The sequence below is a fragment of the Pagrus major genome, chromosome 9 (genome assembly GCF_040436345.1).
Source record: "Pagrus major chromosome 9, Pma_NU_1.0".
Taxonomy (NCBI): Eukaryota; Metazoa; Chordata; class Actinopteri; order Spariformes; family Sparidae; genus Pagrus; species Pagrus major.
The window spans coordinates 27811147-28099504 of record NC_133223.1 but is presented as its reverse complement, the minus strand read 5'-3'; the positions used below and the strand labels follow the sequence as shown (position 1 = coordinate 28099504).

The 288358-nt window shown below is 40.3% G+C and overlaps 7 protein-coding genes across 12 annotated transcripts; 2 read left to right on the top strand and 5 right to left on the bottom strand.

Moving 5' to 3' along the window:
* Positions 1–98014: 98014 nt before the first annotated feature.
* slc39a10 (solute carrier family 39 member 10) lies at positions 98015–130190 on the top strand. Of its 3 annotated transcripts, none has more exons than XM_073472998.1 (11): positions 98015–98042; positions 106208–106290; positions 110063–111421; positions 112817–112994; positions 120958–121133; positions 122441–122611; positions 122709–122817; positions 122891–123199; positions 124606–124686; positions 127195–127385; positions 127577–130190. In XM_073472998.1, exons 3-11 carry the CDS (start codon positions 110084–110086, stop codon positions 127727–127729), a joined length of 2706 nt encoding a protein of 901 aa, XP_073329099.1. In that variant the 5' UTR covers positions 98015–98042; positions 106208–106290; positions 110063–110083; the 3' UTR covers positions 127730–130190. The 3 variants fall into 3 exon arrangements, with proteins under 3 accessions (XP_073329099.1, XP_073329101.1, XP_073329100.1); XM_073473000.1 differs by lacking the exon at positions 98015–98042 and adding an exon at positions 104741–104807; XM_073472999.1 differs by lacking the exon at positions 98015–98042 and having other exon boundaries at positions 106065–106290.
* Positions 130191–131439: 1249 nt separating this feature from the next.
* On the bottom strand, positions 131440–208469 carry dnah7 (dynein, axonemal, heavy chain 7). Its single transcript, XM_073474307.1, has 66 exons — positions 208395–208469; positions 208078–208174; positions 207805–207964; positions 207375–207447; positions 206656–206836; positions 206301–206373; positions 206002–206127; positions 205029–205148; positions 203184–203367; positions 202919–203098; positions 201614–201886; positions 201088–201215; positions 200676–200754; positions 200138–200362; positions 199861–200007; positions 199206–199385; positions 197653–197793; positions 197128–197495; positions 195468–195654; positions 188099–188292; positions 185492–185690; positions 185144–185284; positions 183991–184203; positions 183799–183908; positions 182285–182453; positions 181628–181730; positions 180738–180865; positions 180356–180568; positions 179918–180016; positions 179323–179571; positions 178070–178219; positions 174288–174470; positions 172557–172733; positions 172072–172203; positions 169144–169365; positions 167928–168125; positions 165188–165343; positions 164822–164990; positions 163702–163828; positions 162759–162978; positions 161990–162616; positions 161611–161856; positions 161093–161322; positions 160606–160936; positions 160150–160496; positions 159290–159470; positions 158897–159082; positions 158056–158219; positions 157186–157340; positions 154821–155011; positions 152013–152146; positions 151581–151916; positions 151222–151348; positions 150899–151093; positions 147988–148080; positions 147671–147847; positions 147251–147412; positions 146957–147157; positions 146595–146756; positions 145682–145867; positions 144515–144652; positions 141084–141314; positions 138527–138679; positions 135890–136067; positions 135072–135175; positions 131440–131772 (listed from the first exon to the last, which is right to left on the bottom strand). Exons 1-66 carry the CDS (start codon positions 208455–208457, stop codon positions 131566–131568), a joined length of 11979 nt encoding a protein of 3992 aa, XP_073330408.1. The 5' UTR covers positions 208458–208469; the 3' UTR covers positions 131440–131565.
* Positions 208470–210517: 2048 nt separating this feature from the next.
* Positions 210518–224869, bottom strand: esyt3 (extended synaptotagmin-like protein 3). 2 transcript variants are annotated; one of them, XM_073472991.1, is made up of 23 exons: positions 224389–224869; positions 222407–222448; positions 222141–222275; positions 221939–222015; positions 221524–221593; positions 221320–221409; positions 221047–221102; positions 220812–220932; positions 220330–220506; positions 220111–220193; positions 219654–219702; positions 219476–219565; positions 219104–219166; positions 218948–219007; positions 216340–216411; positions 215834–215920; positions 214826–214975; positions 214219–214598; positions 213985–214083; positions 213436–213567; positions 213203–213308; positions 212906–212955; positions 210518–212192 (listed from the first exon to the last, which is right to left on the bottom strand). In XM_073472991.1, the coding sequence occupies exons 1-23, from the start codon at positions 224731–224733 to the stop codon at positions 212138–212140; spliced, it is 2589 nt and encodes an 862-aa protein (XP_073329092.1). In that variant the 5' UTR covers positions 224734–224869; the 3' UTR covers positions 210518–212137. The 2 variants fall into 2 exon arrangements, with proteins under 2 accessions (XP_073329092.1, XP_073329093.1); XM_073472992.1 differs by lacking the exon at positions 224389–224869 and adding an exon at positions 223257–223893.
* A 2006-nt stretch (positions 224870–226875) lies between these two features.
* parp14rs1 (poly(ADP-ribose) polymerase family member 14-related sequence 1) lies at positions 226876–241967 on the bottom strand. 2 transcript variants are annotated; one of them, XM_073474199.1, is made up of 17 exons: positions 241706–241967; positions 241499–241599; positions 240889–240919; positions 237457–237717; positions 236256–236477; positions 232978–235247; positions 232478–232708; positions 231991–232212; positions 231077–231155; positions 230732–230878; positions 230292–230354; positions 229949–230125; positions 229352–229573; positions 228657–229250; positions 228186–228322; positions 227798–227972; positions 226876–227576 (listed from the first exon to the last, which is right to left on the bottom strand). In XM_073474199.1, the coding sequence occupies exons 1-17, from the start codon at positions 241878–241880 to the stop codon at positions 227293–227295; spliced, it is 5391 nt and encodes a 1796-aa protein (XP_073330300.1). In that variant the 5' UTR covers positions 241881–241967; the 3' UTR covers positions 226876–227292. The 2 variants fall into 2 exon arrangements, with proteins under 2 accessions (XP_073330300.1, XP_073330301.1); XM_073474200.1 differs by having other exon boundaries at positions 237457–237714.
* Positions 241909–249567, top strand: parp9 (poly(ADP-ribose) polymerase family member 9). Of its 2 annotated transcripts, none has more exons than XM_073474201.1 (8): positions 241909–242175; positions 243785–244654; positions 245247–245483; positions 245818–246033; positions 246584–246650; positions 247812–248290; positions 248448–248607; positions 248799–249567. In XM_073474201.1, the coding sequence occupies exons 2-8, from the start codon at positions 243800–243802 to the stop codon at positions 249071–249073; spliced, it is 2289 nt and encodes a 762-aa protein (XP_073330302.1). In that variant the 5' UTR covers positions 241909–242175; positions 243785–243799; the 3' UTR covers positions 249074–249567. The 2 variants fall into 2 exon arrangements, with proteins under 2 accessions (XP_073330302.1, XP_073330303.1); XM_073474202.1 differs by having other exon boundaries at positions 241967–242175; positions 245247–245468.
* Positions 249568–252438: 2871 nt separating this feature from the next.
* On the bottom strand, positions 252439–256968 carry faima (Fas apoptotic inhibitory molecule a). The gene is made up of 5 exons (XM_073474203.1): positions 256895–256968; positions 255574–255704; positions 255255–255483; positions 252926–252975; positions 252439–252677 (listed from the first exon to the last, which is right to left on the bottom strand). The coding sequence occupies exons 2-5, from the start codon at positions 255685–255687 to the stop codon at positions 252528–252530; spliced, it is 543 nt and encodes a 180-aa protein (XP_073330304.1). The 5' UTR covers positions 255688–255704; positions 256895–256968; the 3' UTR covers positions 252439–252527.
* A 2904-nt stretch (positions 256969–259872) lies between these two features.
* On the bottom strand, positions 259873–264519 carry cxcr2 (chemokine (C-X-C motif) receptor 2). The gene is made up of 2 exons (XM_073474156.1): positions 264459–264519; positions 259873–263033 (listed from the first exon to the last, which is right to left on the bottom strand). The coding sequence occupies exon 2, from the start codon at positions 262890–262892 to the stop codon at positions 261945–261947; it is 948 nt and encodes a 315-aa protein (XP_073330257.1). The 5' UTR covers positions 262893–263033; positions 264459–264519; the 3' UTR covers positions 259873–261944.
* Positions 264520–288358: the final 23839 nt, after the last annotated feature.

The following is a 288358-nucleotide window of genomic DNA, read 5'->3' as shown; positions in this document are numbered from 1 at the left end:
ATCTCACGCATGAGTCTCCCTACGTGATGCCTCGCTTGATATGCTCCCCTGAGCTGCTCTGACAGGTCATCTTTCACAGGCAGCCGCTTGAGTGTCAGCTGGAAATCAATTGCAGAAGACGCTGGCTGCCTCATGCATGGTGACACGCTGCTCCAGAGTGACTCGCTGTGTTTCCAAACCATGTTTCATCAAAGTCTGCTGGTGGCTGGTGGATGCATGTAAAGGTAGATATAGGCAACTATCAGGCCTCCGTGTGTGAGCACACATGGACGATTTCAGCCTTATATGAAGGTTTCAGGAGTGCATTAGAGGAGCAAATTAGACATACACGCTGACATTTATGCAGTGATGTGAACACCTGGTTACGGGAGAAAGCTGCATAACCAAAACTGCAATATAAGACAGAGAGGAGATGCTGCAATGCTGTAAAAGGAAACACACAGGTATATTTGCCATATCTCAGACAGCACACTTAGAAACGTCATGTGCCGGAGGCAGTGCAAACTTTAACTGACTCGGTAAATTTGTCAAAGTAGCAAAATCTGTCAGTCTTGACCCATTATGTCCAGTGACACCCAGCTCTGTGTGCTGTACATCCTCCCGGGCCCCCCTGCTGGCAGGAACATGAGGGTCAGTGTGCTGCAACAGTCACACGGATCAATGTAACACCGTGCAGCGCCTTGGGTCACTGTCACTGAGAGTAACATCATTCAGAGGTGGATTTATTGCAAATGTTTTGTGGACAGTGCTTCTCGGTTCCTAGAAATATCCTCTTTGCTCAGATTGATACAGTCCTTTAGAGCCGGAGCTGGTTTTCAGTCAGATTTGTCATCGTGGGGCTGGATTACAGGTTTCCTCTTTGGCTGCTGAACGTCAGAGTAAGTTTACACAGATACAATAATATAAATATGAAATCTATAAATATTCAAGCATAAATGAATAATTTACCACTTTTTTGCAAGTATTGCTCTTCTGTAGCCTACTTCTGCCCACTTCTTGTCAGCACTTGTCAAAATGTCCCTTCCTAACCGTTAGGAGACGTGGCAGACAGCTCTGTTTATGTAAAGACATATAGATGTCACATGTTTAATTAACGGTTTCTATGTTATGGTTTGGGGGTTTTTTTTGTTTTTTTTCATTTCCTGTTTTATGTTGAAAGTATATCCTTGTGTGTCATGTTCCTACTTCCTCTCTTTGTCTGTTTTCCCGCCCTTTTTCTGTGTACACCTGTGTGTCATTAGTTAATCACTCCCTGTTTATTGAAGCCTGTGTTGTCCCCTCACTCTCTGTTGGTTCGTCTGTTTCCCAACGTCAGTCCTGTTTTCATCCTGCGTCTCTTGCGTCTGGTCCTTGTGTGTTTCCCATTACCGGTTTGAGCCTTATGGCTTTATGGCTTACACGCCATTTTTGTATTACTCCTTGGATTCTTCCGAGTGCCTGACTTTGAAGCCAGTTTTTGTAGTGGCCACACCTTGTAATTACAACATCATGTAACGCAATGTGTCAGAAAACTCGGACTTTGAGACAAGGCAACCGGATGTGCAAAAACGCTAACCGATTTCCAGGTTTTAGGACTACAAACTACACCACTCTATTATAAATTAGTATCAGAATCCATGCGAAAATTCACAGCATTGCTTAAAAAATAATCAACAGAGCAGAGAACAGTCATATAACGGCACATCAGTTCCTTCTCGAGGCAGACAGTATGTTTAATACCTGTCTGGGTGGTGAGCCGCCTCCCCATCTCAGCTGAACCTCATGGCTTTGGGGCGTGAAGACTACACACTGAAATGAGATGTGGAGCACTGTTATTGCATGGCAGGATACTGTAAATCTGCTCATCCCTCAGCAATGTACAAAAACTATATTGACTGGGAGCCTGCAGAGCAATTTGCCCAGTCCTGGTAAGTTGCTGCTGTGAAATGAAATCTGTAAAGCGACTGTGTGCCTCCAGCAGTTAGGTTTTTTTGTTGTTGTTTTTTTTAATGCACATCAGTGCCTTTGTCATAGAAGTTTGGTTGTAATTGATGTGATGCACTTATAGCTTATGTGTAGGAGGCAACTGTGTGTACGTGTTTGTTGTTGAATGATTAAGAGTGTGTGTGTGTGTGTGTGTGTGTGTGTGTGTGTGTGTGTGTGTGTGTGTGTGTGTGTTAGAGAGAGAGAGAGAGAGAGGGATTTTGCGGTCAGTCAGGAATTATATCAGTGTGTGGGCCATAATACGACAGAGGATAATGTCTCGTAGGATGAATCGATTAATTGGAGGTTTGCATTTAATTTCTCAGCTCATAGCAGCACAGGCTGATTGGTTTAATTAAAGCAATGTTCACACGTGTTGAGTGGCATGTTGTTGTTCATCAAAGCCCAATAGAGTTTGTGATATATATGATGGATAATAAGCACACACTGAAGTAATATTCATTTGCAAAAGTGTAAATGGCTTTTTTTTACAATCCTTTGTGCGTAAGAGACATGTTATAAGGCTCCATACCATCTGTTTTTTATGTATGTTCATTAATGGAAATTTGCGGGGGCGGTTGGAGGCTGGGGGGGCCGAGCGTTTTGTGGCATTTCAGGGATCTCCTGGAGGCACTCCGGGTCGTGCTGGGGCGTCATGGGTCGTTGGGTTTTGTGCCTACTTGTGGAGTCTGTGCCGGCTCAGGTGCGTGCTGTTGTTGGAGCAGGAGGGAGACGTGCCGGATGCCATGAGATTTAATACACTCGACACTTTAGTACCATCTGCCTCGCTTGATGTGCACAGAATCTCTGTTATAAGGTTGTACGGTCTGGTAAGGTTGTAAGTCCTTCCTTTCTCTATATTCTGACTTCAGAGATACTGATTGTAACTGACAATATAATGTTTTTTTATGATTGGACTGCATATTATCATTAGCATTAACATTTGATACGTGAAGAAATTTGATGGTGAGTGGTGCTCACGATTTTGTTCTTCTTCCATTGCTGTATGCTCATTGGTTTCTGTAACTGATTGCCTTGCTACTTGCAACTTAAAGTGCATCATCTGTATGTTTGTTATTAAAGAGACATGTATGCTGATTAAGGCCGGACGGCAACAAAATAATCGTGTATCTGCATTCTTCTGTAAAGACGGTGAGTTTTTGTCATTGAAACCCTCAAATCTATTTGCAAATAAGTGTCACTAATCAATAAACCGATCTGTTTGGACTGTGTCATACATCTATCTTAACACCTTAGGGAGTTCTAATCTGTCATGGGATTAGCATCGATAAAATACTTTGCTTTCTCTGTCAATTGCAGGTCATTAGGGGCTTTAAAGGAGACCTATTATACCTTTTCCTTTTTTTCCCTTTCCTTCAGTGTTTTCCATAGGTTCTTGTGCATGTCAAATATCGTAAGAACACGGGGTCAAAGTCCACACCGACAGAAGCTCCTGTCTCCCACAGAAAACACTGCTCCTGAAACGCATCATCAGTAGTTCTGCCTTTTTATCCATGCCTTCTTGACATCACTCTCCGTCACTATGTCACACATTTGCAGAAACTATGCCCAGCGGCTTGTTTGGCACGTAAGAATTGATTTAGAACAGCTGCTCTGTTGTTGTTGTTAGTGGTGCTGGGTCAGGCTTGTGTGAGCTGACCAATCAGAGCAAACTGGGTATTTGGGAGGAGGGGTCTTAAAGAGACAGGAGCTAGAAAACAGTGTCCAGACAGAGGGGGAATACAGTGCTGCAGCACTGGACAGTATGAGAAAACTGATGTGTTTTTGAGCACTAAAGCATGTAAACCTATTCCACTAGTAACCCAAAATAAAATTCCGAACCTGAAAATGAGCATAATATTTCTCCTTGTCAAAGTCTTAAGGGCAGAACTTAGCTTGACGATCACCTGGACATCTTCTCTGGACATTTCAGCTGCAATAACAGTATGTTTAGCTGGCACTTAGTTAGTATTCGAAGGAACTGCACCATCAACCCGAGCTTGCTTGGTAGTGACACTTTTTCATTGTAGTGCTCATCGGAAATTAATGCACACAAGTCTTACTCGCACTGCAGCCTGTTGTGAACCTGTTCGAAACTGAGTCAAAAAGTTGTGCGCCCTAAGATTTTTGGTCTCTCTGTGGCAGCCATCAAGTTAAATAGACGGATCACTAAGTTCAGTCTTTTGTTTTAGACAGTTTATACATTGCAACTTTGGTTGTCACAGAACATACTGACAGCTGAAGTGCAGGTCCTCGCATGAAGTGTGAGACACATGGAGACGCTGGAGTCAGCTCAATCTAATGCTCACAGATTCGTATCCACCAGGTACGTGAAGGCTGGCAGGTAGCTCACCATTAGTATCAACATTTACAGTGATTAAAAGGTGTAATTCCTCATTAGGGTTCAGCGAGTGACAGACAGTCTAATTGCCAGTGTTTCTCGAACAGGACCCTTTAAACGACTGCTCGTATCAATTACATGCGAGTGGACATGACATCAAAGAGCTGCCAAGCAAACGGGAAAAAACGAAGAGTCTGCATTTCTTCTTCCAGGGCAGAACTGTGGTGTAATTGGGGACGTGAGAATGAGGCAGCAGTGGTGATTCACAGCTTCGTGTTTGACTATAGTTGGTGAAATCCTGCTGAAAATGGCCACATTTTAGAGGAAACAGGGCCATTTTTTGTTTATCTCATAAAAAACGGATTACAAAATTGAAGTAGTGCTGCTATTTCCAGTAAGGACCTGTCCATTTAATGTAGTCCATATTCCAGCTATGAAGGAGTCAAAATGTAGTGATCCTGCTTCATGAGACAGGCCTCAGGTCCAAACTGTAAATAGAAAAAGCAATTCATTTGATAAAGATGAATTATTTATTCCTAATTATGTTTTAAAATATTGGATATGACAGCGGTCCTAATGGAAATGTGCTTTAATATTTCAATTTCACGGAAACCCACTTCCTAAATTGCCTGAGTTGAATCTGAACCTTGTTCAGAGGCAACATGGTGGCTCAATGTCACCTCTGTATGAGACACAATTGCATTTTCTTCCCTTACTTTTTCCAAAATAAGTAAGAGAGTAAAATGTAAAGGATTCAGCTTTTTATATTCTATGTTTATGACTGGATAAAACCAACAGTGACCATGTGTTTCCTGCTCAGTCCTCTGTTTCATGGAGCATCATTCTTATTCCAAGCTTTGAAAGGTAGACTAACACATTGTTGGTTTTGGTCTTTTCTATAGGATGTGTTGACAATAAGACAAACACAGAATGTCTGCCATATGTTTTAAGAAAGACAGATGGAGACTGAAAACAAGACAACTCGCTCAACTCTTCCTTGCTCGTAATTTTTTAGACGAGACAGCACACTGAAATGTTTCACATTGGAAATCTTTGCTGCTTCTGCTTTTGGTTAGGAGGATAATTATTCTCTGTGTACTACTGTGTGACAGCACCAAGAAAGTAGAGTTGACAAAGAATAATTATATAGTACACATGAAACAGGTTTTTGAAATGGATCTCAACAAGGCAGTGACGGTGTTGTGACGCACATTGTGATTTCCAGGAGATCGACGACCGCTGTCAACTGTCACTTTTCTGTTTTAATCTCTTCACTCTCTTTAGTCATAACTCTTATGCACTCTGTAACCCTCCTTGTACGACATGTTAAATGTTAATTGACTGATTTAGAAGGTTGTTTATGTTTACTATTGTACCTACTGTTAACTGTTTAATTGTTTAAAAGGGACCCCACCATTTTTTTTCTTAATTCAGTTTAGTTTTTTATTCCTTTATGTGCAGGCAATGTTTATTAAATTATAGTATATAGTTTGTTAAGTACAGGCTCTGAAATGTACTCAAAGTATAAATGTAAAAAGTATCCTTCTGAAGGACATTTCTACCGGCCTTTTCTGTGCAAACGTAACTTAAGCTACAATCATATAAATATAATTCAAAGACTATTCAACTTAAAGGTAGAATCAGTAGGATTTGTCCAAGCTGTTCCTAAACACACCACAAAGATAGCTGAAAAATATCCAGTTGTTTAGGAGCCATCTCGCCGAGCCGTCACACAACCATCCCCTCCACTTCCCAACAAAGTCCGGTCATATTCACTAAATGAAAATGTCATAAGAAACATATTGTAGGATTTTTTTTTTTTTTTTCTATGGAGATGGAGACAATATTTCAATACAGCCAATCAATTCAGGCATAAAACAGTAACATCACGGCGGTACCAATGATAGTCCAGTGTCCAGTTTGTGTGTCAGATAATACAAGTTGGGTACTTCAGCCTCTGACTGAGAGCTGTTTCACAGCAGACAGCTCAGATAGATAAGTGACAGCTATCATGGAGAGAATCTGACCAACAGGAAGCAGGTGAAACTAAAGCATAGTGTTTTCTTCACATCACTGCCACTACAAGACTTTCATCCCTGACACACATTCATCAATGCACATGGCCTCACAGGATCAGTCAGTTTACACTTCAAGACTAACAGCTCCCTTTGCAACGCATCCACCAAAAGATTTTTTATTTTTTATTTTTTGCATCGCCCTCTTTATTAACTCGACATAGGTTTTCTCCACAAAATTGCTTTGATTAATTTAATCAGAAGAGGAAGACCAAACAGAATTTCTGTCTGAAAATAGTGTCTCAGTTCTTTTTCCCTTAAGGTTAATGCGTCATGCAATAAAAGAGTATTTGCTTTTTTTCTTCATGTTAGCTGAGGTGGTCTTAGTTTCAAGCAACTCATGTTTTAAGTGACTTGTTAGTGGTCCAACAAGCTAACAAACTACCATGTATGAAGTTTTGCTCCCCAATAAAGTGTATGGGTGTTTCAGTAGTGCATCAAACTCCCAACAAAAACTGTCCTCTCTTATTCCCAAATGTCCACTAGATCCATTTCAGTTGCAATACACAGTATTCCATGATTAAATGGTGACCTAAAGGCCAAACACCGTTATTAATTTAGCCACAGTGAAAAAAAAACAGATTATTTAGGTTTTCTGGGATAAAAGAAACATACAACTGGTAGTCATCAGCGTAACAATGGTAGAGCACAGGGGTTAAATGGTAACTAACAAGGGATAATGGATAGAAACTAAACAAAATAGGACCAAGGAGTGACCCCTGTGGGACCCCACATGACATGAAAGAAGAGTAAAGTTATTCACAGTTCACCATTCAAGAGCGGTTTCACCTGGGCCAATCCAGTTTGTTGAGTAAAATTGCATGACCAACCGTATCAAAGGCTGCTCTTAAATTCAGAAAGTTTAAATGATGATGAGCGTGAAATCGCCAATCTTATTTTTGGCATCTTCAATAAAGATGCGATGGGGACACCAGTAAATGCTCCTCTGCAAAAGTCTTACTATCACCACTTTGCACCAAAATCAGTGTCTACACACAGGTTTTTAAACGTGAGTAAACCAGCTAATAATCAGCAAATAACTCTGTTAATATTGCCAGTAGATGAGTTTCTGTTTTTTTTCCTTGTGTGTGTGTTATATCTCGCCCATACAAAGGACACATTTTTGTTTTCCCTCATTCTTTCAGTTCTGTTTCCTGTTTTACTTTGGTGTCTAACTCCCCACTCGTTTCAGATCCCCTTCCTATCTTTCACCTTTTTCCAGCGTGCTCCCTGTCTTCTCTGCCAGTTTGTCTTCGCCCTTCGTTGCAAGCGTTCCAGCATTCTCTCTAGTGTTTTGATTTCCTAGTGTTTTTTGACCCTGGGTTTGGACCTGACTTTGCCTCTGCATAGTCCAAAGTGTCTATGCTGGGTGTCTGTTGAGGTCCATGTTATTTTTCATTATTGCTTGTGAGGCTCATTTTTAACACACTGCAGTTATTGTTCACCCATTGTGGTCGCCTGTGCTAGCTTAAAGAAGAGGTTTCGAATAGGCTACATAGTAGAGCTTGCAAATTAGCTAGCTAAAGGCAGCTGAGAGGAGGACTGTGTGTCAGAAACATTGAAATTAATGACATGCCAGGAAATATAATCCTTATAAATCAGAGGACAGCTCCAGTCAACATTCACAATAAATCAAGTATGTATTCCTTTCATTATTGTATTCATATTTATTGTTACAAAATGAATGCTGATCAGTGTAGCTAAGTCAGTGTCACTTTGGCCAATTACTGGCTGTATTCCTGCTGTAGAAACATCATAAAGTAAATGGCACGATGATGTTTTGTAAAGCTTGATACCAGGAATAGCATTTTCTTTTAAAAGACTAACAATACAGTCAAAGCCACAACAAAGCCAACTCCGTCCCAGCGGGGTGGAAACAGAGATGCTCTCCCTCCATTAAACTAGAATTACAGTAAATGCAGACAGAAAACACTGGGATTGCTTTACACTGTCCACAGCCAGTAAACCAATGGACTTGTTTTTCTCCCATTTCTCTGAGCCTTCTTTTGCATTTCACACGGGCTTCTCTACATATCCGTGACGGCACCATACTGTACCTGAAGGAGACACTAATAGACTTGTCACTATGATGGTCACACTGTTTGTTCCGAAACCTTTGTAGCAGGAGAGCAGGTTCCTGCTGAGGCGAGGAGACCTCAATCAAACTGTCTTTCACAAATTCATATAGGAGAATAGTTTCAATTTATAAAATAGCTGCTGTGTGCTGTTTTAACCATACTGCACAGGGCTTTCATCATCTTCGCCAAAGGCATAAAACTGGGGAATGAGGAGAGGACAACAATGAGTCTATACCAAACGAATTAGGGTTTGGTTATTTTAAATCATATCTAAATTGAATATCAGAACAATTACTGTGTCATGTCCTGTGATATAACATTGCATATACTGTGATAGAGTATTTGGCCACAATTGAAATACATCTTGTTTGTTTCAGTTGTGGAAAAATGGCTGTCAGTTATTTCTATTTTTATCACATCTTTCATTTCAGAAAACTAACACTGCAGCAGATCACTTTGTCTCCATATGTTCCCTGGTGGGTTTGCCTCGCCGTTTCCCAGCTGGATTAAGCTGTCTCTTTGTCAGTCGCTTTTCCAGTATCGTAAGCAGCTGGCCTACAGTTTCCCAGTAAGCTTGTTTTTCTGCCTGTCCATCACCTGTAAACTTTCCTGCCTCCTTCTGCCCGTCTGAAACTGGATCCTCAAATTGACAGCATCTACTGCAGAACATGCTGTCCTTGTTGCTGTCATTACCTTCAGTTTAAGTGAAATGTTGTTGTTTTTTCACCATCATTAGCACATTAGCATCAAGCATTAGGTCATGGTTAAAGGTAAACCTCCAGGGGATGTGTGTGTGGTCCTACTTATGTTGCTTTCATGTGGATGTGGTTGGATGTCAAGTAAGAGCACATAAGAGCCAGCTTGGCTTCGGTCATGGCTGGTCTCTACCCTTAATGAATAAATTATAGGGGCACTTAGAGGTGTGACAGTGGCTGGAGGTGAAAAACAACACAGCTACGATTCGCTTCTGTCTTCTACATAGACAAAGGTCATCCACAAAGAAATAAGAAGGTACACACACTGAATCAAAAACAAGATGACTTGCAGTATTCACTCAAGCTCAACCGCAGCTTATATTTGATTTTTCTAAAATCCAGCTAGTTATTCACTCTTACAATGACAGAAAGTCATTGTAAGAAAGTCATCCCCATGATTTTCAAAACAATGAATAAGTTACATTGAGAAATGTAATATTTAAATCTGATCAGTTTTAATTATTTTACACCTGAGTGCTGTACATCATTTTTACTCCACTCTGAAAAATGAGTTAATGACATCCAGGGCACATACAAAATATAGCCTTGAGCCTAGGCAGAGGTGTTGTGAGCTTTGTGTGATTAAAGATGTGTTGCTGAGATCTCCAGGGGTCTTTTTTAGACTTGCTTCCTTTTAACATGTGTAGATAATACATGTATCCTTGGAGCAAGTTATTCACAATCCTAATAAAAAACCTACACAGGTATCAAAATGAGTGCTGCATCAAATTATTGTACAAGGTGTTCTGTTTAAATGTTGTGCAAGATACTGAATTCAGCACTCGCGCATGGGTTAAGTTTGGTAATGATTTATCTGTGTTGCTCCCTTTAATTCTTATTGGTTTACAGCTGTGGTTCTGTATTGAAGCTATAGCTGTCCTGAGTTTGAGTTTTTGTGTTCAGGGCGTGGATCCTGGAATACAGTCATTGAATCAGAATCAGAATCAGAATACTTTATTAATCCCCGGGGGGAAATTGTTTTTGTTCCAGATGCTCCATGCAAAGTAGAAAAAGAAATATGGCATGAATGGAAACAAGAGATAAAGATAAAGATATAAATAAAATAGTAGACAATAAAATAAAATAATAAAGTAGACAATCTAAGTATTTACAGATATACAGTGCAATATAAATACGGTATATGGGAAATATACATAGATACACATATATATATATACATATATAAATATATATATATATATATATATAGCCATTTGAGTCCGATCATCAGAGGGAGGAGTTGTAAAGTTTAATGGCCACAGGTAGGAATGACTTCCTGTGCAATTAGTCTTTCGCTGAAGGTGCTCCTCTGTTTGACCAGAGTGTTGTGGAGAGGGTGAGAGCCATACTGCAGTATCGCCCGCAACTTCGACAGCATCCTCCTGTCTGACACTGCTCTCAAAGTGTCCAGCTCCACACCCACAACGTCACTGGCCTTCTTGATCAGCTTGTTGAGTCTGTTGGCGTCCGCTATTCTCAGTCTGCTGCCCCAGCACACAACAGCAAACAGAATAACACTGGCCACCACAGACTCATAAAACATCCTCAGCATAGTCCGGCAGATGTTAAAGGAGCGGAGCCTCCTCAGAAAATAGAGGCGGCTCTGTCCCTTCTTGTAAAGGACTTCAGTGTTCTTAGTCCTTGACAAGGACTAAGAACTAAGGACTAAGGATCTGTCATTGACAGATTCTCTAACTCAGTTCACTTTGTTTGCCTACCTAAACTGCCCTCTGCCCTAGAGAATGCTAACATTCTAGTGTCTCAAGTTTTTAAGATCCATGGCATTCCTTTGGACGTTGTTTCAGACCGGGAACCACAGTTCTCCTTTCAAGTTTGGCAGGCATTCTGCAAGGCCATGGGCACAGCATCCAGTCCAACTTCTGGATACCATCCCCAGTTCAACGGCCAGACAGAGGAGCTAATCAGGATTTGGAGATCGCCCTCTGGTCTGTCACGGCACGGCGTGCTTCCTCCTGGAGTTCCTACCTGCCACACAACTCCCTAACCTGTTCGGCCACAGGTACGTCTCCTTTAATGGCAGTTAGGCTTTCAGCCCCCCCTTTTCCTAATCCAGGAGGTAGAAGTTGCCGTTCCTTCAGTCCAAGCCCACATCAACCGGTGTCAGGAAGTCTGTCAGACCACCTGAGTGGCTCCCTCTTGCTCCTCTGCCCGAAGCCTACGTTTGGCAGACCAAGATCACTCCCCAGCTCCCCTGTACCATCCTGGACAGAAGGTTTGGCTCTCTTCCCCTGACCTACCCCTCCAAGTTGACTCGCATAAGCTGGCTCCCCGTTACGTTGTGTCCTTTCGAAGTCGTGAAAATTATTAACCCGTCTCCCAGCTTCATTGCCTGTGCACCCTACCTTCCATGTCTCCCAGCTCAGGCCAGTTTCCTCCAGTGATCTTGTCCGTTTTTGGGTCCTGCAAAAACATTTCCCAGCTCAATTTGAGTCCAGGAAGCCCTCCTACCCTTTTTTGAAGCGAACTACTTAGTCAGGTTAAGGAACTGGGCTAAAATAACTATTTTACTACTTTACTTGCAGCAAAAGTCAACAAAAACCTTAAACTGCAAGTTTCTTCAAAATACAGTTCCTAGAGTCCAAACAAAGGCTAAAAGCAAAGCATCCATTTTATTACTGTTAAAACTCCCTCATCTGTCTCCCTATAGGCCTTTGATTCATCATTGTTACAGCACTCACTGGACTGATCCAAATTGTGTTATTCAGCTGCAACAACCTCCTCCTCATTCTTAGTAGCCTACATAAACCTTTTCAAATGGGAATCTCTTGGCTTTCCCACAGAAATACTAATGTAATAAACTCACCAATAATCTAGTCAGATACAGGAACAACCCGCTCAGTGAGATAAGACTCGCACTGTGCAGCAACAGCACCTTTTAGAGAGGCAAGGAGAAGGGTCATTTATGAGGTACCTGACTTTTTTTAGCAGGTGAAGCATGGTGAAGCAGTACATACAAAAGTGTAGGGAGGTAAACCGTTCTAGAGTAGTTTCAAACTAGCACCCTTCAGCTCCTGCAAAATAAATTCACATCTGATTTGCTATAGCAAATGGATTTTGTAAGAACCACAACACCATATTTAACAACATAATGAGCACATTCAAGGTCATATTCACCATCATGGTTTTTTTTTGTTTTTCCTGCAATAGCTGCTCCTGTCAAATGAGCAGTGGTGGAAAAAGTATTCATATATTTAGCTTTAAGTGGCAACAACATAACATATCATAACATAACCCATTTCCAGGTGACTGCGTGCAGACAAATCATGTGCAAATCAAGTGATAGCAAAGTTTATAGGGAACCAATGTAAACATAGATGGTTTCATTATTCTATATCCATCACAGTGTGCAATTAAACATTACACTCATAATAATACAATGAAACAGAAAACTCATTTATTGCCAGTTCAAGTAGATATACTGTGAAAGACTTCACTACATGTAAAAGTCCTGGATTTAAAGCCTTACTTGAGTTAAAGAAAATTGTTACAATCAATAATATGGAGAGATTTGTTGTCTTAATACCTAAAACTTACCAAACCAACTCTTTATGCAGCCCGAACAGAACAGCAGATGAAATGCAGGACATGAACCCTGCTCTCCTGTGTCAAACTCTACTACTTGGAGCAGTATAAAAACTAATTCCAGGCAGGAATTACATTTCCTCCAGACACGTATTTGGCAGAGACAGGATTTTCTTTCCAGCCTATACAGCTTTTTGAAGATGATCTCATGCAGCTGCCTCGCTGTGTGTGCTGTCACCTGCCTGTCTTCCGTGAGGGAGCCAGCGGCTGCCACTTCCACCAGTGTGGCCATGATGGCTTACAGTTGCTATAACATTGAGACAATATGTGCGTCTGTGTGTGTGTGTGTGTGTGTGTGTGTGCACGCATTTGCAAATGTAGAGTATTTGTGTATGTGTAAATCCTCCCTCACACTGCCTTTGGCCAATTTTTGTTTGTGCATTCAAACATTCAAATCAGCCACTTTACATTTTCCATTTGGGTGAAATCAAAATGAATATCGATTATTTTCATGCCCTCCAAAAATGTACATATATGCAAATTCTCTGCATTAATTTATTATTCCTCCTCCTGTCCTCGGCATGTGCACACTGCCTTTTAAAAGTCTGTGACAGGCAGCAATGTGGCATCTGCAGATGACATTTTTCAAGCATATTTCCAGGAGAATGGGTGTCGGATGCCAGCGGCACGGTTTGCCACTGACCTACTACATTACTGCAAAAAAATCAAACACCTTCTGGCAAAATTACTACGCACTGAAATTGATTGGCAGAGAGCCAAGGTGCATTGAAAATGTGTTAGTCTTAGCAAACTGCCTGAAGTGAGGGCTGCGTGGAAATAATGAAGACATCCCTCAGCCTCTCTCACGGCAAACTTGTCGCTGGTATGTGGGTGTTTTAGTTTCGTCAAACTTCGGGTGTGAATTTCAGTGGGTAACACTGTGTCCAGTAAGTCTAAAAATGTGTTTGTTGCTATCAAAAGTAAACACTTATAAAAAGATCTTACTTTTTTCATATGTACATTTAGATTGTGTCATTTCACACCCACAACACTTCCCTACAATATCACAATCAGGCAATGGACAGTGTGGTGTATCAATCAACTTCAAGAACTTGGTAACTTGTATATCATTCATCTGCAATGGCCTGAAAGTATTTTTCTGTTTCAAAGTCTCCCCCCTGCCAAGCTTCACTGTGTATAATGATGCAGGTGCAAAGTTTAACACTCGAACACTGTTTTCACATTAATTACTGAAAGTGTAAATTATCTCTTATGTCACAAATCATGCTCGTATGCACAAACAGTTTGGAAGCCAATCCTGGTCCAGTATTCAGCATACACAAGTGTGATGTGGAAAACAAAGCACAAACACTGAGAATAGACTTCACAGTGAAGAGACATCTTATGTCCAGCAGTTAAACTTGTAAAATTGAAACTATTTGCAAATTCATATACAACGTTGGCAATGAATCTTTCTGTAAACCACTCATGTGTCCACATTTCTACGTGTCATAGACTACATGCCACAAAATGTGTTATATCACTTTCACATTACATGTTTATGGAATTACGGACAAGGAGAGCTCTAACCCTAACCAGAGCATAAGTACAGCGATCTCTCAGGATAAAACTAAAACTCTAACCTAAAGAAATGTAAAGTTTCAACGTTTCTGTGATTTGCAGGAACGTACATTGCCAACATATATTTTGGTTGGTTTGATTGGTTCGGCATATTAGGTGCCATTTTAAGGATTTTATGTTGTGGTCCTTGGATTTGGTTTTGAGGTTTCCTGTTTTATGTTGAAAGCCTCTCCTTGTGAGTCATGTTTCACTTTCCACTTCCTGTCTTTGTCCTTTTCCCGCCCTTTTTTTCTGTGTACACCTGCATTCCAATAATTAATCACTCCTGTTTTTAACTGGTTTTCACTTACTTGTCAGTTCATCTGTTTGTCCTCGCATCAGTCCTGCGTTACTGTTTTATTCTCATGTTATATCCTGATTAGTACTCAGTTTAGGGGTTTTTGTGCTCTTGGATTCCTGCTTTTGTTGCCTTCCTCTATTGCCTGTTGTGGATTCAGCTTTCACATTTTTAAATCTTGCTTTTAGTTTTTCAACCTGCCTGCCTGCCTGCCTAAGTGTTTCTGCGTTTGGGTCCTTTTTTTGTGTAAACCACAATATTTCAGCGTGATAATATACTTTTTATCTACAAAAACTATGTCAAACACACATCAAAGCAAAGGATCTTTAGTATCTGCATATCCATCAGTTTTTGTCTGCGAGAAATAAGATCCTCTGGGCCAGGTGAGCCGTCAACAATCAGATCTGATATTTTGTGATGTAAACTACAGCAAGGAAATTGTATAAGGGGATAACCTCAGTGAATAAAAACAAATTAAATGAGACAAACTGGGGAGAAACTTTGAAAAATTGAAATATCTGCAGGCGTGGTGAACAGTTAACCTCCATCTACTCCTTGACTTGGACACATTTTTATATTCTTCTTTTTCTTCTTCTTCTTTTTCTCCTTTCTCTCTGTGTTTCCAGTCTGATCACCAAACTTTAGCTGCACAAACTTGTCCTCATTGCTTGTTTAAGCCCGACGAGTGTCACCTGTCCCCGAGGAGATTCGCGCATAATGGCTTAAAAGACATAATGAGATCATTAAATGTGGCAATTAATAGTGGTTTGAGTTTGTAATTGAGTTGTAAGAAAAAAACAGTTTTTTTGTTAATTCCATTCACCTTTTTTTCTCCTCCTCTTCGCACAAATTGCATTTTGTGATAGCTTTAATTTAAAAACAGCTCACCTCACTTTAGAGATGGATTAGCAACGTGCCACCTAATAATTAAATGAGCTTCAACCCCCAGCAGATTGACTGCATCGTCACCGCGCAGGTAAGAATTTAAACAACTTGTTTGAACTTAATCAAATCCACCATCTCATTTACCAGAAGTAATCTTCACTCATCTTCAGTGGCTTACACTTGTCAAAGCAGATCAGACCCCAAAAGCCACGCTAAATATAGCCACATGCCGATATGGTAAGGCGCGCTGTGACAAATTGTCTCCTCCTATTTCCTTCTTCTTTCACTCCAGCTGATAAGATAATTGGTTTAAGCTCCTCTCGTTTATCTCTGTTTTAGCGTACCTTTTGTGGCGACACATCAAAACGGGTAGAGAGGGGTTAGAGAGCACAGAGCTGGCTGCTCCGACCTGTCTGAGCATTTTTCAAAGCTTTGAACTGCCTTAGGAAGCAGAGTTAAGCTTTCTTAGCGAGGGCCAGCAGGACTGCCTGGGGGTTTGGGGAAAACTGCAGTGGCTTAAATAAAATTTCAACCAGAGCAACAGCTGATGAACACATCCTCATATATAAAGGACTGAATAGGTTGATGCTAGTGACTGCCAAAACAGTGACAGGTGTGCCAGACCTTCGTCATATGCTCAAAGTTTGGTTCGGATTATGTAGGTAAAACTACGTGGTTAGGTTTAGGAAAAGTACCGGGTTTGGGTTAATTACTGTGTTACTTCTCTTCAGTACATACATAACTTCAGTTACACAAAGTACATGATGTCCCTTAATAACCTTAATTATAAGTGCTCTGTGTAACTTTTAAGTAACAATTTTGTTTACATACTTATATATTTTGTAAAATGTAGGGCAGAAGGGCAACATAACAATTTTGTTCTCATCCCACCACAACTTGAAATACAGGTCTGTTTTGCTCTAATGTTTACAAAGTACATCGAAACGCATGTTAGCATGTGGAAAATGCTATTCTTTATATAAAGAGCTCTGTCCCTGTGTAGAAGCTGGTAAAAAAAACATGTATGGTGCACCTTAAAGTTAACTTTTGGTTAGATGTGCAGCATTAGTTACCATGATGATGTACCTCGTTAAGAAGTGCACCACCATCGTAGTCCTGAAAACCCAGATTTAACCCTGAAGTTACCTCGCTCACACAAAATCCTGCTTAATGGAACAGGCCTCAGAATATCTTGCCCTCTGATGTTTTGAGCTTGACAACTTTTTTTTTTTTTTTTAAATTTGTCTCTTGTGTGTCCTTCAGCTTTATAAAAGTTCAATACAAAATTGCTCAAGTATCATTTTAACAGATTAACTTAAGAGATGTGTTCTGTTGTGAACGCCTGGCAGCATACACACTTAGCCGTTGTCCCACATGCAGGTTCTGTTGCAGAGTTTGCTTTAACTGACAACAATAAATGTACAATAAAGGCTCATTTTGTTTTATGTTTAAAGTTCTCCTCATCTACAGGTACCTTAATGGTTTGGCACCTTCCTACCTGTCCAGTTTCTTACATTCCTATTACCCAATTCGCTCCAGTGCCCATCTTCTTTCCTCCCTCCAGACTTTGCACCACAGGTGGCGGAGCCTTCATTGTGTGGCTGGTCCCACTATCTGAAACGCCTTCCCTTAGGGATTGCACCAGAGCACATCTGTTGCCTCCTTAAAGGCACAACTGAAAACACACCTGTTCAGACTAACCTTCTCTTTTGTATGTACTATGATTTTGCTTTTATTTTGTTTGTTTTTTTACGTGGTTTGCTGGTCTTTTATTATTATTATTATTGTCTTGTTTTGTCTAAATTTGCTTTTTGAAGTGTCCTTGTGACTTGAAAGGCGCTTATAAATAAAATGTATTATTATTAAATACATTAATAGTCAGTGTTCAATAAGTGTTATGTCACATGATTCAAGTTTATAAGCAAACAAATCAATATAGAAATTAAAAATAGATAAGATCTCATTAACATCGCGTACACTATTGTCGTTAACACAAGCTAACAGTAATGTCACTAATGCTAATGTCACTAACCCTAGCGAATGTGAATGTTGCAAACACGAGCTAACTAACACTAATGTCGCCAAGGCAAGCTAACACTAATGTCACTAATGCTGATGTCACTAACCCTAGCTTACAATAACGTCGCTAGCACTAGCAACCGTTAATGTCGCTAACGTTAGGGCAGTACAGTATGCTGGGCCCATACTATCAAATCAGTTGTTTTTTCCACAAACTGGCAACTACTGACCTTGTTGTAAGCTGGAACCAACTGTCAGAAATATTACACAGACATAAAGAAGACAATCATTTTGGACCTGACAAACATTTTGAAATTATTCATCATAATTCAATTATAATCATGTTTTAAAGGAAAAGAGATCCTAAAAGGATCTGCACCTTTTCTACAAGCTCTACAAACAAGATGTATTGATTTTGTTTTTTAAAAATTAATTTGTCTACATGAAGATCAATATGACCTTTAAAATAGACACATTTAAAAAAATATTGATAACATTAAATAATTTTAAGGATTCTAAGATTTGGGAGTCTTCGTTTGTAGTGTGTTTCAGCCCCTGTGTTACATACAGTACGCTTAATGTTTGCTCCACTTTCATTATGCAGTTGCATTTGGGCAGTTTTATTTTACCTTTCTGAATGCTTATTGTTCACACTCCACAAAAAAATGCACCAATGCCCTCCAGAGTTGGGTAGCTAATCAACTTCCTAACTCTAGCTTTAATGGTATATTATAAATATGTATGGTATGATGCTTCACGTTCCTAATCACATCAGTGTGCACAACAGAGAGCAGCGGATGGGGGTGATGCATAATCTATTTGCACGCATTTTACTTTTAGACCCAGGCTTCGCTTAAATCAAATATTCATTGGCTGTATAAGTATACTGCAATGTATTGTCCTTTGGTAAACACATAGAATAAAGATTAAGGATTACATTATTCAAAACTTCTTTTCTTTCAACTTTTGGATCCCCAGTGATACGTGTATTTCTTACTTACTTTCAAATCCCTTCTTCTGAAACAAGAGCAGGGTAGATCAAAAATAGGGAAACACAGTCAACAGCAACAGTGTATTCATTTTAAATTGATTTTCAAAAGAAAGGCTTTCCATTTGAAAGTCAGCATGTTTAAGATGCTTTGATGTAGCGTCTTTTAAAACAAATGTAATGATGACATCTAAAAGTACCTAGATCACTCTATCTATTTCTAAAAAAAACAGAAAAAGAGAAAATAAGTAGGTAGGTTTAGTTTCCTGGTTTCCACTAGGTTGAACGGGCAACAGGGAAGAGTAGGTCCCCACCCAATCTGGAGACTCACCTGGGCTGCTGAGGGAGTGAAGAGATGGAATTACGGCGTTCTTCAGTCCGGATGTTGTTGTGGTGGGTGGTGGAGAGGCCAGGGGGTTGGAGGCTGTTTGGAGGCTCTGGACTAGGAGCGGAGTGTGTCTGTGACATGGTGGCAGTTTGGAGCTGGGGGTATTGCTCCACCAATGTAGGCCTAGGGCCTAAGTACAGGCCTCTGGTTGGCGGGTCAGCGGGTCTGCTACGCCTTGGGAACTGTCCCTCGTCCTCCACATCTAACAGTCCCCCGGGGTTCCTGTCGGAGGTCACTGTCCGCCGCGCCCGAGTCCAAATTGGATTCAGAGGGATGAGACCATATTTAAGATGTAATCTAGGGCCGTAATGTTTACTCACCCATCCAATAGCTGCGTGCAAAACCTCTTAATTTTCTTCTAAAGTGCTGTGGCAGGTTACGACATCGACATGATGGTCCTGCAGTAGTGTAATGTTACTTTGCATCCACTGTTTGGTGTTGTCAGTGGAGGAGGACGGTTTGATAACCGCTGTTAATCTTTGAACCTGTTTGTTCACACCTTTGGGGAAGGAGCTGTTGATGGCCCTATCTATGATGTTTTGTGGTGAATTGCCTGAATGAGTTTGAAGTAATTTTTGGCTAGTGATCGGGTGTTTGGATCTAATGCAGTACCAGGTAATACAGTACTCTGTCTATCTAGCTGTGTGAGCTACGGGGTGGGAGGCGATGTCTAAAGTTATCTCTATTTCTATCTTGTGCATCTGCCTGAATATGGCGGCCGAATTGAGCGGCCGGCCTCCTATGAGTGGAAATATATTGGTTAGTGGCTGCTTACCTGAATGCATGGTGGCGTCTGTGCGTCTAGCCGTTCCCTCGGGCTCGGAGGCTATGGAGGGAAATTTCCCTTTTTCTGGCGTCTCCGGCTCCTGGTGGTGAATGGCAGCTCCTCTGTGGCAGCCGTTTTTTTCTTTTACGGACTCATAAGCCAGTTCAAATGCAGTCACCTCGTCGAAGGTGAATCAGAGTTGGCAGGTTATGGTGATACTCCACTGAAAGAGCACAGCGGCTTTTGCTGTCCTGTGTTTGCTTTGCTGCAAAGTCACTTAAAAGTCGGTGTGTTGGCGTTTGTTACTTCAATGCGGGAGAGGAAGAGGCAGAGGATAAGATAAAAAAAGAATATTCAAGCTGTCGGTAATGAAATTAAAAAGACAAGAACAAACAGCAGGTGAGAACAAAAGGTACCGACCAAAAAAGTCAATGAACATGTGCCCTGGCATTTTCATCCTCCCAACACACACACAAACACCCCACACTCTCTCAGACCTCCATCCCTCTCATATTTCAGCAAAAAAGCATCTGCGAGACATGAGGATGTGATGCGACTGATAAAGGATTATTCGCTACATTTGCTGGGAAGAGGCAGGTGTTGCTTTTCCTCCCAGTAAGCAGATGATCTTTGCTAATGCTAGCGAATGTTGAGTCAACATTTTTCTAATAAAGGTCACCTCTCACTTTCAAAGTATGAAGTCTAAACCATCCATGTGTAGCAGGAAGCAAAGGAGCATTATTTGAGAAAGACAGCGATGGTCACAATAAAACTAAGAGGCTGTTCAGACCTGGTATCAACATCCATCCCAAGTGATCCGATAACTCAAAGTGGACAGCTGTAAGTGCAGGTGTGAACACCCGCCAAGACGTACTGAAGAAGCCATGACAACAGGGATAATGGATTACACTCTTAACACGTCAGTGTTAGGAACAGCATGTTTGTGAACACATCGTTTCAAGTGAGCATTGAACTAGTAACCGCAATATCCCCAGACTCCTTTACAGATTGTGGGATTTTAAGAGTTGTTGAGTGAGGAGAAACTTAACAAACATCAATACATTAAGTTTTTTCCGTGTAAAAAAGTGTAGGTTTGTCACAACACTGCTGTACCAGCCTGTCTGCTTTCTGTGTCTTACCTCCAAACATTTAACAGTTAATCATTTACGCTAAATATATGAGAGAAGACAACGTTTTATTGACGATAAACACGTCAGATTTTACAAATCCAGTGAACAGCAACCAATACAGGCAACTGCTTTGACAACAATGGAGAATGTCCCCAGACTCCCTTACAAAATCGCTCAATTTTGTCAGCTGTCTTGTGATTAGAAACGTTCTAACCTTGTGAAACACTACTCACAACACATTTTTAACTATTTGGGCCTTCTTGTGAATTCGGCAAACTCTATAAGTGAAGATATTTCTTTATTCGTATAAAAAACATCGTACCAGTTTGTTCCAGTAATGTGCGTGTTTATTTGCATATAGAAAAGGGAAGTGGTTACTGGAGACACATGTTAATGCCACGTGTGAACTGACAGGCTTAAAGCTCTCTACTTGTGATTGAATCACTCACCCACTCACTCACAATATCTGAATTCCCTCTAATATTTCAATTTAGATTACTAAAGAAAACAAAAGGTCCTCGTCTAGAATATGACAGGAAGTAAAGAGAAGACGTCCTTGTTCTTAGTCACATCCTCCAGCCTGAGGAGGTCTTCCCAAGCCAGATGAGACGTACAGTATAATCCCTCCAGCATTGCTGGCTTCACCCCAGAGTCTTCGCAAAGTGGGACGTGTCAGAAACCCTCCACAGACAGGCATCCAGGACGCATCCTAGTCAGATGCCCAAACTTCCTCAGCTGACTCCTTTCAATCCAAAAGTTCTGCTCCAAGATACTTCTGAACCTCTATCCTTGTCCCTAAAACTGTTTACCACTTTCACTCGTGCATTCTTGTCCACACTTTCAGCATTACTTTGTTTATTGATTTTTATTCACAGATTGACAATAATGTTAAAGCACTTGTGAGTGGCTGTGTCATGTTATAGAATTACAGTGGAAAAACAGTCTGCTTGGGCATAATCCACATATTTCCGTAAAAACATAATAACCCCTCAGGTCAGAACAAAAAAAAAGGAAAAAGGAAAGAAAACAAAATGGGATCTTTTTCAGGAATAACTGAGAAGATAATTTGATGTGCATATATTCAAAGAAAGGCCTCCACATCCTTTTCTTTCAGCCTTGTTTTAATTTTTCCCGACGGCATTCAGTCATACCACAGCTGCGTTGAGTTACTGCTGATGCAAACCGAATCCTGTCATCTCCTGCTGCTTTTGTGATAAAAGTTTTTTGTTCCCTGGCAAACCAGAAAGAAGCTGTTAATATGAATATTTGATCAGTGGATCGGTTTCAAATATTGCAGGAAGAAATATTACAAGCAGAAGCAGCCACAGTGAGCTGTTAGATGAAGAGCTGCAGATGACAGTCTCTACTACGGTTCACCTCCAACACTTCATCAGTGCCTCTAATCTCGCCCTGCAGTGCTGTGAAAAACACTCGCACCATGACCAGCGTGGCCTTGTGAGCCCAGACACCTTGTGAATTAACTCTGACCTGACAGAAAAAACATCTTAAGACAATTCTATTGGTGAGAGTAGTCATTGTAATGTTATATTAACTATGAGCAATACAAAAATAAGGTACTACAGTAGTCAGACTAAGACATAGAAAGAAATGGCAAGTAGCCAGCTGGTGGTTATAATACTGGGGCAACATTACCACCTCCTGCAGCTCACCATACTGGACTTGCTACTCCTTGCTGTAGCTATCTATGACATCTGGTTTCCATGCTAGTTGCCGCTAGCTGGAATAGCTCAGTAAGCCATGGAGCTAATTAGCCCAATTAGCTGACTGGAGACAAGCTAAGCTCTGATGACGGAGGGAGTCACTGCAGGCAGCTGGGTTCAGTCAACTGGCCTCCCAGTGAACACGGCTGGAGACCAGACTGGGACAGAACACAGCCTCTGAGATCGAGCCATGCCACTGTGAAGACAGGGGATCCAGTGCAGAGGTGATTTTTGTGGCGGTTCTGACCAGGACTGTGACTCCAGGAATGATAAAACACAGCAGGCAGGGAAAGGAGAGGCATGAAGTGACAGAGGAATATTTTTACATCTGACTCTGTGAACTGAGCATTCATTTCAGCCAAACCAGAGGTAGCTGTGGAAAGATTGAAATAAGTTTTGCAGGTCTTTTTTCCAAAAAATAATTCAAATATGTACAGTATGGTCTTTTGGTACCACTTACTAATAAGGCACCCTTTATAAATGGCTTTATAAGGTGAAAGTAAGTGTTTTATTAATGGTTAATAAATCTTGTATTAATAATAGACCAGTAGCAAGCTGACTGGTGTTTCTATTTGGTAATAGTGTTATTAAACCATTAGACTAATAACTATACGTAAGTGTCTCACCTTCTGATTACTCAATTCTGTGGGTATAAATGCTAACGAGTCATTAATAAAGAGTTTCAGTCATCAGGTCGTGTAATTGTAAGCATTAGTAAGCACAATAGAAATGGATTTTGGTCAAGCTTGTCAGCAGCTTGTTTGTTTCCAGAAGGTCATAACCTGGCAACAGGAATGTTGATTTTATCAATGACTGACTGGTAAAGTATTAGTAAACTTAGAAACCTTTAATTAGTTACAAAACCTTTCATAAGGGTTCCTGCTTTACTAGGAAGTGGTACAGTTAATTTTTATGAGAGAAATAAACAACTGAGCTGTATCAGCCAAAGGACTGTCATCTGTCATCTCTGTCCTGCAGGAAACTAACTTGTTTTCTGTTAGTTGTTAACACACTTTCAGATGTGCACGGCCGAGGAAAAAGAAACAACCGGTGCCAGTCATTGTAGACTCAACAATTTCGCAACACGCCAACAAGTCTCTCTCTCATCAGCAGACTCTGTCACAAGCAAAGCCCTGGGTAGTTGGGTTTCTGCCAAGCATGCAACATGAGTGTCATTTTTACAATGCGGCTTGACATCACAGTCCCAGCTCAACACTGCAATTTGTGTGATAAAGGAAGTCCATGCCGCTCGGAAAGGGAAAGGGCACACGAACACTAAGGACCCTGCTCTGCTTGTTCATCTCAGCTTGAAAGTTTGTTAAATTTAGTTTAAACACCCTGGGAAGGTGGCAGGTTGCTCGCCATCTCCTGTAATGAAGTGGATGGACGATTTCAGCCAAAATAGAGGACAATTTTGGTTCAGGCTGAAGTCTCCCAGCAGGTTTTTGAAGGATGCATTTTTCTGTATGCTTCCCGCCGAGTCACAGGAACAAGGCTTTTTGGGTACAGTCACACAACGGGTGGTTTATTGGACTTCGACTTTTGTGCACTGGGACAGGAGATGATAGAGTAGGGGCTGGTCGAAGGGAGAGAAAGACTAGAAATTATACTGCAGGAGAAGATTTTGAAATAGATGGAGGGAATGACAGTCAAAAAATATGAGTTATTGTGTTTTCATTACCTGAGAATGAGCGGTTTATATCTGCATAGGGAGTGGGTCCCCCTCCACGGAGGTCACCATGTTGCACCGCCATGTTTCAACAGTAGCCCAGAACAGACAAACCTGGCCAAACACTGGCACTAGTGAGGGAAAAGAAAGAAGAAGAAGAGCGAGTGGCTGCTGTTTCCTGCCAAACAATTTGTACTGTGAGACGTTTGAAACCACAGTCTGATAAAGGATGGCAGATCAAGCTTATTTTGTACAAGAAAAATTAGGAGCGCCAAGACGCCAAACGAAATCGGGACAAGCGACGGCATAAAAGGAGAATAAACATTGGAGTTGTCTTTCCAAGATGGAAGTTCTCCAATTAAGGTATTTATGGCTGGGAGTGTGCCAACGTGCCACAGTGCTCCATAATTTCTTTGTATGATCCCATTTTTTTTTTTTTGCCTCATAACCTATAGTTTTATAGACTAAATAACTAAATTAATCTTGACCTCATCACTTGAATTAGTAGAAATAGTCGACGCTGTCGTGGCCGAGTCAATATTTCGAAAATTAGTTTCTTGTCCCTGAGGGCTGGAGGTTCTCCAACAACTTCGGCAGGGGAGAGCGTTTTAGTCTAGAACCACCGCTAGATGCTGCTAAAGACTCCAAATGCTAAACACTGGACCACTAAAAGAAACTAAGTGCAGCTCTGAACTTTATACTCAGTAGCATCAAGCGTGCAAAGTGTCTTTTGGATCAACGACTTAGGTAAAGGTCAAACCTACTCTTGGTGATAAAAGCACTGATTCTCACCTTTACATACAGACACAATGCTAAATCATGTTCTACCCAACTTGCTGCTTTCTAAATAATCACCCAAACTGACAAAAGTAGGAATAAGAAAGAATTTGAGCCAATCTTCATAAGAGAACGGTTTCAAATCATGCTGGAGGAACTCTGAACACCACTGTAAAAAGAGCAGCCTTAATGTCAAATTTCCACCTTTCGCCGCTGGGCAGGTACACTGTGTATCGACATAACTTCAGAGCAGATAAGCAGCTACTATTTTATACTGTATCACCTTCTTAGTATTCTATGAGCATACTGTTTGTTGCCTCTCCCATCAATATGAGGTGTGGGTAACATGCCTGGCACGGATCCAAGTCTCTGTAGCAGCAAAAGCTGGCAGAGAAATCGGGATATTGACTCTCCATAATTTACATCAGGGAGTTTCATGCCAACCATGATTGCATGCTAAACACCGATAAATAAATAAAGATGTCAGCAAACAAATACAATACATGACCAGCCAGACTGACAGCACAGTCACGGCGGATACGTCTATGGGGATATAGCTGAATCTCTTCCTCTGAGTTGCGTGCATATAATCATCTATTGGCAGCTGTCAGAACAGTCGTCTGACATGATTTGATTTTTTATTAGATGCATTTTGTGCACAAAAAACAGTTGAAAGTCCTCATTGTTGTTTTTTTTCCTGGGAGCTTTACGGAGATGCAATTCCATCAGTATGAGAAACAACAGATCTAAACTGCAAGATGGTGGTGGTGTAATTGAAATGAGTGGACTGTACTCGTGGCAGAGCGGCTTGATTGGCAAGCCGGGGAGTGCATCTTGACAAGTCAATCAATGTAGCTCCTCACCTCACACTGGCATTTTCCATTTATAGAGCAGCCTTCCTGTCACTTAAATTCATAGTGTGCACATTTATAGCTCTAAATATTGCATGGGTTCATGTGCAAAACACAGACAGTGCAGTTCTAGTTCATGTATTTTGTACCAGTGTGGCACATATGAAAGCAACAGTTGTCTGTTTTATTGGCTGTGATGACACCTCCTGTGCTGTGATCACAGTCTAGTTTTAGACATTGGGGACCTGAAAAAGATGGAGGGTTTTTTTTTTATTGCAGAGAGAATAAGTCCTTACAGTTCATCCTTTTGAGAAACATGGATATCTGTGCGAGAAGTTGTTGAGAAATGTTAATCAAAACCACCAGTGGCACCAGAGGAAAGTCAGGGGATCACCACAATCATTGGGAGGTAGTTGCTGGGGACCATGAATGTCTCTACAAAGTTTCATGGCAATCTGTCCAATAATTGTTGAGATATTCATGTCTGAGCCAAAATTTTGGATGAACCAAAGAGCTGACATTGCCATCCCTTGAGCCATGCAGCTAGGATGGCTGAAGAGGTAATGAAACTACAGACAGCGGGTGAACACGTATCTTACACTTGGCAGAAACTGCACAGATTTAGCTCTGAATAGGTCACCTCAACTTATTTTGATATCATGAAATCCTATCATCAGCTGCAGCAGTAATGTAAAAGTGTACCGGTGAGCCTCACAAAGGTTGGTTCTAGTGGAGGACTAATTTCCAAATTCTGTACATGTCATGTAGATCAGACCAGAACACCCCATTTAACTCTGGTCTGCTAAATGTAGTTAGGAATAAGTGGGTTCACTGAATACCACTTAATACATACTCTAATGCAGCCGGGCCACACTACTCATCTCAGAGAAGAAAAGACAGATTTCCCTGACTTACAGTTCCTCTTAACTAGTGAAGTGTGGCGTAAGGGGTTCAAATACTGCAACCTCCAAGGTCTTTCAACCTCCTGCATCAAAATTACACACTTGTAGCTACTGGATTTTTTATAAAGGACGATGTCATTGTGAGTCCTCTATCCTCGACCCATTTAGTGTGTTCATGAGTTATTTACTGACAATGTCAACCCCTTCCAAGCTTACTTACTCTTACTCTTACATACACACAGAATATCCTGATGCACATACGCCTTCTTTTTGCAGTGACACTAATAGAATCTGTCTTTATTTATTGATAAGTGAAAGCTTGCATACTTGTGTCAGATTTTGTTATAATACCAGTTGTTTCATGGACAAGATTTAGATATCCATCTGTAGTTTTACAGAATTAGATGTACCAGCTGCAGGAAACATGAATCATAAATATCTTGTCATAACGATGTTATTCATGCGGTTCTTTGTGTGCATCTTAAAAATTCAAACCACCATTGTGCTAAAAGTTTCTGTAAAATTTAAAGGTGTACTCACTGTACAAAATGTTAAATATCTCCACATAAAATTGAGTTATAGACGCTTTTGCCAAATCCATACCACATTTGTACATGGGACAGAGAAACCAATGCCCAAGCCATTACTCAAGATAATAAACTTGCCGATCCACAAGAGGACAATGTGTGAGTGACGGTTTCCCCGAAAGTACAAAAAACGAAGTAGAAAGAGCCAGAAAGTCTGCATCAGGAAAAGGTCAGGGATGGTCAGGTGGTTCATTCATAGAACTTTCACCCAGGTGACCAGGGATTGAGTCTAGTGTGAGTCTGTAGTGACTGTCTGAAGAAAGCAGTTATTTCAAGTCAAACCATGATCTTTTCCTAAACCTAACCACCAAGTAATTTTGGTCCTTTTTTAGAGGTGGCAAAAATACACACATTCTTTACTCAATTATAAGTACAGGTAAAAAAAAAATATTGGTAAAAGTAGACGTACTGATTCAACTTCGTTACCCAACTAAAAGTAAGAAAGTACAGGTTCTGAAATGTACTTAAAGTATAAAAGTAAAAAGGTATCCCTCTGAAGGTAACTGACCCTCATGTCATATTAACATAATTCAAAGACTATTAAACTTTAAGGTAGGATTTGTCCAAGGTGTTCATAAATGCACCAAAAAGATTGAGTTTCATTCTTAGGATATCAAATACCGAAAATTTGGGTTGGTAAAGCGTCCTGAGCACAACAAAAAATGGAGAAAATAAGAAAATCCGGCTCAGGGTTGCAGGGTCTCTACAGATAACAGACACTAACATGCCTTTTCTCCCCATTACAGTCGCCCTCTTTGTCTGCTTCCACTTGTTACATCCTTTACGTCATTTCGTCTCACTACATCTGCCTTACATGATATGCACTGTTGAAATCAGTCTTGTGATGTTGGGAAGGCGGCGTGCAATGACTGAAAATAAAAAATAATCGAAAAATCCCCTCAAATGCATTGAAACTAAAGTAACAAGCCTGGTTTGAAAATATGAGGAGTAGAAAGTACAGATTTGCTTCAAAATGTAGGGAGTAAAAGTCAAAAGTTGTTGGGGGAAAATACATACTCAATTAAAGTCTCTTTTTTAAAACGTTGCGAGTTCATTTCCTAACTTGAACTTGAACAGGGAGTGAGACTGTGTTGTTGGACCCGGGGATCTACTGTAAATCACCGTTGGCATGATTGCCAGTTGAACACTCAGTAGACCGGTGAACGGGAAACTCATTTAAAAATCAGTGTGCAACGTACAGTACACTTCCCAAGAAACATAAAAGGACATTTTAATCTACAAACACTACAGTGCTACAGTCCTCAAGCACAACATGCTTATATTGTGTATTTAACTTACCAAGTCTAATGAGATGATAATGGCTTGTGCTTGCATATTGCATTGCAGCCTACAGTCAGGGGGTGTACTCAAGAGTATGCAACTCTGTCACATCAAGCCTGCTCTGGTACTTTGATTTCATGTAAACAAAATGACTAAACACAAAGAAGTGCTTGAACAGGCAACCATAGCTGTCGAAATGTAACAGCTGCCGACGTTAGCTGCCGTCATGGCAGTCCTGCAAACTGCAACAGAACAGCCACATATGCACATCTGCCACAGTTTAGGGGACCGTCGTAACTCCAGGTGTTTAGCTAGTACTGTAAAGCCTGTACTGAATCAGCTGCATCTGAGAGAGGATTGAAAAAAAATAATACACACTGATATGAGCTCTCAGTTTGTGTCTGCTGACAAGATGTTATCTCTGTTCAGTCGGCTCCTGTGGCTTCACTTCTCCCAAACAACAATATGTGGATTTTTGTTTTGTTCGGTCCGCACGTATCATAGACTGTGCGGTCCCCACAGGTAGCTAAAGCTGCAGCTGTCTGCGCATATGAGGCTGAAACACAAACAGCAGGAGCAGATTAATTAGTTTACAGAATATTCAGTCTGTGCAGTAGCTGATTCTTAGAGTTGTCATCCATTGTTGTCTGTTCTTCATTGAATCATCAGATGCTGACAGTCTATACTTAAATACATAAAGACAGCCTCTCAATTGGTGCAGGTCTGTGATTATTCTTGCTTACTTCTCTTGCACGCAAAGATCTCTAGAATGACTTTTAAGTCAGTCAATTTTTTGCTGTTTATGGCGATAAAAAACTCATATTTTTGACATAAAGTCAGGAAATCTCCAGCAATCTTTGTTGTGACCAAAAACTGTATTTGAAACCAAAACATGATCTTTTCCTAACCCTAACCAAGTGGTTTTGGGCCGAAACATAACCAAAGCATAACCTCAGCATTATCACAAGATAAAATAGAAAAATGGATCTAAAGTAAAGAGTTGCAACATAGAGAAATGTAAAGTTTCAACATATCTTTGGTTTGCAGAAACGTACATTACCGACATTTATTCTGGTGATTGCTTCACTACTTGTACAAAACTTTATTGAATTGGGTATATTAGCAAGCAGTCTTGTGAAAGTCCATGTCCATGAGCATCGAACATGTTTGGCGCTTTACGTTGCTCTCAAAAAGTGTTTTCCTTTGACACTACATTCGGCTTGTGTGTATACAGATGTTGGGAATGTAGTGCCAAAGGAAAAAGGCTGTTTGACGGCAACGTAAAAAGCTCCAAAAATGTTCAAAACATAGCGTACTTTTTAAGTGGGACTTATTTTAGGTGGCTAAACTACATCTTGCTGCTGGTTCGGTTTACAGCAGTACGATGCTCTGCTTCCTGCTGGCTCTGCACACTGCTTCTCCACTCAAGGGGAGAGCTGACAGTCATCCACTGCAGGTAATACGCTGATTAGGGGTGAGTACCTCATACAAGCCCAATTTAAAAGACCCAAACTATCCCTTTAAGGCAACTGACCCAGCTCCTGTATTTGACAAGTTGGTTGTGACACTGTGTTGGTTAGGACTTCACTAACTCTAACAATAACTCCGTACATTTCTCCAGTGTGGCCATTATTTTATTGTACACTGCCTTCTTTTAACTCTGCTGTTTCTCAAGAAGCAACTCCCCTCAGGGAGGGACAAGTTAGGGAGTTATAGCTTTTAACTTTAATTCAGCTCACCACTGTAATTACTGAAAATAGTGTAAAGGCAGCTGCATCATCACTTCTATACATTCATCTTAGAATAAAACATGCACATGTCTGGTGTGCTTGTAACATGATACTCCATACGTAGGTCAAAGCAAGAGTGTTTGTTTATTTGAAGCTCTGTCAGGGTCCCCACTGGCATCCTCAAAGTGTCACTGTCTCTCTGCATCAAGCTCAAAAGGGACTGGAGGCACCCTGGGAAGTGCAGCAGAATGTTTATGTCAGTGCCTTAAAGTAATCCATGCAGCTTAGTCAGCGTGCGAGCTGCTTCACTGCACTGAAATCCTCCCGGCCCCTCGGTTAATCAGTATGAATGTGGCAGAGACAATAGCTTGACCCTTTCCTATCTCCTCCCTCATTATATCTTTATCTTCTTTTAAACGCACCAGCCACCCCCACCCACTCACAAAGATTTATTGTGTCAGATTGTATCTTTAATATTAGGAAATAGACATTGCACGAATGTTTGGTGGTACATTGAAATTCTTCCCAATTCTTTTTTTTTTTACTTGAACTTTCACTGAACTTTTATCCAACAAAAAGGACGAAAACAGCAACAACATCTTGTCCTTACCAGCCCTTTCTCATTCCAAACGAGTCAAATACAGCAGCCTGGACAGTGGCCATATACTTCTAAGATTGACACTGTAGTTAACCTCTAGCTTCACTTCTTGCAGAAGTTGTCTGCTGCAGTGGTCTGTATGACCATGGGGCAAGAGGGATCTGTACTGTAGTTAGCCAACAGGCTAGCTAGCTAGCTCCCTGTGGATCTACATACTAAATTGTTGGAGCATATTTCACATTCACCATCAATTTCTGTAAAACTGCCCAATTTATAAATCCATACAGTTTATTTCTCGTGTAAAACACTGACAGAAGTGAAGTTGGAAAGCTGGGGTATGTGCAGTAAGCTGATGGCATATACTCTTTTTTCGCACACACAAAATTCACATGCAGTTGAAACACAGTAAATACTGTATTTGATACAATCGTTAAATAACCTAGTTACCTTTGTTAGCTCTGATCATATTACTTCACAGTCTCAAGAATATTTTCAAGGGATGTTGGAGGATCTGGTAATGTCAGCATGATATCATGTGCAAACAGACATACCTTCATCTCTGTTAACGAGGCTGCAGTCCCTCTGATGTTTTGGTTTTCTCTAATCAATGTGGCCGGAGGTTCTAATGAAAAAAGAAAGTGCATGGGACTAAAAGGGCAACCTCGAGCCATCCTTATCTAAGTTCAGAGAACATGCTATTTGTGATTATTTTGGCTTTGGGTGTGTGAAGAATTTCAATGAGACACAAAACCTGGACAAAGCCCAAATTTGTTAAATATTATTAAAATATACGCAGTGGGGTCGAACAGCGTCTGAAACACTGCAATTGTTGGTTCGACTATGAAATTGGTGTGATGCATAATGTGCAGTTATCTTATAGTGTCTGCAGTTTGATCTTATGAAAGCGATTTGGTCAGTGTGAATAGCTTTAAGTAAGATTTAATTTAATGTTATTGCTAAGATTTTTGCTTATATTCCTTTCTGTATTAGGGAGTGAGATAGGGTATTATCTTCTATAAGGGTTCCTCGTTACGTTAAACGGTCGATAATGAGCTGTTGGAATTATCGGGAATAATAACACAGAAGTTGGAGAAGTTTGGACACAAGCCGCCGAGTTGATGTCATATGATGCTGAAACATGGCGGACGAGAGTAAACAGTGGGTTGATGGTAAGGAAGTTTTACCACAGTCATGTATTGTATAGTCATTGTGTTGTTTCCTCTGTGCTTCCTAGTTACTCAATTTATTTGTCACTCAAAGAATGGAAACAGCTGTCAATGTTTAAACGCTCTGAGCAATAAAATAGAAAACAACTTCTTGTAGGCGTCCGTGTTTCTCCCACATTCCAACATGAAGCACACGAACCAAAGTCAGAAAAACTACTTCCATCTGAGGAACACGTAAATGGAGTCAGGTAGGTGTCCATTTTCTTGGCCTCACTGAAAACCTTTTGTAGTTTATCAACTAATTTGGATGAGAATGTTTTATAGAAATTAATACTCGTTGGAGGTTTTTTCACTGGCCTTGTTGTTGATGGTAAATTAAGTAGGAAAATTGATTTTACTAAGAAAAATAAAATCTAAATCATCAGGTGATTGGTTAACCTCTGAAGAATAGAGTGTTCTTTAATATTCCTAGAGGGTTTTATTATATTCATAGAATCTCTTATTGATGCCTTGAGGGGACTGAGACAAATGTTTCACCACTTTCTGATTTAATTTTGACAAATAAGACCAGATGTCTCCGTCTTTTGAAGTCTTTGGCTTTGTCCCCGTTTTCCAAGTATTTTGATTTTTAAGCGATACAAATCAAATCTGCCTTTTTATTGAATTAAGTAGTTTTTGACATTTCCACGTATCAGTATCCTGTTTAACTGATCATTGTTTGGGTTTGCTTTGTGAGCTGCTTCAAATCCAGATGAATTTGTTGTGTTATCGTTTAAAATTTGGCTGCAAAATGAGCCACCCCGTGCATGTAGCTTTGTATGCTCCCCAGACTGTTGGAAAGGACTTAACAGATTCATTACACTACACTACACTACACACTTTTTTCATTTAAAACTAAAGAATTTCCACATGGAGGGTTTGAGATGATGAATGGATGAAGAGAAGGCCAAAGTTATGTCAGTAGCGTTACTAGCCAATTCATATTTTGCTTTGTTTTTCGGGGCTTGATTAAAAGAAAAGTTTCATTTTACTGAAAATGGTGATGAGCACCATCTGAATTATAATTTGACACTTTAAAGCAAGTGAGAGCAAAGTTAGCCAAATGAGATTCACTTCCATTGAATAATTAACAGATAAAAACTGCGAAGCAATAGGTACCTCATTCACACATTTAATGAGCCAAATGTGTATGTCAGGGTGTCGAAGGGGAAAGCTCATTAAGCCTCTGGTATCCTTTGGTCGGCTAATAGTTTGGATGGATAATGCATCCAACTGGCTGCTAACGGATTTGATAACAAATAAAAATGTATTGAAGATTATTTGCATTCATCTCAATACAACGCTCATTAAATGACACAGCCGTACACCACAGAATCCACAGTTTCATTTCCCCATTTGGTGTTGTCAGTGCTGCGGCTCTCTCTCAATGTCTACTGGTGGTTTTGCATTTTTATCGAACATTTACAGCAAATCAAAGATAATTGTTTGAAGTCCCTCTGTTGTTACATAGCAATGCACCAAACAGTGATAGTATAATGTGCCTCTGACACAAACTAATGCAGATGTCTTCATGTTCACTTTGATGGATTACATAATTCAAACAAGCTTTTAGAGTCTGCTCATAAATTTTTATTGTATGTATATTGTACAGAAATAAATGGAAACCAATGGCTGCATTAGATTAACATTTAAAAGTATCAATTTCCTTTTGGGTAAAAATGTAAAACATATATTATTTGTAGCTAAGGTGGAGCTAAAGCTCGATTTAAAGCTGCATTAAAGAGTTTTCTTCAGCAAGCCCCCCAGGAACAGCAAGAGGCTTTGAGGCCAATTTGATCCAGTGGCCAAACTGTGTGATTACATGTGAAAGAAGCAGCTGTGAAACCTAGATTACATTTTTTTTAGAGTCAAAACCCTCTCAAAATGACTCATCAGAATTTAAGTGCATTAAGGTTTGGAAAGTCTAGAAGAGTGGCACCATTAAATTGTTTATTTCCGAGTCAAGTTAGCTGGGGGCTAAAGTGGAAGCTAGCCGCTAGGCCAGCAGACGTTTCTGGTGCAAACACTCTATGTTATGCAGAGGATGCAGGTAATTTTATATCCAGGAAGTTAAACTTTTTGGCTTCATGCGCCACTAAGCAACTGACATAGCAATTAACAGGGATCCACCTCCGATGCTGTATCCAGATTTCCCTTATTAGATCCATGCAGCCAATAGTCAAGCAAGTAGTTACTTTAAGGCAAGCCCTTATGTTTTGCTAAACCTAACCCAAATTAAATTTGGTAGCTTTTTTTTTTGAAAATGTAACCAGAATATTGCATGTTTGATCACGAAATGAGAAGATGTTGTTTTCACGGGTAGGCGAGGCCAAATGCAGCAGTAAACAGCATACCGCCGTTATTATTACATGCATATTTGCAGGGAACAACATTAGCATTTATTTGGAGTGTTGCTTCTGGCCACTGTTTACTTTAAGCTGTTTTTTGCTTTCCACCAATGCGTGAGAATCTGTATCTTTAGCTGCTAAATGGTACAATATTTTCACCAGCTAGTTACTGACTTTGTCGGCTATAGAGGTAGTATCCACCTCCTGTGAAATTAAGTTGATGATAGCAGTGAGAGCGAAACAAAAAAAACTTAAAGATGTGGGCCATAAAATCAAAACAATGAGCTGAAAATGCTAAAAAAAAAAAAAAAAAGTGAGTTTGGCACTACGAGCAACAGATTCCTCATTACACATAGACAATTTAAGGAGAAGGTTACATTTCTACAGTCTACATGGACAGCAAACTAATATGCTAACATGTTTCTTGATTGCAAAGACCTTTGAACTTGTTTAAGAATGAAATGTGTTATTGTGAGACATGTAATGCTGCTTTAAGCTTAAATAATAAAGGAATGCTAAGAGAGGAAGTAAATATACAATGTCAAGTTTATTATGTGCTGTAGGCGGCCCCCTTTTAATACGTTTTAAACTATAGTGCTCGAGTCTGACATTACATTACAGTCTCATCTTTGCCATCAGCACCTCGCCGAAGAGAAAATTGCCTCGGCCTTGCTGCATGACTCAGTCCTGGAACGATTTTTTATGTGATTTCACATTCTAAACATGAGTCTGTTTTGTCGTCCTAGGGGTATCATGACCCCTCATGGCCAATTTAAAAGAGGCACTTCTGCTGCGAGAACTGTGGCCAAAAGGTCCATGCTAATTTCAGCTCCGAGTGAGCACATGCTGATGACACACAGTATTTATTCCAAACCTCTCTGCCCTATTGGCCTCCTTATCAGTATGCAAATGAAGGGTGGAGGACAGTGGGTGTTGATGGACTGCCCGGTAAATATTTAAATTACAGAAGCATGAAGGCATGATCAGACCTAAATTATGATGGGAGCGTGGGTATGCTGGGCTCGGGTGGAAATTGCGACGCCAAATTCACAAAACAGTCACACATACCTCTTTGTGAGCCACAAAATCAATATGTATTCTGCTGCCCACTCACATTGTGCTGAATTTGGAATAGGGGGCAGCTTCAACACTGACAAAGTAAGGTAATTAAGTGTTTTCCTTTTCAGCTGATTTTGTACAGATTTCGACTGTGACAGGATGTAGGAAACAAGTCGAAATAGGCCGACATCTTGCACTGCGAGCGGATTAGCATTTCAATACAATTTGATTGTATTGGATTCGGACTGGAGAACAGCGCTGACACGTGCCCTGTAAATATGCTACCTTTTTTTTCTTCTTTTACTCTCTTTCTCTCACTGTTGGTATCTCTCCAAGACCAACTGCAACATGCCTCCAGACGTCCGCAGACAGAGAAAAACAACTTAACCAAGTAAATTTGTGTAATTGAAATGAATATCGACCGTTTTTGCAAATTGTACAAATCTACATCAATGCATCTCCAGTAGCAGCTTGTAAGTGAAATTATGGCCCAGAAGACAGCTCTTCAATACATTCCTTTGGCAAAATAGCAAACCCCGCTAATTAGGCTGAATGCACTTGAAACGGCCAAATCCCAAAGGGCAAGCACATTATGCATCACTAATTACAGTCTCACTATATAGTTTGCTTCCAGTGTGGAAGCACAAGATGACAAGTTCTTCAGACAAGATGACAAGTTCATTATGTAATGTTTAAATGTTCCTAACCTCGTACATGGATCACAGGGTGACTGTTTACTGTGGGGTAAAAGAGATAATTAGCATTTATATACGATGCCTGGTAAAATAACGAGAGAGTAACACATACGATATCAGGATGATATCATTAATCACATGAACATTTTGCATTAAAAACCAGACTAGTATGGTGTTACATTCAAGTTAAGTAAATAAGTCGTAATTCAAAGGACAGACAGAAGTCCACTGTTCTACCTCTAAACTACTTCACCAACCTTCCTGGCACTTACTGTAATTGTGACAAATGGCACCCATTTTGCAGTTAAGGAGGCTTACACAATGGATGATAAGCATTTTCAGATACTTAGAGATCCAGGTCTGTGACATACTGTACCTCCTCGACAAAGAAAAAACTAACTGCATGAAAAATAAACTGTTTTAAAAATAAAGTCAGCCTTACATGTATCTGGAGGTCTTGCTGCAGATTGAAATCTGCTATTTCCCTTTGTGATCTCAAGGTGCTGAAAATATCTCCACAGACCCTAGACCTGCAGTGTATGGAGACTCAGACAGCGTTTTAAAGCCGAAGACCGTGTTAAAAAGAATTGAATCCAAGCCGGGGTCGCTTAGGTCAGCTGCAGTCTGAGTCTTGTGTGCGTTAGTGTGTGTGGAGGCTGCACACGGCACACCTCAGCACAATAATGTAGCTGAGGATGAAGCTGATTTGAAATAAGGATTAGCACATAAAACATGATGCAAAGTTAAATATGTCTTACGCAATAATAAACGCTGTGATTTGGTTGTATATAGATTCAGTATTAGTCTTGAGAAAGGTTTATAATCAGCAGTGTGGTTGAGAAATTGGCGTTTTTGATAAGGTGAGTATGTGGAGGAAGAAAGACAGGAAATGTCGATGAGTGTAGGAAGAGAGATCAGCACATACCAAGAGAGACCGAGCATAGTAATGTATTCAATCTACTGTGTTACCAGAGTACATTTGTACAAATGAAAGGATGTAGGCTCTACAGTAAATGGCACTATCAGTTGGATAGTGGTCAGACTACTTTGTTCCAGAGTGAAATATGTCAACAAATATTGCATAAATTGGCATGAAATTGGTTTTTCTACAGACAACAATAATTGATAGGTGTCACGCTGGAGCAGGGAAGGTGGACCCAGATGAATGAGACGGCAGGCAGGAAGTGCAATGGATGAGGTTTAATGAGGATCACGGCAATACCAGGCACAGGCAAACACGGAGGAACATCAGGGACACAGAACACCAGGATCACGGAAACTGAGCAAACCATCAGGAAATGGAAAAAACAAAACTGATGACTCAACAATGACTGAACACAAGACTGGACTTAAATACAAATTAAACTAATGAGGGGATGAGGTTTCAGGCGGAGCGAGGCAGAGAAACACAGGTGAGGGGAATGAACAGAGAGACACTTGAAACAGGGAAGGTGCTGATAGGCTGGAAAGAGCTGGAAAAACACTGGAAGGAGGGCTAATGAGGGAGATGCAGTGCGGGTTTGAAGGGAAAGCAGATAGGGGAAGAACTCAGGCAACAGGGCCGGGCTAATGAAACAGATACAAGACAGGTGTGAAGGGAAAATCAGGCTGGTGAAGAAAACAGGAGGGAAAACAGAAAACACACAAACCCAAACATACAATGAAACTAAAATGACAGGACCATGACAACAGGTTTCTGATAGCTACTGTTGCTCTCAGTTAGAGAGGCACTGAGACGAGACAGTTGAAAAAGTGCATAGGGTCACATCCTTTGGACTGTTGCGGAAAATCTGACCTGAGTCCTTCACAAAAAAATCCACAGTCGAGCAGCCTCAAACAACTTAATGAAATCATCCACAGGCTTATATAGGCAAACGAGAGAGACGGGGAAGGTCTCATTTTTCACGTCACGTTACAAATTGCCAATAAAAAAGTGATTAACACATGTAAATTGTTACATAGAGCCCCTTTAATATCAGCAGCAGCATATGTCCTTTAACAGCACTGACCAAAGGAACACGCTCACACCCTGCTAGCATGGCTGTAGACTCTTTCTCTTGTTTTAGCAAAACATCCACAAAAAAAATAATATGTTGTTGTTTTCTTCTATCTGTAAGGAGTATGCAAAATCAATTTCTGTAAATGTGCCACTGTCAACCAGCTGGCTAATTTTCGACAGCAGCCGAAAATTTGGCAAGATGCTCTAAAACTAATGAAGATTAGAGACACATGTCGTGAAGTGGCTGCTGCAACTCTTTCTTAAGATATGTCCTTATTGATGTTCATACTGACCATGTCTGCATCATATATAGAATATAAATGTCTCTAAATGCATTTATTTATTAGCAGTGTGGATATAAAAAAGACAATTAAAATCATCAATCAAGACTTGTCGTCTCACAGAATGGTTAATGTTTCGGGAAATAAACCTCTTGTTAAAGTCAGAAAAAGACAGTAGTCTTACATAAATAGTGAAAAAGTAACTGCTTGAAGCATACGACTGGATGCTGTCCCTTGACCCTAACTTCGACACTCCAACTTTTCTCTGCGCTATAAGAAAACTACTTCCTGTATTGGACTGTTGCCAGTGAAGCAAAATCACTTTTTCATATTGGCTGCATATAAGAAAGGATTGTGTGTCAAAGCAGGAAGGGCCCTTGAAAGTAGACAGTTAGTGAGCTGGAGAAACTTGTCAGTCACAGCGCTCTGATGAAAACCCTGTTCTGAGGTCCACAGCCAGGCTGCAACTGCCATATTAGTACAGAGAGTTGAGCTTCGGTTCAGCCATCAGTATCGGTACACTTCCGGTCCATATGCCAAGAACATATAGAACTTATATAACTTTCTAATCTCATGACTATCATACAGCATCTTATGTAACATCCTCAGACCATTGCGTTGCTCTACAGACGCATGTGAATCCATTAAACTAACAATAGACGGCTGATGAAGATGGTTTTTTTATGTTGTGGTCCCTGAGGCCTTTCATCACATTCACTCATATAGAATCAATCCAGATCACAAAGGAAAACTACTCTAATCTACAAAGAAGCCACTGATGCCTTCATGATAATTAATTAGCGGTATTAAAATACATTTTAGTGTTTCCGGTCTCTTACGCTTAACATGAGCTGTCAGCCGTCTGTCATTCAGTGGATGAATCCAAATGGAACTAATGGTTATGACACACTGAAAGCTCCAGCCCGAGTCCGGTCCTTGTTAAAGCGGTTAGTCAGAGCAGTATCTGAGTTTCCGAGAAGCAGAGACAAGGAATTTTTTTTTGATGACAGAGAGAGAGATTGGAAAGTTTGCAAACAGCCTAACAATCATCTCTGCGAATGCGAAAGGTGCATGTATCAACAACACAGGCAGACGAAAGCAGGATGAGTCATTACCGCTGCAACATTTAGAGCCAAACACAAGCCTCTCTCAGGTCTGTCAGCCGCAATCACGTCTCTCTAAATCAGCCTATTCAGACCCATCCATTCATTCAGAATCAGGTCATCAACCACCCAGGATGAGTCCTCTCTCCCTCGCTTTTTTTGCCTCTCGTCTCGCCGTGTGACAAGACTGTGGACAGGTGGGTGTGCAGGTGTGTCCATTGATCCAAAATGACAGGTGGCCCCTGAGTCTGTTGCCTGGAGACAGTGGCTTGGCAGGCATGACAGGGAGGGCCAGCTGCACCTCGAGCAGGCAAGGGGACAGGCCAGACCCGGCGCCCAGGAGCTGTGACTGAGACGAGGTCAGCGCTCGCAATGTATCGTGAAATTATTTGTTTATGAGGGACGGATTCCTGCGGTGCGTCGCGTTTATCATGTGCGCCTCCATTTGTCAATAGGGGGTTGACAGACAATCAGTCGACAGGAAAAGACAAAGAGTGAGAGAAAACGGTAGAACAAAGGTCTCAGGCTGAAATCAAAACCAGGACACTGCTGGCATACTGTATGTGGTCCATTATTGAAGTCACTTCCAAAGACCTTTACTCTGTCAGAAGTGAAACAAAAAAAGGGGATCATTAAACACAGTTTCCGGGATGTTTTGTTTGTATTCGTCATTTTATTGTTTTCCCCTCAGATCAGATGATGTGACAGCACAATAAAGTTTTCCCAGCTCTGCTACAATGCAGTATTGTTTTTTTGTCATCACACAGGCAGAAATCTATTGTTAAGGAGGCAGAGATACAAGTTTCTCCACTGACAGAAGCTTCCACGGACTAGGATGCAAACACAGCTTGCATTTTTGTAGATGATCACAATATGCAAATGTCTCTGATTTGATACATTACTGGTTGAAGTTGAATGTAGTAAAAAAAATAAATTAATAAAGAATGTGTACTCTATCCAGATAAATTCAAAGTTTAATGCACTTTTGCCCTGATCGCGGTCCGTCTTGGTTTGCCGGGGCTTCATGCAAATCAGGGTCAGCTCCACTCCACTCCAGAGCGTGGTGATAAAGCGCCTGGAGCTGTTTGGTAAACTGCCAAGTATTCTAGCAGAAGAATAACTTAAATAATAATAATAATAATGATAAATAACACTTTAGCAGTTTAGTCAAAACAGTAAAAGTCCAGCTAAACTAACAGCCATGATGTGAGGCTGTAATAGTTATTGTACAGAACATCAAACAGACACATACAAGTTGCTTTGTAGCAGTTGTGGTTGTGGTCTTTGGTTTAACAGTTCAACAGTGCTTATTTTTGCTGACTACTAGCACTAAACTAGCTATATTTTATATGGATTTCACTTCTTTCTTTTTTTCTTACACATTTTTGTATTATTTCTTGATGTCCTTGAGGTGGATTTGTTCCAGAATATCAAATTATGTGCTGAAAAGTCTCCAAAGTTCTCAAAGGTCTTGAACGTCTGCACTAGTTGTCAAGACATTTCATTCTGAGCAACAGCTGTTAACCTGCTGGTGGCACTATAGATGAACTGTCAGTGGGAACACCGAAGTCAATAGGATTCCTCTTCCGGCGACCATGAATGTCATGGCAACCTCAGCCTAGACCAAAGTGGACCAACTTACCGACCAACACTGCCATTTTCAGAGCCATGCTGCCAGTATAGCTAAGCAGTCATGTCAGTTTGTAAAAGGAAAAATAAGCAGAACTCAATTATAACAGCTGCTAGCCTTTCAGTGTTTGTTACAATTCTCAAACCACTGATACGTTCACATTTTTACATGTTATAGGCTACGTACCATGTTGACATCTCAACAAAACGTGTCACATCACCTGACTGTCATATCAGGAGGTGGAGGTGGAGTTACAGGGGACCAGTCTGGCAAGCCACTGACCGAAGTTCGAGACTGTGTTTTAACATTTGTAAGTCTGACACCGTGTTTGTAGTGGGAACAACATTGATAGGAAGTCGAGACATCTCTAGTCGTGAAAAACCGGGTGCTTTTACAGAGACCTTGGGACACCAAAACAGGTATTTTAAGCTAAAACATAATCTTTTCCTGACCCTAGCCAAGTGTTTTTTGAGCCTAAACCTAACCAGAGCATTAGCACAGCCCTGTCACAACATGAAATGTAAAATCGGACAAAATAAAAAGGTAAAGTTGCAGTTTTGCAGACACGTACATTGCCAACAATTATTCTGCCCATTGGGTTGAGAGTTACACATGTGTTCACCAATGTGTGTGTGTGCGATCATGCTCGTGCACACTTATACGCTGATAGAGCCACCTTCCATCTGGTCTGCCATGTGAATGGCCAAAGTCCAGCAGACGTAGTTCAGGTCTGCCAGCTGCGAGCACCTTTAAGTGTGCACCATCTGTACCTGCTAATAGGGATGGGGTGGGAGGTAATGTAGTGCTAAATAATGGTGCTGGGCCACTTGGCACCACCCTTCCTCCTAACCTCCCCGCTCATCAAAGTGCAATCACTTTCTCAAAGCAAGCAATAATGTGGCCTCATCGTTTCATGGGTCTTACTGTGTTTACCATGCTGTGACACAAGTCAGGGCATACAGATGTTCCTATCAGCATCAGGCTGTTTGTCTACAATAGTGCATGCATGCTCTGAATCTGGTTGTATTATGGATTATAAAGGGTAGTCTGAAAGCAGGTGGAGAGTGCACTCTGCCTCATAAACCAACCAATGTTCGGGTAGGCTTTAACCACCAGACTACACTGTATTCAAAATCAAATTGTGTTTCCAATCATTTCATAATCTAGCAAAGTGTCGCTCAGTTCCACCACTTAAGTTAATATGCAGCACACTCCAGTGTACACACCATTGTTTCCCCAAAGGATTTCCCTCAGTGGGAAAACAAATCCTGTAAAACATCTTGAAGAATAATTTAAACAAACTTGAGTTTTATGTACCCATGCAACCAAACACTGTTGTGTTTATTGCTGCCAGTAGTCACCTTACTCTCGCAGAAGGCATAACTCAGAAAATGCATCTCTGGGAGAATAAAGAGAAAAATTGAGACAAAATGAGTTCCCACAACTCAGTGTTAAACTAGAGCGTTCAGAAACTTTCACCTGTGCTGCACCTGCATTCAAAATAAACAGACACAGATACAGTATGTAGTGCTTGTGTAAGTATATTGTGGTTTCAGAAACCTGTGGCTCAGGTGTTGAAGACAATCAGAAACCTGAAAAACATTTTCAACATGTCAGATTTTTTTCAGCAGCTAACAGCCAAAGTTAATTATTGTACTTTGTACGGGGAAAAAAAGGATTTTTCTTTCCCAAGTGTCAATCAATCTTGAGTGTCAGTGATTTACTTCTACTCAGCAGTTCTGTAACCAAATGCTCAATGGTCCAGACAATCAACATTTAAAATTAATCTGCTTTCACAATATAAAGGTGACTCATGGCCGGAAAGCAACAAGTGCTCCAAACTGAATAACAAAATACATTCCCATTAGCTGGACATCATTTGTCTGTGCCTTCCAAAACCAATACAGATCACTGTTAAAAAAATCAATCAGAGTTATGATGTGACAACACAATGGTTAAAGGGCAACCTTCTTTTCCTAAACCTAACCGAGTAGTTTTGCTGCATGAACCTAATCAAACTGCAACTGAAAACACTTAAAATGACTCAACAATATAACAATAAGTTCCATAGAAAACCAAACCACAGTCTCCTGGGTGAACGTCCAGTGCTCGACCTATCCACCTCGACCTGCTCCATATGTGGTTGCTTTTTGTTTCGTTATAGAAATACATATATTATGATGTCGAGGCCAACATGTCGATATCAGCTAAGCCATTAGGTTCAGGGAAAGATCATAACCACAAGAAACCAATGCTGAATGAAGTTGGGAAACAGGAAAATAACAGTTCAACTTTTTGTTGACCCATCCATTAACTCCAACCTCCTCCCTCAGTCACCTGATTCCTTCCTTGGCTCTCAAGGAACAGGAGTCATAATTACTACTGCTGCGAGAGGACTTTGTCACTTGAACATAAACATGATACATTTCGTTGGCATTTTCCTGAAACTGTATTCCCTGAACTATCATTTCTCTTAGAGAGACAGTCTTTTAGAAATGGTATACTTCTACGATGCTCTTTGCTTGCGGTCAGGGATTCACAGTGCTGTATCAACAACAACTTCCCGCAGCAAACCTCTCAACAAAGGTCACCGCTGTGCATGAGAAAGGTTGTGGCTGTACAGCTGCATCCTACAGTGTATTTTCATGTCATGACATAGAATATAAAACACTGGAAATATTATAGCATTAAGGGCAAACAAATCCTGATCCTTCATATGTATAGAAGACAGCTGACTGAAAAGCTTCCTCGCTGTGGAATTTTTCCGCTTTCCTAAAGCCATGCACAAGTTGGGACCCTGTATAAAACATACATTTGTTAATCCTTTTAGACATGAACTCAATTCAAAAACAGAACAAAGACAATATATTTAAGTATGTTTGTCCACAGGTATCCTTGAAAGGCTCAATTAATCACAAGCAAGGATAGGGCGAGGTTCACTACTTTGTGGAGCACATGGTTGGATAAAGGATATTACTACATGGGCTAAGGAACACATCGCAAAACTGTTATTTGCCAGAATAAAAGTACAGCTCTGCAAAAAGATAAAAGATAAACTGATGCTGCAACTTTAGTCTCTTAAGGTTCAACTCTCAATTTTTCTCTCATTATGATGTTGTGGTTATGCTCTGGTTAGGTTTAGGCACAAAAACCTTTCGGTCAGGGTTAGAAAAACATCATGTTTTGGCTTAAAATACCTAGTCACAAATATGCTGGAAAGTGTTGCGAGGTCTCCCTAAAAATATCCTGTTGTGTCACTTTTACAAATGTTGGAACGCAGACTTGAACAGCGGTCACTGGCTTGGCAGCCTGGTCATGTGCAACTCCACCATCGTCCCATCCAACTCTTGATATAAAAGTCAGGTAATAAACCTGTAATATGATATGACACGTTCTGTGGAAATGTCAATCCAGCATGTAGCAAATGACAAGTACAAATTTAAACATATCTGTGGTTTGCAGAACTGTTAACTGCTAACATTTTATCCTGGTGACTGGGCTGCGGTAATCACAGGGCGTTTGCAAATTATTTCATTCTTTTTTTAATTTTCATTTTCACAAAGTCCCAACTATTTTAGAACTGGGCTGAATTTACATTTAGCACAACGTAGCACGTTTTTTTAAACTTCAGTACATATTCTCAAATGTCTGTCTTTCCATACACATCTGAAAACTGCAGTGCATGTTCACAAGTCAGAGAATACGTATCCACAGAGAGATAACTAACAACTTGTGACTCTCTGAAAACAGTAGATTTTCTGTATTTAAATTACATGCTTACACAACATACAGATTCATGTGAGGTAAGAGACCGTCTGCCACTTTGTATGTGTGAAGACAGCATTAGACTCCAGGGTGATGGCAACTTTGAAGCCTGCTGAGACAACAGTCTGCTCTAGTGTTAGGTTAAAGATGTCTGAGACGACACCTGCCAGCTTCGCTTCTCTGTGCTGGGGTAATTCTTAGTATATGATGCTTATTTACTGTATGACGTACTGTGTCATAGACTAATCAGGGCACAGGTGATGCATTTTACTTTATTGGATAATCTCTTTGAAGTAGTGACCAAATCCATTGATTGATTCATTCCAGTACTCTGATTTGTAAATAAGAAGTTTCCTCCGATGATTACAGCATTAATCTTGGTATGTTCTTCAATACAGCATACAGTTACTACTACAAATTGTGAACGTGTGGAGAGCCTGTCAAGAAGAAGATAAAATGGCTGCCATGGTTTGAATATACTGTATCTCAAACCTGTAAATACAAAGTATTTTGTGCAACTTCTTGGGTACAAAAACAGTTTATTGGGTACAAAAATGGCCTTATATGCCACAACTCTTAAATTCACATTATTTCATAAAACCAACATGAAACTTATTCAAATGTTACTAATGTCATTGGGCACACATAGTAACTTGCACAGCATGTTATCCTTCTGCCTGTGACCCACACTCCTTTCCTTTCACAGCCCCTCCACACACACACATTCATCTCCATTAAAGCCAGTAAGCGGTCTGCCAAGCCCTTCACACCTCTGTCAGTCCTCATACATTGGATGACATTGAGCCCAGCAGTAGTCAAAGAGCTACAGGGGAGGTGAGGGTGGCACACTGAGAGTCCACACAGTGTGCACTACTACTGCCACTAGTCCTACTACTGCTACTGTTACACCTTCAACTAGAGCTGCAAGACCTACTTTCACTGGCATGACTACAACTACTGATACTATCATGCTACTACTACCGCAACTGTTACAGCCACAGCTACAACTATTACTGTAAAGACTAAATGCTAATCCCACCACGACTATACTGCTAGTGTTATAGTTTCAACTTAAGCTACTGCTATTACTGCTATGACTTAAAACACTACTACTACTATCGCTGTGTTTACAACCACAACAACTACAGTAGTACAACTTGTAAGCAGTGTTGTGACAAAGTACCCAAAAGTCATACTTGAGTACAAGTAAAGATATAGTGTTAAAATATAACTTTGGAGTAACCAGTATTACAGGTATTATTAATACAACTGCCAGTAGTGCTACAACTTCTGCCACACCGCAACTAGCAAATAGTACTGCTTCAAATACTGCTATGACCAGGACTGCTCCAATTTATGGTGCTTCTAGCTGCTGCTACTATTGTTACTACTAGTAGTACTGTTGATACTTGTACTATCTCTGGTACTGTTATTGCTGTTGCTACTTCTGATACAGCTGGTACTAAAATTGCTAATACTACTGCTAACACTGTTAACCATTAACAGTACATGAGAGCAAAATTACCTTAAAATAAAATGAGCAATGGATAATTGTTTGGAAATCCACAGGTCTTTATAAATGGTACGAAAACTTTTAATAATATTTTTGAATGACTAATGTTTGAGAGCTGATTAAAGAAACTGCTCCGTTGAGAAACCCCCCTCCCCTTTACCTTCAACCATTGCCCATCAGACCCAAAAGTCATCTGGGGGTGGAGAGGCTGCAATTTTTATTGGCACTTATGACCCACGGCAGACCTGCAGCAATCAGCAAGGGGATGGACACTCTGACATGGCATGGCGAAGTGGTCCAGTGGACCATAGCGGCTTCATTAACACCGGTACATTAACTGTAAATCCAGGCAAAGACCCCCACCACCACCCCTCCAGGTCCCCGTCCAGAACATCAGGTGAGAGGCCTCCAGCTACAGCTTGTGAGGGTCAATCTGCAATAAAAGGCATCCGTTTTCACGGCCTGCGGCAAAGAGATTGGAGACCTCCCACTCCTCTCCGAGCCATTAACTTCACCCTTTCATGGCAGGCAGAAGGACCAGTCACTGAGCTCCCATAATCCCCAGCATTACCTTCACCTGACCTTCATATGCCCAAGGAAAGAGCAAGGAAATATGAAACGATGGGGCGGCCGGAAAAGAGACAGCAACCGTTGAAAGATCATTCAGTAAAGAGATAGAGTACGTGTGATTATTGCATTTTGAAAGCAGTTACTCTCTTAAGGTCATACTTTAACATAGGAAATATTCAGCCCACTCTCTCAAGGACAGTTTTGCAGTGCAGCATTTTACACAGCCGAGTCGGCAGAATTAAATGTTGGCAGTTAACGTTCCTGCAAACTACGGATACATTCACATTTCTGCATGTCATACAAGGCTACCATATTGACCTTTCTACAATACGTCTGATATCACATTCACATTACCTGTTTTTATTACCTGACTTACATTTCAATAGGTGGAGGGGGCGGTGGTGGAGTTACATGCAAGAAGGCTGCAAGCCAGTGACCGCAGTTGAAGACTGCGTTTCAACGTTCGTAAATGTGAAACCACTGGATATTTTTGATGAGGGGCCACCGTTTCCCAACATACGTGAGCACGACACCACTGGATATTTTTAAGGAGACCTCGACACAATTTCCAGCCATGTTTGCAGCGACCAAAGCAGGTACTTTAAGCCAAAACATGATCTTTTCCTAACCCTAACTAGGTGGATTTTGTGCCTAAACCTAACCAGACTGTAAGTACCATGTTGTCACAACATAAAATTGCTGTGATGCCATCAGCTCATCCCATCAGAGCACTTTAACAAAAGCGAGTTCAATGTCTAATGTTGGATCTCGCTTAAGTACGACAACATGATTGGTTGATATGTTTCCCAGTTCAGCTGTAATAAAGCACACGATTGGCCTTTGGGGGGAAGGAGCGGGCTATGTGTCATAACCACCATCTCTGGTGTTGCAGACTATGTCTCATCTCCTTGTAATGTTGTAATGTCTCTGATAAAACACATACACATGGCTCTACTACCTGGTTCACTAGTGTATATGATCACTGCATTGGCACTTAATACTGCCACTTAATGGCCCTAAAGTCACAAATACAGAACCGCCTTTTGACTTGCACGAGAGGTTGGTTTGCAGTATTGCACACTGCCCTTTGTGTGGTCCTGCTGCAGAGACACGGCAGGCCACAGAGCACTTTGTTTGTTTTTGATCCCCCCAAGGGTAAAAAAAAAAAAGGACATAGTGGGGCAAAAAAAAGGTATAGAAATAGAATGAAAGAATAATTCAGTTGGGGGCCCTTAAGGGGAAATATGGATGTCCTGCAGGGTAGATACACACAGTCCCTCAGCGCAACAAAGCACTTTGGGTTCCGGTTGCACTGCTCACCTTGCTTTTACACAGACAAATGGATATGCATTAGTGAGAAGGTGTGCGTGTTTGTGTGCATGCGCGCATGTGTGTATTGGGGGCGAATGTGAAGCCCTGGCATGCTACTTCACCCTTGTTGATTTCCACCTTTGAAAACTGAAAAAAAAAAAAGGTGAGAATCACACAACCCTAAACATAATAGTTTACTATTATACTATACTATTTTATTAATACAGTACACAACTGTGCATACAGTAGTGAAATTTATCAGGATAATGCAATAAAGTCACATGACTCCATTGTGGTCCTGGAGTTGAGTTGACATATAAACAATATCCCATTTTTTACACGACCAAGTAAAACATAAAAACATCAGTGTTACACTGCAAAAGACAGGAAGGAAGCTGGAATATAATAAATGAACAGTGAATTTGGGGAGAAAACGACTTAACACTCCACATGAAATTATCTCTCCATGCAGCACGATAATTTTCTTGACAAGTAATTGTGATAACGATTTAATGTGTGACTCTGAAATAAGTAAGAAATGCTGGTTTTAGATCAAATTACTTGAGATCAGACCTGCACAGCAATAGTAATAGTACAAGTGAAATACAGTGGATATAAACAAATAGTTATTTTGAGTTTCTTTTTGACAGCCAAGGAACATTAAAAAAAATATAATGTCTAGTGGAGTATGATTATGCTGTTAATTGATAATCAAACAAATGATTATCTAGTGCTTCAGGGGAAGTACTTTAAATTAATTCTAATGAATGTCACTTGTCATGTTTTGATAGGCATTTTTTTCTTTACAGGACTTAATTTCAACTAGATACAAGGGACATGTCAAGGCTAGAAGACTCAGAGCAAAAACATCTAATTTCAAGCACTATACTTCCAACTAAGTGAGATTCTTATACTAGACTGGAACCAATTTATTATAAGATGTGTTCTCAAGTAAAATTATCTTACTGCACTGGCAGATATGTTGACTTATTTTTAGTCTGTATCTTCTCTGATCAAGCCTCACTTCTTATATTAAGTTAATCTTTGCAGTGAAGTTGCTTCACTCAAACTAATGCAGCTTGTTTTACCAACAAATTACTCAGTTTTAAGATTTCCTGACTGTTCATGATCATGTTAAGAATATACCAATCAGTTCAAATATGCAAATAACTTTTGAAACATGATGAGCTCCTATTTAAAATGCAGGATTTTAAATCTTGGCAACAGGAGTTATAATTTTAAAAGAACACACACAAGTTCAGATAACTTGTCTCAGAGAGAACAATTATGCAGATATAATAATTCCTGTATTTATTACGTTGCGTAACATCCCCCCACTTCATGTACTTCTTCATGTTCTTCAACCCATGAAAGAGTCATGACCCCTTCAGTAACCATGGGCCTCTGAGGACGCATGTTCTCTGTACTGTATGTTCTCCATATGCAACTGTTCAAGAGCTGATGTCAGGATGTACAATAGGTTCATTAAGAGAAGGAACCTTTAGACTGAACATCATCTTCTGGTCCCACACAACTCCCAAGGTGCCTCCCAGCTCTCGGTTTGTTAATTTTGTGAGTGAGTACTTCCTGTATACTGGCACTGAGGTGAGATTTGAGGCGTGGAGTGACTCCTTTATGATGACCTTGGCCTGTGTCATATTATATCGTATTGATGGGGCAATAAAACACCTCCATTATGCATTCTGCTTTTTGTTACCTTCACAATATCAATCCAAACATTTGAATACACAATCAAATGTCTTTTGTGAGACGTACACAGAGAGAAGCATCTGAATGTGCACCACAATGCTGGATTCTCTTCCTTTTTGTAAGTAGCACACTACAATGGAGGCCATGATAAATCTCCCCATCTGCATCTATCCTCATCTATCCTTCATTTGTTCTGTGAGGGCTACGGCAGCTATTGATTCCCATAAATAGGAACGCAGAAAAAAACAATACAAAGCTCATCTCTCACTTGTAACTAGTTATCATTCAATTTGCCTCCTGGTTGGCTGTCTTAAGAGACAACATAATTACAATTTCCCAAACATTTCCGCTCTTGAAAGGAACAATAGCAGCACCACAGTGTTGAATGTAGCGGAGTAGAAATATGGAGCTTCTAGCATGGAAATCAGTAAATCCAATAACAGTCTAATAACTCCTCTGAGTGATATCGGTGTACTGTGTAGTGTTTATAGTTAGTATTTCCACACACTTTACTGCAGCTTCTCTCCAACATACGAAGACGTAGATAAAATTGCCTTCCATTCGACATCCGTATATGGGTTCAAATGTCATTTTATGTTGTTTTCAGTGATGATTGTTTACTTGATAGATGCACACAGAAGTTCCACTGTCCACTGCAAGAGGTGGAAGGACAATGAAAACAAAAAATATGATAATGATGTCATGCTATTATAAAACCGCACTGCAGCTGGATCAGATAACATGGTATTTTCAGGAGGTTGTTAATGCTTTTGTCACTGAATATATTAACTACGAACAGATGATAGAGATGTTCTGATGGCACTTCTATGTTCCTGGATGTGATGTGACTGCTAATATTGTTGTGTGAACCTGGTGTGTGCTGTGTGTGTGTAGAATTGGCGGAGTTACCCTTTAAAAAAGCCAGAGAAAGTCTAATGAGTGGACCTTGAGTGAGGAATGTTTGTCACACTAGATTTCCAAAGTCAAGAATGTACCTTCGCAAACAACATGTTTTCATGGTTATAAACACATTTATTAAACCTGTGTGTGAATGATTTTAAACACGTGTTAATAAATAGTTATAAGTGCTTCGCAGCACACTGTAAGGATTTGTTCATGTGTGATCATATATCAATAGATAGGATTACAACCATGTTATGCTGTGCTATCAATAACTCACTTAACTGCATACTGTGTTTTTCATGCCATATACAAATCGTATGTTTGTTTTTGGGTGTTGACTGTTTGATTTCCAAAATTGCATGATTGTCTTTTGTTTCTTAAAACATGAAATACTTTTTTTATGTAAAGAGAGCGCATTGCATCATCTGAGCCACAGCAGTGCATCGTGTTTCGCCGAGCCACAGTACAATAACTGTGCAGCTGACAGAGGCAATGGCGGCTGCAATGAACAGAGCCACGGCACCCTCTGCAGGAGAGGAGAGGAGAGGAGAGGAGAGGAGAGGAGAGGAGAGGAGAGGAGAGGAGACAGATTTAAAAAGTCAAATAATCCTCCTACTCTTTACAGACTTGGATGGTTGCTCTACATCTATATTATTTTTTATTATTTCTTCTGCCAGCTCTCACACCAATGCTTTCATAATGTGACCTTTATCAAAATATATATTGCATTTTCAAAGTGTACATACACGAGGTGATTCATGAATTAATAATCACAAATGCTGCAATGATATCCATACAGTCTTGAAGTGTTGCACATGTTTGCACGCCTCTCTTCACGCACGAGTGCTGCCTGCCCGAACGGAGGCTCCGTGGTGATATTGCTCACTGTCACAAGCCTAGATCATTTACAGCAATCACTATTGTTACTGTAGTGCTGAGTACGCCTGCATTGATCCCACAGCCGGAGAGTCGTTCATCCTCGCAACATCAGAAGTGTCAAACTGAAGAGCCATGAAGACAAAGACGGATCGCATGTAAGAAACACTCACAATAAAACTGTACAGCACATGTATGTGTGCATTGTGTGCTCTACTATCAACTAAATCGTTTTCTGACAGACTCACAATTCACTCTGATTTGCACGTGTTGCACCGGCGTACGCGGCGTCAGAGAGCGGTGACACGCGGTGACACCTTCGTTTTCGCATCCATTTTGAAATACAGAAGCGCAGACGTTCTCGCTGTCTGTCTGCGCCTTTGTCTGTGTCATTCAAGCGCTCTCTGTTCCTCTGTCTGTCGCTCTCATCAGCCCTTCACTCCCTCATTGGTGCAACAAAAGGCAAACATGCCTGCGAACTACAGGAGGCACGTAGGATTCACTTCCAACTCTCAGCGGATCAAAACAACAGAGGGTGGCATTGCACACACACTGTAATACTCATGCAATCAATCATATTTGCTTCTCCCACTCTCTCTCGGCGCACACTCCACCCCAACGTTTGCAACCCAACCATGGCTTCTGCTTTATCTTCCCCCTTCTGTGGCGTCACCATGAAAAAAAGTTGGGGTATTTTTTTTATCTTAGCATGATGAATGGGGGATCGAGTGCACAGCAGGTTGCTTTTTTAAAATGCGTCAGCGGCACAAAGCGAGTCTTTTCGTTCGTTTGCTTACAGTACACAAGCGAGCAAGAGGGTTCAGAGCGTGAGAAGGTAGCGCCAAAACCTTGTGTGTGCAGCACAAAGAGGGGAAGTGGGAGCCTCAAAGTGAGTGGTAATGATTATTCCTCCCGGTAGGATGCTGCCTCATACAGGGTTGACAAATGGAAAAGAAAAAAAAGACAGAAAAACAAATAATTTTCCTTTTTTTCCTTCTGATCAGCCCAACTTCCAGCTGGTTTGAAAATGTCTTTGATTGATAAGGGGGTGTTTTACTCCTTTACTTAATTAGTTTAGCGACTTCACACTGCGCTGCATTCAGTCTCATGACTACTTTCAACTGGTTTGAACAGCGGCAAGCAAACAAACAAATGCGGAAATAAACGCGGCACAATGCAACAAACTCTGCCTCGGATGAAAGGAAAAAATACAAAAAAGTCAAAATGAAACTTGTTGTTATGATGTCCACATTCCTTCAGAAACAGGAGGCAGTTTCCTTTCATTCAGCCACAAACTAAACCAGCAGTGACAAACTTCAGAAGCTCAAGGACAAGACTCTCGAAAATATTTGACTGAGGGTGAGAACAATATAACAGCAGATTTCAAAAGTAGGTTTGCAATTTACAGACGGCGCTAATGCTTAATGTTTTTCAATGTTACAGAAAAGTAAGATATTTCAAATTAAAATACCTCGTTATAAAACATGTTGACTTATAAATAAGGGCGCTCTCACATTCATACAGAAGATATTTCATCCAGCACAAAAGTGCCTCTGTGAAGGACCTGCAATGTCAAAATATTAAAATATGAATTGAAAAGATCCGTCTTGTCGTCACCAGTCAAGTTTCAGTGTTTGAGTTAAATTTTTTGGTGTTGATCCTGTGAAACGACTGCTGTGAAGAGTGCAGGTCTGTATGCTTCGCTTATCTCCTTCTATATTATGATTTATGATTACAGCGAGAACCTGGATTGGATCCAGCTGGGTTTTTCTGTGAAGAGTTTGCATGTCCTCCCAGTTTCTGTCTGGGACTCCTCTGTATGCAGCTCTCACAATCTCTCAGCTCAAGTTCAATGGAAACTCCAATTTTCTCGAGAATATATGAATAGATGTGCAATACCAATACCATGCTCTCCATTTCCACAGGTAACTTGGATCAATCATGTTTTTTTTCATGTGTCAATGTGCAAACACAGCTTAAATGAAAATGCTTACAGTGAAATAAAAGGCTCTGCTGTTTTAGGAAACTCGAAAACACAATATTTTTCGTCATCAGCTCTTGCCTTGACTTGGCCGAGAGATGTGACCGACTCCAAATTGGTCCCAGCCAATCACACCTTTTATGACAAACAGGTTCCCAAGAACAAGAATGGAAAAAAATGATGTCCAAAGCAGTGAGTGTGATTTTCTTTTTTCTGTTTGGTTTCACAATTCCACCGAGCAGTGCCAACACCATTCCTTCTTTGGCTTTGATATGTTGTTGTGCACAGAAGGGGTAAAACTAGAATTACCACTTTCTGACAGAGGATTATAAAACTCTCCTGTCGTTTTTTTGTTCCGGCAGTCATTTTCTTTTGCAACTTTCAGCCGGTTCTGAAATAAAGTTTCACAGACACATACCCAGAATCAAAACATGATGCCTTCAGTATCCTTCATTGTGCTTGTGTTTGTGTGTTTGTGACACATTGACGATGATGTGACAGAAGTTTCACGCATCATAGCTGTGACAGTGAGCTAAGAATCCTGCATTCAGTTCATTGGCGAGTACCTGGAACCAAAACGTGAGTCGAGTTGAGCCGTACTACGCGGTGCAATTGAGACTTGAACACGCAACATGTCGTGGTTTGGGGTTTTAGATTAAGTGTTTCCTGTTTTATTTTGTAGGTTTTATCCTCACGCGTCGAGTTCCGATTTTACACTTCCTGTCTTTTTTGGTTGCCCTGTTAGTTTCACCTGTGCCTTATGAGTCTTTCCTCCCTCGTGTATTTACGTCTCTCTCCTTGTCAGTTCATCTGTTTTTGTTCTCATGACAGTCCTGCATTGTGCTCCTTGTCTGCTGTGGTGTCTGGAGTCCTTTTTGTAAATAGACCACAATTTTCAACACCCTATGTCTGTCGGTTCTGGCTATATGTTCAGTCCTCAAACCCCCATTATCCGGATGATAAGGAGGGTTTGACCCTGTCTCTGTGAGGACCTTTTGTCTGCTCCTCTCTTCTCTTCTCTAACCCCACAGTGGAGGGTTGAACTCGTCAGTGAAGTCATGGCAGTGAAGTCACTGCTCCATGCTCAGACTACACACAAACGTACTGTTAAAGGCACTTATTACGACTCACTTTGGACAAAAGCATCTGTGAATGAATGCAATGTAAACGTAATGTATCATTAATTCTGGCTGACATGTAACTTTTGTAACAGGCGTCGCCGCAGTCACTAATACTTTATTTGTAGCATGTATTTCTTTGGGTAATGTGGCTTGAAGGCAGCTTTACACTCAAAATAAAGTCTAATGTGTGTGAATAACAGAAACTCAGTCGAATGCTATGGCTTTTCCACTGTTTGTATTTTTTGCACAGCGTACCAGTGGGGGTACACTGAGATTAAAAAGGCAGCAGTAACCTTGGGGGAGCCAGAAATGGCAGTGACAAAAAACTCAAAGAACAAAAAAACAATGGCTCCAGTGAAAGAGCGAGCGAGGCAGCTGAGGGAACGGGAGGATTTAGAATCCGTTTGATCGATCACAAAGGTGCAGATATCTAACAAGCTCCGCTAGCCAAGTCTTGAAATGACTCACTTTGACAGACATTTTCGAGAGAAGGGAACAAAAAGGCTGTGTCCCATTTCCATGCTACATGAAACAACTCTGAAGTATACATTAAACACACTTAACATAATCCTCACACCGCTTTGGGAGTTTTTATACAATCTTTATGCAAAGCTTTTATCTGCTTTCATAGCCGCGACAGAACTTTCTACAGTCTCAGGTGCAGTTCTTGAAATGCATCAGGGAACAAGCAGCAATTAACACAGAACTCACAATCAAGCCTATTTGGTTTTCAATTTCAAATAGGCCTGTACTTATTATATCATATTCGATTTTTGGGGGGGATTTTAGCCCTCAACTCTGCTTTATTTATACAGCAAGTATATTATTTGTTTGTGTTAAAAGCCCAGATCGCATTTTGACTTTTATTCAGCTTTTATAAAGGCAAAATTCACCGTCTGGAAATTGATAATCCCGCAATCAAATACAACAAGGCAACACAAGGTGCATTTTTTTCTTTGCCATTGGACTGAACTGTTAATGTTATCAGTACCACCTGTGCTTTTTACTACTGTACTTTTTTTGTGTCTGCTGTTAACAACAATAATACAGACATGCTTCAGTTTTGCGACTTTCCTCAGATACGACTCAGCAAAGTGAGTGTACATTTGTTTCATGCTTCCACAAATCAATGCAGATTGATTGTGATTGTGAAGAAGCAATATTATTGGATGCACAGAGACTTTTCACTAGGATATCTAATGTTTTTACCGTAAAATAACAGCTTCACAATCATTGTGACGGTACAGTTTCCTGTAATAGGGTGAATGGTGTCTCTATGTTTCTGCACTATATAACTTCAGTGAGAGGGTAGGATCACAGCGTTACACACGTTTACTCATTTAATCATTAATCATTTTTTTTCATGATTATTTATATACAAGAAAGTCAGCAGTGTGTGTCAGCATATTAGAGTCTAAAAACAATGAATAGGAAGGAACCTGATCATACTTCACGAGAAAAGACCCATGATCCTTAATCTTGAGCTACAGTCGAATATCAGTTTTATGGGGAGGAGGCAGAAGCCAGACGAGAACCTGGGATGCTGAACCATGAGTTGGTTTATTCAGACATTCTGTGTGTGCTGCTGAACTGTCTCAAATTGACTTTGAAGGTTTAAATTTCCAGCGTAATCTCCCCATTGACCTCAAGAAAACTTATATCATTCAAGAATATCAATGAACCATGTCAATATTTAGCCCACACTGAGCACAGGAAAATGTTTTCTCCCTTCAAAAAAAAAAAACTTTTAGAAATAAGAACATGTCTTGCTCTATACAGCTCCTACCACACACCCCACAGACACAACATGGGTTGATGACAGTAGAATCAAACTGCTCAAATCACTTAATGTGGGTGAAAATCAAACCGTATCGATGACATCTGTCGCTCGCCGCTGCTGTCCAACACCCGCACAGTTTGTGACACATGTAGTTCATCCAATGAGCTATTGCTTAATAACGCGCATTGCATCGCTGCTCATGATCACATTACGATTATTTAGGGGAAGAAGCAGCTGACACCCTAAATGTTCCCCATTGTTTCATCATGCAAATCCATGATACAGTCTGTTCTCTCAAGATGAAGATGGATTATTAAACAAGGCAATAAACATGACAGCATGCAGTGTCGCTCTTTGACTCCTCTTTCGCTATAATGCTGTGGCAATCGATGACAATGAACTCCAGCTAATGAATCCGCTGTGCAGCCAGGTCAGTTACACAAAAGATCTTCTGAGAGGAACACAAGGTAAAATCTATTTTTCAACCTTTATTTAATGCTCAGCTTCTGATCCATCAGCCGCCAAGTAGCTCCACCGGGGTAGTTGGGGGTTATGAGTCTGGCTCAAGGGCATCTCAGTGGCGGTAATGACACCCTTTCCTCATCACAGAAAACGACCATATAGGTCGACTGTGACAGCTGCTTATTACAACCCATAGTTAGGTTCTTTGTTAAGCGGCATACCTCAAGCAGCCTAAGTAATTATCCTAGCAGCAAAAGGGGAAGTCAGGTGAAGTCGTAAGTCCGTATAGGGAGGGCAGACGGGTATGGAGAGAGTGTTTGGTAAAACAGAGACAGGACTTTCACCCAGAAGCATACCTGCCAACACTCGCGGGAGTCAGTTTCCCGCAATTTATTTCCATTAATCTTCTTATTTCATAGTGATACAAGTCAAATGAGTGTGTTTCAGTTTCTGTGTGGGGTGTGTGTCATGGTACCTGGCAACCTAACAAAGAGAGCGGTGCAGGCAAGCGACACATGCCGAATGTGAGTCTCATCACTGCACTCCCTCGAGCCTCCCGCTGCTCTCAGCCTGCCACTGAAAGTGGACCAAACAAAGAAGAAGAAGAAATACGCTTCCAAATTTCACTCAACTTGGTGCGAGACCTTCCCCTTTACTGACATTTGCCTCCTTAGACACTTGCCCATTGTTTCGCCTACACGCTCCAGCTTGTTGTCAGCTTATCATTTTATCTTCCCTCTTCTTTGTTTTGAAGGGTCTACCAAGCAACCGTCAAGGTTTGTTGATTTCCTGTTTTCTCAGTTATATCCTCGTGTCATGTTTCACTCTCTGCTTCCTCCCTTTGTCTGTTTTCCCACCCTTTTTGCTTCCACCTGTGCTCCGTGTGTTAAGCCCTCCCTGTGCATCACACCTGTGTTTTTAACCTTTCTCTTTGTTGGTTCGTCTGCATGTCTCACCTGTGCCCCGATCCTGTTTCCTACTCGTGTTTCTCTGGTTTGTTTAGTTTTACACTCATTGATTTCTGTTTTGTTGTCTTGAGTTTTGACCGCCTGCCTTTGCTTTTTTTTTTTTTTTACTTTTCTCTGCCTGCCTTTGTTACTTGCCTTTTGGATATTGTATCTTTTTGTATTTGGACTATGAGCTTTATTTTAACAAAGCTCTCTTTTTGTTGTTCCACCCACCTGCCTCTGCTTCTGTATTTGGGTCCTCACCACTTTGCTATTTGTGACAGTAATGATGACTCCACAACACACACACTCTCTCATAATGTCTGCACTTGATTTTTCAATTTATTTTACTTTGAGCTATGAATTTAAGACTAATTAAAAGTCATTTTACTTTCACATCCTTGTTTTTATTCCATTAAGTGGCGGTGTATGGCTATATGGGGGCGGTGGCATTGAGTGTAGGCCATTTGCAGATACCACTGACAGTCTCACCCTTTTTCACAGTGTATACATGTTGGGCAGTGGTGGCCTAAAGGTTAGGGAAGTGAGCTTATGAATACAGGGTTGCAGGTTCATTTCCCTAGATTGACAGGATAAATTTGGTTAGTGAAAGACTTATTACTGAGGTGCCCTTGAGCAAAGTCCTCAACCCCAACCCCTCCAGCTGGCTGGCTGATCAGACTGTCTTTAACTATTTTAACCTCACATATACAACTTACTTTAACTTATGTTGGACCAAGAAAATCCATATTCGGGCGCACTCCTAGGGCTCCTATTCAGTCGTTCAAGTATGAGAAAGTGTTGAGTAATGAAGGAGGTGCAGGCAAGGGAAACTTTTTTTTTTCTTCTCCAACTTTCTCCTAATTCCCTAGGCCCTGAGGTCCTTGTCCCATTATAATGTTCCCAGATAATAATGTATCAAACAGTTTGGTTTAAGTCTTTAAGTATATGGCATTTTGGGTGGATATAAATAAACAATGCTCTTGACCCCATTAGGCAGAAGTGGGTCATAACTTTCAGAAGTAAAACATTTCCCCAGGCTTCAGAGAAGCTGAATATTTGAATAAGCAGCACTCAAGCACCAAAATAAATAAATCAGAGCAGTCATAAGAATCAAGCTTTGTGATACATGAAATAAGATGCTATGTCTGACTTTTCAAAATCACATCATCATGTCTGCTGGTATTTCCATTAAACTCTGTCACCTCCTGTTGATCTTTTTATCCAGACAATAATAAGGCTTTTTCACGGAGAGACGGTAAACAGAAATAATAGACTGACTAGGAATTTATATTAGATGTTATGTCAGTGAAAGCGCAAGTGAAGTATCCATCCAGACAACCCACACAAACTCTGACTTCTGTCACAGCATCAGTGTCCTGAAAAGCAACCGAGGAGCTGTGAAGCAATCCAAAAGATAAGTTTTTGTAGTCGGAATATTTTGCTCAACAAAAAAAGCTTTCAGGACGGCTTCTCGTTTATTTTCTCGCCGCCCACCGTGGATCTTAATGATCTTGAAACCAAAATGTTCACAGTGAAACTGCCTACAGAGATGAACAGAATCAGACTTGGAGTGTTAAAGAGTTTGAGTTTGCATGTAAGTATGATTTGTCAAAAGTCCAAATAGTGGACTCTGCCTGCAAGTTGTGCTGTTCCTAACGCCCGACCACCTTTCAAGCCAACAAATTGAAAAGACCCTTATTTGGTGGTTGCATAATAAAGACACCATAGCAAACACTAACGCTTCATCTTAAGGCTCATTTATGCTCCTTTTACTTATGAATATAGATTGTTCATCTGAAGCAATACAGTATAATCGTCACTGCCCACATACTTCCATGCATCATTCACGTTGGCTTGGATGTTAAGTAATGCAACCATGAGGAATCTCGCACGGACCTTCACTTTTCCTTCCCCACCGTCTGCTCTGCTGTTCTGTAGTAACTGTTTGTCTCTGTGCCCGGGCGAAGCAACATCTTAACCGGTCATATGAAATATTTTTAAAACTTCTTTTTTAAAACTTCTTGAACTATTGGCTACCAGAGGTTCTGTTCCATTGGTCCGTATCCGTGAGCTTTCTGAAAACGGTCAGAAATACAGACAAAATGGATGTAGAGTAAGGACAGAGGGCTCCGTATCAGTATTGAACTTTGAGTATTAGGGTGATTTTTTTTTTCCACATCGACTGATTACACCTGCAATAACCAATTTTTTTGCCGCCTGGAGATGTCATCACATGATGCAGTGAATTTGTTCACAAACAGATGCATCATGACACATCCAGTAGTTCCAGAGTGACATTATCATTCATTTAGAGTCTGATTTCTGTCCAGTATTCACTCTCTTTTAGGTCTCTTTTGGTCTCTACTAACTCCTGAGGGCTGATTGATGCTCCATATTTTCAACTGCTAGTCACTCGTTATGTCTGTCTACTGTTTGGTGCTGAGTAGGTAGTGTAGAGCAGGTTTTTAGACCCTATTCACTGAAAACAGCTGCCTGCAAGGCTGCAAACAACCATATGAGCATTGAAAGTATAACAAAACAGCTAAACATGAAGCTAAAACTCCCTTTAAAGGTGTGTAAACCCATGCAGGGATGTCGGTTCATCACTGTGAGCCCCCTTGTGAGACCCCTTTCACGTCGTCACATTACATTTTTTATTGTCATTTAAAATATTGTCATAAAAATATTAATATAGGCCGTTTTAAGGACCTAATATGAAATAGATGAAGGTATATTTTCAGACGCATCAATGCTTGTAGCAGGATGTTTGCAACTTGTCCACTTACAGTAGAAACACCTTTCTATCGTCTGTGGTTTTAAACCTACTGACCAACTCAGCCAGATCTCCAGAGGACACTTTGGCTTTCACAAACACATTTCTGTCTTGAAAGAAAATCCAAGCAGCCCCCAATTGTGCACACACCACCTCGTTCAAAGCGCCATGCAGTGACCCACGGCGTTAGCATGATCACCTCTGTGTTATCTGGGAGTACAGTCGCCCTTGCACTCTTGTTAACCACCCACTGAAACCACAAATGGGCACCCCGTCAGACATGGAAGCACATCAACTGGTCCTTTTGTTCCTTCTCAGCAAACCGAAGAGACCTGGGCATCAAAGTTGGTCTGCTGCAAAGTTCACATTTGCATTTTGCAAAGCAGAACGGCGCCGCTTTCCACCCAATCCCCACTGCTACTCTGTGGGTGGAGAGGAGGCAGAGAAATGTGTGCACACAGCAACAAGGGCTGTTTGGTAGGGAAATTGTTTCCCAAGTGAAATCAGTGTAACTTTTTACACTTACATTATACATGCATTATGTCTCTCAATTGTGCTTAACTATTCTTTCAGAAACTTTTTTAAAAAACTTAACTAAAACACAGCAGTGTGACATTTGAGCTTCTCACCCTGAGTGTGATGTTATAGGAAAATGACCGTCGTGTGAATATGGTCTATGCTCCTGCAACTCAAACCCGAAACAATCTAGAAGGGTAAATAGCACAACAGGTAATAGGTAAAGTATGCATTTTTGGTTTTAGGGTTAACTGTCCCTTTAACCAAACAAGTAATACTGACACTAAATGTTGTTTAAACAAAGACCTAATCTGAAAAACCTGATCAACATTTCTCAATAGCAGCAAATGGAGAGATTAAATACCTGTACCAGCTCACTATTATGGATTAACTCCAAGCAGCCGGATATGAGGATGATATATTATTGAGAAAACATTACAGATTTTAGCTTCAGTGCTTCACAAGAACGTCTGGAGATTAGAAAAATATGGCGAAGACAATATTTTTTTAAAAAGATAAAAATGTGTAATGTGCAGGTGAAGCAACCGAGCCAAGAATCTGCCACTCCTTTCATAGCACTCTGAGCGTTTTATTCCCTGCGCTCCGGCAGATGAAATACTGAGTGAAATATTGCAGGACTCCAGTAAGACAGGTGGCTCATTATCCACATCATCAACAAAGAGGCAGAGAGAAAAACGACCACCAAGGTTTTTGACATGAAGCAACACCTCATCCTCCTTAGAGGTTTCTTACTGTATGTAATTAGCAGCAAGGACAGTGTAAGAAAAATCCTAATGATGCGTTTCTCTTTTTTCTTCTTCATTTTCTCCCCCTTTTGAAGCCCCCCTCTGACTCTCTACATCACGAAGAGTAAAAAGGTTGGAAGGGTGAGAAAATTATCCGAGACACAAAGAATTTGAAAATGTCACCATGCAAAATACTTCCTCGTGAACACCTGATAACTTTATTAAGTGTGTGGGGGGGAGAAAAACAAATGAGGATGGATTGCTCAGGAGAGATGTGAAACTATTTGGGTTTTCATTATGATTAATGAGTGATGATCCGTATGTAAATTGCGAGAGGTGCATTAACAAGGGGAGTAAGGTTTGTTAAAGAGAACGTGGGTATTCATCTCTGTGATTTGAGTTAGCCTAGATTCAGCCTGCTGCTTGACGAGCACTTTAGTTAGCATTGCCAGCAGAGAGTGTTTGATAATGAGGAAACCGAAGAACAGAGGCTTGTGGGGAAAAAAAAAAAAAAAAGTTTAATGGCTGCTCTGACATGAAGTTAATCAACTAGAACTGGTCTCACATCATCACATCTAAAACGCACTGAAGATTGTTTAGTAAAATAAAAAGAAATGTTGTACAGGAAGGTTTTGCTTCATTTCGAATATTTGAAATCATACTGACATTCACAATTAGTCCACAGGTTACGACATGAAGTTATAAGACAGCACTGTGCTTTTATAAATAAGCACAGCCCCCACACATCTGGGGTACATACACACTCCAGTCAGTCAGCAAACATACAGGTGTTATTTTTGATCGCACTACCTTGCTTGGCATGTCACGCCCTACTCTGCCTCTGATTGGCTACATCCTGCCCGTTAAGATATGCGAATGTGCAACTCTCACCAAAGATTGAACAGAGGCGAGATGTCTCACTCTGTAGCTAAAACAGAGCGTTCAAGACACAGCGTGAAAAGGGGTGCTCCAGCAATGCACCATATGAGAAAAATAATGTGTTTTTTGAAAGTTAAAGTCTGTAAACCTGTCCTACTACGACCCCCAAATAAAAGTATGAACCTGAAAATTAGCATAATATATCCTCTTTAAATACTAATAATGCAGATTTACAGCTGTGATGACCGACTGACGCCTTCTGTAAAAGGGTTCATTTGCCATTCTGTGAAATATGCTGACTCACCTTCGTTCTGACAGTCAGATAAGAAGATCGATACCACTCTCACATCTGTCCATTAAATATAAAGGTTTTTTGGATTTTATGGATTTGGATTTCGAGCTTTTTTTGTTCTTAAAGCTCGCTTTTCGTTTAGTTAGCCTGCTTGTCTGCCTGTGCGTCTTGCGTCTGGGTCCCCTTTGTTGAACCACGACAGTATAAATAATGGCTTTTTCTTGAAACACAAATTTGACTGACATTAGCTGCAAATGTCATTATTGTCCAGAGAAAAACACAGCTTTAAATTGTTGCTATTGTCGAGATTTGAGCTACAGATAGATTTTTCTTTTTCTCCTTGGCAATAGTGTGTTAAAGGAATGAGTCCTAAAACCCAGAAGTGAGTCAGCATGTTTCAGTAAATACCTGGTAATACATGTCTTAGAAAAGGTTTAAGGCTAAATACGACTGCAGGGGTTGTCTGCTCACATTGAAGTATGTTTTAGTGATGTTTTTGAGTTCTGCTGAGTAAATCTAGCTCATTTCAACAGTAAAAATATTAAATCTGTTAATATCAATACAGACGCATTTGTTAATAATAAACATTAACTTCTAAGCTGATATACCTCCCTGCGCCGGCTTGTAATCAGTGAGCAGTTAATGCTTCGCTGAGTTCTGTGTAAGTTATTGATTAACACGTGGATGGTGATGTAAAAGTTCAGGCTGTGAGGATCAAACACACCCATTTATTTACAAGAAAGTGATTTCAGACACAATGAAGGTCACGCTGATCAATACGTCTCAACACGAGAACATGCTTATAACCTGGTTTTTGTTCTGGCCTCAACATGTTTCACTCAGTGTATTGACAGAGAATGTTTTATTTCTATCCTTTTTTTTAATCTTGTGTTTTTTTTTTAGTCAATTTAAACTAGATGTGTAAAAGAAAGCATCGAGTTTTCCCACGTCCTCGTTGGGCATCACCAGGGAGACAAAGTTTGTCCTTCCTGCAAGTGAGAAAGACGTTCAAACATCCAGCTGGTCAGTGCGTCCACCAGAGAACGTCCATGTGTGACAATAACACTTCTCTGTGCGACCACACCTGCTGCAAGCAATAAATAATTGCATCTTTAATCAACACGCCTGTTTGAATCATGGATTAAAGGACATTACACCTCCAGCTTCATTTACTGTACATCTGGACTGCAGATACATACATATATATATATATATATATATATATATATATATATATATTTAACACATGGAACATGAGAAAATACATGCTCCTCCACCTGTGTCAACAGTAATATTGACATAATGCGCGCGGCGCCGAGAAGGACAGATTGAGACGTTGCTCCCGCTCCACTGCTAAATTTCTCATTACACAGAGAGCCAGACATCGTGAGCAGCACTGATGGAGGATGAGCTGAGCTGGAGGACACTGCCGGCCAATTTCCCTCATTACCCTAAATCCTCCGGAGCTCCCAGAGAGACGATGTCCATGTTAATAACAAGTTGTGAGACAATTTTTTTAAAAAGGCAGTAAAAGCACCACACATAATGAATGACGGTGGCGGGGAGGATGTGCAGCCTGACCTTCTGAAGGCCTCTGAGTGCTGCTAGTACTGTGAACAACTAAACGGATAAAAGCGTCTTTATTTCAGCAAAAGACGGAGTATAAAATGAAGTATGAAGGGCCAGGAATGGAGGTGGGGTCCAAAAGTCTGAACATCTCTAATATTGTCACATAAGCCTGGTAATAATTAGAAAGTTTGAGGTTTCAGAAAGTTCATGAAAGTGTCAGAAGTCAAAGTGTTGTGTCATGAAAATGATGACCATGGTGTTGAGCGTCTGTGGCCCTAGTTGTTGTGGCAGTGCACTGTTGGCACTAGTCGGTGGCTTATGGTCGATTAAGCATTTAGAATTGGCAGCAGAACACTCTGATTGGCTGTTCAGCTCAGCGCGTTGGTGCATGAGAAGAGAACAGGGGGGGAGCCCCTCGATCTTCTCGCTTTGGTGTCCATGATTTCTCCCATTTGGCTTCTCCTTATTTTTCAATCTGGGAAAAAAAAAAAAGTTTTGTCAGGATTCCTTCCTTAAGATTTTTTAAAATGTCTTTGTAAGGCTCATTTTCCAGAAATTAAATGCTTTTGTCCTAATTAGCACATGGCATAGTTTTTATTTTTTACTTTTTTACCACACACAACAAAAAAATTCTCACACGTTTTCACAGACGGAAAAAAAAATAGGGAACTTTTTTATTTATCCACCAGATCGCAAGTCATAAACACAGGTGAGAAAATCATTTAGATCCGACATAGAAAATGATAACATGGTGTTGAGCGTCTGTGGCCCTAGTTGCTGTGGCAGTGCACTGTTGGCACTAGTCTGACGTTGCTGGTGGCTTTTGGTCGATTAAGCATTTAGACCTGGCAGCAGAGCCGGTCTGTAGGGGAATTCACTGTGATTGGCTGTTCAGCTCGGTGCACTGGTGCATGCAAAAGAAAGGGGAAGCCCCTTAATCTTCTCACTGTGGTGTCCATGATTTCACCCATTTGGCAAGGCCTCTCCCTCTCCACCAGTGCCATTTGCAACTTTTAATCAGACGTATTCTCAATTTAGAAGCGGGTATATTGGCGCGACTGGTGTCAAAAAAACTACGTTATCATGACATTGGTTTATATATCCCCAGAGAGGTGTTTCTAACTCACAGTATAAGCTAGTTGGCCATCACTGGAGTTACATGCTTGTATTTGTGACCTTGTTCCCTTGGGTATAACTTATAAAACTAGATTATTTGTTTGTTACGCAAACTCCACACCACCACTAATGTTTGGAGTCTTTCTGCTGAACCTTTTTTTTTTTTTTTTTAGAAAAAAAATATTTTTCTTTTTTTTAAAAAAGACCAAACTACAATTATTATTCATCAATCTGTTTATTGCAAAATATGAAATCTGTCCAGAACATTGGTGCAATAATAAGAATACAGCAGAATGCATGTGATGAAATGATGGAAAGATACAGAGCACAGTAGTCCACTGACTTCACTCAACAATCCCTGGCTGTCTCATTATTTCCTTTGGATGCAGCTCCCGTCTTTTGTTCTCTGTTCTCATTAGGTGGTGCTCTGTTATGCTGCAGTGCTGTGCGTGCGTCGCTCTGCGCTGTGAAACTGTGTCAATAACTGTCTACGTATATGCATGTTCCATTGTCCCTTCGGTAAACTTGTACTACACTGTAAAACTGTTGTGTCAAAACACACAAGCTATACCTTGTTCTTCTGAGATTCAAACTCTTTATCAGTGTTGTTGAGTGCAAAATTGTTTTTTTTTCCCCTCACAAGACTAAAAGAAAAGTAACCATTATGTTAAAATTACAGGATGCACTCTGTTTTCTCTCTCTGCACTGCAACATCCTGTATTCTAGTGAAAAATACAACACTTCTAATATTGTAGCTTTTTCAGCATATAAGCCATTTATTACTAACATTAAAAGGTCGTTATTTTTCTTAAATGGTGTTTATCGCATGTGGTTGGCGAAAACAAACTCCCATTTCAGTGTTTGGCAACCTTCTGACAAATTCTCTCTGAGAGCAACCAAAGAAAAGATCCCTGACAAAAAATGTCAAGAGATTTTTATTTATTTTATTTTTTTTTATCATGTTTTATCATTTTTTCTTTTCACATGTTTTCACAGATGGAAATACAATTAAGGAACTTCGAAAAATTATCCTGACAAAACTTTTTTTTTGTTTTCCACCAGATCGTAAGGCACACAGGACAGAAAATAATCTAGATCACACTTAGAAAATGGATCACCAAAAAAAAAAAAATGTATTCTCACTTGCCCCTCAAGGCTTCTGTAGTTTTTTATAGGTTTTCAAGTGCCTACTACAGGTCACTCATAGATTATAATGCATTATAGACCTGGGCTTCATAGAAACTGTTACCAAGAAGGCATCACACAAAAACAACCAATTCCATTATTACTAATGCAAATAATGATAATAAAAAAAGAGTAATTTAAGAAAGGACTGAACACCTCTTCAGTTCGAGCACCATTAGAAAACATTTTACCATAGTGGATAATAAATACAAATACAGGCTGATTCTCTTTTCGCTGCAGAACTTAAAATTACCCTCGTCACTCTTGTTGGAGATATTTTCAGCTCCAGAGTCGTGAGCGCACGCAGTGAGATCTGCTATTGACTGCAAACCCCAGTTATTTCAACTTCATCTCCCACAGTTACCTCTAACAAAGAGGCCCTACCCCCTCAGCTCCAGCTAATAACGACCCATCTTTTTCCTTGAGCGCATTTGCATGCCGCACAATACGGAAATACAAAAGAAAAATCTATGAACAAGAATCATATTCAGCTACATTTTTGTGACAGCTAAAGAATGACTCAATCCGGCTCCAATAAAATCCAAAGAAAGGAACCGTTTCTTTGCATAAGTGAAATATTTGTGTGCAGCTGGAGACACACAGCGAGCGGTGAGCTTCCATCTGACTGAAAGAAACAGATTAGAAATCAGCTGACTGCTCTCTTCTCCCACTTCTGTCACAGAAATAACAGCTATATTTAATACTGCTGCGTAATAACATTTGTTTTCCTGACATCCCGGTCATTACAGCGAGCCGAGGACCACTCTTTGCCGGGCCGGTAACGACCGGGATGCATCACGAAATGACATTACAGTCATATTGATGCCAGCCATTACCCGCTAATCCAGGCTTTGCTTGTGTGCACTTGTTGTGGCCTCTGAGGAGCAGGGGGGAAGGTAATAAAGACCACTCGCAAAGATCTATACTCACAATTTCAATAATTTTATATTCAGCCATTTTAGGCTCAAGGCTAAAACTTAATTTTTTTATAAAGATACTTTAAACAAATTTCCCTCGAGCCCCAAAATAAGTCTAGGAGCTTGTTTTGACGGTAAGTGCTGCCATTATTGATCAGCTTGTCTGGAGTGAAGTATAAAGGCAGTTTTTCTGAATGTTTGTCCCCTCCATCTGAATAAAAAGGTGCTGAGGTCGTGAAGACCAAACTCCCGAAGCCTGTGGTGTGATTTCAAGATGTAGATGTTGTGCACGCTGAAGTCATTTTCTCACAAATGCAGTACGAATGCCAAAAACATCAATAAATTATTAATTATAAGAATTAATTATCAAATCATCTAAAAAAAAACAACAGTTTCTCTATTAATTGATCATCATTTGATCTATAGACATCAGAAGATAGGGGGAAGTATCCATCATCTTTATTCATGACCATGAGGGATGCAACAGTGCAGAATATTGGCTGACCATCAGTGTGGGTCAATATTCGCCATGACAGATGGCAGCGGCCGGTGTTCATGGGTTGTTTCCCGTAAATTTTGTCCTGGCACAGTCATGAGCTACTGGCTCGTGACATCTCAGCCAATCAGTTTCTGAGGGTAAGTAAGAACTGAAAAATTCATATCAAGACTAGGCTAAAATATTTCTTCATGTGGAAGGAGGTCACATTAAAGGTTGTTTCTAGAACTTGCTTGATCGGATATTTGATCCGTCAAAGACAAACAGCTCAAGTATTCTATCAAATATGAGGATTTCTTTGTTTCTCTGGCACATAAGGGAGAATACATAACAACAACAATCACATCAGCATTAACATCATCCTCATCTGCCAGATTGTTTTTTTAAACATCGGTATCAGCTCTGAATTTGAACCGTATCCCTTCATTCTCAACAATCACAGTTTCCCCCATATTTTCAAGCCAGATTTCTTTTTTGTTTTTTGTTTTTTTAAGGACTTTGTTTCAGAAAAAATATGATTTGATGGATGATCATCCCATTTGAATTTAATATCTACTACAGGGGATCATGGAGGTCTTATCTTATCTTAACTGCGCCATGTTTACTCATATGATTGTTTGTCAATTTAAAAGATCATCTTGCAAGTCAAGAAAGTCTCACATCACCAATGCCAACATGGCCGCCACCTCAGCACAGAACAAGTATTTGTAAACATCATTCTCTCACTAACTGATTAGTCAATATTAACCAAACATGAAACTTTTGATTGCAGGAAAAGAAAAGACTGTTAGAAAGTTCTGCTCAAACACCAGACCCGGGTAGTCTTGTGGTTGTGAAACCAACCGTCGTGATGAATAGTGTTCCTTCTCAGCAGCTGATCTACTTCTCTGTATTTTTATTTGACATTCTATAAAATGTGTATTTATGTCTGCTAGCAACATTTTTATGCTCGGTTGTAAATCACTGTTTAATGACTGAAATTCATGCATTTTAATACTTCTCCCCGAACATCTTCATCGCTGTAATGTTGAATCCGACATGAGCATATTTTACAGAGCCAAACAGTTGCATACTCTACAATTTATTTATTGTTTCATTAATTTTTATTGTTTATTTAAATTCAGTTGTGTGTTTTCATTATCTTTGTCTTTTTTCCCCCCACCGAATCCCATTACTGCCGCTGCAGCGCCGGTCCAATTCCCCACAGAGATCCAATTAAGTTTCCTCTTATCTGTCGTTTCGCACCTCAGCTCATTCGTTAAACTTGTGTATCACTTACAGAAGCTACGCTGCGAGACATGCAACATGTAACGAGAATACTGTTTGGAGTCTAGGGAGCTTTAAAGGTTTGAATTAAAGTGGATCTATTGATTTAAATTATTGTTTTTAATTGTGTCGTAGCACAGGTGGCGTGAAGGTGTGAGTCGCACAATTAGGGCAACAAAAAGTGAAATCCAAAAAAATCTATTGTTTCAGACGGCACAAAGAGCTTCGACTCGGTCAGGGTTTGTGATTAATCGCCATGGCAACACTATTAATGGTCACATTACTGCCGCGGTCAGCTGGGAGGCATCATCACACAAAGCTACGAGAGGATGGAGAGGGTTTGGGGGATTGAGGTTGAAGAAAATTAAGTCTCCAGACAGCGGTCTGCAATGCATTATGGGAGTCCCGGTCACCGCGCACTGCCAGACGAGACATTAATCAAACAGATGCCAGAGACCGAGAGAGCTCTCCCTGTTGCCACATACTCCCACCTTCCCCGCCAGTGATTGATTGGTATTCATTATCCATCGATTTGAGCTTTTTTCTGCGTAATCTCTCGTCTGCAGTCATATCGTGGCCTCAGAGGAGATCATTACTGTGAGCCCCGGGACACGAATCATGAGAGTCAAGTGTATCAACTCTGGCTAAGGAGAGGGGTGAGCGTGACAACATTAGCTGCAAAAGCTAATTGAAGCTCTCATTCATCATTTACCTGGACAGAACATAATGTAATAACACAGTTAAGAAGTCGAGAATGTGATGATTCTCAGTGTTCCCTGTTCCCGGGCAGCGATCAACAAGAAGTTACTTGTAAAAATACAAAGTTATAGTTGGACTTTTTATCGCTCTGTCCTTTGTCATATTTATTGAAAGCGACAGGATCCAGTATGTCTGAAAATGATGTCAAGATTGGAGAAAGTTTTTGCAGCTTTGTCGGTAGAATAAGTAGTAAATGGATATTAAATTGATCAATCAATGACCATACTACTCTTCTTCTTCCTCTTCTTCTTCTTTTTTTCTTTTTGTTGTTGTTCATCTTCTTCTTCTCCTTGTACTTCTTGTTCTTTGTGCAACAGTATCTATCGATCGATTTCTCTATCTGTGTGTCCGTCTTCATTTTTTCCCTCTCTCTACAGTTAGGTCTGGTTGATTGGTTCCGTTCTGAACTCCGTTTCAACTCAGCTACACATCCACATTTATTACGCTCAAAACATGATGAATATTTCATTAAGAAAAGAAAAATGAGATAATTATTTATTTATTTATTGCATAAAAACACTGGATGAGTACATTAGATGAATGGAATACAGCTTCAGTTTTTAATTAGGGTTGAAGATAAGTTATTTATTTATTTTTGTGTTGTTATTGAATATGAGAGGAATCAGATTTGATTAGAAGATTTGATTTACCGTGAGCAGATTCGGTGAACTCTTACTGAACCCCACCCCTCCTAACGTCACACCGTAGTGCCCCAACAGCCTCTCTGGTTTGATGGAAAGGGGCAAAAGTAAACCTTGACTGCACGTGAAGTTAGTGCAACTTCTTGTTTTTGCCAACGCTACCTTATTTGGAGCTTTTACTGCTAATTTAACACAGGAAATAATGTAGTTTCTCCTTAAAGAGACTACCCCAGCTTCAGGTGTTCCTATTATTTTGTCCACCCTTCCTGTACGTTCACTCTGTTTATTTGCTGCTTCAGTGAAGCAGACTGCAAATGAGCCAACATGACAGCCCCTCTGATCGGAACATCTAATAGCCTTACTGACAGAGATCTCTGCTGCGCTCTCCAGAGCTGGCAACACGATCCATCAATCAATCCACACACACACGCACACACACACACAAACCCTGTTTTGGTCTTGTGTTGCATGCATCACTTTTTGAATTCAATCATTTACGCTCATTGTGACTACAGCTGGGCTCGGATGTCTCAAATCTCTAATCACGTGTAATAAAATTATCCATCAAACACACACAAGTTTAATCTAATTTTAGGTGGAACATCACCCGAAAGGTAAAAAAAAAAGAGAGATGTGTGACTAAAGCCAGTTAGTGTAGGCACACGAGTTTCTTCTGCACTAGTGTGTAATCATGACGCCCGGGCGCTTGGGGGGAAATTTTAATATTAGTTCCACATCTGTCACTGTTTTGGTTCCAGCTACCGAAATAGGCTGGTAAAAATACTTTTTCTGTGGACGCTTCATCATGATATGAACGTGTAAATATTAGCATTGCTGTGCTGAATGAGGAAAAATGATCCTGGTGTTTAAGTTTATAATTCCCCTGAGTAGAGGTAGTAATTTTCTCTCCGTGGCCTCCTGCTGTGGATGAATCAAAAGAAAATAGCAGCACAGGTCAGAGGAAATTGTGAGAATGCGTTCAGAGTACGTTCGCTCTGTTTTGTCTTTCCGACCGTAATTTGAAATCACTCTAGTGTGTAGCTCATCACGTTTTTTTTTTACAAATCATCCAAAAGGAGGTCAGGGGTATAATCACAAACAAGCCTGGTTTCAAAGATTCAAAGATATTTCAACCATGTGTGTTTAAAGTTCATGGACAGCTCAAGCATTGGATTTCACACTAGAAAACACTTTTGTTAATTTGTGAAATGGTAATGAGAAAATATGTTGATGAAGGTTTCCTACTCATCCAGGTCATGGTAAATCTAAGTGCTGTATCGTAGCCAACTGGTCTTGTTTCAGTTTGTTGAAGACGTTTCACCTCTCATCCAAGAGGCTTCTTCAGTTCTAACTAACTGGAGAGGAGCTGCAGGCTTTTAAACTCTGTGTGGGAGCGTCCTTACAGAGTTGTTAAGGACACGTGTGAGCTCTGAGTTTCAGAGTCGTTAGGGCCACTTGCGAGTCGTTGATCCGACCGGCCTTCATGTCGGGATAGTTTGTCTGGTATGTTTTGAGCTGCCTCGGGATATTATGAGCTTTAATTACTGCAAATCAATTAATCAACATTGATTTGGGGTTTGAAGATGACGGTAAAATAAACTTGCCAGTCAGTTTTGATGCCCAGTTGCCAGAATATAACATTTCTGAACCGTCATATCAAGAGGTGGAGGGGTCGGTGGTGGAGTTACAGTCGAGAAGGCTGCCAAGCCAGTGACCACAGTTCACGACTGCGTTTCAACATTTGTCAGTGTGAAACCACTGGATATTTTTAAGGAGACCTTGCAGCTGTGTTTGTGGCAACCGAAACAAGATCTTGTCCTAACCCTAACCAAGTTGCTTCTGCGCCTAAACGTAAACAGAGCCTAAGCACGACATTGTCTCAAGGTAAAGTTCAACATTCAACCAAATGAAACGTAAAGTTGCAACATAAAGAAATGTTAAGCTTCAACATAACAAGTGCACAGTGCCAACATTTATTCTGGCGATTTTCATTGTCAGGTTTACATTTCTATATCCAGATGTTTTAAAAAGTTACTAAGCATGGTTGGAACTGCATCAAAACCTTGAATTGTGAAATCTGTGCATCCTGTCTGATCTGCCAGTACTGCAAATTTTTCAGCTCTCGACAGAGATGAGAGGGAAGCGAGACGGCTCACTCGTTAGCGCCTTCTCACATCAGAAATGTGTTTTTACTCAGAATATTATTGATTCAGACTACAAAAGAAGTTTTGACATGTTCTGGATGCAGTCTAATGGGGTATATGGTATAAATATATCACAACGGAGGTAGCCTCTGGGCCAGACGTGGCTCATGGGCTGCCAGTTGAATAGGCAGGTATCATACATTGTCAGAGATAAAACAACAGAGTTCAAAGCCCAGTCGCCAGGATATAATGTTAACAGTTAACGTTTCAGCAAACGTCCAAGGTTGACATATCACTTTCATATTACATGGTTATTAGCTGACTGTCATATCAGGAGGTGGAGGGTCAACAAGGCTGGCAAACAGCCAACCGCAGTTCGAGTCACACCTGTGCATAATTGTAAGGACACCTGGAGGTATTTCAAGCTGTTTTTTTGGCATCAAAATCGTGTTTTTCTTCAAGAGACCTGGGGATATTTCGACCTTTTTCTGTGGCGTCAAAATCGGGCTATTTTTCACAGGAAGTTGGATGGCATTTTAACGCTAACCAAGTGGGTTTTTGTGCCCTAACCTAACATTTATTCTAGCGATCGGGTTGCAAAGTTCAGCACTTATTTCCATCCCTGATGTTCCATCTGTCCATCTTCGTCACAACAAGATGGAGACAGCCGCTCAACCTCCAGGTCAAAATATATCTGACTTATACGTTGTAGATCGATAGACAAAGACAGACTGCCAGCATGATTGCTTTACACAATTTATTTTTCTCTGATTCCCTGATTTTACAGCACTGTTTCATTTCAGATAACATCACAACTTCAAGACTTCTGGACTCTTGAGGCGACATTTGGCACTTGACTCAACCAGCTTTACAGTTATTTGCTCAGTGTGGCCTCTGTCTGTCATTTAATTATCATTTTTATTGCCACAGAACCCCCTCCAACTCCATTATAGTGACGGCGGTTGCCACAGACTCACCTGGAATGGAATCAGTCAAACGCACACAGGCATGAATTAAACATCGCGGCTGCACACAGAGTTAGCTGTGAGGCATCGGCTGTTAAATCGCGCATTTTGAGTGCATGGCTGCCCATGTTTACGGAGAGACGTATCGCGGGCTCGTGTCCATGTTTCAAAAGCACATAGTAATTGTTTTTAAAACTCTGTGGAATGATTGCACACTGCGCTGAGCTGACACCTGGCACCCCGTGATGAATGTGTAAATAGAAGATGACAACAGAGGACTTATTCATATTTTCTGCTACTTTTAACATTTCAGAGGTAAATATATTGGACTTACTCCAAGGCACATTTTTATTTTGTACAAAATATGATGTTCAGAGATATTATACACAGAACCCAACAGTATGAAATAGTTCAAATTTACTCCCACTTTGAACATGCATCAACATTTACAGGCTGCCTTAACGAAAACGTCTTGAGAAATGTGAGTTTTCACGTGTGAAACATTATTTTCTTTCTTTGTGTAAAGAAAATATTGTTACATGTAAACTGGACATTTTCACAAGTGATTGGCTCTTTTCTGGTATATGAATACACATTTCCACATGTGAAATTTGTGATTTTACATGTGAAATATATATTTGATACATTGTGTGATTGGCTCTTTTTTACACTTGGGGATTAGAATTTAGGACTTAAAGTATTTATTTTATTTATTTGGTTCCACTCTGTTGGGATTGGAAGCATACGCTAAATGAATGCAGTGTAATATAAAAAAAAATACACAGTAAACACAGAAAAGTAAGAAACTATGAGACACTGTTATGTTGATAATTAAAGTATATGAGAAATAGTAAGTTAAGGCTATTCAGACGTGTGCATGTACTTCATTCTTCCCCCCTATAAGGCAGAGCCACCTGAGCCAAAAAAGTCTGGAGAAGCCACTGGTGTACATCCTGGATGTGTGAATAAGGTAACTTACTGATTTTGTTCCCATCATCTGTTAAAGGTGCACTACGTAGTTTTGGGGGAAGACATTTGAATCAGATTTTTTTATGCCCAAACAAACTAAATAAACAAACTCGCTTTGTTTTCATGACTGAATAAACAAACTGACCACAGCTTGTTTCTTCAGTTATGGAAATAATAAATATTTCTGAGTTTGTTTTATTTTCTCATTGATATTGTAAATATTAAAAATTCTGAGTTTGAACTTAATTCTCGAAAACTACAAAGTGCCCCTTTAAAGATTCTTTTGAGAAAATAGCATGCAACAAGAAATGTTAACTCACAAATGAGGACAAGTAAGTAACATTACATATACATATTTACTCTGATCACCTATGATCCCTGCATTACATTGCCTGGAGTTGCATATGTTGAAGACGCTGTTCATTAATGTTGTGTTCACAGCTTGTGCAACACACCAAAAATAATCAACTATTGCTCCTCTGTGAAGACTTTGCATCATTAAACAGGTTCATTTTTATTGATTATTGTACATTTTGTGTAGTTTTCAACTGTCGAGAATAATCTTGATTGATGATATAAAACGTATTCTTACAAGAGATCGACACTTCCTAAATGATCAGCTCAAGAAGCCAAGTTCTTTTCACCAGAGAGGTGTTTTTAAAAGAGACATTTCTATGTTGAAGGGCTTTTGACTGAGTCCTTGTGGCTCACAAAGACCAAGCCGGAGGACAAAGAGTCTTTTTCTTTCCCTCTCTCTCTCTCTTTCAGGCCTCAGACACGTATCAGTACTGGCACCCTGCCCACAGGGTGCTAAATTATCGGCACAGACCCAGTTGTTATTATAAATTGTCGCACTGAATCGCATCCTGCAATAAAAGTATTCCATGTTGTTAGCCTGGACTAATCTGTTTCCCCGTAATTTAATACTTTCATAGATGGCAAACGATGAAATATAGCCAAGACAGGACCGGCAAAGTGCATTACACAGGCCCTGGATGACGATTTGTTGCCTAATGAAGCCATTAACCTCACACTACCAAATTTGATACAGGCAAAATAATGGCTTCATTAGTGGAAAAAATTGCAGCCCTGTGAGGAGGAATTTCAATGCGCACATGTTGGTTGGCGGTGCATATTATCTCGCCACCCACGAGAAGCAAAGCTCGCAGTGGCAAACACAAATCTCGGTTTCTGTTTAGGACAACACATAAATGAGCGCGTTGCTGGAGACGATGTAAAGAACCGAATAATGAGGGGATTAATCCCGTCATTCGGAATGATTCATCCTTTTTGTTGTGTAATCATTAATATCATGGTTATTACAAGTTTATCTGCAGAGAAAATTGTGTGTGGTGTTTGGTCACAACGCTCATTATAGATACAGCTGTTTAACTGTTGTGCGTTGAGGTTCAAAGAGCAATAACTGATAGCATCAATTGTTATCCATCCTCTCCTCTCTTCGTACTGATATGCATGGCCGATCAGTCGACTCATTATAATTAAGAGCCGTTAATTAACAAGAGACAGAACTGGCCTTTGCATTCCAATGACAGCTCAGCCTCGGAAAAAACAACGTTAACACCCGAGTCCCTGCTCAGCTCACCCGGAGGGGGCGAGGTGACGGCGCGCCGCCTCCTCCCCTCCCTCCTCCCTACGCGCGGGTCAAGAGTTTCTCAAGTAAATCACAGGCAGTGACTTTTGTTTGTGTCTCCCAGCTCATTCCTGCAGTTCTCCAAGGTTCCCACCTCGGTTTAATACATCATTCATCAAATTATGGAAAGCCATTAGTGTCAAGATTGGGAACTTGCAAATTCTTTGTGGCGTCTCGCTTAGCATATAAAGCAGAGCGCGCCGGCTTTTATGCCCAACTAAATATCGATGACAGCCCTTGTTACAGTTGATGGATGAGCTTCATAATTAGATGGTGCCACTGCTTTCGACTATTAATGAGGGTTGAGAATCAAGTCCTCTCCCCGCACTGCCGATTTTTGAGGCGTCTCATATTTGGCAGACAGGGGGGCCGACCTGCAAAACAATAGCACCGCTGCAGGAGGCATGAATAAACATCACGGTGGTCTCTCATGCTGGAAACTTAAAAACTCTCGAGTCGCTCTCACACACCGTCGCAGCTCTTCTCCTGCGCTTGGTCGAAATAATCAACACCCATTAAGAGATTCATCCTTAATAAAAAAAAACAACTTTCTGATAACGCTGGTGGAATTAATGGGAAAATAATTTGGAGGTTAGCAATTTAAATTTAATTATACTCTATGTTAATTGACCAAAACACTGACAGAATCTTTAAGAGGAGCAGGTGCTAATGTGAGCGGCTCACAAGAGGCCTCAATGTCATACGGTGCGTCAAAGTTTGTAGAGAGCGGGAATAAACTTCTGTTGCAGAAGTAAGAAAACTCTCTAAGTAAACCATAATATTGTTCCTTACTTAATATTTCTGTTTTAAGCAGGATTTATCAAACACCATTTCCAATAAATGTACATCAGTGGTGGGTAAATAGCAGCCTGTGGGCTCAATGTGGCCCTCCAAAAAAAAATGTTTATTCCCTTACTGAAATGTGAAGATTTTAACTTTAATAGTCATCAAAACTTTTACATATTTTTCATAAGCCAGCAGTAGATATGCATGAAAATACAAGGCTCACATAAGTCCCAAAAAGAAGGGCCTTGTTACCATCACAGAGGATATACTGTATATTCACATTTGAGTCAAACATAGATATCTCTCCAGAATCGGTGGATTAAAAAAGTTTAAATGAGGAGTTATCTATACAGTACTGTGTCCTTTTACTAATAAAACACTAAAATAAGGTGCCTGCTGGCTGGAGGGAGGTGACCAGGGAGCTGAAAGTTTCTTGTAAGAAAACACACCTGCTGTTGGCTATGATCTGTGTCCTTTCCAGTAGAGACACATCTAAATATCACAGTATAAAACATGTGTTTGATATTAAGGATATGGACAAAAGCAGCCCGTACACATTAGAGAAACAACCACTTCGGTCAGCAGTGAAAGCCACTTATCACGACCCGTATTCACATTTATTGTCAGGCAGTGACCTCTAGTGGCTGTAGGAATTATTACAGCAGCAAAGGAGGAAGTCAGCTGGCATGTAATAGTGAGAAAGTCTCAAACAAACACAGTACTTTGACCCAGGAGACCGGTCTGTGTCCCATGTGAAACCAAAAGTCAACAATATTTTAACTTAGTAACATAGTTAACTTAATTTAAGTTATATCTAAGGTAACGCACATATGTACATAACTTAAGTTTTATTCCAAAACCCGACCAAACTGCAACTGTATGACAAAGGTCCGGTACGCCTGTTGCTGGTTCGCTGCAACGGTGATGTCGTTTTTGAAACTGTGATACAAAATACCTACTCAGTCCTTCAGAAACAAGGAAATGTTGCACGAAACCAAGTAAAGATGCAGATTTGCTAACAAGTGCTGCAGTAGACACTCATTCATCCTCGAATATGGCTGGTAAACTCCAGAAACAGCTGTTATTTTTTTTTAAAAACAGGTGAAAGAAATGCTGAATGAGAGATTGCACTGAGTTACAGAGGCCAGCACGGATGTGACGTCGGGACTTCAGCTCTCTTCATGCTCTCATTGCTGATATTCCCGTCAGCTAAAAATGGATTATCTCTGGTTTTCAACGCAATTTCAACACTAAGCAAGAAAAGTGACACACCGTGAGAAAGAGGAGCCGTCAACTGACAGTATGTCGACTTCTATATAAATCAGATTATTTTTCAAAGACACACATTTTAACAGAGATTTGTGTGTTTAATTTTGGTTTCTGCGTCTTCTCATCTCTGTCTGGTCTGAATAAGAAATGGTAATAGCCTCGTGAGATTTATTTCTCTGTCTCTCTATCGTTCAGCGGACTCAAACTGCCATTGTTTGCCTTGTTTCATTTAATTTCTGAGTAAATACATCAGCGGCTTCTAACAAATACCCGACGCTCCACAACTAATGGTAAGCCCGCAATCGCTTACTTAAGCCGATTTGACTTTTAACAAAGCTCAAAAATGCTAAAAAATCCTCGCTCCTCTGGGTGTGTCACCGCTTTCTCGTCACGGTCCCGTTTGAAGACTCAGCTGTCAGTTTGTCGACTTAAACATGCATCAGAGCTCCGTCCTCTGCTCTGCACATGAAACACGTCTCAGTTCCTGCACCCAGATCTGATGACAACTGTGCGAGCGCTCGTCTTTAATGTCTTCAATCCTTTTTTTTTTTTTAAATCTTTCTGGAGCCAATATTGTTTTTTTGACAGATGAGCTGTAGTTGCTTAGCACCACATTTATTATTCCCACAGTGCAGATTCAGTCTTGCAGTTTTACTTTGCTCAGCATCTTGTCTCTTATTTAGTGTAATCTCATCTTCTTGCCCATTCCTCACGGCCTGAATGACGCAGCTCTAAATCAATCATCTCCCTATCTATAAGTCAGTCAACTCACCTATTAAACTTCATTTTCATGGCAGGTTTTGCTAATAAAATGATTTCATGCGCCCGAAAAAGAAATTGAAATAAAAAATAGCATCATAAATGTACACAAACTCGACACTTTCTGTCACAGACGTTGATAAACGAGGACCGTAATGACAGCTCATGCTCTCGTCATACAAACTCAAACGAACCCTTAACAGGATGAATATGATGCCGGAGACAACAGAGTTTAGCAAAGTTAATTCCAGATGGTATAATTGTACCAGACAAGTTAATCCGGCACCACATATGGCTCTTCAGCGGTCCACCCCAGTTCGCCAGATCTGAGCCTCAATCAGGCCATAGATGAGTCATGTCCTCGCCCCCTTTTAGGGGAAAACAGCCGCCAATTTCTGGGGTCTCTGCCAGTTTATTAGCATAAAATAACGATACCATATGGATTTATAGCTATTAGGAGCCCAAATCTGATGGCCAGACAGGCAAACAGTCATGTTACGTCATAGTCGTTCCATGTTCTGCATCATTATATAGAAAAAATGAAAGAAATAGTGGATGATGAGCGTCCTTTCAGTCCCAGTCTCCATCAAAGTGGACGAACCTGACAACACACAACTACCTTAATGAATGTCCAGCTAATTTTTACTGTCATCTATCATCTTTTCTGCCATTAAGACTCTTTATTTTGCTGTTTTTAATAATCTGTCCAATGTGACTTCACTGTAAGATAATGACATTGCTGTGGCGAGGCAGAACGCCTGTCTATGTTTTGACAGCCGTTCGTGCTTGATTCTGCGACCGTTGACTCCGAGCTGAGAGGAGGCGAAAACAGGTTTTAGCTCCAGTTCCAGCATTACCTTATGCTGTTTACAAGGTTCGTTATTAGGAGGCAAGTCAGCTCAGTTTATGTGTACAATTAATATTAAAACAGCCTCTGCTAATTGGTAAACCAAACTCCATTTAAAAGCAGGTATTTTAAGGTTGGGCCTTATTTTAAACAGTAAAAACTCTAGTTAAAACTTTACAACAGCTCTCTTTTGATTCACTTAGCTCTTCAGACATGATCGGCACACGTCATTTACTCAGTTACATATTAACTGACCTGTGATGAGGTGTTTGCCACAGACAGACACGTATCGACTGGCCGGGTTTCACGGTTTACCATTTTCATCCTCTCTGCGGGCGACCTAAAGCCACAGATCTCCTCTTTTACTGTCCTTTGTTCTTTGGGGAAGTAAATAAAATCATTAGCTTTGGGATTTTCTATTGTTTGATGTGAAAAATGCATCACAGCGGCTTTTAGGCACGTCGCTACTAGCTGTCTTCAATCTGGCGCCAGCATTTTCACAGCGTTTGTTTTCACCCAAAGCGGGGCGTGGTCGATCTGATGACAGCAAAGACATGTGGCTGCTCTCGCCTGTACCATGGCCCAAATCTGGGCCAATTCATTTCTATTCTCCTGGGCTGGATCTGGCCCAGTTGTTCTTTGCCTGGATGCATGTAGCCCTTCACCTGCAAAGCTGACACTAGAAGGGTAGGTAGAGCGTCATAGTTTGAAGCTTAAGGCCACTGACCAAGCTGCAGCATTTGACGAGTCGGGAGTGAGAACGTGTCATGAATTATTAATGAGTAACTGATTTCTGAAGTGACTTGTCCAACACAGGATATATATAACATCCCCAAAGCTCACAGCTCTTCATTTATGTGGCAGAACATGAAACAAGTGGCTCAAACTTGATAAACTTTAATTCCTGATAGAGATATTCTCCATTTATTATGCAGGCCTATAAACATGTGTTGGCAAAGAAAAGTTCCAGCATGTGAAGGGAGCGAGGCGAGGAGAGAGAAGGTTTCTCTAACCTACAATATGTTTTGGCCCTTCGGGAGGCAGCTCTTTTCTGTGCAGATTTTAAGTCAGGAAACCATTTTGGGCCAGAATGAATAAATAATGTATAACAGAGTGAAGCAAGAACAAGTAGGCTAAATATTTCATCCCTCCAGCCCTGCGCTGTGACCTAAAATTTCGATTGCAACAACAGACTAGTGTCAACTCTGAAATGAAATAAAAATGAATTGAATTGTTCCCGCTAGAGTGGAAAATTGTTCCCACTTAAGTGTGCAGGGGTTTGAGGCGGCGAGGAAGATTTCTCATACAGCAAACATTAAAAAAGATCACTTTGAGTCTTGAATATGAGGCAAATCCTCTGTTTTTACACCTGCTTGGGAGACTGTTTTACCTGTGCTCATTGCTTCAGTGCAGTCAGCAGCAGGTGTTGATGTTCCACTTAGCAGGGAAGACTTTTTTAACACATGGAGGAGCAAATATCCAGAGGTAGGTCCAATATATTAAGTCTCTTTGTTCTTTTTAAGAAGCGGGCTGGTGTATTAACTGTATGAACATCAGATCTATTATATCTGTTTTCAAAGAGTAACTCCAAACCAAACCAATTTACAATACGTTGCCCGTGATAACGATGGTGTTATGATACAGCAATTCTGCAATAATCAATACATTGCAAGACAATCATCTATGGATATGTCATTCATTCAATCACTTCAGTCAGAGATGTCGAAAGTACTTCTTGTGGTTGAAAATTAAAGTTTCTATGACGGCCAAAATTTTAATTTGAAAAGACGTCTTTTGGATATGTTTCTGCTCAGTGGGGAGGATGAGGATGTCTGATGACTTGACATCCATCTTGCTGTCCTGCAGGACGGAGGTGACTAGCGACTAAGTGAAAAATGAGCTTACTCCTTTGCCATAACTTCCCCAACTTGTTGTGCCTCTTCTTGTAGCGGTTGGCCTCCACCACCACCCCCTCCTCCTGGAATAATTTTTTCAGGTAAGACAAAGAAAGAACAGCTGTCAGTTGAGCTGTTAATAAGCTGATTATTATTTCACCACACAAAACTATAAATCCAGAGTTAGATTAGTGGATGTCATTTTCAAAATGTGTTATTTGTTTTGTTTCCTTTGTCCCGTCCTTGTGTCTTGGAGGACAACCTGCAACAGCCTGCCAGAGCACATGCGCTAGCACGCAACAAGCTTCTCCAAGGAGACTGTGATGAGACCTGTCAGCGTTCCAGTAAGAAGAGTTCATTACTGCGCCGCTCACCAAGATATTCTCAATCTGCACCCTGTGATAAACCCGTATTCACAACTTTGACATTAAACAATTGCTCCATCAAATGCTCAAAAACAAAAGGTGTGTTTCGTAGGAGGAGCAGAGACTACAGAGCGTGTCGGAAAGAGTTAGAAGTGGAGTTGCTGGACGAGTTCCTTTCTATTGATAAAGAAAGACTGTTAACTGTTTCCATCAAGTTATAGAGATCTGTTCCCTATTAAACAATAGCACATTAATTTTAATAACAGCGCTGCTTTTATGTCAGAACCACTGACTCGCTGTCACACTGTCACATCTGTGCTGGAGGTGTCACAATTTGCGATGTCAGTCCCATGGTGCGAGATGACTGGTAAAAAGTTCTCCGTGCTCCGGTGCCAGAATGTTCTTGGCGGATGGCAGATAATGAGAGGGAGAAAGACAGAAAGCGAGCCAGACGAAGACCGAGGCAGACTTCAGTTCAGACACTTTCTTCATATTCAACAAGATAAAAGTGAGGGATTACAAGAAGGTTCCCCATAAATAGACACAGATCATAAATTAAGTGTTCACTTGTTATGAAGTTCGTACTCGTGACCCTGGGACAGCTGCATAATAAATCGCTCTATTTTCCTTCACGCCGTCTGCTTCTTTTTCTTTTTCCAACATCACAACAGAATAATCATTTAGGTCACATAACACATTCAGGCGAGTCTGCAAAAGAAACCAGTGAGAGACTCAGCACAAATAAAGACTCTTCGCTTAATATTGAACTTTTAAATGGCAAGTCGTATTGATGTGCTATAAATTGGCCGGTGACAGCGCGAGCGTCTGCCTGCGTGTGTCTGAAAGTACGTCTGTATGTCTGCTCCGGTCCCCAGAAGTAAAAAAAAATCCTCAGCGACATAACAAATCAAAGTTTGCCTCAATTCACACTGTTTTGTCCTGCTGCCTCTCTGATGTCCATTCTCCCTCTCACTCCTCTCCTGATGTTTTCACATCTGCCTGGGTAAATGAAGGGTTTGTTGTGACTGTTGGTGATTGTTGGAATGGCAGAAAGTTAAAACCAAGATGGTTTTGGGGAGTTTTATTTTGTTTCGGTTGAGTTTTAGTAAAGTTCTGTGTTTTTAGGATGATAAAATTACTGTTTTTTAAAATGGAGTCTGGTGGTTTTAGCAGGAGTGATGTGGTGGCTGTTTCTGGTTCAATAAAAAAGGATTTTACTCCTGACCAAAAAGGTCAATCTATATAGGTATCCTTTACGTCACGTTGTCAGACATGAATAACAACCTCGGCCTGACAGTTGGCAAAAACAGGCACTTTTAGAGGACGTTTAGTTAGTTTTGAACCCTGTGCGGCTTCAGCATGAACAACTGGGATGCAGCTAATCAATAGAAGATGTTTATAGGCTCCTGCACAGTTACATGGAGTATAAGGGCCTCTTATCTTTCCATTCTTTCCCTCAGTGAATTCCAGCACACTCTAGATTTGTCCCGTCACTCGGTAATTGCATGAGATCCACTTGACCTTTAGAAGGAATAACTCCAAGTTATCTCCCTTCACTGTGTGTTTTAGACTTTATTAATGAACTCGAACAGAGAGACCTTTGCCTCCCATCTAAATGTCATCGGACATCATGAAACACTAGGGAACCTCCGTGCCGTGCTTAAGGACTTTTAAAGCAAGTTTTTGTTTTATTATTTTGTCTCTTCCAACTGTGATGCAGCAGACCTTTCAGCAGGAAGATACTCTGGCACAGGCTGCTTTAGACGTAAGCCAACTAAGCTGCTGCTCAGGGCCAGCATGCAAATCACAATGTGAACTCTCTTTGGCTTCCTCTGTTCTAGTTTGGGCCAATTTCCAAGACAGGGATTAGGCCTGGCACTAAAATAAAGAGAGCTTCAAAACCAGATTAGCAGAAATTGCGTTTCTCAGACATGGTTTAAAATAGTCCTGAGTCTAGCCTAATCTTAAATCACCTGGCCTGGTTTCTTACGTGAAGATTAGAATAACTGAAGGACTAAAAGAAGGCGTAAATGACATCACTTTGGTGCATCACTGCCCCCTGCTGACCAGTGGAATGGGGCAACACTCTTGGCAGGACTCCCCCGCATTTACAAATAAAACTGGGACCCACTCACAGAAAAACTGCTCCAAAGCACTGCTAGAGGAAGGAGAACCTTCAAGGCAATGATGATATTAGCTGTCTTGCAGAGAGCTAAGATGACAACATCCATACCAGTTTCATGTCTGACAGCTAAATATGAAGCTATAGCCTGGAGCCGGTTAGCTTGGCTAAGCTTAAAGACTAGTAACAGGGGGAAACAGCCTGTCTAGCTCTGTCCAAATGTGACCTATAAAAGTTTACGAATTAACATGGTAATCTGTTCAGAATTAACAGGAAAGTGTAAGATTGACAAGTGAGGGAACATGTCTTGTCATTGCAGAGAGCAAGACACAATGAAACAAGATAAATAAAGAAGATATACCAGTGTCTTGACTAGAGCTTTAGGTCATATCAACATTTCTACAATATGTGTCATATCATGTTGATCTTACATGTTTACGACCTCACTATCATATGAGGAGGTTGAAGGGGTGGTGGTGGAGCTACAGTCGAGGAGGCTGCCAAGCCAGTGACCGCCGTTCAAGACTGTGTTTCAACATTTGTAAGTTTGAAACCACTGTTCTGTATTTTTATGAGGCAGAATAATATACAATATTAGTAGTCATGAACCCAGTGGATATTTTTAAGGAGACCTCAGTACAATTTTCAGCTGTGTTTGTGACAACAAAACCAGGTATTTTAAGCCAAAACAGGATCTCTTCCTAACCCTAACCAAATGGTTTCTGTCAAACGTAAAATAAAAAATGTCATCATATCAGTGGTTTGCAGAAACTTCCATTGCCAACACCCGGCGATTGGATTGTAACCTACATCAAAAAATTGCTTCATATAGCGTCATCCAGCTCTTGTCAAGAAAGCGAGTTTGTATTTCCTAAAATGTCAGACATAAAGTGTGTTTCATTGGCATGAGATTAATGTGACTAATTTGTACAAAGCATTAGAAACAATCAGGTTAAATAATCAGTTCTTTTTTCTTTTTATGAAAGGGGAGGAAATTCATGAAAATAACCAAATTGGAAAGAATAAGAAGATCAGAAAAAGTGATATTTCTCTGTTGGCTGTTATTAAAGTATCTCTATATGTGGCTATGCAGTTATTCCAATCAGAAAGCTGCTTCATGTTGTGTCCAGTATTTCCTGGATGTATTCTCTATTGGGTTAATTATTTCCATCCATCTCAGCAAAAATCCCCTCTCATCTCAAATGCCATTTATTTGACGTATTCTCTTATGTGTTAAAAGAAACATGAGTTTCAAGACATTGACCTTTAACATTTACAAAAGCATTTACATTCCTGTGACCTCGTGTGCGCAGATCCATGAGCGGCAGGTCTCCTAAGTTTGCCGCCTGTGTCAGGGATGAAGAGGAAAGTGCGGTCCCTTTACACTTTCACTCGCCGGTTCCATGACAGATGAAGGATGAAACATGGCCTTCTTATTGAATAACAGCATTGATGCTCGTGGCTGCGTACGATCGTGATCTTTCGGATTAAACTGATGGATCATGACAGCACGTGGCAAAACGGATTTGGGATGTCAGGGTAAAGGCACGGCACAGCCATCACACGAACAGTTTCCGTAACAAATGTGACGGAAAACTCGTAAAATTATGCTAATGATTGGGTAGTGTAATAAAATCTGTATGTATCAAATCACCTTTTGTATTGCTATGCTGCGCTGTGGGCAATCGGTGCGTATAGAAGACCGTGGTATTGTGCATTAGCAGCACTGGATGTACAAAGGTTTTTTTTGTTTTGTTTTTTAAAGAAAATAAATGTGAAAAGAAGAAATCAAATGCAACTGAAATAAAAGTGTCGGCTTATATTTTTGTCACAGTGTGTGAGCTGCAATCTGTCCTGCTTGACATGACTGCCATATGTGGAAGATAAGAAAGACCATAAGGGAAAATGTCTGTTTTATATACATGAACAATTTTTGTGTCAGCAGTAAAACAAAACTTCAGTATGATCTGATCTGTACATTGCATGCAATGACTGAGTGTGATTTTGTCTGTGGGCACGTTGCAGATGAAGAGGGAAGGACAAGAAAAGGAACAAGAAAGAAAGCATGAGCGGTACAAAAACAAAGAATAAGGAATGAAAGAAAGACAGCTATTGGATAGGGGATAAAGAATGACACCCAGAACGAATGCTTCATCTGAGTGACAGCTCTCATAAATTTTTCTGTGTGATCTCCCAAGAAACCAGATCTAGGTAGGTGTCAAAAAAAATAAGTGCCAGAGACGGAAAGAGTGAGAGGGGGGTAGAGTGTAGAAACTCTCCCTGCACAATCTGTGAAATAAAGCGGTGGTGAACAAATGTCAACTAACTGATGTGGTTAAAGTTTCTGGTGGCTGCTTCATCTGTTCATGCAACAAGTCCTCAGAATTAAATGGGGAAATATGTTGTTGGTCCACGAGATAGTGACACATATGAGCATTTTCTGATCTGCAGGTCCTATCAACAGGACAACATCGTTGTTTATAACTGATCTGACAACGCTGTGGTTACAGTTTGCATAGGTTTGGCCACAGAACGACTTGGTAAGGGGAACAACAGCAGTCTGCTGTGTTAAAGTCCAACGCCTTTTTGACCATGGACGTCTAATGAGAACTAGATACATTCCTATGAAAGCCAAAAAAGTTTTACTAGTATGAAATTACCCGGGTCTTCCATACTGTGCGGCCCATGCAAGCGTGGACACTAGAGACTTCTGCCGGCCTGCTTCCAGATGAGCCCCCAGCTAACTTTGATATAGATAAAATGATTTAATAATGAGGTGTTTCTGCACTTTTCACATGTTATCAGACCAAGATCTAATTTTAATAGTGAGGGGTCGTGATGCTCAAAAAAACCTGTTTCCACAGTCTTACAGCTGCTTCTTTCACAATGTAAGCTTACTGGAAAAAGGTCTTTTTTGGGTCCCTGTGCATCATATTAAAATATATTGGCCACAAGCCGAGCGGCACAGAGATTCATCATTTGAACATTATACGTCATTATTTGGTTGGTATTTATTTGCTGAAACAACTGATGCTGACATTTATAATGGTAGGACAGTCTAACATCCCAATAATGGCAGTGCAGCAGAATATTTTCACTGGATCTTTTATTGTTCAGTGCTGCGAACTGTGGTTACAATGACGGTGGGTTACGCACATTTAAGTTCCACATGCGCCTAAAACCAAGGCCGAACCCGGCGCGTACCAGCTCCTTTCACACCTGACTGGGCATGCATGGTATTGTACTACCCAATTTGAGAAACCAAATTCAGACAGTGGTATGTTTTTGTTAGTTTTCCTCCAAAGTTATAGTTTTAAAAGAGAAAAATCCAAGGCATCCAAGGACCAACCCACACGTAGCAGCACAAGGCCATATCAATGTTTTTAAGAACTCCATCCTTCGAAAGGCTTATTTTTTACCTTTTTGCCACAAGAGTGCCTTTGATTTTTCTCTTTTGTGAACTCCAGTGTTCTCTACCAGAGAGCACCTCCATCACATTTTGTTTGAAGTTGCTGAGCACTTGAGACTTTTAGTCGAATTCTTGCTTTGAAATGACTGTCTCTAAATTTGAGAAAAGAAATAGAGCTACACACAATATGGCAAGGCAGCCTACCAGCACAAAACATGTCCAACTTGGCCAGATGAAAGTGGGTGCTAAACTCAAAACGTCTTTCAAAGCTGAACTTGACCATGACAACCGTCTTAACAGAGCAGAACTTCGTACAGGGACGATAATAAGAATATCGATGGTCTCTAGCTAAGCACTTTATAACTTGGGTTTAGAAAAGTGCTATCTAAATAAAGTTTGACTGACTTTTCTGTTGTCACGACATGGTCATAATGTTTCATGCACTGGTCTTTCTCTGAATTATTAGGGATTTAATGCTCCACTTGCGCAAGTTGTTGATAGCTGTCTGAGTCAGAGAGAGAATTTTACTATGAAATTAGTACATTAATTCTTAATTATTATTACATTTGTAAGAATCTCCAGTGGAGTTGGGAATAAGATGGTTTACTGCATGAGGAATTTTACAATACAAAAGCAATATTACATGCACTGCAGCAGAACATGGAAATGTTCCAGGGACTTAGGCTGTAATATCAGTGTTACAAGTGTAAAATCTGCACGTTCGACAATAAGCACAGCACATTCTCTTCTTACAGAACATAATAGAGAGTGCAACATCGTCAAATGCTTCACTTCATCTTTGTCACGTCATTAAAAGCAAATAAAATATAGCTTCCTTTGATTGGCTCCGGTCTGTAGACATGAGATTTCCAGCACCTTTTGAAATGATATTTCTCTGCAGGGAGGCTTTGAACATGCCCGATTCTTTCCCCGTAAGATCTCAGAGAGGGAGAAATAGCAACTTATTGACAGGAGGAGCTGCGGCTGAATTTAAGAAAATGTCAGCGCTGTCAGGAATCAAAAGCACTCCTCTGTGCTCGGAGAAGGACGGGTTTCGGCTTGAAAGAATCATGTTCTTTTATTGTGAACGCTTGATCTCGTACAGAAATCATCTCTCACTCCGTGTGAAAGAGCAGCGAACAACACTTCATATACCGTCAGTACCTGCTCGTGTAGTTTATCGTAATCAGAAAAGAGAGGGTGCCAAGATATTTTCCTTTTTTGTTTTAAGCTGTAGTTTCATCAGTGGGGTTTCAGAGCTGATGAAACTTCTGTACTCAAGTGAAATTCACTTGTCTCACTTATTCTGTTTCTGTTGTACATCATTGACTGGCAGGGAATAAAAAACTAAATGAAACCCTAAAACTTTTAATGTATAGATATTAGATTTGATACTATTAATATTATAAGAACTTCAAATGTACACACACACACACACACACACACACACACACACACACACACACAAATAGAAACTGCAGATCCTAAAAAAACAGTTTATCAATCAACCACACAAGGATAATATCTGTAATTAACGCATCCATCCAAAGGCTTCATGAATATTGATATTGCACTTAACAGATAATTAAAGCAGACAACGGGTGCACCATCTAATTGTGTCCATTGTATCACCATGATTTAGAATGATTAAATGTGTGTCTTCATGGCAGGCAAAAAAAAAAAAGAGGAGAAGAGGAATATATTTACATAATAACATCAGAGACAGTAATCTCCATGACGGCTCCAGAGACGTTTAGTATGGAGGTTAATGTAAGTTAGGTGCAGAGCAGATGATGGTATAGAAAACACAGGTGTTGACTACTGCAGATCATAAATCGTGAATCTGTGCGACAGTGACCAACACAAAAACTCTGCAGCTCCACGTCCACTTCAGCAAAAAACACTTCTCACCTTCTTCACCTGCTTGTGTATATCATGGTAATCAGACTTAAGTACGTTTGAGTGAACTTAAGCTCATTCGTGCTCGTTTGGTTAATGAGACACCCTTTTTTCTATACGTGAAATACATCCGTGTCTGTTGGGGATTAAAAAACGTGTTCATAATCACCAAAACAAATAAATCCTATCGGTGCTGCATGTGTTAATAGGCTTTTTTTTTTTTTAGCTTACATGCTGCTCATAACATTATATATCTTCATACCTGATACGAGATCATTCGACTGAATCGGATGATTGCCAGTGACTTCCAAAGTAACATAAATCCGTTTCCAAAATAACATGACCACGTGTATCGTACCTGTTCTGTACCTGTTGTTTGCTGAACGACTGATACTGATACAGTAGGACAGTGTTTTTTTTTGTGTTAACTGCCGAACTATTGTCAAAAACGCTGTTGCTTTTTGACAGAAAACATAAAACATGACTTAGTGTGTATCAGAAAAACAACTACTTGATACAAGGGGTAAACTGTAGTGCCGCCGTAGATTTCTACTAGATCTTGAACACTCCCAAAGTAACATATATCCGTTCCCAAAACAACCTCATGTTTTTGACCCTGGTTTTTGGACCTAACCTTGCCTCTGCCTTGCCCTTGGTGTTTTAGTTGCCATGCTGATTGATTTCCTGTGTACTGAACCAGCCAGTAAAAACTGTCTTTTTAGAAAACCCTGAACTGTCTGCGAGTTGTGCATTTAGTTCTACGCCTGGTGCATCTGATTCTTCATTGGATACAAACAGCGGTCTCTTTGATGAAAGTTTTACCTGACCACCATCCACGACATCCTCCCTATTGCTCTTTAAACTTTTTGCCTGACTTGTTCCTTTGCTGCGCTAGTAATTACTACAGCCACTAGAGGTCACCACCGAACAAGAAATGTAAATAATGGTCAAAATAAGCTGCTTTCATAGTCAACCTGTTGTTGTTTTTCTGATGATGACGGGCTGTAATATATGCCAGACTGTGTTTGTCAAGTTATTGTGGAGTATTTCTGTACTCAGTGGCCAAGAAATAATTAATCCAGTTTTAAGATTACAACATTTCAACCTCTAGACCTAATACACTTGATATTCTTAACAAATAAATATGGGTAAAACTTTCTTGTAGGACAGTGGATTGGAAATGATATCTTTTTTCCAGCCTTGCTGTCCACAGCAGGGTGTTGCAGAGCCTCAATGTCTGAACATCAGGAGTTCAATCAAGTGATCTCTTAAGGAAACAGGAATGAAGAGGATGAGTGTAGCTAGCATTTCTTCAGACGAACCCATATCAATTCTTTATAATACAAGTTGTTTCTGTGAATAAGGTTTGCCATGAAGGAAAATAGTGCTGAAATGTTTCTTTCTTTAAAGCAAATATTCAAAAGTCAGTTTTGTTCTGTCCTGACTCAGCAGGTGAAGACAAACACATTTTCACTGACCGGGTGCTCACAGTGTTGATAACAAGAGCAGGCAATGTAGGATATTAAATTCCCGTTTATGTAATTTATCTAACACTGAAAATACTTCATGTTTTGACTTGCAGATCGACATTCAACAGTGACCTTTAACAGCACTTGTGACTGGGCTGCTCAAATTAAATAGAAATCCTGCAAACAGAGATATCTGCTGAGTTCTGGGTGGAGGCATTGTTGTTCTATTAACACACAACAGGTTAATCCAGACCCAAGGTCGTGCAAAGAATATAATACTCGTAAACTGAAGTGCATTTTCCCATCAGTGTCTCTGGAATGTGAGCGTGTCGCTCCGCTGAAGGATCACTTGTCTCTTCCAGCCCACTCACCAGTAGAATATGTTTGCGTTTTCTACAGTATGTACCATATCGGGTGCACATTACACATATAAAGGCTTTTTTTTCATCTCAGGAGGTGAAGAGGAGGGTGGTGGCATTACAGCAGGTGGAGAAGGATGCGTTTCAACATTTGTAGGCATGAAACCATCGGATATTTTTAACGAGAGGTCGGGATATTTCGAGACGTGTTTGTAACGACAAAACCAGGTATTTTAAGCCAAAACATGATCTTTTCCTAACCCTAACCATGTGTTTTTTATACCTAAACCTAACCAGAGCATAGGCACAGCACTGTCACAGCACAACACTGAAAACTGAACTTAAAGAAAATGTAAAGTTTCAATTTATTCGTGGTTTGCCAAGTCACCAACTATGGATGGGAGGATATAAGATTTAATCGCAGATCACGATAAAAACACTCAGGATGAGTTGATCATGTTGAATTTCCACTATCAGGGAACATTGTGAATATTGGTGACTTGAGAAAGCTGTCTTGCACAATAATGTACATTCCTTTATTAATTTTCTGATTTATTTTGAATTGCTACAAGGGGGAGGCTGCATCTTTCCAAGCATTAAAAAAAATGGTTTGGCTTCAAGCTTGGTTTGCCCATTGTATTGTAAGAAAGTTAAAATAGGATGTGTGGAAATAAGATGGATCCCAAACTAAAGAATGAGGTGTCTGTGATGCAAATATATATATATATATATATTCTAAGCAAAGTGTTAGTGTCGTTTTTGATTATAATCAGAATAATATTGTGAGTTGCAGTTACCTCAGACAGGATAATGGTGACATGAAATTTTCCTATCGTCCCATGCCTATTGCCAACTTTTGTTCTGGCATTTATTTTGAACTGTGATTTTTGAGTGGTTCTTGCTCTGCACCTAGCAATGGTTGTTGCTAAGAAACGTATTCTCCTGACCTGGAATGCTACCAGCCTGCCTTGCTTTGCACATTAGCCCAAAGAGACGTCGTCTATTATACTAAATAGAAAGAGAGCATCTGCACAAACCCAATACACGGGACAGACTTAGTTTTTGAGACCTTTCTTTGGTCAGTGTCATATTAGATCCATTGAGACGCCTAGGAACAGGAACAGATGTGTGTTGCTAAACCGAGATGCTAATATTGTAAATGTTTAACATTTTTGAGAGAATATGTTATGTTGAAAACTTTCTGGCAGCTCTTTTGTTTTGTCCTGTTTGTTGGTTTTCTATCGTCTTCAAATTGTTTTGTATGTTCTCGACAGATTTTATCAAATGTAAAATTTAAAAGTGTAAATAAAGTGTTATTAAAAAACATTTTTAAACTGTTTACAAGAGTAAAGAAAATGACAGCTGAAAGATCATAGGAAACATGCATGTTGATTATAAATACTGTAAGGTAGTCAATCTACATTGTCAGTATACTGTATGTTCATATGGAGCCACTGCAAGCCTAATGGAGCGTGTTCGGCCCTCTCCTTCTGCTTACATCGATCCAGTATGTGTTAGTTGGAGAGGGCTGGTGTTGGTTGGCTATCGGAGTAGTATGTGCGTGTCAGTGTGTGTGTGTGTGTGTGTGTGTCTGTGTGTGTGCGTTAGAGCTTTGGCAAGTACAACAAACCTGAGGGGAAACAAGCAAGTGCACTCGCCTTTCTCCAACCTCTACCCAATTAAAGGGAATGAAAAATCCATGAGCGCTCATTAGATGGGGTTTACAGGTGGCTAATGAGCTGATATTTAAAACTTGTCACTTGCCGTCTCTCCCTCTCTCTCTCGCTCTCGGCCTCTCTCGCTCTTTCTCTCTTTTTCTTTCTGGGTTGGCTGCCCTCCAGGACAGAACACCAGCGGGTCTGCTGGGGTGCCAATATTGCTCTGTATCAGCAAAATGTCAGCCAGAAACACTCGCACTCACACACACACACTCACACACACACACACAGGATCCAGACTGCATATTCCCGATGCCCAATTTCCATCAGCTGTAAGGGCGCATTCAAGATGGACGACCTTAACTTGACTCCAGTAATGCAGGTTTATAATGGGGGATATGACACGAATGAACTATTTCACTTGTGCCTGTGATTACGCACATGATGGCCATTCAAGCCCTTATGGCCTCTGGCTCGTGTGAAAAGTTATACTTGTTGTCCTCATTAAAAATCACCTCACCTTTTTAACCACCGTGTGATAAAAAGGGCAATATCACCACGAGTCAGTGCCTCGTCTTTCATGCCAGTCGGCGAATCGTAGGCAAAAGCTGCGTCAGGTAGATTGCCTGCGGACCATAACCACTCTAGTTGCAGTGCAGGAAATATTACCTCAGTAATCTGCAGCAAGAGGCATTTCAGCAGGAAATGGCTCCCTGTGCTGGGTTGTATATATGGCCGGGGCTGAGTGGAGCTCATAATTCAAAGCGGCCGTTGGCACTTTTCATCCTCTGTCTGCTGGGGCTGGGTACTGGCTAAATGACAGTGAAAGCCACAATGGCACTTCTACTATTGCTTTACGACTGGCAGAGACCCTGGGGCGCCATGACCGGAGTGCTAAGTGAGAACATGGCTGCCAATCACTTGATATTAATCTCTCTGTGTTCAGGAGAGACAGTCGACATGAGAGGGGGAACCTGCAGTGGGGAGGAGCTGGGAAGTGGACCCAGGTGGTCCAAGGCCGACAGAAATTAGCTGTGTGTCTGCTCTGAGCATCCAAGCCTCTCACACTCACCTGCACACACACACTTAGACACAGTGAAGGTCACTGGTCCAGAGCCTTTTCTCTACTGTAATATGGTAAGACATGAAATTTCAGATCATCACCTGATGGATTGCTTGAAGCACTGTGTTTGAAGTTATTGATTGCCTGCAAAGACTGCATAAGAAGTCCAGTGTAAATATATATGAGGCCAGGTGGAGAGGTCAATGATAAAAACAGCAGCACAGAGGTGGTGAACCCCTCAGGCATTTACTGACTTATTTTATGTTTTTGTATAGTATAGTGCAGGATGCAGCAGTGATTCCCAAAGTGTGAGCTGTGCCCCCTGGTGGACTGTCAAGGTACTGCACATGGGCCGCGAAATGTCATTTACAATTAAAAAAACTAGTTTTAGGTTTTAATGTTCAAAGTTTTATGTTCAATTTTGTAATTACGTTTGAAATTGCCATTAAATATTTATGATTAAATATGTATTTGTATCAAAAAATAATCAGAATTACATGTTATTGTTCATTTATTTGACTGTTTTTTTAATGCGGTGTTGTGTTGAAGTCTGTTTCCTTAACCTGCAACCAACAGTGTAGGTTTTAAGGTCAGATGGCATTTCAGCAAACACAATTCGAACAAGACGGCAAGATTATTTGACCAGGGAACAGACTTGTACACAACATTAGCAGCACATATCTTCTATGTCAATGACAGGATCAGAGTTGTTATTAAAAGTTTTGGTGGGCCCAAGAAGATTTTCTGATTTCAAAATGGGCCGCGTCATTCTTAAGTTTGGAAACGGCTGCTTTTAGAATATTTAGTTATATAGGCTGTGTCCAAATTTACTTCCTATTTACCAAATAGTGCACTATTACCTGTGAATTTCTCCCAACGGGGATCAATAAAGGAGCATCTTATATTTAAAAATCTACCATTTTATTTGAATGGCCATAGTGTCCTCCAAAATATCTACAATAGAACTTAAAAAGTGGTGTTCATGTTCAGAAAATGATTGTCTGAAATCTCCCTGTAGTACTAATCACCCTTGAAACTATGTGTAAACTGTGTATAATTGTAGAATGTAAACTCCTCCCACAGGGGTTGAAACCTCCACATTCCCAGACACAATACTGACGACACGTTTGTCCTCAACTACGACCCTGCTCAGGTCACGTGCCCTGCATGCCACAGTGCTAATCCAGTCATGGTCTGCATGTGCTCATTTCCAAATGTGATAACCCTGCAGTAATCATTAGATAAGTTACTGAAGAAAATAATAGATTGATCATGAAAAAACACCTCAGGCCAGACTGTGATCTTTTAAACAGATTTGATTTTTGTAAACACTCTGGGCCAACTTGAAAGGGCACTATGTAGTTTTGGAGAAATTCAAACTCAGACTTCAAATATTTACAATATTAATGAGGTAATAACACAAACTCAGAAATATTTATTGTTCCATAAGTGAATAAACAAGCTGTTTTCAGAGGAAAATAAGGTCCCCTGACCACTGTTTGAAGCTAGAAAGGTGGCAGGGTCTGCCACATATAAACAAAGTAAAACAGTATGAAACAGTGTTATTTATTTAGTTTGTTAAGGGATAATAAAAAAAATATCCATCAATGAAATTCTTTCTCTTCTGATTAAAAATTCTTCTCCAAAAACTACAGCGTGCACCTTTAAATGTTCACACACTACTAAACAAGCTGTTAAGTGTGTGTCAGTTCGAATGTTTGGTAAGCGAATGAGGAACCTCCAAAAAAGTCAGATTCAGCTGGTTTCAACTTGCATATTTATCTCTTCTCTCCTGGATCTCATGGATTTATTGACATTGATTTGTTGCTTCAGCTGATCAATCAGTGATGGAATGTAAGTACATTTACTCAAGAACTGTAGTTACTGTAAGTAAACTTGTGAGGTACTTGTATTTTCATTTTCTGCTACTTTATACTTCCACTCCACTACATTTTGGAGGCAAATATAGCACTTTTTTACCAGACTGTAACCAACTTTGCTCAAGTACTGTACTTTTTTACAATTTTGAGGTACTTGTACTTTACTTGAGTATTTCCATTTCCTGCTACTTTATACTCCCAATCCATTTTATTTTGGAGGAAAATGTTGGACTTTTACTCCACTACATGTATTTGATAACTTTAGTTACTAGTTATTTTGCAGATTGCAAGCTGCATCAGAACCAAACCATAGTAGTGCATGTTAAAATGAATTTAACACCAGTCAGATTAAACAAAAAACACTGATCCCGATAGTCAGTAAAATGCTGAATATCAGATACAATAATGTCAACAAATTGTACTTTTGATACTTAAGTACATCTAATATCAAATACTTTAAGACCTTTATTCAAGTACTTTTCATGACACAATTCAAGGGGGATCATAAAATGATGCGTCTCTCTTCATTCACTATCATGCAAAGTTTTTCCCATATAAGGTCTCATGGGGGCAAACCGGAAAGGGGCGTGACTTCGGCTCCCCATTGTCTTTTTGGAGGATTTAAATTAACCTGAATTATTTTATATTAAGTTTTGACACATCTTTATTTGGAAAATGAAGACTGAACCACATTAGAAACAAAGAAATGGCTTCTCTATATTTAGAAACGTGATGACACTGTAACCAAAGTTTGATGTGAGGGCATCGTCATCTTCCTGGACTTAAACGATGAGCTGCAATGAAATCACACAGACAGGATATGACTGTGTGTGTGTGTGTTTTTTTTTGATGACGGCTTTGTTCGCTGTCGTGTCGGATACTTATTGCTGTCTGTGTGAAAAATCATTTCCGCAGGTGGTCATATGACAGCCCCAGACACAATGTGGCGGAAAGAAGCGTCAGTGCTTTTCTTCTTCGACTCGCTGCGCAGATGGCGTAGACTCTCGGTCCGCCGCTTCCGGGTTCCTACGTAAAGTACGTAACCGACGTTGGTGAATGTCGGGCCTTTCGTCCGTTGACGTAAACCAGACGGCGGATTTTTTTTTTTTTTAGTACCGAGCGGAGAGGGGATGCACACGGCACTCGAGTGAGGTAACTATATAAAAAACCCATTTGTTATCATTCACTCCCACAACATGGACCCGAGCAGCGTTTGCCGCAACGTGTAGATGTTACTAACCACTGTTTTCCGACATTTATCTCGTTATTACGGACAGCGTGTGTCACGGTCGCTCTTTGTCGGCTGCGGGCTAATTTCCTCTGAGTCGTCTTGCTAGCTAACGTTAGCTGGTTGGATTGTTGCTCCGGTTACGGGCTTGGCGTTAGCATTAGCATGTCTCAACTAAACAGACGGGTTTGGGCGGCTTTTGAGCTTTGTATCTCCCGTGGTTTTAAGGAGCTGGTTTTTGGGTGTTGGCGACTTGTTAATTGCTGGTGTTGTAATCGTTTTTGTCTGTTTTTTTTTTTTTTTTATTAAAAGCTGCCGTTTTTTTGAAGGCACGTTTCAATGACGAGGAGCCTAATCAGTGTTTCATTATGCGCACCACGTGCGGTGTTCAAGCCCCCCTCTGTTGAATAGTTACTGATGGGCGGTATCCGCATCTTAACTTCATCCGAAAGACAAGTCATCTGATTGAATTGGCTTGATATATAATTGCTTTTTTTTATTATTTAAATTTTTACATAAAAAGGCACATTTCATCCTGCTCACTCGGCGGACACAGCATGTGTAGTGGCTGCTTGTGGTCGTATGCAAATGCGACATTTACCTCACGGCCCCCTCCTGATGAATATTCAGTACATGTATTGTAACATGGCACATGTCGGTATATAAACAATTCAATGTCGAAGAGCTTCATTTTGAATCCACATGAGGGAAGGTTTTGATTTACTGGTGTGCTGATGTGAGAGAAATGAGAAGTATACAGATCTTAAGTAAAAATGGCGGTACTACACAGTAAAATACTTTTGCTTTATACTTACTTATACTATACTATACTTTATATAATACTTGCTTTAAGAAGTATCAGCAACAAAAAGTACACAGCACCATAACTGTTTCAAAATAAGGTTTAATGGTATCATGGTTTCCAATATGACATTGTTTTTATTATCAATTAAAAATACCTTTTTTAAATGAATGAAAACAGAAGGGTTTTTTAAATTGGACAGACAATTTAAAAAATGTTTTGTCCCGACAGATGTAAATAGCATATATAAAAATTTGACACAAATATATATATATATTTTTAAATACTGACATAGTTTAAGTTATTACCTTCGATCAGCAGGTGTACACGTTATGTTAACCGTCACCTTAAATACTACAGTATATCTTGAAACAAGTATACCACTGCAACCTCGTTAGAGGTAAAAGTCCAAACACTGTTTTTGCAAAGGTCTTGTTTTTTTCTGGCACGTGACAAAACTGCAAAGCAGCCACCTGACCCAGAATTATTAACATCTGTTTCCCCTTTCAGACAGTATCAGCTATGTTTTATCTGTGGTCAAATGGAGTAGAAAATGTTATAAACACTGTCACAAAGATACGGTAGAAACAGTTTGGAGTGATTGCACGTGCAGTATGTATGTTATCTGAGTTGTCGTCAACACGAATAGTAAACTGGCCCTTCTGTGAAACAGTAGGGAACTGCCCCGTAAAAGTGTTCAGCTCCGTTACTAAACCGTGTTTACAACCACAACATACCGCTACCTCTTATGATTGCAACACGCAGCTTGAAAGTATAGCTTAGGTATATTATGTAGAGACTCCCATTGGGTCATTATGCATTTTAAAACGCTTACAGGGCTCAATGATCAAGTGTTGCTTTCGTAATGCAGTACACATGATCCCCTACATGAGTAAATAAATGCATCTTCTGTAAAGTAGCAAACAGCCTCCAAAGTTGGTCAGAGCTACATTCCAACATGTTCAGTCGCATGATTACTCACAATGATTGATGGTTGAGATACAGGGCAGTGCTGGAAAATAGAACAGAGACTCGACAGTGTCACAAATGGGATCTCATGAGTTTGTCTGATCTGTGTATTACAATGCAACCAATTTTGTCTTGCATATCACATTCACAGTCTTGAATGCTGTTGCTGAAATTGTGTTTTTATCCCGCCTTTGCTTGCTTAAACATCTTAAGTAAGCTTACTGTATGTGGACAGAAAACCAGGGCTTGTATATGTAACTGTTTACAAAATGGTTTTGTTGCTAACTTTTGGATTACACTGGGATACAAAGAAAGCAAACACAAACATTGCTTGGAGCTGGTTTGCAAGCTGCCCAACCTTCCTTGAGTTTTCTGTAGTTTGAGGTCCACTGAGGACAAAGCTAGAGTATAAGGCATTATACTGAGCCAGACTGTTGCTGAAATCAACTCCTAAATCCAAGAATGACCTCTCAACCACTTATGTAATTAAACAAGCCCTAAATTACCCTGTGATTGCTATGAGTGATGTGGTTGAATATTATTTACAGCCTCTATGAGTAAGATATCTCTTGCAGTATAATTTGCCAAAAATGGCCTTTGGCGATTTGTCTGCTGATATTACAGTCTCATGCTCTCATGAGTTTTTTTTTTACTCATACTCTCAATGACGATTAATAAAACGACATCTAACCTCGCCCTTTTCGAAGTAACATACAGTACCTGGTAACTGTAAAGAAACAAGGAAGAGGGGTGAAAACCTGTAAAAAGGAGTGTAACACCCCTTAAGCCTGACTGTGTTAGCCACTTATTCAACGTTTACATTAACAACGCCTTTGTTGAGCTTCATTCTTTATCGGCAAACATTTGTCCTTTGGTTCCTCCTCAGTGTCCTCAGAGGCTTAAAGGTAATGTGGTTGGTACAAGTGCTGGAAATCCATGAAAACTAATTCAAAAATGGTTTTCAATGGTAGGAAAGTGCTTGGATTTTAGATAATGTGTTCAGAACTGCTCGAAATTGTAGCTTTCACAATTGTTGAAATTGTTGTAAAATGTTTGATAGTGGTTGAGACAGGTTGTATGGGATGCAAAGTGTGCTTACAGACAGGTGAGGCATTTTTTAAGCCTGAGTGTGTTAGCGCCTCATTATATATTTTCATTAAAAACATCTTTTGTTGAATTCAATCACTTCTTCTCAAACATTTGTGTCTTTGTTCCATGCCAGTGTCCTCGGGGGCTTACAGGTAACAGGATTTGTAAAGGTGCTGCAAATCCTTGGAAAGGCTTGAATTGAGAAAAAAAACTGATATCACAATATTTTGGTTTTCTTGCAATATATCTTGTCATATGAAAAAATACTGACTTAATGATAGGCTCTATTTGGAAATAATAGGTCGTTCTACAATGATTGAGGTGATTTTCTAGGGGGAGTACATTTATAAGACAACCAAAGTAGGCCCTTCTCTGTTTGATAGATTTATCAAGAATGATTGTGATTGGTGATTCAACAAACTCCCATGTATTCAAGAACGCTTGCATCAGAGTAAATGTTGTATATTACATCAGACAGGCTTCTCTGGTAGATTAGTCATGGAAAATGAGAACATAGCTTTTTCTGCCTTTTTGTATCAAGCAGCAAAAAAGCGTGGACGTGTTTGAGTCAATTCTCCTTTCTTGAAATTGCACATCTTGTGATGCAGCTATTACACATCAGCACATTGCAATGTCGATGTTGACACTTGCTGAAATTGTAACTGCATTACTTTCATAATAAATTGTTTTATTTTGGCTCAGTCAGGTTATATAGGATGCAAAGTCTACCTACAGACAGGCGACACATTTTGAAATGTGGTTTAATTCGTCAACCCTCTTTAGAAGGCTATCATGTTACATGATTTTTTCAGAATTATTTGTGATGAAGTGATTGTTTTAATTATATAAATGTGTATAAACATGTAATTTACCATGGATATAAGATCCTGGAAAACCTTGAAAAGTGCTTGAATTTGAACCTATGTAAAATGTATAGGAACCCTGAGGAAAGAGGACTGTTAAAAGCCTCTGAGGTTGTTTTACTTTTTCATGTTACCCTACCTTGATACAGAACAAGGCCGGGGTGAAACTTACTGTTGCTGCCAGCTGCAGGTTTTAATAAGGATTCTATAAACATAGGCCTGGCTCTGTTTGTTTTAGTGCTCCGTGTCCACAACCTGCAGCACATGTAACAACATTCCCACACACCTGCTGTTTAAGATAGTCTTTTATGTGGACAGGGCATTTTGAGCAATGCTAGAGAACATATGTTAGTGATGATAAGCAACAAAGTACATTTACTCACATTTACTACTTTATACACCCTTTTAATGCATTTTGTCGGAATAAAAAATAAATTAAAAAAATTCAACTCACTACATTTGGCACGTAAGTACATATCATCAAGTACTGTACATAAACACAGTTTTGGGATACTTTTACTTTACTGAAGTATTTCCATTTTCAGCTGCTTTATACTTCAGATTGCATGTTGAATGAGAGCCAAAGTATTGCAAGTTAATTTATTTCATCAGCTATTGGATTGAAAAAAAACCCCCACTGATTCTGATAATCAGAATGATGCTGAATATCACATCTGATCTAATACATATATTCTATCTGCAGCCTTGTTTCTATTGTTAGCTAGCTTAATTGACGAACACCATTGCAGTTTAGCTTGAGCACTGTCTATATTAGTGTACAAATGTATTGTTCTCAGTCCCACCAATGTTTAAGCCATAACCTAGACGGAGCACATACCCCTGCAGGACAAGGATCAGTTCAGATCAGTGCTGACATGAGGTGGATAAGCTTGAAGTGTTTCAGCAAACTTACTGAGAATGATTTTTTAAAGGAAAACAAGGTGATCAGGGATAACACTGTGGCTGGACATTTTGATATATTCTATACATTTTAAGTTGCCGACTCATGACTAAAATGTGCAGATGGTCGTACCAATAGTACGCATACACACCATGGGTAGCTGGTCAGGTGGTTGATCTGAGACTCAGCTCCCTGACTGCTCAAACATGCAGACACACATTCCCTCCCTGCACCTCCCCTCCTCCCTGTACAAATTAGTTAAGTCACTCGACTCCAAAGCCTCAAAGCATTCAACCTGTTACTTATGTTAGTGCTGGCGTGAACATTTCTCATTGGTGTGGAGTGACTCCCATCCCTCTCTGGCTTATTTGTGACTTGAGGTAAGAAGCACCACGCTGTGTGTTGCCAAGGTGTTATTTCTTTGATGTGAGCACAGTGTAGTATTTAGCTGACGATTGTGATGTGTTACGTCTAGCCTTGCGGTCTTTTTTTTACACTATGATGAACATGTTTCCAGGCCGCAGAGCATCAGCCACACACCTGCGTCTCGCCAGTCTAAATTCAGCACTATGTACAGCATCATCTGCATCTATCCACAATGTTGTCTTAACGATTCAGTGGCTTCAGCCTACAAAATGTGAACTTGTAGTATTTGTTCTTGTTTTTTAGTCAGTAAGAAGCTGAGGGATGTTGTGGCGTGTCTATATGTTTGCACTTGCATGTGTCATGGTAGCCCACAGCCTTATTCCATACCACAAAGGGATGCAGGGTATTGTCTGAATGATGAGGTGTCTTGAGGTTATTGCTGACCAAAGACAATCACACAGACATTAAAGAGAGTTTGGAGTAAAGCTGCAATAGTTAATTGGTTATACAACTATTAAATAAGTCGCAAACTTTTTTGTTTATCGATTAATCAGTTTGAGAAATTATTTAAAGAAAAAAGAGTCAAAATTCTTTGATTCTTTGACTCCTCTGAGATACTAAGCTCAATATCTTTGGGTTGTGGACAAAACAAGATATTTGAGAACAACATCTTTGGCTTTGGGAAACACTGATCGACATTTTCCACCAATTTCTGACATTTTTTGGACCAAACAATGAATCGATTAATTGAGAAAATAATTGACAGATTAATCAACATTAAAAATAATCGTTCATTGCAGCCCTAGTGTGGAGAAGCCAGAAATCCGATTTGACTTTTCTTGGTCATTATTTGTCTTCATATTGATTCGATGCTGAGTGTGTTGGGATCTAATCAGACTAAAACTTATGTTCTCTACCTACCACCGCACTGATAATGACTGCTGTTATCAGGCTGGCTGTTAACAGGCTTTCCACATGTGTTGAGTCAGGAGATTTGCAGTGGACCTACCTACCGCACAGCTTATGACAAATTTCACAGAATAGCTACTCTTGATCAGAGGGTTGCTAGTCTGACTATCCAAATGACTACAGTGATCGCTGTTTTTGTTTTGCAGCTAAAGTGGGCGGTTGCCGTGTAATGACACAGATCCGTGCTAGTGCTTCTTCTGGACAGTTGAGCTAAGCTGTAACGATGTCATGTTTTGTCTTAAGGTGTTGATTACGTCTCTAAAACACTGATGGTTAAGCTGAAAACATCTATTATTTCTCAAGCTTTCTGTAGTGGTCATCAACAGGGATATGTTGCATGAACTCAGGTGTATTATCTGTCTTTCACTTCACTACATTGGATGATAAAACAGCAGATCGTGGTGCCCTGAGATTCCCACAGACCATCTGCTGTGAGTTGGGTCCATGTGGCAGTGGACATCTGCCCTCTCTTTTGCACCTCAGGCCCTACTAAGTAAACCTCCACTCTGACGTATTTGTCCTCTGACTGGATCACAAATTGTGTCATCACCATTTATTGCAATTTTTGGTTGTATAGTTCCCTGCCTTTGCATGCATTATAGGGATGCGTAGTTTAACTAATTTCACTATTATCTGCAGTTTAATGCGGTTTGGAAGCCATGAAGGCAAGTTTCTGTTCTTACTCTCAGAAAAGAGACATTATGGTATATTACTTTTCACAGTAGTGATGGTGAGTTTACTTTACTTTTCTTTATTTTGCAACTTTGTTTTGCTTCAATTTTCAATTTCATCTTTAACAACGCTGTGCTTATGCTCATGGCTAAGCTCATGTAAAATGGTAATTTTTGCCTCTATTTATTGAAAAGCTTCCTGCTGCACCAGATCTACTCCAACACCCCTTTGTCAAAGGATATTATTCAAAACACTATTCAACATAATACCAAATATTGTTAATAACCATTTAAAAAAAGCTGTAGTGTGGGTTATGTTTTTCTTGATACAGGTCAGAGAGTGCATTGTGCATATGTAGGTCAGCATCAGTGAAAAAATGCTTACAATGTTATAATCAAATGGCATATTTTTGTTACAAAAGTGACATTGTTTTGCAAAAGAAAACATGTTTATCTTATGGTCTTTTCTTGAATACCGGAGGAGATTTTTATGTTTCCTTTCTGTTTTCAGTTTCCCTGCTGAGACTGGCTTTATGCTGATATGAGACGGATGTGTTGGTCGTGTGAGAATCATATGAGACAGCTTAGGGGCCAAAGTCAGTTTTTTGCTCCTTGAGAAAAATAACAAGGCTCCTGTTATTTCCAGGCGTCAACAGCCTGTAAAAAGGGAAAATGTTTTTGAGACATGGAGTAATGACAGAAATAAGATTTTCTCATAACTTTTATGTTATAGTTTAATATAAAAGTTGTTTGTGTTAAAGTTTTAGAGTTTTTTTTAACTTACTTGGTGACTTTGGTCTATTTTTAAGACAAAACATTCATGCTCATGTAGTAGTTTTAGTCTATAATTAAACTGATTAAAATTCAGATCATGATACTCTTAATTATGAACGAGGTTGTAATTTTTGTGTAAAAGTATACACAGGTTTATGTATCATTATGTAGCTTTAATGTGTAGTTTTTTTTAGAAACAACTCTGTGCCAGAGAAAAACAATACGCTTGGTTTTCACTCCAAAACCCAAAAACTTAGGTTAGAAAATACAACAGTAGGAGTATATAGATGTGTAATTTGTATGTCTTTGTTTACAGACCGCTAACTGTTTATTTCATCATGCTGGTCACTGTCAACTGTCATGGCTTTAATTTTAAAAGATATCTGTCTGTTTTTCTCTCAGTATCATGGCTCCAGTGCATTTATGATGCCATTTAGTGGGCCATAACATAAGGAAGGTGTTAATTATGTACAAAGGCAATCTCAAACAATCCTAAGATGTCCATAAACCCAGTGTGGACTGCACCCATACATTAATAGTTTCACTTCTTTTAGCTGCTGACAGGGAAGTTGTCACATCACTCTTCACTTATGACAACATGAGCACTGCTCCAGATAACCTTTTGTCATGTAATGTTAATTGTCATGTTAAATTCACCCATCTGTCCTCTTTAATATCTTTACAGAGTGCACATTTCAGAAGAGTTTGAAAATCCCCCACATACAGTAGCATCAGGACTGGCGGCCAAGAAGGAGGAAACGTATTACGGTGAGTTGACCATGTTATTGTAATCCACAATGCGATGATAGGATTATTGACTTGTCAAACTGTGATTACATCAGTGGTTATAAGGGCAAAGGGCAGACCTCCCCCTGGAAGGGTGTAGAGCCACTGCAGGGGAGTGAAACAAAGTTGAATGAAAATGATTTGATCGTAAAAATATGCAAACTTCGCTGATGACATTGTGTCAACCTGTATTTCAGTTAAACTCAGCTTGGATCCTTTTTGGTTTACTACTTTATCCATTTGTTGTTAATGATTGATACAAATTGCTAAAAAACAAAAGGAATTCAGGTAATCTGATGTCTTCTACAACAATACCCATTTAATAGAAACAAACCTGGAGTGCATATTGTTGTTCCGCTCACTAGATGCTTTATTTTCATTTTAATGTACTAAACAGAGATTCTCTTGTTTCCCTCAAAGAGCAAACACAACAAAGGCTCCAATCAGGAAAACACAGCAGGCTCTGTTGCTGCTCTTAAAGATAGGTCCTGCTTTTGCCCCAACCTATCTGCCGCGAGGTTCATAGGTCACTGCTGTCTCATGTTTATAAACACCGTCCTCAAGTAGGCTTGTAACCACACTTAACGTCTGCAGCCTGAGTCAGAACGGCATCATTCACTCCTTGGCCAAACTAAATTTCACACACCAGTCATTCAAGGGCACACAGCGGTAAGTAGCCTTGCTTCCCTTGGCAGAATGAAGTCAGTGTTAAGTAACCAATTTAACTTGGTATGGTTTGAAAATGTTTGAATGGCCTTCGGAAGGCTTTGAATTGCACCGTGTGGTTTGTCTCATGGTTGACTCGTTGTAAAAGTGCGTGTGTTGGGTCTAATTTGGCTGGTTATTAACTTCAGCGCCAAGAAAAATCCTTTACTATGTCTCCATGAAAAATGTATCTCAATCATATAACATTATATTAGGTACTTACAGGTTGATGATAAATACTACTTTGACACGTAGTCCTGGCCTTGTTTCAATGGGAGAAGGAAGTCTATAACAGTTACTTTACTGATAAGCTGTTGATATTGCTATTGCAATATATCGATATCGAAATGTCTTTTCCTGGTTTTAAAGGCTGCATGAAAGTAAAGAGATGACTCTTTCTGAACTTATGAGACTGTTGTACTTGTTTTAATACTTGCCTTTACTCACTTAGTCTTTATATCCACATCCACACATGTAGTCAAAATATTGTAATGTTTGATTCTGTCTCCCAGTCCTTGCATTACTGAAGTGCTTTTGAGGATGTTTAAAAGTGTCAAGGCATATTGTGTATTGAAATATTGCCTAAAAATATCGGGATATGATTTTCAGGCCATATTGCCCAGCCCTAGTGGGATGTGGGTAAAGCTGTAGCGAGTAGTCCATAAATGTGTGAGTTGAACTTTTTTGATTATTGTTTGTTTTAGTCACATTTCAAGCAAAAATGTCAAACATTTGCTGGTTCCACCTACTTAACTGTAAGGCTTTGCTGCTTTTCTCCGTCGTTTATGATAGTATATGAAGATTCTGTGGGATTTGGACTGTTAGTTTGATCCCAGTTTGGGCTCTGGGAAATTGTTTTTTTTTGTTGTTGATATTTTACAGTCAATGATTAATCATGAGAATCATCATTAGTTGCAGCCCTAGTGGGATTGATACAAGTACTGTATAGTTAGGGATTCAGATATATTTACCTCTGCCAAGGGTGATATGTTTTCGCCTGTGTTCATTTGTTGGTTGGTTTGTCAGCAGGTTTACACAAAAACTACTTAACGGATTTCCGGAGTATTTAGGTGGCTGGTATCTATGAGATCCTAGATCTGGTGAGCTTAAGTTATGGTTAAGCAGCTATGGGTTTAAAATCTAGAGTGATACAGGGCCATTGAGTGTGATATTGGATTAGGCTTGATTGAATTAAAATAGACTGCTGGACCTTGGTGGAGGTACATACTCTGAGTGACATTCTAGTTGTTGAATTAATCATTTTAAATTGGCAGATTGTTACAGGCATTACCAAACAGACAGAGCAACGGCAGCCCATTGTAAACCTAACATGTTCTGTTTTAAAATGACTCTTCTGTGATACTTCTATTCTGTATCGTCTCCTCTGAGTTATATTATTTAGCAATTTCTTGCTTCGTGTGGGCATCCAGAAAGAAATCTATGGAGTTATATTGTGCTGTATTTTGTTGTTGTTGCTCCCACAAGCCTACAGTGTGCAATCTGTTGTTTGGTAGCCTTGATAGCTGTGCGGAGGATCCATCACCCTCTTTGTTTTTAACATTTAGCCCAGTATCTATGGTCTGCACAGCACAACTCTATTCCCTTATGATGTGCAGGCTGTAAAACTAGTGTAAACTTTGCTAACAAGCTGGCTTCCAAAGACCTGTGTGTTTGTTTGTTACCGTGTGTGTGTGTGTGACTGGTCTCTGCAGTGTGCCATCTCACCAACTATTATACAGTATTCCTCATCTGACCTGTCTTTACTCCTCTCCACTCCCGGCTCCACCCCCAGCCCTCACGCATCAACCACCCACAGGCTTCACAAGAGACCTTATGAGGATCATTTGACTGGAATGATATTGCTGCTTCAGGCTTCTTATTCTGAGAGTGGGGAAAACAAGCAATTTGTTATACAATTCTCTGCAGAGAGTTTATTGTGCTCCAGAAGGGTCCCTGGTTCAGTTAGTAGACCTGTGATGCTAAGCTAAAGGTAGCAGCTGAGGTGGTTTGAGTGTTACAGTATGTATGGTGTGAAGGCTAATTATCCTAAATCTTTTTGTGTTTTCTGCTCATTATATTTAAACTAATGCTGACAGTGTAACACTGTAAGATATCAGTGCATCATTACTAGGGAAGGTATGATAAGGCTTTTTAAGGCAAATACTGTTCACTGTTTTAATTAACAACACAGGGAGTCATTAATCTGATCTCTTTAGGGTAACCACGCTGCCTCTTGTCTGTTATCCCATGATAATTGTGAGTTTACTACAACTCATTTTAGTTGTGGATGTGTGAGAATATGCTGTTACATTATTTACATAAATTTCACTTAGGGTCCTTTCACTATTGTTGTTTCTTGACTTTAAGTAGAATCTGAGATGATATAATCATTTAAATCATTATGTTATTCTGTTCTGCCGTCTGAATTAGGGGTGTGATGATAGCGCGATATTTAAATATGAAATACTGATTTTGTGTTCAATGTATGATAAATATAGATATTGTGAGAATTCAGTCTAACTCCATATGCTGATATTCTAGGCAGCAGAGCATTTTGAGCAATCAGTTGATAAAACAGACATTTTACTTAACACACCAAACCTGATATAAAGTCGGAGTTGCTGTTGTCATTGTTGCCCATCAAAAAGTAACACAGTCACCTCAGTCTTTTGCCATTGTGATCTTAAAACTGGGTGCAGAGATATGGAGCAAGACACATCTGCCTTAGAATGTGACTGTGACATCCAGGACAACAATCCTCCAAAAACCTGCTTTCATTTATAAAACATTTGTAAATGATCATTTTTTATTTACTGGAGCGATAATCAGGAACACAAACTCGAGAACACATGTTTACTTTGTTGCTTAAGCTGTTTTTTTCTAACTGTTTTTTCTGACTGTCAAAATTGAATACCACTGAATAAATCACAACAATTATTGAAATATTGGCTACTAACATCTTTCCCACCAAGATAAATGTTGCGAAATGTAATAGTTTGAGAACAAAAAGGGATCCAACTCTGAATCTGTTACTTTCTTGTTTTGGCAGGGGACCAGAAGTGAGGGGACAATGCGAGTCCAGGTGCACACCAAGTTCTGTTTCCTGTGTGTGCTCACCTTCCTCTTCCATCAGTGCAACCACTGCCATGGAGAAGGGCACAGCCATCAGCACGGTGGACACCACCATACCGACCACAACCACACCCACAGCGACCTGCAGATTTCTGAGGCTCCGTACGTGAAAGGAGCCACTTTGTCTCCGGACTCCAACAGTACTCAAGGGCACTATCTAGAGGAGGAGCAGCGCTACTACATCCACGAGCTGTTCAAGCGCTATGGCCAGAAAGGCCGCCTGGATTTCCAGGGATTTCAGAGTCTGCTGTACAGCTTGGGTCTGGGCGAAGTGAAGGTGGTAGATGTGGATCATGAGGATCTGGGCCATGATCATGTAGCTCACCTCGACCTGCTTGATGTGCAGGAGGGCCTTCATTCACATTCATCCACCAACAAAAGCCATAGCCAGGGTCACGGGCATGGGCATGGGCATGATCATCCGCACCACAAGCATCCACACAAAGAAGAAGCTCCCACACCGTGCAACCAGACTACTGCTGTCAGTCCAGCTGCTGGTGCATCTACAGGACATGAACATGACCATGACCATGACCACAATCATGATCATGACGCAGAAGATCATGATCACGCCAAAGTAGAGGATAGTGACCATAAACATTCTGATGGACATGTGCAGGACACACATGATCATGATCACGCACATGACAAAGAGCACAAACATGATCAGGTACAGGTTCACTCTAACAGTAAGGACCCGCCTGCTCAACCTCACGATGATCACGACCACAGTGATCACGGACACAGTGATCACGACCACAGTGATCACGGACACAGTGATCACGACCACAGTGATCATGACCACAGTGATCACGGACACAGTGATCACGACCACAGTGATCACGACCACAGTGATCACGGACACAGTGATCACGACCACAGTGATCACGGACACAATCATGTCCATGAAGTGCAGGCGGTCACAGGTATTCCTCCCATCAACCCAGCCCAGCAGCCCTCTCCCCAGTTGGAGCCGTCCCGAGTCCCTCAGGAGCCACCGTCCTCTCCTGCCACCACAGAGAGTCGGCTCAAGAAGCAGAGAAAGGCTGGCAGGATCCGAGGACAAAGAGGACGAAACAGAACGACTTCTCCTCTCACACCTCTGTCTGATGACCATGAGCATGCACACAGTCATGATCACGATCACGATCACGATCACGATCACAGCCATTCTCATAAACATAAAAGAGAAGCACCAGAAGGGCCTGCCACTCCCACTTTGCGAGCCCAAGCCGCGCCTGGCCATCCAGGAGGATTGGCTCATCAGCACGAAGAGGTAGGACTTTGTCTGAACTCACAGTCTGATGTCTGCTTTGAGAAGCGCCACTTTCCCGAAGTTATGTTTTAGTTAACACTGGCAGTTATCTGCAGTTGAAAACATCTGAAATATACTGTATTAATATTTTAGTTTAAAGCATTAAAAAATGATTATAAACAGAATGTGAAGAAATCACAGTTCTGACATCTATGACATCTATGCTGTGTGTTGCAGATATATTTGAGAAGTTCTGTCTTAAATCTATTGAAGTAAGCATGCTAACCAGCTAGCACATAGCTACTTTGTACCTCAGACGTCCCCCAGTGCCCTGAGCTCCCAGTCTAGGCAGAGGCAGCTAGTACAATCACTAGCTTCATGGTTAACTGAGCTTACTGGCTAAAGGTTAACAGCAGTTGGCAGTTATTTTACTTTTATGCTGCTCCATGTTTGTTGAGAGTATGAATTTGATATCGGGCCACTTCGTACAGACGGCACCTCTGTTAAGTGATGCAACAACTGTCCTGCTGATGACCTGAGCAGTTCTACAATGACTGCTCATTAATTTTTCTTAGCGACCTCATTATTCCCATAAATACACTTTTTTTTTTCTTTGTTATACTAACTTGTTGCCCTGGAGCAGTTTCTGTCTTAATTTTGAAGTGAAAATTTTGCCGATGGGTATTTGTTGATGGCCTTTATTTCATGATTAAATGGTAATGACGATGTGAATGTGGAAAAAAAAAATAGACCACAAATAAATTAGTGTGAAATCTCTGTTCATTAGGCCCTGATGATTAACAACAGGATGAAATAATGTGCTTTGGCTGGGCGTACAACCTCAGTTAGATCACAGTAGCCATCTCACAGCTTTGATTGTATTCATTTTTAACCAAGCATTTATCTCCAACTCCAAACATCTTCCTCATGTTCCTGCTCAGTGCCTATCCAGTATCAGCTTCCGTTGTGGTCGAATGTAGAAGAAGTTTGTTCACGTACACAAAATTGTGGAGATTCTTTCTTGTTACTATTTGTGCTTACAAAGTTATTTTTAATGTGTTGGGTTTCATAAAAATTAGCTTTTTATAATGCTGTCACTATTGAAGTATTTTTAGAGTCTTTCTGGTCCCCTCTGACACATCACTTCAGTGGATGTTGTTCTTTCAACCAAAACACCAGGAAATCGTTGGCTTTTCTTAGAGAGCGAGGAGTTTATTAATCAATACTGTAAGTGTCAAAATATCCTGAACTGTACAAGTGATAACTTGATAACTAGATACAAAATCTGTCTAACGAGAATCAAACACTCCACTCATGCAGTGTTAAAATGTGGCTGCAAGAAAGAAGAAGTATTTACACGGAGGAAAAGTCAAGTTTAGAGTCCCCTCATATTGTATGTTCTCTGTCTCCTTCCAGTGTTTGAACCTGACTCAGCTCCTCAGCTACTACGGCCTGAATCCCGATGCCCCCATCTCCCCCAGCCAGTTCGTCTACCTGTGTCCTGCTCTGCTCTACCAGATAGATAGTCGTGTCTGCATCCGCCATTACCACCAGATGGATGTGGAGCAGGAAGCCTTGCCAGAAGTCAGTTCCGGTAAGAACCAAGTATCTTATTGATCCGGTCCATTTTGACTCAAAAGACTTGTAATGTGAAGAGAAGCAAACAATCATTTTAGCTAGTGTCAACCTCCACACTGCCAAGAGCCCAGGCTGTAGTACATGAGACCTCAATCAGGGTTTTACTCCAGAGCCAAATAAGGTTGTGAGCAGCCGACTTTATGTCCGTCTGGATATGTGTTTCAGTTTGCGTCACATGACCTCTTGCCTACAGTCAGCTCTGTGCGTTGTCATGCGGTAGAGAGGCACTCTCCCTGAACAAAAATCCTCATTTATTTACTCATCAAAATCGGATATTAACAGGTTTCTGGATATACACAAATATATATAAGCTACTCCACCACCAATTTAGAAGCTACGGTGCCATTTTTCCATATTTTGATGAGATAAACAACATGTTGAGACCATGAGACATGGTTGCATGTAAATGGGAATGAATATTCATTTTCATTAGCCATATAAATAGCTTAGTAGGAATATTGTCTTTTTCAGAATAAAAGAAAAAAACTGAATATTTTGTACATGTAAAAATGTATGTCAGGTATTTGAGGTGCAGAAAGTGCCTGCTGCTCTTTACCTAACCATTGTTCTGCATGAATCTAATACCCTGACAAAAGAAGTGGTTCATAGTTAGAAATTGTAGTAACAGCATGCCAGCATCGTCACGCTCTCAGTTAACTTGTCTTCTGATGTTTCTGCCGAGTTTTGTTTTATTTTGTTCCACACTTGACTTGACTGTGGAAGCAAACACTAGCTGGGCTGCCTGCTCTGTCACTGCTGAACGACATCCTGATGTACAGGAGATTTCAGATTTTTTACGCTCCATATGGCTTTTAAAGATCAATACCCCCCTCCTGAACAAAGCAACACAAATACAATGCTTAGATCAGGGCTGCCTAAAGTTGGACGGCATAAGGTTCAGTTTGGCCCGCGAGCGAGGTTTATACGGAACCAATTTAAACAAAGTTTGTGTCATTATTCTGTAACCATTACATTGTGCAATCAACATCACTTCATAATGATCAGTGAAAGCAAAAACTTGTCTATTGGCAGTTTCATTAAAAAAAGGAATGATAATATAAACCACAGTTTATGCTGATTTCCTTTTTTGTGAGTAAAAATGCTCTTTAAATTTGTCGGATCCCTAATTATTTATTATTTTTTATAATCTGGGCCCTGCAGGTAAAGTGACACGTTGCACACACATTCGAGTAATTTAGGGAACTTTTCGGTTCCCTTAGTTTAGGAAACTTTGTCTTAACAAAACAATACAGTCGCCCGTCGCTCACCTTTTAATTTTCAGTTTTTGGCCGTCCAAGGGAAAATTTTTGGGTACCCCTGGCTTTAATATTGCCTTTTTTCAGTCTTGGAAAGTTGTGCAGGCTTCATACTAATATTTGGTTCAAACTGAGTCAAAATGAACTTTATTTGTACAATAAATCAAGTAACAGAACCTTCAACACCCGTCAGTACATAATCACATTTGGTAGATCATTGTTTCGTAGTCAGAACCCATGAATACAAATCAAAAACAACAGGAAACAACTGGTGCTAGAACAGCAAATGAAAAACAACAGGAAAGAACTGGTGTTAGAGCAGCAGCATCCTGTATAGAGTGACAGGATAAGAATTTTGTCTATGAAAGAAATAAAAGTCAACTGTCAGTGTATCTGGTGCCATCAGCCAGAGGAAACCGCTATCGTCATAAGTGAAACCATTGGGGTTTATAATGTGATGCTATCAGGATCTATAACCTGAAGCTCCTCTCTTGGGGAGGAGCGTCAAGCCTGCATAATGTAATGTTTATTTGACCTAATTAAGCCATATTTTATAGTGATGATAATTGAAGTGATCCAGGAGTAATAACCATCATCCCCTGGGTATACCCACCAATCTTTGCCCCATCTTCTCATTTTCATTTCATTGATAGGGCAGTTTTTTCTTCTCATTTTCTGCCTTCCGGAGCAGCAGTGAACACTCACCAGAGCGTTATTTCAACACTGACATTAGTTTAAACAGAGTGTTGAAAGTCAGTGCAAGTTTCTTGAAGTAATTTGAGAGCCGAGACCCTCAGATCCAGTGAATATGCTGTGGCTGACTAACCTCAAGCTTCTTGTGTTTCTGCAACACCATCGCTTAATTAACTTTTCTTTAGAGATGAGGAAAGCATAAGATCTAACGGCTTTAAGACAGCCGCCGTGGAGACGTTTGAGAATTAGCACTATCAGAGACGTGTTTTTTCTTCTTTTATTGATGCTCTTTGATCTTATTAACACTTTGCCAAGTCTGCAACCACACTGCCACAGACTTATATAGGTGCAATAACGTGTTTAACTTTTCTTTAGACTCAGAAAGGGTTGTTAAAACCCCACGTGCCATTTTCCAGGACATTGCTTCTTTTTCATATTGTACACTTCTACACTACACTACTTTGCAGCTCTGCAGGAGCACTCTGTAACTAAATGGCTTACTCATGGCTCAATTGATAGTTACAGTGCATGGTTATAATAGTTTTGAATTTTCAAGCATTTTTTAAACTTTATTTTAGCTTTAAATGTTTAAACTTTTTCATGGCCAGGTATAATGTTGTAGTGTAGCTACATATACATACAAAATACATTACAAAATGTGCTTCTAAATGGGAACCTCATGTGAATTAGAAATTTGCACGGGATAAGCAAAGTCTGTTTTTGATGTGAAGGCTCCATGTTACATCAACGTTTAAGAAGTGGAGCCTGACTGCTCTTCTGCAGCCACGTTAATAATATAGTTTAGAGTTGTTTTGCTCACTTTCTGCATGTGTTAGAAGCATAAATAGTTATTTGAAGCTCATGTAGATAACGGGTGCTTGTGTGGCTGTACTTGAAAATGACAGCTTTTTGTTGCTCCTAACCTTCTCTGTCATCACTCATGCTAAATATTGCGCCAGAGTGCCTCAATCGCAAACCAAAATAAATGCACACATCGTTTATTCAAAAAAGTTGTAAAAAATATATATGAAAAGCTGCATCTGAATGCACACTATTCATAAAAGTCAGACCGAACTGTACAATTGTGCATTGCTGATCAAATATGCATCAAGATTATGTTACTACAAAGGGTTTATCCCACTTGAAATGTTTTCAGAACCATATTTTAGTTTGCGGTCAAGCTCTCAGACGAGAATGTTTATGACGAGTCGGCTGCCACTTTATGTCCTGCCTTGAAACGGAGGCTCATGTATCTCAGATCGTACGTCAAACTAGGCGGTGCTGATCAAATATGAATCTATACTCTGTTACTGCATTACCAAAGACATATTTTAGTGTACTGTTTAGCTGTATGAGAAAGTTTCTTTCCAGGCCAGCAAAAAAGGACATAAGGAGGACAGAGGACACACACACACTAACATGAATGTGCTGCTTTCAAGGACAGTGATTACTACAATATATCTTAGTATAGCAAATAGTTAAGTGCTGCTATATTAGACTTCTAAATGTAATAGATTTAACCTTTAAAAATCCACTTTTGTCAGGTTAACTGCAGTTAAATTTATCCACCTGGAGATGTAGGTGAATAAAAACCAGTACAAAAAAGGCTCAGTTCAAACATAACGACGTCTTAACTCATTACACTTCTTACGCCTAGCTTAAGAAGAGGGCTTATGCCAGTTATCATCCATTTAATGAATGGAAAGATACATTGGTTATTTTTAGACGTGATTGTGGATGCAGAAAGTATTTAGCATAAATCCTTAATTGATTAATTCTATCAGTCAATCACTCGTCTCCAGTGAGCGTATGCATAACTAATGGCCATCAGTGGGAGTTGATGGGCAATGAATGTATTAAGAGAGCTGAATATTTTGTGGGAAAGTCAATCTGGCATGAAGAGTGCTTTGAGCCACCCAGGAAGAGATAATTTATTTTTTTTGGCATATTTACTGTGAGAAAGTTTGAAGGAATAGGCGGCCAAGTCACCATATCACACAACCACCACCACATCATGCGATTGATGCTCCAAATCAGGATCGTTCACTCACCTACCTGCAGCACTTATGATGAATGTAGGATGATTTGTGTTTGTGCCAGTGTGCGCCCTCGTTATTAACTAATTTTGGTTGCCATGGCACCAAACGAGTGGTCCTATTATGTGCTGTCAATTTGGTAAAAAAAAAACCCACAAAAAATACTCTTTTTGTGGACTCATCTCACTTATGTTCTTCAGATCACCTTTTGTCTTCATTTCTCTTCTTTCAGCTTGTGTTCCAGATCCCCGAAGTAATTAAATACAGAAAGGAAGAAACCCAGAAAGAGGCTGAAAGATCAGCTATAAAAAATGAAGGTCAATGTTAAGCCCTGCTCTGGGAGCTCACTGTTTTTTCGAGGTTTATGAGAATGCAAATCATAAAATCACAGTGCTTTAAAGTTAATGAGTTACAGGTCATGAAATAAAGCCATAAAATATTGCTACAAATCAAACCCGGACCAGTAATAAAACTACAGAAAAGGCTGCTTTTTTAGCCGTTATGGTTCTGTGTGTGTGCATTAGTGGGTAATGTAAATGTAAATCTCTAGGAATAGAAAATGCAGCGTGAGCACCGCATGATAATCAATCTGATCACGCTGCATTTTCACCTGGTAAATTAATTTGTCCTCATGTTACCTGCAGCGGGATCAGATTTTAGTTTTCAGTTAAGTTATGCAAAGTAGGCAAAGAGGTCTGGGAGCTGTCACTGTAAACAACAGACAACGTGGCAAGTGTGGGGTCAGAGGATGTTCTGCAAAACCTGGATTTACTTTTAATTAGAGGTAACAAGTGCCATTTTAATGAAAAGCTGAAGTTATCGCCGCTTTCGTGAACTTCAGCATGGAATAACACTGTCAAAGCAGCACTGAAGTTCAACCATGAGATTGGAGGAATTCCCAAACTGTGCGCCCTCTTAAATCTTTAATTATTAAACACACACTCCCCTCTGGAGACACCTGTATCACGTGTGCCTCAGGCGGCAGAGTGCCACCACTGAAAACACTCATAAAAATGGTAATGACACCGAGGAAGACAGCACGAACAAGTCAAAAGGGCAAGAATGGCTCCTCATTAGTGCAAAACTAGAGGCGCTAGACTGTCTGTAATGGCGTACCAAGACTCAACCATAGGCATCGCCACACGCCACGACACTACCTCTCATTTACCTCCTGCCGGCATCTGTGGGGGAGCTCAGAAAATTTGCAGTTGGTTTCTCTCTGGTCCCCACTCCCTTCTCTTTTTGCACTGTGCCAATTAGGAGAGCCCGAGCAATACCCTGGGCCATTTTTCTGAGCCATGGCTCACAGGAGATGCGTAATTGGAGAGAAGACACAGACCAGTGGGTCTCCTTCTCGTCTGTTCTCTTCCCCTATCTACACTTTCCGTCGCCCCGCCGCAACCCCCCGCACACCTCGACGTCTCCACGTCTCCACACACATACACACACACACACAAAAAACTGCATAAGGGTAATGAGATAGAGAAGTAGATGAGCTGCGTGAGTGTGAAGGACCTGCAGTAAAAGTACTGTCGGCCTGATATACAGTCGCCTCTCAGGGTTACACCATGTTCCGCTTGAAGAGACAAATAAGAAAGCAGTCAGCTGGAGCACCTTTATTTCTGTAAGGCACATTGGAAATGGTGGTAACAATAAAAGGAGAAGGTGAGGGTGATTAAAGACATTTTCATCAGTGGTGAGAGAATGAATTCAGTCCGCCCAGTTTGTCCTGTCTAATGATGAGACTCTTCACAGTGTACCTTTTTATCAAGTGAATTCAGCTTCTTGAGATTTTGATTATTTTTCAGTGAGGTAACTAAGTGAAACAAATAGAGACACACTTCATGGACCCACATTTTCATCAGTGTTACGAACGCCTATCAGAGGTTTCTCTTTATTAGATATTGATTCTGCGACAGAAAAACACTCTTACTACATTACACATTATTCAAAGAGTATTAGAGCATTAGTGTCCAAAATAAATGCAAAAACAACAAGATTTACAAACATATGATGATTTATTAACCGTCAACATCACATATTGGTTAATACCAACTTAAATATATGTTAGATAATATTTTACTTATTTATTTTATTGTATTTGCACACACATAAGATTAGATAAAATCACGAGCCAAACCGAGCACCATCCAGCTCGCAGTATGTCACCCATGATCAGGATGGTTTATTGGCCTGGTTTGTAGGTTTTCTACCTGTTCAGCAAAACGAAACACCACAGCTCTTTTTCTGTTTTCTTGAGCCGGTAGCACCACTCTATGCAGTTGAAATACTTTTTTTTTTTTTTTAGACAGTCCAGTTTTATGAAAAGACCATCTTCCCAGTGGTGAAACACTTCTTTAACACCTATGGGAAATTTAGCAGTGATGAGCACCGTCATTAAAACCCCGAATGTCTCAGATTCTTTGAGGGTGCGTGTAAACCTGCAGCAAGAGTCAGGGTTTGGGTAGAAAGCTTCCCCAAAAGCTAATAATGCCAAGTGGCTGCATAATCAGCTCTTAAGCATCAGGGCCTTCCTCTTCAGTGAAAACATTTCCCGCCGGAGGAACTCCAGCCTCCTGTTTTCTGGATGGAGAGTCGGCTGCCGGGGGACAGACTTTTTTTGGAATGTTTTTCAATCCTACAGCTGGGTAATGGGACAGTAACAGCTTGATTCAGTCTCTCTAAAGACCGCTCTGTCAGGCAAAAGACATGTTTCAGATCATCTCTTCAGAAGAGACACCACCTGGGGCCGATTAGAGGAGGAGAGGAAGTGTGTCTGCCACTGTGATTTTACTGTTATTAGTCATTTTTCCTTCTGGCTCGGTGGCATCTTTGCTTCTATGTTTATATGAATTAAGCTTCATCAGTGCCCTATAGTTTGTAATATGACTAGATATATTGGGTGTTTTGCCTGAAAAACGACGTAAACGAATAAACTATAATCAAAATATTTGGGAACTAATTGTTTTTTGATCAACGGGAACTAGGGTTGGCCTTTTTTATCAATTGCAATTTAGAGTGATCATCATTTGCCTATGAAGACTTTTTTTTTTTTATTATTATCTTAAACACAAAAATATAGAATAACCTTGAGGAGATTCCTAAAGGCAAAATCCTCTCAGATTGAGTGTCTGTTGTGGACGTACTTGACATGAAAAAGTTTGGGAACCCCTGACCAAGATAACCTGCTAAATCTGTGAGGAAGTGACATGTGCTTCACCTTTCTGTGCTGTATTTCTGGAGCATTCCTTGAATGCCTCACTGAATGCACTCAACAGCCTGGAAGATGTGCATTACATGCACACTGCGTTTTAGTCAATAGACGTCCTACAGCTGAATGTCAGCAGTGAAGGACCTGGCGTCGCTTTAGCAAACACACCACCAGCTGTTGTGTGACATTGAATTTCATACAACATTAAAGACTTTGTCCTCCGCCACGAACAAAGTTTTTCTCGCTCAGTGTTGTGCAGGTTTGAAACGCGTCCTGCGCTGACAGCTGGACTGACAGTTTAAATGATAGTGTACCTTTCTGACTTTCTCCTCTTCTGCTTCACGTGTCTCGTCTGTGGCCTTGAATGAAAAATGAGGCGAGTAAAATTCTGCCGAAATGTCACTTCACATTTCTCGCTTTAGGCGTCATGTGTCATCACAAGGACACGCGGATTGAAAACCTCTGGAGGTTTCCATCATATGTGAACAGGATGGGAAAAATACCTTTCGTCAGGAGCAGGATGACGGTAAAGCCGTGGCTGTTAGTGTAGTCAGCTGGCTGAAATTTTGACAGCTTCTGAACCGACCGTACAGGTCCTTTCTTCTGTCTTTTCACAGCTCAACAGTCACACTACATCTCCAAAACAGTGGATGTGGCTTCTAACCCTCGCAGTGTAGTAAATGTAGAGTAAATAATACTGTCTGTCTTTGTCTCTTTCTCCAGTGTGGGTTTGGCTGTGGGGTTTCGTGTCCATCACCATCATCAGCCTGCTCTCTCTGCTGGGTGTGGTGCTCGTACCCATCCTCAACCAATCCTGCTTCAAGTTCCTGCTCACCTTCCTGGTGGCGCTGGCAGTGGGCACGCTCAGCGGTGACGCCCTCCTCCATCTACTGCCTCATGTGAGTACACCAGAAGAGATGTCCAGAGCACGATCTGTGTACGGTGGATTAAGAAACCTCTTTGTAGAATCTTTTACATTATGAAATTTGTGGTCTTGACTTGAAAAAAAATCAGGGTTGGTATGTATAAATTGAAATAAATGAATTGTCCTGTACTGATGAGCTATGAGCCAAAACTTGGTAAAGTAGGACTGTTTATAAAGAAGCTAAACGCAGGGTTCAACAATAAGGTTTGCCCAAAGTAAAATGACACGTCGGGCTAATAAATCACATGTTGAGAACTACATTTGCATTACAATCAAAAGAAAATGGTGGCTAGGAAAGATGTTTATGTACAAGCAAACATTTCAGTGTTTAGTTGGGTTGTCTTGTGGAATGAAACTTCCACTATTCATTGTTTTTTTTTCTTGTTTTACAAGTTTGAGATCAAAGCGGATAAGATTAAACGTGACACTTAACTTTAGTTGTTGTTATTTGATAACCGCTAATAAGTAAAACAGTTTGTAAAGGGGCAAGTAAAAATTGACTTTTGACCCACGTGCATGACCAAATATTTCAATGTTTAGTTGGGTTGTCTTGTGGGAAAAAAAACCCAAAAAACAATAACTGTTGAACCCTGTAAAAGTAACTTTATACAAGTCTTAGTGTGATTCTTTAGTGCTGAGCGCAGTGACTGTTGTGTTGTAAAATAAGGATTACAGTCATGTTTACCAGCCAGTAGCAGGTCAGCAGAGGTGACATGTTTTAAATGTTTGGATAGTGTAGGACAGATATTCTTCATGAGGAATAACCTCTTGAGATGTATCACCTTGTTTCAGGAGGTTCCTCAATGATTATCACAATATTACATGTAAGTAAATACAATATAAACGTAATTAGACAAAACATTTAATAGAAACAAAAACAACAGATAAGATGAGCAAACAACACCAAAGAAATAAAAAGGAAAACAGAACAAACAGAAACAAAAAGAACAACGAATATAAAATGTTAAGACCTAAAACATCCTTCAAACATCAGCGTTCATACTCATGTCATCACATGTGGCTGCTGACCCAGTTCACTTTCGAGTTCCTCGTCCTCTGTCCGAACACAGCAGGTCAATCTGTGAGCAGTCACACAGGAAGTGTCAGTGATCATCAAACATCCTCTGCTCGTTCTGTTCTTTCTCTCAGCCAGACGAGGCCTCGGGGATTTGATCTGTGTGACTCTAGGAAATAAAATCTATGTACTGATGAATGTGCGATCCTCCTTCCTCACTCTCATCCTTCTCTCTTGCCGTCCTCTGTTGCTCTCCCTGTCTGCAGTCTCAAGGAAACCACGACCACGCCCATGGCGAGCCTGACGACGGCCATGACACCAACCTGGTAGAAAAGTTTGATGGAGTGTGGAAGGGGCTGACGGCGCTGGCCGGCATCTACCTCCTCTTCATCATCGAACACTGTATCGGCATGTTTAAGCACTACAAAGACCACAGGGTAAAATAAACACGATCAAGCTTTAGCTGCTGCTGTTTGCTTTATTCCTTCAGTTTGGTTCTTGTGACAGGAATCATAAAATTGTCTCTGCTCACAGGGCATGAAGAAGTCGAGCGAGGAGGGCAAGATTGGCAGGAAGCTTTCAGATCACAAGTTAAATCGTCGCTCAGATGCAGAGTGGCTGCACCTGAAGCCCCTCAGCGAAGGTAAGAAACCTTAACAGTCTTTACGGCACTTTGTTTCTGTGGCGGTCACCGTAACATCTCATATCTCCTCCAGACCCCGACAGCACCGCCGTCTCCTGCGACAACGGTCACAATGACACGCAGCTCACGGAGCTCCAGACGCCCGACTCGCCCACCACCAAGACTCCACTGGCACCCACAAACACCCAACTAGACCAGTCGTCACCCACAAAAGAGAACGGACGCAAGGCCAAGAAGCACGGACACTCTCACGGCCACGGTCACTCTCACGGTGGGAACTGCCACTCAGACCAGGAGATGAAGGACGCTGGTATAGCCAGCATCGCCTGGATGGTCATCATGGGCGACGGCATGCACAACTTCAGCGACGGCCTTGCTATAGGTAAGAGGTACTGTAAGGACCTCTGCATGAGGTGCTGCAAGGAATTCCTGTGTTACTCCACTAACAAATAATATCAAAGTAGAAACCGACAACTTTACCCCTCCCTAGAGTTTCCAAGCGATTTTGTTTTGGGCGTGGCTGTCGCGGATACAACCAGGTCGCTTTTTGTTTTCCTCAGAGAAGCAGCTGGATCAACAGTCAGCCTCCAGTTTCCTCGGAGATTTGGTGCCCAGTTGTTGACAAAATTGCACGATAAAAACAATCAGCAGAAATCGCGGTGTTGCCAGTTCAGAGGCTTTGATCAAGTAATTTTTACGATGGTTACTGGATCAGATTCTGTAACACTACTTCCTTTACCTAACATTAAAATAATGTCTGTTTATAAAAGTAATGGCTTTAAAAGTTAAAGCAATAAATGCGCTTACATACTCTCTTAGATTAGGTGAAGAAGACTGACGCCACTCTCATGTCTGTGTGCTAAGTACAAAACTGCCGCCAGGTAGCTTAGCTTAGCACAAAGATCGTAAAAAGGGGGAAACAGCTGGCCTGGCTCTGTCCATAGGTAACAAAATCCACCTACCAGCACTTTATAAAGCTCACATTAACACGCTGTCCACGCTGAACACGTTGTGGTTTCATGGAGAGTTATGTGCCAAACTAATACCACTTTTGCCCAGAAATAGGAAGCGGTAGAAAGCAGCAGATCATTTACCTCCTCAGACTACATCCCGAAGGCATTCAACATGTTTTACATTCTGAATTAGACACGTCGTTTTTACCAGAGCTGATGATGAAAGTAGCTACGGAGCGAGACGTCTCACCTCTCTCATTTCTGTTTTAAATTACACATGTGCAGCACCGATCAGGCAGCTGACAGTAAAGTAGCGACACAGAAGCCACTGACAGTGTTACAGTGGTTACTTTTTAAAATATCTTCTACTTGAGTCTCTCTTTCAAAGTCGGCACCAACTGAACGATGAAACGGATGGAAAAGTAAAAAGCCAGCATCGTTAACTTCAACACACGTCAGACAATCGGGCCTGACGGGGGCTGAAATTAGCGTGTCCACCTGGGATTTGTGTTTCCATCACAAACGATCAAAGCTGGAGCAAATAAACGCTTGTGACTTCTGCTGAGCATTTGATGTGGGAGTAAATGCCGATTGTACCCACTCACATTGAAGACAAAAGCCAGATGTTAGTGGGTGTTGGTGTTTTTTTGTCCAGTGTGAAAGGACAATAACCACCCAGGTGCAGTGACTTTCTCTGGGGATGACTTTTGGGGTTTAGAAGAAAAACAGACTGCAGGAAGTCACGGTGCCTAGCCAATCACATTTCACAAAATGTCAAACATTTTCTTCCCGTTTCCCTTTTTTTTGACATTTCCTGAACTTGTTCTCTCTCCAGGCGCAGCGTTCAGCGCGAACCTGACAGGAGGCATCAGCACATCAGTGGCTGTTTTCTGCCACGAATTACCTCATGAACTTGGTAAGTCGATTGCGCAGAGATGTGAAAAAAACTAAACAAAACAAGTTATTTTCTCATTATACGCCAGACACTGCACACTTCATTTACTCAACAAGTCGAACAAAGCCGCTTTGTGTGGGGCTTCGCAGAGTTACTCACATAATGACAACGTCAACAGCGTCGAAATCACAGTCTCATGCAAAACAGCTCCTTTTCTTACTCCAACTGAATCTTTAATCCGAGTTGGTCTCACGACCCTCGGTCCCTAGGAACCCGTTACAAACCCAGTGGTGTCAATAATCATCGCTCCTGTCTTCACTCACACAAAATGCACTTTTTTTTTGTAGATTAATGGCTTTTGTCTGACAGCAGCGAGATGGCTCGTCTGTCAGTGAGGATGACGTACCGTACCTGGGACACATTGTTCAATAGAGTCAGACTCAAAAGACGGTACAGCTGCCGGTGCGTTCATTTGCATTCAGATCTGTTGTCTCCGAGGACACTTTTGATTCAGTTTGACTCGGCGACTGTGAACATTTTCGTTCAGAGTAGTGTTTTTTTTTTTTTCTTTTCTTTTCTCGCTTTACTCCACAGTGCTCTCCTCTGCCAGTTTGTTTATAGTGAGAGCAAAAGGTGGCGAGAGCGGGGTGAAAAAGACAGACAATGGGGCCATCCACAGCAGATCAGTACTAATGATGTGTCTTGCCACCGTGCAGTTTCCATGCCTCGTTTGTGTGCTTGATGAATAGAGTAGTGTCAATTACGGCAGAGTGTGAAGCGGTGAGTAATAGCCTTCGTTTGCTTGCCTGCTCCCTCTTGTGTTGACTGCTATTGTTGTTGTTTTGTTAAGGGAGAAAAAGGCAAAATCTGTTGAAAGCGCCTGTGTGAAGGCTGAAACTAAAACCTGTGATGTTTAACATTTAGCTGTTTCCGTCTGTTGTATCTCAAGGCTTCAAGATGCCTAAAAGCTTTAAATCTTATCCAACATTTCTGTCCTTTTATTGCCATTTTTACTCCAGTTTCCAGATGGTTAACTGCAGCACGAGGAAGATTTTCAAGATCACTCTCTCCCCGTGTAATTTCACATTTCCTGTTGATTCGGCGCCCGTTCTTCAGGAGCCACTTGCCGCAGTGCCTTCACCCCTGTCGAGCCGCTTGTCAGACAGACCCAGCAGTTTGATGAGTGCACCTCACAGCTCCTCTTCAACACAAAAGCCGTCCCCCGACTGGCAGCTGGATGGCAAAGATGATGATTATGAGGGTTCTTTAACCACCCAGAGTGAAGCTAATTGGCAGTGATGGGTGTGTTAATTGCGGTAGATGAGGCGGCGGCAGGCGTGTCTGAGTGTCTGACGGTTTGGAACCGGGGAGGCAGGAAATGCCGGAGCAAGTTGGAGAGGGGGAGAAAAAAAAAGGCACTTTTAAGTGAGGTGTGTGCGGACTGTCTCTCTTTAACTCCCCCCGCCTTCTTCTCCGGGTTTGATTGATGGATGAGAGAGAAGTGGTAATATATTCATTGTGGTAATTAGCAAGGAAAAGAGGCCGCTTGTTACACGGTGCTGGAAATGTAGGCCACCCCCTTCTCAGTATTCATCTCTCTCTCCAAATCCAGGGCATTTCCGCTGAGACTTGGGCCTCTTCCCGCATTTGGCCCGGCAATGATTGAAGAGGGTAGAGAGGCTACGGCGTGCATATGTAATCATAAGTGTATCAGGACGGGAGTTAAAGACATATTTCTTAGAAAGAGTTCACCTGCTTCGAGACAGATCGCGGTGGCTGATGCATGGAGGGAGTTTGCTTCGAGCAAGTTCACCTCATCACAAAAGAGCAACGCGTGACGTGTGCCGAGCCGCTCAGCGAGGGGTTAATAGGCAGCACGTCACTCTGCAGACTGTAAGCAGAGACTGGACACGCTGCTGCTGCTGCTGCTGCTGCTGCTGCTGCTGCTGCTGCACATTACTACCCGTCACTGTCATAAACAGCTTGTGAGTGAGCAGAATCATTCATGACAAAGAAGCTGCACTCAAACAAAACTATGTGCCTAAAACGTTGACGCGACACTTTCCTCAAATGAAGTGTCGCGTTTAATGCAAAGTTCTTCTATCACGTCGATTCCACGTTGGTAAATTAAATAACTAAAAGTCTGATTAAATTAAGGAGCGAGTCCATCGACGCTCTCTGCTCGGTTTTTAAACTGGAGTGGGAGTGAGTTTGCAGCACTCATGGCCTTTCCTCCACCCACAAGTTTGTTGATGAGTGACCAAAATGTTAGCCTGGAGGTGGAGTATGACGCTTTTTTATCATCGTGATGAGTCACCACCTCCAGGAAGAGATTTTTTTGTTTCATCCATTCACTACTGTACTTCCGTTGACATCGCCTCTCTATAGAATTAGATGGAAAATGTACATATATTTAAAATCCCTAAAGTCAGTGTTTTAGGCGAATTATTCTCAGTGTGTTGCGTCAGAGTAAGAGGATGGATGGGGAAAGCTGTAATTGAGTGTGTGTGTGTCTCTTCTGGCTGACAGGTGACTTTGCGGTGCTGCTGAAAGCCGGGATGTCTGTGAAGCAGGCCATTGTCTACAATCTGCTGTCCGCCCTCATGGCCTATGTCGGCATGCTGATTGGCACAGCTGTGGGCCAGTACACACACAATGTCACGAGCTGGATCTTCGCCATCACAGCTGGCATGTTCCTTTATGTGGCTCTGGTGGATATGGTAAGTTGGCACACGGCACTCGAGCAGCCCCAGAGTGATAATTGTCCCTCAACAACATCAGCTTTAACTTTCACTGTCTCCTCTCCCACGTGGGCACTCAGACCTCTCCTCTCTTGCCTCCAGATCTGCAATGCTAATTCAGGGAAAGTCTGTTTTCTGATCCCAACCGGTTACTTTTGTCTCTTTCATAGCTGCCAGAAATGCTCCACGGGGACAGTGAGGACCACAAGCGCTGCCAGCTGGGACACTTTATCCTGCAGAACCTGGGCATGCTGACCGGGTTCGGCATCATGCTGCTCATCGCCATCTTCGAAGACCAAATCGTTTTCGATTTTGGCTTTTAGTGAAGGACGCGAGAGGGGAGAAGGGGAAAGCTGGATGTATCAATATTGTTCTTCTTGGCCTTAACATGCTTTGTTTGCGATGTAACGGCCCAGTCTTGCATGCGATGTGAGTCTCGTTCATGGCCCGTGCCTCCATTCCAAACAAGCCGCGGTAGCTTATGCATATCTCATGACTCTGCCAGTGATGTTTACACTCTGCTCCTCCATCACCTCTCCTCTGTCAGCTCCAATCTGTCTGCTCCCTGCGACACAAAGAGAAGAAGAGCGAGGCTGCACTTCAACCACAAAACCTCCTCCTCTCTGAACCAGTAAACACCGTCATTTAAAAAAAAAAAAAAGAGAGCTGTAGATAGTAAGGTGGTGCGGGAGGTGTGTTCACGCAGAGTCGCAGCTGTCACAGCCCAGCAGCTCGCCGCCTATGCATCATCACCTGTTGTTAAGAGTGTCGTCGTCGTCGTACCCCACCGCTCCGTCTCTGATCCGCTCTGTGCTGTGTCCCATCATCCGTGCCTCGTACATCTGTGGCGTGTGTTCCACCCCGCATCCATCATCAACTTTCAGTGTCATCACGCTGTGTGTATCAGACGTCTCGTGTCTCTCTGTGCCAAGCCCTGGCCACTGGAGCAGCGTCGCAGCCGCTCCACGCCACCGTCACACCGCCAGAGCTCAGTTTAGCTAGCTGCTACACCGGGAATCGACCTCGCTGGCTTCTCGTCGCTTCGCCTGCAAACCGCGTCGAAACAGAAACATGTTCCTCGGACTCGGTGTTTTTATTTCTTTTTTGTACAACTTCATTTAGTTGTGTTTAATCGTCTAATTTAATTTTTTTTTAGTTCATAGTGATAACTAACACAGCTGCCAAAAATAGCATTTAAGACTTGTTTTCACTCCGTGTTTTTGTTTAGAAACTAGATGTCACAAATGTCTGACGAATCTTTTTCTTTTTTTAAGGGTTTGACAATCTGTAGCCAGAGGAGACATATCCTTGTTAGGCCTTTCTTTATAAGAATCAGCATCTTCAAAATGTGAATCCAGAAAAACTTGTTATCATCAAAAAAGTGTTGTAGTTTACTAGATTTATTTAGGGTGCCTCTTTGAGTTCCTTAAAGGTGCTTTTGTCCGACCGCACCGCCTGCAGTGGACTTTTTTTTAATTACACTAGGAGGTTGAGTTGTCTCATTATTTTAAACGTACTGTAAATACAGGAGGTCTTTATAGCGTCAGTAGTGTCAGTGAGCAGCTAAAAGCGAATTTGTTCCTGTTAAATAATAGTGTTTAAAGTACAGTAAAGGAACTAATTAACTAATTAACTTAACTATTAACTAATTAACTTTCTGACAATCGGAGACAGACCAAGCAAAAGACAACAGAACGATAAACTGTGCTTTCAAACGACGGCATTCCCTGCACTTATAATGGAGTTATTGAACCGTAAGACTATAAAAATGATTATAATCTGTTATAATATGTTAGAAATCACACTGCTGATCGTGCCAAAACTGGCCCGAGTGTGGATTTTCAGTGGCTGGTGCTTGATACTGCCCCATGCATCGTCACCCCATCCTATCCCCTCCCCCCTCCCTTGACATTCCATTGGCTGTTCTGCAGCTCACGTGCTAAGCTAGCTCGCCTAGCTTCAGCTGCTGGAGCACACAGAAAACGTGTGTGGCTTCATTTATCCTGTCACTGTGTGACATCCATCGTCTTTGTCTTAACTGGGTGTAAATCATCAGTCAAGTCAGTCACTCGCGTGATCGATCTGACTCAATCATGCATGAAGCATGAGTGAAAAACGGTACGGACATCGTGTCTAGTGTAAATTTTTTTTTTCATACTTTGTACTGCAAAGTTAAAATACTGACAGCCTTTGTTACTTTTTTGAACGAACTACGTGAAGATCATGAAGAATTCTTTGGGGTGTAGTGCACCTGGTGTTTCTAACGATGCAGCTGCGAGAGCTCGTTGATCATCTTTCTTTTTTCTGCCATTTTCTTATTTAATCTTTTGTTCATATTTAATGACGGTGCACGCAACTGTTTAACGAGACCTGAATGTATTTTCTTTCAACACCAAGTTCATCATTTTCTGTCTTATTTGACATGAATTCAGTTGTTTCCTACAATATTCATTTGATTGTGTTTTTTGTTTCTTTTAAAAGATTCTGGCTCCTTTTTTTTGAAACAGTATTTCTCTTTTAAGTTCCTGTATTACTTGTATAATTTAAATCAGAACTGTGCTGTTAGAGTTGGCGACACTTGAAGACACTATGCCCCAAAGAAAAAGTTTCTTCACTGTTAACGAGGCGAAGATTGTCTGTTATATGAAGGTCCATGATTATTTTGCTTTGTTGTATGTATATTTGTTTAGTAATCTGGATATAAAATGCAAAATGTGACATCTTCGCTGTTTGCCTGTCTGTGCATTCTCCCCATTACGAAAGGAAAATAAACTCTGAAAAGTTCCCGGACTCCTGATCTCTGATGGTTCTGGCATAATGTTACAGAGACAAGCTGGTGTACAGCTGCGAAACCGCAGCAGCATAACACATCCATCAGTAATGTTCTTCTGCCTCTGGCTGCTCTGCTCTCCGCTCGTCTCCTGCTTCACTTTCTGTTCCCACATCAGCAGGTTTAGCTAAGTCGACTCTTAAATAAATGTGAAGGCTCAGTGAACGACGCATACATTCAGAAACCAAATAGATGTATAAGGTGCTCCTGAGTTACTGTAGCAACCACGGCTGCTGGAGGAGCTGTCAAAACTCACTAGCTGTGCGTAATGGAGGTCTCTGCAATCAAGCCTGAAACAAAGTACAACCTGGTAAATTCAATTATCAGAAATGTGGCTGCTGTAATGTGTGGACACATTTCTTTTTCTCGGGTTTGTTTTGTGAGTTGCTGAGTTTCAGAGATGTCTGCCTTCTGTTGAATATAATAGACCTGGATAACTCTGCATGTGGTGCTCAAAGAGCCAAAAAATACAATTGAAAAAACTCAACAGCAATGTCTCTGTAGAAATCATGACCCGGTTACTCGAGATAATCCAGAAACCTTGTCGTCAGCAGTTTCATGAAGGAACTGTTTTCTTTCTTGTGCAGAAAGAAGCGCGTGTCTACTAACGTTACAGCCACAAATCTACTATTTGGACCTGGAAACTGTGTCGCTGCTCAGCTTTGCTTCCAATTTTGTCCAGCAGCCACTCAGCAGAAACGTCTGTTGATGGGACACCTCGAACTGCAAACATGGTCAGTTATGACTCGGATCAATTGTGAATTCGATCCATAATGATTTTTTATTAGTAAACCTTTCCTGGAGCTGAGGAAAGCTATTAACGTCACCACAATGTAAAGTCAGTGGGTGCAGCGGGAACTTGTGGATGAGGCTAGTCAGAGAGACTTAAACCCAGGAAGTAAACTTTTTGGCCTACGTGCCAGGCAGGGCCACTCTCATTGGTCTGACTAGGCGCCGTGTTTGAGTTTGGTATTTCTATTTTAAAATCTATAGCTCAGACAATGAGGACACCATTAATGCTGACACCCTGCTCTGTCAGGAACTCGAGCCTCGGTGGATTATTACCTCCAGTGACAGAAGAATGAAATCTGTAAGGTGTATATGTCTTAAACTCAGATCTAGACGGATTAATGACAAAACAGTAAGACAAAAAATACGACTTTATTTTGAGGTGAGCTTTCCCTTTAAGGTTATGTACACACAATCAACTAAATCATCATCAAAGAACTTGTGCTCAGCGTTACACTCACTGGATTGTTATGTACAACACAACAGAGAGCCTGTGTCTTCGTCAACCTCTTCCTTTAATTAAACGTCAAACAAAATAAACTATGAGCTGAGCTGGCAGAGCAGCGCTACCCCTCGTCTGATCCAGTGTTCAGCGGGCACGTTGGTGTTGAGCGTCATGGCGATGACATAATTGGTGGAGTGGCCGGTGGTGGACAGGGTGCCGCGGCGCTCGCTGGTCTTGTAGACGGGCGACAGGTAACACATCCTCTGGGGGATGTCCTGTCGTTTGACAGGCTTCAGCCACATCTGACGGAGACAGAGGGAGCCACGTGGTTATTACATTTTTTAAGGCTGCCACATTTGCCCTCGCTTCCTCCATTCACTTCTTTAGCAAACAGTCGGTGTCATTTAGCAGCTGCAGAACATTTGACGAGTGGAATAATTAAACTGGCAGTGAAATTGTGTTCGCCTCTGCTGACATGCAACAAAGTTAACAGTGTTGATTAGATGAAAAATTCATGATGATGGGCGTGGCTGCTGTGAAAGAAACAAATTGATCAGATTGTATTTAAAGGAGCAGTTCACCAAAAAATGAAAATTCTGTCATTATGTACTGCATCCAGAAACCGATGAAAAGTCAGGTTTCTGGAGCTTCGCAGCAAAACAGCGTGACAGCATTCTCCTAAAACAACTGAAGTGGATGGAGACGTTTTACAAAATGAAAACACACGCCCTGTCTGAAGAGGATGCACAAGCTTGACTCGAGGGTGTAAACAACATCTTTTCAAATCAATTTGGGATCTCAGGGCTTCCGGATACTTCCAGATGAGATGTATGGAGTCATTTTATGTTTCGTCTGCGTGTTGAGCAGATGACGACTGAGTTTTCATTTTTGGGTGAACGTTTCCTTTAAGGGTTCAAGAGTCAGGACGGAAAGCTAAACTCAGCGGAAACTAACCCGAACCTCCACTTTTTTTTATCCAAACGTTATCTTACAAATTGGAAGTTTGGGGACGTAAACTTATAAAACAATAGCGTTAACGAGCAGGAGTCCCCTCTGGGCTATTAAGAAGTCTTGGTTTTGCAAAAGGGATAAACTGGGCCACTCGAAAAAAAAGAAGAAACATCTTTAAAAGAAAAAACAAAAACAGTTTGTTGAGCCGCAGCCAGAAAAGTACTCGTGTGGTTCCATTACGGGCGTCTCTGTTAGGATTTGCATTTCAAAGCCAGCCTCTGTTGTGATCCCCTCCCCCCACCACAAATAATAAACACATTTTTAATTAAGTTCCGCTCTTGTCAAAAACTGATTCTGTTAATAACTTGCCCTGAAATGTCTGAATATTAAAAAACTCAGTCTCGTGCATTATTCATAGTCACTGGATGTATTGTGGAGAAGAGAGAACAGAGGGAGAAAAGAATAAAAAAAAAAAAAACTTGATCAGTCGACGCTCTTTGCCACCGGCGCTGTGTTTCCAGCACTCTGTCAGTCTGCTTTCATATACCATATCAAGCTCAGTTAATTAATAAAAAGGATGAGAGAGCAGAAGGAGCCGGGCTTCCTGCAGGCTGAATGCTGCTGCTGCTGCTCAGTATCAGGTCCAGAGAACAAGGAAACCGCTGAACATCCTCCTGGGTGCAGCCGCAGCCACAGGATGACGCTTGTTGTTCGCTTTCTCCTCGGAGACTCGCAGTATTGGTCTCTGATGAAAAAGAAGAAGAAAAACTGCTGCCTCGCAGGAGTTTATAGGCTGAATAATGATGGAATCTGCCCCATTTTCATAATTTGATACGTGAACAGATATTATCTCTCGTCTCGTTTTGACACCCAGAGGGATTCACAGGAGCAGAATCAATAAACCTCCTCCCTCCAACTTTATGTAAGAAAATGTTATGCAACTATTTTTTTATCTCCTGGTTGCCTGCAGTGATTTTTTTTTTTTTTTTTTCCACCATACGCTGCCAAGTTATCTTACACCGGGGCTTGATAGTTGCTCATAACGAGGAGTCAAACCCGATTCTACAATACAGAAGATGTAAACCCACACATTTCTCTCTGCATATTTGTAGTTTCACTAAAAAGTTTTTACAAAGTAAAAAAAAAGCACAGATTCCAACTCTGATCGGCCTCGACTTCTCATGGAAGATGAAGACTTAAACTTGAACTTGACAAATAAATGAACCTTGAACCTTACATCAACTTTTATTCCAGTTCAAATCATACAAGTGAACCAACATCTGAAAGTCTTGTAAAAATCAAACCCTGCAGAGGATTCTTGATTCATCGGAGGATAAAAACTGAGCTTCAGAGTTCATTCCTGACCTTAGGAACAGCTGATTAGCAGCTGATCTGGAGTCTGGACTTTTTTTGCGTGCTTGATATCCACGCTGGCTTAAAAGTTGAGTTGTAAAAAATGTAACTTTGACTTAAAGCCAACACGGATGAGAGACCTTAAAAATCAAATCCTGAATCTCAGATTTGTTGCTTAACTCAGATGGCGCCCGCTGTTGGCTACAGAGTTGTGTTGTGGGAAGAGATATTTTGAGCGTTCATTTTCCCTATAGACAGTTTAATATGACTACTTCTACAGCTCTCCTGGTTGAATCATGAGTAGGAAAGGTTAACAACTGCATTCGAAAATATCTGGTTCTTTGATAAAAAAGTACCAAAGCACGACTCCCAGGGTGCATTTCGGCAAGACACATCCACCCAGAGCTTATGCCGCAATCCCCTGCAAGTCGGAAGTCAACATTTCCAAGTCAGCGCGCCCGACTTTCAATAAAAATACATCCCAGTGCATCTGCTCGGGAAAAACACGGCCCACAGCAAACTCGACAGCCATCTACAGCAGCTGATTTAACAGATTAGCACACTTGAAAAAGACAGGAGGAGTTGGCTCGTATCACACAGTTGGAAAATGCCGACTAGTCGTCGTTACGGCAGGTTTCCCAACACAAACGCTACATAAAAAAAAAACAGCGATGAAAAGCTGATTGTTCACCGGAGTTTACGACCTGAAATTCCAACTAGAATGATCGTTTCATCACACTTTTCCGTGTTCGAAGTAGGTTTGTCTAAAGTCCCAGTGCGATGGATTGCAGTGTTAAAGTTTTGAAAATTTGCATTTTTTTAAAATCAAATAAATATTATATCGGATGTCAAAATATAAGAATAACATACAAAAATATACCTTTAACGTCTTTTTCTTCACAACTATATTTCAGGTAGGTTGGACATAAAATCAACCAATCGAGCTCAAAAGAAACGTCATCGCCGTCTTCCTGCAGTTTGCTGACTATGTCCATCAAAAATAGCAAACACAAAAATGGCCACAAAAATGAAACCCAACTGCACAGACTGGTGGAGGTTGACTTTAGAAAAAAACAATAGTACTTCAATCCTCATGAAAAGAGTCGGATTGAAACATCACTCGCTGCAGAGTGGTCACGGCAAAACAAAACAAATAAAATGAAATTGGCAACCCGAACACGATGTCAGAAAGAAGGAAGGAAGTGAAACACAATGGAAAAATTCAGGTTATTTGTGAGATTTGGTGCTCTGATCTAATATCTGTGTACAGTGTATGTGTGCTGAGTGTGCTCCTCACCACAGGCATGGGGTCGTGCAGCACTTTGGGGTAGGACTCAGCAAGAAGTTTGGTCTGTCTGTCCCAGCGGGCGCCGTCGAGGAACAGGCCTCTGATGTACACACCTGAGTGTCACGCACAAGCACAGAGACAAGAAGCGATACAGTGACATTAACATCCCCAAACACCTTCTGTCCTGTGACTACGATGTCTGCTGGCTCCTCCGGGGCCATAAACCTTAATGAATCAAGCTGGACGGACCTCTGCTCTGTCACTGTCTTTTCATAAAGCATGTGAGCCGTCCTATTAATAGGCTGGGAAAAAAAGGGTGCGATTCAGAGATAGCTGACTATCAGTAACACACACCCAAATGCACAAACACACTGTGAGATTTGGAGCCTGGCAGTGTACTGTAGGCTGTGTTATTGTGATGAGGCTCCAGCTGGGGACTGATTGAGGGTGAGGCATTATGTGAGAGTTAGACTGAGATTCTCCGAGCAGAGCTGGAGGCACAGCGAGGGGCTGACGCAGGCCTGCGTGCAGACGAGACGCGGGGAGGATTTGCTTCAACTTACTTTCTCACTTAACACTCCGACTCTCTTATATTCAGTCAGACTAATGTCAGGTTTTGTTTCTTCCTACACCCACTGCTCATTTCACTTGCTTTCTAAAACCCCTTTCTGACTCCTTCCCTCTTCTTCTATATTCCTGGCCATTTAACCAATCAAAAGCTGTCCTTATATTTTGCTTTTACCATTAAACTACCATCCTACACTCTGTCTAAACATCCAAGTACACAAACATCCTTTCTTCTCCACCAACCCCAGTTAGTATCCTACCGTCCTCTGGGGGCTGTTTGTATTGTTTGTCATCCAGGACCTGGAAGTCGAAGCCGAGCAGGTCAATAGGGACGGTGTGTTTCCTGGCGTAGTTCTGCTGGCTGCCTGTGAGGAAGGCCTGAGTGAAGAAGAATCCCGACACCCAGAATACAGCAGGCGTCCCCTGATCGTACCAGTCCTGAAAACACAACAGGTCAAAGAAGACAGACGGGTTAATCCATAAAATAAAGAATATGTGTAAAAATGCACGGGTGAACAACAAAAACATAAAGTAGCAACCACTACCATTAGCACAGCTAAAACAAATATGCTTATGAGCCTTACAGCTCAACAAAATCTCTCTCTGCAGCTTAAAAGGTTGTCTTTTTTGGAAGTCAAGCTGTGCAGCCCTGGACCCCTGCAAACAGACAAACAGGACGAACAGAGAGATTTCTGTTGATAGATGCAGATAGTGAGTTAATCACTTCTGTCCAGGAGGAATTAGTACTTTAATCCACACGCCACAGCATGTGGATTAAAGTACCCACTTACCTACAACCATGCCAGTCCATTTTTAGTGAGGAGGGAGTAATGAAACACATTTGTAAAATGTGTGATGTTGCAGCCAAGTTCATCACAGTTTAGTTCACTTTAGTAAAGTAAGATAGAGATGTACTGTTTCCCAAAGATCTGCTTTTTATTTACACACTTGACTAAACAAAAGTTTAAGTCGGACCATCCTTTTTTACAGTATTGTTTTATTTATTAACTTGTCCATTCATTTTAAACAAAAAAAGCTTGTTTCTTGTATAAATTCCTTTAAATCTGTCTTCAAAACTGCCATTATTACACACTACAACATCATATTACATCCGTACACTTATCTTACATGTTTTAACTCAATCTGAATACTTCTACTGAACACACTGAGATGAAACTGATGTTTTTCTCCCAACTTCTGTCAAAACAGCAAACATGTTTTCCTAAAATGTCGAGGTATTGTGTTTAAAGGAAGCAAGCTGTGTCAGACAAGAAACCCGTGACTGTCCAGCTCACCCTGTGGGGGAGTCATGGGCATTCCTTTCATTCCACGAGTACCGATGAACAGGAGGGATACAGTACTTCTCCGACATGGGAACCGACTGTTGGGTGATGAAGGTCACTTTGCAGACTCACATGATACAGTAACTCATGAGTCTGCATGTGTTTCTTGCGCCAAATCATGAGTGAAAAGCATTTCTAGAGCTCGTCTGACTCCTATGTGTTATTAAGTGAAGTGGTCTTATGTAACTGAAGTGTGACACAGCTTAAGGCAGCGTTTCAGGTCTCTTTAGAGGCTACAACGGGCGCTAACCTAGCATGTGATACCAGCTCCTCATCTCTGAGGGGGCCAAACGTTGTTCAAGGGACTTGTAGAGTCTATGACAAGGAGCATTGAAGTAGATCCAGGTGACTGTGGCGACTCAATCACTCTCAAATAGATTTCATATTGGCTTTTCTTTTGTGAGAAAGCCTGCCTACTGCCCAGCCTTTGAGGGGAATTCTGGTATTTTTAAACGTGGGCCCTATATTGACATTTTGGTGTGTAAATGATTCATATTTGATAAAGCTGTTGGAGTCCGTCCAGCAGATCGCCTCAGCTGGCAGCATCAGGGCTGCAGTGTAATCTGTTGAGGCAACTTATCAAACTCACATCCACTACAATAGACTGAGGTTGGCATTCTAAGTGTCTGACAACATTATGGAAATTATTCCTGCAGAGAGAGACTGCTTTTGTTAGACCATAAGACTCTTTTGTAACCAGAAACACAAGTCAAGGAGAGGTCTCGCTCTGAAATCTCACAAGAGGTGAGGTGTTGCAGAAGGATGACCGTGGAAGGAGTTACAGAGAGGAGTTTGGACTTTATCTAGAAGGAACTGCCAGCCAGAATTTATTTACAAAGTCATGACTGACTATTTAAATGACTTTGACAATCTTCATTCAGGAACAACTGTAACAACTCACCTCAGAGTGAGACCTCTCCTTGAACGAGAATTGTGTTTCTGGTGACAAAATGGCTGTTATTGTCTAACAAAGAGGTTTGTCCCCATAGGAATCATTTCTGTAATGTTGTCAGACACTTAGAATAACAACCTCGGCCTGTCAGTTTAAAGAAAACAAGCATTCTTAAAGGATGTAAAATATATAAATATGAATCATTTACACACTGAAACATATAAATATTAGGGCCCAGGTTTAAAAATACCAGAATAGCCCTTTAACAGAAAAATTCTGGACATTCTTGAGTATTAATCACCATTATGTGACGTGTGCATTGCTATAATGTAAGTTGTATTTCTGTCTCATTCAGAACTTATGGTTGCTGATATATGTTGTTTTATTGTGTTTTGCCTTAATTAACTGAACGTGTTCACTATTTTATCTAGTTTGTGTAAGTGCTACAACTGTGGTATCCTAAAATACTTTTCCCTTTTTTTAGTTTTCATATGCTCCTAATTTAGTACTGCCATCGGTGGTTTCCTGTATTGACAAATGATCTGAGAGTGATTTGTGATTGTACTCCCAAAGGCTTTTTTACTCAGTAGTGATGTCAAACCCCAAAACACTTCTTTCACTTTTCAGCGTCTGATTTTGAGCCTTGTAGCTGGTTTCAGTACCTGTAAGAACTTGAGTCGCTCCAGGTGGTCCCTAACGTAGCTTCCCAGCGGTTTGAGGCTGGGGTAGGACTTCTTCATCCACATGCCGGGGATACGACCCGTCAAGATGCTGCTAACCACCTCCTCCAGCTCTGCAGACATCACCACCAGCCCCTGCACAGGAACACACACAAAAAAACACTCACACGAATGCAAATGCACGCATTCACCCACAAACGACTGATTAACACCGTCGCTATTTGAGAATGTGAAGTTTTTAAAGCGCTCTTCTAACACTGAATTGAATATTAGAGGTATTCAAGCTTGCACTTACAAACTTCTCTCTGCAGATAGGTGACAGACAGCCACATAATGGCAACCCTTATCGCTCTGCAGGGGGCTTTTGATACCAGTATGAAAGCCGATGTGTTCATTCGCCTTCCTAACTCTTGATGCTCTCTCCACTTCAATCCCCTGAGACTGGTGTATCTCAGGAGGAGAGGGAATGTGTCTGAAGTTTGTTTACTAAATGGAATAAAAAGACACACTTGTGTTCTGGTTTTTATCCAGTTTTGAATGTGGTGTAATTAGGAGTGCGATGCTACACATATTCATGTACATATATACTGTATTCAGATTACATTCTGTTTAGTCTTTGCTTCGCAACACTTTATGAAATAATTTTATGAGCCAAATAATTACAGTCTTACTCTAATGTGGTCTAATTGTTGGCTGTGTCCTGTCCTACGAAATCTCCAAACGTTTGGAAATACAAAGTCACAATTTTTTTTTGCCTGAGGATGTTGTGGTCTAAGTAGACACTTTCATTTCTTTAAGCATCACTTGCTGGCAATTTTTAAAAACACACTGATTAAAATTATATTAAGACTTTAAAATAAATATATTTGGGAGTCTGCCTAATTATCGAGAGTCTTAGCTCATCACATGCAGCAGTGGTGGTTACTGCTACTACTACTTAGGCACCCTCCCTCTTCCTTTTTTTCCAAAGTTTAAAATTATTCCTTTAGAAATCTGACATCACAAACATATGTTCATATTTTTATGATATGCAAACGACGCGGCTCTGGGGATGGCCATTTTCAGTTGGCTGGACCACCTCTCTGGTTCAGACTAAAATTTTATGACCACTATTACATAGATTAAGATCAAATTTGGGGCAGATATTCATGATGCAGAGAGCATGAATGTAACTGAAGATCTCGATATGACAATCAACCGAAGATGAGCTAAACGAAGATGATGAACATGGTTAACATAATGCATAAGGCATGTTAACAACGAGGTAGGACTGTCCAACCAATCGGAGGGTCTGTGGTTTCAGTCAGTGGCTGCATTCAACACCCCCCAAACCTTTCCTAGTGGTTGTTCTAACAGTGTGTGACTGTGTTTCTGATGAGCAGTCAGTGCCACCAGTGCTTGAATGCTGACTGAAATGTGCTTTGAGTGGTTGGTGAGATTAGAAAAGCGCTATACAAATGCAGTCAGTTTGCCATTGTCAGTTAACAGGTGGGCTGTTAACTTAAAGCACTGCTGTGCTTTGGAACAGCCTCAAGTACGACTGTAGATTAGAGCTGAAAACTAGAGACCATCTTGTGACAGGATCACACTATATCATATATAATTTACCTCTGTGGTAGTTCCTGCTACAGCAGGTGTCTCTGCGAACCACATTTTGTCATGATGACACAAACAGATTCATAAAGTGAAAACATTTCCTGGCGATGCACTCACTGCTGGAAATAATCAGCGGAATAATCGATAATGACAATAATCATTAGATGCAGCCTACTGTAGATTAGAGTCTATGGCCTCTGCAAAAGAAAGCAGTCTGACTAAATGTCTTTGCAGAGTGAGCTCTGTTCTTTTCTCTGCTACAGCAGAAAAGAGCACTTTCTGAGAGAAGGTCAGGAGCGCGAGTTAATGATTTAGGTGGCTGCTTCATCCTTGTCATTCCCACAGGGTCGACAACATCTCTGTAAAGTATCCGTTTCTTTTTTTCTACAGCTCATTGCTTTATAACTTTTTCTGGTGCATAATCTAATAGCAGAGCTTGTAAGATACAAAATAAAGCAACAGACTGTACATAGATTTTCGGGAGGAAGCAGCTCTGTACGATGGTTAATTGCCCTAAACTTTCACAATTACTGTCCAAGTGTTTCCTTGTAATAGAATATTATGGTGTTAGATTAGTGCATTCGGAGCGCTGTGCAGGGCGCTTACAGTATCTGATTTCTGAAGATGTATTACCGGAGTTTCCTCTGTAATCATTCATCAGAGGTGTGCCTCCTCTAATGCAATATTGCTTTCACTGTACAGAAATGTAAAATCAATGATGATTCATCATTCGGCCTCACTGTTTATCTAAAACAAACAAATTTAGTGTAATTACAGTGCATTTGGCTGTACATCACGCTATAAGTATCCAAACAACAAGGATCCTGGGGAACGGGACCAAGATTGAGACTGTTAACATGAACATGAATCTCACATGTGGTCAATATAATAATATCATTTTTTCCACCGCCCGACCGCATCTCTACCAACTCCTCCCGCTTACCTTTATGGCCTTCTGAATGTTGACACAGGAGTCTCGGATGGTTCTGAGCAGGTTGTTGAAGCGGCCCATCTCCTGCACCAGCACTGTGTTCATGCTCTGATTGTAGCTGGTGGGGAAGCGCCTCATCGCTGCCTCCAAGTCGAAGTCTGCCGGCAGCTTGCTCAGGATGTCAGCTGCCACATCAAAGACCATGTCATCTGAGGATTTGGCGTCTCCGCCTGACGAGCGGGACTGATCAGAGACACAGAGCGACAGAGGACGGATGAGAAGCGGAGGCAGGACTTGTGGCTCAGATCGGTGTGACAGTTCATCGTTTTTTGGGGAGAAATTATCTTTTGCCATCCTTTGACTTGTCAAATTATGTATTCCCTTTTAAGGACTCTTTTGCACTGGTGCTAATTTGGTCCCCAAAAGACCCTGATTTTAAGAGGTTGTGACTTCTGACTTGTCTTTGCTTATATTTCATCGTCTTTGTGCCGGATTGCTTTAGATATATGCTTTGAAATGACACAGAATATCGGTCATGCGATTTAAATCTTAATTTCATCTTCCCTTTCTAAATTCGACATTTCTCAGGCTAGAATACTGCCCCCACTGATAATCTATGCATATATTTACTGAAATCTCTCTGTGAACACACACACACACACACACACTCACACACACTCACACAGAGCCTCATAAGATGGAAGGCTTCACAACATTTCCCCCCCACACAGAAATCTGACACAATCTTATCAACAATTCTGATAATCGTTCATGCTGATAATCACTCACTCTAATCTGTGATTCTTCCGCCTTCCTCTCGGCTCAACTTGCACCATTTACCTATTTGATGCTCAGTCACCAGCCAGCGGTAATGGATAATCATTGGCTAATGGCATTGGGGTTACAGTAGGGGAATGACAAATAGCTTTTTCATTCCATTTGAAGCCTCTCCCTGTTTATCGGTCATTGAGACTGATGAGAACGTATTAGATGCTAATAAAGTCCACACATGACTGAAGCCATTATTAATCTTGTTGAAAGGAGTTTATATGAATAAATGCCAGACTCCATTGAGCTCTAATTTTAGCTTGGAGTGGCAATGCCCGTGGAAATGATTTTCTATTTGTTTGCAGCAAGCCAGGTCTGTGGCTGTCTGAACATACTATTGGTGTTTGTGACAGCATGCTGTATATTGGTATCTTTAAGAGATTAAATCAGGGGAATTAGAATGTATAGGGTCCATACAGAGTGTGCACACTACATAGCTACATATACAACAAGAGTGTGATCTCGTTGTATATGTAGCTCACTTGCACTTGTTCAACATAAAGTTTAATTCCCACTGGGGTTTAGACAAGTTTTGGCAGGGTGAGAAATCTTTGCTAAATGAGAGGCGCCGCTCCGTATCTTAAAATAAAAAAAAATAAACGGATACATGGATATATAAAAAACTCTTTCCACTTTGCAGGAGAAGCTGCACGTCTGTCTTCTCCAAGTAGGTCTTGACTTGAAATCTGTTAGATTTGATTCGCAGCCGACATTGACTGGAGCCGGGAAGAGTTAAGATATAATCCTCGACAAGCTAACCTAGTCTAACTCTGCAGAGCTGAGATATAATGATGTGGGATCACACAGCTCCGCCAAAGCCACTGTGAGTCTTTGCAGTGTCAAAGGAAGAAAACGTAATAAGAGAGATTTCTATTGTTCTTTGAGAAGTCTCTCCACAAACAACTGAAATATTTATTCATAGTTTTTCTCTTTAATTAATGTTGCATAGTACATTTTAATGGAGGGCAATAAAATATTTAAGTCTGGCGAAGATAGTTATAAAAGTCAGTGGAAGCTCGTGGGAAGCATATTGATGCTGTGTGCGTCTGTGTCAAACAGTGTTTCACTGCCTCGGTGGAAGTGTGTTAATGTGTTTACTTATTTGTTTGGTGTTGTTGTTTTGGTGTGTGCGTGTCATGCATGTGCTGGGCGAGAGTGTGATGCGTGCTATCGACAATTTGAAAACGTACCAGCTGAGTGGTGACACTCCGACTGAGCATCTGGGATTCGGGCCAAGAGGGGGCGCATTAGTTTGGGAAGCGACCCAGAGCAGCTGGGACTGAAAATCAGTGCTCTCTTTTTTCCCCCCTGCATCGACGCCAGGCCACGCTGCTGTTTCATGTCTGATATATTCTTAAAATGTATTTACGGTCATAAACCTCCAGGTCATTTAATGGCAGAGGGATCACAATACTGCATGACATCCTGGCCCTCTGTCTTCATGAGTAAAAGCAATAGTATTCATCAACCAACCAATCATGAGCGAAACGGACGTCATGTCACAACCTGTTGATTGTTTGTTATCAGCTTGTAGTATATGAAAAGGGACACAAAATTATGTAGCCAATATGACAAAGGTGACTTGGGATGAGTGATTTCGATTGCTCCCTGCAACAGGCAGGCTGCTGTAACTGTGGGATTTACTGACAGGGAACTGAAGCTGTTATATCCATCTGTGGTGTCAAATCCACCAGACTACTTTGATAAAAACAGTCATTTTACCTCGCAAAACATGAGAGCTGATCTATAGCTGCCTCGATCGGTTAATTTGTTTGTAACGTTTGCGTTTAAACGTATTTATACATCATAGTGGTCTGGACTGGAGCCAGAGACAGTCAGCTGAGATGAACCAGTCAATGTGACCTCTCTACCTGTCAGCGAGACAGTCAGTGCTGCAGTGCGAACCCAAAGATCCCCGTGGCCTTGTTATAGCTTTGTTAGCTGGCACTGTTTATCTACCAGTCCCTGCCCTGCTTCTTAAGCTTAACTGTAATGTGATAATATACCTGTGTCGCAATATCGCATATTGGCGCATACTATCAATCGAATTCACCTCACTGCCAGTGTGAATAGCTTTGAAGCAACATTTTATGCATATTCGTGTTGTTTATTCGTCTCGTTCCCAAAGTGTAAAGTTACAATGGCTCAAATGAATGTTTTGTCGGTGTGTTTTAACATATAGTAGTTTGTTTGTTTTGATCAGTAATCGACTTTTTGTTTCACAGGCAGTGGTGGAAGTTGATCAGACCTTTAAATAAGTTAAAGTGGTAATACCGCAGTGTAAAAATACACAGGTGCAAGAGAAAGTCCTGCATTCAAATGCTGACTTCATCATAAGTACAGTATCAGTAGTATCAGTTCTGTTATTGAATTATTATTATTATTTATGTGTTCATCGTCTTAATGTTGCAGCTGTTAAGTGGTGGGGTGGGGCTTATTTTTTTTACCATATATACTTCCAGGTATATACATTTCCCTTTGAAATGTAGTGGAGTGGAATCACAAGTAGCATAAAGCAAAGATTTTCAACTAAAGAAAAAAGTAACACAAAACTGTACTTGAGTAAATGTATGTAGTTACTTTCCACCGCTGTTTCCACGTCCAGGTGTGTTTACCTGTGTAAGCAAGATGCTGTCAAACAGCAGCTGTGTCTCAGCCTGATCTTTGGTGATATCTGCGTTGGCGTTCATGCCGAAAATCTCCGGCGACGGGTTGAGCGGCAGCGACTTGGTGTATTCTATGTAGCTATTGTACTGCAAAACAGAGAGGCAGGAAACAGAGGGAGAGTGAAGGGAAAGGACAATTTTCAACGCAACATCAGGAAACATCTCGAGTAATAACACTCATTGAAAAACAAGTCGGCTCCTTAGATTGCTGACATTTATTATAATGACTATGTAAATGTGACTTCATGAATAAAAGATGCGGTTGGAGGGGGGTGCAACGCTGGAGAACAAAATGCCAAATAAAATGGAGCGCGCCATAGATTGCACTTGTGTTAACAAATATATCAACTCACACTGATGGTGGCTGCCTGCTGTGCCTTGTTACACACATTTTATCTCCTAATGACTTTTTAAAGGTAGCTCAACGACAGTGCTAAGCAACTGTGAGTCCTGTGATATACTTAGTTTAAAAACAAGCACATTAAAGTGAGTTTCACTTTTCTTGAGTTTTAAGGCACTGATACTCCAGGCACTGACGGGTACGTGGACAAGGAAATGTTTTCAGTTCTGCCGTCTCAACTTAGGAAAACTACTTTGTTGGACGACATTTTAAAGAAGACTTTCGATATTTATATTTAAATAACATGCTGCCTAACATATCTATGCTGAGATGTATGACATCTCAAAAAGGTCAATCTATTGTGAATACACAAAAACAGCTATTCCATAACAGTAGCTAGAGCTGTGCATGTGGTTACCTCAATCACACAGGCAGAATATGTAGGTTTGTGTAGAATAAATACTTGATTGGAATAAGGAAGTTTCCTTGTTGTAGTTGTTATTAAAGGATTGAAAAAACATATCAAGTTACGGTATAAACATAAAGGTAAAAACAAACCTTGCAAGAGCTACTTAACATTCAGCAGCTCCCCCTTGTGGTGAAACTGTAGCCTTTTAAATGTGACCGACCTAATGTGATCAACCTAAATCTCCCTGGTATTGATATTTGGCATTTCCTTATCTCTATAAATCTTCAAATCTAAAGATAAATTTGAAATGCTAAGAGCGGAGTTAGAAAAGATTTAAAGCTATTTTGTGGGATTTTCTTTTTCTTACATCTCCCTCAGCTGGTGCATAGTAGAGCCCACTGGGATCAAACTTGTAGTCAGGGTCCTCGGTGACCTTTGAGGTGTAGAAGTTAGAGAGGATGGTGCCCAGTGTCCGTCTGTCCCAGTCATCCGTCACACGGCCTCCATAGTTACACTCGCCAGTCATGTAGCGGATGGCATCAAACGGCACTTCCTGCGGGAAACAAGAACTCATGCATTTTGAACAGGTACCGTGCGTCAGGGTTGCACATTTAAATAGAAGGTGAGCATTGAGAAATGCAGGATTCAATGTGTGCGTTTAATCTTCTTGTATTGTGTGCACCTGGCTGAAATTCACTTTACGACATCGACTTGGAATGGAAACTGACGTAGTAGGAGGTGAAAGGGTGGGGCTGTGGCCACTGTGGCATTTTCTGGAGGAGGCTTCCACTTACAAATTCAGTGAGCGACACTTGGTTACAAGATGAAAATGTCACTCCGTTCAAAAAAAATACCCTCAGTAGTTTATTCCTGCCACTTTTTCTCAGCTGCAGCTGAGAAACAGGGAACGGTGGAGGGTTGGAGTGCTATCTGTTTGTGGAAAAATGTCAAGAGGGTTTTTGAATATAGCTCATGAAAGCTGATACTTGAGTGAAGAGGAGCCCACTTGTAAAAGCCAGAATTTCTATTATGGGCTTAGATGTTGAAAATATATATGTGGGAGTGGATGGTGTAGGTGGCATCTGCATGTGACAGTTTTAGAGTTTCATTCTATAAAGTCAGTTCATGTGAGTGCCTCTAAAGTATATATATGACAATGTACGTATTTTGTGTCTGGGGAAAGGATCTGATAATGTTACTCATAACTTATTTTAATGGAGTTACAGGAGAACAATACGATAAATCATCAGTTAGAGGAAAGACACTTAAAAATGAACTACCTCGTATTGTTCAAGGAACATGTGTAGCTGCTTTACAGAGATCCGGAGGTCGGTCTCATTGAACTCGTAAGGAATGTTCCAGCCTATAGGTCCGAACTTCCTCCTCTCCTGGATCAGGGCGTGGAAGAAACACAGGCCGTATAGTAGCTTCTTGAACGCTGCCTGACAGGTGGATAAGCATACATGGAAGGTGTGGTCTTAGGTAAATAATTAGATGAACACAGCTAAAACAAACACTCTGAAAAGCACGGTAGGGGTGATTACAGACACAAAGGAGCTCAGGACACCCACTGGTGTAGGTATGATGGATATGCACAGCACGATATCTAGACATACACAGAGACATGCAAGTACACACTGACCGGCTTGTTGCAGCTGCCAAAAAACTCCGGGTCAGAGATGGGGTCCATGAGGAAGGAGCGTGCAATGTTCGCGCGCAGGCCTTTCGGAGCCTCATTGGTCATCTTCACCCCATTTTGAAGCACCGCAACTGGGAAAGTGGGAGACGGGTAGCTCGTCAGCCACAGCCTGAATTCAGGGTGCGTCGTGTCTGGGTTCAGCTCCTGCACACGGCCACGAATGAAAAAAAATATTCAAAGACCTGCATCAGGACTGTTCCCATCTGGTGAGTAGAAAGCATAAGTGCGTGTTCTGACCTCACAGACTCTCTCCAGTGTTGACATCCACGAGGTGGCTAAGTGGCAGTTCTGCAGAACCACCCAGGTGCCCTCTTTAATGGCTGTCTCAATCATACGCATAGCAATAGGGCCCTGGCCTTGGCCCAGGGAGAGCGAGGTCAGCTTGTTACCCGTAAAGCCCTAAGGGATAAGAACAGTCGTGCACAGACACACACACACACACACACACACACACACACACACACACACACACACACACACACACACACATGCACACTCATGTAGCTGCTTTTTGACTGGATAGGAGCCAAAAATACCAGTGCTTTTAAGATGTGTGTGGGAGCCTGGGATATCTGGAGGATTCAATTTCTGCTTTCATTTTGAGTCTGTAAACACAGCAGGCTTCAAAGCTGCTGAATTTCCCAGGTGTCTCGGTACCTTTTCATCTCCGAACTTCAGCAATGCAGCCATGGGGTCAGAGCCGGGGGAGAGAATGAAGATGAGGGAGGCACAGCAGTGGCTATCAACGAAGGCCTTACTCAGGTTAAAGGGTGGCGCTTCGATGAAGGGGCGACCCAAACTGTCGGAGACAAATTCCTGCACCATGGGAATAATCTGGGGGCAACATAAATGGAGTGTGTTAACTGTGTGTGCAGAGAGGTAGTCCTTACAACCTGATGAACCTCCTGAAATATGATACAATTTACAACTCAATATCCTAATAATATCATATCATCAACAGCAAATGAACTGACCTTGTCTGGTCTCAGACAACGGACCATCAGCATCCTCTGAAACTGGGTCAGCTTCTCCTGCCATTTTTCAGGGAAGGGAGTCTGATGGGGGTTCTGCAGATATGCACAACACAGGCCATACTGAATTCTGACTGTATAAGAGTTACTTCAGATTCCTCTAGGGTTGCAGCCATATACCGGTTTCAAGGTACAACGTGGTATGAAAATTAACGGTTATCGAAGTACATTTGCTCATCTATGGTATTGAAATCTACCAGTTTAGTAGTATTAAAAAAACATATATATTTCAAGCTAATCAAGTTTCATGTCTTTCATGCTTGTTGTCATGTCGTCATTCTGTTGCATTAGTCCAAAATTAAAATGCCAACACTGAAGTGACTGTCCCACAATACAATAAAGTAAACAAGAGAAGTCCCTAAAAAGCCACACAGATGATTAATTGGTGGATATTAATGGTGTTTATAATGAGAAAATCCAGTCATTTTTATTCATCAGTGAAGGAGGCTTGTCCCTCATTAGGTTACCTTCAGCTAACATGCAGTTGAGTGCCTTTTTTGTCAACTTTCCTCGGAGAGGATGGGGAAAAGTTCTGGGGTCGGGTTGCATTGTATTGAGCTGTTGCAAGATTAAGCAATGTAATTAAGCAAAAGAGGGGCAATCTGTAATGTGAATGGGGAGGAGAGTAATGCGGGGAGATAGATAAATATCTATGAACAGGCAAAGACTGTAGAAAAGCAAAAAAAGAGGAAGAAGAAAGAGGTGGGGAAACTGAAAAGCCACTGGGTACTGGGTCAGAGCAAAATGTTTGATTAATTTGTGGAACAAGTGTACCAGAGGAAATGAGCAATGGTAGCCGGAACTTTTGGAATTATTTTCCCCAGGCTGTTTATCGAGAGACTTCTGGCTATGTGTGTTGGCAGGTGCTTTGAGACGGATACACCTATTTAGGATCTCCTGGGGATTCTCTGTGTGTGCAGTGGTGTGTTCGCGTGTGTGAGCCTGAGTGCCTGTGTGCTTGATTGAACAGCTGTTCTTGCATCGAGATTGAATAAATGTGAATTCCACAACTGGAACAAACTCGATTTAATTAGATAGAAGTGTTGTGGCTGATTCTGTTGATTATAAATCAAAGGTGGTGTGTGCTTGTGTGTGTCATCAATGAGGCAAGCATGTGTGCTGCACACGTGTTTGTTTGCGTGCACCACACGTCGATTAAACAGCTGTTCTTGCGTCTAGATTGCATAGATGTGACGAGCACAACAGGTACAAAAAAGATTTAATTGGATAAAACTTCAATTTTAGATTCTTTATCATTCAAAGATGGAGGGAGGGTGTCTGTGTGCATCGTCTCCACCTGGCAGGCAAATTATTTTCCTCCCACTCTCTTTGTTCCCTGTCCCATTTGTCTATACCAAATTACAGGGGCAATATGTAAGGTGTTTGGTTTAAATATGTTTTTAAAAATCAACTAAAATTATCAACAGAATGTGAAGAAATAACAGTTCTGACATTATGTGTTGCAGAGATATGTACTGAAGTTATCATGCTAACAGGCTAGCCCCAGCCTGTCCTGTCTCATAATACCACTGCAAACTCCCAGTTTGGACCATTAACTGCACGGCTAGCTGAGCGAACTAGCTAATAACACCATCAGCTGGCAGTAATTAGCGGTTACTGGTGATATGCTTGCTTCGACAGGTGGCAGATTCTTACATATTGTACCTTTAAACTCATAAAACTCAATTATTTGACCTAAAATAAAATAAGACATTGAAACGTAAACGTTCAAAAGTGAATCAGCATCACTTAATCAGCAATAAAAAATAATTAAAATAGAATATTTTAAAAAAATTACAAAGATTGTAACATAATCATACGGTATGCTCATACTGTAGTAAAATAAGAAATACTAAGATGACCTGTTTGGCAGCATCAATAATATTATTATATTTGAAGACATGCAGTTGTAGAAGCAGAACTGCTTAGGAAACTACAATGAAGAAAACATATCTAATCCACACTCCGTCTCTGCTCTCTCTCTCTTATCGAGGAGAGATTTGCTTTTGTTTGATGTTCAGGTTTTATCAGGAAAGCAACAAACAACTTTTATTAGAATCTTAGCCTAAATGACAAGCAGTCTGAGCTATGGCTGCCACTAAGCTAGGTTCAGTGTTAGTGCAAATAGCTCAGCTCAACACCAATACGTCATCAGTGATGTTTTCTCCATATTTAATCTTTTTTGGTCGGCCATAATCTGATTGGGCACACTTTGAAATGGCTGTAAAAAAAAAGTGTTAGATCTTGCCTGGTAAATCCTAGCGGTGCACAACACACAGGGTGGCACTGATGCAAGGTTTGCTCTCTCTTCAGAGGCAAACAATTCCTCAAGCTGTTGCCAAGTAGTTCTGCCTTGGATTGTGTGTATAAGGCCTTAGTGTTTAAATATACTGTGTTGACAAAATATCCGGTAAAAACCCTAAATATCTTTACCATTTGCTCTATAGACTTTGGTCCAGTGGCACCTAGAGAATCCAGATGTTCTGGTGGTCTTAGGGGCAGTGGACATATGTGACCCAGTTAAAACTGCTAAGCACAACCACATTTAAGCTGGAAGTCAACAAATAAGACATGCCATCCATACTAATGTGCATATGGATTAAATATACATTTGTGTGGAATTCATAGCCTTTTTTCTTCTTCTAGTTCTCTTGGGTATTTTGATTTAAAGACGTCTTTCTGTTCATGCTGATTTAAAATGTGGGCATTAACCCTGATTGTCTGCTATCAGGTACATAACCACACTAATCTTTTCAAAGAGAGGAAGGACAAAAAAAAACCAGAATTTTCCCAGTTTGTCTTTACCAAAACAGAAATGACACCCACACCAGCCAGTTGGCTTGATGACACTCACTTGGCTGTCGTAGACCTTCTTCCACTCATTCTTGAGGGGAGCCATATCTTGACGCAGACCCTTGAAACACTTGAGTTCATCCAAGCGGCAAATCTCGTCCCAGGCCTTCTTTGGGAGCCAGGTGCAGGGATTGGAATGAGGGTTGTCCAGGCCCACGCCACCCGTCAGAAGGAAGCGCCAATCGCCCTCATCCACCTGCGACAATAATTACTATCATGCAGCTATTGAAGGGTTCACGCTCAGCCTGACCAGTTCTTAAACACATGTTTTTTAAGCGACATGCTGTAAACTTGTGCGTGGGTGAAATGTGTGTATCATCCTACCAGATTGTTGTGCATGAGCAGATTGACACTGAGGCCGAAGGAAAAGAGCAGCTTGTCCTTCTCAAACAGTGAGCGACACACATTGACATATAGTGCATAGGTAAAGTGGTCTCTCAGGATCTGTAGCCTAAAGAAGATACACATGATAGCATTTTAATAATGTCACTCCAAACCAAACACATCACACAAAATCACCCACACTCATGCACTATTACTGGTCTTACATTCCTTGTTTTCTAATCATTTACAGGCCAAATCTGATTTTTCGAGTGGAAAGAAACCTCCGAGCTGTTTGACGACCTGCTTAAGTGACTTCTAGGAATAATTATTTGACTAGTGCATTTTTCAGCCCTGCTCACCTCTGCTCCAAATTGTCACTCTTATCTGAGTTGTCGATGGAGCTGATGAAGAGGTTAATAAACCAGCCGAGGGAGTACTGGTACATGGGCTCGATGTTAGCCAGGTCAGCGATGGAGAAGAACAAGATGGCTGAATGCTCGGCGATGGGCGTGTAGCCCATGCGGGTCTCATCAATCTTCTGCTCCGTCACCTCAGCCACCGCCTGCTTCTCTGTGATTTCATTGGCGAGTACTTTGGAGCAGGAGAGGATCTTGACGGCCGTCTCGTCCTCCAGGATGTTTCCCTCAGAGGAGGAGAGCACCTCTAAGATTTTGTCCTCAATCTCCTTCAGTTGTCTGATGATGATGAAATGCAAGGACAAGTTTGCACCATGAGGAAGGAGACATTCTACTTCATTAACACATACCTGGGGCTGGTGTGCACTACTCTACCTTTTGTTCTCTGCTCCCTGCAGGATGAGAGCCTGTTTCTCCTCCTCCAGGTCAGGCCTTTCCCGGGCCACCACGATGCCTAGTAGCTGGTCCTGGATGCCCTCTGGGGTGATCATGAAATTCAGAAGAGTAACCTGCAGGGCACAAGAAGAAATACACAGACATACAGTTAACTAGGGCTGCGACTACTTTTCATTATCAAATTAATCTGCTGATTATTTTCAGATTGATCGATTCATCTTTTAGTCTGCAAAATGTCAAAAAACTGTTGAAAATCACATTTTCACAGAGCCCAAAGTGACGTCTTCAAACTGCTTTTGTCCAACCACCAGTCCAAAACCCAAAGGCTCTTAATGTACTATCATAAGTGACAAGAAAAACAGTAAATATTTACATTTAAGAAGCTGCAAATGTTTAGGATTTTTGACAAAAATGACTGATAGATTATCAAAATAGTTGCTGATTCATTTTCTTTCGATCAACTAATCGACTAATTGTTGCAGCTCTACAGTTAATGGACATCAAAATGTACAAATGAGTGCGTCTGTTACAAGGGGCGGTGTCTTGCCCCACCCTTGTTTTCAGACGTTTAAGTGAGGTACTTTACAGCACAGTGTTGATCATCTTGGCTACAATGCCTCTCCATGAGCCTCCTCCATCCAATCAATTCCAATAACCACTCCGGCCTTGGCAAAGTACAGGTAGGATGCATTTATTTCTTTTTCTTCTATGTGAAAAGTGTTGCAGCTAGAAGTGAAGGAGTGTTTCTTTTACCACAGCCTTAGTCATTCTGCTCTGCACTTACTCGGAGGTTAAAAGCCTATATCTGCTATCTACTCTCTGCCCTAATAAACGAGTGCACTTCTCCGGGGCCTAATTCCATTTCTATTGATGCTGCGGACCCACTCAGCTGGTGGTAAAGACTCAGAGCCCATATAAATCTCCCGTTTGTCCTTTTCACACATACACCCCCCTCCTTCACTTCCCTCTGTCCCTTGAGCTCCTTAAGGGCTGGTTTACTAGATGCTTGCCCTCTTGTATTTGAAAGTATTGCATTTCAAATAGGGCTTAATGGGAATAATGGAAGCCTCATAGTGTACTGTACTGTAGGCAAAAAAAAAAAAAAAGACTCAAGCAAAAAGGGAAAAAAAGAAAAGAAAAAAGGATAGAGCCAGTTGTGAAAAATGAGTTGAATGTATCTAATAGCTGCCCATAAAGAGCGGGGCCCCTGCAAATAGATGCCTGAAATGTGATCTTCAGTAATGCTCTCCAACCCCGTGCCTCACTGTAATTCTGTAATGCAATTTCCTTTAATGCTTCTTTTCTTGGAATTTCTTTTTTTTTTTGTGGAGACTGTATTCCATAGGGGAGGGGGACGCAGAGAACCATGATTCATTGTGTTTCTGGGGTAAAAACATGCTATTTGAGCAGTATGAAGCAATATGTGGGAACCGACAGAGGAAAGTAGGGCTCATTTATTTGTAAGAAAAAAAAAAGATGTCTAAATAATTATTCACCGTAAGTAGTTTTGCAAGTATCATGTTATAAAACAAACTAGTGGAAAAGCATTGTACAATTTAGTGTTGCCACAGAACTGGAATTCTACCTTTGATAAGAAACCTTAAAAAATATCAATATTTGATACCACATGGAAAAATTGACAAAAAAGTGAGGGCATAACGTATTTGATTTTTGAGATAAACACAACAATTGATTTATTTGTGGAGGAGGTGGGACAATATGAGCACTACAGTGGTGCATGTGTCAACTCGCTGAGAGGAGAGGAGCTAGGAGTGGTGTATCGATACAATTAGCAGTGAAACCATTTCAAATATTCAGTATCGATATCTAATGATAATTTAAAAACACTAGTACAATTTAAAGCTTTGACTAGATGCCGGCGCTGGATTGCCAAATTTGTTCATCTTAAGACAACAGGAATTCTTTAGCAAATGTCGTGGCTAGTCATCCAATAGTCAAGACAAAATATTAGGCACTGAGGAAAAAGTCAGAGGATGCAGTAGACTGACTAACTGAGCGGCAAACATCACCACCCATGATGTGGGTCCAAAAAAGACCTATTACATTAACAACCTCTTCCTCACAAATCAGAATTTTCGTGGTACCAACAGAACATACAGCGCCCCGTGTTCTATCACCTGGATTAATAACAATCACACGGGATAACAGAACAAACCGGGTTGACTGTTGCTATTAGGTGTGATGGTGATGCGAATGCAGATGTCTGTGTTGGTTCCGGTGAGAGCACGTGTTCTATTACTCCCTTCTGTTTTGGCAGCAGCTTTGTTGTGGAAGATTCATCTATCCTTAGCTCCTGGCTCCAGTCAAGTGGTGAGTAGAGGAGGCATGAAGGACTACAAAGGGCTCATAATAACGCAACTAACACCTGCTGCAAACAGTTAAAACTGCTCTAATTACACTGTCACGACAGAAGGTGAGTGCAGGCTCATGCGTGTCATACTGAGTATGTTTGTTAGTGTGTGACTGGTGTAGGTGTGGATGGAGGTTGCAGTGGTGGAAGTACTTTATGGAATCCCAAACACACAGATAGATATTGAACAGGTCCATTATCCTATCTCCTTTGTCAAACTGTAGCCAGCTGACAAGTTAATTTGTGATAGGCCACGAGAGTTTCAAATGTGACCGTTTGAATGCAGCAAAAAAGCTTGGACTCACTCTATTTTCCATGTTAATAACAAAATGTGTTTCTACAATGTGAAGCCAGTGAATGTGTAGTGGGATACTAAAAAATATAGCAGTGCCTGAGGCAGTTTACCACTACAGTACCTTGACAGAGGTCTCAGGCAGGTAGTGTGGGTTGCGCAGCTTGGTAGTTATGTAGAAGCGAAAGTCGGGAGCATATTCAATGGTAGAGTCTCCCAGGCGGATACACATGGCACCACCCTGTTTAAAGGTCTGTCTCAGCAGCAGGGGCTCCAGGATAGGGTCCAGCTCCTCACCGACATTCTCCAGCAGCACTGAAAGAAATCATTCAATCCTTATCAATATTTTCTTACCAGGGAGGCCGACTCTTTTCAGGCTTTTATTTAAAATCACACATTTACAAGCAATCTCATTTTGGGGCTGTCAACTTCAACCACTCTCTGCATTAACAGTTGAGTCATTTGCACATCTTCAAATGAGACAACTTTTGGCAACCGGAATACAAATCAACACAAAGCACTGTAGGCCAAATCATTCGAACCTTAGCATCACTGCAGCACTGGTTTCAGATCTCTCATTTTTAATACAGTTTTAGTACTATTGATAATCGACACAGCTTTATATTCTTGTATACAAATATCACTGAGATCTGAGAGTTTGGGTATTTTAGCGGTTGCATTGTCCAGGTTAATAACTAAGAGTGATCCTGCTGTTGCTTTGCTGGTTCCTAGATCATTAATAAACTTTCATTTAGCACCAGTTCAGCTCATAATGTATTTACAGAATGGCTTTTCTAAGCAACTAATATAATTATTTGGCTTGTCTTAATTTGTCCCTTTTACTTCCAGTCATTGCGTACATCTTCCCGCCTCAGGCAAACACTTTATGCATGTTGCTTTAAAAGTTCTTTTTAAATCAAATACTGGTTATTTATATCTTTACTGGAGCTGTCGGAGACATTTCCCTGCAATAATAATAATAATAATAATAATACATTTTATTTGTACAGCGCTTTTAAAAACTCTCAAAGACACTTTACAAGAATGGAATACATACAAGAATACATAAAATCAAGTGCATGGTGCATAAACTCAAGTGCATAGTGCGATAGAGGAGAAATATGTAGTAAAAAGAACAGTGTATGAGGATATGGATCTGTGTAGGTTTTTGGGAGAACAGGTTGAGTACAGCAAACTGCTACAGGTGCAGATGAAAAGCGAGTTTGAAGAGGTGGGTTTTGAGCAATGAAAGCCTGCACACCAACCAACTTTAGTTGAACTGATACATCCCTTACAAAATTCATTATAAAACTTGTAAGAGCTTAAACCCTCAGCATCTTTCAGCGCCCTGAGATTAGCATTTAACATTTAACTTCCATGCCAGACCTAGAAACTTGTGTGCACACATGCGCAAAACCAAGAAATCAGTGAAGCAAGTGAAGCGTTACCAGTTACAGATGCCTTGTTCCCATGACATCATTATTAATTTCCACATTCACATTAAGTATGATAATGCTGTTCTCGTGTTAAGAACATTAGCACATCTATAATTGACATTATGCCTCGAGGTGGTCTGGTAACTAAGTTTTTATACAGCGTTCAGTGCCAGTGACAGCTGATGAACTTTCTCTCACAAGATAGGGAATCAAATCAGGTCACCCTTCTCCAAATCATTTCGTTCTGGTTTATTACATCAATATTGCTAATCTCAGTGGATTAAACAGAACCTTGCATCACTTAATAAAGCCAAGCCTATCAAGAGATTAGACAGGGAAACACAAGTTCAACCACTAGCACATAACCAGGATTGCAGGCTGCAATACCAACAGTAAGAAACCATAAAACTGGGAGGTATAGAGAATTGTTTGTGGAGGGCGGAGCTGTAACCTCTGGGGAGTATTTTGCACCCTGCAAGGACAAGCTAGTCTCTGAACTGTTAGCCTTGCAGTCTGCCAGTAAGCAAAGAGCCAATGGCTTGCTGAGATGGGTCATTATTTAGATGTCTTTTTAATGGCTATAAAGCTGCCTCTGCCTGTTTCTTACTCTAACTCATCTCTTGCTGTTCCCTCTCATACCCTCTTAAAATCCCATAAGACAAAAGTATAGTCACACTGAGAAAAAAAAGCACAAAAAATAGCCACATCTCCCTACACATGTCAATATGGTCAACAAAACATAATTGATTTCTTCTGGGATTCTGTATGATTTACAGTAGTCTGCCATACTAATAGTCACAAAGGTTCATTGAAACATCTCACTCAGAAATTTGTTTTTATGAATTCTCCCACTGCAGAACAGAGAACAAAGGAAAAACACAGCCCATGCACAGCTATTATCAGTCTCTGTGGTGAAGAGAGACCTCCGCAGGCAGTGACAGGAACTGCAACAATGTGGGTGAGGCACACACACACACACAAACACACGCACACACGCACACAGACAAGACAGCAACAGCAGAGGCATCAAACCAGAGAAATACTTGTGCTTACCTGGCGTGCCAAACTGGATGCAGTTCTCCAGAGTGCGTACAAAGTCAGCATCACTCAGTTTAATGATATGCAGGCTATTGGCTTTCTCCATGTTTTTCACCCACTTGTTGGCCTGGCCCTGGGGATCAATCATCAGAGGCCACCGCCTGGCATTACTACAAACACACGCACACACACACGCACACACACACACACACACACACAGAGTAGTGGCGGATCAAACAGTGCTGCCTCGTCAGAGTGGGATGAGACATCACAACAGCAGGAGGGCTTGTTGGAGGACAAGAATTGAGATGTAGAGAGGGGGTGAACATTCACTCGGAGCACAGTTAGACAGCTCACAGTTGGGTGGCACACCAGGGGCCATAGTATTGTGATTAAAAAGCAATGTTGCTGCGTCGTTTACACAAACAAGCAGATGTCTTGTGATATTACTCTTTTTTCATGGCTCCTTAAGATTAAAGCAGGCAATGTTACGTTTAGGAGAGGTTACAAAGTCCTGTCATACTTGTTGTAATGGGCAATGTAATTGTGACCCTTTAATTGATTGTAGTCCATTGTGGTCCAGGTATGCTAGCTGTCAAAAACAGACAACTGCACACAGGAACACAGGAATCTATTCCCTGTGCATAGTGAGCAACACAAAATCAGCAGCTTCAATGACAACATTCACGCTCAGAGGCCTGAAGCAAACCACTTTGGGTTAAAATATACAAATATAAGTTAAGTAGGAAAATATACATGTATATGTTTTGTTAACACTGGCTGTCAGAAGATTGTTATTAATAAATGACTCAGATCAGGAGCAGCAAAATTGTTGCTTGAGACATCCAAAAGCTTTCCTCTGCAGAGATTGTCTTTAATACTCACGAGATCATGATACCGTTATCTATAGAGAAGCTGTCTGATGGCAGGCCAGCGATGGTCCATGATCGAATCTTTACCGGATCCCCCAGAGAGTTCATCAGAGACATGTTGGGGGAGCACGGGATCTCTTGGCTCTTACAAAGATTCATCCACTCCTCTGTCTGATCCTGCAGAGGAGCACATTCACTGGTAATGACTTCATTTTCACTTGACTATCAAACACACACATTAAATTGCAAACAAATAAGAGTATATGCACGTATGGACAATTCAACTGTAAAGATTCATGTAAACAGATTATTAAAAAACAATAATAAGGCATATGCAGACAGTCGGACTTAAAGAGAAAAACATAACTCAATCACTCTCCTGCGTTCTGTTTTCCAGCATCACAATGGCCCTCTGTGTGTCAAAGTATAAAAGATGACCTTTAAACACTGGCTTGGTTTCCGAGACATGTGAGGCTCAGCACAGGGAAAAGGCAAATGGCCTCAGTACCTCCAGAGTGTTTATTTCCCACCAAACTGATCGCAAGCATTTGGCCTTTTTTGGCCTAAAAACAGTGTTGGGATTTGCATTGGTCACAGTGTGCTTAATAGAAACAACTCATCAGTCTCACAACAAATGAAAATGTTAACTGGAAATGTAGCAGCTATGTCTCTGAACATAGACTTTACATAAACACAGGCAGAAATATAGGGAAAACATAGTACTGTACATTCACATTCAAGTGTGTACCATTGATATCAAAATCATGTACATCATATAGGTGCAGGGCTTTCGCTTAGGTAATACTTAGTTACTATCCACTTCCAAGTATGCACCACCTCCTCCCTCAGCTTACCTGTCTGTAGCTGGAGGTAAAGGCTCCCAGGTAAGCCACAATGCCTGCTGAGATAAGGATGTCCCCAGTCAGGTTATTGTAGAGCTCTCCCAGATTGAAGGCCATTTCGCTCCAGCGTGTCTTCTCTCCACCCAGGCCTCCAATAAGCTGCTCCGCTCGCTCCAGCTTCTTACTGCACAGATCCACCTGGAGGACATGATCGGAGGGGGAAAGCAAAAATTGGTTGCAGTTATTTTTGCAGGGCAGGAGGACATCATCCTCGTTATCATGTTTCATTTGGAACTGTAGTTACACAAACTTTTCTTACATTACACAGGTGAAAAGGACAACTATTAAACAGATTTTTTAACTATCTACAATATAACAAACTAAACTGATATAAAAAGCACACACCTGATTCTCTAGGTCAGCTTTCTTGTTTTTGTTAGCCTCCAAAGTCTCCTGAAGGTTTGTGAGTTTATCTTGGACTTCTTTGAGGGCAGCCTGCTTTTTCTGGAGGCTCTCCATGGCCACACTCAGCTCCCCCTCGGCCTGTGCCAGCTTCTCTTTCTTCGGAGCCACCACCTTGGCCACTCTAAGAGACACAAGCAGCATTTCAGACAGGAGAAGGATGTAATAACATTTAGGATAAGGATTGTCTCAGACAGTGCAGATTCTTGAAGAAGTTGGATGTACTGGATGAGCTACAACACTTTGATAATGGTGACATCATTATAAAAATCAGTATGCTGTAGAATATGCAATAAAAAATACTCAATCTTTACACTATTTATAACTTCTGTTTATTTTTACAGATCATATTCTGTAACTTCCTGATGGCTTTTATATGATATATTGCATATGATTTAATACGATAACCTTTATGCTAGGTGATGTTATTAGTATGGTCATTGTAGTTGAGTGTGTATGGGCAGCATTAATATGAAACACAGTGCTTTCTATTAACTGTTAGCGGAAATTAGATTCTTGTGAGCATACATTGGGTATTAATGAAAGCCTTTAGCTATAAATGTGGGTAATATTTAAGACTGTCGGAACAATAATGATGTGAACATTTCCCTTTAAATGACTTGCATCTTGATTTGGCCTGTTACATTAATCACACTTGCACCAGGAAAGTGATTATTCCTTTGAAGTCACCAATAACCAAGCTTCATGTTATTCACTTAGACTGATGAAAAACTCTCTCAACCTTTGTGAATGTGCATCAATTTTTATAACTGAGAACACAGGAGGAAAAACACATTACTTACGTGTCATACTTGTCCATGGCACAAACCCAGCTACACAAGCCTTCGGCTGCACGCGATGCGGTTCGAATCTTCTCTGGTACAAAGTCTGGGTTGGTTATGTACTTGTTGCGGATGATGGCGATGAGATTTGGTGGGATGTTGTCTTTGTCGTACTCGTGGAGGCCTTGAAGAAACTTCATGTCTCCCAGCAGCTTTTTGGCTGGGCCCCAGAAGTCTTCAATTTTTTTACCAATGTTTGAGGGGTCAGGCACACGATCTGGCTTGATGCCTTTGAGAATGCAGATCGCCTCCATCACAAGCTTGACAGCTGTAGGTGGGCATTTCATGGACTTCACCACCGTGATATCCTGTACATAAAAAAAAAAAACACATCTATAGATGTCCTCTTCACGATTCTATTCCAGTACACCTAAGCTTTGAGCCAGATGATGCCATATAACATGCTGCTCCTTTTACCTGAGGGGTGAGAGTATTCAACGCAGAGAGAGCAGACTCCAGGATAGGCATGGCTATGGCCAAGTCGGCATCACACTCATCCTTGATGGCCTTGGCAGCCATGGCTTGTTCGTTGGCTACAGCCTCGTCCACTTTCACCACCTTCTCTGTCTTAGCCACTTCCACAGATTCGCGCTCGATCACCACCATCATCTCATCTACCTCCTTGCTGGCAACAAGCAGCTGTGGCTGTAGAGCCTCCAGCTCAACTTGCATAGTAGCCACCTGGTCTGCTGCTGACTCTAGCTTCTCCAGGCCAACCTCATAGCGGCGTTTTAGCTTCATAACCTCACTGGGCAAAAGAAGAGAGATAAGGAAATAAGTCCTACAAATGGAAACTGATTTTTCTTGTTTCTAATTCAAGTCCTTTATAGCTACAGGAAGTAACAAAACATCAAACAACAGTTAAAATTCCACATGTCCACATACAGTATGTCTTAAATCTTACGCTCTTTTAGTCTTCAGCAGGGCCTTGAAGGTGGAAATGAGTTCCAGGTATGAGGTTGGTGTGACATAGTTGTGGCGCTGCAACTCAGACAAAAAGCGAGCTGATAGTTCTATGGTCGACGTGTGGAAGCTCTTGCACATGTTGATGCAGCCTTCTCGGGACTCATCCGTCATCTCAACATCCTCCAGGAAGCGACAGGCCACAGCCTGCAGGGCATCCTCGGGCCAGGTCTGATAAGGAAGGAAATATGCTGTTCTGCCGTTGTGTATGAAGTGTATTTTTAATCTCTGCTAAAGTTTTCTGTTAATGTCATCAATTTTCACTGAAGGAGCCTGGATAAGGATGTGGGTGATCCATCCTACATGATGTTATGGGTTGAATTATAAAAACACAAATTGTATACATTTTTCTTACAGTTTTCATATTCTTCACCCATCTTTTGATTAACTACCTGCAGCATCCGTAGGTGCAACCAACAGCACACCACAACTCATGTAACATACAGTGCATACACACACCTGGAACCAGTTAATGGTGCAGCAGTTAATGAGGGCGGGGAAACGTCTCAAACGGCTCCTAAACGCGTCTCCAATGGGACTCATGGCCAACACCACATGCAGCTGTGTGCGACAGCGCTCCACAAACATGTTGAAGAGGGACAAGGGGCTGCCGTCCGTCTGCTTGTCACGGTCACGCTGCCGGTCCAACACACGCATTCGCTCACAGATTTCCTGCTTCTCGTCAACTGCGAACAGGTTAGGCACCTGGAAACAAAAGTCAAAAGATTGGTCTGTGTTTGGGTACTGGCACTATTCAATTAAAACATCTTCAGATTCTGTACATGTTATCCATACCTCAACTCATCCATCAATGCATGCCCCCCCCCATACACTTTACCTCACCAGTGTTGAGCAGGTTGCCAATGTCCTCAAGGAAAGACTCCGTTTTGATTTGAGTGTCTGTGAAAAGGAAAACTCCATGAGCTTCACCCTGTGTAGACTTCTTCATGATAAGCTTCAGGTCTTCATGCCATTCAGTGGTGCCGTAGGTCTTGGAGATTTCCACCTGGAAAAGCTCTGCCTCAGCCATGTGGGCAGCCAACCGGGTGAGAGACTGGCGCCCACTCCCACCCACACCCACCAGCAAGGCGTGACCACTTGGCTGCTTTAGGATGCGGGAAATACGGCACACGTGTTCAATGGCAAAACGGAAGAGCACCAAATTTAATGGTGCTTTGCTGATGTTGTTGAACTCCTCCAGGTGCGACTCCACTACTTGACGGAGCTGGTCGAGGTTGTGCACCTCTCGGTAGGTGCGGTCCTCACCCTTGGGGTCGTGAAAGTCACAGAACATGAGGCTGCGCAGGTCATCCTCAGTGACCTTTCCATCACTGTCCTGGTCTAGATGCTGAAAGAGCTGATGGAAGTCTTCCTCCATGTGACTCTGAGACACCGCCTGTAAATGGCTCACGAGCCAGGAACGATCCGCGTCGTGAACCAGTCGATCATAGTAAACCCTCAGGACCTGAGGATCAACAAGACAAAGAAAGTGTGAGTTTGAGAGAAAAGTACAAAGGAATATTCTAACCGGCATGGGCATAGCTTGACTGCAACTCTATGTATTTCCACTTTCTGTATTTTCCACTATTTGTTGTGTAGAACAATACCTCATGCACCAAGAGGCGTTTGACGACAGATGGTTCATCTGCAGTCTCTGGCCGCGACAGGCAGATGCCCTGGATGACCCGGGAGACATCGCGCAGATTGAACAAGTAATGGGACTTTGCAGGAGTTGGTAGCAGGTTCTTGGTGGACTCTTCGTACACTGACATGGTACTGTTAACGATCTGAGAGGTCAGAGCTGCAAATGGCTTGGGAAAAGAAAACCTGTTGATGAAATGGTTGATTGATTGTTAAGACTCCATTCAGAATATTTCCCACAGTTTAGTGAAAAATGTATCAATGAAACATTTATAAGTTAAATAAATAAAATATATATGATCAAGGATACTTTTCTATGGTAATGAATGCATTTACATTGTATGTCCAAATCACCAATATATGTCAAAGTGTTAAACTGCTATCTTGTTAGAATGCAGGTGATACTCCTATTTGCAGGAGTGGTTGGGTAGATTTGAAACTTATCCAACAGATTTGATTGCTTCCGGACTTGTGGTCTCTGAGGTAAACACTGTAGCAGTGCAGTGAGAGGGCAGGAAAAAGAACATATTTAATCCTCTGATTACTGAAACAGAAACTCGTGTGTAGAACAATGTATCCTCCTAACTTTTAATTGCCTGTCTGTTAAAATAATATCATTATTTCTGTTCTAAAGTGCATTATTATATTAAAAAAGTAACTTCACAACCGTGGCATTTTCCAGAGATGATATTTTAATCTTTAGTTGGTTAATTTACAATTCATTGTGTTGATAAAAGTGGAGGGATACTATCCCAGGGCCTTAAAAAGTTGTGAGTCTAATGCCATAAAGACTGAAATTGAAGCAGTTTATGTGCACCAGAGTGGCTCAGTGGATGATATGTAGAGCCCTGGTTATGAACATACCTAATCATATTCACTCACTCACACTTACACATGCTATTTAGGTACCTTATCGTGAAATGCCAGTCTATGATCCTGGAGAAGATTGTATACATAGTCTTCTCGTCAAAATCATTAATGGTAATCATGTTGAAGTGGCGCAGGTACCGAGGGGTGACAGGGTTCCTCCCTCCACCTGAAATACAAGCAGGACAAAAGTAGATAAACTATTATCTCTGTCACAGATAACATTCCTCATACTGTAGGTATGCCTCAACTGATCTGTTTCTGTTATGACCCAGTGTACTTTTTCAGTATTTCTTATCTATTTTATGTCTTTTTATGAGCTAAATAAACCAAACAGTTAAGCTATTTCTGTTTTTGTCTATTTTAGATGACAAAATGCACTACATGTTGCTCTCATGGTCAAAGTGATGTACTTTGAAGAGTAACCTTGTTCAGTGTTTGCTCACATTTTTCTAGACCTACAATATGTCCCCCAATGGGGAGCACACAGGGAATCCAATCATGACTTGATCTGAGTCTGAATCTGAGTCAACAGAGTCCACTAAGGGGACATTCTCTGTGGAGCACAACAGTAGCTGCTAGCTCTATGGTTCATTGATGTTTGAGTTACCAGGACATAGCACTGGTCTCAATTCAACACACAAGTTTACATTGGTAATTCAATATACTTGGACACCAGTAAAAATGGGCTCCTCAATTGTTTTCCCTGGTGTGGGTTCAGTGGATGCCATGGCTATACTGGGCAGCAGCTTAGAAAAGCTGAACAACAGTCAGCACAGGCATCACGAGCAAATACTGTAGCTGTGTTGGCACCTGAGCGTGGCACCCAGCCTCTTTCTCTGACAGCTGTCGCTGCCAGCTGCCTCAGCGGACAGGGATGGTTTCACATTTACACCGGCAGTTGTGGTGGAGGTGGAAGTGGTAAACACTTGCTATCTGTGAGCAGCTTAAGGCGGTGAGGAGCTCCGCGAAACAGCAGGTAGTGGTTTGTGACACTGACTTGACAACACCTCAGCAGCAGTTTAGAGGAAAAGAAAGTATTTACTTTACCCACCTAATCACCTGCAGTCCATCAACCAATCTTGGGCTCTGATTCAATATCATTGCTGTGACAATACGCTTCTGATAAAATTATAATAGAAATACCACAACTGCTACTCACCAGGTGGTCCCATGGCACAAATGACCTGGATATCCACCAGTTTGATCATGGAGCAGTCCTTCATGTCATACCAGTTCCAGTGGTCCAGCCACTGACGCAGCAGCTCCACAGGGGGCTGGGCACCATAAACCTCCCTGGCTGGCATGTTCACGTCATCAACAAATATGACCTTACAAAGTATAACGTTAGAAAGCAAGATTAAATACTGATAATGCCACAACATACTTAAAACTATAGTCCTTTTGTTTTTTTACACATGCATCTGCAAATAAAATTGTGCTTGTTTTAAAAAAGCAAAACAGCACTGAAATACAAACAAGCCATACCAAGATAAAACATCTTATGAACACAAGAAAGAGGTCGTACCATTTTCTTCCCCAACGGAGGACCGAAAACTCCTTTGCGCCGCTTATCTAGCTTGGACATAATAATGTTTTGGGTCTGAGCAGCTGTGGTCTGGGCTGAAAAGTTGATAAATAATGGGCTGTACACATCCTTCTGCAGCTGATTCAATAGGAAGTCCTGGGCAAGAGATATTAGAAATACAAACAAAGATTATCATCAAATCTCTCAGGAAAAGAGACGCTTTGAAAATAAGCACAGTATGACAGTAAATGGAATGATTACACGGTTTGGGTAAGGATTTACTAATGAAGTACACACTGTTGTTGTACAATACAATCTATGTACTGTATGTGTGTTTTTATGGGGATATTTAGAACACCTAAGGGGACTTCAAGCAAGCTTGATAATTGCATATTTGACAAATAGAAAATGTGCATTTGGTTGAAAACGTTTCAAAGTAATTTCACTCTCTGTTCTGTATCAGCATGCCAAAGTCAGCCTGTACAGGTAGAGTACACATAAAATGATAATTTCGTATTTGATCCTGGCAAATGGTTGTGATAAGCTTTATAATCTAATTAAATGTGGCATTTAGTGAGTATTTCATTAGATAAAAACTGGATCTAAGTTAATCCCTGAAAATGACTGTGAAATGAAGTAGGCGGCTAGTTGTCCTCCGAGGACAATATCTAAAGTAATGTTCTGCAGGTCAAAAGGGTAAAATCAATGAATTTTTGATTTTGCATGAAGGTTTAGAAAAGGGCATTTCACTAAAAGCTTTAAGAGGCTTTCATGAAAGGTCATTTTGATAAGATGGCCTTTTGGACGACTGGCCTTTTGTGTTTCTGTGAGCAGAGAACGTAGAACAGAGAACGTAGTCACGGGTGATTTGATGTCTTTTATTAGAATCTGATCTCTTTTCAGGGTATTTTATCATGTACCGTGTGTGTTGAACGCTCATGCTTCCCCTGTGCACATGTGTATTAGCATGATCACAGTGCTCACACGATTGTGAAATCATGTGGGTAATGACCTGCATAATTAAAGGGGGCTTGTGATGAGAATGATCACATGCTGCAGCCGTGGTGCATCATCATCCTCTTGACTAAATTATAAACCAGTGGCACAGCTTCTGTCTGTCTCACTCAAGAGTCCACTGAGGCAGGTGAAGGAGCCTTGTGTACAGCTGTCTGATGGTATTGGTGCCGGCATCGTGCCAGTCACATTCTTATAGTCTGAGTAGCTGGTGCTCCTTTATCACTCCTGCCAGATTTGGGATTCAGCCACGGTCTGCTGGTTGCACGGGACATGGCTGCTCCACCACGCAGACAGGCAGGAAGTGGAGAACAAGGCAGGCTCCCCAGTGAGATGATCTCTATTCACCCCAGAGTCTCAAGTTTGAGCACACTAATGGAGGAACTAATGAAGCAAAGGGAAGGAGGGGGGATTAGTCCTTGATATAAATAGCTGAAGGTCTGCGGAGAGATACTCAGTATTCCTCCAAGGTGGCCGTTTCACACCTGGTGTCTGTAGCTGTATTGCCTCCAAATGATTTGTGTACAGAGCACTTGCTTTGGTTTCCTGAGGCTGGGACTACACTGCTTGGAAACAAATGCTCACTCAACCGACAGAATTACAGTGTTTTTCTGCTTATGAAAATAATAATTTCCGCTCATAAAAACTGCTTTAAGTCCAATCCCCAATTCCCCTTGGAGAGCAGACGACAGGCAGAAAAAGAGATAAACAGAGAAAGAAAATAAATAAATTTAAAAAAGACCAATTTAGCTCAAGCAAATTATAGGGACCCTGTGGAGGTTTTGACCACATGTAGCACAATGGGCAATGTTTTGATGAATGGGTCCCAGTTTCGTTTGTATCTTGGGACTCACATGCATGAGGATACAGGCGGCATGATTCACATTCGTGCCGATGGTTTCCTGCTATTTCACTGATCTACGGTGATGGTAAAGGCACCACGAAGCACAGCAATACACTAGCTAACGTAGAAAAACACTGCAGGCTAGCAAATATACATGTCACAATGAAGGTTTGGAAATATCTAAAAAGTCATTTTAGTGAGGAAGAAAATACATGTTGCCTCGGGGAAACACCAAATGAATTTTGCAAACAAGAAAACTCCTGGTGACTAACTGGTGTTATTCTTAAACAACATCTACAAATGTTGTTGTAGAATGGCACTTAGTAGAGCGCAGACTTCTACCAAGGCCCAACAGTCCCCTTTTGTACTCAATCATAGTTATCAGCCACCGAAATAAGCCTGATTTTGTATAGTTTACGCTAGCTGGCTAACATTAAGGCAGCACGGTATGCTAAGCGCAAACTCTTGTTTTCTTCCACAAACTGGTGATGCTGACGAAACATGGATACCATGTGATGCCAACGGTGTTATAATATTGTTAGCTACCTTGTTACCTTGTAGAATTCTTACACAGAGGTAAACAAAACAATTATTTTGGACCTAACGAAAGTTTCAAAATTATTAATTCACAACCATAATGATGTTTTTAAGGAAAAGAGACACTTTTACTCTGCACCTTTCTCTAAGCTCTGTAGATGTATTATGATTCATCTAGGTAAAAATGATATTAATATGACCTTTAAGTAGCTGTGGCTGATGAAATCTGCTGGATGTGGTGTATCTGCATCATTCTTACCTAAAAATTCCTTTGTGCTCAACACTAAATACCAAAGTGCTTTCCAAATGTCACATTAATAAAATAATACAAAGCAGATGACTCACTGTAATGTAGACACTCTTGCCAGTACCAGTGGGGCCGATGAATATAGTAGGCTTCTGGTGGGTGACGAGGAGGTCCATCAGTGCCATGTAGCGCACTGTGTTCTCAGTGGGCACGATGATCTCATTGAACTGCATGTCTTTGCATATGGGGGGAGCGGTCTTTAGCTCATCTGTCCAGAGCTCCCACCTGCCTGGGCCCTGAGGAGGGAGAGTAAAAAAAAAAGTAAGAGCTGCATTTAAGATATGAAAAGTCATTGTGCTCCCACTCAAACATATCAAATGGACACATAATATCTAGTCTTTGGCTATAGCTATAGATTTGTCTACACTGTGAGACATAGACCATTCAGGTATTTGTACATAAAAGGTCTCTAATCTTATGTGACCTTTTCCTTCAATAGCCTACAAAATATCAACATGATGTATATGTAGTAAATGGCTTTGAAGCTAGATGTGGCATCGACCATCCCTCAGCCTTTGGTACCAAAAAGAAATCCATAATAGTCTTGTGTAGCCAGACTTCTTTGTTAAATCCATACTAACTCTTTTCCTCTGATCAAGTTGTAAAATAAAATTGACCACTGCTAAATAGAGATTGTCTTGGCCAAAACCATCTTGTATTCAATATAACCTGGATAATTACTACAATTTAATGCACAATAAATGCAGAAATGTCACACAGTTGAGATAAATTCCAGATTAATTTTTCTCTAAAAACTTTGGGGGGAAGAAAATGTAACAGTGGACTTTCAACACCTTTTCCAAAACAAATTTACAAAATATCTCAAATCTGCTTAGATGGGGGAACAGGACTGTAACATTCATATGAAACTGAATCCTCCATGACATAATAAGAACAAAATAAGAATTAACTGGTGGTGCTGTGTGACAGAGACTGAAGCAAGACACTATAAAGGTCACACAAAGACAAAAAATTAGCATCCCTCCCGCACCCTGAAGAAAAGAAAAATGTTATAAAGGTATGTAACTCTGTCCAGTCCATAAGTGGTTTTGTCAGTTATTGTGGTCATGACAGTGTAAAAAAAACTACTGTATAATACTGTATAATCATTTGTATGTACATTTGTGCCAAATTTGCAGAATTTTCCTCAAGGCTTTCTTGAGATGTTGCGTTCACAAGAATGAGACGGATGGACGGATGTATGGATTGACAGCGCAGTGCTTTCCGCTACACAATTATCAGAAGCAGTCGTACCTCTTTAATGAAGCGATACTGGTAGAGTGTTCCAGTAGTGGGCAGCGGCACTGTGAGCTGTTTAGCTGGAGCCTCGACAGTGGCCAGGATGCCGTGGCAGGCCCGGGTCTCTTCACTTAGAGAGCCGTTCAGTACCTCCCTGACCACAGCATCAAACTTGTCTCTGCCGATATCATCACAGCTGGAACCCACTGACCACACCAGGCAGAACACAAAGATACCCTGTGTAAAAGAAAAAAATAAGGACAGCCTTCACTGCTTTTGCAGGCTAAATCATTAGTTGGATGAGGGCATTAATGCTTCACACTGTTTGCTTTAGTAGAATATAATTACTGGATGAACATGGACCTTGTTACACATGATACAGTAATTGTTTTTTTTTTATGGTATCATAAAATCACTTACTTTACAGCTGCATTTTTTGTACTTCCCTATTATTCAACATATTTTACAGTCCTTACGTGTGGACCACAATCCAAAAAATAAACATTTATGTTCAGTAGTGTTTCTAGATTATTGCCGAGTATCAGGCTACGAAACACATCTAACAAAAGTATGAAATCTTCGTAGAAATAGTTTGCAGTCAAAATTCTCATTGCACAGACAAGGTTTACAATCATTGAACTGATTCAAATGTACAGTACACAGGTTATTTTATGAGACAAACACCACAATCCACAGAGCACAGATGTCTTTGTTGGGAAAAACAACAGGAATCCTGTAGGCATTGAAAATTCCAATGGCCTCATGAGCTATCATCAGCTTAGCAGCCTCATGATAGCTCCTGCTGTTTAAAGGCTGATTAATTCAACACTTTGATAATGAATGGCTGAGAAACATGGGAGAGAGAGGTTGAAAGGCATTCATCAGTGCAGTGTGCCACAGGGGGATAATAGCAGTGCTTTCAAAAGACAGGATTCAGGAGCAAAAAAAAATCGATTGGAACTCATGCAGGGGGCAGAGAAAGCACTCATCTGCTAAAACTTTTCCACGCTTTGTGGGCCTGTTCAGAGGCAGACTTGATCGAAACAGTATGTAAAAGGGAAAAGGGCGGGCTTTTTGGTGCATGCTGTATCGGAGTTTACTGTTCGGTTACAGAAAGAGTTTGGATGTGCATTGAAGAGGAAATGCAATGAATAACAGGAGGGCCAATGCCATCGTTGATTCTGTTGTTTTCAGTTCACAACCTGAGCTGTGAACTCATGTATCTCATGAGGGAATGCAGAAGTAACAGCAGACTGTCTTAAGCTGAACATCACTCAATCAAGCTACAGATAGGAAGAAAGGAATGTGTAAAATGATACCTCTTAAATATTAGTACTATAATAGGAATGGCTGTAACTTTGATACTAGAGAGGCATCAGGAGGTTGCTTTTCACTTCCTGTCTCAAAAACTAATGCAAGGAGATTTACTGTCATTTACAAAGGGATGAAAATATAGAGTAGTTTACCATCAGACATTACACATTTAACAAGTAAAACTGTTTTTAAAAAAGTTTGAAAAAATATCTCATGGAACAGAACACCAGCTGCTCTTTAATAGACGGGTTAATAGACAGGTTTTACTACATAATTACTGAATATATGATCATTAATGAGGGACATTCCTGGTCATGTTTTATAATTATTTCATTTCATTTTCTTTGCTTTACAAGCTGTATCAAATATTTCACTGACTATAGATACAATTTGGGTGCTGTGTCATTGATTTTCTCATTAGTAGTTTTATTGTTGTAGATTCATTGTTTTGTTTTTGTTTTTTGTTTGCTTCTTTCTGTCTTGGATATTTAGTTGTTTTATATTATGATGTAATTTGTACTTGTATGGACCCCAGGAAGAAAAGCTTCTACCTTATTAGTGGCTAATGGGGATCCATCTAAATACACAAATGAATAACACCACAGTTTGAACTGTTGTTATTCAATTGCACTTTACCGCTACAGATTACTTGTACCGCACAATATGATTATTTCATACATGTGTAACAACATTTCCTTTGGCTCGGATGTGAATTAGGCATTTGCAGAATTTGTGAACTGACGAGAAGGAAAAATAGAGGTCAGAAAGTGTGCCTGTCTTCACTTCCATACTAGGTCAAAACAGGGGAGATTAGTCTGTCAATATGTTGTCAACTTTGGTCAGTGTCCTCTGTAGTTTTGCAGTGTATCTGGCACCAGTGGCTCTTGTCTCTTTTCTCTTGCTATCCAGTCAAGCAAGCCGGTCATTTCACCCATTTAGTGCAGTTTCTCACTTATGTAAGCCTTTTTGGTCTCCACCATGATTTTCTGCTCTCACAAGCAAAACCACAGGCTTACAACATCAATGGGGAATACAAAACTTGACACTGCAATTCCTTTCAACCAGAATTATTCTCGATTTGTATTCTGAGCATATAACAACACTGTTTAGATTTCTTACTGGTTATTTCCTCTCATACAAGCACGGAATATACGTACATGGTGAGATATAGTCTTTGCTGTGTGTTCAAGTGCAACTTTTTGACAGAAGATGTCATGAAATGTGAGGTGACACATCAGTTAGTCTTGGATTTCAGATTAGCGTTTCTAAGCTTTTGTGGTTCAACTGTTTTATGTTTGCTTTTATGTTTGCTAATTTGGCAAGAATGTTGTATGTTGCATAATGCAAGCAGATGTTTGACACTCAGACCTTAAGAAACAGAGGCTTGGTTATATTATGTATGTATGTATGTCAAGTGTATATTGTACCTGGCAGGATGCTTCCAGAACACTGGGCTGCACTGTAAAACCTTAATAACTCATTAATGCTGTCTAATAACCCATAATGGGCACTTATGTTGCTGTAGCCACTTGTGGTTTAACATATTCAATGAATAACTTATCATTGTTAATTACACAATAATAATTATTAGTAGCAGGAGCAATAGTAGCAGTAGGTGTGTTCACTAACCTCCAACCAGGAGCAAATATCGTTTTCATTCATGCTCTTCATCTTTGCTTCATCATGAAACTCATCCATCATACAGTCCATCAGATTCATCAGGGACTTGACTAGATTGGTGTCAGAGGTCGGCGACAGCTCCTGAGATCGGTGGAAGAGAAACAACACACATCAAAACTGGAGGAGAAGTGATGTCTGAGTACAGTACTGCACTCAGAACTCATTAAAAGGTTCGTACAGTTGACTAAATGTGTCAATCAAGAGACAATGCTGCAAGAAAAAGAGAAGCTCAACTAAAAATGGAACTATTTAAAAGTCAAACTTTGCTTCTAAATCATGCAGGAATAAGTACACAGTCATTATATCAATAACCAAAGAAAAATCCTCATGCTGTAAATACAGACTGAACATTATTTCGAGAAAAATATTTTCTTTTATTTGCCAACCAACTCCAGCTGGAAAATACACTGTATTAACTGAGGATGGTTCAGCACCTTGGTGGCCTTTCGAATGAGCTGTAAGCAGGCGGGCAGTAGGCGGTCAAAAAGGGCAGTGATGAAGTCTTTGTGCGCTGCACTGACTGTAGCTGGCAGGGTATTGAGCCAGGACAGCACGAGGGGCCGCCAACCAAGCATATGAGGCTCCATGTAGATCATACCACAGCGAGACACCTGCCACAAACATATGTCACGTCTTAAAAACACACATCTGAACCAGTGGTACTCAAAGAACAATCGATTTATAAGGATACTATTCCTAATGCAGCGTGATAATCTTAATTTAGATATTATCATCTTAATCAATAAGCAAAATGAGAATTGTGGTGGTCTTGTGGCCGTACGAAACATCATTATATTTATGGAGTTCATCCAAATAGTTTATATCATATCCTTTAAACTGGTGTATACTGTAAATAGTGTGCTTCATATGTAATGACAGATAGATTACTGCCTTTTTCTGTAGAGAAGCTTTTTAATCAGATCCCATAGCTCCAAGTCCCACCCAAAGAAAAGCTTCAGTGCAGGTAAAGTTAGAAGAAAAGAGTAAATATAAGCAGAGATGGGTGAAGACATAATGTATGAGCAGTAGCTAAGAGGCATGCAGATGTGATATGAAAAAGAAAAAGAAAAGAGTGTGTCTTCAAGAGAGCACATAAAGGGAGAAAAATAACTTTCATAGACAAAGAGAGGAAAAATGAAGGAAAGAAAGAGAAGGAGAGATTAACAGCGCACAAAAGGGACCCTGCACAAAGTAGGGGGAGTTCACTGTGATCACAAAAATGTTGATGCCTCTGCATTCACCATGTTGAAAGGAACAGCTGGCAGGCTATAGAGAATAAAAAATTGAAGTCTGCTTAATAAAAACGTAGAGCCAGGGAGATGCAAAGGTATTCTCTCAAGGCATCTATGTATTGAAATCGAGCTCCTTTGTTACTGCCTCACAACAAAGGACCATAAGGAGAGGTACAATTTTAAAAAATGTTGTTCTTTTTTTATGTATTCTCTAGATCTATACAAGGATTGCAATTTATTTCAAAGCCTGTGATGTTTTTGTTTGCAAAGTTTTAAAGTTTTATGACTGACTACATTTATAATATGTTGGTTATTTCCTTGAGCAAAAATACAACCTGCACAACATGTTTATCTACTGCCAACTTCCATTTCACACGGCCTCAGTGGGGAATGAAATAAGAGAAACAGAGAAAAAGTAGTTATGTGATTTCACTCGGGTAGGACATGAAGTCCTGGAACGGTTAAATGCATGAAGATATTTTGATCAAAAATACACTAATAGACTCTTGAACAGAGTACTTCCTTGTGTGAAGATTAATCAAAGACTAAATACAATCTCAAAATGCTGACCCAAGGAAATAAAACCCCCAAATGTGTCGTACAGTTGTTCCTTTTCTGAAAAATTCTACTCTATTCAGGTAGATAACAGACAATGAATCCGACAGCACCATGGCATGACCATTTAAGATGAATACTAGAGAAAGTGTTTAATAAAGACAGGCATGAAGGGCATTTGTGTGTCATTGGTAGAATGATGAGATGAAGCTATATCTTTAAAAAAAATGTGCTCAATGATCATCTGTGTAGAAAAAAATGTATGTTTCTAAATAACAATATATTTTCCATCCTCAGCTATATCCAGAGATTGAATACCATCACTGCTAGAAAGAAAACTCTGATGAAACCCTTAATCAAAGTAAAGGTGTTTCTCACTGTGGCTGGCGATGCCACCTCCAGGTCCATGGGCTCAAAGATGAGGCTCATTTGTGGTGACATCTGAATGATCTCACCGCTCATCAGACACAGCTTCTTGTTGTCGTCGAGTACTGTGTTCATATTCTCAATCCACACTGCGTCCACTGGGCCGTCAAAGATGAGCCATTTTCTGTCGGGGCTCTGAGAGGAGAAAGAAATAGGATTGCTCACACACTGAGGGAACATTTTCAGGACAATTTATGGCACAATTACATCAAAAGAAAGGTCACAGTCACCACATTGACCCCATTGGTTACCTACTTACCTGCTTGAGTTTATTTATTCTAGCTAACCAAAAGGTAAATACACATTCCCTATCAAACAAATATAGCTAATTGGTCTAAAGTGTAAAATTGTGTGATAATTGATGTAGAGGCAGCTTGACAGATGGAAGGAGGAATGTATGGATGTAAGGAGGCACAAACAGTCTGACAGATAAACACTTTTAAACCCTGAGGAGGAGGAGCTTTTTACTTCAAGGAAAAGACAAACTAAAATATGCTAAATTTCTTAAGTATTCATGGTGCTTTAAAGTTTAGAAGGGGGGCTTAAAAGTGCACGAAAAGAACTCACGTTCTTGGTTTATGAAGACAGTGCCGGTATCCTTTAATCGTATGCACATACTGTTTCCATTACCTTCCCTCTGACAGAAATCTGTGTGCATACTTTCAAGGTCACGAAACATATCCTGTGCATTATAATGCTAGCGAAGAATGTTTGCTAAATGAATGAAATTAACACCTACACTCTCATAATGGGGGATGACAACAAGAGTCTCTTCCCCAGTTAAATGGACTGGCAAGGGCTGTGCTTTAAATTGATTTGTTGAAATATAAACAAATGGAGATGCCTGAGCTGGGGCCATCTGGTGCTTGAGAGGGAAGTGAGTACGCTGTAATGTAATGATCTGACAGAGAGCGTTGGCACTGAAAAAAGAAAAGAAAGAAAATTACACTGTGTATGCAGTGAGTTTAATACACTACACTGCTGCTGACTCCAGATTAGCACACAAAGAATTAGTTTAGTAAAATGTGATGCAGAAAAAAAAAGAGCAAAACAAAGAAAGACTTCTACACAGAGAGGAAAATGAGTTTTTTGAAACTGAATTAAGACCAGCCTTGTTCTTGTTTTCTATTTTCATTGCATCAGTATGTACTGCCTCGGCTGTCATAACCACTCCTCACACTCCTTATTCATTGACAAAAAAACAATTTGTACAATGACAACTTTATATACAGAGACAATTTTTAAAATGACAAGTTCATTTGGAAACAATTTGAGAATAGGACGAACAAATGATTTTCCGTTATGACGTGCACCCACTGCCATCAGTAAATCACCGTACGTGTATGTGTGTGTGTGTGTGCGTGAATGAAAGAGAGTTATTAAAGATCTAAATTTAACAAGACAGCAGAATGTTTCTTTTGTTTACCCTGTCACTGCAGCCTTTCTTTCTACCAGCTTGAAATTAATTGGAATGTCATGCCTATTGTACAACGATCCATCCTAAACTCGTAAACTGAGACTGAGGAGACAATAATGGATCTAAGTCTCATCTTCTGGCTGCACAGCTCCCTATAACATGAAACATTTGAGCATGTTGCATCTCTGGCCACATCCTATTGTGTCTCAAGTATAACTTGCTTGAAGGTTTGAAGCCATAGGAGGAAGTGCAGCAGCACTTTTCTCAATTACTTGTTATGGAGGAAGCACATGGCTTCAAGGAATAGAATAATTCTACTGTCATCTCAGTGCTGCTTTACAAGTACTGTAGGTAGCCTGAATGTCTATTTTGAGCAGCAGCACAAAGTAGCTGAGACCGAGATATTTTTTGCCTTAACTAGTGGCACAAAGTTGCCTCAAATGCCTGTTTCCATAGAGACAGTATTGGTTTTAAAGTCTGTGATCTATGCTGATATTATGTATCATTTACTCTCACTACTTTAATATAACATTTTTTGATGCATAATGGAAATTTTCATGTAAGTGGATAAAATTTGAACAGGACATAGGACTTGATAAGGTCAGGATAACTAACAACTGATACCTCTGTACAACAAATCCAGTCACATAGTAACAAGTAAACAAAATGCAGAAATCAAGCTGTGATGACTGTGAGGAATAGAAGTGTAAACAGTAGAACATCATACAGAAGTTTAAAGATCCAATGTACAGTATGATGTCAGAAGCCCAGTTTGACATATAACTAAAAAGCTGGAAGCTTTCATCAAAAAGTTGATGCTGAACAGCATGATAGACATCGCACTGCATGTTCCTCTGAGAAACATCTTTATAAAATGTTAACATTACTCTAAAGCTTCTTTGAAAGCTAAACTTCCTTCACCAAAACAAAGTTTTGACTGTTTTGACATATGTGAAACAGGGCATCAATCAAGACTGTTGTGAGGGAAGCCATTAGCTGTGGACAACAGTTTCAGAATAACAGTTTTGTGTGTAATAACACAAGATGATGAAATTGTTTAAAATCTGAAATGAAAGTATTATGAAGCATAGTCTTGGTTGGCACATATGTGAAAAGTGACAAACACACAGTACAGTATCTGACTGTGTTTTACATGACCAAAGAAAAGGATCTCAGAGGAGCGGTGTGTGAATATTTGTCTGCCTGTATAATCACAGGGAGGAACCCCCGGCTCAGACTCAATCAATGACCTTGAGAAATCTCTCAGAGGATACCAATAGTAAGTCACCTTCCTAGCTCGGCTCCTCAGCCATGTCCTCATTCACGAGGAGGTGTGGTATCTCCATGAGGATAAATGATGTGGATTACCCACCTTCCATCATGACTGAGGGAGCCACTCCGATAAACACCAACAAGGTTTTCAGCTTAGCGTTCCATCATAACAAACCCAGAGGACTGTTTACATAAGTTGTATACCAATTCGGCACAAAGTACTGTCTAATTCTGACTGACTGGCAGGACACAATTCAAATATAGTTCCAGTGAACCACTCTTATAAACTGTCTGCAAGGCATGTAGAATTACACATAACAACAGCAACGGTACTTTTGCTTTGTGTTTGTTTACTAGGTAAATCATTTTCAATAGAAATGCATTCATTAAATGTGTCTGTGAGTATCAAGAGTATGAGAAAAAATTAAAAAAACGAGAGCTTGTTTTGATACATAACATAACAGACACATAACATGGCTCTGAAGATTTTGCTTTGGAGATATTCATTATAGATTCTTCAAAAAAACCTAAATACAATTTTGAAATACGGCATTTGGTCTGGTCTCGGTTTTTGGATTCCTGAATGAGACACCATTTTCTTTTCTTCCGTTGGAGATAATTAATCAACTTTACCACAGTCTCCCCAACGGGATTTGTGTATAAAAAGATGGTTTCAGTCAAAGCCAACATTAAACATACACAGTATTAAGCAGATGAAAAGCTGTGGGAGCCAACGTGTGATGTTAGGGCTCCTACAGTTCCTATGCTCAATTGGCTCTATAGAGGAGTTTGTGCAGCGTGACATATTATATGAATATGTAAATTTTACCACATATATCAACATGGATGAATAATGTGCAATTATGTTGGACTTCAGGTGCTTTGTATCACAGAGAAGAACAGGTGGTGTGTGACTAACCCTGCACATCTGTATCGTTTAATCAACTTGGTCCTCACAAGTTATACAATAGTGCATGTTTTTTTCCTTGTGTTTGAACCTCAAAGAGTTTAAACCAATACAGTATACTCTGGGCAGCCATCTTACCTGAGAAGAAGCAAAGGATCTGTAGCTGACGGCGAGGATGCCGTCAGACCACTCGTGAGAGACGGGGTCAAACTGCCCATACAGTTGGCCCATGGTGATGGATTTAGGATTGATAACTGTGATCTGTACCTGGTTCTCATCCATCAAACCCTGGTGTGAAAGCAGACATAAAGAAGACACAGAGATATCATAAACTCAAGAATGGGATGCATAAAAAATAGATAGACACATACAGTGTATAAATACATTCTTGAAAAAAAACTGCAGAAATGAGCATGACGAGCCACTCATTTGACCAACTTGTCTTTGGCACGACTGAATCGCTTGAAGATTAGCGTCCGTATGACAGGACTTCTGCTAATGGAGGAAAAAGAAGCAAAAACCGCAACAAACAGCTTTTCAGACAAGGTGTCACTTTGAGTTAAAAACAATGAGTAAAGTGAGCTGCTGAAGAAAAAAAAAAACAACAAAAAAGGAGAGAAAGGGGAGGGGGGTTGGACATGATCAGTGGATGTGCAGCAACAAGGATGACGATGATAAATGTGGCATTCCCAGGCGTTCCATCAGCAGGCCTTCATCTGTCTCCTTGGTGGGATGCCTCTCAGCCCTCTCAGCCATGTAAATACAACAAGCCAGTTCTGCTCTTCACCGTGAGATCGATAACTACTAAACAAAGACTAACAGCTCTGACAAATTGGATGGATGTGTTTACTTGGGACAAACATGTAGCTCAGATAAGCCTTGGATATTGAGTGTAACGCATATTTTTACTAGACATGAAGGTTTATATCATTTTTTAATTTATTTTTTTCCTTTACTGACTGAGCAAGTTCATGTCCCAAGGACTCAGGAAACCCCAACAAAATCTGTAATAAAATACAATTAAAAAATGCTTGGTTAACCATCCAAATGACGATTCCTGACAAATTGACCAAGTTAATACCCGACAGGAACATTATAAATAAGTTGGACCTCAAGGACAACTACGGGAACACAACGAAGAAAACAAAGTATTGTAGAACAGCTATTGATCAAGACTAAGTAGTATGCAAGGAATCATGAAATGGAGTATGCTGACATACAGTTTAACGTCCCATTTTTCTCCACTTTCGTTGCCATTAATTTACATCACAATTCTTTCTATATTTTGCCAACTACCACAGTTTGAATAGCAAGATTTACTTTCTTAATTCTTATCGTGAACAGATTAAGAACACAGCGACCACCTTCCTCTACAGCCCAGGGTATCATACCTTTTCACAGACGTCGTGAAGGGCTGCTGCCAGCACACGATAGGCACTGGTCTTGCCTCCAAAGGGCTCGCCCACCAGCATGAAACCATGCCTCACTATCATCATCTCAAAGATCTGCAGGATTTTCTCAGCAAAGAAATCGGTGACTTGCAGGTTCATGCGCTGGCAGTTTTCCTCGATGGCCTCCAGCAGAACGCGGTAGTCTCGATTTGGAAGCTGGACCCCCGGAAAGAGGTCAGAGGTGATACCCTGAAATGGAAAAGTAAAGTAGATGGGAGCCAGTAAAGGAGAAGATTGAGTTGAATGAGAGAACACACATACTTTAACATGGTTTTAAATACAACCTTACTCCCATGCATACAGAGATTCACATTGAGATAGTTCGACAAATGATGATCACACACATTTTCAGAAACTCGCACACACACACACACACACACACACATAATCCAGTGAACCTTTGTGACTCAAACAGACTTAAATTGTCCTTGTGCGTCATGGTTCCAAATGAACTGACTGGAATTAACATGGGCAGACATCACTTGATGTGTATCGCTCCATTAATCAAGACAGGAGGAGCTCAACCCTGTCGCACCTCAAACAGCTTCAGATCATGGGCCAGGAACTTGGGTAGATTGACGTCGATAATGGATCTCAGCAACAGGGTGTCTTCATTCTCCTCTGGAAAAGCGAGCTGCAGTGCAACACACCCGAAGAGGAGAAAACGAGATGAGAAAATACAAGTAAAAAGGGCACAACACAGAGATGTAATAAGAAGTGGTTGAACTGCAGAGCTTACTGAAGACAAATGTCACTGTAAAGTCACTGCAAAGACGTAGTTAGTGTCTAAATGACACCCCTGTTTTCCAAGAGTGGATTTTAAAATAAAATGCAACAAACTTAGTGTCTGTGCTCAGTCAATATGGAACACACTGAAAGAGATAATATGTAAAGTGTATATCAGGTTAAATATTTCAGTAAATCAACCAAAAATTCCATCCTATCACATCATAATGAATCAGTAATGAGATACCTTGAGGTTTCCAGCAGCAGTCAACACAGACTTGACAGCCCTCATCCCATAGTCGTAGTGATGCTGCGAGGAAAGCTGCTCAGAACAGAGTCGATAAGTGGCCACAATTTTCACAGACAGGGGCCGCGCAGTCACAAAGCCGCACGAGTAGAGCACAATCTCCGCGATCATTGCATAGTCTGGTACCATCATAGCCACAGTCCTGAAGAGAGCCTGGTGCAAGGAGACAGTTTTTACATCAGTAATATTTCGAGACTATATCTTGAGCTACTTTAATGCAAGAAACATTAAATGCTGTAATTCAAACTCCTCAGAATTATGTGAATGTGGCTCACTATTTGGACATTTAGATAGAAAGAAATGGCTGAGAAACTGAGTCTACCTTGAGGTTGTCTGGTAGCTCAGAGCGACCAGCGTATCCAGGATTCATAGTAATGAACACAGCACAGGAGGGGTTGAGTTTTAGCTCCGTCCCTTCAAACAGCAGCATCTCAGAATGGGCAGCAATACCTGGACACACAGATGCAGTTAGACACAGTGTGTATTTAACTTGTACTTTGGGCCTTTCAACTCAGAGTCAGACAGTTGAAGATAAGAGTAGGCTCAGGTCTTCATTCCTACTGCAGATTCTTTGGACACTTTTTTGTAATGAGCACACCCAGAGGATTATATCCATAGACACTCCGTAGATGCCACAACTGTACACCATATCAAAAGATGACAAATCCAGGTGATAGGCTGGGCTTTTTAATTGGTCACAGTAGTAGTGTCAAGTCAATTTAATTTTCCCAAATCACAAATTTGCTTGAGAAGGTTTTATAACCTGTACAACACATAACACATTTTGGATTTAAGTAAAAACTCCAGGTCTTGAACTAACTGTGAAAAATATTGTTAATGCAGCAGCAGTTAAGTAACAGAAACCTATTAGCATTTTCCAACTCCCGTTTCGAGTGAAGAAACATCTGTATCCCCTTTGGCTCTTGCATCTTATGGTGCAAGTCATTCAACGCCTGTAGCACAGGACACACTGCTGTGCTGCGTTGAACAAAGCTATGCTTGAAGTTCTGCTGGCCAGCCTTCACAAATTGCCCTGGCTCTGTGTTGCATCTCTTTGTAGTCAAAAACCTGCTTTTTTTTTTTTTACTAGTGAGAATACGCCAAACTTGTTTCTGGTATACTGGCTGCTTATGCAAAGATCAAAGGAGAAAAAAAAAAGCCGGGAAGTCAAAAACAATATACTAAAAAAGGAGAGAAAAAAACAGCACAAACCTCGCTGTATAGTGAGAATCTGTTGAGCCACCACAGACAGCACCTCCAAGTCAATGCGGTTAAACTCATCAAAGCAGGCCCAAGCTCCGCAAGACAAAAGGCCCTGGTCACACATACACAGACACACACAAATACAACTGTTTGAGCGGCAGGTGGGACAACATTTCAGTAAGGTGTAGGCAATATCAGTGTAAAAAAATAAAAAATTGGATTTTTAGCACTTAATAAGTGTGGCATATATTTCATATACTACATATATTGTATATATACTGCATTTACATCATCAAACACCTTTATTACGGTATTACAATGTATTTGTAATGATACATTGTTGTGTTTTGTATACAGTGACATTAAAATGTTTGTGTGCAGTTCTGTGACAGGGGGAAATCAGCATGGGACTCTTTGAAGTGCTGATAGTAAGACTACTGGTATATTCCATGGTGGAAGTATCTGTTCTGGCGCACTTCCATCTGAAGAGTGAATATCTGCTTAGTAAACTATTTCTTCTACATGCTTGGTTTCTCTACTGGAAATAGTGTGCATCAGCTTTTACTGATGTGTTCATTCACAGCTGTGTGTGAGCGTTAAAGTTTGGAGAGCACGTAGTAAGAAAATTCTAGTAATTCTAACTTATCGTGAAAGAGTTTTACCCACTTTAAAGAACTTGCCCAGAGCAATGTAGTCCAGTCCATCAGAGCAGTTGAAGACTACACACTGCTTTGCCACAGCTTTGGCCAAGTCTTTGGTTGTCTCCGTTTTTCCTGTGCCAGCAGGGCCCTCAGGGGCCCCTCCCAAATGGAGGTGGAGGGCACCAAACAAAGTGCTGAAAAAGGAGGAATGGACAAGAGAAGGCTCATGAATACCTTACGGCCTGTCAGTGATTTATGTGATGACGTGTCTCATGACTGTGCTATGTACATATATTTTTATCTGTCAAAATAGGTCCACTCCAGCTCGCTGTCAAAAAACTCAATAAGATGTTGAAGTGACTGCAGGCTTCACTGCAGGGAAGCAGTATTGAGGAAGCCGGTTGAGCTGTTGAGTGATAAACTTTCAGAATCACTGGAGCCTCATATTTTCATATACTGTAATGTGGGTGGATTTTACACTGCATTACAGGGAATTGACAATTATTTATTGGTGAAGTGAGGCAGTGATTGTTTTCAGGTTTTCAAAATAATTTGTAAACTTTGACGACACAACATTTTAGAGACCACAATTGAAGTGCAGACCACAAAGTTTTGGCAAGTTACAGCACAGTGTATGCATGTCATTATCTCACATGGTAAGAGGTGATCGGTCACACAATTAAATGTGTTTTTTGTGTTTTGTTTTCAAACCACATTTTCTTTATCATTTTAAACAAGGGATGCAAATGTAAAGCAACATCATGAATTGATGGTCTACTGCCTTAACAACCGATTATCTGGTAATCATTAATATATGAAATATACTGGACTTTTCCCGTCAAAAAAATTGTTTTTACCACTGACTTGATCAATGTTCGATGCAAAATCAGAGTAGACTACCTTAGGAGTTAAAAGAACAGATAAGGTAAACACTGAGTTACTACTGACACAATAAATAAAAAAAATAATTATTAGTAATAGGATTGATCGGCTTCTAGATTCAGCTTTGAAAAACAGTACAAACAGCATGATTACTGTTTAAAATGCATATTTACAGCCTTATAAAATCAATATAACTTTAACATAATTATTACAAAGTCAATATTGTTACTGTGGCCTTTCGTTATGGAGATAGTAGTCATCCAAGTTGGAGCTGTAATCTTTAAAAACTTGGCGAATTGCCTGTGTGTGTAGCTGAGGAGCATTGTGCACAAACAAACAATTTTGATGACCATTAATTATTTCCAGGTGCACAGTAAGAATGAACTCTCAGTAGCTCAGAAACAACAAGCTGTCACATTAACAGGCTAATAAGAAGGTGGACAAAAAGAGGAATTTAGCATCTAAAACGGGACAAGAATGTGGGAAGAGTGTTTTTTTTAAGCCAGAATAACAAGGCAGGTGATTGATTAATAGTGTACAAGTGAATATGTAGTTATCTCTAACTTGAAGAACGCAGAGTCATTGTAAAGACAATACTTTTAGCTACAAGCATCCTGACAAATACATTTGTTGAGCGGTCTTGTGTAGTATCTTTACCGGTAGCAGCGGTCAGTGAGTGGGGTAATGACCAGACGTGGAGTGTTGCCCAGGTATTCATAACCATAAGGTAAACCAGCATTGATCATCTTGGTCTGGAGGTGGTTTTCCTGCATAAGTGTGATGCAGAGTTCAGAAGTCAATCAATCAGTTGAAATGAATCCCCAAACAACCCCTTCCTCTTTTACATACCACCCAGTAGTAGCGCAGTTGGCTAAGCCACTCAAAGTCATTCTCGTCACTGATCCCCTTTTGCACCAGTGTAGCGAGCACATCCCTGGCGTGGACATCCAGCACGACAAGGGCTCCGAGGGTCACCCTGTTCTGCTTGGAGAGCTTGCCTCGTACAAGTGCCACGATGTCGTCAATCTGTCTGTTGTTCTGCTCCAGGTAGGCATCTAACGCCTGAGGGAGAGAGGCATGATTAAAAAGAAGACAGAGCATGCTGAAGTTTATCAAGACAGGGAGAATGCTATCAAGACCCCATCTATGAAGGTCACAAGTTTGATGTCTTCAAACGACTACTACGTTCATCACTGTCAAGATGTCCAAGAGATAAACGCCATACTACTATCAGTGACGAGAAACACAGAGACCCACCTCGGTCTCTGTGTTTAAAGCTGGACTGTTTTGAATTGGATGACAGCTTGTAGAAAATGCCACTGGGTAAGTCATTACTGTAAGTAGCACACTCATTGAAAGGTAATCTGTTTGTCATACAGTTTATCCAAAAGTGATCAGACATTTGTTGACCTCATCTTGACAACCTTTTAAATCCTTTAAGTGGTCTCACGCAATGTGTCTGAAATGACATACTTCACATCATACGTCGCCATGGTTACAGCTTTGATACAGATGACATGGAACTTAGAGCATACCGTTTGATGATGTGTTTCAGAAAAGCACGCTGGTTTGCTCACTTGCTTTTCAACAGAATAATGTGTGTGGGTATGTGGGTTATGTCTGTCTGTCAAAAATATTGAGTCTGTTGCATAGTAAAACGGTGTAAACTGTGATTTGCATGACTTGAAACAAAATTTTACAATAGTGCATGCAGTGGATGGGCTATCCAAGTGGTTACAAGACTCTGCAGCAGGAAGTGTGTTAAATTAAATTCTAGGTTTTCTGGGTTTTTCTAAGATAGTCATTTATATTTAAGAAAAACAGATACTCATCTCTATGACTTGTATGTATGTGTAGCAATACTGTACATCAGAGGCACAACTGGGAAGCGAGCTTACGTATCAAAGAGCCCAGGCAACAAAATAATACGAAAATGGACCTTTCCCTAACACGATTCAGAAAACACAATGCATGTCATCGTATACAGTAAGCAGTTGATCACCTTCTGTCCTGAAATGATGGCTTCATGAATGTCCTTCGTCCAGTAGACCTGTGAGACGCAGAGCACCGTCTGGCCTGGCCAAGCACGCACCCAGTTGATCCTCAACTCTTTGGGGTACGCCTCGATTGCCTCCCCAATTACCTACAATGGACCAAGCAGCAACAGAGACTTTAACTCCCATGGTCCCACATGTATCATGGAAGAGAATAATAAGCATAGGGGGAAAGCCCTTGAATCTCAGAGCTCAGTTTTGGTGTCAAATGTTGAGTCGAGTGAGTCTAATCCTATTTGAACAAGGGAGAATAAAGAAGCTTTAAAGATAACAATCATTAATAATCCACACATCACCTTATGCAGTGAGGCAATCATGCCATTCTCGAGTTCCAGAAGCCATTTCTCCACCTGACCCCTGGCTTTGGAGGTGGAAATGATATCCAGCAGCTGCACCATCTCGCCCTCACTGCTTTTCATGTGGGTGATGTCCAGCACGTCGGTGAATACTACACTAGCAATGCCTTCAAAGCACTTCTTCAGATGAGGCTGGACCCTGGAGGAGAGTAAGGCGAGAAAACTGAATCACAAAGGTATTGTCTAAAGACTACAGTATATCTGATCTAACTGAATCACACTGTACTATTGACACAATGTGGACATTTTACTAATTTGAACAATGACAACTGTAACATAGATCTCTTTCCATTTAAACCAATGCAGCTTACTTCACTGGTCGCATAAAAACTTTACCCACACTTAATGCACACAAGTATGTGATTGTGTACAGGCTGGGAGGTTTGTCAAAATGTTCTGAGAGCACAGCAGAACTGTGTATGAATGAATCCAGTGTAGACGGTAACGGACTACTACATATGTTGCTGTTGAACAACAATTTTTCTGATGAAGATTTGTATTCGATTGAAACCATTACAAAGATAAATTAAAACAGAATAGAAATAAAACAATAGTTTGAAAGATGCCATAATCACAAAAAAATTCTACGTACTAGAGCTTTTAATGGGTATAGGTTACCCCTAGAGGGTAGTTTATTAGTCCATATCTAAAATGAGTGTGCATGCTGATTTTTGCAGATAATGATGTAAAAATTTGCATTTATTATATAAAAGAGTAATGATGCACCCAGTATGAACGCCTGTCCCCCTCCTGTGAAATTATGTTTTGAAAATGAACAATGAAAACTCTTGGCAATGCACAAATAACATTAAGACATGCTGACATAAAGCATGAGAAGAAGCTTTGTCTTGAAGCTACAACTCATTTGAGTCCAGATTATTTTGGTAAACTATTTACAATCACAAATTAATTTTAACAGTCTCACAGCTGCTCAGAGTCAGCCAGCTTGAGGAGGGAGTCAGGTGCAGAGCCACACCTTCTGGACGAATAAATACCCGGAGTCACATCAGATTCTGTCTGATCTGGAGCCGTTTACTGACGGGAGGAGAGCTCAGGGATTACTTTTAAACTTTCCGGATTAATAAGTAGATTTATCTTCACTCCCATTGATCAACCTGACTGCAGCAGCGAACTGCCTAGCTGAGCTCCATTGTTGGGTGCTTATGTTCTGTTACGTTGTAGGCTGACTGAAGCTGGTGGGGAAATGTACTTTATTAGACGAATTACATTTCCGAGAAGAGGGGAGAAGGAGAGACAGAACTAGAGTCTCTGGTGAGTGCTGAATTTAGTGAGAGTTGACCTGAATTCAAACACACAGACAGACACAGACACACCCTAAGTCTGTGCCATTGCTTGCTATCTTATAGCTAATGTACACTGAGTAATCTGGCTGTTTGGGGCAAAGAATCAGAATCAGTTCCGCGAGTAACACGAATAAACGAAAATGATCCTGCGGTCAAACTTGCTTCACTGGTGGTGAGCACACCAACAACCACCATTGCTGATGAAAATCTTTCTGAGAAATATTCACAGACAAGGCCATGTTTTTAACTACCTTGAGTAAACTTGTGGATTTTTCTGTGTACATTGTTGGAAACATTTGGGATAACATAAGTATACAACTCAACAATATATATAAGAAAGGACTAGTGCAGAATTCTTACTTATTATTTCTTTAAAAAGAGAATTTCTAAGGATCTGTGATATATCCTATATAATATATCTTCTTAATAATAACACCCTCTCCAACTGTCACCCCAATGAAGCGGTCCTGAGTAATGTGACTGCAACTTAAGTGCAATGTCCACCGAGGCCCTTCTTATTGTTATACAACTCTTCTTAAATGTCACACAGTAAACAGTCTTTCCTAGTTCCTAGACTGGTTCACATCTCTATGTTTCTGTTGCTACACTCGCTGTGCACAAAAACATTCAGGGAAAACAGGAAATAGGAACAAGTATTCTGATGTGAAAACATTAAAACTTTTGGGTACTTTGCCTCCTCTGTATCCTGTAATAAAAGCAAGCCCTTTGTCAGTGTTGCGTAACATTCAGCAACCAGTGTATGAAAAAAAATATCAAACTAGCACTTTCCCGTCATTACACTGCCCTCCCCAGCCTACAGAAGAAATCCCTTCTTTACAGAGGAGCTCATGATTGTGTGCATCTGCACTGATGTGATGACATTTCCCTGAAGTGAAAGAGAGAACAGAGGGATTGCAGAGTGGAAACGAAAAGAGAAATAGAAATGGCATGAAGAGAGCAAGAGGCTGGAACATCTTATGTGTGGAATCACATTCATTATTAACCAAACGCTCTGGGTGAACTGAGACAAGGGTTGGTTATCAGTGAGGACTGGGGAACCACTTTGGAGGTTTGTGTAGGCGTATTAGTTAGCTGAATATTTTTAGTTTAGTTTTTTTTTATAATTGTCTACATACACAGATATCCACTGATGCTGTTAATTGTTATCACGGATAATGATTGATAAAACTAAATATAATTATGGCTGTGTGCACCACTATGCCTGCATGTTTAAGCCGTTTACCTCGTGGGGTCTTTGGTCTCAGAGAGGATTTCTAGCAGCTCTTCATTGGACAGGAAGAAGAACCGTGGGAAATAGAGACGCTTCTTCTCCAGGTAGTTATTAAGACCTTTGAGGATCATCTCCAGAAGCTCGTTGGACTTTTTTAGCCTCTCCAGCATCTTGTCGATGGCTATCACTGCCAACACATGCTTGTCCTGACACAGATAGGAGGGAACAGTGTTTAAAGCAAATATTCACTTTGATTAAGTACTTTCAATCTGCTTCTAACTAACAGCCAACATTGGCTAACAACATGTTGTTAGATGTTGATGAAGGTTCTCAGTCAACAACAATTGTTAGCTGATAAATTCAGGTCATGTCAGACTCATTTGAAGTTCTCAGTATCTGATCTCTTGTTTGACAGTGGTAAACTGGCACAAATAGCTGACAACTACCCAAAGCTGAGTTTCCTTTGTCTCTCTGGATTGTAAAGCTTTTTCGAATGGAGCAGTCAAGGCCATTATATCTGAAAGAAAGCAGCAATTTTATTGCATTCACTTTCCAGTCAAATGACATGGCCAACTACAAAGCGGACGACAGTTCTTAGTGAACTTTATTTAGGAAACATATGACAAAAGGTTGTTGTGTTCATATTTTTCCAGCAGTGCAGTGTTGTCACTGCTGCCTTGCAGGTAACACTAAAACACTGCAATATCTTCCTTTAGCAACATCCACTTCTGTGTTCCACAGTAAGGCCCACTTGTCACACAGCGCCCGTGAAAAAAAAAAAAAAAAATCTATGATGGGACAGTAATAGAGATTTCACCTGAGGCCTGTCTAGCACCTATGAAATATTTCAGCTCTGATAGCATCCCATCTGTACACTAATTCAATATCCTCTCGAACTGTCACCCCCAGGAAGTCCCTAAATAAAAACTCTATCTAATCTTCAAGGTTGGACAGAGAATGCCTGAACCTGCTTGTATGAAAATGTTGGCGATGCTGAAATGAAGCGTAAAGTCTGATATCACCCTCTGAATGGAATGAAATAAAATGCAGGAAGGAGCAGAACACAGAGCCAGTGGGAACAAAAGTGAGGGAAAAAAACAGAGTCACATAAGAGCATCCTATCTCCGCCTTCTATTGCAAACAACTCTGTAAAGAAATAGAAGGTAGAGATGTTGAAAACAGAAAACTTTAATGTTTTAAATCCTCATTAACCCAGTCTGCTATTTCACCCTGCAAGAGGTAACACCACTCTTCTAAAGGATGCAACACTTGTCAACATGGTTTCTACTTTTTGCAAATGGATACAATCTAACCGTAAGGGAAACAGCTGATATAGTTGAACAGCTCACCCTCAAAAGGACGGGGCGCTTTCATCATTGTTTGATGTGATCAATTAGCCTCAAGTCTGTTTTTGCTTTGTAACTCCATCCAAGAGCTTTCACACCTTCTAATGACATGCAAGGTGAAATGTTTACATGAAACCATCTACATACAAATAACATGACAATGAAAGACATTATAGATATGATATCGCCATATTACACCATAGACTCTAGTAAGACAAAAGAAATTGACACAGCAGATATTCGGTGTTGGGCTTCGTGTGTAATAAAAATAATTCTACATTAGCAGATGCTTTGGAAAAATCTACAATCAATACTGCTGGAAAAGCAGCAAAGAGGAGGATGTACATTAGTGCACTGCTTTCACTTGGCAACACCTCTGTTTTGTATCGGATAAGAGGTCACTGTCCATTAAAAAGAGGCCTGGCCACTGAAAGAAACTATTAATCTCTTCAAGTTCTGTTCAAAACCAGAACCACAAAGAGTTGTTAGAATAAGATAATTATGTTTTGATCTCTCATGATTTGGTATTGATTTCTCAGGGTGACTCAAGTTGAGGCAGTGGCTGTTGATTCATGTCAAAGGGGCTTTTTCCAGTATGGGTTCATCATATGATACAAGTAATAAACAGAAATTAAAACCACTTAGATTATAATAAGGTTGCAATAGTATGCAGAAAAAATACAGTTACTGACACTAAATAAAATGATAAAGCTTTGACTGCATTTCAATGGATCATCCAATTATACAGGTTGAGGGTGTCTGATTGATTAACTGTGATCCTGGCTTTTCATAGATTTCATCAGACTTGTGATTTTGGCCCATTCTCTAAGAGTGAATGTAATAAGAGGGCTATTTTTATATTCAGTGTGCCAGCGGGAAGCTATTCATGAGCACGCTGAAGGGATAACAATGTTCTAATGCATGTATTATGTGTGATAATGTGGTTTTCATGCACAAAACAGATGGCTTCAATGGGCGACAGGCACTGTCCCCAGCAGATATGAAGCAACTCTGAAATCTGTGCAACGAAAACATAACCTACAGAAAGTATTTTACGCTGTTCTAATGTGACACACGCTTCGCACCCAGGACAAAGCAGAGTATTATGTCTGCACGAGTGAGAGTAATATAAAGTGAGCTATTCTTTTTCCTGATTATAACTGTGTTGCTACTGTGTGAATCCATTGGTCTATTAGTAAACAATATGTCAGTCATCGTCCCTATGAGCTCAGATGGTCGATGTTGTTTCTCCCTTCCTCAGCTCATTAGAGAGAGCAGCGGCGTGGTACGCTGCGACGTTGAGAGGAAGCAGGTTCATAGAAATAAGTCTTTTAAATTGATTTGGCCCTGTTTTATCTGCAATTGTGCATGCAATGGTAGATAAATGACACATTAAAGCAGGGAGCAAAAAGGGAAAAGTGGAGGAAAAGGGAGTTAAGACGTGGAAGCTGGAAGGCACTGGAAGATCAGTGGATCTTGAGCAGCTCCCAGTGGTTGATCTAATGACAACAACCCCAACAAAGACCCTGATGTGATTTGTGGGTAGGAGAGCTGCACTGTAGCCTGCTTTCTTGCTCACACTGTTCGTTGGTAGTATGGAGTTGAGCTGATCCCAATTTCATGCCCTGCTGACAGATGCAATGGACGAGATGAAAGGATGTGTTCTTTGTCAGATTTTGATGCAGTGTGAGCGAACGCAGAGGGGTGATCATACTATAACTGCCCTACAAGGCATGGTGAATTGGAATCATTGGATTTAAACATAGCAAGATATATGAGTGATTACGGAAGAAGGGCAAAATGAAAATCATCATTTTATTATCAATGTTGTTTCTTAACAATGTTCAGATGTCCTGGGGAACAGCTAGGTTTGGGTTACTCTCATTTAGGATAACCCTTCTGATATCTAAAACAATCATGTCCATATTGGTAGCCATTCAGTAACATTTACATGAACCTTAATATTCCACTAATAATTAGAACAATAGCCCAATAAGAACAACAATGCCACATAAAACTAGCTCATGTGGAAGAGACTGAACAGAACGGGAACAGAAACATGGTGGTAGCAAGGCAGAACTGGTGGTGGAGTCCAACCAGTCAGAAACGCTAATATTGTTCTCAGGACACAATGTGGGTCCATAAGCTATAAGCAGACTGTAAGCTTCACAATTCTGATTAAATTTGTTGGGGCATGTAAATCTTATCAGAACGCTTTGTTTTCTGTCCATGTAAACAGTTAAATTGGAATCTCTACTCAGATGGATTTCAGGTCGAAGATATATTGTCCATGTAACTCCAGCTAGTGTATTGATTACGACATGACGAGCAGAATCATCTGTAATTAAAGAACACTTCCAGTAAAAAAAAAGAAGCCAGTTTTCTTGTTTCTGATAGTTTACATTTCTCACAAACAATATCAACCATCTTGTAACCAAAGCCCACTCTTTAATCAGGTGCTACCCAGACTACTGAGATACTATAGGTTTCTATAGAGATGACTTGCGCAACCATTATGAAAGACAGGAAGGAAAGAAGGAAAGAAGGAAAGAAAGAAAGAAAGAAAGAAAGAAAGAAAGAAAGAAAGAAAGAAAGAAAGAAAGAAAGAAGGAAAGAAAGAAAGAAAGAAAGAAATTGTGTTTTCATAACATTTCAAGCATACCACTACTTATTACAAACCACTACCTACAACTACAAGTGATGTGCTTAAAAGTGCCTCAAATATGCTTAAGGGTTCTCAACTGTTACAATCAATAATTAAGAGCAGTAAACAGGCAGGTGTTAGTTTTTTCATGTCAACATCTTGTGCAACAAATTGTGTTTAAATCTTTCACACAATCTCACCCAAGATTCTTGAGCCACACAGTGGTATATGTAATATTGAGTATGGTGTGTTTCTTGCACTTTACAGTGAGTTGAAGATCCTCTAAAAGGCTGACCGCAGTTTAATAAATAATCACACGAAGGAATGTAACCTTTGTGCCGGACTAACTGTGTACAGACGGGTGGGAGATTTAAATAATTTCTTTCAATATTGAAATTACAATAATACACATAATGATATTTTTTTCCTTGTCTCTCCAAATCATCTCAATTTTCAGCAAAATCATTCTGTCTCCCCGCTCGACAAACACACACACACAGGCTTTAATTAGCTGTATTGGATATGCATTAATAGTCCTTGGAGACTCTACAAGGCAAAAGTTAAAGAAGAATTCCTCTCCAGCCAGTCATAGTTGCTAGTGCAGCAACAAAGACTAGAAAACCTTGTACACTGTGTTTTCAGACAGTAAGCAGTAAAGCAGGTACCAGCCTATTCATTTGGAAAACTGACAATCTTCAGTGCCCTGAAACTACATAATTACCTTACTAAGGAAGAAAATGCCAACACAAAATTAAATTGACACAGCGGGTAACAATGAGAAATCCTTCCTGACTGTCTGAGCTTATTAAGTTAACTAAGTGGCAGTGTGGAGGCTAAGCCAGTTAACAAAATACAACAACACACAAACAGAAAATGGCTTGTGACAAAGCAATCTTTTTGCAATAATTAAATATGACTTTTATTAAAGCTGCTACAAACAACTTCCATTTTTTTTTTTTTGGTTGATTCTGGCGGCCCCTGTGTATAAAGGTGTGAGCAACACTGCCTGCGATGATAAACTTCCAAGTCGGAAGCCGACGCGGGGACAGGCAGTAAGAATAACTACGCAGAACTAGCCAATCTTTCCGCTGATGGTCTCCTTTGTTCATGTAGGTCATAAAAAAATCCTTTAAAGTCAACATTAGCATTATGTATGAGAATGGTTTCCTAGCATACATACAGTACAGTAATCACTTCACTGAAAAAGTTTAATAAACTTAAGAAATGGGGCCCTATTTTCCTGAAAAAGCGTGAGCAAAATGCAAGTGTAAAAGATTCTATACCAACATTTGTGCCAACATGCTCCACAACACAGTGTACACAACTCACTGTGGACAGTACGCATGCGCATCTGTGTGTGTAGGCTCCCTGTCCCTTGGTGACCTCATTTTCTTTGTGGCTCAGTGTAGCCCTGCCTCTTCCAGACAAAATCCATAATTTCTATTTGATGGTGCAGTCAGGCTGGGCTTTCTGGAGGACACTGCCTGAAATTGATGTGTCTCATTTCAGGTCTACTGAGGACGCCAATTACCCTTTGGAAACTCTTTGAGGATGCTGGTGCAACACTGACTTTTTATCCTCGTTCTGTTGTTTCTGTCCAGTTCTCTATCCTTTTCCTGCTGATTCCCTCCTCATTCTGCAGTCTTGCCCTCCCTATCTCAGTCTAAAGACTCCTTTCTGCTTTTACTATATACTTGTGAGCCTCTTGTTTTCCTATGTATTTCATTCGCTGCTGTCACTCTCACAATTGTGCATGTTGGTTTGTTTAGGTGTGTGTTAAAGTCATTCTGATTATAGTAAATAAGCTTAAATTTTAATTAGTACACTGCCTGTCAATATACCAGGCTTTTGCTGTGTATATCTCAATTACAAAAAAGTTGTGACGCTGTGTAAAACATAGATATAAACACAACACAATCATTTGCAAACTAACTGTGTTTGCCACCGACAGTTTCACAAAGCGTTTCCTGGTGAGGTGAAATTATAATCTCTTTGTATGTTTTTCAGTTGAGTATATGTCAAAAAATGATTTTTGTTTTCCACAGTGTTCCAACATGAACATAAAAACCAGCCTTTTGCTGACGTGTCCAGTAAACCTACTGATCAGTACGTGAATATTTCCAACTGTTGGTTAATTTTACATTACTGAAACATGTGGTGTAGTTATAGAGGATCAATATCACTCCAGTTATAAAGAAATGATAAAAATACAGCACCCATTCTGTAGGAAATAGCTCCGTATGCTGGATGGGTTGAATGTGTTCCTGTTCAACCAAGATTTTAATTGGCTGAGTATTTGGGTTTGGGGGAAGTATGTCACTGTGTGCCCTTCTAACTCTCCGTTCTATGACTGTGAGAACAATTTACTTTGAGTTGGTGATGAAAAATGTTAAAAAAGATTGAGTACATCCTAACTACTTAGATTTAGACTTTATAGTTTGCTTATTTAATAAGGGTATTTAATTTTTTCATGGGCTAAAAGCCTTCCCTGTAATGATAGGGACACCATTGCACTCCTTTAGGCTAGCACTGACGTATCACCAACAGCGTTGGGGTCATTATTCAAATAAAGTATTGTATTGTGCATTACTCGTTACTTTATTAAACATTATAAGGCTATGTTCAGACTACTGGTCGATATCTGTTTTAAGGCATATCCAGAATGTATCCAGATTGAATTTAGGAGCAAAAAACAGCAAATCAGATCCAAACATTTGAAGGTGGTTTAAAATGTGATTTCTACAGATGCCTCTCTGTCTGGCCACTCTTCCCGCTGTTATTGGTTTTCAAAGTGTCATTTGTGTTACTCAAATCCATAGTGATAGAAGTGTATCAGAGCCATAGAGCAACAGTCCGTGGAGTCGCGCTGATATAAGTCATCTCCTCAGCGACTTGACAATGTGATTGTTTGGCGGGCAAGATGATTGCAAATAATAGTGCAGACACTATGTCTTTTAGATCTGATTTGAGAAACAAATCTGCCTTAAAGAGGCTGACCTTCCTAACACTACCTAGTACAAATATTAATTGTAAATAATACCTCAATAGTTATGACATTTCTTTCTCTGATCATGGACTTTTGGTCAAAGAAAATTTTCCTTGCTCATAGCAGTTTTTTTGTTCTGGCCACCACCTACTTGCACGTCTTTAAAGCCAAGTGATTTTACAACCTGCTGCACTGTGTAGATTACTCCTGGAACAAAAGGTCAGCCAAAAGTGATAGTCTATTGATCCACCAAAGAAGAGGGCCATTTTTTTTTACTCATCCCTCTCCAAAGAAATTTAAATGTATTAAAGATGGTCTTCCTAACCATTGTCCAGCCTGTTACAATAATAAGATCGTTAAGGAACAAAATCAAACAACAAAACCAAATTAAGTCTAACAACTTACCAGGGAAACTTGTTTCATGGTGTCCCTCCAGGTTTTGTCAACAGTTGTGAAACGGCGTCCCTCTTCAGGCATCTGGGTCATGATGTCTGGGGAGCTGAAGATGGGCTCCAGGTAAAGCCAAGTGGCCTGCACCTTTAACCATTCATCCAGGATCTCTTGGAGGAGCAGCAACTTGCCCTCCCATTCCCTACAGGAGAACATGAGTATATGAAATTTGGTGGTAACAGGGTCTATATGACCTGTAAAAGGAATTTCTAAAATCTCTAAATCTCAGGTACACTAAAAAAGAAAGGCAATTCTTCACCAACCATAAGTAATATCACTTAACTACATTTACAAAATCATTCCCTTTTGGCGCTTTTGTTTGGAGGATAAGAAACTTTGAATGAATCATTATGCATTATCACCGCTCGAAGGTAAAAGGGGTTTTGGAATCCTAGATATGTATTAATATTATCTTGCCTTAAATGCCAAATATTATCTGATCTGTAGTGAGGACATACAGTATAAAAACAGTTGCGATTGGCTCGGAATGTTCCGAAAAAAACAATTTCTTTATCCTCACTATGGTATCATCCTCTCCCACCCACAAAGCTAGATAATTGCATTGTAAAGTTCTCATGCGATAGTACAAAAAATGTTACAATAACTGCTTTGGCATCCTGCTCAATATGGCACAATGCATTTTTAAAAGCTGCAGGGAATCCTGTGTCAAACTGTGCCTGGCAGCAACATAATATTGCAATAATATCACAAATTATAGTGGATGGGGAAATTTTATCATTTGCTGAACTGAGATACAGATAAAAAATTGAATAGTAATGAAAGAATTATACAGTGTGCTTGACTGAAATCGTTGTTTTCCAAGTTTCACAAAGAATAATGTCACTACAAGTCTGAGACAGACAAAGAATTCAGGTTGTTTAGCTTCAGTCAGAGGTATCGGGTCTGTTTAGCTTGTTGATTCATTATTCTACAAATATTAATGCTCCAGCTGAGACCCATTAGGAGCAAGATGTAAAGAGTGTCACTCGCCTCTGCAGAGTGGAACTCTTTGGTAATATCTAAGTCAGTAAGATTCAGAGTTATGCACATAAACATTGTATTACCCCTTCCAAACATCAACAAAAGCTCCTCTTATCTCTGCTGGCATGATTGTAGATACTTGCTGCAGGATTGTCCAGCAGTCCAAGTCCTTCTGGACAGAAGTGATTAACTCACTATCAGCTTCTAAATTAAAAAATCTGTTTTGTTATTTGTTTGTTTGCTATTTGTTTGTTTCGAACAAAGAGGATTTTTCTCTTCAACAAAGACGGTCTGTCTCTGTAGGAATCATTTCTGTAAAGCTGTCAGACGCTTAGAATAACAAACTGAGCCTATCGAGGCAAAAACAACTTTTAGTGGACGTACTTTGACGGTCGAAGTCGCCCACAAGGAATACATTATGGTCATTTCTCTGCATCTACTAGTTAAATTCCAAAAGTCATTTACACTCCAAATATATATAAACATAGGGCCCAGGTTTAAAAATATCAATTCACCATTAACTTGAACAATAACAATTAGTCCTACCATGTGTACACACTCAATAACATTACAGAATTTATTTATTTAAAGAAGCTAAGAAAATAATTCTTAAGCAAATCTTCTCATCTCTTACTGTATCTCCACCTCGAAAGGCTTAATGAATGGTGAGCCCCTCATGGTTTGCGTCTTCACAATGTGGTCGTCCAACAGCATCTGCACTTCATCCACAGATGACAGGATGGAGGTGCCCGTCTCTCGGTAGGTCAGGAGAACGAACACCATGTCACCCCACTCACCGGCCATCTTCTCCATGGCCTTCTCCAAGGAGTACTCCTTGCTGGCTGCCTCACTGATGCCCTCGAAGCTGCTAAGGTGCTGGTCAAGTTGCATGGATATGAAGCGAGCCACACAGGCCTGACCATCAACTGGCTGCAGGGAGATACCAGCCACCTCCGACATGGCATCCCAGTGGCGTTCACGTAAGCCTGGGTTGCACATTACCTATGAGGGAGGAGTAGCACAAAAGAAAAGACTTAAATAATGTAGTGGACAGACATTCCCATTTTAATTGATATTTATTAAGTATGATGGAAGGACAAAGTAATTGAGTGCATTATTTTAACTCCTATAAATATTAAATCTCAGTTAGGAGTCTTACCTGCACCATAGGAATGTGCTCCTTGAACTCCTCCACCTTAGTCTTCATGGTGGTGGCGATGCTTAGTGCTTTGGGAACATCACTGAAGCCTTTCTCTAGCTTGTACAAAGTACGCCAGTAGTTCCCAACATCTCCTTCTACCTACATGAGAGAAGGGATTTTGATTCACAAAGACACCAGAAACACACGGAATTACTGTGATAAAATAAACTGAATTAATAAAATATATACTATCTTGTAGATATATATATATATAGAAATCATCTTCTCATCCTTTAAATCACCTCAGTAATTTCATAGAAACTATTACAGAAAAAGACATATGAGCACTGGCATAAGAGATCACTTAGCTACTTAAATAACTAAAACAGTCATTGTGTATTTGCTTAAATATGTGGGGTAGTTAGTCGCAATAGCTGTAGTCAAAGAGGTAATAGTGACAGTTATAGCAGTGGTGATAGCAGCTGGGTATGAAGATGGCGGAATTGCTTAGTCTTTAAAATGCAGTCGATGCTGACAGCAATAAAACCGTGGTTTGTATGGAGCTTTGCTCTGAAGCGACCCCTCCAATACTGTGGGGTCTCATCCAACAATTGAAAACACCTGTGTGATTATTCTAAGGAGGCTACTGTCTGCTTGGAGAATGAGGGCTGACAGAGAGGGGAGGAGCAGTCGTATAAACGAAGAAAAGTATAAATGCAAGAATGAGTACCATTTCCTCTTCTCATAGCAGCGATGTTAATATGAAGGCAGATGATGGTGTTATTAATCGCCCTGATATTCTGTACTTCCCATTAAGATACATCTTAAACAATCATACAGTTATACGCTGCCCTGTTACTGTACTGTAAGTTTAACTCTTCTTTTTCTTTTTCTCTTTCTTTAATTTCATCTTACTTTAAACATCCAATTTACATGTCTTATTATATTGTCATGTGTTTCTTTTGATGCCTTTTTATGTCTATTTAAACAGGTCTTTAGGCCTATGAGCAGCATATAAAGGTCTTTGAACTGCCTTGTTGAAGAAGCTTTTTTACACTAAACTTTCATTACTAGCCAACTTAGAAGGACTCAAGCTGTTCTGGGCGCCCACAGTGCTAAAAAAAACCCACCTACAATATGCTTTTTCCATACCACTATTGTTAATGACTATGAAAGCTCATATAACAGTTTATATAGCAGCCTAATCATACTAAGTCTGTTGCCTGGTAAGTAAGTAAGTTTTCCAGCACATTAGCATTTTTTCAGGACTTCCCAGTGACTGGGTGAATGGCCCTACAGAAAAATATGAAACCACCAGATACCCAGCATTCCTGAGGTCCTCCACAGTTCAAGTTCATACTGCTCCCATGAACCTGGCTTGTTATTAAGGTCAAGACTGGCTTTCATAATCTTTGTAAAAACTGCATCTTAAAATAACTCATTAAAACTTAAACGTACATGTATGGACTTGGACTGTATAGACAGGACTTGTATGAGTACTTAATGGTATGATGATTAAACTTTCACACGATATCCAACTTTATCACAAAGGAATATCCAAGTTCTGGTACCTTGTCTGGGTTCACACCCGAGAGCGGTCCATTGAGCCACTCCTCGTGCTGGTTCAGGAAACCAGTGGCTGTCTCAAAGAGGCGCAGGAAGGGTGTGAGCTTGTCATGGATCTTCTTGCGCTGTGGGTACTGGGAAACAGGCCAGCCATAGGCTTCTTCCTCTATGTTAAAATCATTCATCTTCCCGGAGTGGCAGAAAGGTTGGAAGAGAAGCAAAGGTAGGAGGATAGAAGGAAGAAAGATAAAGACATACAAAGAGGAGATTGATGGATGAGTAAATTAATCAATGTATGGATGACAAACAGCTGATGAAGCTTCTTAAAATGCCTGTCCTTGAACGATTTTAAAGCCAATACTGCCCTCTAGCGGTTAAATATTTGATAACATATACTGTTATTCAACTTCAAATAAAATGCAATAATCCACTGTACAATGAATATAAGTCTTTCATTCAGAAGCATGACCATCAATGTATTCCCAACCTTGAATCATACCGCAAAAAGGGGAATTTGCACACCTGTGTAAGGTGCACCTTCTGCCCTTGCTATGATAGGTTTGAGTTTAACTGAAGTTCCTATGCATGATTTACTGCATATTGGCCAACTGACCTTCTTTTCTCTACTCCTATATTTTAAGCATTGAAATCCTCACGTACCTTTTCCATGGCTGACTCCAGTTTTGCACTGAGGGCCTGGGATTTCTTCAAATACGTGCTGAGATCCGTCAGCTCACCGAACGTGCTAAACTCCTCCACTTGTGCGCTGTAGCTCTCCAGTTCTTCCACAAAAAGATCACGGCACAACTGGAATACAGAAAAGCATTTTACATTCACATTAACTATTTAGTTCTACAGTTTTGATGCAAAAATCATTCAGATTCTAGTCAACAGATCAGTGGGTCAATAGATTGATATATACGGTAGAAACACAGACCTTAAGGTCCCTCTGATATTGCTCTGTCTTTTCAGTAATGATCTGTTGGTGTTCCTTAAAGATGGATGGCATACGCTGAAGCCACTGCATGGTCTTTGTGTTGAGCTCCATGTCCAACGGTGAGAGGGTGACAAAGTCCATCAGGTAACACAGCTGTGTGCTGGAGTCTGCCAATCTTTCCTCCAACAGGGGCATCTCATTGGTCTCCACCTTACTCATGAAGGCCTGGATGGGGTTACAGGGCAATAACAAACTGAACTTCCTTAAATGGTACACAAGTGTTTATTTCCTGAAAATGTGTGAACTGTATCTCAGGCTGTCTATAGCAAAGAGTTTAAGTTAACCCATGAGCCCTTAACATTAAGCACCTTGTCGCACAACAGCAATAAAGACATTAAAATTGTCATCTGTTATTACTGATTACTGGATGTGTAAAGCCATGCCTAGTTGCTTTGTGGACAGAGGTGTGAATGACATTAAGTTGTACATAGGACACCATAACAGGCTGGTCTGTTTGGCATGAATTTGGGGTAGTTACCTTGAGCTCAATCAGTGTCTGCGTGTCAGGCGGTGTGCTCAGTGCCTTCTCTGCAATCTTCTCAAATTCATTACAGAGCCTGTGAGAGGAGTTTAGTGACACATACAAATGGTTACACAGATTTACTTATTAGGGCACAACTTTAGCTAAGTAGGACCATTGGGAGATGCTAATACAGCAGCCAGCAGTGGGCCTAAAACCAAAAAGGGTACCACTGCACATTCTCTTTGACCTGCACAACGTTTATTTCAACAACTCTGGAACTTCCCTTTGCATATGTCGGCAGTGTATGTCAAAGATAAGTTCTGTTAATCCCTGTCAGCTTTATTTTAAATGATAGCTAGCTTCAGTTGCATTTTGACATTTTTACATGGATGGGAAGAGAAAAAGTGAAAACGGTGAACCGACTGACTTGTTGTTGATTTCCTGATGGTCCTGTAGCATCCGTTTCACTAGCTTCTGCCGAAGCTCCTGAGCACGCTTGACGAGAGAGTTGATAAGCTCATGTGACTGAACCTCGAACATGCCGAGGCGTACCACCTACGGCCCAAAGTACTGGTCAGTGACACAATCCGGCACATCATTTAAGAAATGACTTTGAAACAAGCATAGACTGTCAGAGTCCAGAAAACATCAACCGTAGCTCTTGAGATTTTTAAATTGTTTAGGTTTTCTGGATTTATTAGATAGTTCTCTAGGTTGAATCACAGTTATCATTGGAATTAGAGAACAAAGAAACATTAGTAACCTCATTGCTGTCACTCAACATTTGTTTGTTTTAATTTCAGTAAAATTGCACATATTGTGCTCCTTCAATTTAACTTTGAGATTCTTTAGTCAGCACCAGCACCTAACCGTCTAAAACCCAAATCTAATATGTAACTTTTACAGGCACTGCATTGCCGTTTTTAGTGAGTTCCATCTGGCTGACCAAGTACCTTGCATGCTGTGTACTGGATCTGGTCAGCAAGCTGCTGGTAGTGTAACACCTCTCCCAAGATTTCTTGGAAGGAGTGCTGCTCACTGAGGAACTGCTCCAGATCTTCCTCTGCCTGCCTGGATACCAGTGTGGCGTATTTATCATACTCGCGGATATATTCCGTGGGCCTGACAGACTCAGCCCAGAACACCCTGCGCACTTCCTCCCGCTGGGCTTGCAGGATCTCTGGCAGGATGATGGGCTTCAGGGTGTTTCCAAACGTGGAACCTGGCTAAGAATACAAAAAGAAGGGTATAAATCCAAGCAGATGCAATGCCAGGATTAGTGAGTGTGATATTAAAATATAGAATAAGGTATCCATCCAGACAACATACTGCAGGAAAAATCTACCAACCAATGAGATTCAGCATCAGAACACTTCCTATGTGAATTTCCCTCTGTTGCATGTCAAATATAATGCATGAGTATTTGAATTCACAGGCACCTCTCGAATTGTCTTGTACAGAAAATTAAGTATATTTCTACTGTTGCCCTGTTTCTGACTCTCTCATCCACTGTATGGGAGACATGATATACTGTTTGAAAACAGTTTGAACAGAACCTGAATCTCACGTATGTGTGTTATCTTCTTCGCCATAATATGCTGGGTCAAGCCGGAATTTACTCATTCTTGCCTCCTGTGGCAATTAGATGATAAACAACCGTTGCCGCTGCAGTTGGCTAATTGCTGAGACTGTTCCGGTCTGTTTTCCCCAATAAGCCACACGGGACAACAACGAGCTTGTAAATGAATTCTCACTGCGCTCAAAAACACTGACAAATGACATAATGGTGAACAACTATGATAAAAGAAACAGGCATAGCATATTCAGTTGAAAAATCAAGGGATCTAAGGTCTTTACTTCCTGCAGTTTTTTAACATATAGTTAGTTTCAGGTTTATTAGGTACAACTAGCTAAAACTAATGTAATTCAATACAACAGTCCTGCAGTAAATCCTACCTCTAACTGTTTTAGAGAGATGTTAATTCAACTTATCGTCATTTTTTTGAGGCTGCAGTTTGTGGTGCTGTTGAGTTATAATGGCAGGTGTTGTAATGACTATTATTTTGTCTGTCCACTTATAAACAATGAGGGTAGACCAATTAACAGAAACACCCCTCTGTATAATGCAATTCATGTCAAGGGCAGAAGGTAAGATTTAGTGTAGGACAATATTAGACTCAGAACATTAGTTTCAGCCAGTTGTATCTAACTAACCTGCATGTACAAACCCAATAAACACTCACAAACACTTGTCTTACCCACTCAGGGAACAGTTTGGTTTCCACACGAGGTACCATGCTGATAGAACTGAGCATGAACTCATAGACATTAAGGAGGGCCTCCTCGTACAGTTTGAGGTTGGGCTCAAACTTGATCTCCTTGTCCTCCAGGATCAGATGCAACACGAAGCCTGGGTGCTCACAGGCCCGCACTGACCGCTACACAAGACAGAAAAATATCACAATTTCAAGTGTCCACCTGTTCATCCATTTGTCTAGCTGACGTTTTTGCGCTTTCTCCTACCGGATCTTGGGAAATTAGGTGTGTATAGTCACTCATTGAGTCGATTGCAAGGTTCTGCAGCAGGGAGGTCATCAGTGCAGCAGCACAGTTGAAGAAAGACAATAGCTTTGGCATGTTGCTGGAGGTAGGCACCAGCTTGCGCCTGCAGCCCTGGTAGTAAATATTTTGCACTTCAGGAATCCAACTGGTGTAGAAAACAGCAAAACAACATTTAAAATTAAATTCAGAGGATCGGTTAATACTCAAACCACAGAGGCATACATCAAATAGTCAAATAATGAATAGAAATATAGGAAATTGAAACTGAATTGAACTGGGGCAGAGGGGTACACTGCAATAAGTGACTTGATGTTTGGACAGTAGGTTCCCAACATTTTTTCTGCAAGGCCATTCGTAAGTAAATGATGATATTTTCAAGCTCCACCCAACCTACAAACACATACACGTCTTTTGCTTGCAAACACCTATAGAAATTGTTTCAAACATTGTAATTAATACAGAAATTCACTTCAATCACTTCAATTGGCCATCTTACAAAAATATTAAATAAGGAAAAAGCCACCTTTAACGTGGAAGCATTTAAAGCACAGCATGCATCTCCTTATTTTACTGTGCAAGATAATTCATTGCTTTCAACAGATTTTCTCAAAATTGCCTCTCAGCACAAAAATGGCCAACTTCGTGGGAACAAATAAAAACCTGAATATTTTCTTTGCAAGAAATACAATGTAGCTTTGTACTGGTAAGGCCGAGGGCACAATATGCCTCATAATATTTTTTTTATCTTTGTTTTGGTAGTCGTCATGTTTGGTGTAGACTCATCGTCTGTTTAACATTTACCTGGGAGTCCTATTACAAACTTGTCAGTGCTTTGCAGAATCAGGCCACATTCATTTAGCCTCGCTGCACCCTGCTGTTAGGAGTGCAGCAAGGCTAAATGGGGTCAGGGTCCTGGTTACAGATAGCCACACATTTTGGGAACCACTGGGTTTAAAGGTGGAATGAAGTTTTGTGTTGTCTCTTAGTTCATTCATCAGACTAGTGTTGTTGATCCACACCAATCACTCCACTGTTACCTTAATGGCTGTTGATTTCAAGTTTCAACAATGTCCCATGCCTTCTGAACCACCCATTGTGCCCAACACACTCGGTTTTATTTCTCTAAGACTCAAGTGAACTTTTGAAATGCGAGGGGAGCCTCAATTAAAACATCTATGCTGATGCAGAGTTGGCACTGCATTTGATTAAAGGTTAAGAGAAAGCAAGCTCACCATAGCATCACATTTGGTAACATTATCATTAATGCGGCTGTAATATCGCTTGTGAGCTTACACATGAATGACTAGATGATTATTTGAGGCACAGTGTCTTTAGCTTTTACTCTGACTATGAGCAGAGTGGTAGCACCTCGCCTGAGTCAGTTTGTATTCTGTGAAGGTCTGTAAACAAGATGATGCATAATTTCGTGAGGTTGGGCAGACACACTGAATATTGTTGTGATATAGCCTCAGGTCTAAATCACTGAAGTACTGATAAGCATGAGATTTACCAGTACTCAAATATAGGATTTATAAAACGATTTTTGGAGTTGTGGAGGAGGACATGTATTTGCTGATGTACTACAACACCTTCTTACGGCTACCGCTTGATGTTACTACATAAGAGCAATATTATACTGCATTCATTTTTTATAGCTCGTCCAAGATTAATGCATGCTTCTCTGCACTCCTGAGCTCTATTGAAAGCACATCCCTTACATCTGTGAATGAAATCCACAAAGACAAGCAATTCTGATTCTGGTTGTTATTTTAGCTGAGGACAGGTACCTGGGTGACATGGACTCACTTTTTGAGAAGGATTCCTCTGGCATTATCAACATGTCTGTTGACAATCTGCTGAAACACAGAGAGCTCCATGGACTCTTCTCTGCTGTGGAATTCCTCTACATCTATCAGACGGAGATTTCTGCAAGCAGGTCACCCAGGAGGGTAAGATGATGGTCAAACATGGATCTAGTACAACAACTGCATTTTCAGGGGGACATAGGATGGTGTAGTAGTGGCACAAATTTCACGAAAAGCACCATATTCTTTTCATGAACACTTCGTTATCTTTATTTCTTCTTTAATCTGTCCATGTCAATGCAGTTAAGGCAGCTGCAGGATTTTGTAAAAACTGCTTGAGAGCTTGTAAATACTGTGAACGGTTTGGAAAAGTGTCCCCAGAAATCTTCGAAACCAGCAAAACTTTTTTCTCAAGAAAACAGGAAATAATTTTATTTAGTATAAAGTACATATGTTTATTATTATTTTTGATATACAATGTTTCACAGATAAAAATATGTTTCCATTATGTTAAAGGTCCAATTTGTAAGAAAGTTGACTTTTGAGTCTTATTCCCAACTTGTCAAATACTGATGCTCTTTGTGATTGTAGGTCGCGTTGGCTGCCATCCCAAGGCATCAGCATTTGACGTGTTGGGAATTTTTACAAATTGGACCTTTAATTAAAAATACTACAAGGAACATTTAACTGGTTATGAAATGGTCTCAGTTTATTACGGATGACTCTATACTGTATGACCTACATAAGCAAAAAGGCCATCAGCTAGAAGTTATTCTTGATGCATGTCACCTGGTGGTTTCTGATTTATCTGGGTTGGATAAGTCATAAATGTATTAACTATTTAACTATTTATGTGTAAACAATGATGGTAAGAAGCTGCTCTGAAGTCTGGTGGTTCAGTACAGCACTAAAACAAAGTTACATAATGTTGCTTTAAGTACATAAACAAACAGAATGTATCATAGCCAACTTACTTGTAACAGACATGCCAAAGGTGCAGAACCTGAAGCATAGTGGGGTTGATAGAGTGAAGCTTATCTCTCATCCTCTTTCGTGCATGGACAAAGGCTTTGTTCCATGGTTTTGGCACTACCTCCACTCTGACAGGGAAAGATAAGAGAAGGACTGTGAGAAACAGACTTTTTAATATGTTAATTCATAATCTGAAAAGCTTCAAGACATTTTTTAATGACACTCGTACAAAGGAAAACAAGGACTCTATGTGATGACAAGAGAAACATAAAACATTCTCCCTCACGTCCTGCTGACTTACTCAAGTCTGTGAGGGGGCAGATCCTTCACTTTGTCCTCATCAGTTTCACTTGAATCTTTGAATGTATATTTCACTGCAGTCACAAACAAAAGATATGAAGCAATTTAATTACCACATTCTTTATTCATAACAAATTATCCAGTTACCAAAGATTTTAAGGAAACACTGTTAATGCTAGAGGAAATTGTATATCAATATCAATAAAAACTTTGTAATTTATAAATTTATGGATGAATGAATGATTTCAATTCATGATTATGGTGTGTGGATTTTAAAGGTCACATGCATGCATGCATGTAGGTTAGATGCTTGCATCTATTAAAAGCCAATCACTACAAGTTAAAAAAATACACACAGATTGCTGTCTTCACGCTGAACAAGTAGTCCTCCTTGATCTGATCAACCAGCAGCTCCAATGGTGCGTTCAGGCTCTTCAGGTGGCAGGGGACCATTCCCTGAATGTTATCCAGACAGGAATCCTCCAGAGGAGCCACATCCTGCAGGTCTAACCCTTTCTGGATGAAGTAGTTATATTTCTGATGAAACAGAATATAACAAAACATTTTCAGTGGCTGTAAGAACATTTAAAGCAAACAATGCCTAACATGAATTTCATTTTTTGGTGACAGAAAATATCTACATCCAGGACACTGACAGTGAGCTTCCATTTTAGCAGACCATATGATTCAGTGTGTAAATATTCCAGTGCTGATTTCATTTACCATGCTGTGTATGTCAGCTCAAGCCATATTTACCACTGCACACAAAAATGATAAAATAAAAAAAAAACACAACATAGTTTTATTGTGTGGTCTTAGCACAGGCTAGAATTACAAATATATCACAAAGACTGCACTAAGCACAACGTAGGAAACATACCTAGTAACTGCAACCAGTGAGACCACACACAGAACAACACAGCGATTTAAAGGCTACCATATCAAATGTCTTGAAAAGCCTATGTAAAAGAATGACGGCACAATGTCTTTATTATGGGAACGTGCACAACAAAAGAGGGCATGTCATATAATATGTGGTGTCAAGTGTGTATTGCTTTTCACTGTTATTCTTTACTGTAAATTTGGGAATGCCACGTGGTGGAGGGTTGCCATCCTCATCCTCCTCTTCCTCCTCCTCCTCCTGGGAGCTAAATAGGGAGGAAAAATGGGCAAAATGTGACACAACAAATACCACTTAAACCCAAACTTTTGGGTAATGACCATCATCTCACTGTGCTCCTTATGCTTCAAGCAGCTAGGATCTGTATATATCCTTCATTGAAACGTTAAAACTCGAAGATCATTAAGGGTGGCCCTCATTTACAATGATGTTGAGTAACAGTTTAACAAAACAAAACTGAAGCAAGCATTTAAATACAGTTAATAAAAGATACAAAAACAATTCAATCAGAAACAGGTACAACATCAAATTTATATGGAAGGGGTTAAGTAGTTAGTTAGTTAGTCATGTCCTTCCTATGGTTCTGAAAAACTGTGAAACTCACCATATGAATCTAACCAGAGTTTCACGTAGATTCTTGTGGTCTTTGCCGAGTTGTGTGCGAATTCTTCTGCTATGTTTGGAGGTCTTTCTGCTCTGGAGCAGGTTCTGACCTCGGTCACTGTGACTTGGTCTGCTGTCTGCCCCTTCAGTGAGCCCATCGCCTTCAACACACACATGGCAGAGCAAACAGAATTTCCATGGTTAAAATAAAAGCAGTAGCCTGTCCAAGAATGTGATCATAGCTCTTATGTTTGACTTAAGTCTTAAAACCCACTTTTCTCAGCTGCGTCAGGTCCTTGGGATCTCTGAGTGAGTGGAGGGTACGGCGAGAATGAAGGTTTAGTTTCCATCCAGGGCTGTCTTCCGTGGACCTGTACAATGGGAGTTTGTGGACCAAAAAAACACGCAACTTAACTAGTTGGAACTAACTTTCTAAAAGTTATTTTTTATTGTCAAGTGTCAACATTTGACTCCCAACTGAAAAAGTTAGCTTGGGCACACACACAACACAGTCGGTCAAAAGATTGTAGAGTGAAAACAATGACAGACATTTCCTGGCTTTCTCTAACGATGTTTTTTTTATAAACTTACCTGTGGATGTGGTAGTAAGACTACTAAACTATCAATTTTACTTTTCTTCTTGGGTGAACTCATGTCGGTAGTTGTGCAAAGTTTGTCATTAGCTAACGACGGAGTTAAGTCCTTAACGAAACACTTGTGCCGTTGCTATGGCCGTTGCTAAGGAAGCCAACGGTGAACTCGCGTGAACTCGGGGACCAACGGGAGTTGCGGATATATTGTGTTCATGGTATAAATACAACGTTTTTGGTGATAAAAAACAACACAATGGACACAAATTTAATTCCAATCGACACTACATCAAACAGTTTAACGTTAACTTTGACAGTAGTTAACCTGTGGTTCGTGTTATTTGAGTACAGGTGTTGTATCGAGCTCTGTTTCCTCGTCGAGATGTGTCTCCCCAAAGCCCCGCCCCCGTCCGAAATGGCCCGAACGTGCGCGTTCACAAAAAGCTCGCCCCCGAGCTGTTGCGCTCGTACCACAGAGGCACTGTGGAGAGAACTGAGGTTCAACACTGACTTATTTTTAAGTTTTATCTGAAGATGTTGTGTTGTAGAAGTGAAATCCAAATTTCATGACTGTCTAGTTATATTTTTAAACTGGGACAACAGCACATATGTTTGTGTTTTTATGTCTTTATTAACACAACCAACTACTGTTATTTCTATCAATAAAGAATATTATATTTGTGAGAGACTTTTCAGTTTGAATATTATGGACTTTTGGAAGAAAGTGTGCTCATTCATTTATAGGCTAAATATAAATCACTATTTTATCATATTTGTCTTAAATCCAGCTCCATAATAGCAGGTAAAGCACATCCTGACAGCTTGAAGTATTACTGTCAGATACTGTTCCCCCTCTGTTCAATATGAAAGGAGGCTCACATGTCTTTCAAATTCATACTGCTGACTTCTTTCCCCTGTTGTAAATGGTCAAATTTAATGATATCAGCCTGAAAATCACAGGACTTATCTGTTGTGGGGAAAGAAGTCAGGTCCCCTTGAGAAAAGTGACTGCACCCTGTAAATCCTTATTGCAAGGAGTGATATTGACCAAATTCACTGTACATGCACCTGGTTTCCTCTACTATTAATGCTGAAAAGACAGAGAATGTAACCCCTCCCAATCCAGAGTTACAGGGTGCAGTCCCTTTTCGGCAAGCCCTGCCGAAAAGTGACTGCACCCTGTAACTCTGGATTGCAAGGAGTGATATTGACCAAATTCACTGTACATGCACCTGGTTTCCTCTACTATTAATGCTGAAAAGACAGAGAATGTAACCCCTCCCAATCCAGAGTTACAGGGTGCAGTCACTTTTCGGCAAGCCCTGCCGAAAAGTGACTGCACCCTGTAAATCCTTATTGCAAGGAGTGATATTGACCAAATTCACTGTACATGCACCTGGTTTCCTCTACTATTAATGCTGAAAAGACAGAGAATGTAACCCCTCCCAATCCAGAGTTATAGGGTGCAGTCACTTTTCGGCAAGCCCTGCCGAAAAGTGACTGCACCCTGTAACTCTGGATTGCAAGGAGTGATATTGACCAAATTCACTGTACATGCACCTGGTTTCCTCTACTATTAATGCTGAAAAGACAGAGAATGTAACCCCTCCCAATCCAGAGTTACAGGGTGCAGTCACTTTTCGGCAGGCCCTGCCGAAAAGTGACTGCACCCTATAAATCCTTATTGCAAGGAGTGATATTGACCAAATTCACTGTACATGCACCTGGTTTCCTCTACTATTAATGCTGAAAAGACAGAGAATGTAACCCCTCCCAATCCAGAGTTTAATATGAAACAGTAATACTCCAAGCTGTCAGGATGCGTTCCCCATGTTGTAAATGGTCAAATTTAATGATATCAGCCTGAAAATCACAGGACTTATCTGTTGTGGGGAAAGAAGTCAGCAGTATGAATTTGAAAGACATGTGAGCCTCCTTTCATATTGAACAGAGGGGGAACAGTATCTGACAGTAATACTCCAAGCTGTCAGGATGTGCTTTACCTGCTATTATGGAGCCGGATTTAAGACAAATATGATAAAATAGCGATTTATATTCAGCCTATAAATGAATGAGGACACTTTCTTCCAAAAGTCCATAATATTCAAAATGAAAAGTCTCTCACAAATATAATATTCTTTATTGATAGAAATAACAGTAGTTGGTTGTGTTAATAAAGACATAAAAACACAAACATATGTGCTGTTGTCCCAGTTTAAAAATATAACTAGACAATCATGAAATTTGGATTTCACTTCCACAACACAACATCTTCAGATAAAACTCGCTAAAATAAGTCAGTTTTGAACCTCAGCTCTCTCCACAGTGCCTCTGTGGTACGAGCGTTCCAACGCCCCTAGCAATAAGAATGTTAAAGTGTGGAACCTAGTGATGGAAGAGTCCATTATTCTACAGTGTGCGGGGGGAGGGGCACTGCCGGTGATACAACAGAGGGAATTTTATATGTTGTTTAAAATTATCTAAAAATGTTCGACCGTGAGAATAATTGTATGTTTTTTAACCAAACATTCTAGTATGACTTTATCCATGAGGGGCATTATTTGTTGGGGGTCCCCAGCTATTGCAGGGGTTTGGTTAATTTATACATTTCATAGGCTTCAGCAGCACTTTTTCTATTGGAGGGCCAAAACTGAACTGGGAACAACATGAAAAGACTTACTGTATTGTTAAGATGCAATGATGTAAATGTATTAAGATCTCAACTTTCATTATTTGGCGGACTTCCTGCATAAGTGTCACTCCTACATCATCATCATGAAACTGGGATATATAAAAGTTGTATAAAAGAGTTTTCCTGAACACAGAGGCAAGCTTCTTATAAAAGCTGTGAGATTATTGAATTTGAAGATCACTTTTAAAGACCAGGTTTAAAATATGTACTCTGACCTCCCTCAATAACTATGGTCTTGGCATCCTTGAGGGAAGAACTATCCTATATCTCATGTGCCTTGCTAAGATGCAGTTTCACTCCAAATGAACCTAACAGAACTGCTCAGCTGCCCGCACAAAACTCTAGCCGTATCTGGTGTCTCCAGCTGTGAACATGTGGCTGTTTTAAAGTGTATAACCCTTTCTCACCATGCTAAAACTCTCCTGGATTTCTGCAACAAAAACATGCATGGACTTTCCTTTATTTCCCCTTTATATATTACATTAAAAATATCAACACAACTATTTACATGAAAATACAAAAAGATATCTGGTTCAGATCAACTCAAGAACCAAACCTCTCACAAAAAATATCCAAAATAAACACATCAACTTGTCTCCCGACAGAGTAGAAATGCTATGAATTGTGGAAAAGAAGTACGTTAAAAGTAACATTATTCAGGATCATTCGGTTTGTGTTTGTCAAACCAAATAACCTATAATAAACTAGATCATAAAATGATACAGTGCTTATGCTAACATTATCTGGGATACTGAAGCATGTTTAAAAGCCTGAGTATTTTACTCTGAACATTTCGTTAGATGATGGGGGACATCTGTAAGTGGGACAAGATGAACTTCAACATGTTATTCCAAGTAAGTGCCGATGATCACACACACCTTGACATACATCACTGAACATGTCCAGTATCTGAGGTGGGTTTCGTGCTGCTTTTGGAAAAACCCAACTCTGGTCCACAATAACAAGGAAGACAAAGTGATATGCACGTCTCAAAGCATTCATCAGACCTTGCAGTGGCTGAGAAGCTGCTCTTTAAGCTCCAAACAAAAGTTTTAAAGTTCTGCCCGCGAAACGGCATTCTTCAGGCCAGGCAGTGTGAGCTCAAACCTTAAGAGGAAAGAGAAATTAAATATTAGTATAATAATAGTTAAACCATATTAGCCATTTGCCTCCCCACAAAAGTGTCTTTGTCTTCTTACTATTAACCAGAAAGGGAAAAAGCTAGCATGGCTCTGTCCAACTGTAACTAAATCCTTTACTATAAGGATATAAGAGTGGTATCGATTATATCCTCTAACTCTCTGGATTAAGGTGACTAAGCCTATTTTTTTTCAAAATGTCACACTATTTCTTTAAAGAAGTTGGTTAGGCAGGATTTTTTATCCTGAGCAGAGAGCAACAGGTGCAAGATAATGTACACAGAAGCATTGGTACTCCAAATTGTAGGGGTTGCAATTTTTTGAAAACTGTAAAATGTGAGACAAAATGGCCTTCAAGTGTTGTGCTGCGGAGATGTCCTGGCCTACAAATTCTGCTCTCCAGACGTAAGAAAACATGTTTGTTTGGTAAAATCCCCAATAAATGTCACATCATCATGATTTTAATAGTTTTTTCAGTGTAAATGAAAATTGTGATGCAAAAATGTTTCTTCCCACTTATCACGAATCATATCGCACCTGTTATATCTGTAAAAATAACCACAATATGACATACATATGCCATATAATACATCAAACTCAACTTTGTGTTCCACTTAGAAGGATTACTTGAAGCTACCATTTCAAACAAATCATGGAAAAGTAGAAAACTGAGCCTCATACCAATCTGTGATGCCTTTGGTTAGATCAAACTGTGAAAAATCGACCATCACCTGTTGACAGGAGCAGAACTTCAAAATCCAGTCAGTTATCCAGACTGAGTTGCAATTCGCAGAAGTGTGACAACAATAGCGACAAAAATAAATTGATTTTTTGCAATACATGTGTGAAATAAAAACATTTCCAACACTGAACCATAATGAACTAAAGCTGGAAATGTAGAGGCTGTGGATTCGTCTCACCCATGGCTTTGAAATCTTGTGCCAGGAATGAAAAGACACAGTCTATCAGAGGTCTTACCATGCCAATGTCCTTTCTCTGCCGTGTGTGGAACATCTTGTTATTTTTCACTGACACATCCAACTTCCTGGTTTTTACTTCTTCAAGTGGCACATCAAATTCAAACCTGTGATGAAAGAGTTCCAGACATCATCTCAACTTCTGTGCCTCTGAGTGTAACGACGTCATGTTGATAATCAGAAAAGCATTAAAATGTCTATTTTGCTGATGTAAGACGGATCCTGTGAGCTTACTTTTCATTGAAGACTGGGTTGAGTGATCTCTTCTTGACATGTGTCTTCTTGCGGTGTATCCAGGATTGGTCAGGGAGCAAATACAGGCGGACGTAAGAGTCTGTGCCATTCTCACTGCAGGGGAATAAATTCCTGTCGGCAACAGAGTACACATGGTTCTTTTAACAACTTAGCCATATGAATTTGAAAATAAATTCATTTGCAGGTTCGATGAAAGCAATATTCTGCTTTGTCAGGTTGGATTCATCCACATAATTCATACTAGGGATGGAAGTTATCGGCTATTTAATGAAATCATGGTCGATAATAAAAAGCCATATTGCTTTCATTGACTAAACCAGTGCAGCATCTACACAGAAGGAGAAGAAGAGCAAGCGCAGAAGAAAGAAAAGACAATTAATAAGTTGATTAAAGAAGTTGATTTTCGCATTGCAGACGTATATTGTCGCTCCATCACAATATAAAGCTACATACACGCACAGTACCAAAGGACCAGAACTTTGGTTATTAATTTTATCACACAGAAATTGAAATATGTTTCTGAAGTACCTGCAGGCGTCAACCATGACGATGAGCTTGTTCCTCAGGGTGGCGTAGCGTACAGTCAGGTGGATCTCCCCAAATGAACCCTGATGTCTCCTGATGGCTCTACAGTGATAAGAACATTTGTAAATGTCACAACTGCTGCTCAAATCCATTCAGTTCATGGCAGCAGGTTAGAAGTCACCACACTGAAGGTGTAAAAAAGACATGAAGAAGCACAGAACATAACTATAGACTCACTCTGGAAACGAGGCCCCCTCCGTAAGGTCGAAACGTGACGAAGCGATGGAGTTGTCCGACAGCAGGCTGTGGGAGTCAAAGCGGCGCATGTTCAACGTGGAAGGTGGAGGTGACCGCCAGGTTTCAGACGGCAGGAGGGAGCCGCGACCGTGACTTGAAGGGTCGTCATGCAGGCCATTCTGGAGATCAGCTGCCTGTGCTGCAGGTGAAAAGGGGACAGCGGGGGCGGTGTTGGAGGAAAGTTCTGGAGAGGAGGATGTAGCGGCGGAGGGAGTGGATCCAGGACCGTTAACTCCTTGGTTGGTCTGTGGTCCTCGTTGTCTGACTTGTGAAGGAGGTTTGAGGACAATTTTCGGTGGAGGCTTTTCCAAAGTAAGAATCTGTTGTGGGATTGAGGACATGGCTAATGTCAGCGACACAATATCAAAATAATAGAGCTCACTTGGAAGTTCTCATTATCTAATTTTTGGTTGAATACATTTAGTTACTTTAACAGGAAGTAGATGGTAGCAAAATGTAAATTCACTAAAGATGAACAGAAAGCAGCTTACTGTCCTTTTTGTATCTGAGACTGTATATTCTTACTGAGTGTGTTATGTGTACCTACCCTGAGCGTGGCTTTCAGCTTGATCTGGCTGTTTGCTCCGGAGCGCTCCAGCGGGAAGCGCTGGTCTATAGCCATGTTGGAGGCGTTGAGGAGGCGACTCAGGGGCAAGTTGAGAACGCCGAGCACAGTCTTCTTCTCCGGCTCTTTGATCTGGAACACAAGAAAACAAAACAAAACTGTTCAAGCAGTGAATGGAAATCCTGAAGATATCAAACTGACCGAAAGAGGTCTAGAGTTATCCAACAATTACAACTATTCTATTGTATAAATCAGGGGAACGGTCTTTTGTCAGTGCAATACCTGTTGACACATACAGGTTCATAGGGATGCACAAGATGGACGATTTCTAAATATGGTGACGTTCATTTAAATTCAAAGCCTTTATGATCATAACAGTAGACAGTCATGGGGGTCTGAGAACTGTCCAGCAACATATAGGCTACATACATGTGTCCTGGACCACACTGAACGACCACCTACTTAACTGACATCCTCAGCGAAACAACAAGAAGAATAGATTATACGCTGTCTGATTTTCATGTGATTCACTGTAATTTAAATTACATGTGTGGGCTCTATTAACCGGCCAATATTGGCCTTCAGCAAACGTTATACATGATGATATTTATTTGTGTGAAAAACGTCATATCTGTTTGTGCCATTGACGTCTGTGTTTATTTGCATATAGAACAAGGAAGTAAGATCCGATCAGGTGGTCGCCTGAGATGTATCTCAAGACGCTGAGGGGCGAAAAGCTGCCCACGTGTAATCGGATCACTCACGATAGAAGTTGATACCAAATGTGAACAGCTTCATAGATATTGTGGCAGTTGATAATTTCCAAAAGAGATCAACTTCAGTTTTTTACATTGTTGACATTTTCATTAGTCATTATTGAAAACATGCAAAAAAAATGTGTTTTTTTAATAGAGTAAAACATTGTATTGATAGCTGAGTCACTTCCCCTGAGAGAGAAATGTATGGCGTGTACAATATCTATCGACAAACCTGAACACTGAGTTGCTGGGTTTTGATATCATGCACAAAGAAGGTAAAGCCCTCCTCCCACACCGGGTCTTTGGATGCAAACGCAATCTGCGGAGAGAGAAGACAAGTCATTGCAAAAGGCTACACACAGTGTGTTTACAAGATTTTTACCCCACAGCCATGTCAATTTTAAATTAAACTTTTCAGTCTTTATTTTGGGTTACTCTATACCCAGTCTGCTCTGATTGGTCAGCTCACACACACCTGAGCTTGCACATAAATAAATAATGCAAATGTGTGACATGGTGACAAAGTGTGACGTCATGAAGTCACTGAATTAAATGTGGGACTACTGACGAGACGTTTCAGGAGCAGTGTTTTCTGTGGGAGAGAGGAGCTTCTGTTGGTGCAGACCTCGACCTTCTTAACTTTGAGGTCTTTTACATGCACAAGAACATTTACAAAACACTGAATGAAAAGAGAAAGCATAATAGGTCTCCTTTAATGTAACAAAGTAAGAGCTGTACCTTGCTTTTCTGAACGTCTTTATCAACGGATAATTCCACAAGAGAGTCCGGGCAGGCAGTTCTCTTTGTGAGCTGAAAACAAAGCAAATCAGTTAGGCAGTGAAAGATTGCATGCTTTCATGCACTGTGTGTCAACAACACTGACACAGAAAAACATCAGCAACAATGAGGAATGTTAGTTATCATTATCAACAATAGCTTTGGACCTACTTAACACTTGCAACTACTCACAGTTCTGTCTTATTATTATTATTGTTATTTATTATTATTATTATTATTATTATTATTATTATTATTATTAGAATTATGTTTTGACTTGTCACAAAAGGCCACTAGCAACAAGCTAACATTTGAATTCTGTCTACAAGCAGCTGGTTGCCCTCTAGGTTAGGTAGGATGGTTTGCATTCCACTCCATAATAAGATGCAGACACACCATCCCACCATCTGGGACACACGTAAAACAGATGTTTACATTGGCAAAACAAAAGGGGAGGTGAACTCTTGCTACTGGTGGTAGCCACAACCAACAATGCTGCATGAACAGAAGAAAAAAAGCAGTTGATTCTTCACTAAACTAAGCACAATAAATAAAGACTATACATATGTTCCCACTGGGATCGTTTGTTTTCCCCCAGAACCTTTAAGGTGCACTGTGTAGTTTTGGAGAAGGAATTTTTATCAGAAGAGAAAGATCTTCACTGACTGATTTTTTTTTTTATACATAAACAAACTAAATAAACAAACACTATGTGTTGTCATGACTGAATAAACTGAATAAACAAACTGACCTTAAAGGACAAGACAGTTTCATACTGTTTTGCTTTGTTTATATTTGGCGGACCCTGCCACCTTTCTAGCTTCAAACAGTGTGAGCCTCTGAGAACAGCTTTTTTTATTCACTTATGGAAACAATATATTTTTCTAAATGTATATTATTACCTCATTAATATTGTAAATATTAAAATTCTGAGTTCAAATTTCAAAATGACATAGTGCCCCTTTAAGACAATGTCATTTTGTAGCTTCTATTGACTAGTTTTACCATGAAACAATGTGGCTCAATATAATGACAGCTTAACAAGAAAACTCAGTGTTGTCTTTCCAGTGTTCTTAAAAATACCCAAAAGTCAAACTTGAGTAAAAGTCTTAAAGCATCTGATATTAAATGTACAGAAGTATCAAAAGTACAAGTAAAGGTACATCATACATATGTTTACAAATACAGAATACTGTATGTATTTGGGTCGACGAATATTGGATCTGATATTTGGACATTTTCTTCTTATCAGAATCAGTGTTGTTACTGACACCCTGGCAACTACTGTTTTTAGAGTGGCGAAGAACAAGAAGATCCCATTGTGTAACGTTAAGCAGAGCTAATGGAGCAAACTGGGAAGTAGCAGGGTCCCGTTTCTAAATTACGTTGTAGAGATCGAGCTGGCAACATGTCAGCTATTTAAACACCAGCTATTCCAGTCTGCACGCGGACCTGGTGACAGGCATTAGGAAAAACTAAATAGAAATAGTTCATCTTCGCCTCCTTTGCTCATGTAGGTTATAAAGAGGTATCAGTATTATATAGAGGCTGTTTCATAACCAGTTAAAAACTCCCTGTAGTCGCTTTAAGTACAGCGCTTGAGTAAATGTACTTAAGTACATCCCATCCTTGCGTCTCTTCCACTTCACTTGTCACTTTTTTAACTGTATTTTCACACAACCACCAGCAGGGGGCATTCAGAGGCAATAGCTGTCACAAATAGTTCAAGTTAGGACACTGTGTGTTGACATAGATTTGTTCACTGGGTCATATAGTGTCCTTAAATAATTCTTAGGGTTTGGACACAACTGTCTTAATTACCAGATGGGTGGGTTTATAACATGTGTACACGTTTGAGTGGAGTGGGTCAGAAACTGTAACATGATCTGTGACCTTCGTGGCATTATTGCTTTCTTCTGCGCAGCAATCTTAAAATCCTAAGAAATATCTGTTTATATTAAATTTACAAAGAGGACAAATGGGTTTAGGTGTAACAAGTGTTGAATTTTCTCAACAACATCCACACCACAACAAATATTCAACACTTTTCTGCGTGTTTCTTCATGCTGGGATCCTGAACAAACATCAGGCTGAGGTAGAAATCTAGCAACATGAACACCAGCTGGTAATAACACACCAGCATGAAATGACAAGCATGCACCGGACAAACTGGAAAAACCAGCTACAGCACAGAGACAAGCGTACCTGGAGCACTACCAGAAAACATCTGATCTGACCGAGGCTTTTGTTTGACATGGACAAACAAAAGAGCTGTCAACTGTGAGGTAGTAAAGTGAAGAAGACGCTGTGTTACTGCCTGATTTTACCTTTGAAGAACTTTTTCAGTCACATATTTTCTTTAGTTGGTTACACCCATTTAAATGTGGAACTACTATAGCTCTCAAAATGGCTTTTTATAAAAGACACAGAAGAGAAATTCTGATTTTCATGTTAGGTGCACATGAGCTATGAGGCCTCATGCATTCCCCTGCAGTCTATTAAAAAAGCTGTGATATTAAAGAAGAAACACGGGTTACAATACTGTAAGTTTAAAAGACTCTCGTCCTACCCGAGCTTCCTTTGGGTGCTTCCCATGTTTCTGATGTTCGGCGATCTCACTGCGGTCTTTCTGGAGACAACACAAGAACACACATCAACACATGTCCATCCATGTGGCATCATCTGCTCTTGAAAACAACAACAGCCCCTATTAGAAGCCACTTACTGGTATGTTTGAAGCATTGTCCAGGTACACTGCAAGCATAGCACAAGCAAAGCCGTCTTGAGACTGGAACAGAGAGATGGGAAAAAAGAAAACACGATTTACACAACTGTTGGCGCAATAACTCAAGATACACACAGGACCAACCTATGGTTAAAGGTCCAGTGTGCAGGATTTAGCAGCATCTAACGGTGAGGTTACAGACTGCAACCATCTGAACACCCCTCGTTCTCAACCTCCCATTTGCTCTCTCAGGTTATCATACAATAATTTAAACATAGGTATTAAGATGGCCAGGAGACTTGAATGAGTACCTGATGATATTAAATGTAAAATATAATCAAGATTAAAAAAGTAAAGCAACAATGAGGTCACCTCCGTCAGCAGGCTGGGGTCAGACTGGAGTGAAAACCACTGGAGCTTGAGGTGAACTTCTCCATTCTGGACATCTTCCAGAGGAAACCACTACAGCAGTGCAGAAGTTTCATTAATCAACATAATAATAACACATCTACAGAGATTGTAGAAAGGTTAATGTTTAATAAAAACTCACCTGATCCAGTTCTTTCTCCCGCTTCACTTCTCCTAAATCAAGGTAATACCTGAAGTGAAAATCAAAACAGTGCTAACATTTAAAACTAATATATTTTGAGCACTCATACCATCTATACTCAATTTTTTTTACTTATCCCACCTCACCACTCAGCTATCTTCTCTAAAAAGATGCCTCTATTTAGAGTTAAGGCTGAGACATCACATGAACATTATTACAATATAGCATACTATACCTGCAAACATAAACAGTAACTATTAATTACACAGTAAACAAGCCAAAAATCGTAATAATGAGAGTCTGCCATTTAAATTCCCCCCATTGGGTTTTTGTTGAAGATTAAGAGATGCTTGTGAAAATCTTTCAAATATGAGAAACTCTGTACAGTAAAGTGAATAAAGATACAGGTGAGTCACTGAGCATTGACCCAACTTGTTTGTGCCGTTAATATCCTTACCTTCCAATGAAGTCATCTTTATCTGTGTCCTCATCGTACAGGTCCAGCTCCAGCTCTTGTCCGGGGGCCTCATGGACGACAAACTGCACACAGATAAAAAAATGATCCCGAGGTTTTAAAGCTAACTTAAAGAGAAATTGTATTTTTTAAACCAAAGCGTAAATATTTGCTAAAAACATTACTAATATGACAACTACAGCGTGTTACCCGTTACTCTACCTCATACACTTCATTCCACACGGGATGCAAATTCTCTTTGATGGTCTTGCTTTGGAAATGTCGGTCGCCGACTCTGATTGTTGCGTAGGGGTCTGATTTGCCTTTCACTAAGCCCATCATGTACGTGTCCTTAGCCACCAGGTCTCTGGCCTCCAGCAAGTGGACCCTCACCACACCCTGCGGAGAAGACAAGGAAAGCAAGACTCAAATTAAAGATGGCTGAAACCACACGCTCCCACACACAATACGTGGATCCAACAAGTATATCATATGAAGCAGATTACAAACTCGTTCACCTTTTACTAAACAGTGGAGCCCTGTCATGGCTTTATTAACACACTGAGGTTTAATACCAAATGGTGTCAAAAAAAACATTTCAAAAAGATTCAAACTCACAATATTTTCCTCACATGAAAGCAAAAAGACAGGGCAGGTGATGAAATGAATATTAATGCGTTAAATGGAAAGCTTATCTCACATACACGAGGTAGCGGGAACCTCATCTGGTCCACTTTGACCTGGTCTATGAGGGGCACACACATGCGGTTGGGCAGCACCATGAGTGAGGCGATGACGTCTATGATGGTTCCCTCAGACAATGAACTGGAAGGGGACGGATGAGATGAGAGAGCTTTACAACAGCGAAATGTTGAGGTGACCATTAACACTCTAGAAAGTACTGGCACCAGAGTTAGGAGGTTTTCTGTGGAAACTAACCTGAAGGCCGGGGAGTCCAAAAGGTTCGTCATGCCAGTCCAGTTGATTTCAAGAGTCTAGGGGGAAAAAAATAGTGGTAAAAAACTTGGCTAATTCCACAGTTCCACAAAAATAACAATTTTACTTAGTTTTCACAGAAATTAATAAAAATGCTGAGATAAAGGCCTCCTGTATTTCTTTTTTAGGCCTCGCAACCCCTCTGTGAAGCTTTGATGGCCCCTCAGGTTGGGAACCAGTGCAGTAAGGTAATGAAAATGTCATCGGGGCACTCACGGGCCGTCGAATGAAGAAAAAGGTGACTCCTCCCACCAGTGGCGCGTCACCAATAAGCGGCTCCAAAATGACCCTCATCATTCCCTTGAGCTGGAAGATTCAGGACAGTTTTAACCCGACTAGTGAACACATATAATGATGAAGATGGTGACGATGATGAAGATAAGGGTAATGCAGAGAATAGTAAAAAAATGAGGTGCCTACTTTAAGTCCTTTGACTCCAGCTGTGATCGGCTCCTTCACCGAAGCGTCGATGTCCACGTCACCATCATAACTGCAAAGTGAGTAAAGAAGTAAAGACTGTACACTCACTAGACTCTTGTTTTGGGATTATTTTAATTTTTAATAATCTGCCCATTATTTTCACAATTAATTGATTAATCTTTAAGCCGAAAACATGTCAAATTTCTTTTAAAATTCTCTGTACATTTTTTCAGAGCCTGAAGTCAAGAAGCTGGAACCAGCAAATGTTTGACATTTTTACTTGGAAATGACTGAAACGATTAAGCGATTATCGAAAGAGTTACCAATTAAGTTTAGATTTTAGAGTGAACCGAGTGACCAAAACCCATCTGACAAGATAGAAACAGTTCTGAAGTGAGAAATGAGTCTAACCAACCATATATTCAAGTCGAGAACCACCTCCCTCTGATCCACTTCATGTGTGTACGCTCTCATCCCAGTGATCCTGAGAGGCTGGAAATCAGGGAAACATTTTAAATGAACCTCCTCAACCATTTTTAATAAGTCACTACTACACTCTCAGTTTATCAGATGCAGGTGCTTAAGGAGTAACGGAAGGTGAATGGATACAAACTCACTATGTGTCCGAAGTGGATCTTGGTAAACTTGAACGTTTTGAGAGCGGGGTTGGAGAGCCTGACTGCCGGCTGGATGATTTCTTTAAGAAGCTTCTCCATGTACATCCCAAAGAAAGGCCAGGCCTGCTCCAACACCTGAACATATAAAACATGTGAGCACCAGCAAAAAACACCAATTTGATTTAACAAATTTGGAATGACGATGCTTAAGCTCATCGGATAGAACCAGAAAGAAGTAAGCAGAAAACGTTATTTTGGTACTGTACCTTGTTAACCCAATCAACTTTCTCCACATCAGGAAAGTGGACCTGAGAAGGAAAAAAAACAGGACACTGGAGTTAGAGGTGGGTCTGTAAGTACATGTGTCCAACTCACACAACATTAAAGCATGCACAGTGGTGGTGATGGGAGACAAAATCGTGTCAGTAATTATCAATTATCCATCATGCAAATTTTAAAATGGCTTATGTGCCACATTAAAGGAGCAGTTCACCCAAAAATTTAAATTCAGTCATTATGTAGACACCAGCATGCCGATGGAAAGTGAATTCTTGTGGTCCAGAACACATTTCTGGAGATTTACAGTGAAACATTCACCTGAACAACTTAAGTAGATGGGGACAACTGAAAAAAACATAAAATGGCTCCAGGCAGTTCATAATCAAAGTCTGAAGCCCAGAGATCTCAAACTGATTTGGAAAAGACAATATTTACAACCTCGACGCGCTCTGATGCTTTTAGCTCAGCAGCTACAGTGAAGATTTCGGCTTTAAAGACAGACACTTGGATTACGCTGGAGCTGTTTTAGGTTTGTTTTCCCATCTACTTCAGTTGTGTAGGAGAATGCTCTGACGCTGTTTTGCTGTGAAGCTCCAGAAATGTTTTGTGGACTACAAAACTTCACCCCGACTTTCCATCGGCATGGTGGTGAGTAGATAATGACTAATGATTGAATTTTCATTTTCGGTTGATCTGTTCCTTTAAAAGAAATAAGTCACAAACATTGAAGGATCCAGCTTTGAAAATTTCACCCATTTCAAAAATGTTGACCGCATTCCTTCGTTGAAAAAATTAGCTATGAAAGAAGCACAGTGATATTTGTTATGGAGGGCTTACCAATGTTTGGTTGCAGCATCAAAACTGTGGACTGTAACAGAGGGTTTTAATCATGTTCTCATTGTTTAATATTCCCAAATAAACTACAGTACAATCAGTGAGTTCTGCTGAAGATGCTTAAGAGGGAGAACTTACCCAAAACTGAGATTAATAAAGACCTAAGAATGAGACGCATTGATAAGCTGCTTTAATTGGGCAGAAATCATAAATCTGCATATTTTAAAATACAATTCTGCTTTACGTTTTAAACCAGTCGTATGTCATCATCATCATTTCAGAGTTGTAACCTGCTGCCTTAACAAGCGATTAATCATTAATAATATGTGAAATATGTTGAACACATCTCCTTTAGAAAGCTGTGTTAACCACTGACATGATCTATGTTTGATGTAAAATCAGAGTCGGCTTCATTAGGAGCTAAAAGAACAGATATAGTAAACATAAAGTTACTTGAGTGATGAATCAAATAACAAAAAATAATGACTGCAATTTAATCACAGAGCTTCTATCAGTCACTGCCCAAGAACTATACGTTTTCTCGCACCAGTATTTTGTGTTTTATTTGGTCATATTTGAAAAGCAAATATCAGTCATCTGTTATTATAAGATACTTTTTGATGCATCCGTGCCCATCTCTTATCGTCGACTGAAGACATTTGTTAAAGACATTTTAGTTAAAGCCTTAACAGCGATTAATCGATTAATGACCATTAAAATGACATCTGATCTCACATTGACTGTGCATATATTACATTCCTCTGACATTGGCAGAAACCCTGTGATTGTCTCTCCCTTCTCAGTTCCCATGAGTCACACTATGAGAGGGTGTGGTGTAACCAAATGTGTCCCGCAAAGTAACAGCCCGTTTGGCTGGCTCCATGACCCATCCCTGAGTATGGGAGGTCCAGCCCCAGTCTGGCATGTCATGCAAATACAGTGTGTTGTAGTCAAGGCAACAGAGAAAGTGGCATATCCCACATCACTGGTTGTTTCAAGGTGTTTTGAACAACTTGAGTAAAGACAGATGTGACACTGGACCTTTCCTCAATGACAGGAATGTTGTTGAATGGCTGGTTTCTGGAGGGAAACCAGTACAGATGCTCATAATTAAACAGTATAACACAATACATACCCACGATGCCATTTGTAAGGCACTTTGCAGCTCCTTGTGGACCACTTGCGTTTCATTGTCTACAAAGTCGATGGCGGTTCCGATCCGGACGTCCTTCCACTGGCGATTCTTCTTCCACCAGGAGACCATCATCATGCACAGCAGCACCCAGCTGATACTGAGCCCCAGGTATCCTGTCAGATACACGGGATAGAGGACGAACATGGCTCGGCCGAAGTAAACCAGAAACTCCATCAGGAGACGATTGACAGCGGAGGAGCTCAGCTTCTCCGTGCTGCCGTGGCTTTCCCCGAGCCCCGCTCCCTCCGCCGCGCCGCTCGGATACATCTGTCCGTCGGATGCCATCGGGTCGGACTCCCGCTGGAACCTGGTTCCGGACGTCCAGAAGAGTCGATCACACTGACTGCCCGAACAGATTCCTGCGGTCTACGACAAAACAAAAACAAACAAAAACAGGGAAGCCGATCTACTCCACACACCATTAGGTGCAGCAGTGAAATGAGCCGTGGCAGTCCCAAAACTTCCGTGTTCGGAAACTTCCAAAAGACAGGTAGGTTGGGCTCACCTGCGCCCGTGGGTGGGGAAAGAGCTGCGCAACAAAAACAGAAAAAAATAATAAAAAAAAAAATCCACCCTAAAAATGAATGCGAAAGCAACTATATATTTTTAATGTTAAATGGCATTACCCCCTCATATCATGGTCACTTGCCAAAGAAAATAAATTAAGAACATTTTTTTTTTATTTTCATGTGTTTTTGTCATCAAAATATAAAGTTTGACTAATAGCTGGAACAATCATTACAATCCCTTCACGTGTTATTACGTAGGACCACAAGTGTCACGGAAATAGTAATAAAGCATTTAACTATTTAATTATTAAATGATGTAATTATGACTGTTAAATGTTTTTTTTTTGAAAATCCCTTTTTAATTTGAATTATTTATTGATGTATTAATATTTCATTTGTACATTCTAGTTATAATTCCTCTTTTAACTGGCAATTAAAATATCAAATAATGAGTATTTGTAATTAAGTGCATTTATTTATAGATTCATAAATTAATTTCTAAACTAATTTATTAATGTCCATTTTTCACTACTCCAGTAAATTAGTCCGCTCAGCTCAAAGAACCGTGTGCCTCCGCCATTAGCCACAAAGCTAACTTATGTTCGGGGGATTCAACGTCAATGACATTGCGTATGGCTCACAAACAAAATCTAAATATAATGTAATATAAATGTAAATGTTATTTAGCTAGCCGGCCGTGTCATTAACCCCAAATTAATATCAGTATTTTCACGAACAAACGACAGTCTACGTGTAACGGTACCTTCGGTCGATGGTGTGTGCTAACAGCGTGTGAGTTAAAGGCGCCATCCTGTGGTGTTCAGAGGATGATACACTGCAGGACTACAGTAAGAGCCGTGAATAACATTTTACGACTATTTTTCATCCATTTAAGTGAATTTATACTTAACATTGATGTGTCTGCAGCCAGTTGGTGCCGGTCCCACTCAGCTTAGATCCGGGATATGACTGGCGCACTGATTTAGAACTGTGAACAGACCATTTTACTGGAACTACTTGAGGACGTGCAGTAGTTAAAGGGTAACTCCACCAATTTTATACATGAAACTGTGTTTACAGGTCTTGGGGAGCACTACTGCATTTAAAAAAAAAAAAAAAAAAGTAGGATAAAGCCTCTTGTGGCTCTAGAGGAAGCTGCATGTAATCTGATAACTGATGTCCCTCACTGGCTAAGCTGCATTGTGGGTAATGTAGGCGCCCAGAAGAAAAATGTGTTGAATGCAAAAGGTGATATCTCTAACACACTTTAATGTGTAAAATTGGTGTAGTTGCCCTTTAATTGACACCCTGCAGCCAATCAGAATCAAGTATATACCCAGACCATGGTATAAATACATTTATTTTCTTTTGTAGATGTCAGGTTTTTTTTTAAAGGATTTAGTTTATTCAAATGTTTCTGTGACTGCGACAATAAAATCACAATCACGTAGAGCTGATAGAGCGGCAGCAGTGTGCCACTTCTGTTATCTGCAAAGTCCTCATTCACAACCTTTACAACTCGGCGATAAGAGAAAATAGTCTGGGTAGAAAGTGTGCAGTGAGGCCTGCAGGTGGAACCAGAGTCACTCTCATAAAGCTGTGTGGCAACATGTCTGTGATTTCCTGTCCTCTCTATAATACTCTCACTTATCTTATGTTCTGATAATGGAAATGCACATGCAAGCAAATTAGCACTTAAATGTTTCAAGCCATATTTATTTATTTAACCACAGATAAAATAACACAGAAAACCAGGGCCATATATCCTACTGTTCAAAGACATGTGATGGAAAGGTAAAATGCATTTATTAAAGGAAATTGCTACAAGTTACTCACTTTACTGTGTTTGCTGCTCTAAGAGACACAAATGTAGAGAAAATAACTTTAAATGGAAAATATACAAAACAGACTACATTAGTGTGCTATAATCAAATTTTATTTCTGCAGTGTGGACAGGCGTACACAGATAAGCTTTCACTATCACATGATTTCCCTGAACAGAGCAGGTACTTTCCAGGAGCCACAGTGATCAGTGCAATTGCACAGTGCATAACATAAAAGGAAAAAAAAATGTTTTCCACAACCTTCTCTTTGATTTCTTCTTCCATGACTACTCTACAGTTTGTTCGGATACTTTCAAGACACTATATGGGTCTGGACTACTAATACTTTCATGACTAACCCTTATAATCATTCATTATCATTATTCATTATAGGCCTCATTGTAAGATTAAGCCAAATATCTTAAGCAAATGCCGAAACAAATACATTATTCAACTGATAATTAGCCAAGATTTCTTTTTGCAGTAAGGCACTGTCAAATGTAAGAGATTTGTTATTGCTTGAAAGTAATCAAATATTCAGGATAAGCCTGGCTGTCATGGAAGATGACGAACATATTGGGCTTGGCCATATTGTCCACGACACTGTCGAACTTCTGAATGCCTGTGGAGTCCTTGGCCGGTGCAGTGATTATATCTTGTTTTCCAAGCGTGAAATCCCCTGTCAGCACTCGGCAGAGGTACATGAACTTCTCCCCATTATGTGGCTTGGAGTAGGTGTCCCGGGCAGAGTAACTAGCCTCGACTGCAAAGTATGTGCCATTGCCATAACAAGCAGCTGAAAATGGAATAACAGCAGAAAGTTATTGAGGTAGTCTGCATCTGTGAGATACTTGCTTGTATCTCTCTTGTATTTTCATTGTATTATTTTCTTTTTTCAAACTGTAGTGTTGTTGCTTGGCATTGTCATACTAATTTGCAAATGCATCATCCCTGCATCTGTCATTGAAATCAGGTGACTGCAAACAACCTATTGAGTTTTCTACATAAACTTCTCACCATTCTTTCCTGCAAAACCCCTGTCGAAGCCATAGTCGTTGATGTGGGCCATAGCATCGTGAGCGGTACCATGAAAGAGACGTCTCTCGTTGTTCTGATGACCATTTCTTTTCTCCATGTCCATTTTTTTGATTTGTAGGGCCTTCCACATAGCAAGATTTTGGATCCTCTCAATCTAAAATGAGGGAAAAGTACATTGTTGTTCATACAGCTCTGAGGTTATGTCTATTAAGCAGATTGTTAATACATTTGATTTGATTCATTAAAAAATGTACAAGTGATTAATTTATCACCTGATGATGAGGCACAAGAGGATGGAAATGACAGATACGACAAATGTTGACAGATACAACATTATTTCTTAAAAATACAGTGCATGATAATCTACCTTAATAATGGGTTGAGTCCACGTGGCCATGAACAGTTTCTCGACTTCAGTGTACTCTGCTGTCCCAGCTGTGATGGGAAAGGCCTGACTCGTGGTGTTGGCTGGCATTGGATCCCAGTTCAAAGGGATGTCTTCATCTAGTATCATAAAAATGTCAATTTTATTATTCCTGACATCAACAATTTATTACCATTTTTTCTCAACTCTGCCAAATACAATCTGCATCAATGTTCGGATAATTATTACACAACATACAAACATGTGAGTGGGTTGTCAATTTAAGAAAAAACATACTAGAGCAAGATGTAAATTGAACTGACTTAGCAAGGTTTGAATGCACATCATTCTAGCTAAATAATGAGGAAACTATCAGTTTCTCCTGCATTGTTGTGAATGTTACACATGAGAAGCTAGGTTACAACAAACAATAAATAAGATGTATCCACTTATCAGAGGTCACAGGTAAGATACCTTTTGTTTTGTCAATGCGCTTTAGCTCAAGGGTACATCCCTGGTTATCAGTAGCAAGTCCACTCGACGTGTCAACTTTGTAGATTTGCCCCTGGATGGAAACTTTTACAGTTGGTATTTTTTTATCAAACGCTTGCTCAAGCTCGTAGTTGGTCTCTGGATTAAAACTCTGAAAGGAAGACCCCTGCTGGAATTGCCATTCTGCCACGTTCTTCCTCAGGTCCTCCTTTTCTCTTGCGTCACTTATCATCTCATGGATCTCCTTGCTGGCTTTGAACACATCTTTAGTGAGCCCGTCAATGATGATTGAGGGTTTGTCCTTCTGGCTCTCAGTCTTTATGCTCACATTCATGGTCTTTTGGATGTCAACAATGCGCTTACAGTTTGCATCAGAGAGGCAGCGGATGGCGTTGTCTGATATGGACATGCTGTTCTGCTCTTGGGATATCAGGTCGTTGATCTGCTGCTTGGCTAAGTCAACTTTAGCCTGTGACTCACCGCAGATGTGGAAGCAGGCAGGGTCTACTTTAACAGTCTCAATGACAATGAAATCCTCTGCTTTCTTTGGCTTGTCAGTACTTGCAACAAATAATGCTGAAAGAATAAGTACCAAGATCTGCATTAGAATTTAACATTTTTAGCAATTTAGGATTAAGGAAAATGGACCTCAAAATTATTCTCTTCACTGTACTTACATTTGACTCCAGAGGTAATTCTTCCCCACAAGGTCGGTGCTTTATTTTTAGGATCAGTGGCTTCTCTTTGCTGCATACTGTTGTAGAAGTCTTTCAGCATGGTTGACTGGAAAATAACTATCCGGATTGTATTCAGAGTACTAGAGGGGTTTTGGCTCAACACTTCAATGACTCCATCCAGCATGGCATCTGCCACCTTTCCTGCTTGAGCACCGCCTTGACCTAAAATGGCAGAACACATTACACACTCAACAGACTCTACAGCAGGTAACAGTGGTAACATCTGAATAAGAGTAGACACAATTAACCCACAAAACTGTTATGACTGATCAGTGTCTGTCAATAAGATTAATGCATCAACATTCCCCTAAAGTTCTGTGAAACTTATTCTGTGTAAAGGAGGAAATCTGAAGAAAATCTTTCTGAATACAAACCTAATTAAATCTTAAGTGATTGCAAACCCAATTCAAACTGTACATTTTCAATAAAAGGGATTCATGAGTTCTATTTATGTTTACAAACTCATCAACTGAGATACTGGGATAAATGTCAATATTTTACAAATAATAAGCACATAGTTCTGCTGATGAATCTTACCTGTGCCAATGGCAGGAAGTGAGACAGAAGTGTGTGAGTTTGTCACACACATTTGGAGTGCATCTTTCACAAGCGTGTTGATTTTTACTGGATCTGACTGTCCAGCTATGTGGAGGATCTGCTTACACTTGAGGTTGCCTGGCTGGGTCATTATCATGCCTGGGTTGGGCTGGGCACCTGAAGGTGTAGACAGTGTGTTTGTTTGTTTTTAGGTCACACTTTCTCTCTGAACAATCTTGCGTAATGATCAAAGAATTGGCTTAATAAATGACTCTATCCATGTTATGACCAAGCAAGAACATTCTTATACATAAGTCAACTGTGGGTGTAAATGTTTCCTTACTAAGTTCTTTGCATTCATCTTCAACAGCAGAACCAGCTGCCTCCAGAATGGCCTTCGATACTCCTAGAGAATACAAATAAAGATCAAATAAAAATAATAATAGAAACTGGAGGACATGATAACTGTGTGGCCTAATTTTTGAGTCTATACTGATATAAAGTTGGATTCATGGGTCTAACTTGTAGTGAATAGTATTTTTTAAAAAAGAGTCATACTTTTAAAGTAGCATCCACAATCTAAAATAATCTGAAATTATAATTATAGTTTTGCTTCATTTAAAGATTTCAGTTTTGGATTAAATTTTTTAGATTAGATTCAACTTTGAGATCACGTTCATTTTTATTGCCATAGCATAGTACTGAGACAACAAAATGCAGTTTAGCATCTAACCAGAGGTGCAAAAAGCAATGAAGTGTTGAGTGTGCACATCTGTAATTTACCTGACTTAAGGGAGAAACTTTCATTGGAGGAGTTGACTATGACATCAGTGGTCTCCTTGGTTATGTCTCCTGTGACCGCCTGTATAACCACACTTCCCATTTTGGTCTCATACATTCCTGAGCTCGAGACAACTTTAGAGAACACACCTTGAGGCAGCAGACACAAATACAGTATTAAGAGCAGGCTGCACAAAAAATCATTAAGAAAAGCTTTTGTTAAAAAAAATAAAATAACATCATAAAATGATAAAAGTATTTGTCAGTTTCAATGATTTCCCTGCCTTTCTGCATATCATTACAGAACAGCAATTATACACATTAAAATGTTGCAACAGTATTTCCTACCTTTACTCTGTGGGGAACTTGTGGGCACTGGAACACCTGAGGCATTGGGGAATTTCTTCTGAAATTCATCACTAAAAACCTGAAGACAAAATCAGTGACACACCTGATACATTAACAGTCACAAATATCACAGAAAAAGAAGATACACAGACCTAATTGATTGCCTCTTTGTTACCAATTCTGTAATAGTGAGCATTATTGGTTGATATGGCTTGATGTGGCTTTTATTGTCAAACAGTCACAAGAATCATAACCTGTCTTCCACTGAAGTTGGCACTAACCTTTATAATTCATTGAATATCGATGGCCTTTTTCCTACTGGGGGATCATTTTTATACATTAAGAGTAATGGTACCGGAGGGGGCACGAGTTGTTCAGACATATGGGCTCAAAGGCTGGGAGAACTACAGGCTGCTGTGCATTGTGAATGGGACCAGGTGTTGCAGCCCAGCATCTCCTGCTGAGCTACAGATATTTAAAAGGCACCCAGCAGAACTACAGGGTAAAGTTGACAAAAAGCATTATGCAAGTATCCTCTGGCAGAATACAAGTGACAACCAGGAGAGAGCCAATTGCATCTGTTTTAAAGGTACAGTAGGTGATGCTGGAGTAAGATAGTTCAGTGACGATTCTCTTTGGATTAACCCAAAGCGTTGGTATTTCAACACTAACAACCAATCTTACACCAACAGACAGCGTCTTTATTTTGACGATCTGAGAATGAGATTCAGCAATCAACTATCTTACTTCAGTATCACTTTCGATGCAGATAGAGGACCTTAAAGTCAATCAGACTTGCCTTCTGACAACTCTGGGGGGGAACACTACCTCAAATTCAGTAAAAAAAAAATTTAAAAAACTATTTTAGCACTCGGGGCTTTCAAGTACTACAAAGCTTGTTTTTTTTTCCTCACCTGGATAGTCTTTGGGTCTCCTGGGTAAAGTATGATCACGATCTCCTTCAGAAGCTTAGGTTGACTCTTACTGCTAAACGCCAAGATTTCATCCAGCATCAATGAGGCTACAAGGTCTTTCGGGAAATTCAGGTTTCCAGTGCCGATGGCAGGGAAGGATATGGAGGTCAGACCAGTGTCCTCTGCCCTGTCCAAGCAATCCTTGAAAATGCCCTTCAAGATCTGGAAGGCAAAGCATAAATACGATCATTTCTAGTTCACACTAGTTTTGCATCCATAAACCAGCCTATGTATGACTTGTGAGCTCAAATACATCAGACAATAGCTGAAAGCAGTATGTCTTGTGTTATACAAATTAGCATCATTACATACAGAAAAGGTAAGAGAAAAACAGAGCACATCTGAGGGATGTTCCTTATTATGTTTATTGACCTTTCATTACATTGAGATCAAGTCATACAGTATAATATACATTATGTAACACTACCTTGTCAGCTGTGCCTTGTCCATTGTCCCAGTGAGGTGTGACTGCATGAAAGACTTGTTTGCTCTTCAGTTTGCAGCCCTCAGTGACAATGACCTCACCAAAGCTTCCACTAGCATTCTTTGCATTTACCAACTGCTGAAGTTTGGCTCCAGCCACACCAAAGATGGCGTTTGAAACTGCCCCTTTATTCAGGTCAAGATCTTCAGACACAGAATTCACTGTCACCTCCGTCTAAGAACGTGTTAACAAAATCTTATTAGTTCTTCATTTTACAATTTTTTTAAACAATGGAACAGTCAAGTATCATTGCTATGAAATCAGTCAGAAAATAATCAATCAAGCCCTGTGTGACCACACTTGGATACATCATAGATTATCTATGGCGTTCTATGGCGCAGTAGTAAATGCTACATACTCCAGTAGTCTGTAGTCCCTGTATATGAATGTTACAGTTCTAATCAATACTGATACAAATTAAAAAAATATATATATCAAATTACCGTGGCATGCTGAATATTTCCTTTCATGATAGTGATGTGCAAGCCCTCGTTGGTCTGTGCTTGACCCAAGCAGTTCATAGGTAGAGACTTGGTACCTTGGCTCGAAAGAGTTTGTAGAGAATGACTGACATCAAGACTTCCAGCGTGTTTCACATGTGGAGACTGACTGACACCGTGACTCCCAAACTCATGTCTGACAGCTGCCTCCATAACCTTTACAGCACTGTCACTGCTGTCAACAAAATGAATCGTCTTCAGGGAGATGTCATCATACTTTTCATCAAGGTATTCCTTCACTGCTTTTATGATGGTGTCTGCACACAAACTGTGAGGAAAGCCTTGGCTTATGCCAATAGTGGGCAGAGCCACAGAGATGCAGCCGTGCTTTTCAGCAAGTTCTAAGCTTAATTTAACGGCTTTTTTCAACTGCGCCTGAACCTTCAGGACTTTCTTTGAATCAAACTTGGGCACTACTGCATGGATGACTTTGTTGCAGCAAAGCTGCCCCCCTGCACCAGTTATGACACAGTCACCAGGCTTGAGCTGTCCCTTTTTAATTTGTTTGTCACATTCATTCTGCAACTGAGGGCCAGCAGCTTTAAGAAGTGCTGCTGCAAGACCTCCTTTAAGTTTCAAGTCTTCAGAAAAAGCACTGACAACTGCTTGCACTGGGTACCTGCACATATCTGCCTTACAAACAGCTATTTCTACCCCCTCAGTTGTCTGAAGCTGGTACACAGGTCCTGTTATCTGTCTTTGGCCCAAGTCGCCCTGCCCACCACTAGTCTCATCAACAAGTTGGACCTGGCAGCCAGTTTCATTTAAGATTGAGGAGACAACCGATTTTTCATTATCCTGGAAGAATTTCTTCATTCCAGGCTTGCAGATGTTTAAACGGTCAAAGCTCAAAGAAGAGACCAAATTTTCAACCCGAGTCTTGCACGGTGTGACATCACCTCTAGAACCACTCAGACAGATGGCGTCCTTTCTGTAAGACACAGCCACTTTGTCGTTCAGTTGAGCCGACCCAGAAGATTGACGTTTTTCAATGTATCTGACTATTGTGTTGGACTTGACCACAACAGTTTCTTCCACATGAGCATTCTGCTTTAAAAAGCTGTTAAGATCCCTGCTGACACTGATGACATCATCCTTGTGGCCAGACACCACAACTTGTTGACTAGTGGTGTGGATTCTAATTCTCTTGTATGACTTATTGTTGGCTTTCTCCAACCTACCGACCAGGTGCTCCCACTCTGGCTTCTTCAAGACATCACTGTCTTCAACATCAATGCATTGAGATATTAGCAGCTTAACCAGATGGTCTTCAGCATCATTCAGATCTTTGTCAGAAGCAGCAATGAGCCGCACCTTCTGTGCTTTGATCTCAAATGCTGCATTTATTCCATTGGATGTGAGGAGAGCTTCTGTGAGCTTCTCCTGTTGTTCATCCTTCAACAAGTCGAGCACATTTTTATCGATTTCTAAATGCTGACGTTTTAAGTCAAAAATTGCATCACATATAATTTGCTTTGTTTTCATGATCTCATCATTTAAGCCAGTCACCATCAAATCTGGACTATCTTTTGTAAATGACATTTTGAGATCTGGGTAAATGTCTTGCAGCTTGTCCTCAAGACCATCTTGACACAAGATGTTGTAAATCGACTGTGACACTTTGATGTTTTGGGTTGTGCTTGATTTCTCCCTCTGTGCCTTTTTTGCAATCTTGTTCATGGATTCACAAAGAGTTTGCTGTAGTTTGTTGACATTATCAACTAGGCCAACCACTGATAAGACACCATTGGCTTTATCAGACACTACTACCACATCCTCATTCACTACAGCCTTTCTGATCTTCTCCTCAGACTCGTCCCATAACTCTGACTCTGGCTGAAGCTTCAGAGATTTAAATTTTGACAGAGCTTGTGCAAAGGCTGACTTCACAGTATCCCTCCACTCTTTGATGATGGCTATGGCATCCTTTTGCTGTAGTAGTGAAGATTCAGGGCTCAAGAGCACAGTAGGTTTGTTGAGGTTCACGTTGCAGAAGTGTTTTGTCAAGTGGCTACGAATGGACTCTGCTGCTGATTGATTGTCATTAAGGTATTTCCAGACAGCACTGTCAATCGGTTCAGAGATGGTGGCAGGGAGTTTTGGTGAAGGTTTGTCTTTCCCATAAAGGGCTGTTCCCAGGGATTCGTAAAAAGGATAAACTCTGATCTCGTTATGTTTGATTTGATGTTTCTTCTTCAAGATTTCCTTAACAGCTATTGGGAGAGAAAGGACAATAAAACATTACATTGTCACATTGTCTAGAATTCATTGAAAGGTGGCAATCTCTGATGTTCATCATGCATGTATATTCACACAGTAAAGGCCTTTACACACGGCACCGTGACAAATTAACGATACGAATAGCTGAAGTACTCGTATGCAAATTATTTGCTTCTTTTAGTTACAAACAACTAACCGATCGAGGCAGCTGTACATCAGGTCCCATGTGTCATATTAGCAGTATTTTTAAAAACGCATTTTTTTCCTCCTCCAGTTTAAAGAAATGTAACTTGCAGTATGGTAACTTGCAAATGCAGGCTGTCAAGTGCACGCCAAAGCAACAGGTGGCGATATAACCTCTACCGTAAGGCCAGTGGCCAATCAGAAGCTTGCAAAACACAGGAGACAAGCCAAAAAAACATTTTTTTTCCTGTCTACACATTAACACTGACAAAGGTGTTCCTGAATATCTTCACCCTGGCAGGAGTTTTCCAAAAGCTGTTTTCAGTGACCTGAAACACCATTTATGTGTGTAAGAAAGGCCAAAACGCATAGAAAAAGCTGTGTTTCAGGAAATACCCGTGTACATGTGTACAAGGCCTTAGACAGTCAGCAGATACATGTTTAGATTTACAGGTGGAAACCAGGGGAAACACATTAAAAAAACCTCAAAGATCTCAATGTTATGATTATGTAAAAAGCTGCTGTATGAAATGACACACTGCTCTGTTCAGTGTGAACAAATGAGTTGTGACTTGATGTCGATTTTGCACAACATGATTGGTTGATGCCTTCATTCACTGTGCAAAAGTTCAGCGAAATTGACTGTGTTCCAGAAAAAAAAAAGTAGCTTTTTTTCGCCGTGCAATATTCACTTTCTGTGTTCAAGTACTTATGACAAAAACATCTGTAAGAAAAAAAAAAAAAACATTGACGTGCGAATAAAAACGCCTTCCGTGTGTAAAGGCCTTAATACTTAAACGTTATTATAACTGTGCTACCTTTATGGTCTTTGAAGGTGATGATGGCAGATTGTTCCACTTCATTAAGTGCAACATTTTCAACTTCGCCTTCTTTGTCAAAATAAAGGCAGAGAAGATCTTCAGTAAGATTACCCACGTCGTCAACTACAACTTGCTTTGTAACTTCAAGAGCCTGGACTGATAGTCCCTTGTTTTTGAACGTCCTGTTTTGGGGGCATCTTGTCACGAAATCGGTAGTTTCTGTGAGATAATGATAAAAGGTTAAGGTTAACGAGGCAATCACACTTCCATAAACAATAAACAGCTCCTGGGCCTTTCTTAGAAAAAGACATCAGCCTAGTAGAGACCTTTCATATGAGGAGTTGTTCAGGTAACTGCAAAAGATATTGATATTTCCCATGCTTCTAGAAGTCTACAAGTGTAAACCCACAGTTTTTTGTAGCTACAATTGAGCCTATTTGGACAAGGAGGTGGAACTAGGTCGGATATCCTGACTAGACTAGACTGAAAATCCGAGGATACACCACGGTAGAAAATTGTCAATCAAAACTGTTTACTGGGGTAATAACTGAAGTAAGAATAAACAATCTTTGCCCCCTGTTGGTCAAGAATACAGGTTGAAGGCACTTCTTCATTGACTTTACTCTTCAGACTTGGAAGCTCCGTCCATATCTTATACAGCCATTAGATTTCTACAAGATTGGTGTAAAGTTCTGTTGGGACACAAACAACCCACTGTGTTACCTTATTAGAAGTACCCTGTGGAGCAGCTGTATAGCACTTACTTTAGCTCCGAGAATGACAACGGAGGCCAGTTACAGTACCTCGGTGATTTATGGAATTTATCCGTCGGTATATACTGGTCGGCAAGTACCCTCTGGGTAATTGATATACAGAGTATGGCCCCAGTCCGGAGCTGTTCATTGAGAAGCTGCTGGTTATCAGTACATTTATTAGCAGTTACTTTAGCAACAAAGTGCTCTGCTTTTTATACATCCATAAATAAAGAAAACACGTTTATTGGATGAAAAATCTACATACGCCGCCGAGTACAAGATGACTCATTAACATTTTTAATGATTTTCCAGTTCATAAGCTCTATTATTCCAGATTTATTGGGTTTGAAATTTCTGTATAAATTGAGCTGTTCGGACCTAATAACAAACACATACACACAAACACACACACACACACACACACACACACACTATAGTAGTACCTTTTCCACTCTGGAAAGTCACCACAGCAGATGAGATGTCAGGAATGAATTCCAAAGTGTAGTTTTGATCCTTTAAAATGTTCTCCACCAGCATCTCCAAAAAATCTTGGCTTAAGGATTGTGGAATGTTTCCCAAAACAGCTGTAGTGGAGCTGAGCTCTTCATCTGCTGTCTCATCATCTCCGCCTTTCCCCTCTGTCTTAACTTCGGCTGCAGGTGTGGGCTCGTCAGTTTGTTTGTTCTTCACAGCAACATCTGCTGCTAATGAGACATAAAGGTTCATCAGGAAATGATAACAGCTGTCTGTGCCTGTGTACCTGACATTTTTTTGTTGTTTAATGCTTATTTTGTAGGTTTGTATGTTGTACTTGGCATTAGCTTGTTGCTCGGCCAATGTAGCTACTCTTGGGCGCGGTCTGAGGCGATGTTGGACAACTGCAATATTGTGCACTGGGTCAAGGAATTTTCTAACTGACTGCTCACAGAGAGTCTGTGTTATAAAGACTCTCTCTGATGAGATTATTTTAAACACAGGGGCCTTGCAGGGCTGTGTTTTATCTCCAGTAGGATTTTCGGTGTATACGAATGAAATGAAACTGCACAACAGCAATTTTAAATTATTCAAATATGCTGATGACATGGCTCTAGTGAGTCTTTTCCATAAAAATGATGTTGTATTTTTCTCAAGTTTCTGAGTTTGAACAACGGTGTAAGTCCAGCTCATTGCTCATTTATGTTGGAAAAACAAAGGAACTTATTTTAAACCACTCTCATCACAGAAATTGTGCAACCAAATTGTGGAAATTGTTAACTGTTTTAAGTACCTGGGTACATAAATAGATGACAAACTGAGTTTCAAAGACAATGTTGATTTAATATGTAAGAAAGCCAATCAGAGACTATTTTTTGTTAAGAAAAAGAAGGGGTTTTGGGTCAGTGTTGACGCCTTGGAAAAAGTGAATGTCAGTCTGATAGAGAGCGTCCTTGTTTTTACTATTTTTGTTTGGTATGGGCATCTGACTTTAGGAAATATAAACAAGCTGAATAGGATTGTTTAGACAGCAGGGAAGATAATAGTCCACCAACAGAAGCAGCTAGATGATCTTTACAGCACAGCTGTAAAGATGTTCTCTGCTCAATTGCAACAGTACAGAATACCTCTGGCAAAGAAAAAGATACATATACAAGGGCTCATTTATCCCAAATTCAAATGGTGTAGTCAACCAATTACAGTAAGCCTAAATATGAGAGTGTAAACTGAACACTATGGATATGAACGCACTGACTGTAAAGTTGAGTGATCTTTTATTGATTGATGTGATGTTTCTGTTTTTAATCCTGTGAACATGTTTGTGTTTGTATTTTCCTGGGTGAGACCAGAGATGATTTTTCCTGCTTCGGCTGGATAATAAACTTCTAATGTTTTCTATTCTACATTAGGGCATGTAAACCTATTCTAGTATATACCTAAAATAAAAGAATGAACCGGAAAATTGCTATAAAATGGCCTCATTTTACAGCCCCCCTGGTTCCCAGATTCAAGCACAGTGAAAGTATGAACTATAAACATGATGGGTTTGCAATATACATGTGCCAGCCTGATAAACTAATCATGCTTTTCAGTGGTGATAATACTGAAAAGTTATTGCTTTATGAGATAAGATGTGTCCTGCCTTGTCCTGAACAAGACAGCCAAGTTAGTTTTACTAGTCTGCGCACCCTATCAACTCTGACTGGAAAAAGAGATGGGCGTTACTTAACAGCCATTTTAGATTGATCATTACTGTGGTTTAGAACAAGTCAATCCCTGCTGAGCTGTGAAAATGTATTTTCATGTTACTGATGTTTATATGACCATTTACATCCACCCAAATAGACAAAAAGCAAGAGCAAAAGAAATCAAGAGACAGAGGGAGAGGAGGAGAGAGAGCAAGAGCACAAGTGAGAGGCATGTGCTTAGAACCAAAACAGAAACTAACTTCATTTGTGCTTATGTAATGCATTTCCATGAAATCACGTGGTTTAGCAGAAACCCTACCCTGAACATGTGCATAACTGGACCTGTTCAAAGCTCATTATGAAAGTGAAGCATAATGTTCTCAAAACTGAAGAAATAAGTGTATTTAAGTTTTAATGTCTGTTTAGAAATCATCAGAAACAATGTTAAAAAAGTCTGTGCTGAAAAATAGTGAGCATTTTCTGTTCTGCTCAGTGCTTAACAGCAAACATTAAATGATGAGCAGATTAATTAAAAATTAATAAATTATTGAGAATAGCTTTATGTAAAGATGGTGGCTTCCTGAGTTAAGAGGGAAATTCAAATCTGCCTGACACTACTAGAAGGAAGGTGTTTTTCCTGTCAACTTCACAGAGTAAATTACCAAAAACAAGTTCTAAACCTTTAACAAAGAACACAACATCTACAACTCTACTTCTGATCAACTGCATGCTTTTTGGAGACTGTCTGCTTGGTGCTGCTTCAGTGTCTGTGTTCTGTTTAGCTGATGGTTCGTGATGTCTGTTTCCTTGGCTCTTATGACATTATTACCTGTTAAATACATGGTCAAATTTGCTACTGCTAAATATGTGCGTTTGTTTGACCACATATGTTAATTTGTGTGCTTATTTTACTATTTCCTGACTCAATACAGGATGATTCTTAAACAGGAAATACACACAATGGTTTGGATTGAGTAGGCGTGAGGCTGAACACACACAACGTGGCCACAATAGCAACGGGAAAAAAAAGTTATTTCAGCAAAAGCATTAAAAGGTTATTTTAAAAAGATCTCAGCAAATTGAACAGTTCCTGGCTTAAGACCTTCACTACTCCATGCTGTTTATGCTTTGTGTGGCTGTCTGTCCAACGTGCAAATATATGGTATCCTTTGGACCCATATAAATGTACTTATTGATCTCACACTCTACTAATTAAGAACAGATTTCTTTCTGGGAAGGAATGTCTTCCAGTTTTCATCTCAATTTGGTTTGAATGGTGGGCTACAAAGTTTAAATTATCGCAGAAAAGTGTTTAAATAGAGCTTGCAATATCCAGATATATTTATTATTGAGTTAGAGTTAATAAAAACGTTTTGATAACCACAAACGCATGCACAAAATTATTAAGTTATTAGGCTATTAGTAGACTTTATTACTAAAACATTACATGTTGATGTTTTAATTTAAAAAGGAGATCATAAGACTGAGATCATAATGCACTTTCAGTAAGTGGGCTCAAGGATTGACAAAGAAGGGGAGAGCACACTAGGATTGTTACACAGTCCTGGGACATAACACTTCCTGTGTGTGTGTGTGTGTGTGTGTGTGTGTGTGTGTGTGTGTGTGACTATCCAAGAAGCAATTAAACACTTATCTAAAAAAAAAAACACAGTAACAGAGAAGAACACATATTTGTATTTAAGCAGTACTTACATTTCTTGTTGAGTTTTCCAGATGGAGCTTCCTGTACAGAATAAAACAATATATATAAGTATAAATTAACTACCTCTGTCATCTCATGTAAGCAGTTTCACATGCAACAATGCCAAAAATGTCAGCTGATTTGAAAATAAACCCAGTAAATGAAACTTAACAGTTGTTGTGTCAAAAGAAATAACCTGATTATAATGCTTTCTAAGTGTGGTGTAACTTTAAATCAGAACACAATGGTATCCAGACACCGGGAACAGAGAGGGCCATAAATCACAATGAGCAGCACCGCCTTAGGTTTATGATTATTCACATGACTGCCAGTCTGATAAAACACTGTACAGGGACAGCTTTTCTTGCCTCTTACAGCTTATCTCACACTGATAAGAACTAATGAGGTCAGAAAGTGAATAATATAACGTTAACATAGGAATGATTTAAGTGTTAAAAGTTACCTCTCCATATAGGCCCTGCACCAGTTGGCACGTGAAACTAGAAGAACTTATGGGTGTGGTGTCGAAAACAATCTCAGCTGGCACACACACACACACTGCTGGCAATTGTTGCTGCGTATGGCTCATTTTTTTAAAAAATTGACATTTTGTGCACTCACCTGCGTTGTTGTGTCATCTGTTATCAGGCAGACAGTCATCTTCAACACGCCTTTATCCAAAGGGATCTGATGCGAAGCTTTCGCCAGAACATTTTTCTGGTCTGTGAGGGAAAAAAAACGATTGATAAAATTGGAGTAACGTTACTTTTGGGGTATTTTCACGTTACAAATGTACGCATACGGTCTAGTTTATCGGGCAAAACTTACCCTCCTCTGTGCGGAAGCGGAGCACCGCCGTCCTGCTGCCGTTCACGTACTCAACCTCACAGTCGCCACCTTTAGACTTCTTACTCTGAAAGTATTTCACCAACTTGTTCTTCAGTTTTGGGACGCTGTTCTCTTCGAGCTCGACGAGCAGCGCGTACGAATACGCGTCCGCCATCGTTGCTGCTCCGACGCGCACTGCTCCGACTTTACTTTCACTTTTGATTCTTAGGAAACGACCCGCTGAAGGTGTTTCCCTCTTTCGTCGTCGGGTGCAGCCAAACAAGAGGCGTCAACGCAGAATGGGCTGCACACACAGAGAAGGATACAGGTCTGGAACAATCGTCCGATTGGCGAGGTTAATGTTTCAGCGGTATTAAACTTAGCTAACACCCCGAGAAGCGGTTTGAGGAGAGGTCCGCTCCCTTTTCTTGCTCTTTCACTTTCTTCGCCACTTTTCCACCGTGTGCTCGGTGAGTATACGAACATCTCCGCACAATAAACTTGCCTCACTCGTTTAAATTGAAAGCGTGTACTTCGTCGAAAAACGTGTTAGCTTAAAAAAAACTAGCTTAAATGTTTTCAGTTGTCGCGTAAACTGGTGCGTCAGGTGGCACGCGCTGATTAATTATAACCGTCCGATCTTTTTTTTCAAAATGGCGGTTTTATTAATCTGATTAAAATGTCCGACGAGTCCAAAGACACTTGTTACCACTGAAACCTTCACATATAATGTCACGTATATTCGTCTTTTGCACCTTTTTGCTGATCATAATCATATTTTGAGTGATTATATATATTTTTTTAATTATGCTAAAGCACGACTGGAGCTCAAAGTTGGTGAAAAGTGGACGAGAAGACAAGTGTACATATAGTTTTTGTTTATCTGTGTAAAATGTTCATGTACATCTGCTCATTTTTATAATAATAATAAAAAAAAAGTCAAGCTTAATTACTTTCTTGCATACTAACTGCCAAGTAGGACAGGTACTAGACTTCAACTAGCATTTCCTTTTACAACCCTGCGTTGTAAAATGATAAATAAGCGAACCTTGTACCCTGAGTGCTCAGTACATAGTCTGTACATCACAGGAACACATTGAACTCTTGAGGCAGGTGTAACCTATTTATTCTATACTGTCTCTGCCTCCCTCTACTGTAGGGAAAGGGAGACGATATAGTATATGATTAAGTACACTGTAATCCCCTGCACGCTAGTAAAGTTATTTTCCAGTGCATTGTTTCATATTTCAGACAGAATAGTAATATGCACTTCAGTATTAGATGTTAAAATGATTATTTACACACAAAAAACTGGTGTCCTGGTACTTAAAGGTGCACTATGTAGTTATGGGAAAGAAATTTTAATCACAAGCAAAACAGAAAGTAAAGTAAAGTAAAGAGAAAGATCTGTATTGACTGATAGACTGATTTTATTCCTAAACAAACAGAATAATCAAACTGTCTTTGTTTTCATGATTGACTAACTGAATAAACAGACTGGCCCTAAAGGACAACAAAGTTTTATTCTGTTTTACTTTGTTTATATATTTGGCAGACCCTGCCACCTTTTCTAGCTTCAAACAGTGTTCTGCGGACCTTATGTTCCTCTGAGAACAGCTTCATTAATATTGTAAATATATAATAATTGTTCAATGTTTGTTTTTACTTGAAAACTGAAAGTAAACTAAACATAAAAAATTATGCCAATATCTTACTTTTTCAACTTGTGTTATCTTGAAGGAGTAGCGTAAATGTCCACACATCATGCATCAACGGTATAAGAGATGTTACAAATCCTTTTAACCAGATTATAGTCATATTTACAAAAATTACAAGGTATACACTTAAAAATAATCTACAGAAAATATGTTTATTGGCTAATATATGTTCAAAGGCAACTGTCTCCACACTCAGATGATGTATTTTGAAAAATATATTTATAGGCTACTTTTTTAAAAAAAATCAGATTGTTCTGATTAGATGGGACCAATAAAAATGTTAAGTCGAACTGATATTTGAGGTGTGAGTGTCAAATGTATTAACTATTGTACAATTTGCTCTCTCAACATTTTTCTCTAGCTCTGTTTAGGAACCATGCTGAGTAAGTTGGATCTTCATGGGTCTTCAGTCGACATTGTGAGACAGTGTGGACCTGCTCTGAGTGATGTGATTCACAGCAAATTTGGGTGTGTTGCTACTTTCGATGGAGTGGATTTTGGACAGCAGAAAAAGCCAACTGTTGCCCCACAGAAAAGGTTTGAGTCCACACTTCGAACAGGTGTCAAGGTGTCTGTGTGGAAGGCTGATCTCACTAATTGCCCGGTGGAAGCTGTTGTGAATGCTGCTAACGAGAGGCTTGAGCATTATGGCGGCCTTGCTCTAGCTCTGTCCAATGCGGGTGGTTCACAAATCCAAAAAGAGAGTCGAGATATCATCAAAAAGTCTGGTGTCTTGTCTACAGGAGATGCAGTTGTCACTGGTGCTGGGTCACTAACATGTAAAATGATAATTCATGCCGTTGGCCCATATCTTCCAACACATGCCTCTACGTCTGAGCTCATTCAGGCTGAAAGGCTGTTGATGAAGGCCATTCACAACATTCTTGACAGAGTTAAAGAAAACAAGCTGAAGAGTGTTGCCATTCCTGCTGTAAGCTCTGGACTGTTCCACTACCCCGTGCCACAATGTGCAGACGCCATAGTGACAGCTGTGAAATGCTACTATGAAAAGTCTTCAGGACATCAACCTAACGAGATCCTGCTTGTGAACCATGACGAGCCTACGGTCAAGGAAATGGAGAGGGCCTGCCGTCAGATATTAGGCTCTCAACAGTCATACAGTCAGGCAACAGGAGGCGTGAGCAGAGGTGATGCCAAAACCTCAACACCTACTGTCCAGATGGGAAATGTCCGCCTGACACTGAAGCTGGGTAAAATTGAGGAACAGCAGGTACAAAATAAATTAATTAATTATTTACTTTCTTCCTAAAAAGTATGTTTAGCTGAATTTGTTTCATGTCATATATACTTTGCATGTTGCCGATATTATCACAGATACATTGGTGTCAGCATTTATGATGTCAACTATGAAAACTTTTTTTTTACAGAACATAATGCAGAAAACAATGTTTGGGTTGATTTATAATTCACTGAAACAGTAAAATTCCCAGTGAAGTTTACTGTTTCATTGTCAGCTGTCAGTAATTTTGGTTAACAGAGTTTATTGATAAGCTGTGAAATTTCCTGCCTCTATTACATACAATTCTTTTTCAATTGTTTGATAGCCACATTTGACAGATAATTGCAAAAAGTGTGGGTTTATATATATATATTATATTATATATTTATATATATAATGTATTTATATAAAAATACTGACCTATATATTGAAATCATAATTTTTATACTCTCCAGTAACAGTATTGTCATCTGCCCCAAAAGACCAGTACTGTCGTGTTCTACATCTGATGATATATATCAAAAAGCTTTATCCTTGTTCTGTTACCTTTTTAATTTAATATCATTGTGTTTCCATCCCTCAGACAGCTGTCATTGTCAACACAATTGGAAGCAAATTCGACCGAAACCTGAGCAGTGGTGTAGTTTCCAGAGCCATACTGCAGAAAGCTGGTGATAAATTACAAAAGGAAATGCATAATGCTTCTGTGACTGAATATGTCATCATCACAAGCGGCCAAAGACTTCAATGCAATGAGGTGTATCACACTTTTTGCCCCACGAAAGGAATGTACGCATATCAGGAGGCAGCAGCACAGGAGGTACAGTATAAGTTTAACTGTTATGGGGCTCTTGAGTAAAGGGATCATTTATTGTGTTCACAGCCTAATATATCTCTAAATCTGTAAATAAATCAGATTTATGTCACATCTCAAAAACATTGTTAATCTTCTTGGTGATATCAAGACAGCACATATTCTAAGTCACGTTAGATACAGCTCATTGCACAGATGATTATAGAAAATAAGACAAATGAAAGTCAAGAATACACACTGTTAAGAAAATAAATATTATATATACACTGTTTTATTACAAGTTTTTTTTACACTTTAACAAGAGCTTTTATTTTTCTGTCTGCTTATTCATTCATTACAGTTTCTTTTCAAATCAGTATTGGAATGCTTGTGGTTGGCAGCTTCAAAGAGCCACAAGTCAATCGCCTTTCCGGCCATCGGCACTGGAGCCCTCGGGTTCAGTAAAAAAGAAGTCGCCCAAATCATGTCACAAGCAGTTGCGGATTTTGCCCAAAAAATCACAAAGAAGATGGAAGTTTATTTTGTCATATTTCCTTCTGACATCGACACATTTAAGGTTGGTCACATGATATGATGTAGTGTCTGTCTTCAGCAGGAGGCGAAGAAAAAGGTTTCCTTGACAGTAATAATAATGGTTCTTGCACATGTAAAAGGTCTTGAAAGTTCACGGTAAAATTGAGGGTAACTGCAAGCTCAAAACAGGACAGAGCTGGCTGGAAACACAGAGTGAAGCTGGCTCAGGCGTGTGTTTTTTGAGCATTAAAGCAGGTAAACCTATTCTAGTAGTAACCCAAAATAAAATTGTGAACCTGAAAATCAGCATAATATGTCTCCTTTAATCTGACATGATCTTAATCTGGTAAGTGCAAGTAACAGTAATTAAATCCTAAACCTGAGATGTTTTGATTGAAAATGTATCTGTAAGGTGGAATGCAGTGTGAGACACTCCCTACACCTGCTAGGAATTGTTGGCTGTGTTTTTCCGGTCACCCAAGTTCAGTTGCCAATGCTTTCTACCCGAACAACTCAAAGTGTTGTTTATGCTCCCTGAATTGTCTCACACAAAAGAGTAAATAATTAATAAAGTAATGATCTTCTCTTTTTAGGCTTTTGAGGAGAAAATTAGATTTTTCCAGCCAAAACCATCCCATCCCAACATCACACCTGGACCTGGTAAAACAATATTTCACTTATTATTTATTGCACACAAAGGTGGCCTTTAATGTAGGTACTAATGGGGATGATATTGATGGAAGACCTTGTACAATCTGAAGCGGTGCAGAACATGAGTCTAGAAATTTATTATATTGCATCATTTTAATGCTGTCACAGGGAACGATCTTTGTGAACGAACGCTGCAGAGATCAGCAAAAAAGTAATTATCCCTTCCCCCCCACGCTGATGGAAAGTTTGTTAAGGTTTCGTCGTCCACAAAACATATCTGAAGCTTCACAGCAAAACAGCATTGCAGCTTTCTCCTAAACAAAAAGTAGGTGAAGACTTGTTTTAAAACCATTAAAAAATATATTTTAAAAAACAATAATAAAATGGCTCAATGCAGTTCGTAGGGTGTATTCCTAGTCTCCGGAAGCCCCGAGATCCCAAACTGATTTGTGAGTCATAATTTACACTCTTTTTCAAGCTAAAGTCTTCACTGTAGCTGCAAGGCTAAAAGTGCTAGCATGCAACCTGTAAGTGCGTGCACACGCTCAACCACTTGTCAAGGGTGTAAATAACATCTTTTTAAATAAATTCTGGATCTTGGAGCTTCCAGAGACTTGTATTACACTGGATGAGCTGTATGGAGCCCCCCATCTACTTCAGTCGTTTAGGGGAATGTTGCAATGCTGTTTTGCGGTGAAGCTCCAGAAATGTTTTGTGCACTAGGAAAAGTCACTTCACTTTCCATCAGCATGATGGTGAGAAGATAATGACTGAATTTTCATTTTTTGGTGAACTAAACCTTTAAGTCCACAGTTTGTTAAAGTCCATTTTAGGAATACTTTTTTAATAATTTCATCAGCAGGATTGGTCAAGAATGAATTTCCACCATGCCGATAATTATTACATTAGCTTCACTGGTGTCTATGGCCTGCTCTACAATAAATAATGAACTTAAACAATATCTAATCAGGGAAACAGATCATGTGCAGACACGGATTTCACAAAGAGATTATGTAACTGTTGTGGTTTCTTGATCTCTTCTGCGTTTGTTCACAATGGTCATTGGCTGTGGCAGCGTGAACACACAATTATGGAATAACTTTGACAAAATCAACCATAGGAATGTGATCATTGCAATAAATCCACCAATTTTGACGTCTTCCCCACCAGAACCTGAGGGCAGAGGTAACTTCCCTAGCAGCCGAGATCCCACTCCAAGGATCAGCCTGAGCGGCCGCTCCTATGATGCAGAACGTGAGGCTGAACAATGGCTCCGAGGCATTCTCTTCGAATCCTTAGGCTCTTACACTATCTGCAACAACTTCATTCTGCACTTAGGCGAAAAGGAACAATTACAACTGTCCCAACTAATGGAAAAGTATCCCATTTCCATCGAGGAGTCATTTGAAACGGGTCGTGCAAGCATAATTGTACAAGGAAAGTCAACTGTAGATGTTGCAGTTGCTGGGTTGCAGGTGGAGGCCCAACTCATCAACATCCAGAGGGAGTTTGTCGAAGAGGAAAAAAGGGCCATTTTTAAGTTGATATCTCAGGATGTGGCCTTTGAAAGGAAGACAGTCGATGGTTCAAGCAAAGAGTTCTCAGACAGGATGTCTGCCTTCAAACATTTGGGGTTGCGACTTGTGAAGGTACAGTATGTGTAAACGCAACATGCATGGAGATGTTGTAGGAAACTATTTTTTCACGTCTTCACATGGATCCATTTGCAGTTTCAAATTGTATATTTTATTTCTTCAAATGGAGTAGTGTGTGTACTTATATGCTTCAAATATTCTGTATTTTTAGGTGGACAGAGTGGAGAATGCTTCACTGGAGAAGCTCTTTGAGCTCAAGAAAGAACAGCTAGGCTGCTTCAAGCCTCAAAAAATGTTTCAGTGCATCCCTGCACAGTTCTTTGACATGGTTAGCCATGTTGGATTCCACGCAGAGTACGCTCCACCTGATGGTAAGATTATACTTACTACTACGAATAGAATTTGACAATGCAATTTTTTACAACTGGTACATGATGATTTTCTCAGGTCTTAAATTGTAAGACATAGAAAACAGTAATAAAATAGTAATAACAAACATATATAAACAATACAAATAATTATTTGTGTGTGTGTGTGTGTGTGTGTCTTCCTCTGACTAAAGACCCAGCATATGGAGAGGGCATCTACTTTGCCAGCAGCCCAAAAAAGGCCATGGAAGTGTGGAAGGAGCCAAACAAGGAGTATCTGCACTTCGTGGAAGCCGAGGTGCTGACAGGAAACTCCACTGCTGGTCAAAGGGATCTCATTCTGCCACCTCTCGTGGGGAAAGACCCACTAAAGATGTACGACAGCGTGAGCGGACCTGAGATCTCTGTCATATTCAGTGGTTATCAAGCTCTGCCCAAGTACATCATCACCTGTAGGTCTGAAAAGTGATTTGTTTCAGTTTCCTCTTCTTGTGTTGTCGTGGTACAAACACAAATGTAAGAATACTTTCCTTTTAATTGTATTTACTATTAGTAAGAGATAGATGATTGCATTACTCCTATACTCACTATAATGAGACCAGAGAAATCAAAGATGTCAGATATTTTTCTGCAGCTTGATTGAGTTTTGCTTTCTAATTTTTGTCATTACAGTTCAACATATTTTTATATCTTTTTCTTTATCAAATAATCATACCATATATGCAGTCAGTATAACACCAACATATTCTACCAGTGATGACATAACGTTTTGCCTTTTTTACTTTACAAAGACTATTATAATCCTTTAAGTAGCAGGTGAAATCTTTGGTCGACAGCTATGGGTTTTGCATTTAGAGATGGTTACAAATACATGGTTATAATCTAATTGTAAAATGATCATAAAACGATGATAATGTCAAATTGTGTCTGATGCTGATATCAAAATTAAAACGTGTAAATTAAGTTTGATGAATATTCTTTGTCATTTGTTTCAAGTATCTAGACCAGGGCAGATCAAAGTTGGTCCCGGGGGCCAAACTTGTTTCAAGCAAATGCTCTTTAGGATCCCAAATCAGAAATATTTTTCCATTTTCTGGCAGACTGACATGTTATGCAGGAAGACAGTCAATTAAGGGAATTTGGGATCACAGTATTATGGAAGCCCTGAGAGACAAGTGGGGGGGATTAATTGAGAAATTGTCCTGGTAAAACATTTTTTCACTGGTTCTTGAGTCATAAACACACATCACCAGATTTTTTTTTCTCACTTGCCTTCAGTGCTACCATATAGTATCATTATTCATCTTAACAATACAGTAGGTGTTTGTTTTTTACCTTTGTCCATCAATAAATTCTCTGTTTTGGCCCTCCAAGGAAAAAAAGTCTGGGCACCACTGAGCTAGAACATTTTCTTTCGACACCTAACTATGACACCTTCATCTACCTAAAGTCGCAACAACAACATTTCAGAGAATATGAAACAAAGATCATGATTTTTAATACTTGTATTTCCCTGTTTACTAATAATGTATATATTAAGATCAATGATGCAGCTCAACAACAAAACCTGATCATACAGTTCACATTTTACAAACATGTACCACCCACAGTAAACAAAAAGAAAGACATTTATTAACATAAATCTTATATATTGGACATATGAAAGATTTATAATGATACAGTAACACAAATCTTTGATATCACAGTCTATTGAGCATTAACGTTCATCCTTGACCTTGGATATAGTTCGACCACAAAAAAATATTTCCTCAAGGTCCATTTAGTAGTGTTTACTGGAGCTTTCAGCTGCATCTTGCAGACCAGTGGATGAAGTTTCCCAGTTGTCATGGAGACTTCGTCAAGTGGGTGGACCTTGAATTAAGCTGTTCTTTTTTCTATTGGCCAATCCAGACACACTGTATTTGACTAGTGCACAATAAATAGTAAATGCCACTCTTTGCAAAATGTAAACAAACATTAGAGATACACTGGAGAAATTGTCATTTTTAACTTGTAGCCATAACTATAAAAATGTTCATCTTTAAATCTGTATAAGCACATGATCATCTGGCCTGTACATAGAAAACAGTTAATTTGACAGCACAACAGACTTCAACACTTCTCCGAGGACGACACAGTCTCCAAGTATTAATGGATATCAGCAAGTGATTTACTTCAGCTGTGTGTGTGATTTATTACTGGCAACAATGTCACATCTGAGTGATTGTCTATAAAGTTGTTACAGCCATTTACTTGTAGACGAGGATGTTTTGACACATCTACAGCAGCCTGCTAAAAGCTAATTACATGTTACAGTAATATCAACTGGCTGATCATACAAAGACCACTTAACACGTCAACATAGGACTAAAACAAAGATCACTCCTGAGCAGTGCACGCTATAATGATGCTACATTCAAGGAATAATCTTGTACCCTGGTATTTGACCTCCTACTGCGCAACATTAAAAAAACACAAGAAAGCGAGCACAGAGAGCAGGGAGAACAGGATGAGTCTCTGGTTTACTGAACCACATTACTGTACAATGGGTGGCTGTTTTCAACAAAATAACAACAGTTACAGAACACCAGCTGTTCATGTTAACAACTGCAGGGCAATGCCAGGCTGAGTTAGATGAATATGGCACATCTGACCTCCAGTATTGATAACAGCACTGGAATTCTGTGTTTACATCAGGGGTTTTCAAAGTCAGACTGTGGGCCTTACCTTCAGACAAAGGCTTACTGTACTTACCTGCTTAGTTCACTGTAAGATCTTGATTATGTCATTGATGCCTTTCTGTGTTTCAAGACTAAAGTATCTTCAGACTAAGGGCATGTGGAGTTAATAGTTAATAGTTCACTTAGTTGCAGACTCATGTTACATTGCTGTGTGTTCACATGGCTTGCAGGTCTAACAGGTTTTGGGAGCTAATGCCAATACCATTGTTAGAGAATAATAAATTCTGATATCATTATATTTGCTGATATACACACATTTTTTGTAGCGATCTCTCAAAAGGTGTTGCCAAAAACTTGTGACAAAAATATGTAAAGGACGCAGGATATTTTACAGTACTTAATATTGCTGTGTTACATGACTTCAGACTACACCGAATACATAAAAAAAAAAAGGTTTGTCCTAAGGCATTCATTAGTTTCTGATTCCGGGAAAGTGGGAAATACACTAAAAAATTCACTGAAATTACTGAATCTCTGAACTCTCCAGACGCATTCAGACTATTCTATGAGATCTCCTGGAAAGAGACCATATTCACACAACGGCCATTTTTCCTCTGACATCATGCTATGGGTGCTAAGCTCGAATCCTGGGATAAAGGTGTGCTGCTGTGTTCCAGGTTACAAGTCTTATACACTTAGCGAATCTAACAAATAGTAATCATACGTTAGCATTCAACCACTTCCTAGCTAACGTTACTAGTGGTACCTTGAATGCAAACGTTAGCTGTTGTCTAATGGAAGCTAATGGGTTATCAAATGTGTTGTTTTACCTTAAAATATGGCCCGATGTCCCTCAAAACTATTTGGAGGCCCAACACCCACTTCTAAAACCTCAGATTTATAGCAGTATAAAGTACATGTTCAACCCAAGACAGTTTTTCAGTGTGAAATTACATTTTTATACAGTAAATCCTTTTTTCTGACTGAAATTTATGGCAGCATCCTGTCCCCTAAAACTGCCCAGACAGCAGGTCTCGTCTTCCTCTCGTGCTATATACGTTACACAACAACATTTACAGTACCAATGTATGGGTAATATACCCTCCCGAGCGTGGCCATCCAAACTTAGGAGCGTATATGAGTTGGTCTCTGACTCCCGACAGCTTTAAATGACATTCTTCTACTCTTCACAGACACCAAGAGTCACACGTACAAACCAGTTATCTGCTTCCACATACGCAGTCACTCTGTGCACTCAGCTATCTCTGTGCCGTCCACCAGCAGCGTGTGAATGATCCCGTCTCGTCTCTTCCCGCTGCTCACAGCCTTCACGCAGCAGTTGTGGTCTCCGAGTGTGAAATGTGTTTCTGTGCCATCGTCAACAAACTCCCCCTGCAGGCACAAAGTGTGGACAAAAGAAAGGAATCATTTAGTTCGTGTTCTCAGCTCTGGAGCTTTCCAAATGCAGACAACTGTAGAACCACAGGGTGACAGAGGCTTTCTACCAGTCGAAGTTCAAGTGTTTATAGTGCTTACTAAAGGAGACACGTATTAACTGTTGATTTAAATTGCTCTTGACACCAGAATTAATATATTAAATTCAGTGATGATGAAGTATCAGTTACTGTTGTTATACTTACTGCAGTCTCTATGTTTTGTCCATTACACCAAACATCCATGGTGTCTTTCTCTGAAAGAAAGTAAACAAACACACAATGAATCAATGAGACACACAACTCTTGGGCAATAACAGAATGTGATGTGACTTCCAGCTAACTTGCTAAACAGGTCTCAGTATAATAACTGCCAGGTTTGAGTCTATTTTTGTTTTTAATGCTGTCAGGGGTTGGTGTGAGAATGTTTGAGTTTATCTGATCATCTTCTTCCACGCAACAACAAAAAGTGAGCACTGCCACAATTAGTATAATCTGTCTTGAATCACTTAGGTTTCCTTGACACCCGTCCTTTCTGAAATATATCATAATAGTTTCTGTGGTAAAGAATCATGCTCACATGATACTTTAAGTTAGAACAACAAAATAAAAATAAGCAATAGACAAAATTTGCAGAACATGGTGTAATAACAAACATATATATATAAAAAATGTAGTTGTGGCTCCAGTTCATGAAAGACCTTTTTAAAAGACAGACATTTTCCAGCTGAACAATACAGAGAAGAGTCCACACATTAAATAGTGCTCGCATTAATATTTATTACCACCATGTGTGACATTTCAAGCAATACAAGTACCTTTACAGAGGGGACTTTACAGACGTATGGTCTTATGGCATATTTAGGTTGTTTAGATAACGCTGTACATATGAGGTAAACTTACAAGGTTCATTGTAATTGTACAGCAAGGTCTAGTAGTATTTTAGTGTATCACATAACATGACCTGTCAGGTGACCCCTCTGCACAGGTAATTGTATGGTGTGTCTTGTGCCCAAAACGACACACATGGGAGGTAATAAACGTTGGACTCTATTTTTGTATTTTTCCACTTTTGCCTCTGGTCAGCACCTTGGTTCACCCTGCTTGGATGTGTGCACTTTTTTTTAACTTTTTGCACAAACCTTTCTTAAATCATGCTAATATTTACTTTGAATCCTCTGAATCATAACAATAACATAAATCGCAAAGAATGAAATAACAACACCCCCGCAAAATTTTCAACTCTTCATATTTTCTTGTTTTTATTTCTAATTATACAGGAACAATGTTTAAAACTCTAATTTATGAAGGGAAACAAAATGATGAATGTACCCATACACTAATACACTTTTGTCCACGTAGCCAAATTTTTATGTGTCTGAATTTTAAAACTTGTGTGTACGTGTGTCTGTGTAAAATATCCTAATTAAGATGCTCCTTTGATTGGTAAAATAAGAAATATAAAAATAAAGAATAAAGATAGACTAATAAACTGCGTTACCATGAAAATGACTGCGCCATTTAACCATGTAATTTCAGAGACACCCCACTCTTGTGTTTGAGTGATAGCTGAATTCAACACTTGTGAAAACCTTTTAGCTTCAAAAAGCATGGCTTGATCTTCTAAACATGTCCAATCTCAATTTTCTATGGCAAAAAAAAATACTAATGGTCTCCCTTGAAACCACACGGGGGCAACATTTAGCTGGTTTGGGTGTTCTTATGACAACACTTATAGATATTTATTGCCCACTAATGTACAGTAGTTCTTATGTCATGCACATGCTTCAGGTGTTATGCCACCTGATCAGCTGTAAGCAGTATAATTATAAGAAGGATTAACTTGCCCAGATGACAGAGACAGAGTAGGACTTAGAGCTGTTAAAGAGCTTAGCCTCAGCTCCAACATAATATTAGTGGCCGCTTCTCAACGGGCAGAAATCACACTATGCTAAATATCAAACCATTGTCTATCCTGATTGATTTCCTGCATTAAGAAATAAACCTAGACACTAATAAAAATTTAAGGTAGATGCTCTTCTACCTTAACAAGTCACTAGGGTCGACCAATGTGGCTTTTTCATGGCCAATACCTATTATTAGAAATCCAGGAGACCGATAACTGATATTTGGAGCCGATACTTATTTGCATTAAAAATTACATCTTAATGTCAAAATTTAGGATAAACAGTGATGTAATGAAGTACAATCTACTCAAGTACTGTACTTAAGTACAATTTTGAGGTACTTTACTTGAGTTTTTCCTTTTTCTGCTACTTTATACTCCCTCTCCACCACATTTATTTGATACTAGTCACTTTGCAGATTCATATCATTTAGTGGCTTAGTAGGATATTCCTTGTGACGGGTTGTGGGCAGGACATTGTGTGAGTGGATGCTGCATCAGAGTCAAAGTAGCACACTTTTGAATGAGTGTGTTTTAGCAGCAATCTGACTGAAAAACCACTGACAACTGGAAAAATGCAGTTTTTTTGAAAACTCACAGTACAGCAGGTGAATACACAGAGAGGCTCACCCAGGACCACCCTGCAGTCAGTGCCGTCCAGGTTGAGAACCCACGTGCTGGTGACCTTTGACCTGTTCTCCATGTACTTCTTCAGGCTCTTCCCATTAATCTCCAAGGTGTACTCGTAGGCAAAACCGCTGACTGCATCAATGTTGATGGTCGCTTTGGTGTCCGACCTGCCCACACTGAACGTCTCCTTCCCCACGAGCTTGAACATCCAGTCTCGTCTCAGGATCTCCTGCAGAATGATGCGAAATCAGAAATCAGAAATCAGAAACAGCCCCTGTTAAAACTGACCTCGCAGTAAGAAGAAGCCGTGTGACATTACCTTTCCATCAACGTAGATGACCCTCTTTCCGGTGGTCGTGCCGTGTTCAAACTCTATCCTGTGGACTCCATCGCTCAGTGCCACCTCCCACACGCCAGCAAGATCATTCGACATCCTGCCGTGTTCAGACCCTGCTGGAGACGAACAACAACACAACTAGGCTGCTAAATGTCGAGACAAACGCATGACTAACGTGAATTACGTTGCCCAACTAACCTAGCTTACAAACTAGGCTGACGCTAGCTAGCTGGCTAGCTAATGATAAAGACGTAAAACCTAATCATACTTTTCGGTGCAGGTTCAAACGTATCCCCGCATATATACACAACTACCGAGGTACAACAATTTAGCGATTTAGCATGATGTTTGAATGTTTACTCCAGAGTGAAAATGGCTAAAGATTATGTTGGAAGTTGTAGTTGGTGGTTGCGTTACGACTTCCGGTGTCAGGATTGCCCTTTCAAAATAACAGCAGGTAGTGTTGACAACTTACGGAATACTTTCTGTATTCAAACAAAAAGTAAGTGGCTCTCATGTGAGGTTTCTAACAAAACACTTATCAGCAACAACAGCCTTATCAAATCATATATGTATGTAAGAAATTATCAAAAGAACGAGTATCTCACAGAGCCCTTTAAAAAGTTTATAAAGTTACTCCTAACTCAACAACTCACAAAACTGAGAGGAATTTCTCTCCCTGTTCATCTCCTTGCAGAAGTATGTTGATGTTCACTTTGCCATCTGCTGCTGTGCAAAGTTTGTTCAAATTGTCAAACATTTATCTTAATAACTATTAGATATAAGTTATGCCGGCCATTCAAATTAATCCATAAACATGAATGTTGCACACAGTTTACTAAAACGTCATTATATAGAATGATCCCCCAGCACCTTCAACCGTGACTGACTTCCAGCGTCGTGACTGACTTCCAGCGTCCCTGGGGTCATGTGGAAAATATTAGTGTGAAAATGCCATGTGTAAATATGTTTTTCTTCCAACTGTACAACCTACAAACTCAATATATAATATTTTGCAAGTTTCAACGTTGTCTTAATGCATATTCGCTCTTCAGCAAGACTAGTATGCCTAACACAAACAGACTTCTAGTAAAGCCAGAGCACTAAAACATCATCAGTTCAGTTTGCTACCAACCTGTCCTTTTTATTTTGAAATGAAAACGGAAACACTGCTGCGTCAGTCAAACACTAGGCTGCCTATCTTTTCAGTAGCTCTGACCGCTAACGCTACCTTCTGAGCAATAGGAGGATAACAGTAGCCATTAACTCAGGAATATCATCCGTCATTACACTTCGGGGTTACCTTAAAAGTCCTGAAGTGAGCGCTCTAGCTCTGTGGCTAACAAATCATCAGCAGGCCACTTTAGCGAAGTTTATTCACAGGTAGCTAGTCAGCTAGCTTACCGCACAGAGTCAACAGACGAGCTGTGGCTATGCTGTTGCTATGGTAACATGACATCCGCCTACGTACAAGCTTAACCACGCCCCCCCATACAGGAAAAAGGAGCTAAACATGAAATACATAATAAAAAGACTGAAGTTTAAAGTAAAGTCAACTTTTAAAAGAAACTGTAGGCTTAAAAAAAGTCAAAAATGCATTTTTTTTTAGGTTTTATCTGTTTTGAAGCCACCTCCATTATATCATTGGGGGTACGCTTCCTGACAGCTGAAAATAAAGTGCAGTATAACTTCGACAGATGTGTGAGCTACCTTTCATGTTAAACACAGGGGGAAAGGTGGTTTTAACACAAAGATAAAACCTGAAAAAAATGTTTTTTGTAAGTCTACAATTTCATTTGACCTTTTCTCAATGCTGTGAAAGTGTGCTTGTTGGAACATAAAACCATCATTCATATAGTTCATAGTTTCATAGGGGACAAAAAGAGAAATATAATCATTAGCCTGCATCCAGGTATTGTGCCTTATGAGAACAGTCTGCAATATTCAAAATGAAAACTCTTACAAACATGACATTCAGCCTATTTATTGGTAGAAGTAACAGTAGTTTGTTTTGTTAATAACATAAAAAATGCAACAAATATTGGTTCTGTTATCTCAATTTCAAAATACAGCAAGACAGTCATGACAGTCCACTGCACTAACAGGTTGAAGTTGGCAGAGCACTGCAGCAAATTACATGTCACCAATCACTATGTATTGATAAGATTAAGAAAAGATGTCAGGTTTAGTTATTCAGGAACTAAATGATTCGGTGGAAAATGTCTCCATCTTCTGACGGAGCGGCCTTATGTCTAATTATATGTGAAGGCTTGATCTCATTTAGAAACACTGAGTATTGTGCCAAGTGTACCAGGGAGAGCTGATTTATCTCAAACTGTAAAACTGTGACGAAGGACTGACTCTTGGTACCAAACCACTACACGTAAATCTTCTGTCAGCTGCAGAAATTCAAAATTATGAGTATAACATTTATTACAAAGAGCAATGCTATGTTTAATACACCTGCAGTTTGTACAGATCCTAAAGACGTGCATGTGAAAAAGAGATGAGCCAGACACTACCTTGTACTTGAAAAGACACTTCTTCCTGTTTAAAGTTTTAGATGATAGATATCTCTGATAGTGAGATATCTTGGTTTCACTACTGTCTGGTGTAATGACAAAAAAAAAAAAAAACATTAAGTGAAAAAAGTTCACAGTATTTAAATGTGCAGTTTGCAAAATAGAAATATGGTTCTCCTCCAGTCACGGCCACAATTTCTCAGAATCACAAAAAAAACAAAGAATTTATGTTATCATGACTTCCTTTTCATGAAAAACCACATAAGCTTGTAAAATGTAGATAATTAACATTTTCAGGGCTGACTCTGGTACCAAAAGACTGCATTACATTACATTACTGCACAACATTCTTTTTGAAAATGAACATGAAATGTTTTTGTTTTTTGTCAGGGGATTCTTTAATTTCCCTACAGCATGTAGCATTTTATGATTTAAGAAGTGTTTTCTGTTTTTTTTTCGTTCACTTGTTCATATGATATAACATCACAGGGGTCATAGATAGAAGGAAATAGGTGATAATGGATAATAATAGTAATATTGTATAATGACAATAATGAAAAAGTACAACTTTAAAAAGTGTAATGTGCTTTTTTAGGCATAAGCACAAAAGTGTATTGTCAACTATGAGAACAATGGACAAATTATGCTTACTTAAGACTCTACTTCCTCTTTTTATTTCTTCTTTTTAATCAAGCAAACATCTCAGCCTTTTTCAAGGTCATCACCTATTCTCATTTATCTTTGTACAAAGCAAATGATGCATTCCATTGCACTCAGGACTCGGGGGGCAAAAAACTACCTGTGAAACATGAACGCACACATAGTGAACAATTACTTTTTACATCATGTATTCATGTATTGGTTTTGGACAACAACTCACTGTAAAGTTTTTTGGGTAGGAGACCTGCATCTCTTATTGTACCTGTCTGGGGCACAAATATAGACACTGCATTTTCACCAGGGCCCATAGGGAGAGGGGGGCCCTCTAACAATGCCTTCAGCAGCATAGACTTCTTCAAGTGACTCATTCTTCTGATGTTTCAGTCCCTCTGGACCTTCTCCAAGAGTGTTTCACTGAGAGGACAGAGGAAAGATTCTTTAGGATGGTCCAGAGGGACTAAAACGTAGTAGAATAAATCAATTTATTTGTGATCTTGAGTGAGATTTTGCCATGCACTGGCATTTGAGTAAGTTGGATTTGCAAATGTCTTCTTTGCTAGTCCGGGTGAAAAATCTAGCAAGACTGATAAGCTGAGCACACCTTCATAAAGTCTGCTTCACACTACCGTGTAGCATTTGGGCCCATCGTTACTACTAAATGTCATTGGTCACACCTGTACTTTTTCTGCTTTGACAGTTCAAAATGTCTGCCGTGGAAAAGGTCTATAACAAACCTGTTAAATGCCATGAGATGTTGTTTTTCGGGGAGTGTTAAATTCATCACCTGCTTTGTAGAGAAAGCTTCTTAAAGAGGCTTATCATTATATGTATTAATCACTTTTTTATAGGCCATATGTGAGTGGATTGTAACATGACGTGTCTTTGTGAAGGACTTTTCTGCGACACTCCAAAGATGTGACTTCATGCACATTCTCGATTGCCTCGTCTCAGTGTCTCTCTCCGCTCCGCTAACAGACAGCAACAGTAGCTAACGTTAGTTAAGAAATGGAGTCCGCTAACACACAGATAGTAGAATAAATGTAATGAATGAAGCAATCACGAGTCACACAACTTGACTGAGCAAAGAAACCGCACCTGGTTTCGAGTTTAAGGCTTTATTTTAACAAAAGTATAAGCTACATCAATCCAAACTACAAACAGTGCAGATATGCCTTAAAAGATAAATGTAAATTTGTAGGTGCACAGTATACGGCATGTGTATATTGAGTTATGTATCTTTAAACATCAAAAATTATCAAATGAGTTTTGCAGGCAGAGCTGAGAATAATAGAATGACTGATAGCATTTCTTCATGCGTCATTTTGTTTTGCAACCGTGGCTACTGCACAATTTCAAACAAAGACAGTCACCCCTCTTCTCTATTACACCAGCCACAAAACCGCCTGCTCAGGTGAGCTGACGCACATTCACATGCACAATCATTCATGTGATCACGGCACACGTTGAGATAAACAGAGGAAGTTGGTCAGCTGTCAACTGCAAAAGTACATTTTGAGAGTATAACATTGATTACAAAGAACAATGTTATGTTTAACACACCAGCCAGTTTCTACAGACCCTAAAGGTGTGCCTCAATGAAAATCAGTCATCACATCACTTTCTAGATGTTTGAACAAGAGCGGATTGTACCACATCTTACTCTCTGAAAAACAAGATTTCTGATTGTGAGAAAAACATTTTTTACTTGTCACTTCTGTCACTTCTGTAAGGACAAACACGTCACATTGTTCAAATTTACAGGTTGCAAAATAAAAGATGGTTCTTCACTCACGTCAACAATTTTTCAGAATCCAAAACACAAAAAACAAAAAAAGGAAATTACATAATTGAAGGATAAATGGCTTCCTTTTTAATGAAAAATCACACGCGCTTTGTAATATGTGCATAAGCAACACAACGTTCTCAATGACTGAACGATTTTAAAAGCAACAAAAGTATGGCTCTAGCTTCCTAACTACTTTCATGATGTGTCACTTTTTCCTACATTGACAACTTCTTTGTATCTATATTGCAAATATGTTACGCTCAAAAATTACATTTCACAGAAGGCTAAATCTCTCAGCATCAAAAGACATGGCAAGTATATAATAATAATAATAATAATACAAAAAAAAGCTGCTAAAGGGAGAGACCACTGCTCAAGACGGCAGTTTAACATCTGTAAGCATGAAACCAGACACTTTCCACCCTGATGTCGGCACATTTTCCAGCCCGTGTTAGTTTTTTAACGAGACGCCCTGACAATGCAGCTGAAAACCAGGTATTTGTCAGAACAAATTTCCACCCACAAACACCAAGTGCTTTTTGTGCCTAAACCTAACCAGACCATAAGTACAGCATTAGCACAAGAGCACAACAAATCCATGGTTTGCACGAAAGGACATTGCCAAAATTTATTCTGGCGATTGGGTTGCATCCAGTTGAAGCTTTGACGTGACTATCCCATTGAACTTCAGTACTGGCCACGTGAACCTTATACATCCTTGTTATTATATGTTATGGTAGTTACACACTAGGGGGTGACACTGTCCACTGTGCAAAGTTGTCCCATGGTTAATTACATCATCTAAAGAAATAATTTGACATTTTGAAGAGCCTGTTAGCTTAACTTAGCATAAAGACTGGAAATAGGCAGGAAACAATCAGCCAGACTAGTCTAAAGGTAGGGTTAATGATTTCAATGGTGTTCTTTGTGTATAATGCTTTCATTTATAATTAAAATTGCCTGATTATGGGAGAAAAATGTTGCTATTTATGTTGCCTTTATTGGTGAAATAAATGTACAGCTGCGTTGGAGATTTAAATGTTGTGGTGTCATGATTAAACTTAAAATGTCAACTTTAATGTTAACAAGGACATTTTTAAATGGCACCTCATGTCAAAAGGGACTCATCTTTTAAATTCAGACACTTTAGAAACGCTGTGATGAGGCCGGCCTAACAAATATGAAGCTCTATTCAGAGTTTGACTAAGCACGCTAATTTCTACATATTAGTTTTTCTGGGATCTTCAGATCATATTGTACATGTTCGATGTACATGTTCAAATTTGACCACTTGCTTGTTGGATCTGTAATACTCTTTCAAACTGAAGGGCAAATGAAAACAACCTTCAACCAAGCCTGTAAATGAATAATCCAACATCATTATTTTACATAGTAGCAGAGGTGAGTCTTGATCTGTTGCTCCCTGCACTGTTGACAGAGCCCTTCCTGAGAGCCATCCGGAGCCTGCTGCTGATGATGCCGTGTTTGTAAAGAGCTGAGAGCAGCTGGTTACGGAACTTCTGCCCAATGAAGGCGTACAGCACTGGATTCACTGCACAGTGCATGAAGGCCAACACTCGGGCCACATCCAGCACCAATTCCACTCTGTAGCGAGTTTCACATGACCCTTCTTTGATTGTTCCGCCTCGTAGGAGTGTGTCAATCAGTACAGTTATGTTATACGGCAGCCAGCACAGAACAAATGCAAACACCACTGCCAGGATGACGCGTATGGCCTTGTGCTTTTGTTGATTACGTGTGTGAGACAGCGTCACCAAAGTCCAGCCGTAGCAGATCGCCATCACCACCAGTGGCAGGAAAAAGCCCATCGTGTGACGCATTACACGTATGCCCACACGCCAGTGCTGACTGCTCTCACCAGTAATGTTCTCGTAGCAGATGGTCCGTCCCAAATCTAAAGCTTCTATGCTCTGCTTCTGAATGGTCACAGGTAAGGCCAGCATTCCAGCCACCACCCACACCACACTGCACACCACGTTCACCAACAGGTGATGGGAGGACACGACACGTGTAGCTCTCACGATGGCGAAGTGACGGTCCACACTGATGCATGCCAGCAGGAAGACGCCGCCGTAAACTGACGCCTCCTGAAAACCCGACAGGATCTTGCACAGGAAGTTGCCAAAGATCCAACCAGAGTGAGCATCGACGGCCGAGAACGGAAGGGTGACGCTGAAGAGAAGGTCTGCCATCGCCAGGTGCATCAAGTAGATATCTGTGCTGGATCGACATTTCTTCATGGAACAAACCACGTAGACGACTACACTGTTGCCTATGATGCTTAAGACAAAGACGATGATGTAGGTGATCATCAGGGCCAAGCTGTTGAATTCAGACACAGTTACAATGCAAGGAGAAGACAATCCATCCTCATCCTCACGTAATGTAGCATTGTAGAGGAGGTTAAGGAGGTCAAGGTTAGACTCAAAGTCAGGTCCATCTGTTGATGGCAGCTGAAAAAAAACAAAATCATTACAGTTTGTACAAGAAGATGTAGAAGAAGCATCACCAGCAGAGCTGAAGATTCAGTGTTGCCCTCAGTGGCACAATAGAGAAAAGCTTTCAATGTAAAGAATACTGTTAAAGCTGCACTAGGTAGTTGGTGCTTTTGCACTTTTCACCCTGATTATCAGTATTTCTATTAAGGTATGGTCACTAGTGGGGTATCTCCTTGATACAGTGATGGGGTTGGGCAATATATTGATATTATATCAGTATTATGATATTCAGTGTTGTAAAACGTACCCAAAAGTCATACTACACTTGCATGAATAGCACTTTAGTAAAAGTTAAATTAAAAAATGAAATGTACTTGAGTATAAAAATAACAAGTAAAAGTAAATTATACATATATTTAAATGAACGTAAAGTATATATTGTGTAATATGGGTTGACTGATTATTGGCCTGGCTGATTATATCAGTACCTGATTTTCTTCACAATTTTTGGCATTTTTTTTATTCAACTGCCGATAAAATACATTTAAAACGTGCTATACTTTGGCTCTGATGATGCGTTCAATCAGCAAAGTAACTAGTAACTGAAGTTATCATCTAAATGCAGAGTAAAAAGTACAATGTCTGGCTCAAAAATGTCCTACCAGCACTACAAAGCTAAACATCAAGTCAGCTGTAGCTACTACATTGTAATGATTCCTAAAACCTAGAAATCAGTTTCAGTTCCCTCGTCTCAAAATCTATGGGTTTCTTTGAGTGGGTTTTCAGTTAAATGGTTGAAATAAGGTCTGTGGTTACCACAGACTGAGGATATTTACACATTTTCTTTTACGACATAAAAGACATCATTAAATGTCCCACAGTTTAATTCATCGGGGACATTAAACATCATCGGAGACTCATTTACTCACTAGCCCGTCTTTACAGGCCGACTTTAGTTGCAAACTATTCGAACTCTAACTTTACAACTTGTAAGTTCATCAATTTATAGTATAGTATAGTTAATGTGCGTTCATGTGCTGTCAGAATTATTGTAAAAGTGAAAAAAAAATGAACACAGATACGTCATATGATCATGTCTCAAGTCCCGTCATGAGTTCAAGTCAGCTATATTCTGTCAGGTCAAGTTGCATGTCACCAAAACAGCCCACTTCTCAACCATCATTCAAATAAATCGATATGAGAGTGGTATTTTCTTATGTGTATAGAAGTATACTTCCCACAATGTAAAACTATTGACTGTTGACTGCAGCATACTGACATCACAAAAACATTATTTCTGGTTGACGAATTTGACAACATACAATTTCTTGCTATTTCTTGGCCAATCATGCATAGGTCCACAAAATTTAAACTTTTTATGAATTCAATACCTCAATTGCAACTTGAAAATAATATAAATTCAGGATTTTTACAGTTTACCTTGTTTCCTCCTCCTTCTTGATTGGTCAGAACCAAGCACTTTAAAAAGGTAACGATCAAAAGGTGCCGCTTCATCCCTCCTTTCTCGAGGCACACGGGTTAACAAAAAAAAACGTATTGACAGCGTTGATAAGCAGAGTGCGTTGTCTTTACTCAGACGTTATTGTGTAATGTGTGTGCCATGTGAGCAAACTGTTCATCTTCAAGGGAAGTATCCAGACCACAGATACAATCTGTCTGAAGCAATCTACATGAATAAGACTTTTTTCTAAACCTTTACCCTTGATCTTGTGTTGACTGTGACAGGCAGTTGATCCTGCAGAGTAAAAAGATGATATTGTAACAGTAAATGATATCATTTTAGTTTGTTTAATTTTTGCTCTCTTCTAACATCTGCTAACATGCCCAGCTATGAAATAAACATCTGCCAATGAAAAATACAACACAGGTACACCAATTTCTCAAACCTGTTTTTCCTTTGCAAAATACTGGTGGAAAAAAACTGTATAAACAACCATAAAAAATATGTTTCTAAAGAGCACAATGTTTTTCAGGTTCAACCGTTCCACCGAAACAGGCCTTATCTGAGCAAAGCTTAATGTCAGAGAGATTAAAAAAGAAGTTTCCACTGAAGCGCTGTCTGTGTTATTCTGTTGGTTTATCAAGCCACAATCTCTCAGTTTGTCATTTTATTTCCAGTACAAGTATTTCAATCTTCTCATTTTTGGTTTAAAATTTGTCAGAACTGAAGGTGTATCTGGAGCTCAACAAGGGTCAATCCTCAGACCCTCGCTTTTTAATAAAATAAAATAAACTTAAATTTTTCAAGCTCCTGACAGGTTGCAGGGTGAGTCAGTGCTTGTGGTTTGTGTTTCTTGAGGTTTATCACTGTCTTGATGTTTTCTCTTTTTTCTGTTGTTATTGTTACGTTCAGTTATATTTTATTCATGACATTCTTCTACACCTGTTGTTTGTTGCTGTAACTTGTAATGAAATATAATAAAATATAACTTTGTTTGCTTACCTTCCCCATTAATGATGAACTCACTGTATTTTAAATTATAAAACCACTGTAACTATAACTGCATGTTTGGCACATTACACAAATATTACTTTTTAATGTGTTGACTCTCTTCAAAATGTATTTCATGATCTTTGTTTACAGTTATAATGATGGCAATGTCTTTATCTTTAAAGGTGTAATTTGTAAAATATGGCCAGAATTCGAGGGTAGCTCCAAAAAACATTAAAAAAACCCCTTGTCTGTTAAGTTAGGAAAATAGAAGTAGAGTACTTCATTTCTTTACATTTTGTGAGTTTATTTTGTTCATTTATTGTGCTAACAGCTGGCATATATCTGCTGACAGGCTATCAGACTATTGCCTCTTGCTGGTACAAAGCAGTATTTTGAGACAGGACTGGTCGGGGCCAGCTTGTTAGCATGATAACATCAGCAGACATCTCTGTAACACAACAGAAAGACATCTTTTAGATCACTGTTGTTTCTTCACACTCCATTGAGAATGTTAATTCTTGATTTTAAATAATCATAAATTGATCAGAACATCTTTTGGTTGCTTATACTTGGTGTTTGTACTTAATGAAAATGTAAGTATATCCATTCACTGAACAGTTTGATGGCTAACAAATGCTGACTTTGGTTTTCTCACAAGCATATTTTCATGTGGCAACATATTTCTTATGGATCTTCTTAGAGGCTCCATTAGCTGCTTTATACGATGTCACATCCAACACATCCAACACATACTGTATGAATGAACCATCTTAAATATTTCATTTTACACACACAAGTGAAAGGAAGTGCAAAATGTTCAGGGGTGTCAATTCATTCCATGCACTTAAAGGCACAATCACAAAGCATTGATGTGAACGTTGTGGTATTTCTCATATGACCCTACTGAGTTTCATTTTGGTCATAACCACACTGTCCTTTTTTTTTTTTTTCTTCAGGATGTTTTTCGACGACTGAACGCCGTTCTTTTTGGGTTGTGACAGACTTAAAAAAGCAGAACAACAAACATTAGACATTTTTTTCCTTCTGTTGCTTCAGATATAGTGACTCATGATTCAGTTTGTCAAGCCTTTTTAACATTTAATCAGTGGGGCTGACTGGTAGCAATTCAAGTTTTTAACCAGATGAACTGACATTTTCAGTTTGTTCAAATATCATTGAAAGGTCAAGTCAATCGTGAAAGTTGATAAGTTGTAATTAAGGTGAAGAAAAAGAATCAAAATGTATTAAATAGCAGTAAAAGCAAAGGGGGCGTCCTCTTATTTGTCCAGTGGAGGGCAGCAGTAGTCTAGATCTGTCTGCTCACTGCAGACCTTCTCCGTGACATACAGGAATAAAACTGAGAAAATAGATGTAAGTGTTCTGCTGAAAAAGGCACTCCATCAGTCATAAAGTTCAGTCATTTAATGAGGAGTATGCTGTTTTTATAGCTTGGGAAAACACTTGTATCATGTTTCCTGAGGCTCTGGAGGAGCTGCAGCTAAAAAAATAACTCTGATGATCATAATCAATCAAACTTTATTTTTTTTAAGCCCCTTTCAAACAAATCAAAATGCAATTTAAAGTGCTTCACAAGTGATTGAAAACAAATGATGGGATATAAAGAAAGCAATTAAAAACAAAATGCAAAAACACAAATGTTAATAAAATGAAAAAGAATATAACCAACTACAATCAGTAAAATATAGATAAAACAGAATACATCTTAGATAACAGAAAGTCTACATAATAAACTAGAGGTGTGGAGTCTCCAAGGAAAAGATGCTATTGAGTTGCATCATGGGAAATGTAGGATCTAAAGTTTCTTGACCCATAGGGACAGGTCAGGATATCGCTCTGATCTTTTTTTTCCTTCTGTCTCTTTTGAGTTCCCTAACTTTATGGGAGATTAAACTGTTGAAGTGCCCCTTTAAACATTTACAGACAATATACAGTAAAAGGATTAAAAACAAATATTTGAAGTAATCATCAATAAATGGCAATATAGCAGTAATAAACATAGAAACAAAGACTCAATAGACACAATGATAAAATCATGTTTGTAAAACCACCTTCAATGAAAAAAACGATTAAAACATTGAAGCACTGTTGCGTATTTCTTCGGAAAATTAAATTGGGAACAACTAACTTCATTTTAAAGAATAACCTAATCAGTTACTCATTGAAAAGTAGAAGCCTAATCACATTTTTTACTAAATACTCAGCAACAGGGGGTTTCAGTCTCCTCTGAACACAGAAATAATAACACAGAACATCAATCATCTTATCCAACTCCTGGCAACACAGCAAACCACCTTCTGAAATATCAGAATGATGGAGTGTTGCTCGCATCAATCTCCTCTGACTTGTGATTGTTTTTTCACAATGTTTAATTATAACGTATTGAGCCTTTGTAAGATGGACTGTGTTTCTTTGAGCCTGACACCAACCAGGTTTCTACCAGTTAAGTTTCACACTGCATCGGAAGTATCTCAACATGATCGGCATCCCCAGAACGGAAAGTAACCAACCAAACAATAAAGAAAACCCGGTGCTACATGTCTAAGCACTTGTTGGAACAGTGTTGTAGGGTGATCATTAAATAGAAAAACACTGCTCTCGCTCTATGAGGAATATCATTATTTTGATCTTGTGTGTATAGAGTGGTGAAGTTTGTAGTCCTGCAACTCATTTATCAATTTAAAGAACATGTATAGTAATTGTGTAGTAAGACACTTGGTGGTAGTGACGTTTATGTCATGTGACCGTGATGTAGTCTGATTACAGCCTTACATTAGCTTTTTACTTCTTGCACCTTAATTTACGCTTCGAAAATCAGAAAAGCGCTGTTCATCTGTGAAGATTATCTCGCTGAACAAAACATGTAAGTTTCATAAACTTTCTAAAATCCCATGTTCCTTGTCGAGGAAACAGGGCGATGCTAACTTCCAGGGTGGCCTACAAAAATACATCATCCCTACAGCACTCCATAGAGATGGCTCTGAACACCAGTGTCAATGACAGCACCAACCAAAAGGAAATGTTTCCTGATATAGCCCTGCCCATGTCCATTTAAAGACTGTTGACTTCATCCATCTGTTGGAGCACAGGCTGCTCTAATCAGCACATTGTAGCCTGGAAGACTGGGCAGAGGTCAAAAGTCAGTCCTTGTCTTTCAGCCACTCCGTGTTCTCTAAGTAACAAAACACACAGCAGCTGTAAAATGAGATGAACAAGAAAGCAGGTAAACCTCCTCTGTGAAATAAACCAGCACAGATAATCGAGCTTGGGGTCTTTCTTTTAAATGTTCCTTTTTTGAATTATTCAAAAAATCTCCATAATGAATGTCACTTGAAGTTATTGAATAACTTCAAGTGACATTCATTATGGAGATTTTTTACATATTCATTCAAATTCATCTTCTTTGAAAGTAGATTCAATGTATCGCGCCACATTGCGATTCGTCTCTGATTATTTTTTTTCGCACATTGCAGCTTGTTTGAGAACAGTTGGTTGGTCCTCTTGGTACGACTGTAGGATGGCACAATTGTACATTTTGTGTTTTCTTTGGTGAAAGTGCTTTTGAAGTTTTTCTTTTTCTTTTCTTTTAGGTACATTGTTAGGTTGTTTGTTTTAACCTTGTTGATTGTCCCTTTATGTGAAACTTTTTATGCCGATGTCTTGGCCAACATTCCTGGTAAAACAAAGGCTGAATAAAAAAAGTGGTTAAACTTAAGAAATACTTTCTTAATTAATAAATCTGAGGGTGTGATGGTGTCTTTTTTCCTCTATGAAGACATAACTCTACGGAGATGAATTTAGGCACAGTAGAAGGCAGGGCCCCTCTTTGTTCTCTCTAACACCCAGTTAATGTTTCCAGGCGTTCCTCGTCACGATTGCTTAATTTATAACTCATGCCCAGTTCAGATCCAACAGACAGGACATTATATGAATTAATCCTAATATATTTCATTGAGTATCGAGCGATTGCAACATCCAGAGTTATATCACCATACGAACCGGCAGTTTCCTGTCATTGGTCCTCCCTGCAGACTTTGTTTTCTTGAGTCCTGACATGTTATTACTCAATGCAATCTTAAATATTTGTTTTTTATTCACTGGTCTTTCTGAAAATGTGTGCAGTGTGGATCCAAAGAGTTTACTTTCCACATCCCAAGATTAATGAACACCCATTACACAACTTGCTATCTGAAATTCTTTCTTATGATTTTCAATTACTTAAAAAAAGTCTAAAATCTATTAGCAGTCAACAACTTTGGACCGTTTAGCAAAGACTATCCGGGGAAGACTCACTGTACACTAACTTTCTAACACCAAGCAGCAGACAGACAAAATTACTGATTAGCTGGAGAACATAGTGACCAACTAACCAGCTATAGAGACACATATACCAGTCAGGCATTAGTGGAGACTGTGAAAGAAAAGTTAATAGTTTCAGCATTTATTTACTCGTGTGTTTCTCTGATACTTCTACCACTACTTTAAAGGACATGTCCTTTTGTTATACTCATATTCTCTTATTCTGTAATATTTTGTTATAGTCTTCTGCCCAAGAGAGAATCATGTTCGTGGGTACATCTTCTAATCTAAAGACACTTGATCTGGCACTCTGACTTTGAGTGACATCAAGCAGTCAATCACGGGAATGAGTGTAACTTCTTAATTAGCATTGCAAACAACTGCAGTGGGTGACAGCTGCTGTTTACAAAACGGTAGATGTATTTTGATTATATGCATGTTTGAAAGTGAAGATATGTTAAATATCTTTGGCTGTTTGTGGATGATGTTAGCTGTGGATCAGTACCGTCAAGATTTAATTGATATTTCTAACCCTCGTTTAGAAATTAGTGTTTTCAAAAATGTGCTACTGTTTGTTTTTGACAGTCAAATGAGACGTTCTCATTGTGTTTGTGGAGCTGTTGCGTATTTAAAGATACTTCAGCAGAGCAGGTGCATGTTGTCCGTGTTAGAAAAGCTCACACAGTAAAGGTGTTGTTTAAGCCTTCCCTACTATTTGAGCACTTCAATCTACAGTGACTTTAGAAAGACAATCCGGCACACAAATCAGCCTGTTTGCCTTTGGGACCACCCAGACAATCCTCCCATCTACCCAGCCTGCTCTGTTTACTTTAGGTTTTGTCAGCTTGATGGCCGGAGATTAGGTTGTGGACACACCACTCAGAGGTCCTGTCTATTTCAACGTGTGTTTAGTTGGATGAGAAAACAGTAGCCAGAGTAAACTCCTGCTTGTCAGTGGAGCACTTTATTATTATTGCTACCTGCCTTTTTTCTAATGCAGGACATCAGTTGTAGTTTAGGAATTCAGTGTTGCAGTAAGGGACACACTTTCTCAAAATTGATTCAAGTCTTTCTCCTTTAGTTCCTCATATTTTCAACTGACACTGAGCAACAGTGGTCAGAGTGGTCTTTAAAAACGTGCTTTATAGTTCATAAACTATGCTTCACATTTTGTTACACTGAACATTTTGAGGACGTTTACAAGGGCGAGTACATTTTGAAAAATGATCTCTGCATCCTTGGAAGTGTAAAAACTCTGACTCAGCACTTCCTTTAATGTCCCTACTGTGCAAAAAGTCATTCACATCCCTCTTTCTCTTTTTTTTTTATCGAACAGGAACCAGTGATAGACTGCCTTTACCAGATGGCTGGCCTGCCTTACGAATATATCAATGTATATAACCTGTTACATGGAAATATAATACTTACCCAGACTTGTGACAGTCTGGGGTAAACGTATGTGTGTTAGGACGGCTCTGCTTAATGCCTCGCTTCCACATCCTTGTTTGTTTTGTGTCTGTAATTACGAACATATGCCCCTAGTCGTCAACGCAAGGAAAAGCATATTTTTTACAAACGTCGCCACTAACATGAGAAATAAGCAAATTTTCTCGGTTTTTATATGCCCATGGAGCACTCTCGAGACAAAGACAGGACCAATAAAGCTGCTGTAAGAGTAGTTTTAGCTAACGTCCTACGTCACTACTTCACCACATGAAGGCGGAGCGGTAATCCCCAGCAAACTGGAGGATCCTGCTCTCTGCAGGACCGCCTCTTTATGGAGTTCTCTGTCGTGATTGGATAAAGTGGGCAGGGATGCCAGAAAATGTCTTTACTGTTTTTACTGCATGAGCTGTGGGAGGAGAGGCATGGGTTACTGAGCAAACTCTGGCCTGCCAGATGTTGTTTACTGGAGTGGGGGACATGTTTCTTACACAAAGAAAGAAAGAAAATAACTTAATTTATAACATAAGCCAAAATTACAAAAGGCTCACATAATTAAGAATTTGTCAGAGGCAAAACTTTATAAGGCAAAGTTTATAAAGTTTCTCTGAACACAGCAACTCATAAAATTGAGTGATTTTATAAGGGAGTCTGGGGAATGGCTCTCCCTGTTAATCTCCTTGCTGTTGTTGACTGTTGGTGATGTGGCGTTATGTATGTAACACAGTTAGCATGCTATAAAGTTAGCTGAATAGGCCATTTCACTTGGAAAGAATGCATAAAGAGACAGATTTATCAGTCAGTTAGCTGATTCATTAATGCTAACTTCCTGTGGTGCAGAGTGTGTACAGTCTGTCCAAAATCCACAGCAAAAGCTCAATTCTTTCAGCACACTCGAGGCGTATTCCGATCTGAATCAAAACAAAAAAACAGAAGGACGACTTTAGCAAACACATCGGAGATCATGAAGGTTCCCATAGGAATAAATGGACTTTGACTTGACTCACATACGCACGAGTATTGTTCTCTGTAACTGTATTAAAAATGAAAAAATAGCAAGTTCACATTAAAAAGGTCCTGGACACAGCAACACTAGAACCATGTGATGATCTTCCTGCAGATAAAATGACCCAACAGTATTTGCCTTTTCTTAAACTTGCAAGTCATTGAGGGCTGGCTCTCATTTACAATGTCGAGTAAAGAAAAATAAAACAATTCTGCAAATACTGTGCATGGAAACAGAAAGCAAGATCCAAAAACAATCAGTTAAAAAAAGTTTCAAACACAGACAGTATGATTTAAAGATTTGAATACACTAAGGGGTACCAAAGTATTTATTTTCTAAGGAGCTTTGTAAACAGCTCCAAGGGGTCTTAAACATCTACAGCAATAAAATGAACAAACACAATAATTCTAAAAATATCACTGAGAGGAAACATTTTCTGCAGAATGACTTTACTTTTGATAATAAGTACATACGTTTACTTATGTACAGTTTTGAATAAGTGCAGCAGTAGGAGGATCTGAATACTTCTTCCACCACTGGAATCAGAATTAACTTTATTGACCGAGCATGTTGACACATAGAAGGAATCTGACTCACTGTGGATGTCAAAGGCACATTCCTAGTGGGTCAGCATCTCGTTTTGTTTCTGAAAACTATGTGCAGTTTCTGTTTGGGACTATTTTCTTGTGCCCTCTCAGTTCAGTGCTTGTCTTTCTTTTGCCTCAATCCTGCTTCTAACCAGATCGTCTTTTCCTGTTTTACCAGTTAAAGGTGCACGTACAGTCCAGAAGGCTTTTTCTGTCCGGCTGTAAAGTTCTTTCTTCTCATGCAAGCTTTGTGAGAACGAAAGCCAAAACTGTGTGGAAAGAGGATCTGTTTTTATACATACGATGACATACGATGGGGTCTTATTTTAGCATCCAAACTCTTTTTCATTCAATAGAGGGCGTGTCAAGGGGCCAGAGGCTTTGGGTTGGATTTCCTGGTTTATATTACACTCAGTATGAGTCACAACAACATAGACCACAGCATATATCCCAAAACCGAGTCTTAATCAAGGTCAACCGCTGTGCCATTTAGGGTTATTTTCGACCGTTCAAGTAAAGCCTTAAATAACACGCCTGTTCTCTCACACAGCAGGAAGGAGCCGTGGAAATGTTGTGCCAGCCCACACACTGGTGGTGTGTTGTTTGCCCGAAACAGGAGGAAGTCTGTGTGTTTAAGTGGCTGAGAAAGGCTCAAGCTATCTGGGTTTCACTGACAAAGTGACTCTTTTGCCAACATGTAAGCTCCCCTTGAGATTTTTGGCTGCAAGGCCCCTGAAAGCACCCTTTTATGGGTTTGTTCGCAATGTGACCAGTTCAGGTGACCCTCGGGCAAAGCTTACGTGGGCCAATAGGCAATTTGAAGCATTAAATTTTAAATGTTTCTTTCTTAAAGTTGTGATGTTGTTGTGAATTAAATGTAATCAAATTTAGTTTATATACATGTGAATTGAATGTTGACATATTTAAGTTCGCTTAAAGCTGCATTCGTGGACTTTCTGGCCACTAGGGGGCAGTAGAAAAAGCTGTAACCACAACATTGCTTTGGTGAACGTTAGCGACATAACATTAGCGTCCATTTGGAGTCGTGTTACTGGTCACCTTAAAAAACTCTTCAGTCGGAAGTCGTAAGTAGTCTGCAGAGGCTGGGATACAATTCAGATCAGAACTGTGTTGATAGCAAAAAAAAGCAATGTGAGCTCAGCAGGTAATGTGAAGCTGACATTTTTAAGCTCTATTTTCTGCAGCAACTATTTCACATTGTGTCTTATTGGGGGTCAGAGTGTCCTTCTTCTCTTAAGAAATGGTGCATGATGTTTTCACTTCACTTTGTGTGTGTGTTTGTGTGTGTTGTCATGGTAAAAATGCTGTCCTGGAGAAACCTTTTATTGCCGGACCTTCAATTTAGCTTCCAATGTTCACTGTCTTTGACATAAGATCGTCTGAATCTTGAGATGCTCTGACTGACCTGTGTGCCACAAGTGTGTTTAAAACACTGGTAAACAATAACAGTTTTTTTTTATTTTCTTGCACTGTGGCCTAAGAATCTCCAGTTGAACCTTGTAAAGAGTTGGCACGATATAACCGTACCCTTTGCCTATGAAACAAGTCATATCAGGTTCTTTGAACAACATGGGCGTCTCTATTACTTCAGCAGTTATGTACAGTAAAGAAAAGGCATACCTGATGTGTCAGGTGACAGGAAAAACAGCTGAACTTCCCTCGCCATTATAATCAAAAACAAGTTGGTTAGATTTAACAGGGTGGGATGGGTGTCAGTGTTTGAAAAGTGCTTGGCATGCATGCTATTCAGGATGAGAAGAACTGAGGAAATGAAAATGTGTAATTCACCCTGAGGAACACAATCAAAGCATTGCATGCAGCTAAGGATGATGATACTAGGTGGGGCCGGTGAACTGAGTGCACAAGCCACATCAATCTGACAGGTCACGAAGAAATGTTTGTGCTTTCCACAAGCTGAAAAATATTCTGTGTGCCTGTGGTCAAGTACATTATGTTGAACAATGATTGTAATATTGACAGAGCACGGCAAATAAATCCCATAAGGCAGCAGTCAGAGGGCACGGAGGTAAAAGGGCCGCTTCACAAAGACCGAGATGCATTCAATGACCTGGAAACTTTTATTCTTCTTTATCCAGTGGAACCAGTTCAACCCCTCCTCCTCCTTCATAAACCAAATATTGACCTTTTATAAGAAGAATGCAGAACGCTACACGCCAGGCATGTGCAAGAGCTACAGTGACACACCACTGACTATATACACAGTTACTGGTTATACAGTGATAGACGGGCGATTAAACACATCAAATATAGAATTTAATGTGTTAAACATTCAATTACAATGAGCTCTGGGTGAATGCATTCAGTGAATAAATGTCCTGTGTCAGTATTTGGTGACTCAACAGCTTTTGTCCACAGTGCTCATGTGCTCCATGACCTAGCACAGAATACCTGTTTAACAGGAGGCTGCTGATGAGACATGTATCTTCAGTTATCTTCCACCTCTTCATTGTTAGGCTAATGCTGTCCGAGTTGTTGGCCGTAACACCAATATCTTTGTCCCTCTATAATGGCTTACGGGCAGTGAGTGCAACCCAGCAAAACAGGAGACAATAACCCTGCCTTTCACTCTCCGACACACACTCGAGAGGCACATGCATGTACACATGCAAGCTTCTCAACCCACAGGACAAAAAAACGGTTTGCTTTACGACAGCCTCTGGCTTTTTTACACAACTCATGGGTTGCAAAGGCAGCAACAATTAATCTTCATTTCCTGGCAAACACTATTGAGACATATTGTCATATTAATTTTTCCATGATGTAATTACTGTCTCCATACATGTTGGGACAGTTCATGGTGAGTTACCAACAACAGACAGGTGGCAGAAAACAAAGCAGAATGAATCAGAGCTCAATATAAGGTGTTGTTTTTGTGCTTAAACCAGACGAGTGGATAAAGTAATGGGGTGGGACATGTTTGGTGTCCCGAGAGGGAAAACTCCCTTTTAGCACGGAGAGCATAGTTAGCTGTTAGCACTTAGCCATCTGGTGAGAGTCATGGATTTTAAGAAATTGTTGTATTGTATTACACAGACACTGTTCACACTGTTACTGTGTGTTTGTGGTTAACATGTGACAGGAGATATTTTGACTTCAACCATTTTTCCCTCCCCCCTATCAAAATGTTCACCATAGCGCTGTCAGATCATCAGACAGACGTTTCCAACAGTGATTTATGGTTTTTGGAAGGCACAGACAAGTGATGTCATCTTACTGATAGGCGAAACACATCAGCTAACGCTTTCTTTTCCCATAGATGGCAGTTACAAATGATATATGACTGCCCTCAGAGCCATCGCTTACCATGCCAATTAAAAGTGCCTGATGTGATTGTCATGGCCGTTCAAAACACGCTGTTTGGCACCATTTATCTGGTGATGTGAGGGGTTTACAGATCCAGTCTGAAGCCTCCTGAACTGCTTACATATTTACAATTTCACATCTGGATTATTACATCGGTGGGCCAGACCACAACAACCAATGAGAGAGGCATCTACTCTCAACAGGAACTTAAAATCTCACCTCTAGTTTTTGCTGAAGAATAGAAAACCTGTGTTGACCACGTCTCCCCACTCACCCAGACTTGTTTAACCTTCTGCTTTTGTTTTTTTACTTACTGCAAGTTGTTGCATCACGCTGATCTCCATTTTGTTTACGTCCGCTTCCCCTAAGAGATCACGTGAGAGGGATCACATGTGAGTAAAAAGCACATTATTTGCCTCTAAATAAGTGAAGAAGTAAAAAGTTGCATAAATTGGAAATACTCAAGTAAAGACCAAGTACGTCAGAACTGCACTACTTGAGTTCTCTCCACCACTGCTTATTTACAGGCCACAGAGGAGAGTGCTGTGTTAGTGTGAGCTTTGTCTGACTGGAAGTGGCAACTTATCATCATCACCATGAGGAATTCAGTCCTACTTGGAAAAGACTATTTGTCAAGCAGTGAATAGCCGTTGTGGGTTCTTTCATGGCTCATGGATGAATGTGAATAAAACCCCTACAGCTGTTTTGTTTCTTGGCTGGAAGAAAGCAGTGGAAAGTTCATAAATTCTTCTGGAGGAGGACACAGCTGTAACTATAAATCTGTCTTAAGGTTTTTATGAATAACTGTGCACCCCCTTTTTTTTCAAATCAGGCCCAAGTAAGGATTCACCAGATGGATGAATTATTTAAATAGTATAGACCGACTGTGTTAGTCAGCTGGTGAGACGTGGTTTGCTCATGTTGCTTAGACAGTCTGAGCTGTCATGGAGCCGGCTCGGCGGCAGGGTTGTCTTTCATGTCTTGGTCCTGGAGCCAAACCACCAGACCCTCCCTTGGTTGGTGACCAGAAGTGACGTAAGAAGGGAACATTTCAGCAAGTCTCTGACGATCACAGTTAAGTCTAAAGTTAAGCTCTTCAATATCAGAGCATAAGACAAGGTTACAACAACACTTTACATGGTATTAAAGGATACCGCAGATACTTCTGTATCTCTTGCCAGATGGCAGCAGGGTGAACAGGCTGTGGCTGGTTTGGTTATTGTATTTTAGTATCGTTTGGGCTCCGCACAGAAGCCTAACCTATATAACTGATGTACTGTAGATGTATTCCAATGTTCTGGCTGGTTTTCACCCAGAAATTACACATTTGAACCGTGTAGAGAAGCTCAAGACCCAGATGGTTTTGACTATGGCCCAGACCAGAGGTTTTTTCCAACCATTTTGACAATGTTGAATTCAACACACAGTATGTCATTTCTGACACTAGCAACACATCTTTATTTCAAAACAACTGAACAGGTCGATTGCAAGCATCTCCCAAAACAACATAATCGTGGCAGCGTACCAGCAACAGTGTATCAGACCTTCGTCCCCACGGTCGAAGTTTGGAAAGGTTTAGGCAAAAAAACTACTTGGTTAGGTTCAGGAGAACAATGTGGTTTGTGTTAAAATCACTATCATGTAAGTAACTTATGTTACATTATGTACGTGATGTGACTTACTTCCGTTATTAACTTAAAAGAACGCACTGTCGACTTCTGGCTTCACACTGGACACACATGAAAGTCCTGCTTGTCTGACCCGACCATCCATCCCTGATCTCCTCCAGACTGTGCATGGACTTTTCACTCTTTATACTGTTGCTTCTCCTCACTACCTCCTTTGAAGCCATAATAATTACTACAGCTGCAGGTCGCCGCCATAATAACCTGTTTTCTTAGTCAACATACATGGTTGTTTTTCTGATGAGGCAGGGATCTCTCTGTCAAAACAGGCCGAAAGACAAAAGTGTGGGATCATGGGAATTGTTGTCTTCATTGTTAAGAAACTAGCATTGCCACTGAAAAGCATCATTTGCCCACTTCCTTCCTCATTCTCTGACACTTTCGTGGAAGTTAATGAAACGGAAATGAAACGCACCGTTTCCTTAAATGGGATGATAAGGATTTCTCTGGGTTTGAGCATTGTTGGAGAATTTAGATAGATCTAGTCATTTTTAGACATGTTATTGCTGAAACGTTATATTATATATTATATATATATATATAAAGCTCCAATAAGATAATTGAATTTTGAGTCTCATTTCCAACTCGTCAAATACTGGTGCTTTGGGTTGGTAAGTCGGGTCTTACAAATAGGGGCTTTCGGGTTGTTAAAACACAAACAACGGTGACAACAACACTTATGCATTGTACACTCTTCTGATGTAAGAGGAAACTTGAATGACACATTCATAAAATGCTGACTTGTTTGTTTTTTTTTACACATCCACTGCAACTGATCTCTGAGACTAATGTTTGATGCTCAGGTCCACCAACAACGTCAAGTTACATGTTGTAATAGTAACATTTCCAACAACGTGATTTTTGTAATGACAAAATCCTTCCTCTGGTCATCCATCCGTCTTAATGTGTCCTGTGCGCAAAATAAAAAATTCAAACAATTCTGGTTTCTTCATGTGTCTGTGGTAAAATGGGAAGACAGTTTTAGTTTTAGTTTAATGTTGAACATTGATTTAACATCTTTCAAATGTTCACTGCTGACTTTTCTGGTCAAATAACCAAAGTCAAATAGAAACAGGTACATAAAAGTTCTGGAGATACCGACAGACAAATATAGATACATATGTTATGTAATTCCCGCTGCTAGGGGTCGCCTATCAAAAGAAAACAAAAGACGTAAGAAGCAGATTGTTGGATTGTTTCCATTCATGTCCAGTTGTTTGCTGTCACCAAACACAGCTGTGGCAGTTCCCCTGAGCAGTCCCATTAATGCTCAAAAACAGTTCTGAAGAATTTTATCCTCGCTGCCCACTGGGTATCTTGAGGTTCATAACACAAGCTGAAAGGAGGCAATTCGAGCAGCCAATGGGAAGCGAGTTTACAGACTCAGCACTATCTGTGTGTTTGTAAGTAGTTTCCTCCAGACAGGGCATAAAATGTCTGAGTCACCCGTACACAATGGACTGACAACAGGCTTCACACGCCGTAAAGAAACCCAACAAACACTTCCCATCCTCATCTAGAGGTCAGTGTCACATTGTCCTTGCTTGTGTCCTCATAAAGATTGGGCTATTTTTAACAAAGGTGTCTGACAAGAACACTGTTTTGTTTATCTCATCTGCAAATTATTTCTGCTTGCCAAAACAATCTTACTCTTAAACCCCAGGGGAGGTTTAGTTGAAACAAAGTGATTTTTCATAAATTTAGGCAAAAATGTGTCTAAAACTAATGTTTCCAATTGTATTAATGGTCAGCTTAAAAGACATTATATGGATTCAATTAAAGGAATCGTTTTTGGGAAATGTGCGTATTCTGTTAAGAGCTGGAACAAACAAGTATAATGTATTTGATGTGTAATGTAGAATAAAGTGTAATTTCTTCATAACTCAGGGTTTAAGAGTTTAATCTAATCTTTCTATCTTATCTAGGCCTACTATCCCCAAGGTCAAGACTGAACTTTGGTGCTTGTGTTTGGGCTCAGATAAATATCACCTCAGGCAGTCAAGTAAATAACTATTCATGTTCAAACACATTTAAATGCCCTTAATTGTGACCTCAGCTTCAGGATTTAACTCTCAATGACATTTGCATGCATTGCTTCTTTGCTCCTGGTTTTCGTGTTTCCATGTGTGAAGGAACAATGGGATGATAATGGGAGGACACCGGACTTGTGATTGTAAATTTGAACCTTTTGTTCAACTTCCTCAATCCCTGATTAGCTTGCGGATTCTAATCTGCACACATTTGAGAAAGTACACCCTCGAGACGCATTGAGGACGCATTTGTGATACCATCGCTCACACATTGAAGGATCGCCTTCTCAGCAAATCCTCAGCAAAACAGCAACAAAAAGAAGAAGGAACAACAGGCCGAATGGATTGCACGCTGTAACGTAAATTACGTGTTTGGGCTCTCCTAACCGGTCATTATCCCCAGACTCCCTTACAAATTGCGTAATTTTGAGAGCTGTTGAGCGCGGGGACATTTTACAAACTTTGCGAAACTTAACTACGACAAATTCATAATTATTCATGTCTTCTTGTAAATTCGGTTTTTAATTGTAATACATTAAGTTTTTTCTTTCCTCAAAAAAAGTGTCAGTTTGTCACTGCTTAGCTGTACCAGCCTGTCGTCTAAAGTGCGTTTTACCTCAACTTACTCAAAGTTTGAACACACTTTTTCAAATGATTTTACCATTTACATGACATCCATGGAAGAAGACAGCATTTTATTGAGGGTAAACATGTCACATTTTACAAATAAAGTCTACTTCTTTATCGCCTACGGAGAAAGTCTCCAGACTCCCTCAAAAAATCACTCAGTTTTGTGAGTTTTGGAGTTAGGAGAAACTTTATAAACTCTGTAAAACTCTGTCACTGACAAATTCTTAACTATTTAGGCCTTCTTGTTAATTCGGCAAATGTTATATATGAAGATATTTCTTTATTTGTGTGTCCCTTTGTTCCATCAATGTGCTGTGTGTGTTTATAGACCAGGGAAGTGAGATCTGATCACAAGTGGTTACTCGAGACTCATGTCCACTCAGGATGGATGTTAATACCAAATGATGCGCCTCATAGATCAAGTAACCACATATCATCCTTACAGCTGGTACGACTGTCTCCACAAATGATAAACTTGTCCAAAAAAGTCTAAGTCATCCCACTTTTTAAACAAGCATCGTGGTGTGGGTCTGCGTCACATGATTGTAGTCATTGTGAGCAACTGAAAATGTGTAATACGTCCCATCCAGCCCACACTCAGAGTCTCCCAAAAGCCCAACTTTGACCCAGCGCGTAAACTGTGGTGGAACAAGAAGCTGTGAGACCTCTCATTTAATGACATCACCACTCAGACATGAGAAGGCAGAGCCAGATGGAATAAACACATGCTCAGGACAAGAACCATGTCCAGTGTCTAAGGACATACCACTCCTCGATCAAGCTGAAGGCTCTGTAACATAATACCTCTCGTCAGTAAAGGTGTGATACGACTGATGACCGAAACGACCCTAATATGCGAGAACATTAGTGAGTTTCAAGTGGAGTCAATTTGGATTTATATTCAAATTATTCCTCTCTGAACTTGCTCAAGCATCCTAAAGTGATGCTGGAGCTCAGCCTTCACCTCGTATTGTCACGACTCCAAATCATCTTTTCCTCTGCAGTCTCTTAACTGCCGCTTTGATAGATTATCTCATTTTCCTGTCACCGAGAAGGAGGGGCTGTACATGCTGAATCAATGGTGATCTTAGCAGTTTTACTCAGCCCCATAATTCCTCTCTGTCCAACTTCACTCGAAGCAACATGGCTGCCAATTCTTTTACGCATTTGTGGCTCTTTGGCGCAGTCATGCTGACATCACCAGAGTGGCCTTTTTTTTATGACAAAGAGGCAGAGGGGTTTAATGGTCTGAATGAAGGGCAATTGCTTTTGTAGTTGGCTCGGTCCTTTAACAAGTGCTAATAAGGTGGAATTTGTGGAAGAAAGGGAACGCTATTCAGAGGCAGATTGTGTCTTTGACCAAACACATGATTGGGTGTCACTGGGAAAGAGGGAAAAGAGTTACAAAACCTCCAAACCAGATGCGGGCAGCTGGAGAGTGGAGTTACACATGGAGTCTGTTAAGGGAGAATATCCACACGCACACACAGAGATAAGTGTGTGGGAGGCTGCTATAGCTAGTATTAGAAGCCATTTCCCTCAATTGCATAAGATAATCATTTTGCAGTAAGTTATTGTAATATTTTTAAGCTTTTTATGAACCATAAACTACACGAATTAAAAGGAGTCGGTGCTCCTACTTTTCTGGGTCATTTTCCTAAATTCAAGTAAAAAGCGGCTCATAAAGAAAAGAAGGTTTATGGGTGCTTACACCGCAAATGTAAGGAAGAGTCTGCCAGCCAGTGATGTGTTGCAAGCAGCGGGGGCAGCGGGGCACAGAGGCCATCCTCAATAACCACATTTCCTGCGCCTTGAAGTGTTTCCTTTCTCTCCTTTTAAAAGAGCTGCCTTTGCTCTTCAGCCTCAAGCGTGTTTGCTCCCAGGCATCAAAGATCGCTCCTTTTTTTTTTAACGTGTGAGGAGACTCTTGTTTCAATTTGTTTTGATGTCACACTGTAATTATGTAACTGAAGACTGAAGAGAGCTCCGACGTCATTCGGTCGCCACTTGGAGTTAAAGGAAAGGGTTGGGTCAGAAATATTAGACGTCGGTATGTTCTGGTCATGTCAGGGAAAAAGAAAGACTGAAAACTTTGGAGAACAAACCAGGAAAACCAACAGAAGAGGGGTGAGGGGGGGCACATCCAGCTAGCTGTGGTGGCTATGCTAACCACTATCTTGCTGAGCTGGGAAAAGTGAAATATAGTGCTGGCTAAAGAAAGTTCAGCCCCCTATTAAAACAAAACAGCAGGCTGTGTTGGTGAGGATGTGTTGCTTCAGCTGCCAGCAGGACATACAATTAAATCCAGTAAGTCCAGTCCCATGAGTGGGAAGGTATATAGTGAAACACACAGGTCCAGAATACTAAGAGACAGGACTTTATGAGTCTGGAAAACAATCATATTGGCTTAGTTGTTCTCATGTAGGGCTCCATCTCTGTGTTACTGTTTCTCAAAAGCAGCTATAGGGAAGACTGAGAAGATATATCCATAATCTGTTAGCTTTGGATGTACTGTATGTGCGGACGGTACGGATAAGAGGAACGATTACAGCATCCAATATCTCTTTAAATAGCATGTGCTCATGTGAGAGTTATGTATCAACATCCAAGACTGAGTGGGAACGCATAACATTTAAAAACACTTGAAATATTGCAAAAGGACATCGAGATCGTTGGTGTATCTATATAAGCAAAACGTGACTAAGTGAAGTTTAAACAGACAGAAGTGTCTGATGAATAATCCAACCCAATTGCCGGAGTAAATGTTAGCTAAGTACGTTTCTGCAAAATCACAGATAAGTTAAAACTGAACGTGTCTTCATGCCAAAATTTTACGTTCCTCTAAGTTGAGTTTTCTATTTCTCTCTTTTCACAACGCTGTGCTCTGGTTAGGTTTAGGGACAAAAAAACACTTGTTAGGGTTAGGAAAGCATCATGATTTGGCTGGAAAATCGACAGGTCTCCTTAAAAAACACCTATTTTTTACAATACATTAGTGGCTTGAAATATCTGCAGGTCTCCTTCAAAAAACACCCCGTTTTGGTCACTACAAAAAAATATTTTTCCTTAATTTTGGCTTGTAATAATACAACCACCCCCTCCACCTCCTGCTTCAACAGTTGGCTAATAAACATATAATGTGAACCTTTGGTACAAATGTCAACCTTGGAAGTATCTGTGGTTTGCAGAAACGCTAATTGCTAATATTATATCTTGGTGACTGGGCTGTAATACTCATGACGTACAGACAAAAACAGCAGATCTTTATTGCTTTTCCAATTAATATATGAAATAAACAAATAAATGCAATGTTTCATCAGGCTGTCCATGTGGTTTTCCATCATTTGAGGTTTGATGGCATTCATTTATTCACTTCATCTTGTTGCATCTCTTCTTCTGCAATGATTTAATAACACCAGCCTGGAGATTTAGCCCTACCAACTTTTTATTTCTTTGTTCCCCAACTCCAAATATTCACATAAGAGAGTTAGAGAAGGAAGGAAACCCATTTATTCACATTCTTTCGCTGATTTTCTGTAGTTAAAATGTGTGCCACATTGTAATGAAAACCTGATTAAAGACTGTGAACCTCCAATTTAATCAAGCTACAACTCATTATGATACTAAATGAATGGTTGCAAGTGTATCAAACCTTTTAATTTGATCATCTGAGAGGTAACTTTTCTTCTTCTCTGTAACCCAGAAAACAAAACAAACCTGAGCCACCTGTTCTGTCGAGACACACAGAAGCTGTTGTTTCGGGACGGAAACGCGAGACAGATAATCATCTCTGCATCCCGCCATCACTATACACCCAGCCCCCGATACCCTCACCACCACCATCTGCTACGGGGGTAGGGCTGTCTGTTTCCATGGTAACTCTGTACCCCTCCTCCCTATAAGCACTGAGGTTTCTTTTGTGTGTCCCACGTGCAGTCTGCTCCAACTGTACCCATCCATGCTGCTGAGGGGTGCTGGTGTGGACTGCATGACTGACACAAGCGGTTTTGCAACAGGATCTGCACCCAGCAGATAGCAGGGTTTTTTGCACACTATCACAGTCGCGGATTCTTTTGGGAAATACAGCACTGGAAAGAAGATTAAAGATGTTGAAAAAAAAACAAGGAGCCTCACTGTCGAGAACATCAGTCCCCCTCCCCCATGCAAAAGAAGGTGACCTTGCAAATTAAGCCCACCCAGCCCCCTTTTACCCCTTGCCTAGTCACCCTGTCCCCCTCTGCAGACTGTCCCAGAAGTGGGGTGATAGGCAGGAAAAGGAAGAGCAAGCAGTAAACCAGCGAGGAATGAGCAGTAAACCAGGCAGAGGAATGTCTTCAAGTACCTTCAATGTCAAAATGCAGAGAACTTAAAGGAGCAATTTGTAAGATATGGCTTGTGTTTTTGTTTACAACACTCAAAAATGAACTTTATCAACGGAGTGTGAAGAAGCGTGGACGATATGTCAAAAGTTAGCATGCTAACAAGTGAGTCCACAAGTTTTCAGCTGGTCAAAAGCTGAAATAATTGCACAAAATGTCAAGAAATAAAATAATCTTACTTCTATATTCATTACCAAACACAAAAATACAACCATACAGTTTCTGAATTCAAGCTTCTCTCTTCTAACGAACAAAGACAAGCTTACTTGTCTAAAACAAACTTTCAATAAATAAAACTCACTGAACCAGTCTTGGTTTGTCTTTCCACAATCATCATCATCTGGATTGGTTGAAATAAATCCTCAATTGACCGAGTAAGATGTGAAAACATTCTGGCTCTAGATGCTGTTTTCACCTGCTGCTGATGCCAGACTCTCGCTCTCCTTTGCCGCTACACACCTCTCCCTTCCCCGCCTGCCATGTCTTCTCCAGTCATAGTCCTGGTTTGAGCTGCTGTAAATCACCTCTGTAGTGGATCCTCTGTTTTCAATCTGACCTCCGTCGGGCTTAGAGACTGTGTTCAGTCACATTTCAGTGTCTAGCCATGCTCCTCAGATCGTCCCATTTCCCAAGTTGGGAAGACAATCTTCCGACTTCGGTGTATTCCTGTGCGTCATGACGGAATGTTGGAGCAACATGGACACCGAAAGCGTCTAAACAACTTTCTCACCTTCCCCCCAAACATGAAACTTTAAATCATGACCTTTCTCTTACTCACTATACAGCGAGGACTGATGGTGTTTGGAGCACATTTCTGGATAATTAATAAAGGTCAGACTCTTGTGGTTTTTAAAAATACAGACTTCCAAAATTAGTTTTTTTCATAAGCAATTTGTGGTCTCAGTAATTACACCGACTCTCCTTGGCATGCACGCCACAAACACCTCTGCTTGTTAAATACATATGTGACTGAAGGTGTGATAAATGTTGATCATAAAACATGCTTACAGGCCTCCCAGCATATTTTACTGCCCGTACTGTTTTATTCTGCTGTGATGGAGTCCAAACTCGTCTCCATCAGTGACAATCAGTCCAATCCTTCTGTACGTGTTATGTTTTGAGGTTAAGTTAAACTGAGTCAGTCTGATCTGAGGCACAACCTTATTAGGCATTATTTTGGATACTCCTAAACAACACACAGATGGAACGCATTAGTCTTGCTGGCAGGAAACTCAACTTCCCCGTGGTACTGTGAATTAAAAAGTAACAACGCAGGCTGAACTTAAGTACTCTTATTATGCATAATATCCTTACAGGTGCAGTTAGATCTGCTACCTGAACATTAACTTTGTCTTCTTCATAAAGGGTCTCATTTACACAACTATGGACGGTGGAACAAAGGAATAAATAATAACCAATAATATAAAAAACTTTAACGACTGACAGCCAGGCTGCAGGAGAAAGGAATTCCTTTCTGTCCCACAGCGAAGTCCTGGCTGGTCATTTTTTCTAAAGTCAGCTTGGACGGTTGCCAGGTTAACTTGTGCTAATGCCAATAAAATAATAAAATGAGTAGCGCCCTGTGCATTTTCCTGGGTGTGTTGGCAGGGAGACTGCCTGAAGAATGCAAGTTAAAAGATTGAAACCAGCATGCAGCAAGCATTTCTGCTACCTCAGATACCCCGATATGACTGTAGCATTTGGGTGCCACCTTGTTAAAAACAACCGGGTTTTTGTTTTTAATGTCAATAGGTGAAATCTGCATTCGCTGCCATGTCAAAGGACACTGCTGGAGTGTTTATATCCAGGTCATTATTTCTCCTGTTGACTTTATCAAATATCATGTTTGGTGCTTTGCGCTGAGTGCCATCTACTTCTATTATATTCAAGAGACGGCTGATGTCTCTCCCAAAAATGGCGACTCACACTGAAAGCAATGTAGATGGATAAATCGTACTCCAGGTAAGAGGAAAATATGTATTTTTGTTTTGGGGTGAACTGTCCTTTTAAGAGAGGAAGGGAGTCCCTTGTGATGAATGCGCACACCGTCTCCTCCAAAGGGGTAGCTGAGGAAACACAAGCACAGCTGTCAGCGGCTGAGATCCGGAGAGAAAGCCATATTTTTTTCCATCTTCTTGGCCCTCTCAAGCGTTTCAGCTCCTTCTGCTGACAAAGGAGCTGATCATGAGTGCTTGAAGGGGAACATTATGGCTTTTTCCTAGTAGAACTTGCACAAGCGCTCAGGCACAAAACCAGTTAAAGGCAGACTCTTTCATCAAAAGTGTGTCCGTGCGTGCGTGTGTGTGTGTGTGTGTGTGGGGCAGCAAAGCAAACATCACAAGGGGATGATTCACAGTGGGTCAGGTTCTGAAGCAAACAAGAGGGCAACTCTTGAGCAAAGCCCTTTCACCTCTTCGGAAATGTTGCGACATCATATCTGCGGGGCTGTCACCACGAAGAAAAACATGTCTGTTAGCAATAAGTCATAAAGAGCAGCCAGTCCAGACACGCTTTTCGTGCGGTGAAACGCAAAGAGGGGAAAAGCAGCAACATTCGAGTCGTGTTAGACCATATCCACGGCAATGTGGCTGAATCATAAAATGCTATTTGTGTTTTTTACAAACTTTGACGCCCACGCTGAAAGACCACAACAATAGATGGATGTTGAGGTCTCCTCTGTTGGGTAATCAAGCCAGCTGCTTTGAGCCGGATTGTATGTCAAACATCAGGATGTAAAAAAAGACTTGGAAGGAACTGAAAAAGCAGAGTTGAGTTCAAGAGGCTATTACAGTACAGTAACAAAGGGAACAGTGTTGTTCTTTATATGTGCAGATGAACCATCTTTGTGGTGTTGGGGTGTATTCAGGGAAAACTGTTCATGTCCATCCTTTTATCTTAATTCAAAACAAGCTTAAGATCCCAACCAGGAACAACTGCACACACAAAAATGTATTGTGTGTTAGCGACAAGAGAGCTAACTGGAGCTCATGGTCTGAAGGAAGCACGAGGCTTGGCTGCTCGGTCTCCAGATTATCTCCCTCTGTCATTTGGACTGTGGTTTACCAGGGCACCCCACTTTGCACCCTATGAATAAAAGCACGCTTGTGGCTCACAATAGAGCCTCGCTGCTCTCTGAGAAGGGGGAAGGGCTTTGCATTCCTCCACTGACCTCCTGTTTGCAGCAGATATTAAACAATAACTGCTGCTTGTAATAATGCGCTGTTGCCAGAAAATCATGAAAGAAAAAGAGCGCAACAGTCCCCGATATTTGCAGCAATACGTGAAAAATAGAGTAGATGTGGCTTTGTCTGCGTTTTTTCCTTCGGGGAGGTGGGTAAGCAGTGAAAGACTGGCATTTCGGGGGATCCGGGCAGAGCAGTGTGATCGTTTAATTTGAGCGACGACCTCGGGAGACTGATGCTGACTGGATGCCTGCAGTATTCAATCTGGGGAACCGCACATA

Coding starts and splice junctions, on each gene's coding strand:
- slc39a10 (XM_073472998.1), top strand. CDS start 110,084: ATGCGAGTCCAGGTGCACACCAAGTTCTGTTTCCTGTGTGTGCTCACC. Junction 111,422..112,816: donor TGGCTCATCAGCACGAAGAG/GTAGGACTTTGT, acceptor GTCTCCTTCCAG/TGTTTGAACCTGACTCAGCT. Junction 127,386..127,576: donor ATGTGGCTCTGGTGGATATG/GTAAGTTGGCAC, acceptor TCTCTTTCATAG/CTGCCAGAAATGCTCCACGG.
- dnah7 (XM_073474307.1), bottom strand. CDS start 208,457: ATGAGTTCACCCAAGAAGAAAAGTAAAATTGATAGTTTAGTAGTCTTA. Junction 200,008..200,137: donor AATATCAGAGGGACCTTAAG/GTCTGTGTTTCT, acceptor TCTGTATTCCAG/TTGTGCCGTGATCTTTTTGT. Junction 162,617..162,758: donor AACGCCTCTTGGTGCATGAG/GTATTGTTCTAC, acceptor GTTGATCCTCAG/GTCCTGAGGGTTTACTATGA.
- esyt3 (XM_073472991.1), bottom strand. CDS start 224,733: ATGGCATCCGACGGACAGATGTATCCGAGCGGCGCGGCGGAGGGAGCG. Junction 216,412..218,947: donor AGCACCCAAAGGAAGCTCGG/GTAGGACGAGAG, acceptor CTTTGTTTTCAG/CTCACAAAGAGAACTGCCTG. Junction 212,193..212,905: donor ACCAAAGGCATCACAGATTG/GTATGAGGCTCA, acceptor TTTCCTCTTAAG/GTTTGAGCTCACACTGCCTG.
- parp14rs1 (XM_073474199.1), bottom strand. CDS start 241,880: ATGGCGGACGCGTATTCGTACGCGCTGCTCGTCGAGCTCGAAGAGAAC. Junction 230,355..230,731: donor AAGTTTCTCCCTTAAGTCAG/GTAAATTACAGA, acceptor TGTATTCTCTAG/GAGTATCGAAGGCCATTCTG. Junction 229,574..229,948: donor ACTTCCTGCCATTGGCACAG/GTAAGATTCATC, acceptor CTGCCATTTTAG/GTCAAGGCGGTGCTCAAGCA.
- parp9 (XM_073474201.1), top strand. CDS start 243,800: ATGCTGAGTAAGTTGGATCTTCATGGGTCTTCAGTCGACATTGTGAGA. Junction 246,651..247,811: donor CAACATCACACCTGGACCTG/GTAAAACAATAT, acceptor CTTCCCCACCAG/AACCTGAGGGCAGAGGTAAC. Junction 248,608..248,798: donor AGAGTACGCTCCACCTGATG/GTAAGATTATAC, acceptor CTCTGACTAAAG/ACCCAGCATATGGAGAGGGC.
- faima (XM_073474203.1), bottom strand. CDS start 255,687: ATGTCGAATGATCTTGCTGGCGTGTGGGAGGTGGCACTGAGCGATGGA. Junction 255,484..255,573: donor TCATCTACGTTGATGGAAAG/GTAATGTCACAC, acceptor ATCATTCTGCAG/GAGATCCTGAGACGAGACTG. Junction 252,976..255,254: donor TGACTGCAGGGTGGTCCTGG/GTGAGCCTCTCT, acceptor ACTTTCTTTCAG/AGAAAGACACCATGGATGTT.
- cxcr2 (XM_073474156.1), bottom strand. CDS start 262,892: ATGATCACCTACATCATCGTCTTTGTCTTAAGCATCATAGGCAACAGT.